The sequence below is a fragment of the Sceloporus occidentalis genome, unplaced genomic scaffold (assembly GCF_023333645.1).
Source record: "Sceloporus occidentalis isolate IW3139 unplaced genomic scaffold, rSceOcc1.0.p SCAF_6, whole genome shotgun sequence".
Lineage (NCBI taxonomy): Eukaryota > Metazoa > Chordata > Lepidosauria > Squamata > Phrynosomatidae > Sceloporus > Sceloporus occidentalis.
The window spans coordinates 124,868,047-125,156,404 of NW_028316986.1; the positions used below are offsets into that span (position 1 = coordinate 124,868,047).

A 288,358-nucleotide genomic window follows, 5' to 3' on the forward strand; every position below is an offset into this window, starting at 1 on the left:
GAAAATAAGGCAAGTCCAGAATGACTGTGAAAGTTCCTCTCTTCTCCTTCATTTCCTCTGAGCTGCTTTTATCCTATCCTTATAAACATGGCTTAAACCTAAAGACCGAAGTTGATTCACAGATTTGCATCCCATAACAGTTGATTATGTAAACAGCATGCTGAATCCAAGCCCAAGTCCAGCATGCAAGCCTGTCTAGCACACAAATCTGTTTAGCTTGCTCCAAAATAGGCAAAATTGCCCTTTCAAATGAGAAGTGCCCTGTAGATATGTTTTAAAGCCTTTAAGTAATACAAGAAATAAACATCATATTGACTAGCTGAAGCCACAATGATGCTCCCCAACCTCCTTTCAAATCACAGGATGATCTTTTTTAAAAGTGTGGTTTCTTTTCATGCACTGAGGTGGCCACAGAGTGCAGTTCTGTATCCACTGATAATTCAGCAGCTGAGGAACTCAGCAAAGGCTGCTCCAAACTTCTCAGCTGTTGACAGGCTTGACTTGCTGAGAACAGCGGTTAAATATAGCACGAGAGCGGAGCTCAGCTCCACAAAGTCATCGCTCTTAACAGGAGACCAGGAGAGGGGAAACACAATCTCAGGACTTCACTGCCAAAGCTTAGTACCAAAGAGCAACAGTTGTGGGTGGAGGCAAGACAACAAGGGAAAAGACTCTCCAAACAAAAGCCTGGGTGAAACATATGAGAAGAGTTTTAAAGCACCTCCGGCTTCTTCTGGCTGGCATTGTCTCTGTACAGGAACTACGTTCCTCTTCTGCTCTCTTCCCTTTTTTCCTGCATGACTTCAGTCACTGGTCGATCTAGAAAGAAAGAAAAGCCCCCATCTCTTTGGTTCTTCTGGGCCTGGCTTGGTCATGCAAGCTGAATTTCTGAAGTTTTTCAAGGGCACAGTCTTTTTGTAAAGGACATCTTGCTCCATTCTTACAGCTGGCAGGTAAGAGTGCTTTGATCTCTCCAATAGTCCCCCTGTATTATTATTATTTATTATTATTATTATTATTATTATTACTGTTATTATCATCTGCCTTGGGTCCCTTCCCGGGGAAAAAGGTGGCATAGAAATGAAATAAAATAAATATTATTTGGCCTTCACCTTATGAATGTGTCCTTAGTTCCTATTCTGCTTCCTTCCCTTGCTTTCTGTGCTTTCTGTTCAAAGATACCCTTAAAAAGAAATAAGCATTTATCAGTACAGAGAAATTTTCACATTCATCAGACTATCTGTTGAACTAACAAGGTTAAAGGCAACCTTCTAAATAACTTAACTGGAATGGAGAGAGAATGACAGGAGACAGTATGCAAAAGAATGGAGGCAGGACTGGTTTGTCTAAAACACATGCTCTCAGAAAACTATTTCTCCTTATGTGGGGACTGATCCCACTATAGTGGGGCTTACTTCTGAGGAGGTATGTACTGTATAGGTTTGCGTTACTTGATATAGATCTATAGATGTTTAAAGAGTATCTGTGGCTAGCCGATATAATGAAGCTGGTATGGTAAGTCAGAAGAAATAGACATGTTGTAATACTCTGAATTGTGTGAGTCCTGCCTGTTGTTTTATATTTCACCAATCTATTTTCTGCATGGCTCTAGGCCACTTGGGACATTTTGTTCTGCCCTACTGACAATTGCCCTCGGTGCTTCTGTGGGTGCTATCAAGGATGTCTATCATATTAAATCATAGACTGAATGTTTACTTCCCATGAACAGCTCCATGATCCTGCTCTCTGGGCACTCAGAAACAGGATATTTTGAGATGCAGAAATGACTGAATTCATTTCTTTGAGCATAGCTGTATCTTTAAAACAAAGTGACAGTTTATTATTTACCCCATGCTAGACCCCCATGTCTTAGTTGCTGGTTTGACAGAATTATTCCAGTCATAAAACCTTTCCATGGAAGTAATTCCCACCGATTTGTGGAACTTTTTTCCAAGCAATTGACAGTTTTATGTAGGAATATATCTTGTTCCTAATTCAGAAAGGTTGTTCAGCAGCAATCCTAGGAAAATGGAAATTTATGGCTTTGGTCAAATAAAGAAACAAAATTACAAGCTGCCGTTTCAATCATTAATGCATCCAGTGTTATGATACCATGATCAGCAGTGCAATCCTATGATAAGGAAGTCGTAGTGAGTTCAGTTGCATTACTGAAGAGTAATAAGTCTCATTGATTAAACACAGACAGGCTTACATCTGAGTATATGGATAGGATTGCACTGTTAATGTTATGTACTTCCCAGTAAGTGTGCTAACTGCCAGTGATAGCTATTCCAAAATAATGAATGAACAGAACAACAGAAGAGTTTAAAGACTAAGAATGAGAGAGTTCCAGGAAGGCAAGGAAAAGTGCATATTTAATTTTTTTAAAAATATATCCCAATTACAAACATCTCAACAGAGATTTTACCTCAGCTATAGTACCTAGATAAGGTATTAGGTTCCCTCTGTGGGAATTCATAGAGTTCTCCAGATCTTTATTATAACACACACACACACACACACACACACACACACACACACACAGAGCAGGACAATAATAAAATAATAAACTCTCTTCTTTGCTTCTTCTTCCATTATTAGAAATCAGCATACATTTTCCAATGCATAGAACAGAATTCTTATGCATTCAATGAAACGATCAGCTGTTTAAGTTAGCTTGCATTTCATCCAGTAGTACTAGCTAAGGAGATCACTGTGGCACTAATCTTGCAAATTAAAAGTCAAAGGCTTTCATGGCCGGCATCCATAGTTTTTTGTGGGTTTTTTGGGCCACATAGAACATGGCCACATAGCCTGAAAAACCCACAAAAAAAACTATGGCGCGTTATAAACGGGCCTTTAATACGCCACCGTCACGTGCTAGGGGTTGGCTGAGGACCTAGCGTCCATACCGGCCTCACCCCTAGCACATGATGGGGGCGTAAAGATGGCGGCGCCCTATATACACCGGCGCCGCCATCTTTACGTGCTGGACGCGTTGCGTCCGCACGTGTCGCCCTGGAAATGACACCGTAAATACACCCCTTGCGCTTTGCAGCACCTCTTCTGGGGCCTGAGAAGGAGCGCGATTTCCGCACTCCTTCTCGGCAGCGTCCGGGAGCCGCGCCGTTTAAAGGCTGTGGCTCCCGGACGGTGCAAGCGGCGGTGGCAGCAGACCGCCACAATCTGGCGGTCTGTAACGCACCAATCTAAACCTAATGCATCAAAATGCCAAATGCAAAACAGACAAAGGTTTAAATTTTTCTTGAATCACTTGTTGCATTAACTTTCATTGCACCCATCACTTTTAAATGATCCTTCCCACTCCCAAAAGAATTTTGTGGAAACACCAGGATGAAAAGATTGTAGGATTTGCCTTCTAATTTTGTTTTGCCTTTTTTGCATGCTTTCAAGTTGCTTCCGACTTGTGGCAACCCTATCACAGGGCTTTCTCAGCAAGATTTGTTAAGAGGGGGGTGGCCCTTGCTGTCTTCTGAGGCTGAGAGGGTGTGACTTGCCCTAGGTCCCCCAGTGGGTTTCCATGACCAAGCAGGGAGTGAAACTGTGGTCTTCAGAATCATAGTCCAAAGCTCAAACCACTACATCACATTGGCTCTCTTTTCTAATTTTGTGTGAAAGGCTATTTCCTCCTGTCACAGTTGATAGAATATTTCTTGGTATTGCTGGTGTCTTAATCCTAAGATTTTTTTCAGGTACCTGTTTCACTTTAAAAAAAAACAAAGTAGGAAGCTTAGTAGTCTGTCCAAATGGAACCAAATCAGCTGATATGTGTAAGAAATAAAATATTGTGATTAGACATCCCCAGTGTTACACTTTGTTTTCCTTTCCACTCTAGACTAAAATCACCCAGTTGAACAGGTGTCAGAAATGGGACTCTAGGATTTTCTCAAAAAAACACTGTAAAGTGGAATTTTCAACAGCTGGATTCAGAAGGACTGTTAATAGCCTCGACTCTTTCTTTTAGAAGGCAAAGCAAGTTAACAGAGCCCTTGGGATATGTTATGAAAGTGTAAAAATACAAAATCGTCTTCAGGCTGAAGGCATCATTTGCTTAAGCAGTTCTGTTATGGAGAATTTCATCCTGGGAAAGGACACTGTCTGAAATAAATTTGTATGCTGCTGTTCCTCCCCCTCCTCCTTTGCTGCATTCTTGGATGACTTCATGGAAGTCCCGAGAATAGGAATTCTTTCCAAAACAGTAGAATAACCAATGACACGATCCTGCAAGCAGTGGCTTTCATGGCAATTGATAGCATAACCTTTGCTATGTCTTTGCAGGAAAATATGTTGACACAACTTCCCCTCTTCACTTTCAATAACTCAGAAGGGAGGTGAAATATCCCGATTGTTAATATTTTACTCACTGTTACCAAGTTTATCTGTTCTACAGAACTTTTTAGGATATTTCTTGAACAGGAGTAGAACTTGCACAGCCCTCCAGATGTTTCTGGACTGCAACTCCCAGTAGCTCTAGCCAGCACAGCCAATGGTGATGAAACATGGAAGTTGCAGTCCCACATCTGGAGAGCTGAGCAATTCCCACCTGTGTTTTTTAGAGGAATTGTATCTGTGAGAGTCAGGTGTGCTGAGCATTGCTAGATGCTGGCCAGCCACAAAGCAAGAGTAGAGGATGTGTTGCCCACCAAACATGCTGGACTGAAACCTCTGCTAATCCTAGGAGACTATCAGGAGATTAAAATCAAGAGATTAAAAAGGCATTTTCCTGGGAAAGTTGCATGATCGTGATGAAGACTTTCAGACGACGTAGCAATCTAAGAGGAGTTATCCCAGGAAGAACCAGGAATGCTCCAGCAACAAACCATTCATGGCATATCCCCATGAATGGTTTGTTGCTGGAGCATTCCTGGTTCTTCCCAGGATAAATCTTCTCAGATCGCAATTTGTGTGAAAATCTTCACTGCAATCACGTGACTTTTCTGGGAAAATGCCTTTTTAATCCTCTGATTTCCTCTGTATGATAGTCTCCCTAACAATCACATCTAGTGATGAGGTATGATGGGAATTGCAGTTGAACATCTAGAGGACCATGTGCTCCCCATTCCTGCTATACAGACACTCAATTTTCTGTCTGCCCCTATGTCCAATCACTGTTTGTCTAAATGAGAGAACAGGACCAGCAGGGGTGACACAGACCAAAAACATGGGCAAACTTCATTTGCTTATGTCCAACCTTTTTTATGCTTCTATCTCCATTCCTTTTCTCCCCATTCCAAGTCTGAGCGAATATTTATGTGTGGCATGGGAGGTTTGTGATCAGGATCTGTTACAGGTATTGGGAACTTTAGGGAAAATGTTTTGAACTACAACACACATAACCAGAGTTGAAATTTCCAGCATTGTGGTGAATTAAAACATTAATCGAATATTTAGAAAAACAGTTTAAACATCCATAGAAAAAAGAGGCAGGCAAAATTACAAATGAAGTATAAACATAGGAAGGAAAATAGGCGTGAAAGATTTTAAGTTTCTCACTCTCTGTAGTGGTAGAATTCAAACATATAGCTGTGTTAGTCTATAGAATAGTATGTAGAGAGATCCTGAAGCCGTTTGAGAAATTTGTAGGAAAATTTCATGGGGGGGGGGGGTTGAATTCGTATTTGGTAGCAATGCCCCCATTCCCCCCCCCCCCCCCCGTATCTACAACCCTGGGGATCAATCACGTGCAATCTTGATCAATGCAGTTTGTTCGATTGCCCCTGGGCTTTGTTTATTTCATAATATGATTCCAAATTATTTTCAAAGCAGTTTACCAATCTGTCACCTCAGTCTCCTGCCTCTGCAGTCCAGCTTCAGCAGTGACTAGTTCCTTAAATACCTGCCAGTTATTTAGATTTGGCAGGGACAGTCCCAATTAATCCACTGTTGTCCCACTTTTTCAGTTGCTTTTAAAATATCTCCTCCTTCCACTTTCCCCATTGTCCTCAGCTTACTCCACTTGCTGCAAACTGAATTTAAAGTGCAAAAAGTAGTTTGCACTCCTTTAGCTCAGCAGAGGGGACAGGAGAGATGAGGGCAGAATCTTGCCCTTCCCAGTAGATTCAGTCAAAAGCAAACTGCTGCAACATCTCAAAGCATGTGTCTTCTTCCTCATTATTAATTTTTACCATCTTGACCACACTCTGATATTGCATGGCCATACGTGTCCTAGTTTTCAATGATGAAATCTTGGAGGGTATGGCCTTATATCCCTAATTCATTCATGGCTTGGTATTCAGTGTTACCACAAGTGAATCAAAGGAATCTAGTCATGACATGATGAGATCAAAAGGGAAGTGTTAAAAAGAAAAAGGAAGAGGAAAAAAAAAACAATGGGATGGCTGCACCTTTGGCTTCTGGCATCCTTAGCTGCTGCCACACTGCAGAATTAATACAGTTTGCCACCACTTTTAACTCTCTTGGCTCCATTTTACTAGGATTTGTAGTTTGTTGTGGCACTGTTTTTCTCTGATAGAGAAGGCTAAATATTCCACAGAATGACAATTCCCAGGCTTTCATAGTGTTGAGCCAGGGCAGTTCAAGTAGTGTCAAGCTGCATTAATTCTGCAGTGTAGATCATCACCCTTATTGTATTGTATCAGGGAGGTTGTTAACCCAGATATTATTATTATTATTATTATTAACCTTTATTTATAAAGCGCTGTAAATTTACACAGTGCTGTATATAAAATCTTTTAGTTAGACAGTTCCCTGCCCGCAGGCTTACAATCTAAAAAACTTAGATATCACTAAGTTGTCTGTGTAGCATCCTGGCTTTATGAAGACACACATTGCAGAAGCCCAGAGAAGAACGTGTATGTTTTCTTCCTGGCTGCCCAACAACTATTTGCACCTGCTTACAAATGCCTGCCTCACCATTCTGGGCACTAGAATGCATGGCATTGGGAAGGCAATGCTGCCAATAGTCTGGTAACTAAGGGACATATTTCCTTTGAAGCTGCTGCTTAAACACTTGAGGAACACCTAAGCCCTCCCCCTTATCAAAGAATAAAGATAGTGACATTTGTCATCATAGTAATTCCTACTATAGTTCACCTGTGCCATACGCGGCTTCCAGCATATGCTGGAAGCCGTGCCAGGAAAAAGCCTTGCGTGCCCTGGAAGAAGTAATGGGGCGCGCACTCATGGTGCACGCCCCACCATAATGTACTGCAGGCATGAGCCCTATTAGTTCTAATGAGGCTCAAGCTTATGTGTTTTTTTCTTATATGCGGGGGGGGGGGTCCAGAATGGATCCCCCGCGTAAGAGAAGGGCCCACCATACTTGGTACTTTTTATGTTCAGTCTTCAGGTTCTCTGCTTCCTGCAGCCTTCACCTTTAGGTGCCCTTGTTTCTCTTTCAGAGCTTCCCACAATTTTGTCTGGCATCTCAGGGCATTTTTCTCCTTTCATGAAAATAAATTTCTTCACTGTTTGAAACCCTGACACTCAGATTGTGTTGTATGATTGTACAATTCTATGATGCTATGACTCTACAGCTCCCTTCGGGCATGGCTGTGCTAGCTGGGGATAGTGGGAATTACAGTCAGAAAGCTCTGGAGGGCACAGGGTTGAAAAGCCTGACCTGAATCTATTGAATCTTTTCCTGAAACAGAGCGTTTTCTTCTTCTAACATAAAATAGCTCTAGTTTCAACTAAACTGTGATCTGATATTTTAACAATCCCAGTAAAATTGAATAATCTGAGCTAGTTCAGATTTTCTGTAACTTTGGTGTTTAAATGGCACAAACCATCCAGGTTTTCATGTACTGGAGGGTAATTCAAATCCAGGGGAATTAGCTGCACTCTCAAACTCTAGTCTACATGATATTAAGTGGAAATTAATTTAGTCATAATTAATTTGTTGCACTGATTTTTACCAGTAAGTGCAACTATGTTTCCAACTCCATTCCCACTTACCGTAGCTAAGCACTGAACACAATCAGACCTCTGATAAGAAAGAAGCTACAAAGAAAGAACTACAAACCCTAAGATTCCATAGGATGCAGCCATGGCAGTTAAAGTGGAATCAAAGCAATGTACATTAATTATGCAGTGTGGAAAGGCCTAAAGTCTCCCCAGTGTTTGCCATGTGTTGGGATTGGGTATGAATTATATGAAGAGAGATGTGGAAGAAGTGCAGAAAGAAGTGCAAACTGTTTGTGAAATAGATAGGCAAAATTACATTGCAATATTTTGGATATTTATAGCTGTGACTCAGAAGGTGTTATACATTATAGTTTTAGAGTTTTTTATTATCCTTCTGGTGGTGGTGTTCTAAAAATACAATAAACTTTCCAGAAGTACTTTAGAATCCAGATAAAGCAACAGATAAATAGGGGGTGACAGCGAGCGGAAAAACAACACAGTGTTTGCAAAATGGTAGAGAATTATTTCATTTATAAGACCTCTGGGATCTAATCTGCATTGCAAAAACAATGCAATTTGACACTACTTGGTGTTATGACTTAATGCTGTGGAATTCTGGGATTTGTAGTTTATTGTGGCACCAGAACTCTTTGACAGAAAAGGTTATATAGCCTAGGGGAAGCCTTGCCTTTCTGGCGGCAGCATAGGTCTTTCATCTGATGGGTGTGGTTTCCTGTGCTGCGGAGCACTGGATCGGGAATCCCATGGGAACTGGGGGTGCTGAGGGTATACCAATGTTGCCAATGCAGGGGTGACATCGAGTCAGTGTTCCCCGGTGACAACAGGCGAAGATGCGTATATGTGCATAACCTGCTTCCAAGGTAGCAGAGCACCTTAAGCCGGTTCCCCTTCTGTCATCCCGAAGCTTGGCCGTGACCAGGCAATTTGGTTCATCGACCAACACGGGTTGGTGGATGACAGATCCAGACCATATGCTTTCGGGCCAATTCTCCATACCTGTTTGCTGTATTCAATAAAGTTGTGGCCTTTTTCTGCCAACTGGTTGTCTGTTGTGTTTTCTTCCCCCTTCCCCTTCCCTCCGCTGATCTGCGCTGCAAAAACAATGCAATTTGAAACCATGTGGTGTTATGGCTCAATGCTATGGAATTCTGGGATTTTTAGTTTGTTGTGGCACCAGAGCTCTTTGACAGAAAATTATTATTATTATTATTATTATTATTATTATTATTATTAACCTTTATTTATAAAGCGCAGTAAATTTATACAGCACTGTACATACAATCTTTTTAATTGGACAGTTCCCTGCCCTCAGGCTTACAATCTGAAAAGGTTAAATAACTCACAAAACTACAAATCCCAGAGCGAGAGCCATTAAAGTAGTGGGTAGATCTGTGAGATTTTACCTATCACACGTACTTGAATATTCAGATACACAAATTACAGAGAGGGTTGCTAGGCTCTGTGCCCCTGCAACCCATAGACAAATATTATGATACAAAATTTAGGATTTTTAGACTTGGAATCCTTAAAATATTGATTTAAATCATTTTAATTATACTTAATGTAAACTTTGGAAATTAATCTTAAACTTACCAATCATAAATTTGATATATTGCATATATATATATATATATATATATATGTTTTATTAATTTTATATTTTATGAATTTTTAGCAGTAACTGTGTATGTGTGTGAGTGTGTACCCACTGGGTGACCTTGGGCAAGTCATACTCACCTTAAGAGGAAGGCAATGGCAAACCTCCTTTAAACAATTTGAGCCAAGAAAACCCCATGACAGGGTTACCGTAAATCAGAAATTACTTGAAGGCACACAATAACTACAACAATAACAATATAATTTGGTTATGGTTTATGACCATAAATAAATGATGAATTAAAGTGGTGTCAAACTGCATTATTTCTGCAGTGCATATTAGACCTATGAAATAAATGGAAACCCTTCCAATGAGTTTCACCAACAAAGATGAGGAGCAGAAACCAGCCACTGACCAGAGGACTAAAAACTACCTTGTGGCTCTTCTCCGGTATCCTAGTGAAAATTCTCACACAATTGGCCATTCATACTGGATGAGGGATTCTGGGAGCTGTAGATGTTTTAGCTCTTACTATAGATAGGAAAGGAGAACCCTCATGGTTTCAGGTTTGAGTGGTTTGTGTGTTGGACTACTGTACAACATGGGAGGCCAACATTCAATTCCCATCTTGACCATGAAACACACTGGGTGAACCTTAAGGTCACCATAAGTCAGAAACAACTTGAAGGCACACAACAACAACAACAACAACAACAACGGATATGAAAGACATGAGCCCTAACTTGAAGACAAGAACTGCCTGGCCTCCTGGACCTCACGTCTTACAAGGACAGTCAGGGAATAATTGCTAGCAGCAATTTGACCCAGCACCTTATTTGGAGGCATCCATAGAATGCTGAAAGGAATTGTATTTCTTCTCTATGGTTATGCAGAGAAGTAGTTACCTGGAGAATCTAAATAAGTTAAAGAATCATGTAGCTGGAAGGAAAATTTGGAAGCATATTGTTGCCATAAGACTCTGTCCCTGTGGTTATGGAGATATTGAAAGACTGGTGCTTATGTTGTTTTACATTAGATTTCATGAACAAGCTAGACAGAGGTTGATCCATCCAATATTGGTGAATCTTCCAGGCTGTTCCAATGAGTTGTTTCTCTCAATGTTTGGGAGGAAAAAATATTACAATCACCCAGAAGGTAATATAGTTTTTCTAAATAGGGTTTTGCAAACTGAACCAAAATTATCATTGGATCATTCATATCCTGCCTTTTCCTCAAAACTGAAACTCACAGAAATTATAGAAATTAAAACAAACACAGATAAGTTGTTTCTTCTGTTAATTTTATACATCTGATCTACTGCTGTTATGACTGGTATTATTATGTTATGAACAGATATTATGTATGTTCGTTGTTCCTTATATATATGGCATGTGGTCAATGGACTAGTAAACCTACTGGTATATTTCTTCTCTCTGCTTGACTCCACCTCTTGCTCTCATCCTTAGTCTCTGTTCAGACTGCTGTCATAGCCAGAGTCCTATCTAAACATGTTTAGAAGAGCACTTTGTAAAAGTCCCTGGATAACATTTCCTCCATGTACCTTGTTTCTCTTTCAGACAAGGGGAAGGGGGTTGTTTCCTTTGTTTACATTTTTTGAGACGCTTCAGAACATGCTTCTGGACATAAAACTGGCAGGGAAAAGTACACAGAGCAATGCTCTGCACTTTATTTGGAATCTATAGCACTGCACTAATACAGAATTGTTTCAAGCAAGGGCCATCATGAACTCCAGCAAAACCTTAACTATGCAAAGGGAGAAAAGCAGAGCTAGAATGTGTCTACAAGATGTTTTCTTTACTTCATAACATGGCACATCAGAGACAAGGTGGACATTAGGTGACAACTTTTATGAAAAAGTAGAACCACTTTGATTTAGGGACTCTAGCTGCTGATGGTGATGGTGGGCTAACCTCTATTCTACAGGCCTAATGTATTGTATGGAGACTGGGAATATGATCTGCTGTAGGCTCATGAAACCCCCTCTCACCAAGCTGCACTCAAAATTGCTGAGATAGTGACACCTTTGCTTTTGGATGGTTAAATGTATGCAAACTTTGTCTGTTGTACAAAGTCATGAAATATTGTGTATAAAATTACCTTCAGGGTATATGTTTAAGGTGTATGCGAAACATAAATGAATTTGGAGAAGGGTCTCATCTCCAAGATATCTCATTATATATATGCAAATATTCCAAAATTCAAAAAACTCTGAAAGACAAAACACTTCTGGTTCCAAGAATTTCAGATAAGGCAGACTTAACCTGTAAGGATGGATAGTAGCATATAAAAGACTGGATCCTATTGGTTAGTTCTAGCAATCATTTAATCAATGAGATTTACCTAAGTGTTGACTCAATACTTAACAACTGATTCAATTAATCTAGTTTGGAATAATTAATAGGATTTCACTGAAAGGAGATAGCTCTAGTTGATGTTTGTGTGCATCAGCTGAGTCTTCATCAGGGGTTGATTCCTCCTGGATATTTTCTCACTTTATTTATTTATTCATTCATTCATTTATTTATTTCTACTACTATTATTATCCCACTTTCCTCATGTTACAGGGACATGCGGCCTGGTGGAGGCACAAAAAGGAGCTCTGAAACGGAGCTCCTTTTGGGTCCCCACATTGTTGGCATGACAACCAAAAAGCCGTGCCAACGATGCAGAGGAAAAAGGGGCCGCGGCACCTGTTCCTTTCTTCTCTTTAGTGCCGGGGTGCCATTGGCACCTAAGGTGCAAGGGCACCCCTTTTCCAGGGTAATGAGAAGTGGCATTTTGCCGCTTCTCTTTGACCTGGAAAATCACGGGATTGGGGCTGCAGGGCTGCCGGTGAGGTTGCCCTGCCCTGAATCCAACAGGAAAAGGGATGGCTACAGGCCACCCCTTTGGGGTGGTCTGTACCACGCCTTAGAAACACTATGACCTTTTGGGTGACTGTAATATTTCTTCCTTCCAAACATATTGAGGGAAACGACTCATTGGACAGCCTAGAAGGTTCACCAGTATTGGATGGATCAACCTCTGCCTCGCCTCTTCATGAAATCCACTGTAAAACAACATTATTTAGGGTGCAAGTATACATTGCTGTGGCATTTTTATCATCCCAAAATCAAACCTAATGGTTCCTCTAGTTGGTATGACAGCATATGCATGGTGGATTTTAACATTTTCCTTGTGTCAGGGCTGAGCAGGAGCCAGGGGTCTAAGAGGCAAGGATGTCTGTGTTACTATCCAAGCCCTTGTTCCTTAATGACCACTGTTATGGTAAGGATCATTATCTGTACTTTTTACATTTCACATCTATCTGACCTCACCGATGACTATCCCTTGCCCAGATAAGCCTTCGTATAATAATCTTCCTGCTGTGGCAATATGCTGTGCATCTGATGAAGTAAGCTGCCTGTAGTTCATAAAAGCAGATGCCAGATAACTTTTTCTTAGTTTTTACCTTGCCACAAGACATTTTGCTCTTTTTGAAGTACAGTATTAACATACTTAGTGAAATGCAACATGAAATGAATAATTCAGAAGATAAAAACGTAACTTTGTCATAATTAGAGGAAACATCCCAGGCCACAAGTGAAGGAGGAAGTCCAAAACCAACATGTTGGTGAGCACAGGTTTCCAAGAAATAAAACTGTCAGATTGTGCCCCAGATTGAAAGAGAGGCAAAAATCAGCCTATAGAGGAAATAAATCTGTACAGAACTTGCATATGTAGAAAGAGGCTTACCTTCCTTCCTTTCTTTTAATGCTCTTTAGCATTAAAAGACCGAAAAACTATAAATTCCAATAATAATATGCAAGGCAATCCCAAACTACAGTTCCCAGAATTCCATAGCATTGAACCATGGCAGTTAAAGTGGTGTCAAACTGGATTATTTCTGCATTATAGATGCATATCGTCTCCTGTATAGGTTTGTAGTTGTGCTCTTTCAGTGCAGGCCAATCTGAAATCCCATCAATTTACTATTTTCATGTTTAATTTTTTAATTTTGTTCTTTGCTTAAATCTTTTAAACATGATACTTCTAATTGTTTTATGTTTTATTTTTAAAAAATTAAAAATGTATTGTATTAAATTTGCTGTTAGCTGCCTTGACTCCCCATATCAAGAAAAAGGCAGGAAATAAAGAAATAGTACACTCTGAAGTTGCTTGAAGTTGGAAGGTATGGAAGTAGAATCATAATGCAGTAACTGTGTGTCAAAGGTCCCAAGATTTGTTCCATTTATATAGTGATTTCATCATTTAATTCCACTGTACCTTGAATTTTCTGAATTTTACTGTTTGATATCTCTCTTTTAGAATGGTGATTTTTAAGGAGAGGCCTTTCAAATTCTCCGCTAGAGAGCTCTAGATCCCACCACCACCAAACTATAAATCCCAGGATTCCAAGGGATGCAGCCATGACATTTAAAGTGGAATCATAGTGATATACCTGCATATTGTGAAAGGGCCCTTGGAAGCAATTATTGCAGCTTGGCTTTAGCATAATTTAGCATTTTCCTTTATACTAAGTGGCAAGAGTTCCCTCTCCAAAAGAGAACGTAATTTCTCAGTGCCAGAGCAGTAGCCATCTCAGTCCAGCTAGAGGGAAACCAAGAAAAAGTCTTGGGTCTCATGAAAAGACGAATAAATTGTATTATGGCAAAAAAATGGGGGGGGGGGGTCTATAGTCCGCTTCATAGTATGTACTGAGTTAACCTGGCCCATTGCCACCAGGCACTCATTTTTCAAACTAATATGAAATCATAGCACAATATTTATAAATGATATAGATCACACTCTGTTTATATGGTTTTGCAAGTTGTCAGGAAATAGCTATCTGCAACATATCAAATCAGCTGGGGGGGAGGGATAGCAAAGTTGTCCCAAGGAAAATTACTTTTATTTGCAGATATATGACTGATAGCTAAACTTTTACTCTCTGTGTGTATTCAAAAGAGAAAAACAAACTTTCTGGCATGAAAGTACACAGTGCTGAGAGAGTGAACAGACTACGTAAAGTGAAATAATCTAGACCGTGAAAGTTTTCCCTTAAATGGTCAGCCTCACAGTGAGGTTGACATAAATGAGAGAGTGTGAGTGTCAAGGATTTTGGTATGTAGGAATTGTATGTGTTTCCTTTGTACATTTATAGATTTGTTAACTGGGCCGGTGTCATTCAGGAGTCAGCAATGGGCATGAAGCTCTGTGGTGATTTTATTTTTAAAATGTTTCGTATGAAGATAAAAAAACTGAGTCAGCAAAACAGAAAACAAGGAAAACAAATAACTATTTCCTTCATTGTTATCCATTGAAATTCTGGAATCTATTTCAAATACACTTTTGACAAGGGTATGGGTGCAGGGCACCAGTTTGTCAAACCATGACAGATTACATGGTTTTATATTTTTTACAGTCTTTGACTTTACACCCTATTGTGAACCCAGAGCTTGAAAAGTTACCTTAGTAATGCATTTCTGCCTGTTGTTATATCATTTAAAAGTAATTTGTTGTCTTTAGTCATTTGTGTAATTGAAAAGTAATTTGTTGCATTGCTCAAAAGTTTTCATTACTTTTTAGTGGACAGGGAATGTCCGAATAAGTATAAAAGCTGTATAAAACTGGAAAGGTTCCTGACAAAGCTCCCTTTGTTATTGTCATTGTGTGCCTTCAAAATCGTTTCTGAGTTATGATGACCCTAAACTAATCTATCATGGGTTATTCTGGGACTGAGTGTGTGACTCACCAAGGTCACCCAGTGGGTTTCCCTAGCTGAGCTGTGAATCAAACCCTGATCTCCAGTGTCATAGTCCAAGACCCAAACCATTACACCACTCTGGCTCTAAGGCAGTGATTTCCAAGCTTTGACCCTCCAGGTGTTTTGAACTTCAACTCTGGACTTTTTCAAGCAGGCAAAAGAGACAGGAACATAGTTGGATGCTCCCGTCAGTGTCGCGTGACTGGGCGAAGATGTTCAGACGACATCGCGTGATGTCACAATAATCCTGTCATTATCCCATGAATAAAAAGGAGTTTTCCAGCTGCTTTTCATTCACAGGAAAGTTCCGTGAATGAAAAGTGACTGGAAAACTCTTCTTTGTTTACAGGATAATGACGAGATTATGCTGACATCGTGTGATGTAATCTGAAAATCTTTGCCCAATCACGTGACACTGACGGGCGCATCTCACTATGCTCCTCTTTTGCCTACCTGAAAAAGTCCTCCCAGAAGTCCCAATGGAGAGGATTTCCTTACCTTAGAGCAGTAATTCCCAAACTTTGGTCCTCCAGATGTTTTGGACTTCAGCTCCCAGAATTCCTGACTGTTGGCCAAGGTGGAACAAAGTTTGGGAATAACTGCCTAAAATAATAATCCTCTCCAGTTTCCACTCTGAAAATCTTGGAAATCTGTCAATCAGTTCCTCTAACATTTGGATTGTTCAAGGGGCCCTTGTCCCTGACACAGGTACTGTTGACATTCCAAAAAAGAACATCTCCTAATGCTGGTATTCCCAGCTGGTATTGAGTAGGTCTCAAATGCTTTGTCCCAGGAAAGCCATAGCTGTCCTATGATTGTGCAACTGTGTTCTGTGCTTTCTCAATTCCTCCATTTATGTTGTGCTACAAAACAGTCATTGTGAAACTAAGGGGACCTGGATCCCTACCTATGCCTGGGGACTTGTAGTAGTGGGGTCAATTTTGGCCACATCACTGTGGCATAATTTTGAGTGCTGTGTGTGTGTTGTAAGGGTCAGATGGCTGTATCCCCCTCCTCCTCTTGGCAAAGAGAGGCTCCTTCCACACTGCAGAAATACTCCAGTTTAACACCACTTTAACTGCCATGGCTGCATGCTATGGAATTCTGGGAACTGTAGTTTTGTGAGACATTTTAGTCTTCTTTATCAGATATATCTGGCGCCAACACAAGCTACAGTTCCCAGAATTCCACAGCATTGAAGCATGGCAGTTAAAGTGATGTCAAACTGGATTATTTCTGCAGCACAGATGCAGCCAGATCAATGCTTAATGCACTCTTCCTGTGTGGACTTAACATAACTTATCATTGCCACCTGTCTCTAACTGGATTTGGAGGTGCTCTTTCAAGGGACAGTGAGTATGTGTCTGCCCCTTTAATGCCATTGTAATGTTTTCTAGCTGTATGTTTTCTCTTTCTTCATGTTAAACAGGATATGTTGCTGTTCAGCCACAATGGCAGTAGGGTATCTCTCCCCACCAGCAGGAATATAGGCCTGCTCTGTCCATTGTTTCTCATAAGAACTCATTGTGTAGCTATGGGCAAATCAGATTTCACAATCTGTAAAATGGGAGTATGAATTAGAATAGGAATCTTAAATGCTTTGGGGAAAAGATGTGTATAAACTCATGTTAATCATTCTAAATTACTGCAGAAATATTTCTTCATAGTTTTTTGTGGGTTTTTCGGGCTATTAGGCTGTGTTCTGAAAGAGTTTATTCCTAAAGTTTTGTCAGCAGTTGTGACTGGCATCTTCAGAGAGTGCTGGCATGGAAGAGAGTGAGAGGAGGTGACTGTGGCTGCTTTCACACGGAGGCACTTAGCACGTTTAAATCCTTGCTCCAGAAGCACGGAGGCGGGATAGCCTGTTGAGCTTCTGAAGCGTCATTGAGGCATCCTGCTCATCTCCCGCCGACATAGTGTTTGCAGAGCAGCCATTTCTTGAATAATGGGAACTTCTGTTATTGAAGAAATGGCTCATCCACAAACGCTTTGTCGGCAAGAGAGGAGCGGGATGACTCAACAATGTTTCAGAAGTGTGACCGGCTATCCCACCTCTGTGCTTCTGGAGCATTTTGCCAACAATTTAAGCGTGGTAAGCCTCCATGTGATAATCCCCACAGTGTTCAAACATGAATCAAGGAAACCAAGAAACACTGCAGACTGGGTCAGCCAGAAAAATCAGCAGTAGCAGAACATGTTATAAACCATCCTGGGCATAAACTGCTGTTTGAAAACACTGAAATTCTGGACCATGCCAACATCTATCAGGTCAGAATGCACAGGGAAGCCACTGAAATCCACAAACACCTGGACATTTTCAACAGGAAAGAAGAAACCCTTAAAGTAAACAAGGTTTAGTTACCAGTCCTGAAAAACACCAAAATCAACACCCAGCAAATGCAAATGAAAACCCCCAGGGTGAGGGTTTTCCAGCAGACAATGCATCATTAAATAAATAGACATCCTAAGGCCTTGCCATTCAACAACAGGATAGTACACAGATTAATATGTAAATTGCTTCTTCTCAACCAACAGTATATATACCCCACTCTCTTCCATGCCAGCATTTCCTGAAGATGCCAGCCACAGTTGCTGGTGAAATGTCAGGAATAAACTCTTTCAGAACACAGCCTCATAGCCTGAAAAACCTACAAAAAACTATGGATGCCGGCCGTGAAAACCTTAGACTTTCCAATATTTCTTCAGTATGTAGAAACAAGTGGTGGTGGTGATGGTTGTGTGCTTTCAAGTAATTTCCAATTTATGGTGACCCAAAGGTGAACCGATGATGGGTTTTTTTTTGTGGGGGATGCATTGGAGGTTTGTCATTGCCTTTCCCTGAGGCTGAGAGAGTGACTTGCCCAAGGCCACCCACAGGGTTTCCATGACTGAACTGGGTCTCCAGCGTCATATTCCAGCATTCAAAGCACTACGTCATGCTAGCTTTCTTAGAAATAAGTGGTAGCATCATTCAAATAATTAGAAAAAGGTTGTTGAAATAAAGAGTACATCACCAGAGTCCCAGAAGAGAAGACTGTCTAGATGAATTTCCAGTGCAGAGACTGAAAGCCCTAGCTCTTGTGTACTGAATGTTCAGAGCACATTACAGCTGGCCATGTGGCAAAGCAGTAATTTGATTTCTCCAGTGTGGAGCCAGTTGGATTGGGCAGGAATAATTTTTCACCTCTTCTCCGACACAAACTGAAAAATTGACTCAGCCCAATCATGAGATCTACCAATTAGAGGGAGGTCTGATGGGAAAACGCTGGACTGGCCATGCCAGGTTTTGTGGGTGGTAGTGTGAAGAATGCTTTTGAAGCTGGGAATCCATCACTTGTGATTGCTTTTAAATGTGAAAGTGGAACAGAAGCCTTTTTAATGAAATAATGATACTACCTAATGTGCATTTTACTTTTAAGTGACTGCAGAGCCAGGAAATGCAAAAACAAAACAAAACAACAACAAAAACTTTGGAGTTTATCAGACCCGAGTTTTTGGCGATTTTTCCTGCCTATCGCACAATGTTAGCATCACCAACATTGAGCAATAACGTGAAAGCGTGATGTTCTTCCAGATGCCATTCATTTCTATGGGAACCTGTTGCGCAACGCTCCCATAGTTTTAGCATCATTCCTCCCCTTTTTGGGCATTATGGGGGGAAAAGGGAAGTCAGGCCTTTGTCTCCCGTTATCCTTGCGAATGTGTTGCGAAATGGTTTGGTGTGGTAGGCAACAACGCAACGCAAAAGTTACTGATTGCAAAGTTCCCATGATGCTGGGCTGCTTTTTCACCCCATTCCCTTCCGGTGGCCTTCCTTTTTCAGGACAACCCCGGGGGAGGGGGGGTTGCTCTGTCCTGCATGAACACCTAGGAGGCTGCAAATGTAAGGGGCCCCTAAGGGTCATCCATTTCAGCCCCATTCTTCTGCCCCGCATGAACTCCGAGGAGGCTAGGAATTGAAGGGGCCCCTAGGGGTCATCCATTCCAGCCCCATTCCTCTGCCCTGCATGAACACCTAGGAGTCTGCAAATGTAAGGGGCCCTTAAGGGTCATCCATTCCAGACCCATTCTTCTGCCCCGCATGAACTCCGAGGAGGCTAGGAATTGAAGGGGCCCCTAGGGGTCATCCATTCCAGACCCATTCTTCTGCCCTGCATGAACTCCGAGGAGGCTAGGAATTGAAGGGGCCCCTAGGGGTCATCCATTCCAGCCCCATTCTTCTGCCCCGCATGAAACAGGAAACTGGAAGGGGCTTCTCCCCTTTCCCCTCTCCCCCGCCCCGAAGCACAAAGGTCAGGATGCCACCAAAACCTCCAAGGAGCATGCGCAAATATGTTGATGTGAAATGTTCAAGACAAAATGAAGGCGCTGGTGTAGTAAAAAGTTCCGCTATGCATGGTTTCGCATCACGCAAATCGCAACTTTTGCGCAATTGTAGCGCTAACATAACGTTACGGGTGAATGATGGAAAAGCAAGCAATGTGGTAGAAAATCGCGTTATAGGGTCATTGTGCAATGTTTGTTTCACTTCCTTAGCGGAATTGAGGGTCCACAACCTCACGTCTGATAAACTCCTTTGTTTGTGAAGATAACCTGCACAAATCTTGAACAGGATTGGAAACGTCACTAGGGCTGAGAAACCACTTGAAGGGCTAATCTGTTGCTATCCCTGTTTGGGTAAACTCTGCTCTTCTAAAGATTTGTCCTAGAGAGATAGATATTATATTCAGCCAGGTCTTTTAAAAATAAAACAAACAAACAAAAACAAAACCAAAAAACGATAAATTCTTGAAAGATCTTGGAAATAATTTTTTCAGGGGCTGCTGCCACATTGTATAATTAATGCAGTTTGATAATGCTTTAACTGTCATGGCTCCATCCTATGGAATCCTGGGATATGTAGTTTGTTGTGGCACTAGAGCTCTCTGACAGAGAAGGCTAAATATCTCACAAAACTGCAAATCCCAGGATTCCATAGCATTTAGCCATGGCAGTTAAAGCAGTGGACTTCATCAAATGGGGAAAATTGGGGTTTAAATGGACATTATCCTTTGAAAATCGTGTGATCGCATTGAAGATTTTCACACAATGTCTCAATTAATCAGAACTTATCCCAGCAATAACCAGGTAATAACCTGCAACAAATCATTCACTGGGAAATCTCGTGAATGATTTTTTGCTGGCTATTACCTGGTTATTGCCAGGATAAGTCCTGTTTAATCACGATGTATGTGAAAATCTTCAATGCTATCACATCATTTTCACAAAATAATGTCCATTTAAACATCCGCTTTTCCCCTTATTTTCTCTTGTGTGAAAAAGTCTAGTGTAAAACTGCATTAATTCTGCAGTGTAAGTTTATTAGCCCAACTGCTGCATAACTAAAGATTTATTAGCCCAACTACTGCATAGGCCATGAGAAAGAAAGTTTTGTTACACATACAGGTCGAAGAAAATAACTTTGTTAAGAGCCTAAGCCTTTAAAGCAATGGTACTCAAACTTGGGTACCCTAATTCAGACTCTTGGGACCCCCCTTTATATTTATATGCGGACATTGTGCCACCCTCCATGATGTATAGTTAGCCCTCCATATCCACAGATTCTTTATCCATGGATTCAACCATCCATGGCTTGAAATATTTTTTAAAATGTATAATTTCCAAAAAGTCAACCTTGATTTTGCCATTTAATACTAAAGACCCCATTTAGTCTTCAGTGGGACATTAGCACTGGAATCCACAGGGGATGATTGGCCCTGGAACCAAACCCCAGTGGATATCAAGGGCCCACTGTAGTATACGAATAAAAATGTATTGTTTATTTAGTGTGTGTAGTTTCATTTGCACATTCATGTATACTAATATTTTAACATTTTATAAGGCAATAACATTGTTCAAATTAGAATAGTTTTATATAAGTAAATTCAGTATTTAACTCAACGCATGTGTAAATGTTACACATAAAAAGTTTGAGAAGTGAGGGAGGAGGAAGGATCAGAGGGTCCCACCACCCCACCATTTGAGAACCACTGCTTTAAAAACATGCAAGGGTAGGAATGCTGGTAATTCCCTGTGAAGTCGTTGTCTACTGTGGCATTTTGTGTAGTCTTGTTGCCTGTGGGTGGTGTCACAGGCTTGCTCCTTCAGTAGTTGCAATTATAGCTTATCAAACATATTAGGGTGGATATTTTTCCCTCCTCAGAAAAAGAAAAGAGAAATATGTAAAACAAACAACTATGTGATTGAAACCAGTAGACAACTGACATCACTCTTATAAACAGCTGCCAACTTGCCTTGTTTACAGATGAGATCTTTGTGAAAATAAGGTCATTTCCCACACATAAATGAATCAGAGGAGAAGCAAGGCGACTAAAGTCTTTTTTTTCCCCATTCACATTTTCTCCTGCTGCTTTTTTAAAAAATGCACTTAGACTTTTTAATATCCTGAATTCCAGTAACAGAGTGAGATGTAGGCTGACTCTGGGAAATAAGTGGATAAGTGGTCAATGAGCGCGATAGTGTTTCAGTGCAGCAACCTGAGTGTTTGAGGAAACACAGCAATACTAATTTATTTGGAGATTTGCAACTACTGGGACAACAAATGTATAACCTCTTCATCTTCAAAGGTAACCAACCTTCTTCCTCTGTTCAAAGTTTTTTAGGTCCTGCAGGTAGGAGTCTCTTTTGCATACCTGGCAATATTGCTTGCATGGTGTTCTTGTTACCTCCTTCATAACTGTTGTTTATGCAAGATGTTTTCTTCAGGGAAGTAACAGCGTGCTTCACAAGGAGTGCTAGCCCTAGCAACAAAATGTTTAGATTCAATTTTCCATTTCAAGCTGGAGGTTGTAGAATCTTGTGGGTTTCAAGGCTCTGGAGGGAAAGAGGATTCTGTTTTGTTTTTTAAAGCCAAGACTCCAGATCAACGTTTTTAATCTGTATCCCCAGATATTCTCAGACTACAATTTCCATCAGCTAAATTAGCATAGCCAATGGTTAGGGAAGTCCAACAACATCCAGTGGGGAAAATGTAGCTCTAGTGATCATGGGTATGGAGAAAAAATTGATACTGGAGAAGTGTTTGTTCAAATGACAAAAACCCAAATCAGTGTGAGATATTTTGGATGTACTCCACTGTAGTCTCTCCAAATTCATCTGAACCCTTACTGTAAGCATCTTTCCCTTACCTTCTCTGTACAATTGCTGCAAAAGGTACATTCTGGCTCCAGAGCAGAAACTGCTTGATACAAAGAAAATTGAGAAGAACTCCACCAGCACAAATAGGTATATAAGCATACCTCCATTACATCGCTTACTTACACCACCCACCTCAAAGTACAGTGGGCCCTTGGTGTCTGCTTGGGTTTGGTTCCAGGACCCCCTGAGGACACCAACATCTGTGGTGCTCAAGTCCCACTAAATACAATGGCATAGTAAAAATGTGTCTCTATATATAAAATGGCAAAACAAGGTCTCCGTTTTGAAATGTATGAAATCTCCCTGGAAGCCAAGATGAGTCAACTGAGACTGTTGTACTTTGGTCACATCATGAGAAGGGATGACCCTTTGGGGGAAAAAACAATGATACTAGGAAAAGTGGAGGAAAGTAGAAAGAGGGGAAGGCCACATGCTAGATGGGTGGACTCTGTTAAGGAGATCACAGGCATGAATTTACAAAACCTAGCAGAGCAGTGGAGGATAGGGAATCTTGGAGATGTCTCATCCACAGGGTCACCATGAGTCGAGATCAACTTGACGGCAGTTAACAACAAAAATATTTTTAAAAATATTTTGAAGCTGTGGATGCTTAAATCCGTGGATAAAAGTCTGTGGATCTGGAGGGCTGATTATTTATTTGTAGGTTGAAAACAGGCACTCTGGAATGGTGTGGTTTGTGGTGGGGGGACTTTAGCAAGAAGAGGGGCAATAGAAGGAATTCAGTGGTGTTATTTAGCAGAGGTAGAACTGTTTTCTTCTCGTACAAGACATTTGTAGATCCACACCAGTTCTTTTTGAACAAGAGTATGGAACCTCTTTCAGTCTATGGGTCAAATCCACAGTCACTCAGCGAAGTTAATGGAGCCCACATTCCAGTGGTGGGAGAGCCCAAATGGAAAATATTTCAAAATAAAGGTTTTACTGATAGTAACTAGTTTTAGGAAGGAATGGAAATATATCCAGGAAACCAAATGATACTGTCATGGGGAAGAGGGTGTGACTTTCTGAGAGCCAGACTGGGGACCCAGGAGGGTTAGAATCAGTCCTAATGCCTGATTAAATTAAATCATACAAAAAGAAAATGGAAGTAAACGATTATTGTGTGAATTCAAATCATTTCAAACCTATGGAGAATCTAGGGTGAACTGATTGTGGTGTTTTCTTGGCAAGATTAGTTCAGGAATTATACTTTTATATTCCTCTAAGGCTGAGAGAGTGCAACTTGCCCAAGGTCACCCAGTGGGTTTCCATAGCTGAGAGGGGATTTGAACCATGGTCTCCAGAGCTGTAGTCCAATGCTCAAACTATTTTGGCTTTCAAGTAAACTATTAACAACACTTAGTCTAAAATATACAGTTCAAATGTTTAAAAGCAGTTTATAGAACCGTGCAATCAAAATAGTCATAAAAGTCCTATCTTTAATAACCTTCAGTTCTCAAAAGCTACTCTCTCTCTCTCGCACGCACGCACGCACGCACGCACGCACACACACACACGTCCAAACCCTCCCACATGTCACAGATGAAAACCAGGACCCATCTGGCCAAGCAACATCTGAGTATAGCAAAACAGCAAAAGTTATGAATGAGGAACAACACACAAGGTAGGAAAGGCTGCAGCTCTTTGCTATTGCCTGAGCCTACCGAGAAGGGCAAGATCCTGCCCAGTCCTGCTCTGCCCTTTCCTCCCCGTTGAGTAAACTGAATGCTTTTGTACTTTGTAAACTGTTGTAAACAAAAGTAAACTGCTTTTGTACTTTGAAATCAATTTGCAGAATTGAAGTATGCTGAAGACAAAGGGGGAAAGTGGTAGGAAGAGAGAGAAGTGGGTGTTTTAAAAGCAGGTCTAAAAGTGGGACAGTGGATGATTAATCCAAACTGCCAAAGGAGGACAGTTGGAGGATATGAAAGTCTTTGCCTGCCAAAGGACAGCTGCAGGGAGGGGGGCATCTTAGACTTCCTAGGAGGGGAGTTCCAGAGCCTTGGGGCAACCTCTGAGAAGGCTGTATTGCATGTATCCACTAACAGTGCCTGTGGAGGTGGTGGGATTGGAAGAAGGGATTCTTCTGAAGATCAATCAGCTGGGCAAGAATTACTTCCAACTAAACCTATCCAGCACTGGACTATAACTTTTCTAACTACAGTATGCAAAAGGATCTTGTAGCACCTTTGCACCTGAAGAAGTAGACTAGGCCTCCCAAAACTTATGCTACAACTCTTTTCTCAACTTTATTCTCAACAGTGCAACAAGATCCCTTTGCAAACTGATATTTTCCAGACTAACACAGCTATGGAGTTTATCACACTGGGGCTAATTTAAGCATGAAAGGGAGATTAAAGCACATTTAAAGCATCCTGCAAATAAAGCGAGAGTGGTACGTAATTGCATGAATGATTATCACACACAATTGTGCAAATAAAGTGATATCGGAAATGTATTGTCACTGAAATCCCGAAAGTAAAAAGATGTGTATTAATGCTTCTTTGTGACCACTTTAATGGTGGGTTTTGTGTGACGTCCTGTAAAATTGTTTAGTGTAATTACATAGTTTTTCCAGGATATTCATGGGATAAACTCCCGATCTCCTTCGTGTGATAAACTCCTATGTCTCTGATGTCTGACTACAATTTGTCAGTTGCCGTTAGTCAGGTTGTCACTTTATATTCCAGGTTAATCTGTATTTTAAGAATCAATATGGCTTGTGTCCCTCTGTTTGCCATTTAGGTAGTAGTGATACTATCACCCAGGGGAAGGAAGAGTGAAATGAACGGGCCTGAGTAGGATTCATGAGAAGTAAACACTGTCTGACCCCCCAATCTATTTTGGACCTCAGTTTGTTCCGTTCCCCTACCGGTGGTATGAAGCAGCTGCTAATTCCTCAACACTGCTGCTGACAGCTACAGCTGACAGATCCATCTCAACAAACCACAATTCAGACTCTGTCTTCAAGCCCTATGCTTTGCTTCTAAGTGTTTAATTCCACAACTCAAATTCCTACATACTGCATGTGATGCACTTTTGTCACTGAGTGTGGTGCTCTCTTTACATGATGTCTGGTACCTAGAGACGAGGTAGGACGCCCCAAAGATATTTTCATGGCCCTTGACACCTTCAGAACCCTGTTGTTGTTGTTGTTCATCTTCAAGTCATTTCCAATTTATGATGACCCTAGCGCAAACCTATCATGGGATTTTCTTGGCAAGATTTGTTCAAAGTGGCTTTGCCTTTGTGACTGAGAGAATGTGACTTTCCCAAGGACATCCAGTGAGTTTCCATGGCCAAGTGTGGAATCTAACCCTGGTCTCCAAAAATCAAACCAGGAAGTGACTCAACAACACACATCAGTAGAGGCACACAGCTGGAGGGAGAGAGACTGTTAGGAGTTGCGCAGATGTGTTTAAATAAAGTGCCTTGGTTTGTGTTATTGAACTCCTGATTGAGTCTTATTGATAATTAGAACTACATGGAACACCTAGAATGAGCCCTTTCTCTCCTAAAAGATGAAATGCTGCTCTTGGAAGTCTCAAAGTGCAATACTGTAATTTATTTTTAAAATAGGTTTCAATCTCCCTATACTGCTTAACACCAAATATAAATAAAGGTTAATAATAAGGATGATAATATTGCATTTGCTTTGATGTATATTGTATTGTCAACTCTGTTGTGCACCGCCCTGATTTGAAGAAGGGCGGTATAAAAATAAAACTATTATTATTATTATTATTATTATTATTATTATTATCTGTTTTTGAGAAACAAATGTGGACTTCCAATTGCTTTGAATTTTTTAATCAGTAAACTACATGGATTATTTTTGGGTAGTCCATGTGGCCCTTGGAGGATCCCACAACATCAAAGTGGCTCCTAGACCTGCTGCAGTTGCCCAAACCGGACCTAAAGAAATAGCACTTCACAGTGATCAGGGTTTTTTTTTTTTTACTATAACACCCAGAATCCCCCAGAAGTCATATTCCCTGGGGGATTCAGGGAGGTATAGTATAAAAATAATAATAGGGTACCATCAGTGTGAGAAACCAGGAAGCAGGTGTGTCTGAATCTTGGTCAGTAATCTAAACAACACTACATTTTGGTATTCACAAACAACAACTGGGTGTTCAAGACAATCAGAAAGAAGACAGGGTCTTTAACAGTTTTTAAACATGTATCTAAGAGGCAGTCCATTAACCCCAGTTTTGGACAATACAACCCTGGAGCTGGGGACCAGTGAGAAAGTAAGGTTCCAGAGCAGGGAAAAGTTATTTTTCTGTGACCTCCCAGAATCCCACAGATAACACTGATCCTGGCTGTGTCAGTAACTAGGCCACTAACCACAGTGGCTCGGGAATATGGGAGCTGTAACATAAAAATGTAACTTCATCAAACTTTAACTATTCACACCACTGTGTGAACTATGAACTTGTAAAAGCAATTTATGTGAAGTACCCCCCCCCCGTGTGCGTATTTAGTATTTTCAGTTAAAACAATATGTTCTGTGTACAAGCGTAAACGGATCTCTTCATATGTATGGCTCTGAGGGATAAAATTCCAAAAGATATTGGAGTTAACTGTAGCTAAGTGTCAAACAAGCACATATTTTAAAATGCTGTCATGAAAAAATTACAGGAAGAAAAACAAACTCTAGCTGTTTTGATACATTTTCAGTATGCTGCCAAAACAAATTCTTTTGCCGGGTAACAAAAGGACCAAATTCAATCTATGTCTACTTAGCTTTCTCCTTAAGCAGAAATGTGAGATGCTAGCATCCAGACCTTTCTTTGTACAAATTAACAATTATAAATGCATGAAGAGAAGGTGGTGCAGGGCCTCACAGCAGACAATAGACTGAATGTATCAGTAGATTATCATCACAAACACTAAAACTATGTGACTGATGGCTCAGCATGCCACCCACAGTCATCGTTCATTTTATGCACACAGAGCTTGAGGGCTTGTCCTGGGAGAGTGTTTTCACATATTAGCTGTGGCATGTGACTAATGTAAATTCCCAGTGACATCCTTTATTACATACTTGCTTGTTTGAAATAAGCAGCCTTGATATTTAATTATAGGAACTGACAAAGGAAAAAAGACCTCTACTTTGTTCACTGTTCATTTGTCACTTCTGAAGTTCTCATTATTGATGCAAATAAGTCCTTTCTCAATTTATACGCTTAGGATCTCCTTATAATGGGTACAAATGTGGGTGTATGGGTTGTGAGTGCTAGACTGTTGGATTAGGACCAAAGAGACCCATGTTAAAAATTCTCACGGATTCAGTGTCAAATGTCATGCTTTGACACCTTGCAATTTGTCCCGGAAAACTGGGAAAATCCTGGATTGTAGGATCTGAAAAATGTCCTAGCTGGATGGGCCAGCTGAAGCATCAGATCCCAGATTCCTCAAGGTAGGACTGAAACCTCATGAGAAGACACATCATCCCTTCCTTGAGGATGGTGTTGTGCAGACATGCCTGACCCAGATCCTAAGAGGCAGGAAGGGAAAAGAAAGGAGGTGAGCAGAGACTCCAAACAGAGGAGGGCTTAGGGCTTGTGTTGTGACCTGGTAAGTATGTGGTTACACTGCTGCAAGGGTAGAAGGGAGTCTCTTTTACTCTGGAGGCTGCTTGAAGCTTCTGTCCACCCCCATATGAGTGAAAATAAACAAAAAACTTTGCTAAGTTCCCTTCCAAGTGGCTAAAATTCAAGTTATAGGTTTAATTTGCACTGCAGCAATAATGCAGTTTGACACTGCTTTAACTCCCATGGCTCAGTGGAATTCTAGGATCTGTAGTTTTGTGAGCTATGTAGCCTCTCTGTCAGAAAGCTCGTGTGTCATAACAAACCATAAATCCCAGAAAGTAAATTGATGGCACTATGTAAATAAACAACAATAATAAACAATGTTAAATATCAAATTATGGTGTGGGTTTTGTTTTGTTTTGTTTTTTGAGGGGGGAGGGTGTCGATAAACCACCCAATCCAGTCCTGTATACTTTTGTCCTTTTTTTTGGGAAGAGAATTATGGCAATCCTAATCAAGACTAACAGATCTATATCATTTTATAAGTTCACTGAAGGTTTATGGCCAGTGTCACAATTTGCATCTTTTTGTATGCCATCCAACTCTCATCTCACTCCACAACTATATTGTTGTAAAGCCTCTAGCAGTCAAGCTATGATATCTTTACATAGATTTACATAGAGCTCAACAGAGAGCTGAAGAAAGAGATAGATCTTCTTTTCATTTATCAAAGTGGTAAAATGCTGCCATATTTTATTGGTGTCATGGCTTTAAGAATTTCTCATCACTTTAGTATGTTGTGTCAGTTTATCCATCAGCGCACATCTCCACAACCTGTTCTGCCATTATTCCATTCAAATTTATTTCTGGGGATTTCTTGATGCTCTGACAGACAACACTACAGAACTCCCTTCACCATGTTTGTGTTGCTTCTGTGCGTATGGAAGGAACAATGAAGATCCCCATTCTGGGCCTTGAGCACTGGCTTTTTTGTGTCTAAATTGTAAGTGGGTAGCATTGCTGGCATACAGTTGTTCCCAACTGGGTGAGAATATTCCAGGTTCTTTGGGGTATTCCAAGTTGTGTGTCTTCCCATCTTTTCCCTATTGTTGTTGTGTGTCTTCAAGTTGTTTCCAATTTATGACAACCCTAAGGTGAATCTGACACCTTTAATAATTTTGTGCACAAAACAAAGTTTGCATACATTCAACCATCTGAAAGCAAAGATGCCACTATCTCAGACACCCATGAAAAAAAGTCTTGGTTTTTAGAATAGTTCAGATTTTGGAATTTCAGATAAAAGAGACTCAAACAAATGGGTCCTTGAACAGGTCAAGCCTGAAATCTCAAGCCAAGATGATTAAATTGAGGCTGCTGTACTTTGGCTGCATCATGAAAAGGCATGAATAATTGGAAAAGACAATAATGCTAGGAAAAGTGAAAGGGAGTAGGAAGAGAGGAAGATTACATACTCGATAGATAGACTCAGTCAGGGAGGACACAGGCCTGATTCTACAAGATATAAGCAGAGCAGGACAGGGGACTTGGAGATGTCTCATCCACAGGGTTGCCATGAATTGAAGTCGACTCGAGGGCAGCTAATAACAACAGTGGTGTAGCCTTGACCATGTAGCCTTTTGGATGCTCTCTTTTACCTATGCAGGCCTGTGGCAGATGTTGTTCTGAATGTTTTCCTCTCATTCTCCTTTTCCCATATTTGGTGTCTGTGGTTGTTGTCAGAAAGATAGGCTGGTACTTCATATTGGGATGGGGAGATCATTGCAACAGAGTCCCACATAGAGAAAGAGCCACGCAGAGACAAACAGCAGCAATGGGCCTTGAATTCTCATACTCATCCACACAGAGACGTGATTCACTAAGCAAAACACAGGGAAAACTTATGGTTTTGTAATACAAATTAGTTATAGGAAGGTTGGGATCAGGTGGGGGATTCTCTGCCAAATTCGATATGCGGTCCACGAGATCTGACAAACCTATGGGACTATTTTGTGGATCTCACAGCCCACTGAAGAGTTTGTTGGCAATTTAGCTTTATCATGAGCCATAATTCATACCCATATATACAAATCAATAGAACAAGTATTCCTTTATAGGATGTAATTTTTAAAAAGCCAACAACTTCACATTGGCTGCGTGAGAGGTCTGCCTAACCACAAAGGGGAAGGAAGGGGAAAAAGGAAGGAAATTTTGCATGAAATTACTTTTGCAGCATTCACACCACCAGGTGAATTTCCGATTATGGATTATGTGCACCTCAAAATGTGTGTGGGATTCTGCTACAGAGGATATTTTGTTTGCAGCAAGTTCATTGTGTAAATTACTATTTCGTTATGCAGCTCACCCAATGAGGAGGGGAAATTGTATTTATTTATAACTGTATTTATACTCCGATCTTCAGCCAGAAAAGTTTTGGCACCCAAACCACTTTTTTAAAGTTTGGCTCTGTCTGCCTGAGATACTGTTTTGCACTTGGTTCTAGTCAGTGGACCTTAGTTATGGAAATTTTTTTTAAAAAAGTGAAGATGCTTTATATATTTATTACAGAAAAGCTTAAATCGCTTTGATATTCACAACTACAATAAATTTCTCCAGTTTAAAAAATATATTTATTTCTGTGTTTTTAAATCAAAGTTATTAATTTTATGCTTTATTATAAATAGATAAGTAATATACTAAATGTTGTGTGATTAACTGATTATCATAGAAGTACTATGTGTGTTGTGAGTGGGGATGGTGGAGACACAGACGGTGGAGGAGAAATTATTTTTAACTCAAGCTTTTTGAACTGTTGCCTAACTTGAAGACAACAAAAATATTCTGCTTTGCATGGGTAGGAAGAACCCCTAGTTAAATATACCAAACACTAAAAGTGCAATCTGTACAACTGTCAAAAATAGGAATATTGTGTCTGTACTGTTTTAGTACAGTGGTGACTTTTGGCTCCCCTTGGCATGTCCTCTAACATGCTGTACTCCAACAGCCCATTGAGGGAATGGTTTGCTCACTCCATGTTTGTGAGGAGAGGTCTGGTTCGTAGCAGGAGAACAGTGTCAAGTTTAAAATTATACAGTATTTCTTATATACATCCTCCTAGATTCAGATTAACTTCTGGTTAAGGCCTCTGCCACCTAGGGACTGAAGATGGTACTGCAGCCTTCAAATTCACAAGCACATTTAAATTACTGTAATCAATACAGTTTAAAAGCCAAATAGCCCAGACATGTATACCTCTGAAGTCATCTTAATCACTTTTTATAAGGTTTATTGTATGTTTTACTCCCATACAGTGAAGGGAGAGAAAAGGATGGAGGTATCTTTTGTGTGCAGATCCTTATTCTAGATGGAAACCCAAAACAGACTGAATAGATTGTGCATGTGGATGCATTGCTAAGCACACCAGATGGTGCACTCCTTAGCACTTTTCTGTATACAAAGAAACTAGAACAATGTCAGGATATGCATAAGGTCACTGCTGCATGAGACTGTACTTGGAGAAGGTCAACATCTCTTGTTAACGTGCCTTTATTAATAATGGAAGAAACAGTAGAAAAATTTATCCTTTCTGTAAAAGAAAAGGCATATGTCTCACAGATACATTCCAGAAGTTCTGTTGTGAACCATCATGTAAGCACTCAAGAGAATACACAGTAGATTTTTTGGTTGAACAGGAATGGCTATAATGCAAGACCTGTTCTCAGAGCAATTTCAACTTGGCATAATTCTCAACACTTTACAACATCTTTGGATTTGGGAATACAAGCTTTTGTGTTAGAACTATTTGTTATTACTTTGTCCAAGGATCAATTGTATGGAGCCATGGTTTTTAAAAAATATTTTCCATCTCACAATATTCCCATATTGGCAACAATACTTCAAATATCTCTGAGGTCATACAATGACTTTTATAATCTTGCCATATGTCTTTATTGAAATGTTAATACAACATAAATCCAAATTCTGCTGATCAAAATCAGATGGTGATGATGTCACTAATAAGAGAAATAATGACAAGTCTACTGCACAGCTGGGGAATCTGTGGTCCTCCAGATGTTGTGGGTCTCCCTTTCTGGGTTTTACTCAGAAATTTGAAACAGTGATGAGTTACCTGCACTTCATTACAGTCTTTCTTTATACTAATTAAGGTACAACTAAATTATATTTCAACTTTAAGGTAATAATGGATAGTCTAACTTCTTTTGAGGTATAACTGGAACTGTTTTATCTCCTTTTTAACTAAACTAACTGTCTTAGTTATTTTTAGGGGGGGGGGGATGGTACCAAAATAGTTACCTTTGAAACTGTAGCGGTAACAGCAACTTCTGTGTGTGTGTGTCTGTGTGTGTTGTGTGCCTTCAAGTCATTTTTGACTTATGGTGACCCTAAGGGTTTTCTTGGTAAGATTTGTTCAGAGGAGGGTTGACATTGCCTTTTCCTGAGGCTGAGACTTGCTCAACATCACTAAGTGGGTTTCATGGCTGAGCTTGGAATTGAATCCTGGTCTCCAGAGTTGCAGTCCAACTCTCAGACCACTATGCCACACTGGCTCTATTATCTTGTGTCTGTAACTGTAACTTGTTACTTTTGAAGTGAATGTTAATATTTTGAAGCTAATCAAGGCGCCCTGGTGGCACAATGGTTAAATGCCGGTTCCACAGCCACAAGGTTGTGAGTTCAGTCCCAGGTAGGGCTCCAGGGTCCACTCAGCCCTCCATCTTTTCATAGGTCGGTAAAATGAGTGCCCAGCTTGTTGAGGGCAATTGGCTCACACATTGTTATCCGCTTAGGGATGTTAATTCACTGATAAGCAGTATAGACATGTACTTGCTATTGCCATTGCTAATGCTAATGTTCCCAGCTCTGGATATAACAGCAGCAGAGTAAGAGATATAATCTTAAGCATAGAGTGTGTGCTTGAGCAAACCCGCCCAATGCATCAATAGCAAAGATATTCAGGACTCAAAACATCCATGAGCCATAATTGTTAGCCAATATGAGGTGACACCAGTTTTTTGTCTTATTGATGGTAAATGTCCTTCCTGGGACAAAAGGGACAAAATAAGTGGATTTTACTCCAAAGTTTTAAAAAGCTGTCCACAGTTCTGAATCTTACTGCCAAAGCAGGACCAGCATTTTGGATAGCTCCTTTAAACTTTAGAATAAAAGATGGAGTGGATTCACCACCCCACTAACATGGAAACTACTAGCTGCCACTCATGGGGAGCAGAGTGTAGGGATAAGCTAGTAGGTAGTGTGTTGTAGTAGTCTGAGTGTTAGATTAGGAATCTGGAAGACCAGGGTTCAAATCCCTGATCAGCCAGGGAAATACACTGGATGGCCTTGTGCAAGTCACACTTTCTCAGCCTTAGAGGAAGACAAATGTAAGTTTCCTCTGAACAAATATGGCCAACCCTGAAATAGGTTCACCTTAGGTCACCATAAGTCAGAAATGACTTGAAGGCACACAACAAGTTACAAATAGATAGTGACTTGCAGTTAATGTCTTCCCCCAGAAGAATGGTATGAAACTGCATCATACTTCAGCTGCACTTTAACAGGGAATAATATTCCTGCTTTTGTAGGGGAACTGTGCTTTTCATTAACATGTCTCCCATGCTTTTTAACATTTACATGAAACCGCTGGGAGAGATCATCTGGAGACATGGGGCGCGGGGTTATCAGTACGCTGATGACACCCAAATAATTTTCTCTATGTCTCCGACTGATGCAGTGACCGGAGATGGCATCTCTCCTCTCGTGGCCTGTCTGGAGTCGGTAATGGGCTGGATGAGGGAAAACAGACTCAGCTTGAATCCAGAGAAAACAGAAGTACTTGTGATAGGTTCTCCTGGCCCAGGGATGGCGGTGGTTCCACCTGTCCTGAACGGGATCACGCTTCCCGTGAAGGACTCTGTACGCAGTCTGGGGGTGCTCCTTGACTCGTTGCTCCACCTTACATCTCAGGTGGATGCGACGGTCAGGAGCACCTGTTATCAGCTTCGGCTGATACGCCAGCTGCGTCCCTACCTGAGCCGGGGGGACCTAGAAACAGTGGTACATGCTCTGGTAACCTCTCGGTTGGATTTCTGCAATGCGCTCTACATGGGGCAACCCTTGTACCATACCCGGAAGCTGCAACTAGTGCAAAATATGGCAGCAAGACTGGTCACTAACACACCTAGGGCCAGTCATATAACACCGGTTTTAAAAGACCTACATTGGCTGCCTATTCGCTTCCGGGCGCAATACAAGGTGTTGGTCATAACCTATAAAGCCCTAAATGGCTTGGGCCCAGAGTACTTAAAGGACCGCCTCTCTTCATACAATCCGCCCTGCACACTCAGATCCACCGGGCAGCATCTGTTAAGAGTTCCGGAGGCCAGATTGGTCAATACCACCAGAAGGGCCTTTTCCATCTCAGCCCCTACTCTCTGGAACTCGCTGCCCATCGAGCTCCGTTCAGCAACCTCCCTGGCCCAATTTAAGAAGGGGCTGAAAACGTTCTTCTTCAAGCAGGCTTACCCCTGATTTTCTGCCCTGAGACCCCCCTCTCCCCCCCTGCTACTAGTTGGTGACTTGGCACAAGCTCTTTTATTGTTTTAATTGTATTGTTTTTAATCTGTGTTGGATGTATATGATGTATAAGATTATAGCTGTAAACCGCCCTGATGTTTCGAAGAGCGGTATATAAATAAAGTTTTTATTTTTATTTATTTAATTATGGGTGTGGGGTCACTGCAGGGTAGAGGCAGAATATCACATGGCTCAAGGTCTGGCTTGTGAAGCATTCCATGTTGCTGCCTTACATTTAATTGCTCGGTTGTGGATGTTGGGATGATAGGCAGGTGGATAGGAGAAACATGGTGTTTTGCATCATGGTCAGCAGCTTGTAGCATAGAGCTTTAAGAAGTAAACAAAAGAAGCTATTTTAGTTATATTTTCGAAAAATGAAAATAATTAATTTCTTTTTAATTATTGTCTGTCTGTGTTTTATAGTTGGGTGATAGTTTTGCAGGGAGGTGGGGGGTTAGCTTTGTAAGCTGTTATATGTATTTTATTTCCCCCCTTCAAATATGTTATGTGGTTTTTATTTTTGTTTCTTTTGTTTGTTATGTCTTAATATGTTAATGAAAATACTTATTGATGAAGGAAAGAAAGCCATTTCTTTAAAATTGTAATTAGACTAGTAGCACACTCCCTTTTCTGACCTTGAAACTATAACTACAAGTAAGTACTTGTAAATTTCCAAGCTCTGAGAATAAATGAACAATTTTCAGAGTGGAGAAAAATAAGCAAATATTATTTCTCCAACGATATTTGATTAGCAATGGACAGTTTGGAGTTAGATGCAAGCAGTAAGGTAGCCAGGTTTGCAGATACTGAACTTTCTATTATGGTGAAATGCAAAGACAAGCTATGAAAAACTTGAGAAAGATCTCTTTTAATAATGGGTGCTGGATTAGTCCCATATGAGCTGAGCTGATCCTCACCTCCTGGACCTGCACTGATGAGCTGGTTGAAATTTAGTTATTCATTAACTCATACACGTTCAAAACATTCCCATTCAGCTCTTGGCTCCAAAAAAAAGTATTTAAAATTGCTGTTGTGAGCAGCAGGGTTGTCTAGATGCCAGCAAAGGCCACCTTCTAATTTTATGATTTTAAGGTTGAGCTTTGGTCAACAGACTGTTAATAGAACCAGAGACACTCCACAGTGTTATTCCAATAGCCCTAGCAGATTATCTCTTTTGTTAGAAAACAGCAAATTATATGTTGCCATGGGAATTAGGTAGTTGGCTCATTGTTCTTAAGGGCTGGCCTTTTATATCACTAAGGGTGATATAGGGAAGGAGTGCAAGCTATATTTCAGAAAAAGGAACTGGCAAAACCATCTCTGAGTTGCCTAAGAAAGCTCTATGAAAAAATGGTCTGAGGTTCATAGGGTTGCCATAAGGCAGCAGGTGAACTGAAGGCTGTGTGTGTGTGTATGTATCTGTGTACACACATGCAACATGCACACAATGTGTGTGCATGTTTGTATGTGTGTGCACACACACCCTTCAATTCACCTGTTGACATATGGCAACCTCATGAACCTCAGAGGCTTTTTCACACACACCATAGAGTCAGACACAGAGGTGTTACATCAAACAGTGGAGTTCCATGTCCTCCCTCTGCCCTAGAGGCTGTCAAGATGTAGGTTGGGCTGCCCTTGGTGCTGTTGCTGCTTACCACTCTGAAGAAGGGAGGAAAAGGACAGTGAGTGTCTTCTGAGAGAGGGGAAGAGAAATTAGGATGATCTCCCAGATGGAGTGCACCCTCCTTTCCCTTCATCTCTGAGTTTAGGCCACCAACAAAAAAAATGGTCTCCTTGGTCCATGTCTTTGCCCCTGGAGCAGCTAGAGGCTTCCTGGGCACAGGGACCACCCCCTGTGGGCAATGATTGGCACACCTGAGGAAGGAAGCTGCCACCACCCCCCCACTAACAATCCCCCACACACACACACAACTGTTAAATCATGTTATTGTTGTGTGTCTTCAAGTCATTTCTGACTTATGGCGAGCCTAAGGAGAACCTGTCCTGGGGTTTTCTTGGCAAGATTTGTTCAGAGGATATTTGCCCTTGCCTTCCCCTGAGGCTGAGAGCATGTGACTTGCCCAAGGTCACCCAGTGGGTTTCATGGCAGAATGGGGAATCTAACCCTGATCTCCAGAGTTGCAGTCCAAAACTCAAACCACACTGACTCACTAGAAAAGACAATCATGCTTGGCAAAGTAGAAGGCAGTAGGAAAAGAGGAAGGCCACATTACAGATGGATAGTCTCAAGGAAGACCTGAATCTGCAAGACCTGCTGCTGATAAGGTGACTTAGTGGTCTCTCATTCATAGAGCCATTGTTGAACTCAACTTGATGGCAGTTAACAACAACAAAGTGTTAAGTATGCCTGCAGGCTATTAGGATCTACCAGGATCTGGTGTGTGTGTGTGTGTGTGTGTGTGTGTGTGTGTGTGAGAGAGAGAGAGAGAGAGAGAGAGAGAGTTAAGCATGCCCACTGATCCGGTTGTGTCATTGCCTTCCCAAATTGGCTGAGCAAAAATGTAATTTTCCTGTTCAAACATTCCAGGTAGAAAATGTATATTTTATTAGCTGTGAAATACCATCTTTTCATCTAGAGCCCATTCTTTATTCCTGTTGCAGGGTTGCAAACCTTAAGGTTTCAATGAGCCTGAATTTGGCTCTGATTTTACTGCATTTCCCCTCTTTTTCAATTACACATTAAATCAGTCTCTTTTTTTAAATCTATGTTCTTAGATTACACTGTTGACTGTAAATGTCAAGTTGTTTTCCAGACCTTTCCCAGTAATCTACAGCTTTCCCCACCCGCTTGTGGCAAAGATGTACAAACGATACACTTAGTAAAAGTACATGGGAAAATGTGTCTTGTGCTGTTCTAATTGCTACTATGCTGGCTGGCTATCAGTTGTCCCTAGGGCTATTACTTAAATGGTGACTTCATTTGATATGACCCTGGCGCTGTGAAGCAAAATAACATTCTGTAGAGGTGAACAAACACTGCAGGTCTTGTTAAGTCAATGTAGAGACAGCTGGCACCAAATTGTGATTTGAGTCAATGGACTTGACTTGCTCTGCTTCCAGGCAGAATGTCTGGAGCCAGGCGCTTTCCTAGAAAGTTAATTTTAAGGGCTTGTGCAGACATTTGATTTTTATTATATTTTATTTTATTTTGGAATAATGGCAACAACTTCTCGTATGTTGCTACCGTTAGGCCTAGTTGTCTGCCAGTATTAGCGTGACAGTTGTTCAAACAAAATGGAGCGGGAGAGAAAGCATCCAGGCTTTGTCTTCCAACCTTTGAAGCAGCTGTCTATAATCTGGCAACCCCAAATAAATCAGACTACAGTCCCCATTGTTCCTGTCCTCTCATGATGGGAGTTGTCATCCAGCAAGTCTAGAAGGTACCAGGTTAGCAAAGGCTGCTTTAAACAAGTTAGAAGTATAGGTAGACCTAACTGGTGGAGATGGCAGTAGAGGAGCATACCTTCATCAAGAAGAAAAAGATGGCAGGAAGACTAAATGCAGCACAGCAAAAGCTGTGTTTTCATCTGATAAATACTCAGAACTTTTAGAGTTACATAACTGTTCTGTAACATTCCAATCCATCTGGTATTTTGTATTTTGCACTGCTATATACAATGGCATTTGCTCAGTTTATGTGTCTTGCTACACTGGGATTAGTTTGATTTGTTGTTTATTTCCTTCCTTCCTGCCGGTTTTGCTTATTTCTCTCAGGGTGACCTCTTCAGAAACCTGCCTTGCAATGTGCAGGTGGGGAGCAAAATTGCATAGTTTGGTTGTTCATACCAAAGTTTGCACAAAATTCAAGTGTGGATTGGGCTCTGGTGGCTAAATCTTCAGCTGTCTATAAACTGGCCCTAAAATCACTGTGAGAGGATGTGAGATGAGTCACATTCCAAAGAACAGCAAGTATACCCCAGGGAGTCTGCCTCACATCCATTTGTCCCTTCAGACTAAAAAACCACTTCCTACTACCATCCAGTGGATAAATATCTTGCTAATTTGTGATGATTAAAGAACATTCCTGTCTGAACAGATAGTTATTCCTCCCTTTCCTGCCACATTGGCCTGCTAATAATTAACAACATATAGAAAAGGGCTAGTTGCCAGCTAACTTCCTCACTGGCTGATTCCTGGTGCTTCCATGTTACAGTCCCTCAAATCTGAACATCTCATTAGCAAAACATGCAAATTATTATAATTTGGTCTCTAACTATACTCATTTAACACAATAATCATTGCAATAATTTTTTTTCATGCATCAGCTTCCATGCTATGTTTTAATAGTAACTGCAGATCTGAAGACCTGTATTGAATAATGTTTAAAGTGCTGGACTTGGAACAGGAAGACCCAAGTCCAAACCCCAGTTTTGTCTTGGAATTTACTATGTGACTTTGGTCCATTACTGTTGTTAACTGCCATCAAGTTGACTTTGACTTGCGGTGACCAATAAGTGAATGGAATGAGAGACCTCCAAATCACCCTATCTGAAACACCCTATCTGAAACTCAAGTCTCACAGACTCAGGGCCCGGCTTCCTATCCATCTGTAATGTGGTCTTACTCTTTCTCTAGTGAGTCATGTCTTCTTAGAGAGCCAGCGTGGTGTAGTGGGTTGAGTATTGGACTAGGACTCTGGAGACCAAGGTTCAAATCCCAGCTCAGCTATGTAAACCCACTGGGTGACCTTGGGCAAGTTGCATTCTCTCAGTCTCAGAGGAGGACAATGACAAACCCCATTTGAAGAAACTTGTCACGAAAACCCCACAATAGGTTTGCCTTAGGGTCATCAGAAGTCAGAAACTGATGTGGCTATATAATGGTGGTTGAAGGCACACAATAACATATCTTCTCATGATAGGTCCAAAGTATAACAGCCTAGTCATCTTGGTTTCTAGGGAGAATTCAGGTCATTTGCTCTAGGACCCATTTATTTGTCTTTTTAGCAGTCCACAGCAAATATAGAACTCTTCACCAACACCAAATTCAAATGAGTTGATTTTCATCCTATCAGCTGTCTTCACTGTCCAGCTTTCACAACTATACATAGAAACTGGAAATCATTCAATGACAGGCACAATCCTAACTGTATATGGAGAGATCTTGTAGCATTTTTGAGACTAACTAAAGAAAGAAGTTGGCAGCATGAGCTTTCGTAGAGTTCATTCTATTTCCTCAGATGCATTCCTTGGATCACCAAATGCATCTGAGGAAGTAAACCTAAGTCTATGAAAGCTCATGCTGCCAACTTCTTTCTTTAGTTAGTTTCAAAGGTGCTACAAGATCTCTCTACATACTGATTCTACAGACTAAATCAGGGGTAGGCAACCTTTTTGAGCCGGGTTGCTGTCCCTCAGACAACTGGGGAGCCGAAGCCAAAAAATTAATAATTAAATAATTTTTAAAACAAAAATTAAATAAATAAATAAGCCAGGACAAATGTAGGACAAAATTTTCAAATGGCGGACACTTTTTAAAAAATGGAGGACACACAAACAAATTTGCTGATTTTTTAAAAAATGTTAATATAAATGCATGTTTTGGAGGTTTCTATAGACAATTGCCCCCCTTGCCTGCCGCTTGCCCCCCCTTGCTCACCTCCTCCTGATAGGCCAAAGGCCCCACGCCCTCACGCGAGAGGCCAAAGGCTCTGGCGGCAATCGGCGGCAGGACCGGGCTGGGGCCGGTCCCAACGCCTTGCCAGGCCGCATCTGGCCCACGGGCCACAGGTTGCCTACCCCTGGACTAAATCAACTAGATTTTTGAATTATAATTCTAACTGTAGTATTCAATGATACATCTTTATACTTTGGGATCTTGTCTAATAATAATAATAATAATAATAATAATAGGATTTATTTATATACCGCCCAATCACTGGGAATCCGAGCAGTTTACAACAGAGGAGATAACAGACGGTTCCCTGCCCTCAGGCTTACAATCTAAAAGACACGATACAAAAGGAGAAGGGAATGGTGAGGGTGGGAGGGGATCAGGTCCAGCATTCTTCTCTCCCTCTGAGGCCTGGACCAAGGCAGATGGACCGGAGGGAGGGCACTCTATCTTCAGGCTAGCCCTGATGGAGCTGGGTCAGCCTGTTCTCTCCCTCAGAGGCCGAAAGATGACAGTTATGGAGGGAGGGCGCTTTATCTTCAAGCTGGCCTGATGGAGCTGAGCCAGCCTATTCTCTCCCTCAGAGGCCGAAAGATGACAGTTATGGAGGGAGGGCACTTTATCTTCAGGCTGGTCCTGATGGAGCTAGTTCTGCCCTAGTCTTCTTTTTGACTACAGTCTCCATTTGACTAACGACCGAGTATGGAAAACCATGAACCTTTTCAATGCTTTAATCATCTACTTTAAAGTCGGGTAAATCATCTGTGCAATGATTTAAAAATCATACAGGAGAAAAAAGGGTGAACATGTTAGAGTCACAGGCCAACATTTTGTCTCAGATGTTGTAAGTTAAGAGAGAGATCTCAGTGCAGGCAGAAACAATCCCCTTCTTGGCCATGTGGAGATGGGGACAAAGGGCAATGACAGGTAATAAAAATACAACTTCATCAGCAACAGAAAAGTAACTATTACCTGTTTTCTGTTGTGAATAAAGTTGAAATTTTATTACCTGTCTGTTATTGCCCTTTGTCCTTGGTCTTTAGGTGGCCTAGGAGGAGTGGCCTCTGCTGGCATGGAAATCCCTCACTGCTATCTTAACTGACAACAGAGTTACATCTGAATCTACATAAGGGCTGTATACCAGTGCCACTGTGTAGTATCCCTGCCCCACTTTGACCTTTTTACTGCGACACACTTGTTTTAATCCAAAGTGAAATTAGTTTGGAAAGCCACACAGAACCCCCATTATATAGCCACATCAGTGAAAGGGGGTGTTTCTACTGCGTGCACATGTTTATGTCTGGTCACACAACTGCAGCAGCTGTGTGTTGTTTTTTTTAATTACTACAATGCATGCACATATTTGCATATATGCAGAATCAAACAGCCTTTGTTTTCCTTTCGTTCTGATTCCCATCTGCATGTCTATAAAAGGAAGTCCACAGAGAAGTGAAATGCTGACCTGCAAATGTGAGCATACAAACACCAATCACCTTCAAACCACCCCCCCCCCCCCCGCAAAACAAAAAACTCAAAAGCAACTTTTCTGGCTTCCAGTACAAACAAAGGAGCTACCCTTCTGTGATGAGAACAATCAGGGGACCACCTGAGCTAGGTGACCACCCATCAACCTGGTCCCAATTCTATCCCCACTGATTCCACTGTGATCCCAATTTGAGGGTCAAACTACACATTTCAAAAACCTTATTCTTCCTCCAGACAGTGGAGTAAACTGGAGGTTTTCTTATATCACATTAAAGCATTCGGGAAAAGAAAAGAAGTAAATAAAGCCTGACAAGTGTAGTTTGTTGAATATAAGGTATTCTTATTTAAATTCTTGCCAAAGTAAGAATAAATCCAGGTCTTTTTCATGTCTGGTTTTTATAGTTCTGAAATATATTTTTTAAAAAAACATGTCTGACTCTTATACAAAATGTTTATTGGTCCCATATTTTAAGCAAAATTTATCTGCGGGAGGGAGAGACCAGTATATCACCCTAAGATCAGGAAAGGTATAATTAATTGAGCAGGCAAGATATTATGGGATTGTATATTTGACTGGAATAATAGGTGGACAATACAAGGGGGAACGGACAGCCAAATGCAGTGTTTGTCTGACTGGAACCCAGTTGCATGTACTTTGATCATTCAATGTGCTGAGATTAATTACATTTTTCTATGCTAAACAACAAGAGTGAAACAATCTGTATTTATCTGTGAAGCTTATCACTTTGGCTGATAAGCTGGCTTACCTCTTCTGGCTTCAGTTCTGGATCTGGGATGCCCCCGGATGTTATCATAGCTAAATTGCCACCAATCTATGCGGGATGCCTCCACCTAGATGCATGCCGGGTCGAAGCTTCGCTCAGCCCACACTTTTTCAAAGTTGGAGAGCATCTGACTTAAAAAATGGGCTGGCTGAGCGAGGCTTTGACCTGGGATGTGTCCGGGCAGCAGCATCCCGCATAGCTATGATAACATCCAGGGGCATTCTGGATCCAGAATTGAAGCCAGAAGAGGTAAGCTGGCTTATTGGCCAAAGCAATAAACCCGTGTCTCACACACCTATGTACATGCACACAGACACACAAACAATTATTTATAGCCTATTTATTTTTGTAAAATCAACACATTTCAGCATTATCCCTAAAAAACTCAATATTCTAGTTATAAGCAACATTCCAGTTATTATAGACAACTTTATTTTCATGTTTTTGGCCACACATTTTAAATATAGGAGCATAAAAACTGATCATTGGATGAAAGATGATCAAGTTGCTCTTTTAATAGGAAAAAAAATATGTATGTATACTGCCCAACATCTCTTTGCATTTAGCTGCATGTGCAGCACTGAGCATATACTGCATATAGGCCATGAGTTTGGAAGCCTCCAGTCCATATCTCACCCCTACTATGATCTTTCTAGAATTCATTAGGCAAGCAAGTCCCTGCCTTCATGCTGCACATCTCAAATCTACACAGTGGGGATAATATAGCTGTTTCAAATAGTACACTATACTGTTGTCAGCAGTGTGTGTTATACTCTCTGAACTCTCCAAAGTGCTATCAAAATGATAAGAAGTACATTATTGGAGATCTGGCTCTCGTTTAGACATCTCAGTAAAAGCTGTGTGCTATTAAGAACTTGGCTCCCAAAGTGCTATTCCCATTTCCTGCTTTCCATCTGTCAGTTATACCGAATGCTGATGCATTTGTGGTTTGCTTGTGAGTACTATTAAAACATTTTATCCATATGGTTTTGTAACAGCTTCATCCTCTTTGAAGCAGGCTCTACGAATGCTTTTCAACCATTATGATTATAATTAGTTTTGATAACATATAATATATATATTTTAAAATAAAGATATGCTAGGAAATTAACAAAAGAAATCGCCCTTTTTGTTCCATAAAAAGAGATCCTAACATATGTATAGGATGTGTTGCTGTTCATAACGAATATTGTTTCCTGTTGCATCTTGACAGAAACATGGCATTTATTTTTAAGAGTTACAGTCATATTAGTCCAATTTTGTTAGTTCAGTTTTCGTCTCCATCAGTTTTGTCCTGTTCCTTTCTGAAGGCTTGTTCTCTCCTTCAATGTGCTGAACTTCTGAAGCCAGAATATGTGACAAACTACCTTGTCCTCTATTGGGGTCACATGAAGGGATTAGGGGCCCTGCAGCAATTTCAGAAATGGTGTGTGTATGTGTGTGTGTAAGCACTACTGTAGGACTTGTGGGGTGGAAATAAAGAAAATAAATGACCAAAAATGAAATAGAATAAAGATATAAGGCACAGTAGACAGACCACAAATAAAGGAGTAAGTAGGAGAGGAAAACCAGCATAGTGTAGTGCTTTGAGTGTTGGATTAGGATTCCAGGAGACTAGGGTTCAAATCCCCATTTAGCCATGGAAACCCACAGGGTACTTTGAACAAGCCAAACTTCTCAGCCTCAGAGGAATGCAACTCTCTCTGAACAAATGTTACTAGGAAAACCTCTTAAGGTTGCTAGAAGTCAAAAATGACTTGAAGTCACACAACAACAACAAAGTAGGAGAGGAACATAAGCCTTATCGTATGACAAAAGAACATTGAGATAGAGTGGCAGAGAAGCAGCTTTCTCCTTACCTCTCCTCCTACCATTGAAGCATTTCCATTCTCTTCCTAAGGAAAATGGTCATAAAAGTGTGCCTTTTTTTGCACTGGAAAAATCTGTTTGGCAAAAGGGACACTTATATGACCACCTCCCTCACGAAAGAGAACGGACGTGCTATGAAGAAAGTCGCTCTGTGTTGGTTTTCTTTTGTCATTTGATAAGGTTGCATGTCTCCCACTGCAACATCCAGTTGAGTGAGAAAAGAAGCTGAGACAAGCCCACACTCTCCAACTGTCCTGATTTGGAAGGGACAGCCCCATTTAATCCTCTGTTGTCCTCCTTTCTCAGCAGCTTTTAAAACATCACTTTTCCTCTCCTTTGCACACTTTCTCCCTTTGCTCTTAGTTTGCTTCAGTTGGTGCAAACTGAGTTCAAAATGCAAAAGTAGTTTGCACTCAACTAACTCAGGGAGAGGAGAGGAGAGGTGAAGAACCTTACTGCACCCATCCCCCCCCCCCCCATTATGGGCATGGGAAGGAGCTGCTCGGGGCCACACAATTCTGAGAAAAAATGCATTTTACTGCACCTCAAAGTGTCCTCAAAATGGCGCCATTCTGTTGCCCAGCGCCAAGCTGTTCCCATTCAGGACTGAGGAGCATCCTTTGCTTTGGTCCGATTTTTTAAACTTAAAATTTAAAATCTAGTTTAAATCCTGTTTCTGAATGGGATTTCACTAGAGTGATAAGGTCCCTAGATATGTAGATGATAGATAGAAAATGGATGGTAAATCAACTGTGTTGTAGTTTTAATATTGCTTTCAATTTTGTTTTGCTGTTCCTGTTTTATTTTCTTTGGCGCATTACAGACCGCCCAAAACGGGCGGTCTTGCGCTGCTGCCGGTTGCTGCGTCCGGGAACTGCAGCAGCCAAACCGCGCGGTTCCCAGGCGCAGCAAGAAAGAAGCGCCAAAATGGCACTTCTTCTTGCGCCCCGGAAGAGGCGCCGCAAGGCACGAGGCACGCACTCGCGGCGCCACTTCCGGCACATCAAAATGGCGGCGGTGCCATTTTGACATACTCATTACACGTGAGGGGCAAAGCGCATCAGGAAGTGCCGCCCCTCGCACGTAACGATGGCGCTCATAGGGTCTGTCTGGAATGCGCCTTTGCCAGTATTTTGTTTCTGTTATGTAAGCCAGTGCTACGCAGTGCTACAACAGTGGTCCATTGTAGTGTTGTAACATGAAATAAAGAGCTTGGCTCCTGTGCCTTTAATGGTTGGGTGGAAATAATGGACACACTTGTGTAGAAGAGGGAATTTCAGCAGGTATTACTTACATGACAAACAACACCTGCTGAATTTCCCTCTTCTACACAGCCACTGAATAACTGGTTCTCAATCTTTGAACTTCCAGACAATTTGGACTTCAGCTGCCAGGAGATCCGGCCAGTATGGCCAATGCTCAAGAATTCTGGGAACTGAAGTTCAAAACATCTGGAGGACCAAAGGTTGAGAACCACTGCATTAAAGGCACGAGAGCTCTGTCACAAATTTCACCTGGTTGTTCTAGTTATGAGCCAGTCTGGTGTAGTGGTTTGAATACAGGACTAGGACTCTAGAGAATATGGCGTGCTGTCTTCCTCCCTTTCTGCTGCCTTCATGTTTTCCTAGCATGTTTATTGTCTTTTCCAAAGATTCATGTCTTCTCATGATGCAGCCAAAGTACAACAACCTCAATTTAATCATCTTGGATTCTAGGGAAATTTCAAGCTTTGTCTATTTAAGGCAGATTTGTCTGTCCACAGTATTCTCAGCACTTCTCTCCAGCACCACATCTCAAATTATTTGAATTTTTTTTCACTTTCTTCACTGTCCAGCTCTCACATCCATACATGGTGATGGTGAATTCAGTAGATTGGATGATTCTAACTTTAGTGCTCTGTTGTATATCTTTACTCTTTAGGATCTTGTCTAATTCTTTCATCACTGCCCTTCCCAATCCTAGACTTCTGATTTCTTGACTGCAGTCTCCATTCTGATCAATGTTTGATCCAAGGTTTAGGGAATCTTTAATTACTTCAGTTTCCTCATTGTTCTAGGTTGGATTTATATAGATCCTCCATTGGCCATTATTTTTGTTTTCTTTATGTTCAGCAACAAGCCTTTACACCTTCTTGTATGACCTTTGTTAGTAATTTTTCCAAGTCTTTGATTTTCCACTAGTAGAATGGTGCCATCCACATATATTAGAATGTTGATGTTTCTTCCTCCTATCTTTATTCCGCCTTCTTTTGAGTCTAAACCTGCTCTTCATATGATATTTCCAGTGTACGTGTTGAACAAGTAGGGTAATAATAATGTAGCCTTGTCTGACCCCTTTGCCAGTTCTGCTTCTCCATTCTGTTTCTCCATAAGTACCAATCAAATCAGATATCCAAAATGCTGTATCTATTGGATGGGTAAGGTTCAACATTCTGGGTAGTTCTTTTAAAGTTTATACTAAAATCTCGAAGAGATTTACCATCTCACTGACATGAAAGCCACCCACCACCACTGGGAATATAATGTTCCTCTGTGGGGCATGGTGGATCCCTACAGAAATCAGCAATTATTATTATTATTTTAATTAGGCAGATCTTTTCTGTACAAGGCATGGCAAAGATATAGTATTTTGTTGGGAAGCACAGGGCATTGAGCTAGAAACAAGTGCTAACAGCTGTGTATATTATTAACATGTTGTGTTAATAGATGACATCAGCACGTTCTTGCCATATTGAAAGAACAAAATGCATTGTTGTGAGCAGAGCAACCATTAAAAACTGTTCAAGTAAAACGAGAACAGATAACAAATGCACAATGCACTTATATCTGCACTTGAGGCATGGCAAAGCTTTCAGAACATTAAGGATTAACTATTTCAGAAACTCAGTATGTCCCTGGTGAATTTACCTGGATTATTTTATCTAATGCATCCAGAGGTCAGCTCAAACCATGGACAACCAACTTCCCTCACATGAACTGTTGTATTTGGCACCTTTTTCCATATTACTAAAAATGGGGAAGAGGAAAATCAATTATTATTCATACCACTGCACCTTAAGTCAACTTTTAGAAATCAGATACTAGCCAAAGCCAGCTACTTCGACTGACATACATCTGCCTGTCAGGTTCCTATTTATATGTAATCTTAAAAACCCTGTTTCCTTATCTGCTTTTACAAGTATTTCTGATGGCACAACATTATCTGATTTGGCCTGCTCCTGGAAGAGCTTTAGTGGATATATCTTACACTAGATGAAAGAAAAGTTTTGTCCTCCTCTGACATCTTCCTCATCAGCAAATTCCATGGAAAGATTTTTCTCTGATCTCTGGTAAAACAAATATAGAAATCATGTAATTAAAAGTGCATGTGTTGCTAATTATTGTAAATTGAAGAATATTTGCCCAGAACAACAAAAGTTTAAGTAAATAACTGGAACATGAATTAAAAAGAAAATTCACTGCCTTGAAGAGTTATGAAAAAGTTTCTTTGTGTTAATTAATAAAACATGTGTATGGGTTTCTTAAACATAAATCTGCCTTATGTGTAAATCCGGCGTGTAGCATTTCCATTCAGTTTTACACAGAAATGCAACTTTTGTGGTTTTCAGTGGTTGTCAAAACAGTATGTGGTTTTCAGTGGATGTCAAAACAGTATGTTAAAAGGTGTGTATTAGAATTCGGTGGTTGAAGGGTGGGAATATTATGCCATATTTTGCCATTTCACTTCTTGTTCTCCAAAGGGATTGACATGGTTAGCTTCAGCCATATGAATTTCTCTTGCTCTGATGCTCTCATGTATAGACTGCTTCCCTTCTTTAGTCTCCACACTAACACAGAGGTCCTACAGGAAAATGTATTAAATTTAAGCTAAAACTATTGTCTCTGACAACAGATCAAGTACTACTGGGTCTTTTTGACTAAACATGCCTTGAACTGTACTGTTGATATAGTTAGATTTGTGTCTGTACATGCTAACACCTAGCTCAGGGTGAGGCTCCTGCACCCAGCTCAGTATTGCTTGATGATAGTTCACATGATCTTCGATCATTGGTAGTTTGCCTTGATGATATCTGAGGTCCATGAATGCCTAGAGAGATAGAGGTGTCCATCATCCACTAGATAGATGTACATCCTCCGTCTATCCACACAAGTGCATCCCCAGTTTGGGACATTCAGTTTCTTTCACTCATTACTTTGTAGTATTTTTTTATTTTGAGATCTTTCTTATATCAATGTAAATATATTTGAATTATTTGTTGTTGGCTTAAGCTGTTGGCGATCAGACAGAAATGTGTTTTGTCTGGAATTAACACGTTTCTTTATTTAATGCTAATAAATAAAACCTGGATTGTCTGCATGGACTGAAGAGACTATTAAACTAAGGGTATAACAGCAAGCAATGTTTATGGTCACGCAACCTGCATTCTTGTAATATTTCCTCTTTCTGCATCAAGTCTATCCATGCTTCCATTTTAGGAGAATTCTGAACAGATTTCTTGGGGGTGTAGGGGGAATGAAAAAGAAAAAATTAAAGCAGCACTAGTTGTGTGTTTTTGTGTGCCAGATTAGCCAATTCCTTTTCAATAATAATAATAATAATAATAATAGTAATAATAATAATAATATGATTTATTTATATTTCCCTTTTCTCCCTGTGGATCAAGGTGGGATTACAGCATATAAAAATTACAAAAACACAATAAAAAGTTGCATTAACCCCTAAACCCTCCCACCATTAAAATTAATAAAAATTCAACAATTAAAATAGTTGCATCAGTAACTTGATCTACAATAATCAAAATGGAATGGACTGTTAAGGTGGATTCCTCATCCTACCTGATTTTCTTTTCTGTACAAATATCTCCAATAGCTGACTTGTTGTATTAATCTCCCTTTTATAGTTTGTTGCATGATTATTGCCATCCACCCAAATTTAGGACACCTTTTCTAGATAGTGGGAAATACTTGCACCACATAGTGAGCCAGGGGATCTGAACGAATGAGTAGCCGACTGGTGCTTAGTTGTTACTTTTTTGAAGTTGTGTGCCTTCAAGTCATTTCTGACTTACGATGATCATAAGGTAAACCTATCTTGGGGTGTTTTGGGCAGAATTTGTTCAGAGGAAATTTGCCATTGCTATCCTCTGAGGTTGAGAGAGTATGGATATTATCACATTGCCAGTTCCTGCTAGGACACAGGTTGTAACCATAACAGACAGATCAGACAGCCCTGTGGCCGCTAGTAGGCAGCCCGTATCCAAACCAGGCTTTTCTTGCAGCCTTTTAAGGATGGCATTTTCTACTGGCTTACTGCTGGCCGCAGGGTTGTCTGATAAGATCCATCTGTTACAGTTACAACCTGTGTCTATCCCGGCAGGAATTGGCAGTGTGATAATCTCCTATGACGTGCCCAAGGTCACCCAATGGATTTCCATGGCCAAGGAGGGGATTCGAACCCTGGTGTCCCAGTGTCCTAGTCCAGCATTCAAACCACTATATCACACTGGCTCTCTTAGTGGCTACTGCAAAGCTTAACAAGCTACAGTGCTGCATTTCATGATTGGTTTATTGTGCTGTCTGACAGGTCAGCTTCCTTGCTCTGGTTTGTTTCCTCTCAACAAACCAGAGAAAGGACTCTTGGTTTCTCAGTCCCCAAGCCATTTTGTGCCACAGTCATTAAGTCAGTTGGGTTCTTATGAGGTGTTTATGTTCTTTGGTTTGGGATGGCGAGAAAAATCTAAGAAAATCTGAATCACATTCATACCCAAATACAGTTTAATTATAATGATGGTAAAAGTGTTGAAACAATGAAATTGAAAAGGCCAAAAACAAAAGGTGCTATAAATAATTTTTATCTATATCTGCTTAAAAGGTAACAAAGCAATGTATATAAAAAAAGTATTCAAAACCAATATATAGGAAAGATAGAAAGATAGAAAAACTAACTCATTCTATTGGTCCCCAAGTAATCCCGTAGTCCTGTCTCCGGTCTCTAATGTGTTTTAATACTGTTTTTAATAATTGTATGGTATCTTAATTATTTTAATTATTATTATGTTGATATTGTTTGTTGAGGGGGAGAAAGGGGGGATGTATAGGTTTATTTTGTATTGTATTGTATCTCTTACCATTGTTATAAGTAACCTAGATCCTAGATCTAGATCCAGGTAGGGGACATTTTTTTTCTTATTTATTATTATAAAATGAACCATAGTAATAATGGCAAACAGAATACGTAACACAAAATAGCAAATACATCAAATAATATAAACTACATGGATGCAAGTAACAGAAGATAAAATGCAACAGAGAAAAGGCTAATTTTAGAGCAATGATGAGGGCAATACACACAGCTGAAGATCATCTCTATCTCAGTAGCTCACTATTAACCCTATAATGGTCATTAACCTTATAATGACTCAAGTTATAGATCTTGTTCCTATTCCAACAAAAAGTATTTATTACTTTTTTGTATTTTTAAATTATGTCTCATTTTTTTAGCTGTCTTGAGGCTTCTGTGTAGATGGGAAGGCTAGGAGTAAAAAAGTATTTTTTAAAATGCCATATGTTTTAAAATGTAAACAAGAAACCTAATCATCACAACATTCAAATATAAATATATTTATGTTTTCTTTTATCCAGGTCAGGATGAGGTCCCGAAATCAAGGTGGAGAAAGCTCATCCAGTGGGCATTTCTCTAAGTCAAAGCCCATTATCAATATTGCAGAAAATCAAAATATTCAGGAAGATACCAAGAAAAAGAACAAATATAGTCGCAAAGATGATGAGGTTCCAGGCTCAGGAACAGTCAAGAAGCACAGCAAGACATCAGGCCCCAGTGAGCGGAAAAGCAAGAAATCAATAGAGCTTTCCAAAGAGGATCTGATTCGGCTTCTCAGTATAATGGAAGGAGAATTACAGGTATTTCAGACATTTGTTCATTCTTCTTCTATCATTTATTCATTTGTTTAATGCTTATACAGTCGGTCCTCCTTATACGCGGATTTGCCATGTGCGGATTTGAGCATACGCGCATGGCAAATCCGGAAGTTGTCCCCTCTCCTCCCCCCAACTCTTTCCTTCCCTCCCTTCCTTCCTCCCTCCTTACTTACCTTTTCGTCGCCGGTGCCGCGTCTCTGCTGCTGCCGCCACTGCCTCAGCCGGAGCGGGGTGAAGGCCGGGTGGGGGTTTTGGAGGCCAAGAAGCCTCCAGCCTGCCACCCGGCCCTTCTGTGGTGGCGGCGGCGGCAGCAGCAGAGCACCAGCGCCAGAGGCCTCTTCGGCCCCCACTCCGCCGCCGCCGCCGCCAGCACCTCTGTGCAAGGGCCGAGTGGTGGGCTGGAGGCCTCTTGGTCTCCAGTCTGCCACTCGGCCCCTGCATCGAGATGCAGGCGCCGGCGGCGGAGAGGGGGCCGAAGAGGCCTCTGGCGCTCGGCCTCCTCCTCCTCCTCTCCACGGCGCCGCCACCGCTGCCAGGAGAAAGGCCGGGTGCTGTTCCTGGAGGACTCCAGGAGCAGCACCCGGCCTCTTCCCCGGCAGCAATGGCGGCGGAGAGGGGGCCTCTGGCGCTGGACCTCCAGCGCCAGAGGCCTCCCCTCCGCGGCTACAGCCAGGGGAAAGGCCTGGTGCTGCTCCTGGAGTCCTCCAGGAACAGCACCCGGCCTTTCTCCTGGCAGCGGTGGCGACGCCGTGGAGAGGAGGAGGAGGAGGCCGAGCGCCAGAGGCCTCTTTGGCCCCCTCTCCGCCGCCGGCGCCTGCACCTCGATGCAGGGGCCGAGTGGCGGACTGGAGACCAAGAGGCCTCCAGCCCACCACCCGGCCCTTGCACAGAGGTGCTGGCAGCAGCGGCGGCGGAGTGGGGGCTGAAGAGGCCTCTGGCGCTGGTGCTCCGCTGCTGCCGCCGCCGCCGCCGCAGAAGGGCCGGGTGGCAGGCTGGAGGCTTCTTGGCCTCCAAAACCCCCACCCGGCCTTCCCCCCCAGCTCCGGCTGAGGCGGCGGCGGCAGCAGCAGAGACGCGGCACCGGCGACGAAAAGGTAAGTAAGGAGGGAGGGAGGGAGGGAGGGAGGGAGGGAGGGAGGGAGGGAAGGAAAGAGATGGGGGGGAGAGGGGAGGGAGGGAAGTTGTCCCCAATGGCGGCACGCGTGCACGCGCATCGCCATTGGGGACAATGGGACTTGAGCATATGCGGATTTTGGTATACGCGGGGGGGGGTCCAGAACGGATCCCCGCGTATACCAAGGACGCACTGTACAGTAAACTGACTTTTGTGACTTGGCATAAGATTGGAAATAACCGAGGGATGACACAACAGAATACAAAATCCACAAAAGAGTAATAGCTTTATTTGCAAACCAAAATGCAGAAAAAACATCATGCAAATTTTCAAAACTTACATGATGGTTAGCTTCTCTTTCACTGCTGTCTCTCATGGAGCAGCCATCTGTTGGTGATTCTACAGTTCTTCCCATTAATCTTGCAAGTTATCAATGTTAGTTTTGGGAACTATGGCGGGTTACAGACTGCCCGTTTGGGGTGGCCTGCACCCGCCCTTTCCCCGCTGTATCGGGGCCTCAGCTGCCAGACCGGCAGCCTCTGAGGCTCCGATCCGCTGCTTTCCAGGCCGCGGGGAAGCGGCAAAAGGCCGCTTTCCCGCGGCCTGGAAAGGGGTGTCCTTGGGGCTTGAAGCCCCAAGGACACCTGGCGATGGCGGGGAGGAGGAGAAAGGGGCCGCTTGGCCCCTTTCTCCTCTGCGTCGCTGGGCGCAGCCATGTAAAAGCTGCGCCCAGCGACGCAAACCCCAGAAGGAGCTCTGTTTCAGAGCTCCTTCTTACACTGCGGAAAGGGCGCTCTAGGCGCCCTCATGCGGCGCAAAGACATCACGTCCGCGCGCCTCATTTGGAGGTGGCGCGGTCGTGATGTTGTAATGCCGGCGGCCGTGTGGAACGGCCGCCGCCATTTTGTGCGTGCTCCATGCATGCTAGGGTTGGGAGCTTCCGGAAAGGACGCTCCTTTCTAACCCTAGTACACGCAGAGCACGTACTTTCAGGCCCGTCTGTAACGGGCCCAAAACTCTTACAATGTCCCCATCAATCATGGCCAGTGGCTGAAGATTCTGAGAGCAAAAATTTTTCATGGCCAGCATTTTTGTTCATGTTTGCCGTGCTTCATAGCATACCCTAATTCTCTTGTTTCTTTGAATAGTTTGACTGAACTAGATCTGTTATCATCTTGAAAAGTTAAGCCAAGATACATTGTTATGTGGAAGTACTATCTGAAGAGTGAAGGAAAAGGAAATCCATAGATTGTCATGAAATATAGCTCCTTTTCCATCCATCTTCAAGAAAATATCTTTGCAAGATCTTCATTCAGCGCATGAACAGTCTCTTTTACCATAGCCCTTTGTCTATATTAAACCTGTCTGCATGCAGATCTAAGCAGAGGAAGTTCATGTTGGTGCCTGTGTACTCAGCTGCATTTAGACCTCTGTGGGTTTAGCACAAGACTTTGCAAGGGATTCTGTAAACATGCCTGCTTTAATGTGTTCCTTATCCATTTTCTGGGACTAGAAAATTTTGCCTATCATGGTTTGTCAACACAGAAGCTTGGGACCTTATCGCACACACAAATGTAAACATTCTAGGGACTGGAGGAGGACTCTCGTGTGCGTGCGCGACCACCCAAAAACGGATTTTATCGCACACGCAGACGTCCTCCAAGAGGCCCCGTTCCGTCCCCCGGCGCGCACCCGTTTGAGTCCAGTCCTGACGAGCGCCATTTTTGCAGACGGAAGGTAATCCGTCAGGCAAAAATCATGCCCGTCAGGACTGGACGCGAATGGGTGCGCGCCGGGGGACGGAACGGGGCCTCTTGGAGGACGTCTGCGTGTGCGATAAAATCCGTTTTTGGGCGGTCACACGCGCACACGAGCGTCCTCCTCTAGTCCCTAGAATGTTTACATTTGTGTGTGCGATAAGGTCCTTGGTTAGCTGATTTAACTGGATGTGTTTACAGAACCCTTTGGAGACTTTTACCTTCAGTATATGGAGATCTACAAGGCAGCTGGACATATGAAGATATGTGGGTCTCAGACCTGTGTGTATGTTTAGCTCACATCAGCTTCCACACATTATTCTGTGCATGACTAGGGGAGGTGAGCATCTGCGTAGGGCTAATGTAGTTCCAGCTGGCATGGAAGAAAGGAGAAGCTGGTTTCTTCTCTGAGGTCAAGCCCAAGGATCTGACTGTATGTCTGTGATATTCAGGAAAGAAATGAGGCCCCAGTTAGTCAGTGGCATCTGTCCCACAGCAGCATACATGAGTCAGGAAAGGGGAAAAAAGGACTACCGTTTAAGACAATATTACACAAAAAAGGCTGGGAGCCTCTAGCTAGAAAATGCACATAGCCCTGTAGTAATTTCCTACCCTAGAAAAGGGGTAGTGAAACTCCCTTTGATGCTCTTGTGTAAGATGACATTTTAAAACAATTAATCCCCTGGAGTGTGTGGATCCATTAATGCTACACAATTATAGGGCTATTATTCCAGTTTAATTGCCATGGTTCTGTCTTATGGAATTCTGGGGTTTGTAATGAGGCACTAGAGCAGGGTCAGCACTAGTGAGCTGCGGGGGGTACAGACCACACCAAGTAACACCTTAAGGAGGTGTGACACCACTGCTCCCTTTTGGTAGAAATGGGCTGTGGTGATCATCTGCATCCCTCTAAAATGCTGAAGAGATGGTGTGAATGGGGCAATGCTCAGTGGGAGCAGAAAAGAAGGGGCCCAATTTTAAAAGATTAAAAATAAAAATTCAATTTTAATATTTTAAAAATTCTTTAAAAACTTATTTGAAAACATCATACCAAATTTTCACTTTAACCACATGAAACTATGTACATATAAATACATTTAGGCTGTGCGTGTGATACTGTAATTTAAAGGTATAATATTAATTTTGCTAGTTGTTTATGTCACTGTTCCAATTATATTCAGTGGTGTATGGGAATTATGACTTACAAGTAACATTAGTACAAAAAGCATTACTAAGGATTCTATATGGTGTGGTATGGAAGGAGGTCAATGGGTTATTGCACCAGGTGACGCCAACTCTAGGGATGCCACTGCACTAGAGACGCTCTTTAGCTGAGAATTATAAATGCTTCATCCTCCAACCAGAAAAGTTTTATATATGACTTCGCCAAAGCTTCATATTCCTCAACTATAATGAGCTTTTGAATTGTCATGTGATTTTCACTCCCCTTTTTAAATACAGTGAAGATGTGTATTTTGTGTGAGTGTGTGTATAAATTAATTTGGGAGTTAATTATACTGCTAATTGCTGCTGCTGCTATTGTGTGCCTTCACGTCATTTCCAATTTATGATGACTCTTAGGAAAACCTATCATGGTGTTTTCCTGGAAAGATTTGTTCAGCGTGCGTTTGCCATTACCATTCTCTGAGACTGAGAGAATGAGACTTGCCCAAAGACATCCAGTAGTTTTCATGGCTGAGTGAGGATTTGAACTCTGGTCTCCAAAGTCCTAATCCAACACTCAGACTACAGCACCATTCTGTCTCTCTTGCTGCTATGCAACAAATATTAATTTTCAATTAGGGGCAAAACAGACTGGCAATAAGCGCCAGGTTGTGGGCAGTATCTGAGGCTCTGACACTGCCACCACGCCAATGAGAAGCTGCATGACTGACCACACATGCATCGGCTTCATGGCATGTCGGCAGCGTAGTGTTTAGATGTGATGCGACGCCGAAATGCCAAAAAGCCATGGTGGCGGTGGCAGTGGCAGCAAGGGCACCCTATTTCCACCCCAGAAAGAAGTGGCATTTTGTCACTGCTTTTTGGGCCAGAAAAATGCCAGATAGGGGCTGTGGCATGTGGTTGCCGCTGCCCCAATCTGGCACTCAAAGGGGCGGTTTGACACTGCCTCTTTAGGACCCAGAACAATGGATGCAAGCTACAAGAAAAGAGATTCCACCTCAACATTAGGAAGAACTTCCTGACAGTAAGGGCTGTCCGACAGTGGAACAAACTCCCTCGGAGTGTAGTGGAGTCTCCTTCCTTGGAGGTCTTTAAGCAGAGGCTAGATGGCCATCTGTCGGGGATGATTTGATTTGGATTTCCTGCATGGCAGGGGGTTGGACTAGATGGCCCTTGCGGTCTCTTCCAACTCTGTGACTCTATGGCCTGTTACAGACAGCCAAAATAAAGCTGCTTCGAGTCACAGTGGAGCTATGGTGTTTCAATGATGCATGCGTCCTAAGAGTCCAGAAGTTGCACCAAAGCCACACTCCAGCCCTAAGGACTGGAGCGTGGCTTTGGTGTGGCTTCTGGACTCTTAGGACGCATGCATCATTGAAACACCATAGCTCCACTGTGACTCGAAGCAGCTTTATTTTGGCTGTCTGTAACAGGCCACTGATTCTATGACCATCTGTTTTGGCCCATAATTTCCCTTGAAAAATAAGGAGGAAATGGCGAAAATATTCTCTCTCCAAACCAGTCTTTTGGAAGTATTAAGCATTCCCTGTTACCCCCAAAGCAAGGTATTTTTTTAATTTTATTATCCTGCTCACCACTAGAAAATACCTGAATTTAAAAAAAGAAAAATCTGTAAAACTTTTACTTTTAGTAACTTTTAAAAATAAATAAAAACTCAACTGATCTGGGATTGCAAAATATATATATTTGGAGATTATTTTTAATTTTAGTTTGCAGCAGTTTACAAAAGGCAGTGAGATAGGAGTGGGGATCAAGCAGTTCATTGATTAAATTGTTTGAATTCATTTATCTTCATTGGATGTGCAATCCTAAAACTGCTTGTTCATTTAGACACACAACTATTATTTAAAAGTGCCTCAGTCCTTCATGTAAAGATGACGCCAGTTGTTTCATTCAATTATAAAAGGAGCATTGTTATGTCCTCATTGTCAGTAATGTGATAGTTATATGATAATGTTGCTACTTGCAATGTTACAGGTTGAGCCCCCCCCCCCTTATCTGGAATTCTGCAATCTGAAATATTCGAAAATCCAAAACTTTTTTCATATGCGGCTGAAATAGTGACACATTTGCTTTCTGATAGTTCAGTGTACACAAACCTGGTTTCATGTATAAAATTATTAAAAATATTGTGTATAAAATTACTTTCATGCTACGTGTATAAATGAATTTCATGTTTGACTTGGGTCTCCTCTCCAACATTATGTATATGCAAATATTCCAAAATTTAGGGGTGGGGGAAACCAAATCCAAAATACTTATAGTCCCAAGCATTTTGGATAAGGGATTTCCAAACTCCAGTGGCTCCCCATGCTATGAACCAAGCTTTCTGTCACAGAATCCCCACCAAAGAATTTAAGAAGAAAATCAACTTGTGCTTTACAAATTACAGCAAAGGTTTTGACTGACAGAACATGAGATAGTGTGGTATATATTATATATAGGAGTAACACAACAACTGATTGTCCTGATACATAACCTTTACTCTAGACAAGAGCCACTGTCAGGACACCATATGTAGAAACAGAAAGGTTTCCCATTGACAAGGGAGTCAGATAAGGCTATATTTTATCACCTCATTTCTTTAATTTATATACAGAACATATCATATGGAAAGCAGAATTAAATTCAGAGGAATCAGGCATGAAAACTAGGGGAAGGAACATCAACAATTTAAGATATGCAGATTATACCATATTACATTAACAATATAGCAAATACTAGTAATAACTAATAATGAAAGGTAAGGAAGAAAATGCAAAGGCAGAGTTATTATTAAATATTAATATAAAAATAATGATCACTGATCATTTATATAATTTTAAAATTGGTGATAAAGATATTGAAATACAGTCCGGTCTCCGTATCCATGGAGGAATACGTTCCCTGACTTACTGTGGATAATGAGAAATACAGATAATAACAAATGCTATATTTCTGCTGAAAGTTGACCACAGAGTTGCGCTGGAGGACCTCCAGAAGCCTAGAGAGATTTTTTTTAAAGATGCGTGTAAATGAACCTGCAGTTACCAATTCTGTGGATACAGGATTGGACTGTAGTTAAAAATTTGCTATACTTTGGCTCAACCATTAATCAAAATGGAGACTTCAGCCAAGAAATCAAAGACATTACAGTGTTTCATCTGAGGAAGTAGAGTTAAGTCTGTGAAAGCTTATACTACTAACTACTTTCTTTCTCTGGATCTCCAATGTGCGAAAAGATTCCTTTACATTGCAATCAAGAAAGCAGATAATGGAAAACTAGACAGTGAAAAAAGTGCTTATCATGGAAGAAGATAACAAGAGTTCACACACAAAAAGATGGAAACAGTTACTTAAATACTAGATAGGATGGGGGGAAAGGAAGGAGTTTTTAAAAAGCCACCAGATACACAGAGAAAGGGGGGCATTTTGCTGTTCTGTATTTGAAAATATTGTCAATAGAGAGAAGTGTGTCACAAGACTTCTGCTAATACTATAGTGATGCCACAAGAAATATCTTCTGTGATACTAATATAGTTGTCCGGTAAACTTTTCCAGGCTCTGTATAGAAATGCTTTACTGTTAAACAGAAATTCTTGCATTGCGCCTACATGCAGCATATGATCACTGAAGTCATCATCACATAAATCTTCCTCAGAAAGAAAGAGTCACTCAAAGCCCTCTGTTTTCTTAGTCTGCTGGGTTGCCCAATGTATTGCAATGGTCTGGTTGGTCTCATGAACAAATGTCTGTCTTCGGCTTCATCTGCACTGCAGAAATAATCCAGTTTGATACTACTTTAATTGCCATGATTCAGTGCTATGGGATTTTGGGAATTGTATTTTTGTGGCACCAGAGCCTGATACAGAAGACTTCTCTGACACAGAAGGCTAAATGTCTCAAAATTCCCAGAATTCCATAGCATTGACCCATGGCAGTTATACTGGTGTCAAAAAGGGTTGTTTCTGCAGTGCGGATGCAGCCTTGGTTTTTAGATGAAAAAGGTAACCTTAGTATGTATGATCAGTTGAATAATGGCAGAGGAAAAAGACATGACAACACTGTTTTGCCATGTGCGTGAATGTGTGTATGTTTTTAGAGAGGGTAAAATGTGTTGAAGAATTTTTAACCACCACACAGATGTACTCAAAAATGAAAAAACAAAATAGAGACCATCACAATCTATTGAAAAGGCTAGAGTAAAGAAAAACAAAACAAATATACTGTGATGTGTCATTCTCAGTGTTAGTTGCAACAGGATTATTATTGGTGGTGCCAAAACCTAGAATCCTATTTCAGGCCTTTCCAGTAAATGGAGTATCTCATCCCTGGTACCCAGGCTTAGAACTGACAATATATATATTTCCACTGGCAGGAAAATATTCCATCTCTGTTTCCCAGACTGCAGCTATATAAGTCATGCCAATTGTAAATGTTTTCCAGTCAGGATAATGAAAGGAAACAGAAGCCTATACACCTGCCCATTTGTACCCTTCCCTCTGCTATAAAAAGTTACAGTTAAAAAAAATTCCAAGCACAGTGCCTTTACAAGGAATAATTATATTCTGATATATGTTGAAATTGACTTGGATTCCTCAGCTCTTGAATCCTTTGGACTGGGAAACAGGTAGCTTCTTTGGGCGTTGTCTTTTTGTGGACAGAATGGGAACTGACAACAACAATCAGTATAGCAATATTTATTTTTCAATGTATTTGGCCCTTGCATCCACAGATTCCTTATCCACAGATTCAACCATCCCTGTCTTGAAAATATTTTTAAAAATATAAATTCCAAATAGCAAACCTTGATTTTGCCATTTGATATAAGGGACACCATTTTACTGTGCCATTATATTTAATGGAAATAGAGCATCCACCGATTTTGGTATCTACTAGGGGTCCTGGAACCAAACCCCAGCGAATATCAAGAATAGTATGAAGGGATGGGAGATGTAGACCTTTGCCATAGGTGATGTTACCAGACCTACCTAACCAGGGAATCAAGGTTCTGGGTGGCAGTCAAGACTGATGGGGTAAGCCACTGGTGAAGTTGAGAGAGAGGTGAGCATTAGGCAGGATGAAGTAGTTGCCTCAAGTAGCAGGAAATGAATTGTGTGACAATAAAGTGCTGTGTAACAGAGAAGTGCACCAAGCCTGCCATCTGCCCCTAAGGTAGCTAGACCCTGAATGAACCAAGAAAAAGCTTAAACTGGATTTAATTAATATGATATTGACTATTGATATTCAAATACAGTGCATCCTTGTCTTACGCGGAGGGATCCGTTCCGGATCCCTCCGCGTAAGGCGAATTCCGCCTATGCTCGAGCCCCATTGGAAACAATGGGGCTCGTGCGCGGCGGTGCAGCGGTGCGGGTGCGCGCGGGGCGCAATGGGCGCGTGCGCCCATTCAATTGAATGGGATGCGCCGCCCCTTCTGCCCCGTGCGCGTGCCACGGCTTGAGTGCGTATGCTCAAGGCCGCGTATGGCGTGCCCGCGTATGGCACGGGCGCACTGTACAAGGATCAAATTTGACTAAGATATCACTGTGGTTCAAATCCCGACACAGCCATGGAAACCCGCACTCTCTCAGCCTCACATGATGGCAATTGCAACCACCATCCCCCTGAAGAAAATGGCCAAGAAAACCTCATGATAGGGTTGCCATAGGTCAGAAATGACTTGAAGATATTGATAATAATGATAAAGATATTGACAATTCCATTCCTTCCATTCCCCCCCCCCCCCCGCAATTCATTCTGTTTTCCATTGATGATATGTGCATTCACTGCTTTGCCTATGAATTTTGGTAGCAATGCAGACTATAATTTTTTTAAAATAAAAATCCTAGAGGACACTTGAAGGGGGGAGTTGCAAAAAGAAAAAAAGGGCTTGGTATTGTATGTAGCCTGGGGCCCACATTTTGCCTACCCCAGCTGAGGACTTGGGAGTTCCAGGATTTAATCCTAACTCACGAATGGATCCACATTGCCCAATTATAGCAGTCTGATCCCACTTTAACTGCCTCTTCTCCATCCTATTGACTCCTGGAATGTGCATTTAAGTGAATTCCTTAGAATTATCTTTGGCATTCCCCTAAACTACAGCAGTAGGACTCTCTGGCAGAGAATAGTAGGCACTGCATGAACCCCGAAAAACCCAAGATTGTGCAAGGTGGAGAATGGCAGATCAAGCGGGCTCAAACTGCTATAGTTGTGCAATGTGGATGCACTCTGAATAATTGCTATCTCAGCCACTCATTTACCTAGACAGACCTTTCTAAGAAGTTTGTTGTAGCGATAAGTTAAGGAGGAGGAGAAGATGAGATTTTCCTCACAGAACTGTTGTGAGAATAAAGTAGGAGGGAAGAAGATAGCCATATATGTTTCCATGAGTTTACAGAAGGAAAGGCAGGCAATGACAAATCTCCTCCGAACAAATTTTGCCAGGAAAACCCCATGATAGGGTCACCTTAGGGTTGCCATAAGTCAAAAGGCACACAACAACAGCAAGCTGGAAAACTGATCATCATATGGCCCTCTGTTCTTGCAATACATTGGTTATCACACTGTGGACATGCAATTAATTTGGATTGCCTCTCCTTTTGGTTAGGAACACTGGCTGAGTAAAATAAATGTGCTGTCAAAAGTGCATTTTAACAAAAAGGAAAATATTCTGTTACTTTTATGAGTATCTTTTTTTATCTAGGCTTCAGGCTCCACCTATTGGTTAAGATTGAACCAGTGCAGTTTAGCTAGTTCTCTGGTCGATAACCCTGTCTTTTTCGAGGTTTGTATTATTCAGTTAACAAGAAAATATTCAGTCATTTTTTTTATGGAAAATCATGTGAATGAATCAGAAACAGTTCAGTTAGACTGTTACTAAAACTTAAAATATGGATGTCACAAGATAAATTCCTTTCAGACAACAACACTTTGTTGATAGCACTTTGCAAGTTAAATATGCTGTTTGAGCACTGAGCTCTGTACAAGATAACAGACGTGCTCCAAAATGAGGTCCCTCTCTGGAGTTGCTTGTGACAAGTAGTAATGATTCATGTATCTTTTAACAAAACATCAGGAGATAGATGTGATAAAATGTGTGGTAGAACTATGTCACTTGTATCCATCACCTGTAATGTTCTTCCAGTTGGTGAGGATAATTTTATCTCACTTGTGTATCAGATCAGAAATGAAGGCAAATAGAGTTTTGCAATTTTTAAAGAGATAATTGAGTATAAAATGTTGATTTTCCATTTAACCTGTCACTCTGTATAATATTTTCAAGGTCCATTTTAGGGGATGGGAGTGGCAACATACTTCTGTATACAACTGGTTTGTACATTCATGGTGGCCAAAATTCTTGTGACAGAGGCGGGATACATACCGCCATTTAGTACGTATAGAATACGTACTAGGGTTAGGAAGGGGCGGTGCTTCCGCACCCCCCTAATCCTAGTACGTATCCTATACGTACAAGATGGCGGCGCCCCTTCCACATGGGCGCCGCCATCTTGACGTATTGGACGCTGAGCGTCCGTACATGTCGCGGGCGTTGTGACATAGCGAGTGCGCCCCTGGTGCCTCGCTACGTCGCAAACGCGACACAAGAAGAAGCTCCATTTTGGAGCTTCTTTTTCGCTCCGCGCGGGAGTCGCGCCGTATGGAGGCTCTGGCTCCCCCGCGGACTAACCGGCGGCGGCGGCAGACCGCCGCAAAGCGGCGGTTTGTATCCCGCCAGAGAAAAGGAAAAATAAAAAAGGGAAGGAGAGAGAGAGAGAATAAGAGGGAGAGAGAGGGAGAGAGAGAGAGAGGACAATTCCTATTTAATTTGCAGATAGGATTTTGATACTCCTACTAATATTTTAAATTAAAGCACAAAAACACTAGCATAAAAGACATGTATCCTGTGAGAAAGCTGCTTGCATATTATTAAGTTTTAAACAAATAAAAGGGCCTCATCCTTTTCCTCTCATTACTTCGATTCAATAAAATCTTCCATACTGATGCACTCTTGGTGCTATTATACTACAGTATCTATCTCTTGAATACTCCTTTTTTCTCTGGGCGTGTTCCCACTATGATTTAAAGAGAATTGCTGATTGAGCTATATGACCATTGTTCCCATTTCAAACTGGTTCCAATCCTACTTTGATCGATTTGTCGCAATAAAGTGAGGTAAATGCAAAAAAAAAAAAAAGAGTTTTTCTGGACACTAGTTTCCTAGAAGTTCTTTTGAAAAGCATCGATTCTGAAGCTAAGTGGGAACGATGAATCTGAATCACACACTTCTGGAGGGGAAGGACTAATGTCAGAGGGATGGTAAACATCCCTCCTTAGTTTTTGGTAGATCCACCATCCCCCCCCCCCCCCCCAGCGCTGCCTTTCTGCTTGTGGTGTGATCTATGGGCACATGCTTTTTTAAAAAAAATTGATAGAAGATTTGATTGATTGATTCTGCAACTATTTGCAACCAGTGAGGCAAGTGACTGCAAAACCGATGAATTGAATCTTCTATCAATTGTTTTAAGGAAAAAACTGATTACAGTTGCTGCAAAATCAATCAATTGAATCTTCTATCAATTTTAAATGCATACATATATATATATATATATAGTTCCCAAGCCGGACTGCCCGGGCTGCTGCTTATGTCACTGATGACACACAGATGATTGACATGCATTTTGAAGTGGGGCAAACTAGTGGGGTTACAACCGTGCCAAAAAAGAAGCAATTACAAGGGGATAATGAAAAGATCTGCTTTCATAGTGGGAACGATGGACCTTTTGGAATCGATTTACCAACACGGAACAAAGGCGAATCCCAAACCAGTTTAAATGTAAGTGGGAATGAGCCCTCTGTCTCCTGGGGATGTTTGTTCAGCCAGACTATTCAGTAACACTGGCTTGGCTCCAGTGGAGCAATTTTATGAGTGGAAGAGGGCTGATGTTTTTGGATTTCTACTGATTCCTTCCCTACAGCTGTAGTTCACTGTGCCACATCCAGTTCTATCCTGAAGCATCCCCCAAATTTCCAAAGCAGTTTTTGGGGAGCTGATGAATAGAGGGGCTTCAGCAGAATAGGGAGACGAGGAAAAACCCTCTCCTATTCACATAAAGCAGGTAATGATTCTTAGGGTCTGCACCTGTATGTCATAAATGTAACCCTTCCAAAAGAGCCAAATTAGATGTGACATTTGTCATGCAGTTTGGCCTTGTGTAACTGTTCACCCCCTCCAATAAATAATACCCATGATCTTAGCAACAAACTGAGAATGAATTTCCAGCTGGGATTTTGCATTATCCCTGAGACTTAGATTGCTTCCAAGTGGAGGGCTCCAATTGGTAGCAGTCAAAAGGATATGATACAGCTATTTTATACTTCAAATTGCAAATACTTTCATATTTCAAAGCTATTCATCTGCTTTAAGGGGAGGGATTGTGTGATTTAATTTTCAGAGTAGGCTCAGCACCCAGTAAAGCTGGGAAACTGAGCATGTAGTTACAAGTTTATGCTATCCATGTGTGTATTTAAAACTCCATCTAATGCCCCATGAATGCTTAACAGTCTGTTGCTGCAGAGCCCTAATACCATTGTTGTAGCTACTAGGAGCCCATACCCTTCAACTGTCCCAATTTGGCAGGGACAGTCCCAATTAATCCTTTGTAGTCCCACTTTTCACCTTCTTTTAAAATGTACCACCTTCTCTTTCCTCCTATCACTTCCCCCCTTTCCCTCAGCTTACTTCAGTTGTTGCAAACAATAATAAGGGGAGGGGGAGCAGAAGGAAGCAAAATCTTGTCCTTCTCTATAGACTCAGTCAAAGGTAAACAGCTGCAGCCTCTGCTCATATGTGCTTCTTCATTAATAACTTTTGCCATCTTGACCACACTCTGCTGTTGCTTGGCCACATGCATCCTAATTTTCATCTGTGAAATGTTGGAGGGTATGCTATTTTCTATTTTCACCATTTTTTTAATGAAAAGGAAAAAAAAGATGGAAGAACATGGGAAGGCTATAAATGAACTGCATTTACAACTGCAAGTGAACATTGAACAGCATAGTAATAATTCGTGCAGAAGAGCCATCTTTCTCCTGTCCCCTTGCCCTCAGTGTGGTAACATATTTATTATCTGAAACATTATCTTTTCAGTGGGAACATTTGTGTCATTCTCTTTGAAACAAACCAACACAGTTTAGCAAGAAGGATGGTGCCAAGTGACTTACCATTTCCAGAACAAGCCTTTAGACAGGACAACAACTGCTTCTCCCTGACTTTGGCCTGCATTTTTGTGTGCCAATGTATGGGCCAATGCCAGGGTACAATTTCTGGCTCTTTTTGTTCTGCACACAACTCCAGAACTCTTTCGCTGGAATACCTTCTGTTTTCAGCTTCTGTGTTCATCATAGAGTGTTCTTATTGGGGAGGGGGTTCTATGAAGATGAGGAAGCAACATGGTTGCAAGGGCTGCAGGTAGCCTGAGGTATTATATGTAGTCTTGTTTATTTTTGCTTTAAAAAAAAACCAATTGCTGTGCATGTATGTATGTGTGTGTGTGTGCGTGTGCACAAGGTGACCAGATATCCTCCTTTTGCAGGACATGTCCTACATTTCAACATTCTGTCTAGGAGGAACTCCAAAACGTCCTCTGTTTTGAGCTTGACTAAGAAGCATGTATAGACATTGCTTTTATTTTGTAATGCCCTACATTTTTGTTGAGCATCCTACATTTTATGGTGCCTTGTCTTCCTTTGTGGTTAGGACTTCTGTTCACCCCGGGTCCATGTGTGTGTGCGCGCACAGGAGTAGCGACGGGGAGAGAGCAACAGCAGTACTGGAACAATTGTTCTGTAGTCTTATTCCTCTTTCATTGATCTTGACCAGTGATTGCCAAACTTTGATCCTCCAGATGTTTGGGACTTCAGTTCCCAGAATTCCTGACTGTTGATCAAACTGGCTCGGGCTTCTGGGAGTTGAAGTTCAAAACACCTGGAGGACCAAAGTTTGGCAATCACTGATCTTGACTCGATGGCTGCAGTTCTGGCTTGTATCATGCATTTTCCCTTCACCTTGGCACAAGCAATGGAAGCCTATAGGCATTGAGAACAGACTCTGAACCTCACAGATTGGTAAAACAAAACAGGACTAGGCTGCTCTGGTTACCATCAGTAACTCCAGTAACTGATAATCTTATGTTCACACACTATCTGCAGATGCCTAAATTTGTCCATGAGAAGCATTATATAATAACTGGCAACTACACTCTCCCAGTCAGCTGGTTTCTCCATTGTGATGCCTTCATTTCTGAAGTATGTAAGACATATCTCAACATGCTTTTGATTTACATAATCTACAGTGACCTTTAGAGCTTGCTTCTTGTTTGCCAAGGACTGAGGAACCATAGGCTTCAGGAACCTCCCCTTCGGTGTGATAATACAGAACAAAGCTCCTTGTTCAGTGTCAACGAAACTCAAAGTGATATCTTTCCAAGCCTTTAAACATCAAGCAGGGGTTAGAGTTAATTCCTTGTCATGGGAATTTGCTGTCCCTGGGCCAGACTACAGATAATGAATTATGTCAGTGAAAGACTGTGGTGGCCAGTTCTTTTCAGAGAAACGTGACATCATCCGTGCAGCTCTTTGGAAATAAAGCAAAATCCGAAAGCTGTGTGGGCAGGGAATAACAGACAGATGTCTTCAAGTGGTTCATTTGATCAGTTTCAAAGCTTGCTGTATGAAGGAACAAAGTGTGTTTGCTCAGCATCACTGGAACCATCATCTCCTTGTTTTTGTTTTCTATATGTTTTGGGACTAAAACTCTCGCAGCCCACTGGAGACCTGTCTTATACTGTATACTGTTGCACAGAGAGAGGAGCAGAGAAGGTTCACTGGTTTAGAATAGATCAGTGGTCTGCCTAGCCCTGCGTCCTGCCTCTGACATCAGATTTCATTAGCAAATTCAAGGGAAAGTGTCCATCAGCAGTGCAGGGTTATGTAACAGAGTAGTACTTAGTTCACTGAACTGGTCCAACAGGTTCATTACTGGACCATTCATTTGCATGTCCTCAATGACCCACAAGCTTCTGAGATTTGTTTCTTTTGCTGATCTGTACAGCCAGGGAAAGAAGCACTCCATCAGAAGTACCCGAAGAAATGGAGAAAAGTTTTTAACTGAGGCAGTGATGTTTTTAAAGAGAAGTGCTAGAGAAAAATCTTGCAGTTGCATGCTCAATAACCTAGCAGGTCTCTTCTTTGAGTGGGGAACATGATGAGTGTAAATTGGACTGACTTTTCCTTTGAAATAGGTAGCTGGCTTGGTCTTGAGTAGAATGCTGAACACTGGATGTATGCCATAGTGTAGTTTGCTAGTGTCTGATTTGAATGGTGAGGAAAGCACAGCCAATACTATTGTGTATGCAATGGCAACAGAAGGTATTCCGTATGCAGTTAGAAAGGACTGCTGCCAGGCTACTGAGGATGTATCTGCACTGTAGAAATAATGCATCTTGACACCACTTTAATGGCCACGACTCCATACTACAGAATCCAGACACCACTTTAATGGCCACGACTCCATACTACAGATTTTTAGTTTTGTGAGCACTCTTTGCCAGAAAAGACTAAAAACTTTGTAAAACTACAAATCCCAGGATCCACAGGGTGGAGCTACAGCAAGTGGTGTCAAACTGCATATTTCTACAGTGTTGGTGCACCCTCCAACACTCCCTTTGCTCTTTCAAGCAGCATCAAAAGTGGAAGTGTTGACCACCTTCTCTTTATGAATAATAATTCATCCCATTCCTCAAGACTGACTCCCTCCCTGAAAAAGAAGTTGAGACAAAAATTTTTTTTGATCCAGCCCACTTTGAGTTGTGTGAATAATAGATGTATCACTGATAAAGACATTTAAGAAACTGGAGAGAATTTGTTTTTTGGCTGTGAGAGAACCTTTAGTAGCAATATAAACAATATTAGCAGTTTTTGCCATACAAGAAAGAGTGTCTTGGCAGGTCTCAACATTTGATGAGAACAGTTGGAAAATGTTCAATGACTTCTTTTTGGGACATTTTTGTAGTAACTTCATTTACTACCCAAAAAAAAGCCTCCATATTTTGCACAAAATAGAATGTTTTGATGCCAGATCCATTATATTTATATGATGTTTACACATACTGTTTTTGTACAAAAGATGTTTTCCACCTTGTGTGAACCTTTTTGTGTGTGTGCAGAACAGTATATATCAACAGTATTTTTGAGCAAACTAAACATTTTGCAAAAAAATAAAATAAAATCCTAAATCATGAAAAATAAATAAATTTTATTTTAATATTTTTTCACAATCTCACCTACCACAGAGAAAACATATTTTTATTCTCGTGTGTTGAGAACAAGATAACAGTTTACCACCTGATTGCTAGCATATTTATTGTCTAGCACGTGTAGCTTTAGCCTCCCTTCAGAGGTTGAACATGTGAGGGTTTTACTCATGTTCTTTGTTAGGGCAGTGTGAAAAGTCTTTTGGAATTTAGAAAATGTGCTATTGGCATGGCCACAACACTGCATGGGGGAACCAATGACCTTATCTTATTTCTCATCCTGGTACATAGCACCTGTTGTACTATTAATAAACTGGCCAAGGAATACGGAGTGCTCATAACCAGGGTTTGACAGCTACTGTTGTAGCATAATTAGAACAAAAATGTAGACATAGTAAACTTTGATCTTCTGTTTCATGGCATTTTTAGACATATATTCCTAGCTGTGCACGATGAAGACTAGGGAAGTTAATAAACCCAATTAATTCACAATGATTTCATGAAGGACAGTATTTAAGGGTTACATTACTATTTGTCTTTAACTTTGCTCTCTTTGATCTGAAATGCCTAATTAATTCTCTTACATGGCACATCAACTAGCTAGGAAACTAAGTGGTGGGTGGCTGAAAGCTGAAGTCAAGAATGTTTTAATAAGAAAAGAAGCAGATTGGTTTCCTGGGCTTGTTACAGTATACCTAAAATATTTAATTCTAAATTAAAATAAATTAGTCCAACACATTAGAGAAAATTTCAGGGAATATTGAGATTACCCCATAGATAAAGCCTTGGATGTACTGTATCAGACCTAGGAATCCAAAGAGCAGCTGTTGAGCATCATTCTGTACAAACTGGGTATGACCAAGCTTTGTAATCTGAACATGCTTTAAGCAATGAATGCCTGAAGAGTATCTCGTTAGACCATAAGAGGTGTCTTGCTAGAGGCTGACTAATCCAGCATTCTGTTTGTAACAGTAGTCAGCTAGTCATCTCTTCATATGTGTAAATATGTCCTGGCTGTGTCAACTAGGCTGCTGTAATTTGTTTTAGGTGGGGCAGTGTGAAAACTGTAACAAGGCTTCCTACAACATTGGGTTTTATCATCCTCTGAAGAAAGGAGGAAGACAATGTGCCACTTTATCATCTAACACAGTGATCTCCTCCTACTTCAGTGGCAGCACACTAGGCCATGATCATAGTAACCCACCAGCAGAAAGTGCTTTTCCAAAGCAACTAGTTTTCTGGACAATAGCTTCCAGAATGTGTGTCGTAGTCCAAAATAGTAACTTTTTAAGGCTCTGTTATTTCACTGAGTGAAGAATACCAGGTTAGTAAGTGTAATATGAATAATACAGAAGTGTGTCCTTGCAGGCTAGAGAAGATGTGATCCACATGCTGAAGACAGAGAAAATCAGGCCTGAGGTCCTGGAGGCACATTATGGGTCTGCAGCTCCAGAGAATGTCCTGAAAATATTGCACAGAGATGCCCTCCTTGCCAATGACAAATCAGCAGGAGAAGATGTTTATGAGAAGCCAATTTCAGAGGTATGTACCTTTTGCTTTGAGTCAGGCTGACTCAGTGAGTCAGGATATTTTTCTTGTGTTTGCTCTTTATTTTCAATGTCGACAAACAGTAGCATGTTAGAATGCAGTGCTGCCTGATTCTCTCTTCCTCTTCAGCATCATCAATGGGAAAATTGTATTTGTGCTTACAGTCAATAAGCTATTGTTATCACTCAGCACATTTTATTTGTGTAAACTACTCCTAACAGTTCCTCAAACTTTAGCAAATAGACCTTAAATCTATCACCCCATATACACATTTATTTTGGGATGAGTTTTATTGGCAGCTGAGATGCTTACTTCTGAGCAAATGTGCACTTAGGACAAATGACCTGAAAAGATCTGCTTTTGAAACTGATGTCATTAGCACATTTTGTTGGTGCTATCTACCCTTGAGTCAATCTTGATCCATGGCAACCCTGTAGATGATACATCTCTAAGACTTCCTGTCCTCCACTGCTGTGCTCAGTTCCTGTAAATTCATACCATGACCTCTTTTATAGAGTCCATCCATCTAGCATGCAACCTTCCTCTCTTTCTGCTTTCCTCCACTTTTCCTAGCATTTTTGTTTTCTTCAATGAGTTGTTCCTTCACATGGTGTGGCCAAAATACAACACCTTGCGGGTTTATCACACTGGGGCTGATTTCGACATTAAAGAGAGATTAAAGCACATTTAAAGCATCCTGCAAATGAAGAGAAGATAGCAAGTAATTGCGTGAATTATTATCCCATGCAATTGAGCAAATAAAGTGATATTGGAAATGCATTATCACTGAAATCCCAAAAGTAAAAAGATGTGCGTTAATGCTTCTTTATTTTTTTTTAAAAGATTTTATTTTCATTTTCAAAGTGACAAACAAATAATTTCCATGGTCATAGCAGAGGAAGACCATAGAAAAGAGAGAAGAGACAAAAAAAAAAAAACCTAAAAAAAAAAACAAAAAACTGAGAGTACATACAAAAGATAGAACAGATACCAAACAAAAAAAGAAACATACATCATTGAATAGAAACAGACATATTTCACAATGACAATACAGGCACTTCTTTAACATAAACTAAAAAGACATTGAACATAAACGTACTTCCTATTGCTCAGTTAACTTCATCTTCCAGTGCTGAATTCCTATGTTTTGTCTTATTTCTAATTTCTTCTTGATCGCTATTCTCCAAACAAAAATAGCATATGAGACATTCCAAGAATTAGTTAAGTTTTTCAATCTCTTTTTGGGATGTCTCATTGTATTTCTAGTTGTAGTTTTATAAAAATAGACTGTTTCTATACAAACTCCTCTCTATCTTATATAATGTATATAATCTAAATGTTTTTCCAAATAGTTTTTATACAAATAGCTTACTTCTTTATATTTGCAATAAAATTCCTAGTATTTACAAAAAATTTTTTGTTACAATGGGTTCTGTATTAAGGTAAACGGTAAAGGAAAAGAAAAGAGCATCATTTCTATTACAGTAGTCAACATCCAAAGAGACATATCTTCTGTTAGAAGAGCAGGTTAGACATAAAAAAGCTTATTTCATCCCACCCTTCAATGGTACATGGTTTTTAGTCAGACTAACAAAATATTTTTCCACCTTTCCTTAATGTAAGCATTGAATGGTGACCATTGTTCTGTTACTTGTTCTTCATTTTTCCCTTTGGTCCAGGAGGTCATTCTATCCAATTCTGCCATTTCGAAAGTTTTCATTAACCATTTCTCTATTGAGGGAGCGGAGTTCTGTTTCCAGAATCTAGCAAAGACAATTCTTGCACACGTAAATAAGTAAAATAGCAATCTTCGGTGTTTCTCAGGTGCAGTATCTTCAAACATCCCTAAAAAGCACACTTCCGGGGAGAAAGGAATTGGAATTTTTAACTCTTTCATGATTATTTCATATATACCAATCCAATACTTTTTTGCACTCTCGCAGGTCCACCACATATGGTAGTAAGTTCCTATGGATTTTTGACATTTCCAACATATAGGGCTGGCTTTCTTATAGATCAAAGAAATTTTATGGGGAGAAAGATGCCATCTGTAAACCATTTTAAATACATTTTCTTTCAGGTCCTGATTAATGGTATATTTCAACCCCCTGTTCCAAATATATTCCCAATTTTTATACAAAATGTTATGGCCCACATTTTGGGCCCATTTGATCATGCTATGTTTAATAAGCTCATCTTCAGTATTCCATGAGAGGATCAGCTCATAAAATTTCGCAATTACCTTCCTATTCACTTTGCCCAATAATTCTTCCCAGGTCGTTTTTTCTTTCGCAATTCCCACCTCTGCCATATCACACTTCCACCTCTCTTTCAGTTGCCTAAATAAGTACCAATGGCAGTTATTCCCTGAATGGTTCAATTCTTCTTGAGTATTAAACACCAAAACCCCTTGCCGAACTTTAGTTAAATCAGAGTATCTAAGCCATTTTTTTTGGGGAATAGCTTCTCTATTAAAGAAGGCTTCATGCGGAGAACAGCATTGTAAAATTTGGTTACTGAGTCTGCTTTTCCATCTTTCCCAAACTTTTAGTAGAGCTTTTATCAACACATGGTGCTTACATGCTATATGCACCTTATCTTTAGAGTAAAATAAGTAAGCATGAAACCCAAATCTGAGATTTTCTCCCTCTAAATTAAGTAGAGATGTATCTTCTAAGGTTATCCACTCAGTTAGCCACCACAAAGCCGCAGCAAAGTAGTAAGATTTTAAGTCCGGTACCCCCAAGCCTCCTCTCGACTTTTTATCGCACATTGTTTTTTTACTAATTCTGGCCTTCTTCCTGTCCCAGACAAATCCCATAATAACGCTCTGCCATTTATCGAGTGGTTTGAAAGAATGCAATATGGGAATTGTCTGGAACAGGAAGAGAATTTTTGGTAAAACACACATTTGAATAACAGATATTCTCCCAAACCATGAAAGTTGAATATTTGCCCATTTTTCTAGATCTTTCTTAATATCTCTCCACATTTTAACACAATTATTCTTATATAAATCAGTATTTTTGTTTGTTAACACAATCCCCAAATATTTAACGTTCTCTACCACTTTGAATCCCGATATGTGTTCCAAACCTTCTATATCTTTCCCCTTCAGATTTTTAGTGATCATGCTGGTCTTATCTTTGTTAATCTTTAATCCAGAGTTCTTTTCAAAATCAGCTAAAATATATAACAAAGGCTTTATGCTATCACAAGGGTTTTCCAAAATGCAGACCACATCGTCTGCGAAGCATCTCATCTTGTACTTTTCTTTTTTGATCTTTATACCTTGGATCTGTGTTTCTCCTCTTACAAGCTGGTTCAAAGTTTCTAGAACAAAAATAAACAAAAGCGGGGATAGCGGGCAACCTTGCCGTGTTCCTTTTGTTATTTCAAACTTGTCAGACTTGGTGTTATTTATTAACAGCCTTGCCCTCTGGGTATTATAAATTTCATGAATCCATTCCTGAATTCGGAGACCGGCCTCGACCTGTTCCAACATTTTAAAAATTATTTTCCACTTTACATTGTCAAAGGCTTTCTCGAAGTCTATGAAGACAAGTGCTAATGCCTTCTCATTATGTTGCTCAAAGTATTCAAGAGTGTCAGTAATGATTCTGGTGTTATCCTTAATATGCCTTGTTGGTAAGAAGCCCGCTTGTTCTTTTCCTATCCAATCTGATAGGACTTTTTAAAATCTATCAGCCAATATTGTGGTAAAGATCTTATAATCAGAATTGAGGAGCGATATAGGCCTATAATTTTTAATGTTCCTGGGATCTTTATTTTCTTTTAAGATAAGAGTAATGTTAGCATGCTGCCATGTTTCGGGGAGTTTATACCTGCCTAGTGCGTTCATAGTCGATTTCAAGGGGAGAATTATTTGATCTTCAAAGGTTTGATAGAACTCAATTGGGAAGCCATCCGGACCCGGGGATTTCCCCTTTTTGCCTTTTCTGATCGTTTCAGTAATTTCTGCCGTGGTTATGGAGGCATTGAGTATCTCTTTTTGTTTGGCATTAAAACTTTGCAAGTTGGGTTTTTTTAAGAATTTCTCTAAGTCCTCTTCTTGATCAGGATTCTCTTTATAGAGAGATGCGTAAAACTTCAGAAACTCTTTTTTAATTCCTTTTAAATCCTTTATTATTTCGTGTGAAATTGTTATGTGTAATTATGCGATTTTTCTGGGATATTCACAAGATAAATTCTTGATCTCCATGTGATAAACTCTTTAGTTTAGTTATCTTGGCTTCAGAGAGATTTCTGATCTCTTCTAGGACCCATTCGTTTGACTTCTTGGCTGTCCATGGTATTGATTTTCTTCCTATCCACTTTCTTAACTGTGCAGCTCTCCCATCCATACATGTGAATAGAGAATACAATGGCTTGTACGATTCTAACTTTCATGCTCAGTTGTATATCCTTACATTTTAGGGTCTTCTCTAGTTCTTTCATAGCTATCCTCCCCATTCTTAGTCTTCTTATGATTTCTTGACTGCAGTCCCCACTCCGATCAATATTTGATCCCAGGTATGAGAACTCTCTTGCTTTTTTTATTTCTTCATTGTATATGTTGAATTTGTGTAAATTCTCCATGGACATTACCTTTGTTTTCTTCATGTTCAGCAATAAGCCTGTCTTAGCACTTTCTTCCTTGATCTTCCTTATTGGTTGCTCTAGGTCTGTGATGTTTTCTGCTATTAGTATTGTGTTGTTTGCATATCTTAGATTGTTGATATTCCTTTCTCCCTATTTTCACCCCTCCTTCATCTGTGTCCCAGCCTGCTTTTCATATAATATGTTCTGTATACAATTTTAACAGATAGGGTGAAAGGATGCCTGACCCCTTTGCCAACTGTGAACAATTCTGGTTTCTCCGTGTTCTGTTCTGACAGTAGCCTCTTGTCCTAATTACAGATTTCTCATTGGAACTTTCAGTTGTGTTAGCATTCCCATGTCTTTAAGGGCATTCTATAGCTTTTCATTATCTATGTTTTATAGTCTATAATGCACATGTTGATTTCTTTTGCTGCACTCTATTAGCCACCATATGTTTGCCAAGTGGTCCCTAGTGCCATAGTTGCTGCAGCCTTTTGAGTCTCCTTTTTGTGGAAGAGGATGTATATTGATCATTTCCAATCTGTTGACCATCGTTTTGTTTTCCATATCTGTTGACATATGTTGGTTAGCATTGGAGTTGATTCTGTCAGTGTGGATTCCAGCAGTTTGATTTGAATATCATCTGTGATTTATTTTTCCCATTTCTCTAATTGCAGCTTCCACTTCTCTTTTAGAATTTGGGGTTCATCTTGGCTCTTCAGTCCATGTGTCTTTCATTTTGTTCACATGTTAGTGACTACTAATTTTTGATCAGTTTAACACAAAAGTGACCAAACCATGGTGAAATTTTGTAAATGTAGCAGGTGAGAAAAATGAGAATATAACTCAGCCTCCAGTAAGTTGCATAGTTGCCCTTTTGTTCATCACAATACAGCTGTTCACATAACCCATACCCCTTTGGCTGAGAGCATCCTGTATTTTGTTTATGTGTGTGTGGTGATTAATAATAATAATAATAATCTAATAAAATTTTATTTATATCCTGCCTCTCTGTCAGGATCAAGGCAATGTACAATAGGAGTAAAAAAAAAAAGTATAAAATAAACCCATTTTCCCTCCCAAACCAACAGCAATTCTCCTTTGTTTTCCCTGGATTCTAGAACAAACAAACAAACAAACAGGAAGTGATTAGCCAACAGAACTAAAAAATAAATGAATAAACTTTGGCTTCTGACTTATTCAATTGCTAAAGATGAAACTGAGTTGCAGTTTAGAACATCCTGGTTTTATCATTCTTCCTTGGATGATGATGTTGTTTTCTAGGCTGATGCCGTGTGGTATAAAGTCTTTACTTTATGAATCCAGATGTTCTCCCTATTATATAAAAAATATACAAAGGAGATAGCACCTGAATAGAAAACCGGGACAAAGAGAGGCTGTGATGTTCCGAGTTGATGTGCCTGGCTACTAGTTGGTCCAAATTCTTGGTCAGGATTACAGATGTGTGGTTTCTGAAACCTGTAGACAGGTCTGTGGTATTTTCCCCATGTGCTGCAGATGACATCCTATATTTTTGCGTTTGATCACATAAATAAGATAACAGGACTGGCAGATGATATATTATTTAACATTTTAGGTCCTGTCAGTCATGTGCTCCTAAAAGTGACAATTTGCTTAAAGTACTTACTGGTGATGCAATGCATTTAATCAAAAGAGTGTGATCTTGAATTACTGACTGTTGTTTTCAGGACAACTTTTACCAGCATTCTCTGTAGCTTGGGGGGCTGGTATAAAGCTCTGACAGCAGACTTGCTGATGACTCTAGCCAGATGTTCAGAATTTAACTATGGATGGCATTCTCGTTTTATATATTTCAGTTCTGTTAATCATTCCGTTCATTAATCTCTTGCCTTTCTATGAAAGAAGCACCCAAGTCAGTTAACAAACACATCAAAGAAAGTATGCAAAGGGATCTTCTAGTACCTTTGAGACTAACTGAAAGAAATAAATTGGTAGCATGAGCTTGAGCATATTTTCTCAGATGCATGTTTGGGAAAAGATCTCAAAGGTGCTACAAAATCCCTTTCCATACTGATTTTCCAAACTAACATGGCTATGGAGTTTATCACACGGGATGGATCCCGTGCAGAAACGGGATTTAAAAATCCAAAAAAAAAAAAGAAGAAGAAGAAAAAAAAAGCACAAAAGCGAATTGATTTTCGGACACTTTGGGGTTAATAAGCAATAAGGCAACATTAATCAGAATGGAAAGTTGACAAAGCCCACTCCTTTTTACTTTCGGGATTTTCCAAAAGTAAAAAGAAGCGGGTTTTGTCTACTTTCTGTTCAGGTTAATGTTGTGTTATTGCTTATTAATTCTTACATCGTATGAAAATCAACCTGCTTTTGCGGGTTTTGTCCACTTTCTGTTCGGGTTAACCCCCAATGTCATCTTTTCCAGTTTAAATTCAGTTTCTGCACGGAATCTGTCCCATGTGATAAACTTCTATGATTTTGAATTCTAACATCAAATAAATAAATTGAAATAGTTTTTTTTAAAAAAAATATATATATATATATATATATATATACATACAATAACCAGTAAACATAAGAACACTTAAAAAGCTAGTTTAAAGAGATGTGTTCTCTTCACACCCTTCCTTAAAAGTAAGAATGGGAAGTGATCTCAGTTCTGAGGAAGGGCTCTGCATTCCACAGTCGGGGAACAACATAGGAGAAATCCCCTTCTACATTCTTGGTGGTGGTATTTTCTGAGGGACTCTCTAAGAAGACTTTAACATCTGAACAGGTTCATAGTGAGACAGGTGGTCCTTCCGATTGATGCTGGTTTGCTGACCTGACTGTATGCATGTTGTGTTCTTCTGCTGCAGTGGCCCAGAAATCATACAATATTTGTCTGGGGGGGGGGGGGTAGACTGTGTTGCTGATCACATGTCCCCATCTTAAAAAGGGTTCAGAGTTTCATATTGTTGACTGTCACTAGTGGTTTGAGCTATGACTATGGCTTTGGAGACAAGGGTTTGAATCCTGGCATGGCCATGTAAACCCACTAGGTGACCTTAGGCAAGTCACACACTCTCAGCCTTAGAGGATGGCAGTGGCAAACCCTTTCTGAAGAAACTTGCCAAAGGAGAAAAAAACAACAACAACAAGCCAGTGATTGGATCACCTTAGAGTTGCCATAAGCTGGAAATGACATAAAGGCATGCAACAACAACAACAACAACAACAACAACAACAAATAGCATAGGCAGAGTAATCACAGAGTGTTAAAAAGTAATCAAAACCAATAAACTATTTTGAGCAATTTATTCTTGAACAAAATTAGGAGTAGCCCTATAAGCTAGGAATATTCATGAATTTCATTTTACATTCAAAATTGGTTTGGTTCACAATGCTTCACAACATACTAAAATGAATATAAAATGTGTGTGGAAGCTAAAATACATTTTAAAAATGTATCCGAAAAAATAAATTTAGAAATGCATATTTTGTGACATAGTACAGTATTTACACGTATTTACATATGTATATGAATTTGAATTTTCATGTAGATTCTGTTTTTAAAAACTCAGAATAATATAGAAATAGGATGGGGTGCACTTATGAATGAACTCATACAAATCTGAACAGAAACAGAGTGATGCATCTGTTCTTGTTTTAAACTTTGCTGATAATCTCTCCTTTTCTCACAGTAAGCTATTTCCCCTCTTGTACTGAAATCCAAAACACTACACCTTATAAGCAGTCTCTTCCTTCAATTTTTTCAAGTCTCTTATGACTGTCAAAAACTAAGTTTTTTCTTCTAGGAAGCAGTTTGATATGACTGATGCTTTAACTTGCTTCCACCTCTGTAGTTCAGGGGTAGGCAACCCTTTTGAGCCGGGGGCCGGGTAGCTGTCCCTCAGACAACTGGGGGGCCGAAGCCAAAAAAATAAATAATTAAATTTTTTAAAAAAATTAAATAAATAAATAAACCAGGACAAATGTAGGATAAAATTTTCAAATGGAGGGCACTTTTTAAATAAAAAATGGAGGACACGTGAAAAAAAATTGCTGATTTTTTAAAAAATGTTAAGATAAATGCATGTTTCTGAGGCTTCTATAGACAATCGCCCCCCAAAGGCCCCAGCGGCAATTGGCGGCAGGACTGGGCTGGGGCCGGTCCCAAGGCCTCGCCGGGCCGCATCCGGCCCGCGGGCCGCAGGTTGCCTACCCCTGCTGTAGTTGGTCTACAACAGACAAAAGTAAATACTGGAAACTAATGGAAAACAATGGGTTTTATTGCTTATGAAGACTTAAAGGGGCCATGTCACATTTATGTAACACAACATTTTTGTTTAGCAGATTTACTAAAACCATCCAACAACTTTTTTAATATAGTCCATTTTATGTTTCAATAAACCAGCTGGATAGACTTGAAGAAAAGCAGAAAGAAACATACCGGCGCATGCTCGAACAGCTTCTCTTGGCAGAGAAATGTCATCGTCGCACAGTTTATGAGCTGGAAAATGAGAAGCATAAACATACAGATTACATGAACAAGAGTGATGACTTTACCAACCTTTTGGAGCAAGAGCGTGAAAGGTGAGCACATCAGAGATGGCCTATTGAATAAATTCTACCTTTCAAACACTACTTTGCTAAGAAATGAAGGGCTTTGCAATGATTTCTCTGCAACAGAATTTCAGAATTGCAACTATTATAATAGTATCAGATTAATATTTTGAATCCCCTCCTCTCCATAGTCCCCACCACTCATCACACCTCCTGATTCAGCTCAGGTTTAATATCTGCTTTCTACCTCTGCTACAGATTCAGGACTTCATTACTGTATATACTTGTGTATACGTTGACCTCATATATAAGTCGAGGGAAGGTTTCAGGGTCAAAATCCTGGATTTTGATATGACCCTTGGATAAGTCTAGGGTAAAATTTAGGGCGCTTTAAGGGCAGATAGAAAGGGGAAAATACCACTTCTGTCCCTCCTTTTCCTTCTCCGTACCTTTCCCAACTGATTCCCAAGTGCTAAAGGAGAGGTTATAATATCGGATTGAGAAAGGAAGCAAGTGAATTTAAATGGAGAGTTGCTTCCATAGGAAGCAAGGTTTTGCAAAAGGGACCAGAGAGAGAAGCAAGTGGATTTAAATGGAGAAGTTTTTTCCATAGAAAGCAAAGGCTTGCAAAACGGACCAGAGAGGAAGCAAGTGGACTTAAATTGAGAGGATTTTCCAAAGGAAGCAAAGGCCTGTTACAGACGGGCATAAAGTACGTGCTCTGCGCATACTAGGGTTAGGAAGGGGCATCACTTCCTGATGCCCCTAACCCTAGCACGCACGGAGTGTGTACAAAATGGCGGCGCCCTATACACATTTTCAATTGCTGCTCCAAAAATATGGAATGACCTGCCAGAAGAGATCTGCCATGTTACATCACTGGATGCCTTTGAAAAGGCAATAAAAACGAATCTCTTCCGACAGGCCTTCCCAGACTGACTTCCAAACAAGAACTAGTATCACTCACCTGTCCATTGTCTCTCCTGATGTTTATCCTAGCCAGGTGTCTGATTTAAGTCTGTTGTAGACTCTCTAGTAGTGGGTGTGACGTCGTGCTGAATTATGTAGTTTTTATATCGTAATTTTAGGAGCAGGAGGGAGGGTCAGGAAATTAGGGGATATTTTATTGTTGTTTTGTAATAGTTATATTGACCTGTTGTTACCCACTTTGATCCTTCATAGGGAGAGGCAGGATATAAATAAATAAATTATTATTATTATTATTATTATTATTATTATTATGGTTGTTCAGTTGGTTGGGTTCAAATGATAGAAGCAGTGGTTAATCAAAAGGAAAGAGAGTTTCTCAACTCATCCTTGTATTTTCACCATAGAGGAAGGCGTGCCCAGTCCAAAGGCTTGATGGGGTTTGTCCTTTAGGTCAGTGAGTGCTTAACAGCATGACTTCTGGTTTGGGTTCACTAATACAAAGTATTCCTATTTTACATGACTATAACAAAACTGGTAAAACCTTTAATCTTGTTCATATATTTATCCTCATTATATTGCGATGAGCAGTGATAAGAGATTCCCACATTGCTTGTTTGGTGCATCAGTGCAGAACTAGTATTCAAAAGAAGAGCTGAGATCCCACTGAGTCGAATTGCTCACAAAACATATCTCATTGTACAAGGGAAGTCAGCATCTTCCAAAGAGACAAAGCAGGAATAATCCTTCATTACTACATCAGGGGAGCTTTGGAGTCTGCCAGTGTTCAGGAGATCCTGGTCATACAAATATTTTTAACTCTGATAATCCACCAGCCATATAATCACAGAGTTGGAATGGGCCTCAAGGGCCATTGAGTCCAACCCCCTGCTTTGTGAAAGTTCTCCAGTAAAGCATCCCCAGCAGGTAGCTGTCCTGCCTCTTTTGGAAGCCATCCAAAGAAGGAGACATTATCATCCTTCTAGGTGGTTTCATTGCCAAACTGCTCTTACTGTTAAGATATTCCTTCTTCTACTCTCCTGTAACTTTAACCTTCTACAACAGCATTTGTGGTTTGTTGGACAGTCAAAGGCAGTGGCAGCTGGTTTTTTCCATGTTAGTGGGGTGATGAATCCATTCCAGACTTTTGCCCAGACTTTAAAGGAACTACTGAGCCTATTCAAAGTATAGAGTTCATTGTCTTGAGTTTTTCTTTTAATGTTTGGACTAAAACCCAGAACAGATTCACTGCTGCACAGATGTGGGAGGCACTGCAGTGAGGGCCCTGCAGCTTGCCCTTATTGAATACATTTGTTGGAGATTGTGGAAAACATATTTTAGGGAGAGACACGCTTACTGTCCCTTCCTCACACATAAAAATTGCCAGCATTATTTCACCCTAGGAGAAACTTTATACTTTCAGCTCCGGCGTGAGACTTCTATTTCTAGGTTAAAAGCCACAGATAATGATTTCATGTTGGAGCTCTCTTAGCTCATAGTCCCAGAAGCTCTATTCTTCAGTTGAAACAGCCAGGTTCCAAGTACAGAGAAGCACTGATTAATTTCTTCCAATACAGAGTCAGGGCTGTGTGTGTGTGTTGTGGTGGGGGGAGTCATGTTATCCTGTTCAAGCATTAGCCTACTAAATTTGGCCTTTGTTAATGCTCCTGAACCTCCCCTGACAGCACAGAAAAGACATGGCTATGATTGTCAATGTACACAAGGGATTCTAGGACCCCTCCCCGATTTTTTTACTTCTACAAAAACTTTCTTTCACTCTTCCAATGACATGTTCTGCCTTCCTTGCTCCATCCCAACACCCCCAGCAAAGAAAGGATTGGCGGGTTTCTCAGTAGCCTGTGTGATAATACATTCCTCTCTGCTTCAGTCATCCTGGCACTGAGATGGTCCTTGGCTGCTCTTCTGGTGATGTAATGTTGGGACGGCATCACCTGCAAAGGAAACTGATCTGCAACTAATAAAGAGAGCACAGCCGCCCCCTCCCCATGAAACAAGATCGGGAGCCCTGATGTTAGTGGATTTCAAACAACTCTCCCTCCTGCCCCCCTCAACTCCTCCGCCACCTTGTTTGTGCTTTTGTTAGTCAGGTTTCCTTCTCTCCCCTTTCCCATGAGAAGCGAGCGCCTGAGTCTTTCTTCCCGAAAATAGTGTCATTTTGCTCCACTTTATTTCATATACATGAGATGCAGATAAAGGGTGAGGAAATGTCTGGGAAGGCCTCAGTTCTAAGGTGGACGAGGCTTTCCTCCCGCATTTGAAATCTGCAGGCATTTGTATGGGTGTTGGCGTGGCAGCTTGTGGAGTGTGAGTTTACACCGGATGAACAAAAATGAAGACAATACAGACTTTTTAAAAATAAATAAATAAATAAACTATAGTGTAGTTTTGCTGCTCATTAGCCAGTGCTTACCTAGACTGTCTATGCTAAGATTTAAACAGTTGCTCAGGCTAACTCAAATTTGGCTGAATTGATTCAGCTGATTTACATTTAATGTGAAGTCGAAGGTTTCATGGCCAGCATCCATAGTTTTTTGTGGGTTTTTCAGGCTATGTGGCTATGTGGCCGCCCTGATCATTTCTTGGAAGGGCGGGGTATAAATAAAATTTATTATTATTATTATTATGTTCTAGAAGAGTTTTTTCCTGACGTTTTGTTGTGGCTGAAGATGCCAGCCACAGATGCTGGCGAAACTTTTTTAAAATCGGATCCTTTGAGCTGTTGTCCTTCACACCACTGCCTCACAAAATGCAATTAGCTTACACTTTGTAAACTGCTTAGGGAGTGCTTAAGTGCACTGATAAGCGGTTTAGAAAGGTTCTTGCTATTGCCGTTTTAAAAAGCTGTTTCACATAGGTGATGGCCAGTGTGACTCTCTGTGTGTGTGTGTATCTGTGTGAGTAGTGGTGGCTGGTGCCTTCTATTTCAATGGCTCAATGAATCCGCTATGGGTTTTAGTGTGAATGTTTAATAGCTTCAGCTTCTTCGATAGCTTCTTTGAAGTTTGGATTAAAATGCAGAGGGGATTCACCAGTCCACTTAACATGGAAGCCAGCAGGTTCCACAATGTGTGAGGGGGCAAATTCTTTCCCCCAAAATGTAGCTTCCTCCTTCCCTGCAGCTTGACGGAAAGTCATTTTTCATATACTCAAAGCATTTTTTAATTGCCCATCTCGATACCTAGGTAGGTGGTGGGCAGATGGTAGATAGAGCGAGCAGTTCCTGGTGAGAACTGGCTGCCTCCATTGCAAGCCATTATGACCAGCTCTCATCTGAGCCTCCTTTTTGCTTCTTTTATGAGGATGAGATCTGACTCACTCCCATTTGTCTTTGGCCTTTACCTGGCTCTCAGCCCTATTAGCGTCTCCCTCCATTGCCTCCTTTTCTGGGGAGAATGGATTGGATTTACTTGAAAGAGAAATACATTTCTGGGGATGCGAGTGTTTATGTGAGATAAGCAGTTTTGTCTCTCAGAAATACAATGTAGGACTAAAGTGAACTGCCTCCTAGCCCTTTATGTGCCTATTACTACTACTACTATATTCTGGTGCCATCACTGCAGTTTTGAAAAGAGATTACTACATACATAGAGATATAGTAGAAGCTACCCTTCCAGAAAAACAGGTCTGAATTCCCTGAAACCCAAGGAACAATGTGGGCTCTCTTGTTTTAACAGTAATACCTCTCTAACAGTTCTTGAAGGACAAGCTCTGAGCTTCACCACATACAACAACCTGTACACAACTACAAAAGTTGGTCATTTTAGTTGTAAAGTCTCCTTGCTTTGATTACCTGTGGAAGCCTTAATGCCTCTGTCTATCAAGGACTTCTTTCTTATTTTGTTCACTGCTTTTTCCCCTTACAAACTATGATCCAGAAATGATGGAGGCGGGGAGAAGAGCACAGTGGGATATTGTAGGAATCCATGGCATTGCAGTTATTATTCATCTTACCATATATCAGTGATGAAAATTGGCAAGAACAAGCACATATGACAACTAGTATAAAATTCTGGCAAAAAACACAATCCTCTTTCTTCACTGCTGTATTTTATTGGCAAACATACAATACCGCCTATATTTTCTCAGGGATATCATTAATATACTGATTTTTTTTTTCTAAAATGGTACAGACAGAATGATAGAAACAGGGCTGAAGTTGAAAGAGATGCCTACTATTTTTGTTTCAAGGTTTTCTGATGGGCTTCATGGATATAGAGGAACTGGTAATTAAAACAACAATTCCAAATCCTACTTTCCTTTTCCTTTCATCCAGTTAACCCAGCAGTTCTCAAACAGTGGGGCAGGACCCCAAGGGGGATAAAAGAGTTCCTCAAGGGAGGTGCAAGACTTGGAGGCTATGATTCTTCCCCCTTCTCTTCCCAACCTATTTTAATGTGTAATATTTACACATGTGTTTAGTTAAATACTGGATTTCCTTAAATAAAACTGTTCTAATTTTAAAATATGAATATGCACCAATGTGCAAATGAAAATACGCACACTAAACAAACAAAATATTTTTATTCATATACTATGTCGAGGGGGCGTGCGAACGTAAAAGGAGTCACGAGGATGAAAACTTTGAGAACCACCAAGTTAGCCTATAAAGCTGTGAGTTACAAAAGTCAGTAAGACTGAAAGGGACTTCGAACCTCTGTATGAATTAAGCATTTGTAAAGATGAAAAGAAATATGATAATAGCAAGTACTTGCAATATATGCTAACTTGCAATATGCTAACTAGACAAGAAAAAATGAGGATGTCAGGTTACAACTTAAAAATTTTTAGGGGAAGGAGCCATTCTCCAGAGTCTAGAAATGCGACTAGTTTGGATTACAATACCCAGAATCCACTCCAGCCAGCATTTTTCAGTAACAGAGCACAAACCTTATATGCAGAAGATCCCAGGTCCAGTCCCTGGCATCTCCAGTTAAAAGAAGTGAAGCATACAAGATGTGAAAAATGTGTCCAGGCTGACACCCTGGAGAGCTGTTCCCTGGAGAGGACTGGGCTAGAAAGAGCATATTTTGACCTATGTAAGTCAGTTTTCTGTGCAGGAGAGATAGGCAAAATGGGGTCCCTGGGCTGCGTGTGGACCTCAGTGCTGTTTTTGTTGCTCTTAGAACCCCCAGGGCTTAGACACCTTCCCAAGTCCTTCAAAACACCTTTCCAGGACCTAAAATTGCCCAGGTAGTCTTAATAACTTGTCTGAAATGCCAACAAACCCTCAGAGGGTGTTTGTGGACAATATATATTGTGCTATGAGTGTGTTTTTGTGTATGGCAGGAGGTTGGATTTGATGGCCCTTAAGGTCTCTTCCAGCTCTGTGATTACACACCCACACCCACACCCACATATACAGTATTATTATTATTATTATTATTATTATTATTATTATTATTATTATTCCTCCACATTTGCAGCTTTGACATTTTTTTGGATTTGATTATTTGTGGATTTGATTAATATATTCTCTCTAGGAAACTCTAGGTCCTCTAGCTTGAGTCTGTGGTCAATGCCCACCAGATGTCGCACCGGAGCGCTTAGAGGTTCCTAGAAAAATTACAGTCCGCCCTTCCCATATGCGGGGGATCCGTTCTGGACCACCACCACCACCACCACCCGTGTATGGGGAAAAGAGTGTATGCCTAGAGTAACAACACATCCTTCTTTTCCAGGACATGTCCTACATTTCAACCTTCTGTCCAGGAAGAATTCCAAAATGCCCTTCACTTTGAGCATGACTAAGAAGCATGCATTTATATTTATATTAGCTTTTATTTTGTAATGCCCTCCATTTTTCTTGAATGTCCTTAATTTCCCAGTGCCTCGTGGATTGCCCCAGATGTTCCAAACAAATCCACTCTGGATTTTTGGGAGGAATATTAATGCAGGGAGAGATGTGAACTACTTAAATGGCAAAATCTTCCTGTATGCTTCCAAGAGAGGCAGCTCGCCCTTTATTGTAGCCACCAAAATGCAGTCAGGATAGACTGGAATGGGAATGGGGCCACAGAAACAGATTCAGGGGGACACAGGTGCCCCTAGGTAGTTTGGCAGTGGGACACATGCATCCCACGCCACGTGCTAGCAAAATATTAATATAGGGAGACATGGTGACAGGGTACATGAATAGGAATGCATGGAATGCAAACAGTACTCTGAGGCCCCATTCCCACTGGTTTATAAAGCGGATCAGACTTGGATTATGGGTGCATCATTCTCATTTGAGCGCACATTCAATCCTCATTGCGCCGATATTGTTCTCATTGGAATTCAGATCTGATCCCCATGTAATCGATTTTTCCTTGGAAAACCCGAATCAGTGTTGGATAAACCAGATTAATTTGACTGCATATTTTCAAAGGTTTTTCCTGTACCTCCCGAGTCTGATTCGAGGCAAACAAATGGGAACGACAAGGGTGTCTGATTCGGGAACTTGAGGATGGGAGGAGCAGTGCTCAAGGGGCTGGCCTGGGGGTGTCACCCACTTGTTCTCTTTCCTGCATTACTGGCGCCATTTCCCCCCGTTCGCATAGCCTTTCCCCCAGTGGAGTGGGAAGCAGGATAAGGCGATCGCATGTGTAGAAAAATTTATTTTTTAAAAATTAAGCTTTTGATTGCTTAGGCGCTCTGTCAGGTATCCAAACATAGCAAATTGCTACATTGACCTCCAAAAACGGTAAACACATTACGCCCCCCTGCAACCTCCCCCCTGCTCCACATTCATAGACCGATGTGTGAGGAGACCCACTGAACACCATTTTTAACTATAATTTTTTCTCTTTTTTTCTTTCCCCCCCTCTGCCTGAGTGCCTGAGCACCTGAGCGCTTGAACACCTGAGCAGCAGATCGGCTTTGCATTAAATGCCTGCTTGATCGCACCCCAGGGAGCAATGGGGGAGGCAAAGGGACTTGGGGGCATAGAGGCTCCCTCTTCTTTCCCCAGAGGGACTGGGAAGACATAGGGCAGCCTGGGAGGCAAAGGGACATCGGGGGAATAGAGGCTTGCTCTCCTTTCCAAGAGGTGAAAAGCGCCTAAGCAATTGATTGGCTGTGACGTCAAGCGCTTAGGCACGTGATTAACAGCTACTTTACAAAAAAAGAGGAAGGGCAGTGAGAACGGGGAGCAAAAAAGTCCGCTTCAAATTACAACCGAGAAAATTTCAATGGGAACGAGAACATGGGTTAAAAAAAACTTGGGTCCGTTTGCACCCTTTCGTAATGGGAACGAGGGACCAGATTTGAATACGACTCGGAAAAAAAATCAGAGTCAGAATCGCAGCAATATAAACCGTTTTTTTTTGCCCAGTGGGAATGGGGCCTAGGATTCATCCCTCCCCCCCGCTCTTTTGGTGCTTGGGGCCAGATATACCATAGGACCAGATGTGTCCATATGGCTCCAGGGGCTGTAGATATTATAAAGCATGTGACGCATGCATGAGCCTTCAAAAAGCCCATCAACTTATGGCGAACCTATGAATTTCATAGGATTTTCTTAGGTGAGGATCCTCAAAGGTGCTTTTCCCAGTACCTTCCTCTGAAAGTTAGCCTACAGCACCTAGTCTTCCCTGGTGGTCTCCGATCTAAGTACAAACCAGGACTTACTGACCCTACATAGCTTCCAAGATCCGAATATCATTGGACTGCAGCTTTCACTATTCCTCAGCATTGCCTACACCAGCTAGGGGCTGTTGGAACTTGCAGTCCAACAATAGTTGGACTCAATAATTCCATTGAGTTCAGTGTATTATAGTATGTGCTGAAGAGAGCAGGGTAGGGAAAGAGAGAGAATTAGAGCTTGAAGAAGTTTTGGACTATGGCTCCCATAATCCCCCTTCCAGCTATAGGACTTGGGTCAAAACTGATCCCAGCTTGTCTTGACTCTATCTTCCTCATAAACTATACCAAGCTATCTCCCCTTCATCCTCACCTTCCCTTGTGTGACATTTTCTCTTTTAGCTTTAACAAATTTGAATCCAGCCACTACAAAAACAACAACACACAATCTCAACACCTCATTGGCAAGTCAGTTTACTATGTAACTTGCTAGACTTTTCCAATGTAAAAATGCACACACTTTTGCACCCCTGGTGTTTTATTGCACTAATGCAGTAAAACAATAAAACTTAAAGCAACAAATTTCAAAAGGAATTTCCTGCTCATTTACATTGTTTGCAAATGAACTATCTGAAAATTCTCCCACCTAGGCAATCATGTGGCAGATTTCTTGGCCCCTACATAAAACAGTTAAAGGAGCTGAGAAATTAACAATTCGTATGTTTAGTGAACCATGATGAATGATTGTTACATCCCTACATAGGAACAACAAACACCAATCTCCACTGAGTTCAGTGGGACTTGCTGTCAGGCAAGTATTTGGATGAACCCCCAGCCTTGCTTTCTAACTAAAAACAAATCTCAAGTTCAGTCAAATTCAAGCAAAGCAACTTTGCTTTGATTTTTAGAAAGAGGTTGGGGGGCTCAAACCCCAAAAGGTCCCCCCCAAACCATCTTTGTTCAGAGTTTGAATTCTTTCCCTTTTCCCTCCCCCTCCATACCTCCAAAAAAAAAAAAAAAAGAAGTAGAAGAAAGAAAGAAAGAAAGAAAGAAAGAAAGAAGAAACCCACTTACAAAAAAACTGTTCAACATTACCAGCTTTACTTCACAAACCATACTCCATAAAAGGTAATGAACACATATGAGAGAAATATAGCACACATTTACATGGTGGGATTTAAAGGCTGGGGCCTGGTGGAGACTACAGCCTCAGTCCATCAATTCAAAAAGGGGGAGAAAAGTCCCTTGGAGAATGATATAATGTTTTATAACATCTGCCTGGAATGACCTATTTCAAATAAGAGCAATGATTGGTGATGAAGGCCAGTTGTTCAGCTTTAGCTTACTAAGTGCGGGGATTTTAGGGAATATGATGTAAGTAATATAAAATGTATAGCCTGGAATCAGTCCCCCTCTTGCATCCAGCATTCTTTTTCAAGGATATGTTGTATTTTTCTTTATTGAATATTTTCCCAAGAGTCAGAATATGACTAATGCAATATATTTATATTAAAAACAGCCTGCTTTCTTCTTTCTTTTGGATTAAAAAAATAACACAAGCAAACTGAAACCTGCACTGAGAATGGGTTATAGGAACTCACTTACATCTATTAAGCATGAGGCAGGTGGAGGTTTGACAGCTTTTTATTGAAAGATGAAAATTGTCTTGTGGTTTCACCTCTGAGCATTTGTGACTGTAATTAAGACTTTAATTGGTCCTTGGGTGATGATTTGCTGTTTGTGTGAATTGTATTTTCATGGCAGTAAATAAAAGGCAAATCCTAAGGAACAAATGCTTGTTCTGCCTTTTGTTTGCAGAGTTTTAAGGAATGTCACCATGCAATCGAGGGTAGTCTGTGGATTTTACCTTTGATATTTCTTAAAGGTACCAGATCTGGTCTGATCTTGGAAGCTAAGCAGGGTGTGATGTGGAATGTATTGCTAATTCCCTGTAGTTAGTATTTGGATGGAAGATCACCAATGAATACCAGGTACTGTGCACTATATTTCAGAGGATGGAACTGACAAAACCACCTCTGAGTATTCCTTGCCTAAGAAAAACCTGTGAAATTAATGGGTTCACCATAAGTTGACAGGTGACTTGAAGGCACATACATACACACATAGTTATATTGCTGCCTGATTTGACATGGAAGGCAAGGGAGAAGTCAAGACAAGGCTGAATTTAGGCCAGGGCTCAATCCTGGAATTGCATTTCAGCCAAGGCAGGAGGTGAAGGTGATGGAGTTCTGGAGGAAGCATTAAGCTACTGAATGCCTTGCAGTCATGCAACTATTAAAGGCCCAAAATGTGTGCATGTAGTGGAAAGAAAAACTAATTTCAGAAAACATGTGGAGATTGCAGAAGGATAAAGACTTGGTGCATAACTAGCATTTCCTCCAAATGCATTCTGGTCTGGGAAAATGCAACTGGGTATATACTTACTGGATGGGTGAGTCTATTGTTGTTGTGTGCCTTCAAATTATTTCTGACTTATGGTGACCTAAAGATCATGGGGTTTTCTTGGCAAGATTTGTTCAGAGGAGGCTTACCATTGCCTTTCCTTGATGCTGAGAGCATGTGACTTGCACATGGTTACCCATACCATTTCATGGCCATACCAGGTCCCAATTAACTTCACTGGCCATACCAGGTTTCATGGCCATACCAGGTCCCAATTAACTTCACTGGCAGCCTGGCCAAAATGTGGTTCTTGTAGAGTGGCTCCTGGAGCCAAATTTCTTCCAAGGCATCAATGTAAATTTGATTGATTTTATAGAAGTCAGAAATTAGCGGGAGTCTTTCTTTGAGGCCAAATGCTATGTCACAGCTGTCCCTTAAAACACACACAACTGCAAACTAGATTGCTATTGCAAAATTAGGTTTGTATATCCCAAACCTACCAAGCCATAAAGGAACACATCCAGTTTTGTCCTGACTTTAGAAGCAGTTTCTGCATCAGCAAATGCTGAAAATTTCAACAAATGTTGAAAATGCAGCCACAATTTCCATTTCAGCTTTGCATCGTTGGTAATGTTTTTGTTGTTGTTGTTGTTGTTGTTGTTGTTGTTGTTGTAGTTGTTGTTGTGTGCCTTCAAATTATTTCCAACCTATGGCAACCATAAAGTACAGGGTTTTCTTGGCAAGATTCCTTCAGAGGTTTTTGGGGTTTTTTTGCTAATGCCTCCCTCTGAGGCTGTGAGACTATAACTTGTTTAAGGTCACCCAGTTGGTTTCCCTGGTCAATCAGGGATTTGAACACAAGACACATAATTTCTAGACACAAATGTCATTTTTTAAAAAGCAACAAAGTTTTGTTTTTTAAATGTATAGAAAAGCTAATTACAATCGGCCCTTCTTATGCACGGATTTTTAATACATGGATTCAAGCATCCACAGTTTGAAAATGTTCCAAAAAAGTATAAATTTCAAATACAAAACCTTGATTTTCCATTTTTTATAAGGGATACAATTTTGCTATGTCATTATATTTAATGGGACTCGAGCATCTACGGATTTTGTTATACACGGGGGATCTTGGAACCAAACCCCAGCGTATAACAAGGGTCCACTGTACATCTATCTTACTTTTGGCTGCGTCTGGAATGAAATCCCTTTACAGATAGTTTGAGAAAGGTTTACTCTGCTTCCAAAAGGACAGCAATTGCCTCTCCAGCACATGTCAAACAGAACTGGCTGAAGCTCAATTAGTTTGGATGGATAGATGGATTGGGGGGGGGAGCAGTGTTACAAACTGCATTTCTCTTGGACCCCCCCCCCCAAGCTTCTCTCTGGTCAAGATTTTTCCTTGCTTTCTGAAGTAGTGAAGCTCTGCATACACACCCCTCCTTTCCCTGCCCAAAGTTAAATCTGCACAATAATGCACCATATAAGGGAGGGATGACATCACCAGTGAGTGGTCCCAAGCTGTTTTGCACAACATTCACCTTTCATTGTTCTGATGACATGGCTGGAATGTGATGGCTAATTCCCTGTAGAGCAGGCCCTGCAGACTAGCAAACTCTTGCAAAGCTGGGGAAGGGAGGGGGATGGCAAGGATTCCTCATTGGAAGAAGGTAAGGAAGCCACAGCACTGCTTTTTATTTTTTTTACAAGATTTGTTTGTTTGTTTGGATTCTGGGATGCTAGTTGTTGTTTCTGCACAAGCTTTTATCCCCCCCCCCCCCTTGTATGTGTGTGAGTGAGTGAGAGAATAGATTTGTCTGGCAGGAAAACTCAGTTGGGAGCTGTTGCGCATAACAGTGTGAAGTAGAGACATGTGCTTAGTTAAAGGGGCAAACAATTCTACAGCTTTTTTAAAAAATCAAAAGTTACTAGTTCAGATCTGTGTTTAGCTGCCGGCTGTTGAAGGATCACATCCTGGTTTGCAAGGTAATTTATACGGAATGGTTTCTATTTTGTTTAATGCATGGAGTGATGCTGTGAAGCTTAAACTTTCCTTGGTGTTATTCTGTGGTCCAATTTTGATTTCGCTGTGCAGGAGACTTTTCATTAAAAAGGTTTTTTTTTTCAGGAAAGGATTAACCTCAGCCAGAAAGAAACCCATCTCAAGTTTAAATCTTCTGTTTTCCACTTGTAAAAAGTTTCTTTTCTTTCTCTTTTTCTTTTCTTTATTGCTGCCCTATAGATAATTTCTTCCAGTTAAAGTGCAAAGTTAAATTGTTTGGTTTCTTTGAGAGTACCATATTGTGAATATTCTGTATGAATGAGGTGCAGGAAATCCAGTAGGGTGTTTGAAACATCCCATTGCTACAGAATAGGGCAATTTGTCAGCTCTGACTTTTTTTTTGAAGGCGATATATCAACTGAACTGATTTTTGAATGGCTTCACAAAATATCTTAACAGAGACTGAAAAAGTGTGCTCCCTTGAAAGGTTTAATTTTATATATCAGCCCTAAGCATACTGTAAGTTGCGTTGCTGCTGCTAAGTAGGTCTCAGGATGCGTCTACATTGTAGAAATAATGCAGTGTGTCACCACTTTAACTGCCATGGCTCCATTTTACATAATCCTGGGATTTGTAGTTTTGTGACACACCAGAGCACTTTGGCAGAGAAGTCTAAAGACTCTGTAAAATTACAAATCCCAGGTTTCCATAAGATTGAGCTATAACACTTAAAGTGGTGTCAAACTGCATTATTTCTACAGTATAGATACACCCTCATTATTTCTACAGTGTAGATACACTCAGTGATTGGACAGGAGACAACATGGGAATCCTCACATGTATGTTACCTTGAGTCCCATGATGGAGCTGAGGTAGAATGCAAAAGATCTTAAAGCAGGTCCCTAAAAACAAACATGGGGCACATGTAGGCTGAATACCATGTATGTGTGTTTAAAATCATAATCATAATCATAAATATGGTGAGGACACAAAGCTAATAATGATACTAAATAGATCATCTTTCTGTTTCCTAAATTCAAACTAATAAAAACAAAGGGAACGGCCAAGTGTGATTCTGAGATTCATTATTCCAAAATGTGACAAAATACTCAATATTTAAATGAATCTCTTTCAGATATTTGATTATCTCTTGCTTTCATATAAATCAGTTTTTATGATAATTTTATTCTGGATCCTATCAGATTCAGTATACTTACAATAATGAGTTATTGCAGTGGTGCATCTTGAGCCAAAGGGCTTCACATACTTTTTAAAGACATATCTTAAAATTAAACATTATGGCAGCCCCATAAGTTAGGCCAGTATGACTATTTCCAGGTTATCAATCAAGGATGCAGGGTAAGAAATGCCTTAAGTCACTGAAGACATGCATGGCTCAGGTGATACTTGATCTAGAGCTTTGCTTACCCAGTAAATGTATGTGTAGTGTATGTGCCTTTAAGTTGCTGGGCAGTTTATGACAACCCCATGGGTTTCCTAGGGTTTCCTTGGAGTTTATCAGACAAGGGAAATTGGAAGTATAATCCAGTGGCAATCCGAACGCAATCATGGGGTTTAACGTTATTGCATGATAGACTACCACACACAATTTCAGGCAATGGCAAGCTATTTTCGGGCAATGGGGAGTCAGTTCAAACGCAATTCGAATTCATGTAAATTTGCTGAACTAGCAAATTCACGTGAATGTGTTCTGGCCCCACTTTCTTTTCATCCGAAATTAAGAGAAATTCCTCCCGTGTGATAAACTCCTTAGACAAGTAATACTCAGAGGTGTCTTTGTCAGTCCCATCCTCTGAAATATAGCCCACAGCACCATGTATCCCTTGGTGCTCTCCCATCCAATTACTAACCAGGGATGACCCTGCTTGGCTTGCACGATCAGACATAGTCTGACTCCTGTAGAGGATTTAGGCTGTCAGTAAATGTGTACTGTACATAAATATGTTTCATTTTATAGAAGTATGTTAATTTTACATCTAGATATTAATCCATTTCTATAAAATGAAACATATTTATACAGTAAATGTATACAGTATGTAAATGTGTTTCATTTTATAGGCATGTATTAATTTTTGATGTAGATGTTACAAATAAACCTACATTTGTACTGCATATACAGTTTATATAGAAAGGCTAAGCGAATTTGGCAGACTTGTAAACACTGTATCAGGGTTGCATAGGACAGCAGCTTTCCTTATGTTAGAGAATCGACACAGCAGAAAAGGTTTCAGTTAAACCTCTTCCTCCTTCTTTCCCTCTTTTCTTTTCATCCTCCTCCTGAATTGAATGAGCACTGAGCCCTAGCTCCAGCATTTCTGTAGTTATATTTACTTTAAAAAGAGTCAGCAGAGTATAGTTGTTTGAGCACTGGGCTATGACTCTGAAGACCAGGGTTTGAAACCTCGCTTGGCCATGGAAACCCACTGGGTGATCTAGGGTGAGTCACACACTCTCAGCCTCAGGGAAAGGCAGTGGCAAAACCCTCTGAACAAATCTTGCCAAGCAAACCTCGTGATATGGTTGCCTAAGGGTCACCATAAGTCAGAAACAACTTGAAAGCACACAACCAGCAACAACAACATATTTTTGTAGATTGTATTTACTTAGTGTGGCTGATGACAGAAACTTTCAGTAGGCAATAAAACTAGGTGGCTTTTGAAGAAATGGGTCTGCATTTAAGAAATTATGCAAGGTTTTTGAGAGAGGGCAACACAGTAGTAAAGGCTGCTGCTACCTGAGCTTTCCATTATAAAATTACCCTGCTTTATGCACAGAATTTTACTGAGGGAGTCTAGGTGTTGTAGGTGCCATTTCACCACCTGTTCTACTACTTCCCCCCCCCCCCAACTAAGAGTATCTTTTGCATGGAAACAATTAGGAATATAATAAAGCACTTGAAAACACATTGTGCAAGACACATGCATTTAAGAACCCATGCTGGATAGCTCCCGAGGGGAGGTGACAGCAAGCTTCATGGCTGGCTGGTAAGAGAGGCGCCTTCATACTGCACAATTTTCCTGAATGGAAAGCATTCCTGTGTAGTAAAATGCCTGAAACTTACAAGCAAATCATAATCATGCAACTGTTCTCTACTGAAAGTGTTTTCTGGATATGGAAATGAATTTGATTGCAAAGCATTTTGCATAAGCTTAATAACACACAAGTCAGTTTCCTGTTTGATTATTTCTTCAATAATTTGACACAGATTTTAGCTGTGTATCTTTTTTCAGGAGGTGATTATTTAGTTTAAAAATCCAGAGTGGTTTGACATGTTAGGCCTTAAAATCAGAATTATAAAAATATCTTACAGCTTTCCAAAAAAAATTATAATATCTTGGATAAATGAAACGTAAACATATTATCTGAATTTCAGTTTTTAGAGGGTTTAATGGGGAAGTATTTCCTGCTACTCGCTGTAAAGAATAATAAAGCTGGCTATTTCAGGAGAACTAAACTGAATCTGGTGTAGTTTTTGTGGGGTTTTCAGGCTGTGTGGCCATGTTCTGGAAGAGTTCGGAAAAATACAGAAAAACATTGTGGATACTGGCTGTGAAAGCCTTCACGTTGAATCTGGTATGTTCAGTAGGGAAGTACACATGGACAGCAGTTACACAGTCCCTGTAGCACTTGGTTATTTGTATTCCATATTCCTTTAATGCACTAAGATGGTATAGATGACTCTGGTTGGGTGTCCGCTGGCTAAAATAATAATAATAATAATAATAATAATAATAATAATAATAAATTATATTTTTATCCCACCTCTCCATATGATTGAGGCAGGTTATAAAGTGAAAATACATACTTAAAATACCAGTGTGCCTGCGTTATATGCGAGCATGACCTACATGCTAGCACAGATGCTGGTGAAACGTCAGGAAGAACTCTTCTAGAACAGGCCACATAGCCCGAAAAACCCACAAAAAACTATGACTTACGTGACTTTTGTTAGGAAGGATCAAATTAGGGGAATTTAATTAGCTCAAATTTACAAGAGGTGTGTCCTAACAATGCACGCACAGGATCTTGTCCCTTAGTGTATACCAGAGGTTATCTAGTCCATCCCCAGAGAGAAAGAGACACAAAATGCCAATGAGTTGCAATTAAAATATAAACATTTATTAAAGCCACCTAACAAGAGGTATCACACACATTCAATGCTATAGCAAGGGAGGGGTGAGTAAAGGAAGGAAGGGAGAGGCACCGTTGGGAATATTACCTTAGAAGTCTTCTCCAGGAAGTCTGATGCGATGTAGGATGGATGGTGGATCGCAGCCGTGGGAAGGGGAAAGGAAGTGGCGACCATGGTGGCTATGAGCTGGGTTCCGGCAGGCAAAGCTAACTAGAGGCCCGAGAGACAGTGAGCTGTGGCTTAGCTCGAGTGATTTCAGCGGAGCCCAAGGCTTGGGAAACTCAAGCCTGGAGCGGCAGCTCTACAACCAAGGTATCAGGCTCAGAACTTCTGCTCTACAAGCCCACTGAAGGCTGGAATCGGGGTCCTTTTATACCCCTGAATGTATCCTCAGGCTATGGCTACCTGGCGAACAAAGGTCTTGATGGCTATCTTTTGTCTAAGCTGAAACTTACACAATGGATACACAAACAAGAGGTCTGGCACTTTTCAGGGGAAGACAAATATCTAGATGGCAGAGCTGTTAAGACAATCACTCGCTCATTAGGAGAGAGGCTGCCTCTATTGTCCTCTCATCTTTGAGCAGCCTGTGAAACTCATAGGGCAACTCCCAAAACTGCTTGCTTAAGGTTTAAAATGTACCTTTTTTTCCTGTGACCAAGCCTAGCAAGCTTGCTGGCTATGTGGTCAGCTCGCCTTTGGGATAATGGTGGCTTGCGATGGGGTCAGTCAGGGGTCATGACTTTTGATTGCTTGGTACCCAAAATTTATATAAAACCAAACTTGGTAACACTTTCAGCATACATTGAAAGCTGTGTCGGAAGAAGGTTCAGCGTGCCCTGGAAGGGGTAATGGTACGTGCGCCGTACCACGCTGCAGGCACAAGCCCCATTCTTTTGAATGGCGCTCGAGCATATGCGGAATTCCCCTTACATGGGGGGATCCAGAATGGATCCCCTGCGTAAGGGAAGTGCCCACTGTACATAGTTCCATACATAACTAAAATTACATAATCCCATTATCCCTCTCCTTAAAACTGACTACAGATTACAACATAACATTATAAAACACAATTAAAATACTCTGAGCTGCTTCTGGAGCATCATGGACCCAAAGCTGGCACTTGGCACTTCAGAGTGATACTGGATGTTTGTCTACACAGCATCCCACTGTGTCACCTATCGCTGACATATGGCATTTTTTTTGAGCCTGAAAATTAGGTTCCCAGTGTTGAACACATGGCTGGGTGCCTCATTCTGACCTCAGAGGAATGACTTGTGGCAGTGGCAGGTGGCACAGCCAGAATGCTCTGCATTTTCTGGGAAGATCTGGAAGAAATGACGAGTTTTTCAAATGCAGATTAAGGAAAGGATAAAGGATTTGCTGCAAGACTGCTCTTCCCCTATATGGATAGTTCACAGCCAAATTGGTCCTTTGGCCCTGTGTTATCTGGATAGGGCAACACAAGGGCAGGGAGAAACCAGTTCAGTTTTGCCCAGGAAGACATGCCCTCTTACTCCCAACTTTATGGTCACAACAAAATCTGTGAAGTAGGCACATCTAAAGGAGTGTCATGAGTCTAGTTCAACAGCTCAGTGGGGCCTTAATACAAGAACTCTTGAATTACCATCAACAGTCTAACCATTACATCATGTCTGGATTCCTGCTTTGGTCCAACAAATGCAAAGTTTTACCATAATTAAAAGATGATAGATCTCTGCTTTTAAAAAATAATAATAATTTAAAAGGGTTTTTTTTTTTGGGTGGGGGAGGGTGGACTATCTGAAATCAAGGTACAGTAAGTGAAAACCAGTTCACTTAGGTAAATGTTTAATGGTGATGTAATTTGTGAATGTTCTGTACATCCTGAAAAGTGCCTTACTAATGTAAAACCTCTGTGCACAAAGCTTCCTGCACTATCCCAAGTTGCATCACAGGTTAAAGGATGTGGCATATCTATGCATAAGGCTGGGGTAGATTTGTGTCACCCAAAAGTTTTGCACTGAAAGCCCTTTTAGGCATTAATACAAATTTTTAAAACTCACTTTTTTACTCTGCATATTTTTAGGAAAAAATTGATTTTTTTTAACGTATGTGTCATAATCTTGGTGAAATTGGAGGTGGCATGGTCTAACTGAGGAGGTAGGATCAGTCTGGCAAATTTGTTGTGTGTTGCCACCCCGCTCCCTTGTTCAGGGAATAGTAACCAAAGGCTAGCAGGGCTTCTGAAATGGAGGTTTATTTAGTATTTTAAAAACTTTTTTTACATGCAGTTGTCCCTCTGTACTTGCAAGGGTTGGGGTACCTGGCTGTGTGTGCTTTTTGTTGCTCATTCACTCATTTGCTAGCTTGCTCACTTGGGCAAGAGAAGAGATGAAGAGGGAGAGCATAGTCTGAACTATCATTAGCCCCTATTATACTGTGGAGCATAAGGCTGTCCATCTCCTTCACTGCAGTTGCCAGCAATGGAGCCTTTACGATGGTTGCGGCCACTTTCTTCCCAGCCGAGCCCAGCCATTAGATCAATGTTGAGGGGTCAGAGTGGGCTACCCCCTCACCCATGCTGCTGGGGAGCTTCCATTCTGTGTGTATGTGCAAGAGAATTGAAATGTGTGGCAGTCAGTACAGTTTGAGTCCAGTTTCTTGTGAGTAGGTGGGGCAAATGTGAGGTGACTGTAGACAACTCCTGGGATAATTGAGATGCCTGAAAATTCTCTTCTAGAGACCTTAGAGCAGCGGTTCTCAACCTGTGGATCGCGACCCCTTTGGGGGATTGAATGACCCTTTCACAGAGGTCACCTAAAATAATTGAAAAACATATATTTCTGATGGTCCTAGGAACTGAAACACCACTCCTCTATCCATTTTATAGTTGGGGGTCACCACAACATGAGGACCGTATTAAAGAGTCGCAGCATTAGGAAGCTTGAGAACCACTGCCACTGACCATTGGTAGGAGATGATCCTGTTAGCCATTCTGGTCTAGATAAGCCTAAATACCCTAAATACACCAGATCCTGTCTGATCTTGGAAGCTAAGCAGGGACAGTCCTGGTTAGTACTTAGAGGGGAGACCACTGATGAATATATAGTGCTGTGTGTGTGTTAACTGCCTTCACGTTGGCCTTGATTTATGAGGAGCCCTGGTGGCGCAGTGGTTAAATCCCTGTACTGCAGCCATTCACTCAAAACCACAAGGTTGCGAGTTCAAGACCAGCAAAAGGGCCCAAGCTCGACTCAGGCTTGCATCCTTCCGAGGTCACTAAAATGAGTACCCAGACTGTTGGGGGCAAATTAGCTTACTTGCTAATTAGCTTACTTGCTGTTCACCGCTATGATCTTTGGAATAGCGGTATATAAATAAAACAAATTATTATTATTATTATTATTATTATTATTATTATTATTATTATCCAGCAAAGCTTGTGTATTCCTCATTTATGAAAACAGCATATTTGAGAAATCTATATTTTTAAAATATGTATCTTTTGTATTTGTCTTTGAATTGCTGTATTGCAGTAGTATGAATTAATCTAGTGGTTTGTGCAAACTGTGTCTGACTTTGAACTGGTTTACTGATCCAAGTTACGGTCTCAGCTGGAACCGAGCCAAAGAGTTTTATACACACAAATGAATCTGAACTGGAATTGAACTCAAAACTTTAATGATTTAACTTTTGGCTCTTAACACACTAGACGATTTTGGTGTGCAGTCATGTAATCATTGGTGCATAACTAGTCTAAAGAGATGGGGAATTATAAAAAAATGTTTTAGTCTTACATTGCTGTATTACTGGAAAGAGTGGATTTGAACAGGACTGGGTAGCATAAGAAGAGCGTCTCTGGCTCAAACATAAGGCCTATTTAGCGTGGCCTTCTGTATTCACCATGGCCAGTCATATGCTTATGGGAAGTTCACAAGTAGGACACAAAATGAGCAGCCTCTTCCACTGGTGTACCCTTGTACCTAATTTACAGAGCCATACAATAAATTACTGTATAAACAGCAATTCATGGAATATCCTTTAGCTTACTGACTGAACATTATTAGGTCATCTTTTTCATTTCTTATTTTTACAGTTTCTTTGAATCAGGAGGATTTGCTCTCAGTCCTTTCATGTCAGAGATGTAAGGCAGCACACACAAGTCTAAAGGGAATAAGCCTGTGCATTCTTTTAAAGACGCCTTGCCCACTATTACCCTTAGAGAAGTAGCACACTGCAACCTATGGCAACTATAAATCTTTGAAAGCACTTACATCTAATAGTGCCTAAAGACAAAAATAGTTTTTAGGAAGCAGGATTTAAAGTTGTTACTGTTATTTTAAGAAAAGAAGTGTATGACCCTATGTGCATTTTTTTAATCTCCTCAGATTAAAGAAGCTTCTTGAACAAGAAAAGGTCTACCAAGCCCGCAAAGATAAAGAGCATGCAAAAAGGATCAACAAACTAAGAGAAGAATTAGTCAAACTTAAGTCCTTTGCACTCATGCTTGTGGATGAGAGACAGATGCACATTGAGCAACTTGATCAGCAAACCCAGAAGATTCAAGATTTAACTCAGAGATTAAGGGAAGAAGAGGAAAAACTTAAAATTTTAAGTTCCAAAGCCAAAGAAGATGGGCAGAAACTCATGAAAATAGAGGCAGAACTTGAACACAAGACATCATCATTTTCCCAAGAGTATGAGGAGATGACAGCTAAATTGGTCAGTCAGGAATCGCACAACAAACAACTCAGGCTGAAACTAGTTGGTTTAACCCGCAGAATTGAGGAACTTGAAGAAACCAACAAAAGCCTTCAGAAGACTGAAGAGGAGCTTCAGGAACTGCGAGACAAAATAGCTAAAGGGGAATGTGGGAACTCCAGTTTGATGGCTGAGGTGGAAAACCTCCGTAAGCGAGTGCTTGAAATGGAAGGCAAGGATGAGGAGATCACAAAAACTGAATCTCAGTGTAAAGAGCTTAAGAAGAAGCTGCAAGAGGAAGAGCACCACAGCAAGGAACTGAAGCTTGAAGTGGAGAAACTACAGAAGAGGATGTCAGAACTGGAGCGGCTGGAGGAGGCTTTCACCAAAAGCAAATCTGAATGCACTCAGTTGCGCTTGAACCTGGAAAAAGAAAAAAGCTTAACCAAAGACTTGATCAATGAGTTAGAAGTGTTGAAGACACGGGTAAAGGATCTGGAGTCTTCAGAAAATAAGTTGGAAAAAGCTGAACTGATCTTAAAAGATGACCTGACAAAGCTGAAGTCTTTTACTGTCATGCTGGTGGATGAAAGGAAAAACATGGTAGATAAGATAAAGCAGGAAGAGAGGAAAGTTGAGGGCTTGAATAAGAATTTTAAGGTAGAGCAAGGCAAAGTTATGGAAGTGACTGAGAAACTCATAGATGAAAGCAAAAAGCTTTTGAAGTTGAAATCTGAGATGGAGGAAAAAGTGTCCAGTTTGACAAAGGAAAGAGATGAGTTAATTGGCAAATTGAAGAATGAAGAGGAAAAATCTTCTGAGCTGAGCTGTACAGTGGATCAGTTAAAGAAAAGAATTGATGGCATAGAGAAGGTAGAAAGAGAAATAGCTAGAGATCGAGTTAGAAAAGGACCAGGGCTTAGTGGACAAGAGGATAACAAGATTAAAGAGCTGACGGCTGAAATTGAAAGACTGAAAAAGCGTCTCAAGCAACTGGAAGTGGTTGAAGGAGACTTGATGAAGACGGAGGATGAATATGATCAACTGGAGCAGAAATTTAGGACTGAGCAGGACAAAGCTAACTTCCTTTCTCAGCAGCTGGAAGAAATGAAGCTCCAGATTGCTAAAAACAAAGCAATAGAGAAGGGGGAGGCTGTAAGTCAGGAGGCAGAGCTGAGGCAAAGGTTCCGGCTGGAAGAAGCTAAAAGCCAAGACTTGAAAGCCGAAGTGCAGGCTCTCAAAGAGAAAATTCATGAGCTAATGAATAAAGAAGACCAGCTTTCTCAGCTCCAAGTGGATTACTCAGTCCTTCAGCAAAGGTTTCTGGAAGAAGAAAATAAAAACAAAGTCATGGGGCAGGAGGTGCTGACATTAACAAAAGAGCTCGAGCTGTCGAAGCGCTATAGCCGAGCCCTGAGACCCAGCATGAATGGTAGAAGAATGGTGGACATACCTGTGACATCCACAGGAGTGCAAACTGATGCAATGAGCATTGAGGCAGCAGAAGAGGAAACACCTGCTGTGTTCATTAGGAAATCCTTCCAGGAGGAGAACCACATCATGAGCAATCTTCGGCAGGTTGGGCTTAAAAAACCCACTGAGAGGTCATCAGTGCTTGACAGATATCCTCCTGCAGCAAATGAGCTTACCATGAGAAAATCCTGGATTCCATGGATGAAAAAACGAGAAAATGGTTCTCAAGCCAACCAGGATAAAGGGGCCAGAATACAAACAAGCCCAGAACGTCCAGGAGAGGTTGTACTTTCTCCAAAGCAGGGACAGCCTCTTCATATCCGTGTAACTCCAGATCATGAGAACAGCACTGCTACTTTGGAGATTACAAGCCCAACAGCTGAAGATTTCTTCTCTAGCACCACTGTTATTCCTACCTTGGGGAATCAGAAACCACGGATTACTATCATTCCCTCTCCTCATGTCACATCACAAAAAGGGAAAGGAGGTGAGAGCCCTGGAGGCCCAGAGAGAGCAATGTCTCCGGTGACGATAACTACGTTCTCTAGGGAGAAATCCTCAGAGAGTGCCAAGTCTCCATTCACAGAAAGGCCAGTGTCCCCCATTCAGATAATGACTGTGTCTACCTCTGCAGCACCAGCAGAAATTACTGTGTCACCTGAATCACAAGACATGACCATGGGGAGGGCTGTTTTCAGAGTGACTCCAGAAAAACAAACTGTCCCAACTCCAGTCCGGAAGTACAGTGCAAACACGAACATTATAACAACCGAGGACAACAAAATTCATATCCACTTGGGCTCCCAGTTTAAGCGCTCATCTGGTGCTGCTCAAGAGGGAACAAGCCCTGTGATTACTGTCAGACCTATGAATGTAGCAGCAGAGAAGGAGGCTATGACTGGGACTGTCCTTCGTTCCCCCAGGAATAATGTGTCCGCAAGGCCTGGAGCAAGCAAAGTTACAAGTACCATCACCATCACTCCAGTTACTACATCATCCACACGAGGAACACAATCCATGGTAAGCCATGCTGACTGTTATAAAGGATATAGTGACGTGACAGGTAAAAAACTGGGAAATGGGGAACTGAGAATCAGAGGGCAGAGAGTTGGACTTTCACCTGGGAGGTCTGAGTAAATCCTAATTCTACGTGGGGGTTTGCTGGCATGGTTCAAGAGCAGTAAGATGCCATGATCTGAAACTGCTTTTCTTCATAAATAATTTGTCTTACCTCAGAATGATAGCTTGTTTTCATTATTGTGCAGTGAGAACAAGTCAGCATCTGAAACTGTGGTACTACACATGTATCTCTTGTCAAGTCTCTTGGACAGAAAGTTTGAGACATATCCCTTAAAAGTATGCTGAAGGCTTCTTTCCTACCCATTTGCTTTTTTCCTGAATGTCAATGGGCAGGTGCCAAATTTTGTATATTGCATCCTTCACAAGACAAGAGGCACATGCTTTTTATACTCTGTTGTATGCACCCAAGTATGGAATGTAAAGTGAATATGTGCTGCCAAGTCTCGTTCAGAAGTCCCACTGTTTTCACTAGGGCTTATTCAGGTTTGCAAAATGTTAGGAAGAATCGAATTAGGGGAATTTAATTAGCTCAAATTTACGAGAGGCGTGTCCTAACAACGCACACAGCGGATTGTGTCCCTATGTGTATACCAGAGGTCATCTAGTCCAACCCCAAGAAACAGAGACTCCAATGCCAAAGGAGGTGCAATTAAAATATAAACATTTATTAAAGCCACACAACAAAAGGGATCACACACACGCACACACATTCAATGCTAAAGCAAGGGAGGGGGAGAGTTTGGGGGTAAAGGAAAGAGGCACCATTGAAATATTTACCTTAGGAGTCTTCTCCAAAGCAACGGATGTGAGTGATGGGGGATGATGAGACATGGCCACGGAGAAAGGGGAAAGCAAGCGGCAACCGCGGTGGCTAGGAGCTGAGTTCCGGCTGGCAAAGCTAACTTAGAGGCCCGAGAGAGACAGTGAGCATTGGCTTAGCTCAAGTGATTTCAGCGGAGCCCAAGGCTCGGGGAACTCAAGCCTGGAGCAGCAGCTCTACAAGCAAGGTTTTGAGGTTTGGAACTTCAGTTCGACAAGCCCAATGAGGGCAGAAATCTAGGTCCTATTTATACTGCGAAACGTATCCTCAGGCAATGGCTACCTGGTGAACAAAGGTCTTGATGGCTATCTTTTGTCTAAGCTGAAACTTACACAAAGAAGAGTTCTGACACTTTCAGGGGAGGACAAATATCTAGATGGCAGAGTTGTTTAAGACAATCACTCACTCATTAGGAGAGAGGCTACTTCTTTGTCTTCTTCTCTTTGGGCTGCCTGTGAAACTTGAAGGGCAACTCCCAGAACTGCTTGCTTAAGGTTTAAATCTACCTTTTTCCTGTGACCAAGTCCAGCAAGGCTGGCTGGCTACGTGGTCAGCTCGCTTTTAGGGTAATGGCGGCTTCTGATGGTGTCAGTCAGGGGTCATGATTTTTGATCGCTTGGCACCCAAAATTTATATAAAACCAAACTCGGTAACAATAGGGCTGCTCTTAAGTAATGCATAAGAAACAAGCCTGACTTGTTTGTGACCATGCTTTTCAAGTGGCAAGGTCATTCCTGGATTTTGATACTTTATCCTAGAGAGAAAAACAACAACAACACCCCCCCCCCAAAAAAAAAACCCCATAGCTTCTATACATAGCATGCTATGGGTAAGATTAGAATAGAGCCGCTCTCCTTATGTGCTGCTGATGATATTAATAATAATAATACAGTCACCCCTCCATTTTTGTGGGGGATCCACTCTAGACCCCTCCCCCACAAAAACAAAAAATCGCTGATATAGCAGTCCCTATTGACTCCAATGGTGCTGCGCTTCTGTGTGTGCTTCTGCACACGCACCTCAGGCGTGCCCCCTATTGTGTTGCCCTCCATTTGCCCCTTACATATTTCTGAGGGATGCGGACTCCAAGTCCATAAAAACGGAGGGGCAACTGTAATAATTTAATTGTTTATAAAGTAAGATATTTTATAAACATCTGATTACCATTTGATGACAGCCCTAAGACAATTTTACCACAGCTTGTTTGTTGTAAGAGCATTATATTTGGGTATGTTTGTATCCCTAGATAGATGGATAGAGAAAGATACATCAGTAATATTCAGTGATATTGAACAAGCATACTTCACAGACATAGATTCTCCATTCTCTCTCCTTTGCTTAGCCCATATGTCCCACCTGTTCATTTATATACTCTGTTTCACTCTGTACTGCATCTGAAGAAGTGGATTTATATCCATGAATGCTCATGCAGAAACAAAATCCAGTTAGTCTTAAAGACACTGCTACATTCCCACCCCACCTCTTCTGCCTTTCCTCTTCTTTTTGCTCTGGTTTTAAAGAGAGTCTTAAAACAGTATAATCAAATATAACAGTTCACCCAGCAATGAGAACTAAACTGACATTTTTGAAAAAGCTAGGTTTTTGGTTTTTTTTGACATTTTGGAAAAAGCTAGCATATCACCATTGCAGGACACCTTCCATGCTCAGGTCTTAAATGTATTCAATTCTTCGTAACTATCCAGCAGTGCAATGCATTTTATGACATGCTTTGGTTCCTTGCTTAGGTGTCAGTACAAGCAGTAACCTTTTTAGCTGGATCTTGCATAATCACATTTCAATCTTTTTAACATTAATTATCTTTAGTGAGACATTTCTGCTGATTGGAAAGGAAAACACAGCTAGCATCTTTAATTCACTCTAAATGCAAGTGTGCTATTGATATCACATTGATTAGATTTTTTTAAAAACTGTGTTTTGTGCGTCTGTGAAGGGAAACTGCAGTTTCTAAATCAGAAACAATTTGTGGCAGATTGGAAATAAGCCTTTTTATCCACACGTTAACAGTTGAACTAACAGAAAATATTGCCACCAATGTACCACATGTAAAGAAAGCCAGAGCTGAAAAAGTAATTAGGTAATGGTATAGTTCCAAACCCCCAAAATAATTAATTTGTTTCTGCTACTTTTTAAAAAAGTAGTTAATTTAACTAAATGGCTACTTTTGGTTACTTCTGAAAATCTGAATGGAACAAGTGCTGGACTATATAGGACAACATTCCTATTTATTTTGTAGGAGAAATCAAACATGTTGTCTCTAGCAATGAAAATTCTTGATGCAGCAAGTAGTCAGGAGCCCTTCCTGACACCCAAAAACTATGGCAACACTTTGCATATTTTTCTCCATTTATCCTGAACTCTGTGAGGTTCTTTAGTCTCTCTACTGTTCTTGAGAGAAATAGAAAAAAAAGTTCTAGCACTGTAATTCAGCACTGCTATCCAAATAGGTTTTTTGCATGTCCTGTTTGCATCCATGAGTTCTTGCCCTCTACCATTTTTCAATCTTACATAGTCACCTGTTGTAACTATTGTGTATTTATGTGATTTCAAGTTCCTGCTCACTTCTCTTGACAATGAATTTCTCTTAATAAGGGTTGTCTTAGGCAAGGAATACTCAGAGGTGGTTTTGCCAGTTCCTTCCTCTGAAATATTTGTCTACAGCACTTGATATTCATTGGTGGTCTCCCATCTAAGTATGAGCGATAAAAGCATCTTAACTATAAGGAAGTACCCAAACAGTATGGAACCACTTTCCTTTTGTCAGCTTATGAGAATCAAGCAAAAAACAATGAGAACAAAATAAACAACCAAAATTAGTAAAACAAAGAAAATTATTTTCTCTCATCTCGTTCTCCACAGTGTCCAACAGCACTTATTCCCACAAAAAGAACAGAGAAAAAGAAACCAGGACCAGGAATTACAATGATCAGATACTGTATATCACTGCTTTTCAAAGGGAATTAGTCCCCCCTCCCCCATGTTTCTCACAGAAGTACTATATTTGTGTCCATTAACTACAACTTTTTCATTCCTGGAAACTCACCATAGACTGGCAGCCAAGGGCTCCGGCACTGGTCTGCAGACCACTACTCTGCCTTACATCAAATTCCACCTGCTACATAGTTGTTATTGGTTTTTTTTTTAGAAATAACATGTGAGGTGAATGAATATATTAATGCTTAGTCTTAAACATTGTATTCCACATTCAAAAAGATAATACTCCATATGCCATTTTTTCCCCAAATTTTCTGAACAAAAAAAGTCTTCATGGAAAAAAGGGGGCAAGGTTCTGCCTGCCACCAAATTTTCCATCTCCCCACCACCTCCACAGGCTTTCACATCTTTGTCCCTGACTAGACTGGTTGGAGTGATGGCAAACTGAATTCAAAAATAAAATTGAGTACTATCCGTTCACCTCTATAGAGGCTTCATTGGAGTTTATCACATGTGAGGAATTCCTCTTAATTTTGAATGAAAAGAAAGTGGGGCCAGAACGCATTCACGTGAATTTGGTAGTTCAGCGAATTTACGTGAATTTGAATTGCATTCAAAATGACTTCCCGTTGCCCGAAAATTGCTTGCCATTGCCCGAAATTGTGTGTGGTAGTCTATCACGCAATAACGTGAAATCCCATGATTGCGTTTGGACTGCTCATTGCCTGAAATTGCGTGTGGTAGTATATCATGTAATAACGTTAAACCCCATGATTGCGTTCGGATTGCCATTGGACTATACTTCCAATTTCCCTTGTCTGATAAACCCCAAAGTGGAATAACTGCATCCCATGGAGAACAGATCTCTCTTCCTTGCAGTTCTTTTTCATATTGGGTATCCAGAGCATAAAATATCAGGTGTTTTGGGGGGGCCTGCTGATATTTCCTTGTGTTTCAGCAATATTCTACAGCTTGGACGTAACTCATACTCACATAACTAACTAACAATTGGTTTTTTGTATATTACAATTATAGTTTAAAATATATTAAACTACAACTAAAATACATTAAAAATACATTAAAATGCAGTTAAAATAAATTGTGGTTTAAAATGGGACATGGTGGCTTAGTAGTTAAGATGCTGACAATGACAACTGCAATATTGGCAGGTTGGCAGTTCGATGCCCAAGTGCCATGTGACAGAGTGAGCTCCTGTCACTAGTCCCAGCTTCTGCCAGCCTAGCAGTTTGAAAGCATGCAAACGTACAAGTAGATAAATCAGTAGCACTTTGGTGGAAAGGTAATATCGTTCTGTGCAGTTATGTTGGCCACATGATCACAGAGTTGTCTTTGATAATGCTGGCTCTTCACCTTAGTAACAGAGATTAGCACTACCCCCTACAGTCGGTTACGACTTGACAGTCATGTCAAAGGGGATACCTTTACTCTTTTTTTAATTTAAAAGGGAATGACATCACTCCTTTGGTGTAACTGTAACTTTTTTGCAGAGCACTCTGGATTATATGGAATAATTTTGAGTGAACTATTAGCCCGTCATAATTCATTGCAGAATGCCACTGGGCGGGTGGAAAGGGAAAGTCGTTCTTGCTGGCTAGTAGAAATAATTTTGGCTAATAAGACCAGTCATGATTTGTGGGCTCCTAAACCCCACTGGTTCACATTGGTGTTAGGTGTTCAATGATATTTTTCTTTAAACATCACCCCCCCTCCCCATGGTGCAATTGTTTACCCTAGCAGGGCTTGAGAAATAATTTGTATGGAGGGCAGACCATGGAGGGAAAAACCTGCTTGGCTAAGGCATTTAGGTTGGAGAAGCTTTTTTGGTGTCCATCAGCTCTGGTTTCTAAGAAGAAGTGGCAGTATAATGTGCAGGAAAACAAATGGCTTTTTCTCCCCTTGCTTCTGCAACTGCCTTCCCAATTGTCCTCTCTCAATCTCTCTGTGAGGGTCCCTTCAGATTGAATGAAATAGAGAGCAGGTTGGCCTTGAAGAGGATTCTGCCTTGGCACCAAACCCTGGTGTTCCTCAAAGGGAATAAGAGGTACCGGCATTCATTCTCCTAATAGATGGTAGTAGGGTGCTAGAGTGCAGTTCCATACTGTGCGACTATCCCCATTTGGAAGGGATAATCCCTATTACTCCTCTGTCATTCCACTTTTTCAACTGCTTTTCAAATGTCCCAGTTTCTCCCTCCTCCTCCCACCTTTGTTTGTCCCACCCTTTGTCTTCCGCTTATTTTAATGGCTGCAGACTGAATTCAGACTGCAAAAATAGTCTGACCTCAGTTAACACAGCAAGACAGAGAAGAGGAGAGGGATGGAATCTTCTCCCTCCCATCAGGTCCAGGCAAAAGCAAACTGCTGCAGCTTCTTATGTGTTCTTTCTCATTGGAAACTTTTGCCATCTTGACCACACAATGATGTTGTGTGGCCACATATGTGCCAGTTTTTAATCTGTGCAATGTTGTAGGGTATGCAGTTCACTGCCCCATGAGCTTGGTTCCCTGAGGTGGAATGCTACATCTTGTCTTGTGAGTGCTTTTCTTGCCACTGAGCAGCAAGTGCATTCTGGCCAGAATTCTATTGGTTAGCTCCAGCTCCAGCAGACCTACTGAATCAAGAGTCAAAATATAGGTAAATTCTATTTATTGAATTATTCCACTCTAGTAGGAAGTAAGAGTGGGATTGAAACCTTTGATGTAACAGGTCCACTACCTAAACAGGCTGGTTCTGTGACCTAGTGACAGTGTTGGTTTAGATTTCAGAATCCAGATGCTGGGAGACGACCCTAGTCATCACACATTTTACCATCATGACATATTACACCCTCTCTCTCTCTCTCTCTCTCTCTCTCTCTCACACACACACACACACACACACACACACACACACACACACAAATGCAGTATTTTACTATGCTGCAGGGAGGGCTGGAGAAGAGAAGGTCTGGGGCCCACCCTGTGAAAATCAGTGTTGTATGTGCTGAGGTTAAGGATGTATCAAGTTGGAACTACATTGCATGCTGTGAAAAAAGAAATCCAATTTTAGATGCATGCTGTTAGAAAAGAAGAACATAGATACAGGCAGTATTTGTGGCACCAGGAAAATGAGTGGATGTCTTAGTGGTATATACTAAAGCCTGTTTTGCCTAAAATATTATCCTAGGGTACTTTCATATGACACTATTATAGCAATACGATTCCATTTTCATTGCTGAATCCTGTGGAATCCTGGGTTTTGTAGTTTGGTCAGGGGCACCGGAAGAGCTCCCTGGCTGAGAACTCTACATTTCTCCCTAAACTTCTAATCCCAGGATTCTATTGGCTGTTGTCATGGGCATTAAAGTGGAATCATAATATTATAACCGTGTAGTATGAAAAGGCCCCTAAGGGCCCGAATGTACACCGTAGGCAGGCTTTTATCTGGTTTTTTATTGTTTTGCTTTGTGAAGTGCTGTGTAAAGCCTATGGTGCTCTATAAAATAAAAATAATAAATTGGCATGCACCCAGCGCTATTACACAGTCGAGAATTGTAGCAGGCAGGGTAGTGTGCAAGACATAGGTCTGTGACATTGCTATGCAGGGTCCAGTCGAGTCACAAAAATCATGAGTGTGTTTGTGCATTCATTGCTCTGCTAATTGAGGATAACCATTCAAGCATTTGATGAGGTGGACTTGGGTTTATGAAAGCATTTCCAGGTGCCAGAAGATACTTTGTTGCCTTTGGAATTAAATTGCCTCCTAGAACCATTGAGATGTTTTCCCCTGCTGATGTTTCAGTATTAATTCACGGTGCCTCTTCTATGGTGATGATTGAAAAATTTGTAGAGGTGGTTTCATACTTCCTAATAATTACTTTTCCAGTTCGGAATGGAGAAGATGTAACCAGATGGCTGACCTTTTAAGTGTGCTACAAAACCATGCTTGTATATTAAAACAGAGTAATAGATCTATATATGTGAGTTAGATGTGTGTTTGGTCTCTAAAGCAACTGGCCAGCCCATTTGCTAGTCTTATTTGTTGTTTTCATAATCACAGCCACATGCCTTACAGTGAACCATAGATAATGAATTTAAATGATGTAGGATGTTTTATTGTGCTTGGTGCTCTTAAAATGTGTTAACATGTTTCTAAATTGTTAAAAACCCATCAGTAATATTTCATTGGAGGGGGCTCAGTTTACAATTCTAATAAGTCAAAGTGATTTGCTCTAAGCCTTAGAGGCTAAGAGTGATATCTGTGCAACAAAAGCTTGGATTGATTTATCTGTCATTCCCTTTCCCCTGGGAATCCTGGGAACTGTAGGAATTTGGGGGTGGGAGGCAGGGATCTCTTCTAACACAGAATTATCAACATCTCACCAAGAAAAAGCATTTTTCAAACAAAGCCTTAGCAGGTAATGTAAAAAAAAAAAAAAATTGAAGGCACTAGATCCCATCTGATCTTGGAAGCCAAGCAGGATCAGCCCTGGTTAGTACTTGATAGGGGACCACCAGTGAATGTGAGGTAGTGTAGGCTATATTTTAGAGGGCGGAACTGGCAAAACTATCTCTGAGTATTCCTTGCCTAAGAAAACCCTATGAAATTCATAGGATTACCATAAATCAACAGGTAAGTTGAAGGCAAAACATGGGGAGGAGGAATCTAGTGGTAGCTGTAAAACTAACTGATTTATTGAAGCAGGAGCTTTTAAAGATTTCTTCAAATATATTACTGTAAACCAATGTTTGATGCACATCAAACACTGTTGTTTGCAGTTATAAATATGCCTAAATCAGTGATATGGTACTTGTGGCCCTCTTATGATTGGATTCCAGTTCACATCACAGTCAACATGGTACTATGGTTAGGGATGATAAAAGTTGCATTCCAGCAATACTATTAACTAAAAGGCACAGGGTTTTTTAAATGCTTTTTTTGGTCTATGGCATTTCAAATATAGGCTTTTGGGGGCTGCATTGCAAATTTCAGGTGGTATGGATTTCCAGGTTTAAATACATTCCAGATTGCATTCAGATTCAGGAAGTGTGGCTTTGACAAGCTTTTGGGGAAATGAAATGTGAACTGAATGAATTTTTTAATCCATCCCAACTGTCTAATAAATTGATATCATTTAGTGGCAAGAATTCTGTTATGACATACAAATACGTAAGTGTCAGTTACATATGCAGATGTCCCTTTTCAGGCACAGCAGAGGTGGGTATCCTCCCCCTGCAGGACCCAAACATCCCCCCTCCTCACTTACTGAAAAAGCCCCAGAAGATGACCCACATGGCTACTTGATGCTTCACAGTGAGAAGGCAAGATCTGAGAAGCATCTGGCTACATCCTCATTCCAAATGTGAAATTATGATATCAGCGCTGAGCCCCCTGAAGGAGTTTAGCAGATCTTAGAACTAATGTCATCATTTTGCATTTCGCTATAGGAATATAGCCAGGCTTTTCTGATTCTGCCTGCTTGATGTGAAGCATGGAATGGCTGTCTGGGGCAATTTCAGTGGCTTTACAGTAATTCAGGGGAAGGGAGGCTTAGTATGGCAATGGAAATTATCAAATGGGGGATGTTCTATCCTTGTCCCATCCTTTCCGCACGATTGTGGGAAGGATGTTCACATAATTAATTAATAATAATTTGTTTTATTTATATACCGCTATTCCAAAGATCATAGCGGTGAACAGCAAGTAAGCTAATTAGCAAGTAAGCTAATTTGCCCCCAACAGTCTGGGTACTCATTTTAGCGACCTCGGAAGGATGCAAGCCTGAGTTGAGCTTGGGCCCTTTTGCTGGTCTTGAACTCGCAACCTTGTGGTTTTGAGTGAATGGCTGCAGTACAGGCTTTTAACCACTGCGCCACCAGGGCTCCAATGACATGACATCATGCTTATCTGGACATTTGTCCCATCCAGAAAGCACAGTTCACTGTGATTGTGTGAAAGGCTTTCAGATGATGTTGTGCTTATCCTGTCGTTGTTCCGTCATTGAGGTGGAATTGTCCTGGCATTTTGTACTAATGGGAGTTAGTGTTAATACAATTCCACTTCAATGACAGGCTAAGTGCAATGCCTCTGAAACACTTTTGCCCAGTCAAGACAAGGGTGGGAGAAGGATTAGTTATTCTAATTATTAGTTATTCTAATTATTTGGGGAAAGTTATGGAGGGCTTTGTGAAAACTACAAGCTTCAGTTCTGATTAAAACTAGTAACTACTTTTTTTAAAAAAATGTCTTTATTGAGTTATCACACACATAAAACATAAATCAACACAAACACAATAAATAATCCACATGAAACACATCATATCTCAAGGGAAAAACCCCCACATAAAAACAATTACATATCAACAAAGAGTTCCCAAATAATGGGGGATCAGCCTATGTCATTGTAATTAAGAAAAGTTTCTTAATAAAACATAAAAAGAGAATTGATAATACAATCATATCCTTTTCCTTTTTGTACTTTAAAACTGGTAGCTACTTTCTACCATGAAAGAAAGTAGTGGGACCACTCTTTTTTAATGTAAGCATAGAAATATTCTATAAAAGAAGGCCAATTTTCTTCTGGAACATAAAGTATGTCATGGGATCAAGACATAATGAAGAAACTTGATATAAACATTTGCATCTGTCCATATAACCCTGTCAGTACTTTGTGCTTGTTTTCAGAGTTGCTGCTATATGTCTCACTTCCTCAAGGGCAAGTAGGGTGTTGAGGATGCAAAAGAGGTCCTTTTCTGCATCAGCATTTCAGTTAACTCCGTGTTTAAAGAGATTAGATTATACTTCAGACTGGCAGTAATGACCCTTAGTCCCATGGAACTTTTCAGTTTATAATGTTGATTTCAGTGTTTATTGGGTTGACTGTTTTCATGCCAATGTTTCTTCCTCTTTTTGTGATATAGGAGTTACAATTTATTTTTTATTTTGCTTTATTAGGTATATTCCCTCAAGTATTTTGTAGGCAGAGGAGCAAACTATGTCAAATCTCTGCTGTAATTTAAAAGTGTCTGCCTGTCTGTTAGATTGTGCAGATTCAGAGGCCCAGGAAGGTGTTAAAAACATGGCAATAACTTTTTAAATTATTTCATATAAGTAAAAATGAAAATTGGGACATCTGGTGGAGGCTGGGACCTCCAATGTCCCCTGAAAGGCAATGGTGTCCCCCTAGACCCGATCAATTACCCACCACTGATCTAAAAAGACCATGGCTGTATCTACACTGCAGAACTGATGCAGTTTGACACCACTTTAACTGCCATGGTGCAATGCTTTGGAATTCTGGGATCTGTAGTTTTGTAAGATATTTAGCCTTCTGTGTCGGAGAGCTCTAGTGCCATGACAAATGACAAATCTCAGTATTCCACAGGATGGAGCCATAACAGTTAAAGAGGTGTCAAACTGCTTTAGTTCTGCCGTGTGGCAGCAGCCAGTAACAAAGACAGCTTTAAAGTTCTGGACTCAGTCCACCAACAATTTTGGGTACAGTCAGCTCTCCTCATTCACTGCAGTTAGGGACACAGGGCCCTCCAGAAAATGGAAAAACTATAAATAACTCCCCACCACCAGCAGCCGTCTTTCACATGCACAAAAAGTATGATCTGCATATTCAGCCCACCATGGATGCCTTTGAACCGGCATGGTTCCTTTGCATAACAGAAGTGGACAGCTGGTGGAGCTTGTTGCCACCTTTGTTGCTATTCTACACCATTTTTAATAGGGACTTATAAGCCTTGGCACACATTCACAATCTCATGAGTCTTGCAGTCCCTATTAAAAATGGCATTAGGGAATAACAGCAGCGGCAGCAAATAATTGGTGAATAATCAAATGCACAAAAGTCAAATCCACAAATATGGAGGGATGACTATATCCTCTGAACAGACACATTGAATTTCTGTATTTCTTGCTGTAGAATGCACACTTATGAACCACCTTGGGCCCCATATAGCATATAAATGAATAAAATAAATGAATAAATAATGAATGAACAAACAAACTTTTATCAGATTTTATATTTCTAGCAAGGTTAACATCTCAAACATCATTCACACTTCTCAGATGGGCTAATGAGGGGATCTGCATGACGTTGTCTGAAAGTCATTCTGGCAATTGCGCAGGAAGGTCAGAACAGGACAAGGATGGGATAACCCCCATGTGATAATCTCCCAAGTATGATATAGAAATGTAGATGATACAGAGAAAGCATAGTGATTTGAGTGATGGACTAAGACTTTGGGAGGCCAGGATTCAAATCCCTGCTCAGCTGTGGGAACCCACTGGGTGACTGTGGACAAGTCATACTCCCTCAGCCTTAGGAGACAAATCTCCTCTGAAAAAATCTTGCAAAGAAAATGTTAGAAAAGGGTCACTTTACGGTCACCATTAGAAATTACTTAACAGCACACAACAACAGCAACAAAGGTACTATGAATGAAGCTTTTGTTTCATTCAAATCACAAATCAAGGTTAACAAGGGCAAGTCTGGGTAAATTTCACAGTACATAATAAAATCAAACTTATGTTGTTGTTTTTTCCTTTTCCCTTTTCTCCTTTCTTGCAGACAGGACAGGATGGGTCATCCCTGAGACCTACACCCACCCGAATCCCTGTGTCTAAAGGTATGAAAGCCGGGAAGCCAGTAATAGCAGCCCAAGGAACAGGAAATCAGACCAAATTCGAGTCGCGGGCCGAGACTCAGTCTATGAAAATAGAACTGAAGAAATCTTCAGCCAGTAGCTCTGCCTCCCTTGGTGGGGGGAAGGGCTGAGAGGGCAGTGGCTAAAGGGGGTATGTTGTGCAGGTTTTACTGCTACCGTGGAAATAAGCCCCCGTCTGTATTAATTGTTAGTTTGCAATACTAATCCTGTCTGCTGAAGCTGCCACTTCTACTAATACATGCATGCCTTACTGACTGAATGTACCTGCCTCCTCTTCTTCCTTCTCTGTTGGCTTAAAGTCTCACTTTTCAAAACAGCCCGTATCCAGCGTCTTCTAAAATTGAGATGACATTTAGATTAACGTTGTCAAGCAATTGCTCTACCTTCTCCATTTTTCCCAAAATCACATGCACTGTTTTCTTCCTGAACAAGAAATTATTTTAGTCAGCACTCCTGAGCCACCAAAGTTAGTGCTGTGTCAGAAATGTAATGGAAGTGACCACACTATTAATTTCATTGTGATGTTTCTGAGAAAGAAAGTGGCCATACAGAAACATCTGTTTACATACCCCAGGTGATGTGGCTTTTGGAGAAGGAAGGATTTTTGAGCTAACAGAGCTTTTATTCCTACCCAAGTAAGATTTGACTGAAAACTGAGATCGCTTGAAATAGTCCTATCACTGAGGAATGCACCAAATCTGCCTCAAACAATCAATGTTATATTATACTTTGTACTTTTTGGACTTGGCAGATTATCAGTGCAATTCAGGCTGCATGGCTGGGTGGAACTGGGATAAAATCTTGATGGCAGGTATTATATTAGAGACTCCACTGAATACAGTGTATTCTGAATATATATATATATATGTCAAGGTTCCACACATGTCTACCTCAAGTCAAAGCCAAGATCCAGGGAAATCATCAAATAGATTTTGCATCTTCTGCCATTCTTGGAGTTCTTGAATCGACTTGCTTTTATTTTTGAAAGCATGTTTTAAGAATGAGAATTTGTGTAAATATGATTGATTGCCTGACATTGTGACTGTGTTTGTCTAACAGAATTATGGCTGTTATGATCATTTTCACTGAAGGAAGCTTTGGTGGAATCTAGCAGAAGGAAGTTGACAAGAAAAATATTTGACACTGTTCCCCCCCCCCCCAGCCACTTTCCCATTTTCTTTCTCCCACCCCCACCCTATAAAGAATCATAGAGTTGGCAAAGACCCCAAGGGCCATCCAGTGCAACCCCATTCTGCCATGCAGGAATACACAATCAAAGCAATCCCAACAGATGACCATCCAGCCTCTGCTTAAAAACCTTCAAAGAAGAAAACTCCATCACTCTCTGAGGCAGCGTATGTCACTGCCAAACCGTTCTTACTGTCAGAAAGTTCCTCCTAATGTATAGGTTGAATCAGCTTTCTAGTTGAAGGTAAACCTGGTAACAAATTCTTCTTTCTGAAAGAAAAGAATGTCATACACAGAACACAAATACACCCAGTTACAATAAAAAATGAAGTAGCTGGATTTGTTCACTGAGGGACTATTCTGGGAATCTATTTCACAAAGTAGTTTGGAAAATGGTGCTATGGGTTGCCATTCCACTGAAGACCACTAGTATTAAAAAAAAGTTTAGTGAAGGAGAAACCATTTTCCTTCTTCAGCAAAGTGTTTACAGGCGGAAATATTTGAAATAGTGTTCTGTTCTGGATGGGTAGTTTAGTGTCACCTTCAGTGATAGCTATAAGAAGTCATAGGTTGGTGCCATAAGATTGTGTTTTGACTCACACAAGTTAATAAATGTATAGGTCTTTAAACTACAGCCTATGTTGATATTTCTGTTTACCTCACTAGGCCAATTGTAAGTCAAACAGAAGTAAAAAAGTAACATACTTTTGTTAATATACTTGTGTCATCACATCTGTTTTATTTCATATATTATATATAACAACATTTCCTGGGTGGATTATAAACAAAAGAAGGAATAAAATACAATGGAATAAGATAACAGTGGAATAAAATGCAATGCAATAACAAAAAACACAAAAAGTATATAGAAACATTTTAAAACAGCTGTAAAAGTTCATATTTTTGAGAGAAAACTCTGGTTCTTGCTTGGTGCCCAAAAGATAACTGTAGGTGCCAGGTAAGCCTTCTTGTGGAAGAAAGGAGAATTCAACAGATGGTGTGCCAAAACTGACAAGGTCCTTTCTTTTGAAGCCACTGGCCTAAATCCCTTTGGTGGGATTGCCATTGCCTGGATTTCATAGCAGAAACTGATAGGCAGGGTTTCCAAAAAGGCTCCAGATCAATTTTCAAATGGTATAATAACACAGGAAAGCTGCTGAAGGGATAACAGTAGCTAAAGTGTATATTCTTCTGTTGCACTGTTAGATTCTTAAATGTTTCCCTTATTTCATATGGCAAGGGTTGGCCACCAAATTCTTCCTGCTTTTTACCTATTGTCATAGCTGTCCCCACAGAACTTTCCTTGAAACATGTCCACATCAGTTTGAAAGCTAACTTCATAATTCGTGATGCTGCATGATTAGGAATTATTGTTTCTGGAGGCAAACCCATAAAAACCCAGAAATAATGTGGACTGATAGAAAAACTGGCTTGACCTAATTTTGTAGAACTCGCTAGCTAGAACAATGACATTCTTTTCAGTGACATAATAGCAAAAAGGGGGACGTTGCTTTGGCTTCTCCACAGAAATGATCTCCAGTCCACGCAGCCCTAGAAAGTGTTTGGAGGAGCTACTATAGCAGCACCATATATGCCAGAAGCACACTAATTAATAAATATTGTATTAATTGATCTGGATCTTGGTTTTCTCCAGCAGTATACAATAACTCATTTTTCCATTTGAGTTTCCCTGTTCCCTTTTTCTCTCATAGGACCACCATCAGCTACACCAATGTGTTCACCCTCTTTCTCCCCAGCACCTAGCTAGCTTTGTCCCCAATTCTACTTCTGTGGTAAGGATGTGGTATAGAACAAGGAACTGCAGTAGCTGCTCCTTTCTGCCATGCAAGTGAATGCTTCTGTATGAAAAAGCAGCCCAGAGAATATTGTCTATAACCAATAGTCTTTCTGTTGGTGCAACAAATAAGAGCCTTGATACGTGTGAACACCTACCTCATTTGTGCAGTCCTGTTCCTGGAAGGTGGAAGACAGCTCACTTCTATCTCCATTTCCCCAACCATTTCTGTTTCTAGGACATGGTAAACTGTCAGAAAGGTGGAATGCAGGAATTTGATTTAACACACATAATTAGCAAAGTGCCTATATAGACGTACCTCAGTTAACAAAGCCTCTCACAATGAAATCCATTTTAAAAACATCTTTTTACACCCATCCAGTCTCCCCCTTCTTCCTTGTCCTTTGTCTAGGGAAGGTATTTTTTAGCAGCATGGGCACTGGGAGGATAGTGAAGGAGGACTATAGAGACACAGATGCTTGATGTTGAATCACAGTAGTGTGTTTGCAGGAAACAATGCAATAAAACTTGACCTGGGAAAGAATGGAGTTCTATTCTCTCTGTGTGTTGTGTGCCTTCAAGTCATTTCCAATTTATGGCAACCCTAAAGAGAACCTATCATGGGTTTTCTTGTCAAGATTTGTTCAGTGGAGGTTTGCCATTGCCTTCCTCTGAGGCTAAGAGCATGTGACTTGCCCAAAGTCACCCAGTGAGTCCATGGCCAAACTGGAAATCAAACCCTGGTCTCCAGAGTTGTAGTCCAGTATCCAAACCACTACACCACACTGGGATTCTATTACCCCAGCGATTTAAAAAGGAGTGATTTATACGTTTGGCTACCAAAATGGAAATCACAAGAAAAGTGGAGGTTGGTGAAAGAAAAGGTTTGGAAGATTTTTTCAGTTGGTCTCTAGAGGTTCAAAATGTTTTTGTTTAGTTGTGTAAAGCTTATCTGGCTTGGTTGTTTCATATCACATGGGCATACATTTTGAATAAAAACAATTACAAAAACATATTGAACCGCTCTTTTTTGTGTAGGGACCTATCCCTGTTCTTGCCCTGCTGTTTCTGCTTCTGATACCACAGTTTCTGTTAAAGATGTCATGCCCAAGAACCCATATACTTTGTTAACTGAGGTATGCTTGTAATGGGAGGAAGATATATACTGTGCATCTTCTGTAGTGCAATAACATGCAAGAGAATGGGGTACACATCTCTCAGGAAGTCCCTTCTTTGACAGTAGGTCAGGACTTAGTGGCTGAGATCCTGTATGACAGAGCACAGTGTAAAAGTTCAATAGATTGAACTAACATGGCATACCTCCTGCATCACAATTTAGCTGCTACAGCCCGCTCCCCCATTGCCATTGTGTGACTGGTGGGGAGCAGAGGGTGGCCAGAGAACTGTCTGGCTATGTCCCCGTAGCTGGACCAGACTGATGACATTGCCCCCTGAGATCCACTCCATGTCCTCTGGAGGCCTCAACAGGTGATGTAATTCTTCTGCGTCCATCTATGGGGAAATGGCTCTAGGCTTCTACAATCCGCCTGGTTCTAGACCAGATACTGAGTGAGGTGGGGTGGTTGCAGTGGCTAAACTATTAGTTGAGGTGGGGGCTTTGGTGGTGTGGAGGGGAGAAAAGGGGGGCTTAGCTAGGCATACGTTGAACCTACACCTGTGTATGTCACTAACAGGATGCAGAGCAAGGTGAATGGTAGTCTTCTCTTAGGTGAGGAAAAAGGAGAGGCGTATGTATGCTTAGGATATAGCTGAAGTGGTGACAAACAATGCTCCTTGCATCTGATGAATCCCTCCCTTTGGGAATCAATAATGCGCCATTCTAGGCCTGTTCTGTACTGCAGAAACAAGGCAGTTTGACACCACTTCATTTGTCATGGCTCCATCCTATGGGATTCCAGAACTTGTACTTTGTTGTGGCACCAGAGCTCTCTGATAGGGAAGGCTAAATATTTCACCCTAGTTTCTATTTCTTGGTTGCACTGTGGCCATGGGAACTCATTTCTTATTGAAGTGAATTATGATTATATGCACCAGTTTGTGAAATGAGCACGTTGTGTTGTGAAGATAGAAGGCCATATCTTTACAATATGTCACTATTCACTAATGACTTCTCATTAATGGTGGGTTCTTGCATAGCCAGTGCGGGTACTGGGCAACCCTTTGCCAATGCAGAAATCCACTGTTAAACCATCCCTGATAGAGAGCCATCTAACCTCTGTTTAAAACCTTCCAATAAAAGACAGTCTGTCCCTCTCCAAAGCAGTTCATCCCACTGTCAAACAGCTCTTCCCTTCAGGAGGTTCTTCCAAATGTTTGGTCATAATCTTTTTTGTTATTTGAATCTGCTGGTGTTCAGGTGACTCCACTTGTTTGGATATAGGAGAAAGATGCTTTCCTACTTTCAGGGGAAAGGACTGCATGATTTAATTTTTAGAGCAGACTGCCTCCATTGGAGGTGGAAAACTAAGCATACAGTTACAGGGCCTTTCCAGTGGGTGCTCAAGACATAAAGATAACTTTTCCAAATGCTGCTGTCTGTGTATTTATTTAAGATTTTCAATAAATTCCTTGTGAATTCTTAACATTGTTGCTGTCGCAGCTTAGGCCACTGTTGCAGCTACTTGGAGCTTTAAAGTAAGAGAGAGTATGATGAATTAAATACCATGCTTATCTGCTTCAGTGCCCTTTCAAGCATAACTGAGGTTGTATTAATTGCAATGTAAAGACGTCACATTTGCATTGCAAAACACTGGAAACTAACACACTCCTTTGTTTTAACTGGCTTCATGGCACAGGCTGTTGCAGTTAGGGTGACCTCTTCCATGCTTTCATTGCACATCAGCTGCTGAAATTTTTGAGCTTGATTGGAGCTGTCATCTGCTAGCAGTGAGATCATCTTTTGGGGCTTATTTTCATTGAGGACCATGTTTTTCTTTCTCAAACTACTGTAATTCCCTTAATCTTGACTGAGCTTTCATAAGAATGTGAGCTAATGTGGTACAATTTTAAAGAAGCTGACTTCATTTTAAAAGTATCTTACTATATGGTCTGTGTTCAGCTTTGGGGATACTGTATATATGTATATATAATGTCTAACAATGATACACTTTGCTAGCGTTCTCATAAGACAAGATTTTATTGTTCACACATAGAGGATGCAATCCAGAATTATATGTGTTTTCTGTCTCAGGATTCCACACAGTAACTACCTTGAGCAAACACATAATAATCTAAATTTTAAAGATATCTATCAAGAGATAACCATGTTGACTATGCAACAAAGCATAGCCATATTACAAACAAACAACTCTAAACAAACATTGTAGTGATACTTTTATTTGGCCAATCAGAAGGCACATAATACATTACATAAATTTTGAAAGTTCTGTGATCTCCCTCCCCATCATCACCTTTATTCCTCTAAAGTGTTTTAACACCCATGCTTGATGAAAATGATTGTGAGCTTTGAAAACTTGTGTAATGTTATTTTGTGCCTTTTTATTGGCTTCATAAAAGTATCACTGCAATGTATTTTTTCAATTTTTCTAAATCTTAAAGAGAATTTTATTCACTCAGTGTGTCTTGATCATTCTTGGACTCATACAAACTGTTCACAACATTTATATTCAAGGTTAGAGTTTATTAGAGTTGCTATTTGGATGTCAAACAGCTTTGTGCCAAAGATATCCTGTTGTGTTGGTTGTAAAGAATAGGATATAAACCACAGGTTTCTCCTTGTGTGTATACTCAGAAATGTGCCTTCTGTGAATATTAACAGATTATACTCCTGCTCTGGTCAGGTCTGAGTCAAGTTAGAGCAGTGCCATCTCGTGGCAATTGTCTATAATAGCTAATATTTAAAAATGAAAATATACCAGAATTTATTATTATTTGCTGTGATTTATGGCACTACCTTTTCATAGTGGTCAGATTGTGTGCTCCTGTGAGGCAAGAGGCTATGCTGCTTGTAGCAGTGCTGCTGGCAGGGTTTCCCATCTCAAACAGGCTTTTGCCGAGGAGCCAGACTAAATGTGCAAACAGTTACTGAGCAGCAGTAGTAGTGAAGGATCTCAGAGATGATAGTGGCACCATAGCTAACACTTCTTAGTGATGCACAGAGGAAGACACCGGTAAACTTCTTTATGAAGATCTTTTACCATGAAAAAACTATGCTGAGACAACTGAAATGAGAGAGTACCAGAAGATGAGACTCCCAAGTCAAATGGCACTCATGGGACACAGCAGAGGATAACTACAAGTAGCACTGTAGCTGATGGCGCAACTGGACTCAAGCCAAAGGGATGTTCAGCTGCTGACATGCACAGAGGTGAAAGGAATGCCCAAAGTTACACATTACATGGAAACATGGAATGTGAGAAGCATGAATGTGAGAAGCTGGACATAGTAAAATAAGAAATGGAACACATAAACATTGCCAAACTGCTGTTGGGTAAGCAGCTAAAGTGGACAGGGGTGGGACATTTTGCGTCTACTCAGGAAATCAAACTGTAAAAAGAAAGGGAGTGGCATTTATAGTGAGGAGAGATGTAACAAAAGCAGTCAAAGGATATACTACAAAGTCTGACCAATAATATCAGTAAGACTTACAGAGAAAACCCATCAATATAACCATAAGCCAAGTTTAAGCTCCAACTACAGAAACAGAAGAAGAAGAAATGGAAAAATTATATGCTGGAGTCCAAGAGGGAGTTGATCACACACCCAAACAGGACTTCTTGTTCATCAGAGGTGACTGGAATGCCAAAGTAGGCAAAAGAGCAGAATCAAAGATTGTAGAAAAATTTAGCATAGGGTTAAGAAATGAAGCAGGGGAGACACTGCTTAAATTTTGCTATGTCCACATTTTGTTCATCACAATCACATTCTTCAAGCAGCCAAAGAGACAACTGTACACATAGTCATTCCCTGATGGCCAATATAGAAATCAAATAACTGGAAGCGGATGATGGGGATGCTCCACTCTCTCTGCAAAAGGTTACCAATTAGCAAAGGGGTCAGGCAAGATTGAATGTTATCACCCTGTTTGTTTAATTTGTATGCTGAACATATAATAATAAAGCAGGATTAGACTCAGGACCCTATCCCATGGGATTAAAAGAGTGGCTTACCTTTCCTGAATTTAGTGTTAATTCGGGAGGCAGCCATTTCCGATCACACCTAAATTGCCGCTGAATCACTACCTGAGTCTGTTGCGGATGCAACCAGGGTTGTCCAAGCCACTTCCACAGCCATTTTTAGAAGTCAGAAACTTCCCAGGTGGCAATTTAGGTGTGATAAGAACTGGCTGCCTCCTGAATTAACACTGAATTTAGGAAAGGTAAGTTTCTTGAAACCTGTTTGAAAACTGTAGTTCTTAAAGGGAAGGGCTGCTTAATTATATCTGCAAGGTAAGTATTGACTTTTGGTGGTAGCATACTGTTTCTGACACTGAAAAGTACTGTAAGTGTTGAATGCTGGATCCAGCAAGAATTGATATTTTGAATCAAAAGTAGAAGAGAATAAATGTTGTTGTTGTTACATGCCTTCAAGTCAATTTGGACTTATGGTGACCCTAAGGCAAACCTATCATGGTTTTTTCCCGGCAAGATTTGTTCAGAGGAGATTTGCCATTGACCTCCCCTGAGGCTGAGAGAGTATGACTCGCTCAAAGTCACCCAGTGGATTTCAAGGCCAAGTGGGGTAATCGAACCCTGGTCTCCAGTCACAGTCCAACATTCAAGCCACTACACCAGACTAGTTCTCAGAGAATAAATGCATTCAGATAATTAGACAATAATTTCAAGACAGTCTGGAGTAGAAAGTGTTAGATAAGTTAAATGTTCATAAATTTAAAAGATTAAAAATGAATTGTATAGCACATTTGAGACTGAAAAAAAGACTTTTCTAGTATAAGCTTTTGTGGACTGCAGTTGATTTCATCACATTCATGTAGAGAAGCCTCTGTGGACAAACATATGTGCCAACACCAAGGGAGAGAGGAGGGTGAGATGTAATAGAAAAATTTATGTATGGTGATGGTGTCAAAGTTAAAGGGGACAAAGGTGGGACAAAGACTTTCGGTTCACAACAAAATGAGACACTAAAAATATGTCTATGTAGAATACTGAGGGCCACTGCATATATCTGTTTAGAGGCTGAGTAAGTGCAAGTACCTCTAATGTTGTGGATAATGTTATTATGTGCTGTGATGTAAATGACTGAGTAGATGTGGGGACAAGAGTTGACATCTGGATCTCTGGCAAGGTATTGTTCTTGTTTTCCTATCCATATTATGTGCCCTATTGTAGGTGGGTGCTGTCTGTAAGCAAGTAAAGATCTGTTACCTAGAACTCTTGAGAAAGTAGTGTTCTCTCTCTCTCTCTCTCTCTCTCTCTCTCTCTCTCTCTCTCTCACACACACACACACACACACACACACACACACACACCTCTCTAACACACACACTATTGGTATATATGTCTGTCCACAAAAACTTCACTCCTTGCATCTAACATCTTCCTGAACTTTATCTGTCCTTGAGCAAAAGAGAAAAGAAAGAAGGGTGCTTAGAGCTTCTACCGGAGGAATTTAGTTATTTCCTGATAAAATGTTAAAACATTAATATATATGAATGTGTGAATGAAAACATTCACATTAAACAAACAAAATATTTTATTAATATACTGTGTCAAGGGAGGGAGACGTCTGCATGTGGAATATAAAGTGGGTCAAAATGGTGCAAACTTTGAGAACCACTGTGCTACAGGATTCCTTTTTATCTCCTTAATTTGTGAGTTTATATGCTGAAACACCTCAGCGCAGCTATGTCTTCAAATACTAAGTTTATAAGTGAATTTATTGCAAGGAAAAAATGATTTTTGGGATGAAATTTGTATACACCCGTAGTTAAATATATTCAGGGTGACCAGATGTCATAGCCACAAAGGAGGACAAGGCACCACAAAGTGGAGGACATTTAAGAAACATGGAAGACATGACCAAATAAAAACTCAAAACACTCCCATAAATGTAAAGTCCTACATTTTGAGCTAAGTTTTGTCCTGCAGTTGTCCTACAGTTTGGTCTTGAATTTGTCCTACATTTTGTCCCTGGTAATAGTGGACAATTATGGCAACCCTAAATTTCCTAGTCAGGCCCAAAATAGAGGACATTTTGAAATTCGGAATGTTGAAATGCAGGACATGTTCTGGAAAAGGAGGATGCCCAGTCACCCTGCACATATTGAACTTGAATGAAGCTTGTTTTAAAAACTGAAGACATTATTCAGTTTACTGTTCAGTGCTCATATGTACAAGATCCTAACAGAATTCAGTCCCTCACCACTGCTACCTACATGTATTTAGATTGTACAGCAGGCTATAGAGGGGAATGAGACGTGTCTCAGCCCTGTGCAAATTGCTTCTGAATGACTTGCATTGGCTTCAGAGGAGGGCTAATGATATGGGAAGTATGCATGAGCCTCTGATTGATCCTAGTGTTATCTGCTCAGGCAGTGGAAAAACAGGATTCTACTGTATCCTATTCTCTTCACATAAATAGACAAAGTTTGTTGCTGTGTGCCTTCTAATAGTTTCTGATTTATGATGACCCTAAGGTGAGCATATCATGGGATTTTTTTGGCCAGATTTGTTCAAAGGGAGTTTGCCTTTGTATTCCTCTGAGGCCTAGAAAGTGTAACTTGCCCAAAGTCGCCCAGTGGGTTTCAATGGATTCCAACCCAGGTCTCCAGAGTTGTAGTCCAATGCTCAAAACTACTATGCTACACTGGGTCTTTCAGATAAGTTTAAAGTTGTCCCTCCACATTTGTGGCTTTGACTTTTGCAGATTTAACTATTTGTGGATTTGATCAATATGTTCCCTCTAGGAATCTCTAGATCCCCCAGTGCACCGCTGTGGTCAACCTCCAGCAAAAGGTGACCATTGAGTTGTGCTGGAGGACTGAGAGATTCCTAGAGAAACTACTTCTCTAGACATTTTTAGGTCCATTCTATGCTCAGCTTTTAGTGGACGTTGACCATAGAATTGCACTAGAGGACCTAGAGAAGTGTTCTCTCAGAGGGAAAGGTATTTTTTATTTGTGTTTTTTTTCCCCACTTTCATGGGGGGGTGGATGTCATGCGCCCCTAACCCCAGTGAATGTGGAGGGGCCACTGTATTTCCCCTCTATTAATGTATCATGTGGTGTGATCTTAACATGGAGATACAGTGTTCTCAGCTCTCATCTTGGTTCTCAATCTCTCCTTTGACAGTTTCTTGATTTAGGTAGTTCTGCCCTGTCTTACTTGTTTGGAGTGGCAATTTGAGGTGTATATAATGTAACTGGACTAGTGGTGATATTAAAGAATTAACAGTATGGGGTCCTCATCGCTTTTCATGTTTTCCCATGGTAACAGTCATTGCTTTGCTATGTTTTTTTCTTCCTTCAGAGAGCATCATTATCCATCAGTTACGCATGAACGCAAGATGAAACACCATGGCCACTCCATTCTGGACATGCACACTTCCTCTTCACGCTGCTTGGTTGGATTATTTCTGAAGCTCCACGTCTGTCACTGTGATCTTCCATGCTACTGATCATGTATGGAAGGATTTTACTGCTTCCATTGCAATATGGGGAGGTGGGGGGGGAAGAGAGTTGTGCAGATTTTAATTGTGTGTTTTTTTAAAGAAACAATGTGTTTGATGATTTTTTTAAAAAACTAGATGAAAAAGAGAACCCCATCTCCTGTAACTTTGAATCGATTGGCACCTGCTTGACTTTTGTTTGATGTTTCCTACATAATTTATTTTTATAATACACTTTGTAATGCAGTGTTTTTGTTATGTATTTCCCCCAACTGTCTGACTTGTAGAATAACACTGTCAAAACTGCCAAGTGCCAATGTGCATATTTTCTATTGGACTTTATGGACATGTTGACTTGACCTCAATAATGGCACCTTTTCAATTTGCCACAACATTGCTTAGCCATAATGTGACTGTGAGATTATTTGCCCTGAAGACTGCTTTGTGAGACAGTATTATAGTGGGTTTTCTCCCTTGCACTGTATTGTGGGTTAATATAAAACTGAATACCAACAAACCAAAGCCTTGAAACTGTATTAGAGTTGAGAATCGTTTTAAAATCTTGTGTGCTGATCTGTTAAAACAAAGCTCATATCATGTGTGATTTTACATATACCTGTACCAAAAAAAAAAAAAAAGAAGGTTCCTTTTTATCACACTGTAACAAATAAATTTTCACAAATGTGCAACACTGCTATGGTGTCTCAGTTATACCTTTATGGTAAAAAAAAAAAAGATTTCTAAGCCCATATTGCCAGTTCACACTGACAAGATTTTTTTTATTATTTTTGGCCTGATTCCTTGTGGGTCAAACACTGACCTGGCAGAGAGATTATTAGTTCAGTCCTGTACAGAGTTTGGTGCCTTATGCAAGTGGAGGGCATACAAATGTAATATTTATCCATAGAAGGAATTTCATATCTGAAATAAGCAATGCAGCACTGAAGGCAGTGACTGTGATTCAACAAAGTTTGTGTATGATCCTAAATTGGTTCTGCACATGTTTATCAGTATTCTGCCAGTTTCTCCTTCTTGCTACATTAAATGCCATCCCTGAAGGCCGCTCGCCCCTTAGTCCTTTTTTTTTTTTAATGAGAATAGGGAGCTGAAATTAGAAAGTTTGTGAGAAAAACATGCATATTCCTCAGGACTCCAGTCTGTATTTATTTGTGCACTCTCATTAAATGCACACTGAAGTTAATATAGAAATTCTCCCATGTTACTACCAAAACATCTAATTAAAGTCTAAACTGGTTTATGCCATTGTGACTGCTTTTAAAATGTGACACTGTGCCTTACTTCTTGATATGTCAGTAATATATTTTCAATGGAATCCATAATTATCATTATGAGGGCCAGACTCAGCTTTCCTCTGCCCCCTACCACCCACCCCTTGCATGGCTTTGAGTCTACAGTACTGGTGAAGTTTTGTGACGATCCTACGGCAGTTGGAATTGCCTATTCAATTAGATGCAATTCTTATATCATTAAACAACATTCAAAAATAGTTATGTTTCTAAATTGTCCCCACCATCTACAGCCATGCTAGACTTCTGTCAGTGTGTATGCATGCACATGCACAAATTTAAAGGTATGTAACTGTAATAAGAGGAGTGTTAATGGCGGAAAACATACTGAAACAAAAGGCCATAGTACACTTTAACATTTGTTTCGTACCCATGCTGTGTGCAGCACTGAAGGCTTATTATAACTTAGGCGGGATACAGACTGCCCAAAAAGGACAGTCTCCCGCCTCCCTGGGAGGGAGCCGTGGCAGACAAACTGCACAGCTCTGTCACAGAACAAAAAGAACCCGCAAAAAGTGGATTCTTCTTGTGTCACAAAGGTGCCGGGACGTGCGGATGCTAAGTGTCCTTCGCATCAAAATGGCGGTGCCCATGTGTACAGGACGCTGCCATTTTGACACCCCCGTCACGTACTAGGGGTGAGGCCAATATGGACGGTGCGTCCTCGGCCAACCCCTAGCACTTGACGGGGGCGCCGCAAAGGCCCGTGTAAATCGGCCTTAGGAACCTGATGGTGGGCTTGATGCAGTGAATTAGGGCATGTGATGTCCACAAAAAGCAAGGAGAAAAACACCCCATCATATGCACTGCTATTCCAGATAGACTAGTATGATGATTGGAGTTGACTATCAGTTCCCTGTGCTTGCTGGCACTAGGCATGGAACAAATATTCAAAGACTCGAGAGAAAGAAGAGAAGGGATTCTTGAGTGTTCAGAAACCCTGATAAGGAGACTGCTGCTTAAAACCCTTTCTATTCTCTCCCCACTAGTCCAGGACTACATTCCTGCCCACTCCAGCCCAGATTCATTCTCCTCCTGTCCCCTGCCCTCCCCCCAGCATGGCTATGTATTACCTGCAGACAGACAAGGGAAGATGATTGAGGACAGCTGCCAGTATATCTGTTGTACCACAATGACACCATTTTCAAAGTTGTTTGTGCAGTGAGGAGAAATAAGCTTAAATTTTTTTGTTCTTCCAAGTGGGAACAAATAATTTAAACAAACACATTCCTAGCTGGTACCTGTTACTAGGTGTTAGCCACGGACTACAGTCACAGGTCAGGGCAGCCCATGGGGTGACTTGTGCTGAGCAAAACTGTTTTTATGCCTTGGTTTAACTATCCCATGTCACAGTCTGAATCCATGGTTTGTTGTTGGCTTATGAACTTTGACATTTTCAAACTACGGTTTGTTGTGACATCAAAGCCCACAACTCTGGTTTGCTGCCTCCTTTACCCACTTTAAAACAAAGGCTAAAAAAAGAGGTAGGGGGGGAAATAGAAATGGGTAAGATAAGGCATTTGTTTGATTATAAGCAATAAACCAGGGTTTACATAAACCACAACTTATCACAACATAAGGATATGTCTGTTGTTACCCAAAGAAAGGAAACAGGTGAATTCAGAAGCCAGGTTTTCATACTCCAGTAGCAAATGAAGACAGAACAAGTTTACTGCTATAAGTATAAAATAGAGCTATGAAAGTAGTACAAGAAAGGCTATGGGTAAAATGTTTCTTGTGAAAAAAATTATTGAAGAAAATAGTTAGAAGAAAAAGGATTTTCAAGTTGAACAAGAGTGAAGGATATTCCAGACATAGGGGAGAAAAAAGCATGAAGAAAGAAGTCAGGGTAAGGTGTGAAAGAACTAGTGCCTTAAATCGTCTGGGTAACAAAATTGTGGCAAAAGTTAATTGAAGTATCCAAAACAAAGTAACTATGGGCTATTTTAGGCATTATGCAGCAGCAAATTCAGATTTCCCATCAACTATATACATTCATTGTAGCCAGTCCCAGTTTGCTACTTCGGTGTACTTGTGTTACATGTGGATTTGTTAATTAACATTTTACAAGTTTAGATGTATCCCTGAGAAGTTTTTTCACCCAGTACAAAATGTGAAGGGCTCAGTTTGTTTCATGCACGGAAGTAAATTCCAATGGAACCTAAGCAATGTTTCCCAACAAATACAGCCAAGATCAGACTATAATCACAAGAACTCACTGAATTCAACTGAAATCTTTTTGCCTTTTTATTTTGACAAATAAATCAAATGTATTTGACTTTATTTATAGCGTTTGTGCAGGGCTTGTACATACAGCGGTTTGTAACATTCTCTTAGTTTGAAAATTGTGAACATTAAAAACATACACTTGTTTGCGTGTGTCCTCAGTTACTTTTTGTGTCCCTCATCATCTTTTGATCCTGTTATGATGACAACTCTACTGCCCCTGGATTCTAGACTTCTGTGTTTATTTGTTGATCCTCTTATGGTACCACAATAGCTAGAGGGAAAAAGAGGAGGAGGAGGAAGAGGAAAGTTCTGTCTGCAATCTTATCCAGATGGAGAAATGAAGTAGTCTATTTCCTGATATTCATGAAAAAATACCTTGGTAGGATATTGATCTGGCTCTAATAGATTTGTATTGGTTTGGAACTCACACCATAAGATGACAAAACACCCCTTCCCTTTTCCAGTTGAGATGAAGAACCTGGGCTAACCAGGAATGATTTTCAGTTTTAATTTTATTTTGTGGAAGGATGGTCATCTCTCTAGTTCTGGGCTAAAAATTCTTTGCTTTTAAATGTATGCCTTCTGGCCATCTGTCGGCTTTGACTGAGAGTTCCTGCATGGCAGAAGGGGGTTGGACTGGATGGCCCTTGCGGTCTCCTCTGATTCCATTTACATTCTATCTGTAGATTTATACTGTCCTTCGCCACTTCTGGACTTCTAGTTTTATTTGTGGAGTCTCCTTCAGTCCCACAGGACTACTTTATGATAAAGAGAAGGAAATATTATTATTATTATTATTATTAGGTCATTGATCTGTATGCATCTGGAAAGAGCAATTTACTTTATTTTCTGACCTGTATGGTAAAGACAGGAACCTCAGCTCTTGCAGCCCAGCTCAGCTCACAGGGGTGTAAATAGGCCCACATGTGCCCTTGTTAAAGTGGTACTTGCATGCACCGTCCTTGGGGCATACATGCGGGCCTGTTTTCACTGCCAAGAGGAGCGTTTTTGCCTTTAGGCTGTATCATCACAGTGAAGTGGGTACCTGTCTAACTACAATACAATGGCACCAGCATCTTACGGCCCATTGATGTGAAGATGCATGTAGCAATAGAACTGGTCTCCGTCCCTAATTACCACAATGTGCACAGGCAAAATGGTTGAAGATTGTAATCGAATTACAATCTCTAATGTGGTTTTCCATACTTCCAAGAAGCGGATGTCATGGTTTTACACAGTCAGAATACTGATCTGCAGTAAGGACTGCCTTAACTGTTTTAGCCTCAAAGACTGCACAGTATTTCCAGACTGGAACCAGGATTATTTGCATTCAGTAAATAAGGTGGTAGTTGACCAAACTCCCCACCTTGCCTTCTGTCAGCTGAAGAGTGCAAGCGTTCACTTGCAAGCTTTAACAGTTCAAAATATTGGGAGGGGGGTTTAATGTGTGGGAACCATGCCTGCATTTCCCTTCCTTCTACACTACAGAAATGGACATCATGGGAAACAGAGCAAAAGCAATCCATGGGGCTGTGTCTTTCCATGCCCCACTTTCTCTCTCTCCCCAGAAGTACAGAGTTATAAGACTAGCCTCGGTGAATGCAGCAGATGTGTCACAAAAAGAGAGGCAGACATAACATGGAAAGGATAGGTTCCTCCACCACAAAAAGGAACAGCAGTCCAGTCAGTTTCCATCTATGCTTTCCCCCCCAGGGGTACCGAATGGGGCAGCTCTCCCCTCCTCTGTTCTGCTGCCCACATCCAGCTCCACTAGGGTTTCGGAGGCGGCTGCTGCTGCTGCTGCTTAGCTTAGCTTGCATGCTGTAGGCAGGCACAGAGGGTAGGGTCAGCTAAGGCAGGATTCTAGGTCTGAAACACACTGCAGAAGTGATCCAGATTGAGACCGCTTTAGCTGCCCTGGCTCAGTGCTAGGGAATCCTGGGAGATGTAGTTTAATCTGTGGCACTAGAGCTCAAAACTACAATTCCCAGAAACCCTCGGCATTGAGCCACGGCGGTTAGTCTCAAAACTCGACTCCGGTCAATCCCTACTACGCATGCGCGGCTTCAGAGCGGGGAGGGGTTTCCTTCTCTGGCCGAATGTGGGAAGGAGAGAGGGCGGGGTGGAAGACCCCCTGCTACGCATGCGCGGCTTCGGAACAGGCGTTCTTCTCTGGTGGAATGTGCGAGAGGGAGGGACACATATAGAGGAAGCGCAGGGTGACGTCAGCGCGTTACGCCTGCGCATTGTGGAGCACCCCCTGCTACGCACGCGCGGCTTCGGAACCGGGGTTGTTCTCCTCTGGCCGAACGCGCGAGAAGGACGTCAGCGCGCTGCGCCTGCGCAGTGTGGAGGGGCCCTTTGTTTCCGGAAGGAGGGCAAGCGGTGTTTGGGGGGCAGAGATAGGGCCCTCTCTTTGCGCAGGCGCAGCTGTGTCTCTTATACCCCCGTCGCGCGCGGAGGGGGCGGCCAGTGTCAGCGCCGCTGTCGACTCGGGAAGGCGCCTCTATGGCGATGAACTACAACGCGAAGGAGGAGGCCGCGGCGACGGCGGCGGTAGACGGACACCCTTCGGGCCCCGGGAGCAGCGGCCTGGGAGTCGGCGGAAGCGGAGTGTCCGGGACTGTGGGGGCCGCCCTGAAGAGCCGCAAGCCGGACAACACGGCCTTCAAGCAGCAGCGCCTCCCGGCCTGGCAGCCCATCCTCACGGCCGGCACCGTCCTGCCCGCCTTCTTCGTCATCGGCCTCATCTTCATCCCCATCGGCATCGGCATCTTCGTCACCTCCAACAACATCCGCGAGTACGAGGTAACGAGCGCTGCACACTCCATCTCCCAGGAGCCTCGGCCACGCGGGCCAGTAGCCTGGGACTCAGGGAGATGGAGAGCACAGTTTGGGGCTACTGTCATAATATCCAGGGCTCAGCAGTGCTCCCACCCAAACCTTTGGACTTCAGCTCCCAGGAGCCTCGGCCATGCTGGCCAATACTCTGGGATTCTGGGAGTTGAAGTCCAAAATCTTGTTAAAGGGCCCAGGAAGGAACTGGGGAAATGGCCACACTGCGCTCCGTGTAGCATCTGTGGGCCATTGAGCATATACACTCGCCCCTCCCTATTTGCTAGGGCTGGGCGCACAGGACCCCCTGGATGTGGGAAGACCAGAAATAACAAGAGCACCTGAGAGGGCACCTCTCTAGGAAGCTCTAGGTCCTCCAGGGCAACAGACACTGGCCCTGGGACTGCCCTGGAGGAGCTACAAAGGCCTAGTAGAGTATTCTCTAGGAATCTTTGGTTAGAGTTGACCATAGAGTTGCACTGGAGGACCTAGAGATTCCTAGAGAGAACATATTGACCAAATCCATGAATAATCAAATCCACAAATATCAAAGCTGCAGATATGGAGAGATGAATGTGTACACACTCTTGGGCCTTGGACCCCACCGCTGTTGCCCAATTAACACAGACCCTTTAACAAAAATCTTGGTTCTGAAAGGTAACTGATATTGGAAACATGGATGTGTGTTCGAACGGCAGACAAGCTTTTACTGAAATGATATCCAAACTTTATTAAACAGATATGCCAAGCAAAAGTCACTTAATTGCGTGTGAATAAGGCAGTTGTTGTTTCGTGCCCTTGTCTTACTTGTTTCAGGTGGTAAGCTTACTTTCTCAGTTTTAACTTTGGGCCTGAACAGACAGGCCAAGACAAAGCTGCTTCAGGTCACTTTGGAGGTATTTATGCTGTCTAATACATGCATGTGTCTTAAAAGGCCAGAAGCCATGCCAAAGTCATGCTCCAATCCTAAGGCCTGGAGCGAGGCTTTGGCGCAGCTTCTGGCCTCTTCAGATGCGTGTGTCATTTAAACACGCATCTTAAAATCTTAAAACAGGTCTAGGTTGCTTTAAATGCAGTCTTTGCCTCTTGTTGCATTTTGGGGTTTGTAGTTTAGGAAGGTGCATACCTCCAAAGTGACCTGAAGCAGCTTTTATTTTGGCCTGTCTCTACGGTCCCCTTGTTGCAATGACAGTTTCCTTATTTCACTCTCCTCAGAGAACAAATATTATTGTTCTCAAGGACACTCATACAGTCTTCCTTCTGGCATACCTTCCCTAAGCCTAATTAATAATCCTGCCTCCCAGGCTAATTCTATCCCACAAGATATTTCCCTACAAAAACTCCCTCACTTGGATTTCTTTGTTGGTTTCAAGTCCCTCACTTCTGGACTTTAACTCACTTCTTCCCTGGAATCCTCAATAATCCGTCCCTCTCTGGGCTCAACATGACCCTATCTGCCTTTTCAACTGTCACTAACAGGATGGATGGAGGAGGAGGAGGCTGCGTCTGCACAGGAGAAACAGCGCAGGTTGACACCACTCTCCTGGGATTGGTACCTTGACAAGGTCTTTGGCCTTCTCCTCTGGCTAAGAAGGCTTAAAATGTATTGCCAAACTACAGTTCCCAGGATTGTTTAGTATTGGGCCAAGGCAGTTAAAGCAGTCTCAAACTGGATTGTTTCTGCAGTGTATTTTGGACCCTAGACCAAAAACTGCATTCATTCTGCATTGCAGATGCACCCTAAGAGAGAGGGAGGGAGCCAGTTGAGAGGTGGGTTCCCAGGAAAGGGTATCTCAAGGTGCAGAAATAATGCAGTTTGATACCAGTCCAACTGCTGTGGCTCTATCCTGCAGAGTCCTGGGATTTGCAGTTTGGTGAGATATTCAGCCTGGTCTATCAGTGAGCACTGGTGCCTCACCAAACTTCAAGACCTAGGATGCTGGGGCATGAAGCCATGACTATTAAAATGGTGTGACACTGGTTTAATTCTGCAGTGCGGATACACCCACAGCCTCCCCTTGAGCCAGAGGGAAGGAATGTGGCTCGGCCTGACTGGTTTTTCCTTGCCTCACCAGACTCATTTTGTTCAGAAGGCCATTGAATGGACTAATGGCCCCAGAGGTGATGCAGGAGAGCTTAGTGGCAGGCTAATTGCCTGGATTGCGCAAGGTCCAGATCAGAGTCTGGAAAACTACAGCACTTTCAGATTGCTGGACAGTGCCAAGGACTCTCAGCCAAAATGGTCAGTTAGCTGTGCTGTCAGGGAGAATCTGGGAATCGTTGTCCCACCCAAGTGACTTTTCCGAGTTCGAATGCAGGGAAAGCTCTCACCTGAATAAATGTATGGACCTAAACCTCTTTGTTAGTCCTGGCTAGAGTAGACCCATTGAGTCAGTTGCCTATGTGTTGATTCACCATTCAAGAATGGATTGAATGGGCCCGTTCTGCTTAGGATGCCAGCCTTATTTGCATGCCAGTGGTAGCCACTGCCCTTGTGTTACTGTTACCTGTGTCTGGTGCATACGTTTAAGTATAACATCTGCATAAGGACACTTGCATGGCTTTGTGAATAGCTCACATCCTGTATAAACCAGCCTTTTTCTTATCACTTGTTTCATACAGATTTTTCCCTGGTATGATGTGTGTCGGATAGAGAAAATGAGGAAATGGCTTTTCTATGAAAGCCAAAACTGCAGGCAGATATAATTAATAACAATGTGTGCATGTATATACGCATACACACACTGTAAGTTTTTGGTATTACAGTATATATTAACAGTAGAAATACGAAAACAGTTCAATAATTATAAGAAAGATTCCACATCGCATTCCTGACTTCTTTTTTTTCTTTTCTTTTTTTGGAGACTATTATTTCTTATCCCAGAATGGCCATTTTTGATCTAGTGCTGGCTTATGATGCTGACAGTCTTTGGCCTGAAACAGATGGGCCGAAAAGTGCAGAGTGTGGCTGCCCCGGCACTGATTGCGCCAGGGCCGCAACAACCACATAGCCCAAGCTCTGATCTGGATGTCGCCACAGTCCTTAACCAGGCCAGCAGAAGGAGCAGATCTTGTCCACTCCTTTTTGTCCCGGTTCTTCAGTGAAGACGCGGCCTTGGCGCAGCTGCTGGTGCGTTCGGGGCATGTGTCATCTACCAGTAAATGCTGTATGTTGATAGAGTGGGAATATTAAATATTAGATTTGTGGCATTGGATAACATGTTTTAAGGTTGGTAAGGAAGGAGCTGGAAGGCCACACTCTGAAGAAACAGAAGGCTTAGTTGATTAGGAAAGAAAAATATTGGAAAGAGCTGTGGTACATGAGGTAAAGCAGATTGAAGCTTGAAGGTAAGGTGCACATAAGACTTGTTGAATTGGACTACTGTTCTGTTGAAGAACATTTTGAATTTTCTTTCTTTCAGAAAGCTGGACAAATACAGAAAGAGTTGAGCTTACTTTGTGGGCTGCTTCAGAAATTACCTTTGTCTACTCAAGAAGGAAGAGGGACCCCCCCCACACACAGACATACACACATACACGTGTACACCATGTACTAATGCCCAAAGGCTCTGTACAAAAATATGTTATGTGGATTTTGCATACCTGGTGTATTGGAATTGTGTGCTAATTTTGCACTTAACCCTTTAGGTAATATGAACAAACATGCACAGTTGTGCCAGAGCAATATCCAAAGCATCTCTTTGCTATTTTTGCAGATATTCTCCAGTTGTTGGGAAGTCCTTTATTATGCAGAAAAATAGGGATATGTTAGTCTTCAAAGCTGTATGTGAGACTAATTTTTCATAGTGAGATCTATGTAATCTGAAGAGCATATATAGAGTTTCATATTCATTATTTGCTTTCCCCATCTTCTGGGTGTGTTCCTTGTATATCTTCGGGCACAGTGGTTGGGAAAGTAATTGTAACCAAAGAATACAAGAATGACATTAACAAGACTATACCTTTGGGGCTAAATCTCATAATCATAATCCTCTGATCTAAGTTATGTGAGCATTAAATGGGTAGCAGGATGTTAAATTAACTTTTGGGGAACTCCGTTTTTCTCGGTGGGCTTATTTCCGATTTTCAACGGATTTACCTCCCTGTGGAGAGCTATGGAGAAAGTGGCCTTATTCGCAAGGATTCTAATTTTTAGAATTGTGAAGATGACTTGAAGTCTAAGCAGTATTTAGTAAGGGGAAGTAGGATTCTTAAAAGCAAATTTGGTATGTCAGTAGTATAGTGGATGATGGGGAATGAGCCTTTAAACCATAAGTTATAGCAATTAGAAGGAACTTCTTGCTTCTGTTTTCCATTAGATTATGACCCACGTTCTCAAGTATGTTTTCTTGGAGAGAAATTTTTAATGATAGGATGAGAAACGACTTGATCAAATGCAGGTTGCGGGTGGTGATTAAAGATCAACTGTGATCATAACTATGTAAAGGGACTTATCAGTCTAGCTGCTGTGTGCCAGAGAAGGGGAGTGTGTGTGTCTTTCCATGTATTGCTGTTGCAGATCACAGCAGCCCTAACCAGATAACTCAGGTTGAGGGTTCATGAGACGTGCAGTCCAACTATATTGGAGGGACACATATTCCCCATCCTTGCTGTACATAGTCTGCTTAAAAGAAGTTTGGTTACATGTATTCAGCATTTGTCAACTGAATTCTATGGCCTTGATGCTTCTGTGTGCAGAGTTCAGCATCATGCACAGGGCAGTAGCCTTACGTGATGCTGCATACAGTGAGAACTTATAACAATCATTGATTTTTGTGTGTGTGACCATTATCATAGTGTTAATCAATAAGATGCACTAAAACATTAGGCAAGTATACCAGGAGATATTTTCAGTAAAGCCCTTGGGAACTGTCTGGGTTTAAATGTATACCAGGCATTTTATTACCTCGTTTCTTCCAGATTCTTAATATGTTTCTGAAACTATAATTGATATGTTAAGGTAGAAGTAGAATACAGGAGTTAAGATTTCTGCTAGGTGGCGTTTGACTGATTCCAGTATTTGAGGTCAGTGTGTGATTTATGGCTTGGGCTAAATCCTGAACACATTGTTTTTTGTGAGGTTTTCAGGTTCTGGAAGAGTTTATTCCTGATGCTTCACCAGCATCTGCAGATGGCAACTTCAGAGATGATGAATACATTGTTTTAAAAAATCTATTGTCGGTACTGTGTATATAATTAAGTACTGTTATGGCAAGCATAAATCTAAACAGGAGTGTAGTCATAGTTTATACAGATTATTGCTGCATATCAACACACAGATAATATTTTGGATTTCAGAAAAGTTATGGAACTATAACCTCAAGTATGTAGAGAAATCTTGTAGTACCTTTGAGACTAACTCAAAGAAAGAAGTTGGCAGCATGAGCTTTTGTAGACTTCAGTCTACGGTACTTCCTCAGATGCTTTTGGTGAAGTAGACTGAAGTCTACGAAAGCTCATACTGCCAACTTCTTTCTTTTAGTCTCAATGGTGCTACAAGATCTCTCTACATACTGATTCTATAGACTAGCATGGCTATACGCTTGAATTTATAATCTCAAGGCTTTTAAAGGTACTGAATGTTTCTTTTATGTATGTAATCTCCCTAGCTCAAATTTTAAACATTTTAGAAACAGACTGGATGAGCTGTTCAGTTTTAGGGAAGTGGATGAGATGTCGGTTCTGGGGGAGTTGGAAGAACTGCTTTCCACCAGATCCAGGATAACATGAGACAGTTAAAATAATAGTATTATTGAACTAATTCTTCACATTCATCTTGTATTAAAAATGAATGTTTCATATTAAAATGAATGTCTCATTTAGTCAATCTTTGAACTACTTTAAAAATCCAAAAACAAGGTTGCAGTGTTCTTTTTGTCCTCCTGATGCACTGTGTTGTGCTAATCGCTTCTAAAAATAAGCACCTTTGTTTCCATGCATAAGGACACAAAGCACTTCTCTCAATCTGTCAATACTGAATAGGTTGCTCCTCTACTGTTTCTAACAGCAGCTATTCAGCTTTTCATTAGGGCAAAATTGCAACAGCCTATACAGTGAGAGATGCAGGCTTCTTTTCATCTTGCTAGTGCCCAAAATATTATGGTTTAAGTCCATTCTGCTAAAACTATTTACAATGCAAAGTGGGGCAAATACAAAAGTTTTAAATTGTGTATTCAGTATAAATTTCAACAGTGTCTAAATGGTGTATACTTGACTTGCAACTTAAGATTGCCCTTTTACACTTGATTAAGCTTGTTTATGCAGTTCTGTATTCTCCACTAACATCTTTTAATCTTTTATCCTGGATATTATTCACATATTAAGACAAAAGTGAAGTTCTCTTTCCAAAAGAAATGGTGAAGCAGAAAGGTTACAGATACCTCTTGAGATTACTTCTGAGTGTGAACACTTGTAGTTTCTGTTGTTTTAAAGCAACAGTCCAGAAATAACCATCTTAGTGTAAGCATGTTCATGTGACTTGTTTAAGCCAGGAGCATCCAGATTGTTTGGCCTCTTGGGTGGAATCTTTGTGATCATGCTCAGAGCTTTCTAGAAAATCTGGTGAGCTGCAGTTTCAGTCTCAGAAAACAAATGATGTCAATGATTGGAACAAGAGGTATTCTTCACAAAAGAGCATCTTGTATGAAATGTCTAAACATGATTTTATCTCTTGAACACACTAAATATATCTTGATCACATTAAAACATATCCAAAATGAGTTTTTTTAGTTGTCACAAAACCAATTTAAAAGATTAGGAGAACTTCTATATGTACTAGAGCATAAATATTGCTACACATTAATTTGGATTTCTCTGTGTCAACAACAGTATTGAATGAGATGTACTCAAGGTCCCTGTCACTGTAGTGTCTTGTAGTTTTGGTTGCAACCAAAACTGGAAAGGCTTGATTCAAAAACTCTGCAGTGCCACCTTTCCTGGTGTGAGAAATAAGAAGGATTTTTATACTGCTCCCATATCTAGATGAAAGAAGTGGTATTAGGACTCATTCTAGTCTCCTGGAGATTTTATATAATGTTAGACTGTAAAGTTTAGATCAGACAGCCGTGGATATTAACAGATCTATAGTATGTTGTGAGTAGCCTGGGAGGAGTCCAAACAGATTTCCATGGGACTTCATTTCCTAGAACCTCTGCAGATGCATGCTGAAGTCAGCAAGAATATTTAGTGAGATACCCGGGCTGTCTGTTATTTTGAACTGAGATGCAATGTGCAGTGGAGGGGCTGGTTTTTGCAAGAGGATTGGGAACCTTTCATGGTACTTACAGTGTTACGATTCCACTTTAACTGCCATGGCAATGTACTGTGGCATCTGGGGATTTGAATTTTAGGGAGAGATATATAAAGTTCTTAGTCAGGGAGTTTTAGTGCCTTATCAAGTTGCAAACCCCAGCTCACTGTCTCTTTGATGCATCCCACTACACTGTCATACTCTTCTGAAGAACCTTAACACCTTCCAGAGTGACACCCAATAACACATGGAAGGACTGGTGCTTGGAAGGAAAACCAACAAGTAATGTACTGCATGCACATACAGGAGTCATTTTAAGCATGTGTCTGGGTTTTTTGGATCTTGCCTCTACAATAATGTTTGTTATTTTCTGTTTGAAAACGTTTGTTATTGTTTCATCATATACATAACAAGAAATGGTTTACAAGAATTACAGTGGCAGTTTAAGTAATAAAAATAAGGTAATGTAAAATACAATATCAAAGGACTGGGACTCACCAGAACAAAATTTCGGGATGACTTCAATAGAAATGTAAGACAGAGCTTTTGAAATGCCATAAAGTACAATATAGCCCAGACGCCACTGTGCCATAGAGTCTTTTTCTGCCTAATCTTCAAAGTATATTCCCCATTTGATGAGTTAATAACTTACTATGATAGTTGCCAGTTGGAGTATCAGTGATAAAATGCTTCTGTGTGTGTTGTGGCTTATGATCATCTCTCTCTGTCCCCCTTTTATTTTGCAGATTGATTATACAGGAGTAGAACCAAACAGTCCCTGTCATAAATGTTTAAATGTGTCCTGGAACAGCACACCTTGCCAGTGTACAATTTACTTCACATTGGATCATCCTTTTGAGGTATGTTACTGTATGTGTGCATGCATATATTACAGTATGAAGTGGCTCTGTTTCTGCACTTCTACACAACACCTTATTTGATGATGTTCTATATCTCTTTTCTTTCCTAAACAAATCCTTGTTGTATGCTCTGTTTTTAATTAGTTTATCTGGCACCACAAAGTTTACCCAGTTCCTGATTTACTCACTTGTTCTACCTATCTCTGAAATATGGTGGAATGACATTTTATGGCAAGCTTTTTCTAAAGAAGAAAACCCCTTAGGAATTAAACCTGGGTTGCACATGTTCAGTTTGTCAAGGATTAGAGAGCCTTTCTTTTTTCTTCTTCTAATATCCCATTTTTAGAAATCAGCAGTAGAAAATCCTTAGAGACTCCCTCCCACTTGTAGGAGCCCTTTTGTTGGCATATTATTGGTTTGTTGTTACCCTACCTTTTTCCTAGTGATGGGTAACAACAAATTTAAAACAGTAGAAATATAAAACAATGCAAAAGCTTTAGAAAGGTATAAAGTTAAAAAACAAGCAATTTATAAACATTACACATTAGGAAGATTAAAATGTATTGAAAAATATTTGCAAAGCTTGATATCTGAATTGCACAGCATTTAAAAGTCAAACCCTCATCAGATTGAAAAAGCCTGATGGTATAAAAAGTTTTTAACCTGCTGCCAAAAGGAGAGCAGGGATGGAGAGCAGGGAGGGAGTTCCAGAGTCTAGGAGCAGCTACCAAGAAGCCCCTTTCCCTTGTTCCCACCCAAAGAGTCTGAGACGGTGATGAGACAGAGAGAAGTGTCTTTCTGAACAACCTTAGCCCTCTAATGGGGGTTCATAAAGGGAGATATGGTTTTTCAAATAACCTGGACCCAAGCCATATAGGGCTTTATAGGTCAAAACCAGCACTTTGAATTGTGCCCGGAAACAGACTGCCAGCTAATGGAGCTGTTATAGCAAGGGAGTTTTATGCTCCCTTTAGCCAGCTCCAGTTAACAACCTGGCTGCCGCTGTTTGTGTCAACTGAAATTTCTGAGCACTTTTTCAAAGGCGGCTCCATATAGAGTGTGTTACAGAAATCCAAAGCATGATGTAACCAAGGCCAGTACCACACCAGCCAGATCTGACTTTCCTAGGAATGGGCACATGGGAAAAACTACATCAGTGTTGGTTTTAAACTCTGGATTGCAGTCCCCTAGCGCTGGTAGATGTTTAAATGCATCTTTTAAACTTGGCTTTTAAAAAGTCAGTGTAGAAGTATTTTAAATATGAATTGTCTAAGGTCACATTTGACAAAGCAAACAGATATCTTGAAGCCTGTTCTTCACTGTGCCCGGAGCCGTAACCACGCTCCCTCTGTTTGATTAATGTTGGCTTTTCCAAGGCTAATAAATGTGCATAGGTTGTGGTCTGTGCCTCTGCATAGAAAATTAAGCATCCCCATCCATGGTGTCACCTAGTGCAAGGGGGAGCTACAGGGGAGACTGTGGTGGGCAAAAGGGTGTGTTGGCTCTTCTCCTTTGCTGCAGTCTCCTCCTGAGGAGGAAGCTGCCACTTCGGTAAAGCCAGGAGGGGTCCCCAAGGCCATGGGTTTTTGTAGCATATCAGTAGGGCTGCTTTTTTATTTGAAGCAGCCTGGTATATGAAGGATTGTACATTGGAAAAAATAGCATTTTGTTTTGATTTGCAGAGCAATGTGTTCATGTATTATGGACTATCCAATTTCTATCAAAACCACCGGCGCTATGTGAAGTCTCGGGACGATAGCCAGCTAAATGGAGATAATAGTTCCTTATTTGTAAGTAAATTATTTATTTATCTCATGTCTTTAGCTTTTAGCACTCCTGATGGCTTTTAGAATGTCAGAGTAAATTATATAGATAAAATTGAACATTTTTTAAAAATGTTTCCATAGGTGGATACTTCCCAGACTTTCCTGCTTGCCCACCCTACCTGGTGCTCCTCTACTGTTTAAATAAATCTAGGTAGTTTCCTCATTTGTATAACTTGGATCCTAAGCAGTGCACAGAGAACTTGTAGAAAGGGATTCTTCCTAGTGTCTCTGACTCACTGCTGTCCCTCTAAAGGGGTGAGGGCTCCTCTTTTATAGCTTGAGGGATTTCTAGGTGAAAGGGAAATTGCTCCAGATCAGGCGGGTATTCCTGTTCATCCTGTTCAGTATTTTCTGACCTTTCAAAGAGATTTTATAAGGAGCAATCTATAGTGGATAGGATGCTCCCATTGAAGAGTTCAACCATGTGCATCCAGTTAATTTTTAAGTGTTTTAATTATTTTATTGAAGTTACTGTTTAATGCTTTTGTTTTACTTTTGTACTTCATACTGTTTGAACTGCTCTGTTTTAATTTATGCTTTGATTCTCAGTCATGAGAAAAGCAGGATGTATTGTTAAAATAATAATAATAATAATTAACAACCTAAGTGTAAAAATAACTTTTTGCCAGCCTTAACAAACAAAAAAAAAAAAAAAAAAAAAAACAGCAGCAGCCAATTGGGTTGCTATGAACAAAAGTATCTCTTTTATTATTCCATTAATATTTCTCTACTTTGGTATGAAGAAATTGTTTCAAATAGCTTCTTTGCACATTCATCAGAGCAATCTGGTCTGCCTCTGTTCTTAAAGTGTGTGCTATTAATTTTAAGTACATTCTCCATATGAGTGTTTGAATGTACTCTTTCTTGTATGCTGAGGTTGGCTGGTAATAATTGGTTGTTTCTTTTGGCATCTGATGAAAAAAAATTGGACCATTTTAAGGTTAGCTAAGTATCTAAGCCTTTTTTTCATTAAGCTGGTGAAAGATTTATAGAAGCAGTTTTAAAATGGCTTCAGCTAATAGCTTTTTGAAAGATATTGTGAGATGTGTTTTTATTAATGCTTCTTTTCATATTAAATTTTTGTTTGCATTTTTGATATTTTTTATTGCTAGTTGCCTTGAGTTAGACTTTTAAAATGGAAAAGTGGAGTATGATCGTTCAAATGAATTCCTGGTTGTGTTTAAGCAGGAAGTTGTGCTATATCTGGTGGATTGTATTTTGACACTGTTTATTTTTAGTATTGAGTTGTTAATTATTATACAGGGAAGAGATTCGTTGTAAAAGGCTATTCTACATACCTCTCTGAAAGGAAGACAAGAATTAAATAGCATGAAGCAGCCATGAAAAGATAGCAAAATAAACATGGAGGAACACAATTCTAACCTTAATCTCTTTCTCTAGTGCAAAATAAAACCAAACAAAACCATTTTGGCCTTGGATATATGTTGTGTGTGCTTGTAGTAGGGGCACTTTTTCCTAAGATGCAAGATAATTCTACGTTGTATCTATAAATTTCACATAGTAAAATAATACTGTTGCTGGTTACAAAAAATTTGTCTTTCTAAATGTATCAGAAACAACTTCAACTTTTATCAGGAGCTATAATCTCTCTGTGTTACTCTTATTTTGGTTATTGATAGTCAAACAGCAACACACAAATTTGTTGTAATCGCAAACTAAGCTCAGTCTATTAGTTGTCTGACATACTGTTAGAGAGACTAACTTGACATACTTTTCAGACTGTTAAAACCTTCCTTTCCTGTGTTTTCAGTCTTTCCCCCTAAAACTATTCTAATTCACAGATTGTGTAATTGTAGTAGAGAATATGTTAGCTTCTTCTTTGGTAGCTACAATTATGCCATAAAATGAGAACTTCTAAAATTGATTACTGTTGAATAAACATTGTAGAGCTGTTAGCCAAGTGAGTCTCTCCTGTGGTTGTTCTTATAAACATGAACAGAAGAGGAGGAGCTGTTGCAGTATTGGTTAAACAGCCTAATATGTGTAGATTCTGGCCAGTTTTGCTTTTATGTGATCAAAATGAAAATTTTCTCCCACCCTCCCTCCCTTTGTCCCCCTCTTTTTTCCATTTCAATCAATCAGAACCCCAGTAAGGAGTGTGAACCTTACCGCACCAGTGAAGGAAAACCTGTCGCTCCTTGCGGAGCTATTGCCAACAGCATGTTCAATGGTATGTTTTTGTTAAGTATGTTACGAAATAACACTGAGCTCCAGGCTTGCACTAGGCTTAAATAAGTGCAAACTTATCAAATCCAGACATATATCCTTGCTTGTTTCTGCCTTCACATTGCCTGAGGAACTCTACCAAACAGAAATATGTTTAGTTTTCCTTAGGTAGTTTTCAGTGGTGACCTTGACTCTGTACCCACAACAGGTAGAATAATTTAACACTTTAACACCTCACACTTAGTGACAGCAGATAGTTGCTGGTCAAGTGGTAGAGCACATGCAGAAGGTGGCAGGTTCATTCTTTGACATCTCCAGGTATGGATGGGGAAGACATATACCATTCACTGGACCTGTCTGAAAATTTGGAGAGCCACTCCAAGCAATATAGGCAATTTCCCGGTAGATAAGACCCCCAAATCCTGTAGTTTGTTTTATTACTGTTAGCCCATGAAGTTGGAGTCTGCACAATACTTCTTCCTCCTCATATAGTAGAGGACCTCAGATAGCAGAGGACCTCAGATAGTAAGGAGGGTTATTAATAGTTTACAATCTGTAACTGTAACTTTTGTCTTGTTTGGGTTGTTCTTTTTTAAAAAAGAAAAAAATAGGCAAATAACTGTTCTTCACAGATCTGCATATTATGTCTGTGCTTTGAAGCCTCATGTCCCTACAATCACAGTAACTATCATGAAACAGGGTTTACATCTAGAAATTAGATGGAGAAATAGCAACACTTAGCTTCTGCAAGTGATAGAATTCAGTTAAAGCATGAAAAGGAATGTTGAAAGTGATGAACTGTTACTCATTTTTCCTTCTAGATACACTGACATTGTATCGTATTGAGCCTAACGAAACAAACCCTATACTTATTCATCTGACTAAAAAGGGAATTGCTTGGTGGACAGACAAAAATGTTAAATTCAGGAATCCTATGGGAGATACAAAAAACTTGACTGCACTTTTCCATGGTAAGATATCATTGTGGACTATTATTCAGGATGTGGATAGCACAATTTAAAGGTTCAGATTTTGATTTTTCTCTCAAATAAGTCTTGGGAGGGTATCTTTTTGGAAGCTGAAGTCTGAACTGAACTTGTTTTTTGCTTTGAAGGAAAGGAGGAACACTTCATTGAATCTTAAATAGAAAGCATGCAGTCTTGAGAAATAGAGGTTGCAGAGGAGAAAATTGTCTAAGGGTGTTTATAGCTTTGCATGCATGATTTTTAGGTGCTTTGCTTGACTGACTGGTTTTTTTCACTTCTGTATTCTTAAAATTGCTGTTCTTTGGGTTATTTTTAAATTCTTTCACAGTAGCTCTTCTGATACATTCATTTCTCATTGCAGCCATATTTTTCCCTTTTTACTCTGGTACTTCGACCAATTGTTCAATATTGTTTAGTGGAAGACATTAAAAGTTAAGGTAACCAGTAAATGATACTGGACATAGTATTTTACTCCTTGCAAACACTTTTAGGGAATAAGCTACACAAACATTGGCTGACATCCTATAACAGGAAACACAACATCAGGTTTCACCTAGGTGGAACTGTGCCACAATTCCATTTCTCCCCACCGCAAGAGTTTCCTTCTGCTGGTTCCACTTTGCAGGGACATTTAGTGACTAGGGAGAGTGGAGGTAGTCAGAGAAGTATCTGACTGTTTTCTGAGAGCCAGAACCAGAACAGTACTATCCAGTGGCACCTTGGGAAGAGCCCAGGAGTTGCTTGAGGATGCTTTTGTTGTTCTGCATCCATAGCCTGATGTTTTTCCAATGTATCTCACTCTCCATAAAATGATTGTGGAGAGGGGCTGCTAGAGGAAGAGGATAGAGGTTGTGAATTGCTCCTGCCAAGCTACCGTAAAAACAAGTTTATCTAGGTTGGTGCTAGTTCTGCATATGTCACTAGTAGGATTCCCACTGTTGTGTGCATATAATCCCTCTCCCTTTTCTTCTTGGTATAGCTACAAGCTGTTGTTTTTTTAAAAAAAGTTGGAGCAGTAAGGGAGCTTGGAGTTTGAGTGGGGTCTGCGGGCTTCTTACAGCTGAAAACAGCTTTTTGCCTAGGTGTATGCTTTGCCTCCACAGATATTGATGTTTGGTTTCCTTTTCCTTTTTTAAGGCACATCAAAACCTGTCAACTGGCCCAAACCAGTGTATTTGCTAGATTCAGATCCAGACAACAATGGGTTCATCAATGAAGACTTCATTGTGTGGATGCGTACTGCAGCACTACCTACATTTCGTAAACTTTATCGCCTTATAGAAAGGAAGGATAATCTACTTCCTACTCTGCCAGCGGGAAACTATTCTTTGGTTATAAACTACGGTATCCTTTATTTGAAAGTTCCAAAAGCTTCAAGTAAACTTTGAAGTCATTAAACAGGTAGTAAATCAGGACGTACAGGTAAAGAAAAGCCGATGTATTTCCTTTTAAATGTGTAGGCAGAGCCAAAAGAGGGTTACATAACTATTTGAATGACATTTCTCCTGATCCAAACGTTGGCTTTGATGACTAAGCTGATTCAAAGATTCCAGGTAGTGCTGCTTATATGTTGCATTCCCAAAATCTTTTTTTTTTAATTTGTTGAAAGATAAAAGCTCTTGCCATTCTCTAATTCAAGGTGGACAATTGGTGTAGGGCCAGGACCACTTTTCATGTTGACCACCTACTCAAGGGTTGCACTTTCCCCTCCCTGTTTCAAACCTTTTTGTTTTTTCACCTCTTCTTTGCAGGAAGATTCCAATACTGTAAGAGATCTAACAGCAGAAATGCTCATTGTTGATGTTTCTGACGTTGCTTAAGATTCAAAGTTTAAAAGGGCCCCAAATGTCCACTAGTCGCAGTTACTTTATTTCAGTAAATATTATTAAAGTTATTATTAGTATTAAAAAGAAAATTATCCCAACACTCACATAGAAGATTCTTAATATTGTAAAAGTACATTAATCACAAATAGATGAAATTCATGAAATTTTACATTTAATTTATTTAATATGATATTTACTAGGGAATATCGCTTGCTGTGGTATTGACTGTGCTGCTGACTGCAAATACACTTTCCCATAGACTAAACCTTGGTCTATCTTTGTCCCAGGAGTTGTTTTTTTGTTTTGAAAAAGCTCCTCTCCCAGCCTCAAAGTATATGTGTAGGTGATCTAATGTATAGACCAGATGAAATTACCCTCTTTGGTCCCTAGAAGGCATGGGGGGCTTTTTAGGTGATTTAAATTGGAAAGTGGAGTCACATTGAGACTACTGTAGGGACTGCTTTTCCAGTAGATAAAACCCTCCCCCCATCCTGTAGTTTGGGTTAGGCTCCTCCCACTCACTCCAGATAGGCAGGCAGTAAAAAGAGACCTTCTGGTGACCCCACATCAGTGGAGCTAGCCCTAGAAGGCCAGTCTTGTCCTGCGTCTCAATCCAGTACGATGTGTTTGCTGTTGCTTGTCCACTACAGCCACTCCAGTCCTTTTCTTCTCCAAATGAAATTATCCTCTTTGGTCCCTAGGGGGGCTTTTTAGGTGATTTAAATTGGAAAGTGCAGGCCTTGGCAGGGGTCGCATTGAGACTACTGCAGGGACTGCATTGCTTCACAGACTGCACTTGTTCACCTTTGCTGTACAAAGTATTACACTATGACTATATCTGCGGGACTGGTACCTTTGGTTTCAGTTACCTGCATCTGAAAAATATGGTTTGCTTAGGCATCTGGAGGTCCTCCAGTGCAATTTTGTGGTCAACTTCCATTGTAAATATAAGGTTCACTATTATCCACAATTTTCACTAACAGGTAAGTTTGAGAACATATCCCCTGTGGATATGGGGGTTGTACTGTACATTGGTGTGGGATATTTACCTTTTAGGTTACCAGTGTGTAAAGAGGTCTGTGTAGGTAGGGTCTGTGCCTGTAGCCACACCTCAGATAATGCATAGCTCCTCTTAGCATAGCTACATCTAGCTACACTTTCTATGTACTCACATGTACATCTCAGGCAGATAAGCATTCCTATGTAGACTTCTGTGAGCTTTGACACTCTGTACAATTGGGTTCCCATAACTCAAAGAATTCACCATGCATGGATATGTATGCATATATATTTCCCAACTACCTATGCAAATATCCCAGTATTGGGGATGAAAATGTGAAATGGTATCCCTTCATGTGAGTAATGCATGAAGAAGACGAATGGTAGGATTGAATTTAAAAGCTAATTACGCATCTTTATGCTTAATCCCTACCATGTTGGAACCACTGACAATTTCTCATAGTAAAAGATATTGGTCTATTTCTGCTTTGCAGCCCTAGAATGGATGGGATGAATGATCAAATTCCCCAAAACCAAGCCAAACACCATATTTTCTTCTTTCTCGTAACTTCTACAGCCAGTCCATATGATTTGGAGTAATTGCCTCCACAATTCCTTTTCCAACCAATAATCTGAGTAACAAAATAGCCATAACTTATAAGATCTTGAAACCAATAATATCATTTCAAAGCACTGATGGTACATACACTCCTTTCTCTTGATGATTGGATGTTAGCATTATTGTCTCCATTGGTGAATGTTTTTCCTATACCTGAATCAGTTTATCCTGTGCACAGCTTTGATGGGAGAAAACGGATGATCTTGAGCACCATTTCATGGATGGGAGGCAAGAATCCCTTTTTAGGAATAGCTTACATAACTGTTGGCTCCATCTGCTTTTTTCTCGGTGTAGTGCTGCTATTCATACATCACAAATACGGAAATAGGAACAGTAGTGCGGACATACCCAATTAATTCCATCTCTCCAAATCACATGTACTGCATGTGCATCAAGGCCAGTCCAGAATGGACACTGCTTTTCAAAGCTATCCCTGGTAAATGTTACTCATGACACTGAATGCATAAGTATATCTGAAGCCTTGTTTCCCTTACAATGGACTAACTTGAGGATAATAGCTATAAAAGTTAACTTAAATAAAAATTGTGCAGGTTAGCAGATTTTTGACATTTTCCTCTTGCTGGACAAGTGCCATGATGCGCATATAGTCTTCCCTCACCTAATGCATCTGCTGCTTGTTTGTTCATATACTTTGTAATATGTCAGTACTGTGTACAGACTGTGTGACAAGATTGTGTTTAGGATAGAATAGCTTTGTTAGTGTTTGGGGGATATAAGAATGTGCTGGTGCTACTGGAAGAAAAAGAGAGCTGTCCACTGTGTTGTCTCACATGACATTGTGCGCATAGGCTTCATGCTCCCTACCGCACTTACTGTATTCAACTTATACAGATCATTCTGCATTGAGCTCATTCTACATGTTTAAAGGTCAGACCACTTTCCACCAAATGTGCTAGGCATGTGAAATTGTGCAAGAAGCTTACCTCTTGATGAGTGTCTCTTAAAAGCTGCTTTCCACATGGGAGTAACTGCTATATATAAAGCTCTTTTGTTAAATTGTACATGCTTTTGTCTTACACCCAGCACCTTGTGTTGTTCAAATCTCATAGCATGTCTTCTGCAGAATTGGGGAGACTTTATTTTGAAAGCTAGGCACAACCGTGTGTCAAGTACTGAAATTGTCTCCTTTGATTCAAAGCAAGGTGTGTCCACAATTCATCATTTATTCCTAATTCAGAAGAAGCATTAAACTTCTAAGAGTTTTCCAGCTCCTTAAGTTCCTTTGCTCCTCAGATGTAACTTAGCTTGCTAATAAAAAGCAAGCAATAAAATCGCTGTGGTGGCATAAGTGGGGACTTTTGCATCTTGCAGATTTTCAATCAAATCTGTCCAGATTTTAAGAAACCCACTCACTGATAATAAAATTGTACATGTTGTATTGCTATGTACATGGAGATTATATTATTTGAAACTGGTTTGTCTGAATATTTGCTATTGAATAAATCTGTTTTTGTTTATGAAAATATCATTAGCAAAAATGTGTGTGTGGCTTTTTTTAAAGTAGCTCAATTTTGGATGGCAATCCAGAGGACAGAAAAGTTAGTCAAGAGAACAGGAGCTCAAAACTTCCCAATATAGATTAGTACACAGGCACTATTGTATGTACAGCGCTGTGTAAATTTACAGCGCTTTATAAATAAAGGTTAATAATAACAGGCACTTTAGACCCTAAGAGTCATTACATCATTTTATATATAGAATAATTTGAAAATCAGGAATACAGTAAAAATGAGTATGGAAACAACTGTGTAAGGAGTCTGAAGCAGAAGTATCATGGTGGCACTACAGAATAAATAGTAGATGGTTGGCGTTATCGACTTAAACACTTTTCTTTCACAATTATAGTACCCCCCCCCCCATGGAACTGACACATTCACCATATTGTGCAAATATGAAGGCCAATATTTCTAGGGCTTCATGAATACTTATCAGGGAGCGTCTAACTTAATTGTCCAGGACATGCATATGAATTATATGTCCTCTTTGGGTGCTAGAGTGAAAAATGAGATGACGTGTTCTGCTTAAATTTTTAATGGAAAGGATAGAATAACAAAACAAACTGGTTTGACTGCTTGATAAAATGCTGCAATTTTTTGGACTTGACATATTTTTAACTAAATTGCTTCCCTTCTTACCTTCTTACTTCTAATATAAGAGATACCAAATTTGCTTTCTTGGATGTTTTCCCCTTGAAATTAGTGATACAAGGTGAGGACCCATTCTGTACCTCAGTTCTCCACTGGGTTACCCAAATGAACAATTCAAGCATCACTTTTTTAATTCTGCCAGCTTCGTATTTATGACTACAAGTAGTAACATAAAGTAAATTCTAGAAGCCTTGGGTGGTGGTAGTTGTTGTTTCTGTTGTGGTATGCTTTCAAGTCATTTCCAACTTATGGCAACCCTAAGGTGATCCTATCCTGGGGTATTCTTGGCAAGATTTATTCAGAGAGGGTTTGCCCTTACTTCCCTCTGAGAGAGTGTGAGTTGCCCAAGGTCACCCAGTGGACTTCTGTGGCTGAGTGGGGATTTGAGTCTCCAGAGTCCTAGTCTAACATTCAAACCACTGCACCACACTGGCTGTCTTTATAGCTTGAATGGCTTGGAGCACTCACAATGTTATAGGATCATGGCGTTGGAAGGGACCCTCAGTCTTCTCTTCATCAAGCTGAGCATGGTCTGCTCCTTCAACCTTCTTCATATGTTTTGTTCTCCATACATTTTATTCTCATTGCCCTACTCTGAACTGGCTCCAACTTGTCTATATCATTCTTAAAATGAGCACAGTACTCCTGACTGGTGCCGAACAGAGTGGGACTATTCCTTCCCTTGACTTGGAAATTATCCTTTTATTCTTCTGTTAAGATAGGCTAAGAGTGCATTTGCCCTCTGGGCAGCAGCATCACACTGCTGACTCATGATCAACTTATGATGTGTTAAATTTTCTAACTGATCTTTATCCAGAGATTTAAAAAACTTATATATCAAGCCTATGACTTAACCTCTTAACCATAAAGTGAATGAAGAAAAACTAGATAGAGGTTTCCCAGCAGCTGACTTCTCATAGAACTATCATTTTGCAAAAGCAGTTATGTACTGTAAACTGTTTTTATAAAACAGCTAGGACAAATGAGGTGTGGTACTACCATCAGTCCATCATTAGGGTTTGGCTAAAGAGCTGATTTACGTTTGTCATTTGGGTATCTTGCCACCCATGTCCTGTTTTACCACATGCCATTTTTAAAATAGATATAACCTCAGTATTAATGGCCAAGAATGAAAGACTGTGTTGTTTGTAAAGAGGAATGTGCATTGCATTGGTAAGTTATTGCTCTTCTTATAGTGGGAGATAATTTCTTGCCTAAATGCCTTGTTTTAATGTTAATCGTGCCAAATTATTAGAAAATGGAAGTAAGTTATTTTCAGTGCTCCCTGCTCCTTGTTCTGATAGAACCAGCTCTGTAAGAGGTCTGGAACAAGAATCCTGAGATTTGTAGTTTTCTGAGGCATGTCTGATCCATAGTTTAGCCATAGTTTTTTCCTTCTCTCTCTTTGAATTCAAAACAGGGTTGTTCTGCATGGATTCTAGGATTGTTTTTAGACTGCTTTTGAGTTTTGAAAAGAGCATTATGTGTTTAAAACTATTTTTATGTTTTTATTGTTTTAATGTTTGATTGCCTTGTGGGCCCTTGTGGCCTGGGAGGGGATACAGAAATACTTTGAATGAATGAATAAACAAATGTTACTATAGTTCAAAGTACTACTCTTTACACTTCCCAGTGATTCTCAGCTATTCATCTATGTACATATATTTTTGTGAAAATTAGTATTATAAAAATCCAGTTCAGTTCTTGTCTTAAACTCATATCAGTAAGATATATATACTGTATAGAGAGAAGGGAGAAAGCTCAGGATTGGAGTAACACTTTACAAATTATTTCCTTTTAGAGCAGTAGTACAAACCCAAGCTTTGGCCCTGAAACCATGTCTATACATCATGTCTAAATTAATTATTTGTTCCTGAATTGCCCATTATCACATACCTGAATTCTGTCTTTTTTCAACAACATAAAATAAATCTTTTGTGTAAGTACTAATTAGCTGCTCTTGAAATTTTGTGTGTTGTAATAGGAAAATATGTACCTTACCCGCAACTGCAGTCACAGTGCTTAGGGCATCTTGCAAGTGAATTAAAAATAAATACAAAATATCCCATAAAAGCTGTGCTGCATATTTAGCCCTTGCAACTATTGATTAAAAGCCTGCATGGTGTTTTTATTGTTTTTTATTTTGTAATGCACTTCCTGATTCACATCTTAAATAATTTGCCTGTAAATCCAGTTGTTTTGTAACAAGCTTATGGGGAAGTTGGTTTTATATTTCACTTTTCAGGAAATTTCAGGCAGTGAAGAAAGTACAGATTTCAGCTCAGGGTGACCAGATGCCATCCTTTTCTAGGACATGATCTACATTTCAACCTTCTGGCCAAGAGCAGTTTTAAAATGCCTTGCATTCTGAAGATGACTTAAGAAGCATGCATTTACATTTATATGAATGTTTCAAGCTTTTATTTAGTTGTGCCCTATATTTTTCTTGAATGTCCTACATTTTGAGCTCCCTTCTCCTTTGTGGTTGTGACATCTGGTCACCCTGTTTCAGCAAGACATTAGTGAAGCAATCACTTCATTTTCAAAGTATTTCTGGTGTGATTGCAAGGAGAACCTTACAAACCAAGGCTCAAATCCCTACATTTCCCTACAAATAGATTTCATGGGAGTCTATAGCATCAAATGGAAGAAGGATTGATTTCTCAGGATACTTGATTCAATTTTGTCATGAATCAGGATGGTGTTTTCCTGTCCTATTACAACTATTGATTAAATTCATCAGTGCTAGCAAGGGCATGTGAGCACCATATACTGTTGTTGCAAATGTCCTTTATTTTGTACACCATTAATTTTTCCATTTGTCACAGACTACTTTTTGCTTAGTACAGGTTCAGTATTCTTATTCAGAATTCTGAAATCTGAAATAACTCCAAAATTGTCCACATGGGTAGCTGAGATAGTGACACCTTTGCTTTCTGATGGTTTGGTGTGTACAAACTGTTTCATGTCCAAAGTTATCTTCAGGCTATGTTTATGAGGTGTATACAAAAGATAAATGAATTTCATGTTTGGATGTGGGTCCCATCTCCAAGATACTTCATTATGTATATGCAATATTTCAAATTGCTTTAAAATCCAAAACACGTCTGGTCCCAAGCATTTTGAAGAAGGGAGACTCAACCTGTGTGATGTCAGACGTTTCTCTTTCTTTTCTGCCTCCTTTACATGTGCATATATTAGGAGAGCCAGTGTGGTGTAATGGTTTGAGTGATGGACTGTGACTCCAGAGACCAGGGTTCGAATCCCCACTCAGACATGGAAACCCACTGGGTGACCTTGGGCAAGTCATACTCTCTCGGCCTCAGAGGGTGGCAATGGTAAAGCTTCAAACATGCCAAATTTTTTTAAAGCTTTGCCTTAGGGTCTCCATAAGTTAGAAATGACTTGAAGGCACACAACAACAAGCAAAATACATATTGGTCACCTGAGGATTCTACTTCTGCTTCTGATGATGGAATTTCTGACTCAGAAAAGGCCATCACTCAGGAAACTGGGTAGTTTTTAAGGTGCTAAAGGACTTTCTGCAACAGACCGGCAACAAAATTAAACACACAAGTGACTCCTGTGATCCTGTTTTTAGAAGCAGTGCACTATGTGAGGATAGGAAGGATACCTCAGTGATGCATTGCTCTCTCTGGCAACCCAACAGGTTCTGACACTACCCCTAGGGATCACAGAATTAAGACCTGGCTATTTACCAGGATTTGGGGTCTAACTAACCATAGTTTATTTCTGATTTACACTGCTGACTTAAATTTTATACTGTGGATTACTGTTATTTATGACTAAGTAAATAAATGAAAAATATGGTTTTATGTTGAACTGTTTTATTGATCGTGTCACTTCCTGAGACTTGCTGATATATCAGGGGTGAGAACCACCACCAGTATACACTTGTCCCTCCACATTTGCGGTTTTGACTATTGTGGATGTGATTATTCGTGGATGTTATTAATATGTTCTCTCTAGGAATATCTAGGCCCTCCAGTGCAACTCTGTGGTCAACTAACCAAAAGTCGCACAGAAGGACCTAGAGATTCCTAGAGAGAAGACTCCACTAGGCCTTTGTAGCTCCTCCAACGCAATTCTATGGTCAGTGACTGGTACTGAAGAATTTAGATTCCTAGAGAGGTGTTCTCTCAGGTGAAAACATGTTTTTGTTCTTCCACATGCACAGGGGCCCTGCGCCCCTAACCCTAGCAGAAGTGTATAGCCCAAAATTACCAGTTCCTAGCTAGCTGAATCAACCAAATTTAACAGGTCCATGTGGAGTTTTTAACCCACTTACTGCTGGGACATCATTTGTTGCACCACTATATGCAACAAATGTGGAGATCTCTTGCTTATATCCCACCATTGCCTACCAATTGTGGGGTATTCCACTCTGGCAATCATACCAGTGCCACCAAAACAAAACAATCTAGTTTTTGTTTATTGTTTTTATCAGTATGATGTAGTGGTTTGGGTGTTGGACTGTGACTGGAGATCAGCGTTTGAATCCCAGCTGGGCCATGAAATCCATTGGTTGGCCTTAGGCAAGTCACACTCACTCAGCCTCTTCAGAGGAAGGCAATGGCAAACCACCAAATCTTGCCAAGAAAAAACCAGGATAGGATCGCCATAAGGTCGATCCATTGGAAGAGGCGGGAAGATAGAAATAAAAATTATTATTATTGTTGTTGTTATTATTATTAGTTGGAAGTTGACTTGAAGGCACGCAAGGACAACAAACTCTGTCCTATGGAAACCTGGGATTTCTAGTTTCACATGGTCTGTAGCCTCTTCTGCCAAAAAAAGTGCTGATAGTGCCTCAGAAAACTACAAATCTCAGGATTCTGGAGCCAGGGCAGTTAAAGCAGGGTCAAATTGGATTATTTCCACAGTGTAGATGCACCCAACTGACCAACGTTTTGTTTGGTCTTAATATTAAAAAATATATATCATATTTTCTACTAATATTCATATTCTACAAATTCATATTTTCATATATTCTTCCAAGAAGCAAGGGGTTAAAGCTTATTATTTATTTGTTTGTTTGTTTGTTTATTCCAGAAGGCCTTGCTTCCCAATGGGTGTAGTGATCCTCTGAAGGTGTTTTTGAGACATCAGCTCCCAGAATTCCTGGCTCTTGGCCAAGCTGACTGGGGCTTCTGGGAGTTGTAGTCAAAAAACCAGTGGCAGTTGAAAAAGGGTTAATGCCACCGAGGCGGAGGCGGACAGAGCGTCCTAGCAAATGACCATAGAGAGGAGGAAGGCTAGAGCGTCTTCGCAAATGACCATAGAGAGGAGAAATGCTAGAGCGTCCTCGCAAATGACCATAGGAGGAAGATGAGCATCTTCGCAAATAACCATAGAAGGCTAGAGCGTCCTCGCAAATGACCATAGAGAGAGGAGGAAGGCTAGAGCGTTGCACATTTTCTTCGCGAAATGAAATGGCGGACGCAGCCGGCTCCCAACCGGAAGTTCGTTTACGTGACTAGAGCGCGACTGTGACGTCAAACCGGAGACGGTTGGAGTCCCCAACTTCCTGTTTCCGGTGCCCTTGCTCCGACGTTGTAGACGAGGAGGTGAAGGGAGAAGAAGCCGACAAGATGCTGCGGAATCTTTGGGTAAGAAGAGGCAAAGGCAGAGGAAGCCATGTTTTGGTCTGTGGCGGCTCTGAGGGGGCAGAGGGCACGAGTAAGGAAAGATAGGGAAAGTGTGATGATACGCAATGAAATGCGTAGTGGATATAACACAAGAGTACATTATATTACAAGTATAACTCTCAGTACCTATTGACTATACTGCCTTTTAGCTCCTCTGAACACTTAACTTTCAGCGCCCTGTTCCCTGTATTGTCAGCTCTGGCTTATGGCGACCCTAAGATGCTTTCTCTCTCATGGTGCTTTCTTCAGAGGAGGTTTGCCATTGCCACCCTCTGAGGCTGAGAGAGTGTGACTCTCCCAGGGTCACCCAGTGGGTCTCCATGGCTCAGTGGAGATTCAAACCCTGGTCCCTAGAGTCATAGTCCAGGACTCAATCCATTACCCCACACTGGCTCTCCCAGTATGTATACACATATGCAAAGGAGGCATGAAAGGAAAGGGAAGCGTCTGACGCCATACAAGGGGTTTACATGGCTGCTGGTGGTGGGTGCCTTCAAGTCACTTCTGACCCTAAGGCAGACCTATGACGGATGGTTGAAAATACTATGAGGATGCAAATGTAATGAATAGACACAATGATCACAGTCTTTCCAGATGCATAGAAGCTGCCAGCCATCATTGGATAGAGATCCCAGAACTCCAGCCCAGCTGGTGGATTCTGGAAGTTGTCATCCCCCCAAAGACCCAAACTCTTGCCTTGGGTTTGTTTCCCTTCCTTGATGGATCACGCCTCTACTCTACTGAAGAGTAAGTCACAATGAGTTCGGTAAGCTTACTTGCAGGCAAGGAGGTATGTTGTTATTGTTGTGTGCCTTCGAGTTGTTTCAGACATATGGCAAATCTATCATGGGGTTTTCTTGGCAAGATTAGTTCAGAAGAGGTCTGCTGTTGCCTTCCTCTGAGGCTGAGAGTATGTGGCTTTTCCAAGGCCACCCAGTGGGTTCTCAGACCCTGTTTGTCAGAGTTAAAGTCAACAGTCAAACCACTACGCCATGCTGACTCCCAATAAATAGGTAGTGAAGGTTAAACTTTTAAAAGGGCGTAGTGTAGAGGTTTGAATGTTGGACTAGGCTTCTTGGAGACTAGGGTTCAAATCCCAGCTCAGCCATGACTCGCTGGCTGATCTTGGACAAAATCAGACTCTCTCAGCCTTGGGAAGGTGATGGCAAGCCTCATCTGGACAAACCTTGCCAAGGAAACCCCATGATAGGATCGCCTTAGGGTCACCATAAGTCAGAAACAACTTTAAGGCATACAGCAATAAATAATATAACTAATATGCATTGAAAATTAAACTTTCAGAGGAGCTGATAATACAGTAAATAGGTATTGAAAGTTAAAAGGTTTTCAGAGGAGCTAATAAACATAGAAATATATACTGAAAGTTGAACTTTCAGAGGAACTAATAAGTAGTATAATCAATAAGAACTGAAAATTAAACTTTCAGAGGAGCTATGGTGACCGTGGGCAAGTCACACTCTCTCAGCCTCAGGGGAAGGCAATGGCAAATCTCCTCTAAACAAAGCTTGCCAAGAAAACCCAATGATGCCTTAGATTCTGCATTAGTTGAAAACAACTCGAAGGCACACACAAAATAAGTAGCATGATAAATAGATATTGAAAGATAAACTTTCAGAGAAGCTAATAAATAATATAATAGATATTTAAAGTTGGACCTTCAGAGGAGCTAAGCGCTCAAAACCCCTGCCCCAAATGGACAAATCTGTAGTGTTGGCAGAGTGAAAAATGGAGGTGGCTCCTGCACCTTTAACAGTTGTGCAGAAGACGGAATTTCAGCAGGTGTTCGTTATCTGGTTGCATAATAAGCAAGCCCTGCTAAAATACCTTCTTTTTAGTGTAGTAGTTTGAATGTTGGGCTAGGGTTCTTGTAGACCAGGGTTCAAATCCCAGCTCAACCATGAAAGTCACACTCACTCAGCCTCAGGGGAAGGCAAGGGCAAACCTCCTCTGGACAAATCTTGCCAAGAAAATGCCAGGATAGGGTTGCCATAAACTGGAAATGACTCGAAGCCATATAACACCATCAACAAAGAACGAGCCCCCCGCCCCCATTGACAGATGAGCTGTGTCTCTTAAACCCATCAGTTACTTTTAAAGTGGGTTTTCAAAGAGAAATTCAGTTTCAGCTTCTGAAAGATAACTCTTTCTCTCTCAGTGTGTGTGTGTGTATAATATATAGCGGGATTTTGGATACCTAGGGGGTTATATGTAAGCATGAATGTTTGTAGATTTCAATTCACTTCTTCAGACTCACTTTTGAAGGGGATTGAAGTGCTCAGAAACTCATGCTGAAATAAATCTGTCAGGCACAGTACACACTGGCGCAAAGTGCCAGTCTGGGGCCAATTTTAGGACTTGAGAGAGCGGAGTGTCCACACACTCCTGAGCCCTACTGCATCGTCCTGGCACCATCTTGGCTCACCCCCGTCCACACGGGGGCCACCATGGTGATGTACACATGGTGCCACATTCAAATGGCGTTGCACGAATGTCATTGTTGCGCGAGAGGGCAGCAATGGTATGGTACAAAAGGAACATGCCGGGAGCAGATTCTTTTTATGCCTCCCGGAGGCCGAGTCGTTTGATTGGTGCAGCCTCTGTGTGGGGCAAAAAACAGGCGGCTGCAGGCTGCCCTTTTGAGGCAGTCTGTATAGCCCATCCGTCTCCAAGGTGCAGGAAGACTCCCTCCCTCTTTTCAGCCTTTGTGATGGATGAATTAAGGACTAGACTACAAAAGTCTAGGACGTCTTGTAGTCCAATAGTGCAATGGATTAGGTAACTCGGAAATTTTGCTACCTTTATCTGTTCATTTTCTTCTTGCCCTCTCCTCATCCTTTACCAATTTCAGGTGTGTGGTTTTTTTAGACTATAAATCCGAGGTTAGGAAGCCTGAGGGGAAATTGTTATTTTGTGTATGGGTTGGCTAAGTAAACTGCCAGAGTAACTTTGCAAAAACAAAATAATGCACAACTCCCTAGAAATTACTGGTAACTGTTTTACAAATTATGTATGTAAAGAGTGATATATGCTGCTGGTTGAGCTGAGTTTAGGAATATCTGACTACAAGACTCTTCTGTGAGCCTTGCTGCTTCTGCTAGCAAGTTTTGGGCACTTTTCTTGTATCTGTTTGTGCTAGGCATGCCACCGTTTTCCTTATTTTAAGGCTTGATTCCTCATTAAAACATGTTCAGCTTCAAATACCCAATCTATAAGACTTTGCTCGCTCCATAAAGCATTAAATTATAATAAAGTCACCCCTCCTTATCCAGGGATTCAAGCATCCATGGCTTGAAAATATTTTAAAAATATATAAATTCCAGAAAGCAAACCTTGATTTTGCCATTTTATATGTCTTTATGCAATTGTATTGAATGGTATTTGAGCATTCACGGGGGGTTCTGGAACCAAACCTCGGTGGATAACAAAGGCCCTGTGATGTCCTGCCAGGACTGATTGAAACTTTCCCCTGCATTTTCTTTCACATTGGTACAGGCCATAGTATGTTTAGTGTAGAAAAGTTCTTTGTATTAGTTTGTGGGAGGAGCTGTAGGATTCCCCTGCATTATTTCCAGGTTTGGTTTGCCCTTTCCCAACATGCTCGGCTGTAGCTGGAAGCTTTTAGTGGGGGAGCAGTCTTTGCTGTGAGCAGGCAGAGAGCTGTCTTTTTGGTGGCAAACAGGCCCAGACAGCCGGAAAGGGCATTTCTTACACTTTAGCCATTTTAGTTACACCTCAGCCGAATTAGTTACCATCAGCAAGAAAATAAAGGAGTTCAGGAGCTGAAAGACCCTGCACCAGCTCCATTGAGTGAGGAGAGCAAACCATCAGACCCAGAAAGATGACAACCTGAAGATTGCTGAAACTGTAAAGTACCTTTTGTTTAGAGCTGGGGAGGAGAAAACTCTTTATTTTGTCTTTTAAATTAAATTTCCCCCCTTTTGAACTTTACATTCAGCTTCAGAGCCTTTTTTGGGTAAAGAGTTTGATCTCGCCAGGGTACCGGCGTTGCACACCCAAACCTGCCACCACCTTTAGTTGGGTGTGTCTTCACAGGCCCACTGTACTTCCAGTATTTTGGAATGTGTGATATTTTCCCTACAGTGTTGCTAAGTGTTTCTTATTTTAGAGATGCTTTAATGGCAAGAAACGTGCCAAGAAAAGCCCATGGTAGGTTCACCTTGACGTCGCCATAAGTCAGAAATGACTTGAAGGCACACAACAAACATTACATAGTCTGTGGCGGTCCCATTTATGTGGTGTGAGGCTTCCAAATGTGTGGTTCAATTGATTTATAGCTTGGACAGAGTGAAAGTGCGATAACTAGTTCTTCTTCATGGTCTCTGTGACTCACACAAGTGGGTTATCTTGTGCCTGCACAGTGCAGCTTTTGAAAAGATGCACTATGCAGGTACAGAGTAACCCATTCGTATGAATTCACAGGTAACCACCTGAAGAACTACAATTACAGATATGCAACCTCTCCTTTTCTGTGCCTCTAGCATCAGTGTAGATTCATTCACAGACTGGAAAATAACCATAGCTTCTTAATCAGTTTGTAGCCTCCCTTTCCCCATGGCTTGTGATTTGGTCAACATGAGTATTCAGTTAGAAAACATTATATTCAGATCTGAAGCAGATTAAGAAAAAAAGATATCAGCATGGGTGGAAAGGCTGAATTTCAAAAGGACAGTCACTTTAATGTTCTATAAAGTCAAAGTTTTGTAGTATCCTTTGAAAACTAACACATAAATGAGAAACTAGCTGGAACCTAATTAAAATGTAGGGAAAGTTATCCTCAGTGGTAGGGCGAACCTAATAGTGGTTCAGCGTAAGAGGCAGCAATAAGGCTGTAGAGGCATAACATACAAGACAGATGTGATAGCATAATCACAAACTACAGTTATCTTTCTAGCTGTAATAAGTAAGGGAAACCCCAGCATAAGCAGAGCTGTACATGTAGTCATCCCACAGATGCCTGTAATTTCTTTAATAACAATGAAATGTCATGTGGTTGCAGATAGTGGTATAAATCCTATTGTTGGTCTTGAATTGACTAGACCCATGGAATCAGTGAGATTTATGTATGCTTTTATTCACCATTCAGCAATTGATTTAATGGGTCTACTTTAGTTGGGACTAACCAACAGCATGCCAGCGTCTGTATGGCCTGTTTCACACTGAGGTTTGCTGAAGATCATCAAACCATTGTTAGTATTCTAAACCCTTCCTTGCCAATCAGAAAAGCTCAGAGTGGCTTACAGACAAAAAAAAATGTAAGACTGTTCCAGCCCTTTGGCTAACAGTCTACTATGTGCAACTGAGAAGGAAAAAAAAATATGATGAAGGAAGAGGAAAACAAGAAAACATTCCAGTGCTTTATGGGCTCCAGACTAGGAGAAATCAAATTAATAGCTGGTTGTAATAAAGTTTTCCAGATGTTACAGTCTTTTATAAGGGTTGTAATATATCTCGAATATAGTGGCTGCCTTATTATTACCAGTTGAAATAAAAATGTTCAAAGTAAAGAAAAGCTCAGAACAGCTGGTCTTTCAGCTGAATTGATGAGTTGATCCTCCTTTCATTGGCCCCATACAGACAGGCCAAAATAAAGCTGTTTCGGATCATTTTGCAGGTATGCTGTTTACATAATGAATGCATACCAAGAGTCTGGAAGTTGTGCAAAAGCTGCGCTCTAGTCCTTAGGACTGGATCATGCCTCCATCTCTGAAGAAATAGCTGCTGGATAGTAGCTGGAGGAGATGCAAAGCCTGATAAAACTGAGTTAACAAGCTTTCCTTTCATTTTTGTAACCAGGTAAAACTGAGTTAACCAGCTTTGCTTTCCTTTTCTGCTCTGAGCTTAGCTTTAATGTATGCACATTGTTAATACATGTAATGTAATAACTGCTAAATTATGGGTACGTTATTAATTATTAATAGTTGCCTCAGTATCTTCTGTGAATGTTATTTCCTATGGATTCCTCCCCTTTCTTTCCTCCAATATGAGAGCAAACAGAATTGTTCTTACTATTACTGTCCACTTTGGCTAAATCTTCAAGGAAGTATGAACAGAAGTGTACTTTACATTGTGTTTCTGTTGCAGGCTCTTCGACAAATTTCCCAAAAAACCATAAGCACTGCCTCTCGCAGGCAGATTACAAACAAGGTTCCAGAGTACCAGAAACTTTTCCAGGTATTGGATACATTTCTACCTTGAGAATGAATGGGAATGTAAATGTACAGTGCGTCCGCTCTTTATGCGGGCGCACCATAAGCAGCTTTCAGCATACGCTGAAAGCTGCACCTGAAGAGCCTGTTGCGCAACCCGGAAGAATTAATGGGCCACACCGCCACGCGCGTGAGCCCCATTACTTCCTATGGGGCTTCAGCATACGCTGATTTCCCCTTAACCGGAAGGATCCGGAACAGATCCCCACGTAAGGAGAGGGTTCACTATAATACTTTCTCTTCCTAAAGAGAAGTGAGCCAAATAAAAATGTTTAGCCACATTCACGAAGGTACCCTGCTTGGCTCAAGAGTTTTAAGTCTGCACAGTCTGATTGCTGTGATAATTGCTTATCTCCGTTAAATATTTTGAAATCCAACTGAGTTTGCATATGAATTGTGTGCATCCACAAATGCAGCTAAGTTGTGTGAGTGAGTTATTAATAAGTAGTAAGGACAAATTAGGTTTTCCACTGCTGGAAGCACATGAAGAATAGGTCACCTTCTGAGTTAGTTTATAACAATGCTATATATTGTCTCTAGAATTCAAGACTGAGTTCATGCAGTGGGTTCTTTAGACAATTGTACTGTTGGTTTTGAGTCTTTCCATAGTATCATATTGCTTACTAGGGAACACAGACAGTAAAATGGTCTTATCCTAGAGCTGTGGTGGCGAACTTATGGCACGTGTGCCCTCTCTGGCATACAAAGCCATTTCTGAGGGCACACAGTGCAGGAACATCTTCGAGTTTGGGCACTTGGTCCCTAAAATGTTCACCATTACTGTTCTAGAGCTTGAGTCCAAGTATTGATGGAGATATCTAGACTAGCTTGTTTAGCCATCACAGGAACTTGGGGCATGACCAAGTTAAGCCAGTTTGAATAATAAATTATGTTGGTTATAGAAATTTAGAATCTAGACTAAAGTTGAGTTTCTCTTATGTGTCTTAATGAAACACTGTTCAGGCCTTTTTTCCTCTATACCAAATAGTGGACTCGGTAATAGATTTGGGTATGTACAGTAATTCTCCCAAAATACAATTGCTAAGACAACTTGCCACTGAACTTCTGCAAATTTCCTTTCTAAGGAGGACTGAAACTTAAAAAAACCCAACTTAATGACAAGCAGCCTATCTGTAGGATATGTATAGATGAATAGGAGAATATGAGTGTACAGCATTGATGGGGAGTATGTGGTCCTCCAGATCATGATAGACTGCAATTCCCATGGGTTCTTATTATTATTTACCATGCAGGCAGTCCATTATCTAGAGCAGGGGTAGGCAACCTGTGGCTCGCGGGCTGGATGTGGCCCGGCGAGGCCTTGGGACCGGCCCCAGCCCGGTCCTGCCGCTGACTGCCGCCGGGGCCTTTGGCCTCTCGCGCGCAGGGGCAAGGGGGGCAATTGTCTATAGACACCTCAGAAACATGCATTTATATTAACATTTTTTAAAAAAATCAGCACATTTTTTTGTGTGTCCTCCACTTTTTTTAAAAAAAAGTGTCCATCCTTTGAAAATGTTGTCCTACACTTGTCCCAGTTTATTTAATTATTTATTTTTTGGCTCCGGCCCCCGGCTCAAAAAGTTTGCCTACCCCTGATCTAGAGGTTCATATGTTTCAGCTCCTGATCAACAGTATGTAGCAAGGTGCTTCACTATCTAAACTGACAATAAAGGTAACTGGCAATTGATCTAGCACAGAGAATATTTTTTGTGTCTCATTTACATAGAGCGCAGAGTTAGATTTCTAACATAGTAGCTGTCATTGTATAGGTTTAATTCTTTATCTGACCTTACTGAGTTAGTTTGGACTTGTATAATTTTTTCTTTCTTTCTCTGCTATTAGGAAGATAATGGCATTCCAGTCTATCTGAAAGGTGGAGTAATGGATACACTGCTGTATCGACTCACCATGACCCTGTCTATTTTTGGTAAGGTTTAAGAAAGTTGGAATTGGGCTGTCAGTCCTCTGATAACTTGTCCATTTTTAAAAATAAATCTATAACAGTAACTTAAAAAATTCCTTCACTTCTAGCTGTGCAAATACAACTTAACTTGCATGCCACATCAACATTTTATGTCCTCTGAGAATTTCACGTCCCTGCCTTTGACATGGCAACCTATACCACAATATATGAACTTTCAATACCACATGTAGTCTTGTAACAGAGAGAATACAAACACATCCTTCAAGTCTGTTCTTAAGATTGCTCTCACAGAAACTGATAAAAGTATCACTTTGTCTGGGACTGTGTTAATAAAGGTGCTTCACTTGTGTCTTGGTGGTTCTCTTTCTTTTACGGGCATCATTGTGGTCTATAAAATTTGCATTACAAAGGAATCTGAGGTCTTACTTTATTTAGAGGTAAAAATTTAGGTTTAACTTTAGCTTTCCATTCACATCTGCATGCTATATATATTAACCTGATTTATGTATTTGTTTGAATCTCTGAAAAATTTGAGAGAGCTCATTTCTTAATTTCCCGCCTGAAACCTAAACAGAAATCCTTGCGTGGAAACTGAAGTTGAAAACAAAACAAACAAACAAAAACCCCTGCTAGATGGATCAAGGGAGCCAGCATGGTGTAGTGGTTGGAGGATTGGACTATGACTCTGGAGACCAGGGTTTGAATTCTCATTCAGCCATGGAAACCCACTGGGTGACCTCTGGCAAATCACACACTCTCTGTCCCCAAGGAAGGCAAAGGGAACCCCTGATCAAATCTTATAAAAAAAGAAAACCCTGTGGTAGGATCACCTTACGACTGCCAGAAGTCGGAAGCAATTGGAAGGCACACAACAAATAAGGCAGAGCAAGGTTGTCACAACCTTAAGGTGAACATTTTATAGATAACAAGTGAATATGGATTTGTACTACAGATGCAATTTTTGTTGTTGTTGTTGTGTGCCTTCAAGTAGTTTCAGATTTAAGGCAACCCTATCATTTTGTTTTGTTTTGGCAAGCTTTGTTCAGAGAAGGTTTGTCATTGCCTTCCCCTGAGGCTGAGAGCCTGTGATTTGATCAAAGTCACCCAATGGGTTTAAAGGCTGAGCTGGGAATCGAACCCTGGTTTCCAGAGTCACAGACCAACACTCAAACCACAATGCCAAATTTCTTATACCATTATGAATTTTCCAAAATTAATTTTCATTTTATCTGCTGGTCTTTGAAATGGAAAAATCCTGGTATTCAGGTGACCTTTCCAACTCCTAATCTGAAGATCTGAAAGGGATTCCAATCTATTTTGTTAATAGAAGAAGTGGACTTCATGTGTACAATTCTCATAGAGTTTATGCAAATAATTTGTAGCTGGATAAAGCATGTACACTTAATCTGCCCTAATATCTTGTCTCTTATCTTCAGGAACAGGCTACGTCCTTTACGAACTCTTCATGGCTGCTATGCCCAAGAAAAACAAATGACTCCATTTTACAGGATGCATCCTGGAGTAGCATCTCTCCGTCCCATTCCATTACACTCTTCAGGGACCTACTTTGTCCTTGTCATAAATGACTATGTGTTTGGGATCAATATTTATTGAGTTGAAATGTTATGTATTGCAGCCAATAAAGTAGTCATTCCTGTCTGTCTGGTCTGAAAGTGTACTGGATATATTCAGGTCTATTAAAAGATACTTGCTGAATTTAAGTTCATAGTTTTCAGTTTCATTCCAAGGATGACAAATAGGATCAGTTGCATTCTATAGTGTTAATATGCCCTGCTAATTGTCTTAAGTTTCAAAAATCTCCAAATGGAATGAGTAAACATCCCACTAGAAGAATACACGAATTTCTCATTGTTACATAAAACGCTTTTGTAATTTTCTTGGCTCCTTGTAGTGTAGGAATTAGAACCTTATTTAAACACTCACATTCTTTATCTGACATTGAAACAAAGGGTGAATGTTTCTGTCACAAGATCTCTTGTAGCTTGTAGCCCAACATTTCTATATATGCTCTTCTCAGGTTTTTTCAAAGGATGGAGTTCTCACTGACATTATCATGTAACTGTTGTTACAAGAACTAGTAGTGTAATCAATAGCATTGAATGTTCTTGATCGCCTAAATCAGTACACTTCATACAATAAGCCAACTTTAAACTAATTACATTTTAATTGTCTTGCATTGAAAAGATATATTTATGTCATTTGCAGCTAGTTGGCTTCTTGGGTATTTCTAGGACAGAATGCCCTGTGGTGAGGAATTGCAGCAGAGAATACAAAGAAGTTCTCCAGTCAGTAACTTGGGAAGAGTATGTGTCTTCTTCCTTTAAAAGAAGACAAATTGGGACAGAACATTTAGTCAAACTAATGAAATGGGACACTTGCATGCTGCATGAATACCTTCAAAAATACCTTACTTCATTGCAGTAGTGCTTGTGGGTTCTTGCAGTTTCTAAATTCCACCCTTTGAATGGTTAACCATGATCTTTAGTCAGCAGTTAACTAAGTGAGCACATAACTGCCTTGCAGAAATATTAACCCCCTTTGACTTTTCCACGTTTTGTTACAATATAGAATCCAAATGACTAATCGTTATTGCGATCCCTTGATGTATGCAAGATACTCAACAACCCACCGCTTTTCAATCCGCTTCTCTTCCATCTTACAACACAACATGTATAAAAGTCAACGGCAATGAGAATATGCAAGATACTATTCAAAGATATAGCCAAGTTAGTCTGTAGAATCAGTATGCAGACTCACTGAAAGAAAGAAAGAAATTGGCAGCTTGAGCTTTCCTAGACTTAAGTCTACTTCCTCAGATGCACTAAATACATCTGAGGAAGTACACTTAAGGACCAAAACACACTAGAAATAATAACAGTTTGAGACAGCTTTAATCGCCCTGACTCAATACTAGGGAATTCTGGGAAATGTATTTTGCGAGCCATTTGGCCTCTGTCTGAGAGCTCTGGCGTCACAATAAGCTACAATTCCCACAATTCCCTAGCACTGAGCCAGGGCAGTTAAAGCAGTTTCAAATTGGATTATTTCTGCAGTGTGTTTTGGATCTTAAGTCTACGAAAGCTCATGCTGCCAATGTCTTTCAGTTAGCCTCAAGGGTGCTACAAGATTTCTACATACCTTCAAGCCACTGTTTGGGTAAAAATGATTACAGAGCAAGAAACACACTTCCTTCTGTTTAGAGGTGGGTGGGCACCTGTGCTTGGCAGATCATTTTATATATAGATCCCGTGGCTCTGCTCTTCTTGGTTGTACTGGCTATGTTTGGCTGGAAATTCAGAGTTTACCAACAGCTGGGGCAAAAAACTCAGCTCCTAAACTCTTAAGATGTGTTCTATGAGAGAATAGGATGCTTGCTGTCTACAGGTCTTCCATAAACATGGGGTGATGTTTGCTTTATTTCTTACATATATGGATGGCTCTGCTGAGGCTTGGGAGCCCACCATGTGGAAGTCCAGAGGTTAACCATTCTTATTAAATGTGTTAAATGCAACAACATTTCTGTCATATTTCCTTCAAGCACACTTATTTTTTTAAGTGAATCTAATAATTCTGAGCCAGTTCTGGGACAACTTGTAGCCTATTTTTGTGTGTGCACAAGTAAGCAAAAATAAGCCCTGTTGTATCCACCCTCTCCTCTTAGGGGTCTGCAGAAAATAGACTGTGTTTGTGAATTCTTTGAGTGTGTGGAAGGTACAAAGGTAGTTATCAGGATGAAGCTTTCTTTACTGTACAGCAAGAAGCTGAAATATTGCCACCTAATGGTACCCTTGAATTTTGAATGCATTACGTTCTTCAAGACACAGTGAAAGTATAACTGCATTAGTCAAAACTGAAAGCAGAGGGATGTGGTCCTGCTTAAAAACCTCTCCCCTACTTGCACCCACACTCCTGGATTATGGCAAGTTAAGTTTTTAATGACCTATAATATAATTATTATTCTCCTGTAATTTAAATGAGAAAAGATGTTTTGTAATTATTGTCCCAGCTGCTTTGACACTACTGTTATATCCCATAAAGCATGACATGTATAAGAAAAATGGATCTCCTCCTGCACAACTACCATTGAGTCAGACACCTGGAATTAAGCAGAAACACATCACTGGCAGTGGAATCAGACAGCAGAGAATGAATTGTGTCAGGGAGACTCCTTTGTGACTCAGTTACAAAGTCTGTCTCTTCTGTGTTACACATCCTTTCATGTAGATGCTTGTACAGTAAAGTGTTTTCTGGAAAGTGTCCAGATATAATCATTTTCCTTCTTTTAGCTGTTCTAATGTTTGTTTGTTTTAGTGTTATGAGTGAGCAATTCAGAATGTAGACTCTTGGAGAGAAGGAAAAAAATAATCCATCATTTGCTTGAAGAGTATGGGGACAGACCTGATGGAGCAAATCCCAGATCTGTCTATTGGGTCCTCCCTTCCCCAACAAGAACGAGCCAGATACATCCTTAAGCCCACATGGAGGCAGCTACTTACCTGTGCTGCTTACCATCTCCCAAACTGGTGTGAAGTCATACTATGTCTGAAGCTGGAGGCTCCATTTAGCAATTGAGACGGATAATCTTTGATTGACCTGTCCTCTGTAAGGCTGGCTAGCCACCTTTTAATACCATCTAAACTAGTAGTAATCATCTGCAGCAGCAGATTCCATACCCTAATCTGCTGTTGGTCAGTTTTAGTGGATATCGCTGGGTTCAAGTATAATGAAAAAGGGAGAAAATCTTCCTTTCTCCATTCATGTAGATTCCTACCTTGTCAGCTTCTGTATTTATCCTTTTTCTAAGTGTTTCACAGGAAAACTGATTTAGCGCCTTTGGCTTCTCTGTAATTCTGAGGAGGTCTAATTGGCTCTCTAAGGTAGTTTTTCCTATATCTGGTGTAATTTTAATGGCTAGTCTTAAAATATTTTGCCACTGCTACTCCACATGGATGTTATGAGATAAAACAGGACATTTTGAGTTCCATTGGAGGAGGGCAGAGGCCCACCCAAACTACACAGTTATAGTGCTATTATTCCACTTTAAACTGCCATGGTTCTGTCCTATGGAATCCTGCTATTTGCAGTTTAGAGAACGAGCATTTAAAATTCTCAGGCAGAGAGTGTGAAGCCCTCATCAAACTGCAAAGCCAAGGATTCCATGGGATATAGCCATGGCAGTTAAAGTGAAACAATAGCACTATAATTATGTAGTGTGAATGGACTTCAGGATATGAATTTTAGAAATACATGGCATACATTACTGGCTACACTTATAAGACACAGGTGCCAGCTGGTTGTGGCTTAGGTTGCACTATTCTTCATATTTGCCTGGACATAAGCCCACAATGGACACATTTAGACTTATTTTAGAATCAAAACTATAGGGCTTAAATCCAACATCATGTCGGCAGTATGTTCCCCTTCCTCTTACACCCTTCTGGAATACACAAAAAACTGGCTCTGAAGGGTTTCCCTGCATTTTTATTGGCAGATGGAGATGCATCAGTAGAACACTTCTTTGGATTCTCATCTAGGATGCTCATCTCAAACAGAGGCTGATGGCCATCTGTCAGGAGAGCTTTGGCTGTGCATTCCTGCAGGGCAGAATGAGGTTGGACTGGGTGGCCCTTGTGGTGTCTTTCAACTCTGACTGCATGTCCTAACGATAACAATGGAATCAGATGTAGCCAGGACTAACTTTTTCTGGATCCTGCCTATATCTCATAAAATATTGATTGTGATTTTTTCCATGAATTGAAACTACAATGCTATTGCTGGATGCAATGTTAACCATGTGATTTTTTTCCATGAATTGAAACTACAGTGCTATTGCTGGATGCAATGTTAACCATATTATAATGAGTTCACAGTAAACCAGAGCAGGAAATAAAAGACTAAATCTAATATGCTGGCAGTGATCAGGACAGAACAGTCCTCCTCTCCTTTAGATCTCCAGAGCTGTTTGGGGGGGAGTGGGAAGATTTGGAAGGGGAGAAATTCACCCCTTTCCTGGTTACATTCAGGGGTAGCTGTGTTGGCCATTTAGCAAATTCAAACAAAAGTCCATCAAACAGTGATACCTTTATTGGCTAACCAAAATGTACAATTGGTGGATTTTTGTTTGAATTCCCTGTCTTGCTTGTGCAAGATCCTGCTATTTTTTCCAGCAGAGCATTCCCACAACATAGTGCCCTAAGTGCAACAAAACTTTGAATTGGCCTGAAATGTACTTTTCTTTAATTTCTAAGGTTGATTTCCTTTATGTGTATCTTGCACCAAGACACTGTGCAGAGTCTTGTCTTTATCATGTATAGAATTTTCTTTTTGGTTCAAATATTTGTGTTGCAATATAGTTTAGAATATTCACAGCTTTGGAATTCTGTAATGGGTTATGGGTTTTGTTTTGTTTTTTTTGGCTGAAAGAGCAAAACTGAACATATCAACGCTCAAAATGTTTCAAGGACCCAAGAACCAGATAAAAAGAAATGATCAGGTAAGAACATGTTCTTTGTGTAAAATTACAGCAATGTTTTTCACAACTTACAGTATGCGTAAGATGATCAGAGAGAAATGTCTAAAGGGAGGCATGAGTGTTTGAAGCTGGAAATATGATTAAAGAATTATGGTTGAAATACCAAAGGTATGGCAACCACACCCAGAAAATAACCATGCTTGTCCATACTACACAGCCAAGATGTGTACTGTCTAGTTAATATGTACTTTCATTTCACTTAGAAAACAAGCTAGCCTCTTATACTTAAGAATTTTGTACTACACAGGCTATAGAAATGTAGCATTATATTGAGTTTAAATGAACGCAAATTAATTTTTAAAGTTTAAATTAGTTTTACCTTTATGGTTGGCACTAAAATAATGAAAAATACATAGTTTCAGATGTTTAGGTGAAATGGGAAATCTCCCCCCATCACCACTGCATAGTATTATAGTAACGTTTAGAAGATGCTCTAGTACAGTCTTGGCATCACCATTACAATCTTTCTGGATTTGATTTCATTTAGACATATAACCTACTCTAGTTTGAAGGCTCCAGGTGAGCAATAAATGCAAAAATCAGCAACATACAGGAAGATTTTATTTAATTCATAATTAACCCTGTCTTAATCCTCAGGTCCAAAGGGCACCTTAAACAGGCAAGTGCATTGCTTTTGAAATGTGCCATAGATCTCATGAAACTGAGCTATGTACAGAAAATACTACTACTCTCTTTCCTGCCTGCAAAAGAAAACATCTTATTTTCTTTCACATGTTTCTTTCATCCAGCCAACTTTACATTATGCACTGTTATTAGCATGTTAATAATGTGGCTGGTCAGTCTCTTGCCTCTGTAAGGGCTGTGAACTAGTCAGAGCCACAAACTAACTTGTTTATATTAAGTAAAAGTTCTTTTTGTTTTTGTTTTAAAAAATACAGTTGTAGAAAGCAGAAGCAACATCACCAAAAGCAATGTGAATATACATGACTCAGAAGACAAATTTTATGGAACCTATATATAGTTTTTGAATATTGTGGCTGGTATCCAATGAACCACTTAAGCTCTTGCACAACCTCAGCAGAACATTTTCCATTTTCTTTTTTAAGGAGTTGAATACTTCCAGCTCCTTGATGCCATATAATGAATTGTTTTTGAAATTCTCTTCATTTCCCAAAGGCATTTGTCACATTCAAGGAATAGAGGTCATTGTTTTTTTAAAAAAAGGACATCTAAAGTGTATTTGCACTCATTATTCCATATTTCTTTGAATTTTGTCCATAAGTCTAATTTTAGATGTAATCTATCATCCAAAGTAAGGTTGGCAACTTCACTAGGCCCAAGGGGCTACTCCATATCTTCAACCAAGACCACTTTAACTGCCACGGCTCCATCCTAAATAATCCTGAGATTTGTAGTTTTGTGAGGCACCAGCACTGTTTGGCAGAGGAGGCAGAAGGTCTTGCAAATTACAGTTTCCAGGATTCCAAAGGATGGAGCTAGAGCAGTTAAAGTAGTGTCATATGTTATTTCTACAGTGTAGATGCACTCTAAATCTATTTCTGATTTGAAAAAGCCCTAACTTAGAAACCATAATGAGGAAGAACAGTGGTACATATCATGTTTTAAGAGACAGTCACACTTCCTAGAGGCTTTTCATTTTTTTTATCAAGCCATTGCAGCAGACTAGGTAAGCTACATGATCTGGCCTAGCAAAGATTGATTTCATTTGATTTTAATCAAGATGCACAATATCTGTTCAAGCTTCTCTAGGAGAAACTAAGAACGCTCCAAGTATACGTTCCTGTGTTCTTTTGTTTACTTCAGCTATATTTTTACAAAGGTTCACATCTTTTTTCCCCAGTCACATGATATGAGTGGACAAATCCCACCTACTGTCATTTTTGCTGTCTCAGAGGCAGACAATTCAAAAATTCAGAAGTCTGACATGTACCTTGGACTTTGCTTTCATTGTCATGGCTGATGTTTGTAACTTTACACAGGGTTTGAACATGTACAATACCCCCAACTTACCCAAAAGGTACATTGGCTTCTATTAGTTTTGTAGGCAAGGGTCCTCTAAACCTACATCTAAAACTGTTTTATCAGTTTTATGATTCATGGGAAATATTTTATCCAGTTTTAGCTCTTTGTTGAAGAATTTATCTACTGAAGATGGTCCAGCAAATGATATCGTAAGATACCAAGAGGTGACAAGCTGAAACCAAAAGAAATCAAGAAAGCTCTGTAATAAAGAATTGTTCAAAAGCAAATTGCAATTGACTGAAAACTAGAAATGCATAGTGTTTCCATATATTTATTATTATTATTATTAACCTTTATTTATAAAGCGCTGTAAATTTACACAGCGCTGTACATACAATCTTTTAGTCAGACGGTTCCCTGTCCTCAGGCTTACAATCTAAAAATTTATAGTTGGTTTTCTCCCATACTATGTGTGTAATGTGGCCTGACAATCAGCCCCAAAGGCTAAAAATACACTTGTCAGTTGTAGCTTGATTTGGTGTTATCATACACAATCTCCCTGAGAAAACAGGTAATTATGCAACAATGCTAATTGGAAAACCATTGTAAACACATACTCTCTCATAAGTGCATCAGTAATTCATAAAGGATAGTACAAACAAAAATCCTAATAAAAAGACTAAATAGCTCCTACTGGGAAGAGAAAGAGAGGAGAAGATCCTTTCCAATATAAAAGAGCCATGAATCTTTCATGAACTTCCCAATGGAACATTATTTATATAAACTTCAAAGATCCTCTTCTCTGCTTCTCTATATTTAGATCTTAAGCTATACTGCTTAAGATCTAAATATGTGTATCTCTTACTTGTTATACCCCCTCCTTATAAAATTTCATTTATGTGTATACAGTACAGAAATAATCTGTGTTCTTTTTTCGCTCCTCTATTTTCTTCCATTTTAAACTTGCTTGCATTGCATAGAAAAAAATAACATTTGATTCAAACCTAGTCAGGAATTTCTATGGCAGGCCAATGTGTGTCTACTTAGAAGTAAACATCAATGTGTTCAATGGGACATTACTCTCAAATAATTGGGTACAAGATTGCCATTCAAATCTGTTTGAAAGAGTAATTTATTTACAGATGCCACCACAAATGTCTTCCAGTCTCACTGGAGACCTAAAGGAAGCCACTTACTATATGGGACTAAACTTGATTAGAAAAATAAAGATATCAATTAGGACTGACTCATGCTTCTAAAGGCAAATAGCAAGGTCCCACTGCCCATATCTTAACAATCATGCCCAAAAGGTAGGGCAAGCTCAAAGAAGTACAAATTAAGACAGTTCCCTGAGACTGGTTAAGGGATTATTCCTAAAGACATGAAAGAAACCTCTCACTACACAACTGAGGTCTAATCTTCACTGCAGAAATAATACAGTTTGGCACTGCTTTAACTGCCATGGCTCAATGGTATGGAATTTATAGTTTCGTGAGATATTTAGCCTTCTCTATCAGAGAGCTCTGGTGCCACAACAAACTACAAATCCCAAGATTTCATAGCATGTGTCAAACTGCATTATTTCTGCAATAAAGGGTACACCCTGGTTTCCTAAAGGCCAGTCCTCTAGCCATCAGCTGCCTTGATCAGAAATCCTTTGTCAAGTTGAGTCATGCCATGATTTTTCCTTCTGTCACTGATAAATAAAACATTAGAAACACAAACATGCACACACATATTTAACTGGAAATATTGACTCCACGTCTCATCTGCTCTATGTCATCTTATTTATAAATGGAAATATATGACTAAAATAGTTTAATAATCTTTGTTCAATGGGAAAAGGGAGTTTTACAGGAGCCATGCCAATACTTATCATTTCCTCAGTGTCCTTTTGAAAATGAAACAAATAGGGAAAATATTGTTTCAGCTTATCTCTTTGGGACCTCTGTGGTACAGATATCTTTCTAAAAGATAACAGTCTAGTTCAGTGAAATTAGGCTTTTTGATGAAGTTCATGGTGGTTCTCTATGTTCAGTTGATCCCATCAGATGATATCAAAAAATATGACATCATGAGTTTAAATTTACCTAGGCAACAGTACATGTGAAGGGCCTCAGTACCTTAAAGGCACCAGATCTCATCTGACTTGGGAAGCTAAGCAGGGTCAGGTCTGAAAAATACTTTGATGGGAGAGCACTGATGAATACCACATGCTGTAGACTATATTTCAGAGGAAGGAACTGGCAGAACTACCTCTAGTATTCCTTGCCTGAGAAAACCCTATGAAGTTCACGGGGTTGTCATATGTCGACAAGTGGCCTGATGGCACATACAGTAAATACGAGGAAGCTAGAATTGCAGAAGTGATCATTGCCCAGGAGTGGGTTGCTGCAACAGGGACCAATTCTTCTACAACAGGTTGCATCACCTGATTTGGAGTTTAAAAACAAACGAACAAATTAGCCTCAAAACCATTCCAGAAATGACCACTAGTGAGCTTTCTGGCTAATTGTGGGGCCTTTGAGAATGGAGAGGGACTGGGGAATATTGGATTAGGCATGCCATCACTTCCGTAGCATTTGGGCATGATTTTAGGTCCCCTCAATAAAAAATATTGGGCGTCTAGGAGGTATGCGATAGAGGCCAGACTTGGGATGCAAAAAGGATTTGAAGCCACATGTGGATCACAGGCTCGAGTTTCCTCTCCCCTGACCTGGACTCTCAAGTCTATTTTTAGGTGGACCCCTCTGTGTGAAGGATATATTATTTTTGATCTTGAAAGGCAGCCTTTGGGGTTGTAACATGATGATCAGGCATACGAACTGAAGCTTAAAGTGCAAATATATACATGCTGATTGAGGAGTCAATCCCACTGAGTTCAATGGGTTTTATTCCTAGATGAATGGGATTATAGCTCAAGACATCAGGGGAGGACATGTGGGCGAAAAGACCCATTTTCTTCCTGGCCTGATGTTGCAGGCCAACAACTCTGGATCAGGAATAGGTAGATGCCATTTCAGTGGATCTGGCATGATCCCAGCCCAACTGCCTCTTGGGTTGTTTTTAAATAACCATCTGTTTGCTGCAGAGTTTCCCCCGAAACAGCACTGTGACAGTTGGTAGTTTAGATGCCTATGTGCTCATCCCTTACCTATCACCACCACCACCTCCATTCTCCTTGCAGACCCCAATTATGAAAAGGGGCTCTGCCCCATTTTTGCCCTGCCATGGGCAATGGCAGAAGCGTGCAAGGAGAATGGTGGAGACAATGGCCAAGTTGTTGTCATCAGTGGTGGCAGCACAGCAGACACACATCTGAACATCAATCAGTTGTTGCACTGGACCAGGTAAGCACCAGTGGCAGGAATGAAACAGATCCACTAGGAAAATATGGTGGGGTTAGCATGTTATCTTCTGCCCATGCACTTGTGCCTATAGTATCATCAGACAACACTTCATGGATTACCACATTTCATAAAAGGAAGAGATGTATCCATTTCAGAACATGGATTTTCACATAATTGAGATGCTGGGCATCCTGAAAGGTTAACTAAATATAAATTGCATATTTTAATACATCATGTGAAGGTGTAAATTGCATACTTCATTAATATGTACTCCTGATATTAAACTTATTTTCCTGAAGTACTGAAGTCTTTTTTCTTTAGAAGAGGAAGAAAAGCAAGCAACATGTCCCTTCTCTCCAAAATGTTAATAACAGTTTTTTATTTAATCGCATGAAAGCAAGTGTACTGTCAGAGATAACTGTTTCACATGTACAGTGGTACCCCGGGATACGAATGCGCCGCCTTACGAAATTTCCGGGTTACGAAAGAAATTCACTTAATTAATTGTTTCCGGGTTACGAAGGTTATTCCGGGTTGCGAAAGAAATTTTGGTGCTTTTCGGCGCGATTTCACACGGAATCGCGGCTTTCGCTATTAAAGCCTATGGGCTTTTTCGGCTAGCGAAAGTTTCTGGGTTACGAAAGCGGCGGCGGAACGAATTACTTTCGTAACCTGGGGTACCACTGTATTTTCTATTACTAAAACTGTTGTGGTCATCTTCCCCCCCCCCCCCCCTATGTTTTATAATTTAGTAGAACATTGGTGTATTATTTCTAAACTATTATTAAAGGAACAATTAGATTTTTTTTAAAAACTGGCAAATAAATAGTCACTGAGGGAATTACTTTCCATTAAAAACAAAACAAAGTACCATCCTGTGTCTATGGCCCTTTAGAACGCCAACCTTGTGTTTAGTTAATGTTTACAGACTGAGCTAATGCTGAAAGTTTTATCTTAATTATTTGAAATGGTTATTTTATGCAAATATTTCATTTTATGCAAACACAGAAGAGGCAATTGACACCTTACATTTAGAGGATGCAATGGAAAGGTGTGAAATGGATCAAATACACATGCTGTGACATTAGGATGCCCATTGTTTTTAAAGCTCCTACACGATGTAAGGTACCAAAGAGTAAGTACTGTGTATTTTATACCTCTTCTGTATTTCACAAATTTCACTGGAAAGGGCAGATATATTGTCAAATAAAAACATAACAATATGACATCTATAAGATGATCCTCATCTCCTTTTGCCTGTTCCAGAGAGAAAGGCCAAGTTTTAGCAGATTTATACTAAAACAATTAATGGACTAAACTCAGTTTTTGTCTTACCTAGGGTAGACCCATCGACACAAATACAATAAACTTAAACCCCGTTGACTTCAATGGGTCCTTTCTAGGAAAGGCTAGCACTGGATTTAGCTCACTGTATCCATCCATATAATCACCTACGAAATGGTAATAAGGTTGTTTGTTTATTTATTTATTTAAAGTGTTTATGTATCTCTTCCCAGCCCATAAGGGCTCTTAGATTCCACCAAAAATTCAAAACAAAGTTGAAAACCACATGCCCTTTTTATACTGCACAGCTATAGCACTGTCATCCACTTCAACTGCCATGCCAACATTTTATGGAATTCTGGGATTTGCAGTTTGGGGAGGATTATTTACCATTCTAAGACCTCAGGAAACTACAGATCCCAGGATTCCAGTAGAATAATAGTGCTATAATTGTGCAGTGCAAAAGGGCCCTAAGTTAGACTGCTGGATCTGTGTTAATGTGGATGTTTTCCATATGGTAAGCGTTTATGTAATATTATGACCCATCAAGCCAGACACAGACCATCCATCAGACATGGCAGCCTGCCAGCAATATTGTTCCCAACATACCTCTGGTTCCTGGCAGGCATCACAAATGAAAATGTTACTAAGCTGCTATTGGGCTTTCCTTCATGGCCTACAAATGCATTCAGCTTTGACAGGGTGGTTATACTCCCTTGGAGAGTGGTAGAATCTTCTTCTATGGAGGTTTTTAAACAGAAGCTGGATGGCCATCTGTCAGGGGTGCTTTGATTGTGTGTTCCTGCATGGCAGAATGGGGTTGGACTGGAAGGCCAATTCCATGATTCTATGAAATGGTATAGAAATATGTACAGAAAACACCTGTGTTTCCAAGTAACGGCATAGCACACTCAGAACTTAAATACATAATCTTGAAAACAGAGTTCAAGCAACATTGGAGGGGAAAAACAGATGCCAAGAAAACAGGGATGTCTTTCAATTTTAGGGGTGCTTTTGCCTGAACAAGAACTATTATTTATGTTTGTCAAACTATAAAATGAAACATTATAGGTGGTACACCTAAATAAATTTTGTCAGATTGTTTAGGAATGAAATAAATGGAACAAAATTTTCAAACTGTAAGGAAGGTCAGGAAAGAAAGTGCAAAGACAGGCTTGTTGCTGAATATAAAGAAATTATGTACGTAATTTCAGCCCAGCCAGTGAGAAAATGGAAATAGTTAAGAATTTCTTGTACTTTGGATCAAACATTCATCAGAAAGGAGACTGCAGTCAAGAAATAAGAAGAAGGCTAGGAATAGGAAGGGGAGTGATAAAAGAACTAGACAAGATATTAAAGAGTAAAGATACACAACAGAGCACTAAAGTTAGAATCATCTGAGTCATTTGTATTCCCTATCACCATGTATGGATGTGAGAGCTGGACACTGAAGAAAGCAGATAAAGAGAAAATCAACTCATTTGAGATTTGGTGCTGGAGAAGAGCACTGAAGATACCAAAGAAATGGGTCATTGAATAGATCAGGCCTGAAATCTCCCTGGAAGACAAGATGATGAAACCAGTAAGACTGTCATACTTTGGCCACATTATGAGAAGATATGACTTATTAGAAAAAACAATAATGCTAAGAAAAGTATAGGACAGTAGAAAGAGAGGAAGACTGCATGCCAGATGAATGGACTCAATCGAGGGAGGAGGACACAGGACCGATCCTACAAGACCTAAGCAGAGCAGTGGAAGACAATGAAGCATGGAGATGTCTCATCCACAGGGTCACCATGAGTCTGAGTCGACTTGAGGACAGTTAACAACAACAAAGAAAATATTGGAACCACACTGATCTCGTCTAGAGCAGTGCTCCCCAACCTTTTCTATGCTGCACATTCCCTAGGGACTTCTTCACACAGGGGAAATGTATCATCATCCCGAAAAAAGAAGGAAGTGGTAGCATCCTGGAAATGTTTGAAGTTGTGTGATTCCTTATCACATGCAGAGAGCAACACAGTGTGCATGTGAGGGGGAAAGGAGCATGAATGTGAACTTAGTTATCACATGAGTATGTACCCATCAGGTTCGTGATTTCAAATTAGCGTGTTTGCGAGGAGTAATGCGTCACAAAGATTTTACACTTCAGGTTCAATACGATCAGAGTCTATATGAGGACCCAAGGAAACCCTCCTGAGTTAGAGGTGGACAAGAATAAGGAGGCATGCTCAAGATCCTCATCCTCCCCCCTTTGCTCTGAAAAAGAGTTGCTTTCCTCTCGGCAGCCAGGAAAGACAAAGGAGCACTGGAAGCAAACTCACAACAAAGGGTCATGGAAATTATTGGGATTTTTTTCATGTGGTGGGAAAGCCCATGGTTGAACTGGAAATGCTTTTCACACTAACTCAAATTCGATATGGAAATGGACTTGCAAATTCTGTATTTTTGCAAAAGAAGCTATTCCCTGGATCTCACATGTTTCTGTTTGGGATGCAACCCATTTGCACGCGACATCATGTGAAAGTCTTTTGCGAAATTACGTGCAATACATTGGATAACCCCGGATTCTCACTCGGTTAGCCTTCCAATTTTCCCCAGTGTGATAAAGTCCTAGGAAATGTTTGTTTAATGTTCACACCCCCTACAAAACTAATATCAGATTTGAAGATGGAGAAGTCTAATTTTTAATTTTTTAACCTCATAGTGAACCACATACAATACTGCAGGTGAAGAAATTGAACTTTAAAAAATAACCTTTTAACTCAGTGTATAGAATGCAAACCTAAATTAAACACTGAAGGACATGAGACACTCTTTGTTGCAGCCCCTGAAATTCCATCTCGCACCCCCTGTGGGTGCGGGCCTTACTGGTAAACACTGTATGGGGCCCAGGGGGAGTAAGAAGATCCTTTGAGGTTAAGCAACTTCCACATATGTCTTTTAGGACTGCAGACTGACATCCTTATCCAAGATGCAGACAGAGTAGCAAATGCTGGTAAATGTTTGTACATTGCAGGAATGCCTTTTGAATAGCACAGTGTGTACTCAAGGTTCACTTAGGGCACACGATAAACAGATCCAAATAGTTCCTAGTGAAGTCAAATAAGTTTTGTTATGCCAGAATCTAAGTGCAGAACTCTAAGTTTTGCTACAAATAAGATTAGGCTTGATTACACAATGAGATATCCTAACTACAGGTGTGTTTGCTTGGTCAAGTATCCAGATGCTAAAGTTTGTGGGAAAGGAAAAGAATGGATCTTGGGATAGTTATACATATATAAAACAAGTCCAAAACGCAGTATCATTCTGGATTTGTCCATTCCACTGACAGAAGTCCTTTCCTCACTGAAATTGTCCCATTAAAATCAAAGTGTCCATGCTGGTCCCTTGGAAAGAAATCTCCAGATCTCCAGTATATCAGTAAAAAGTTGTATTTTGGTTCAGCCCAATCAAGGCATACTATTCAAAAGATATTTAGGATAATTTTAGGCATGGAAGAGTTCAATGGTCTAATAGCAATTGTGTTAGCATTAGAGTCAGACACACAGAAATGAGTTCAGTTTGGAATTCACACCAGACATACAGTATTGAGACATATATGATAATAAAGAAAAAGATAATATAATGAGCAGTTTGAGTGTTGGACTGGACCTCTGCGCGAACAGGGTTCAAATCCCTGCTCAGCCATGGAAAACCACTGAGTGCCCTTGGACTAGTCACACCCTCTCAGAAGAAGACAACAGCAACCCCCCAACAAATCTTGCCCATAATGGGGTCACCTAAGGGTTTTCATAGTTGAAAGTCATTTGTAGCAGGGTGTCCAGATGTCCTCCTTTTCCCAGACATGTCCTACATTTCAGCCTTCTATCTAGGAAGAATTCCAAAATGTTCTCCATTTTGAGCATTGCTAAGTAGCATAAATTTATGAGGGTTTTTAGCTTTTATATGGTGATGCCCTACATTTTTTGAAAATCCTCCATTTTGCAGTGCCTTGTCCTCCTTTGCAGTGATGACATCTAGTCATCTTGTTTGAAAGCATACAAAACCAAAATGAGCTGGGATTCATTGTATGCAGAATCAGAGGCTGCTGACTGAGGATGACACCAGGTATAAATAAGGCTCTGAAATCTTTCACTGTGTATCTTCAGAGTTCTGTTCTCTTTGGTTCATGCAACAACAACATATTTGTGTGCATTTTTTCAAAGGAATATATTTATCACATACATAATTTTTTGTGTGTAAATGAGATCATAAATCCATGCAGTAAATATATGGCTTTGCAGCCACAAATTGCATGTGGATCCATGTCTATTTCTGGAGGTGCAAAGAAAATAAATTATTGGTTGAAAATGGACTGAAACATCTTTCTCTTCATCAGTTTTCAGGTTGCCTTGCACCAGATTACCAAGATTGTAACATTGTGGAAGAAATATAAAAATAAAATAGTTCCTTTTTTTCCCTAGGGCTGTGGGTTTTGAATCAGTATATGAGTTTCAAAGAGATAATTTTGTTAAGCTGGTGCCTTCAATGAATTGAATACTGAAAGGAAACCCAATAAATGTATATGATAGTCTACAGGCACACACTCCTTTGGAATTGGAACTGACTGTCTTAAAGCAAGAAAAGCGAGCTGATTAATTTTATTTGTTTTGATATAGTACTTAGATATGCAAACTTTTTGTAAGTGAGAAAAATACAACTTATTTTAATAGCATAAGCACACAGTAACTTGTAGTATTCACAGTAATAAATATAAAGAGTGGAAAATTCATGAGGGGATTCAGTAGTTCAGGGGCATTTTGTAATTTATTACTGAGGAAAACATAGGTTCTGGAAAGTACATTTTAGGATTACCAGACAGCTGAATTTGTGGTATGTTCCTATAAGCAGTTGACTCATTTCCCCAAGGTGTCTGGAAATGTTAAAGCACGTATTATCAGGACAATGCTTCATTATTCCTTTGTAAAAAGTTAGAAGCCTACCTGCAACCAGGAAAACTCTCTTTCAAGAATACCCATAAAAGTATTCCCTCATGGAAATGTCATCAGATTAACAGGCCTGTCATTCAAATGTTGCCTCATTTTAGTTCTCTTTAATTTTTTCTCAGATAAAATTCAGCTAGATGGGAAGTAATATATGCTAATGTAATAACTGGGGCGTTCTGGTCAGGTCTTCTAATAACTGTCCTCCTTTACTTCTTTAAAGTTGTCCTTCATACTAATTTCCTCCAGTGCCCCCTCCATCTTTTCTTTCTTTCTTTCTTTCTTTCTTTCTTTCTTTCTTTCCTTCCTCCCTCCCTCCCTCCCTCCCTCCCCCCCCCTACATGGTTCTGCATTGATTGGGAGTTATGTGATCTCCAGATGTTTTGGACAGCATTTCCCAGCATTCTCCTGGATGGCCATCTGTCGGGAGTGCTTTGATTGTGACTTCCTGCATGGCAGGGAATTGGGCTGGATGGCTCATGTGGTCTCTTCCAACTCTATGATTCCATGCTCTTATGATTCTTCACCATTATCAATGCTGGTTAGTGCTGCTGCTTTATGCAAATGAATTCATCTTTCTAATCCTGACCCCACACTTTCAGTCCAAATCCATGAAGCAGTACAGAAGCAGTGATTTGAAGGCCGGACAAGATGTCTCGAGAGGTGTGTTGTTTCCCAGGGGCAAAGATCTGTGATGTGACAGAGAGGCTACAAGACTGGTCAAGCCTACTGACCAATACTCCTTCCTTTTGGTCCATGTGGGAACCAATGATACTGCAAGATACAGCTTTCAGAACTTCAGAAGGGATTACGAGACTCTTGGTAGGAAGCTGAAAGGAATGGATGCACAAGTTGTCATCTCGTCTCTTCTGCCAGTCGAAGGGCACGGTCCAGGAAGGGAGAGGAAAATAGCGGATGTGAACAACTGGCTCCGCAGATGGTGCCACTGAGAACGATTTGGATTCTTCGATCATGGGCTGCGGTTCCATGAGGAGGGACTTCTTGCAATGGACGGGTTGCATCTCACGCAAGTTGGAAGAAATATTTTTGCCAACAGTCTCAAGAACTTGATCAGGAGGGCTTTAAACTGAGTTTCGTGTGAGAGGGAGACAATATTAAGAAAGGCGAAAGGGCTGGAGAAAATAGTGAAACTGACATAGAGGAAACAAGACAAATAGTGCAAGGACCCAACAGTGGGAGGCAAAAAAACTTGCACAGACAGCAAGTAAAGGGGACCCTTAGTCTGCGATGTCTCTAATGTACAGAGCATGGGAAATAAGCAAGATGAACTCGAACTCCTAGTGCAACAAAGCAAATATGATATAATAGGCATCACTGAAAGCTGGTGGGATGAGTCTTATAATTGGAATGTGGAAATAGAGGGGTATAACCTTTTAAAGAGAAATAGGCCAAACAGGAAAGGAGGAGGAATAGCACTATATGTCAGAGATATTAACACCAGTGAAGAGATCCAGGACATCAATCCTGGAAGCCAGGTGGAGAGCATCTGGATAAAATTTAAAGGGGAGGGAAACAACAAGGATGTTATGGTGGGAGTCTACTATGGACCCCCCAGTCAGATGGAGGAATTGGATGATGCCTTTCTAGAACAGATGACTACACACTCAGAAAGGAGAGATGTAGTAGTGATGGGGGACTTCAACTATCCTGATATTTGCTGGAAGTCAAACTCAGCCAAATCATCAAGGTCTAGCAAATTCCTCACTTGCCTCGAAGACAATTTCATTGTCCAAAAGGTGGAAGAGGCAACAAGGGGGTCATCTATTTTAGATCTGGATCTAACCAACAAGGATGACTTGGTTAATGGGGTGCAAGTGGTGGGATCATTAGGTGGAAGTGACCATGTTCTCCTGGAGTTTGTTATACAATGGAAAGGAGAAGCCAGGCATAGTCAGACACACATTCTAGACTTTAGGAGAGTGGATTTCAGTAAACTTAGAGAAGTACTGAAGGTGATCCTGTGGTCAGAAATACTAAAAGGGAAGGGAGTTCAGGACGGATGGGAGTTTCTCAAAAGAGAGATACTGAAGGCACAATTTCAAACAGTTCCAGTGAGAAAGAAAAATCGGAGGTGTCTCAAGAAACCAGGATGGATGACTAAGGAACTTTCAACTGAGCTAAGTTTGAAACGGAACATGTATAAGAAATGGAAAAAGGGGGAAATCACAAAAAAGGAATTCAAAGAAATAGCAGGCATGTGTAGGGGTAAAGTCAGAAAAGCTAAAGCGCAGAATGAACTCAGGCTTGCTAGAGAGGTTAAGAACAATAAAAAGGGCTTTTTTGGATATGTCCGCAGCAAAAGGAAGAAGAAGGAAACGGTAGGGCCACTGCATGGAGAAGATGGCAAAATGCTAACAGGGGACAGAGAAAAGGCAGAATTACTCAACACTTTGTTTGCCTCAGTCTTCTCAGAAAAGGAAAAGGGTGCTCAACCTGAGGATAATGGAGCAGAGGACAGAATAGGGGAATTTCAGCACAGAATAAGTAAAGAGATAGTAGAGGAATACCTTGTTAATCTAAATGAATTTAAGTCTCCAGCACCAGATGAACTACATCCAAGGGTATTAAAAGAACTGGCAAATGTAATATCGGAGCCATTGGCAATCATATTTGAAAACTCCTGGAGAACAGGAGAGATCCCAGCAGGCTGGCGAAGGGCAAACGTTGTCCCCATCTTCAAAAAGGGGAAAAAAGAGGATCCCAACAATTATTGTCCAGTTAGTCTGACATCAATAAGAGTAAAGATTCTGGAGCAGATAATTAAACAGAGAGTCTGTGAACATCTAGAAGGCAATTCCATAATCACAAAAAGTTAACATGGTTTTCAGAGAAAGAAGTCATGCCAGACAAATCTAATCTCTTTCTTTGATAAAATTACCAGCTTGGTAGATGAAGGGAATGCTGTGGATATAGTATATCTTGATTTCAGTAAGGCCTTTGACAAGGTTTCCCATGACATTCTTGCAAACAAGCTTGTAAAATGTGGGCTAGACAAAGGAACTGTTAAATGGATCTGTAATTGGTTGACCGGCCGAACCCAAAGGGTGCTCAACAATGGCTCCTTTTCATCCTGGAGAGAAGTGACCAGCGGGGTCCCACAGGGCTCTGTCCTGGGCCCAGTGTTATTCAACATCTTTATCAATGACTTGGATGACAGAATTGGAGGCATACTCATCAAATTTGCAGATGACACCAAATTAGGAGGAATAGTTAATATTCCAGAGGACAGGATCAAAATTCAAAATGACCTGAATAGACTTGAAAGCTGGGCCAAAGCTAACAAAATGAAATTAAATATGGAGAAATGTAAGGTACTACATTTAGGGCGGAAAAATGAAATGAACAGATATAGGATGGGGGACACCTGGCTGAACAAGATGACATGTGAAAAGGATCTAGGAATCCAAGTAGACCACAAGTTGAGTCAACAGTGTGATGTGGCAGCTAACAAGGCCAATGCGATTTTAGGCTGCATCAATAGAAGTATAGTATCTAGATCAAGAGAAGTAATAGTGCCACTCTATTCTGCTTTGGTCAGGCCCCACCTGGAATATTGTGTCCTGTTCTGGGCACCACAATTCAGAAAGGACATTGAGAAACTGGAGCGTGTTCAAAGGAGGGTGACTAAAATGGTGAAGTGTCTGGAAACCATGTCCTATGAGGAACGACTTAGGGAGTTGAGGATGTTTAGTCTGGAGAAGAGAAGGTTAAGAGGTGATATGATAGCCCTGTTTAAATATTTGAAGGGATGTCATATTGAGGAGGGAGCAAGCTTGTTTTCTGCTGCTCCAGAGAACAGGACCCAGAACAATGGATGCAAGCTACAGGAAAAGAGATTCCACCTCAACCTTAGGAGGAACTTCCTGATAGTAAGGGCTGTTCAACAGTGGAACACACTTCCTCTGAGTGTAGGGGAGTCTCCTTTGGAGGTCTTTAAGCAGAGGCTGGATGGCCATCTCTCGAGGATGCTTTGATTGAGATTTCCTGCATGGCAGGGGGTTGGACTGGATGGCCCTTGTCGTCTCTTCCAACTCTACGATTCTATGATTCTATGATCAGGGCATTCTGCACAATGTTTTTCTGGTAACAGAAGTTCCTGTTGTGCAACAAATCCTATCGTGTTCTGTTGCCCATTGCACAAAGGGGTCCATAGCACTCTAATGTCCATTTCGTATTGGGACCCATGATGCTGTTGGCTCTGCAAAACTGTCTCAGAGACGTTGCTAAGTTTACACTCCCTACCTGAAAATATGAGCATTGCACAACATCACAACCAACCTTTGCATGACCGTAAGTCAATTTACAATGGTGAAAATACTAGACAGGATTCAAGCCCCTATTTACAGTTCACATCAGGTTGAGGCTGAAAAAGATGGAGGGTCCCTAAACTCTCTGCGGCTGACTGTAATGTAAACTGTATGCAGAGAGATATTGTAGCACCTTTGAGGTTAACTGAAAGAAAGAAGTTGGCAACATGAGCTTTCGCAGACTTCAGTCTAGCTCCTCAGATGCATTTGTAAACCGCTGAGAGAGTGCTCAGTTTATCACATGAGTGAGATTGAGAGTTTATCCCATGAATATCCCAGAAAAATTGCATAACTACACAAAACTATTTCACTTGACGTAGTACAAAACCTGCCATTAAAGTGGTCAGAAAGAAGCATTAACTTGCATCTTTTTACTTTCGGGATTTCAGCGACAATGCATTTCTGATATTGTAAAGTCAAAGGCTTTCATGGCCGGCATCCATAGTTTTTTTGTGGGTTTTATGGGCTATGTGGCCATGTTCTAGTAGAGTTTCTTTCTGACGTTTCGCCAGCATCTGTGGCTGGCATCTGATATCTGATATCGCTTTATTTGCGCAATTGCATGTGATAATCATTTGTGCAGTTACTGGCCATTTTCGCTTTATTTCCAGGATGCTTTAAATGTGCATTAATCTCTCTTTAATGCTGGGTTTAGCCCCAGTGTGATAAACTCCATAGAAATGTAAAGTGTGATTGCTATCGCTAATGTGTAAACTTGTTGCGGAAAGGTAAAGGTTGTGCCAAAAAAAGTAATCCACAACCCAAGGCGAAATGTACCTCTTCAAGTGAAGCCCCCACAGCTGCCAAATGTGAAGCAAGACCTGCCAGTAACATATTATGTTGGGAAGGAAATCTCCTGGGCTGGAAAGCTGGGAAAGCCATTTCCTCTAGACTTTTTGGGAGTGAAATGATGTGGCGGCAATAAGGAGGAGAGCCACTAGGTCGGGCTGTTGGACAAGAAATGAGCTTTACTCAGTGGTTTCTCCTCCTCTCAGGGAGGGTTAAAAGGGAGCCCTTCTCCTCCAGGATGGGGAGAGCTCCCTCAGAGCAAGGAGAACCCAGGGCTAGTGTGTCTCAGCCTCCCAAGGACAGAGCAGAGGGGCTGGGAAAGGGCTGGATCGCCTGGATCTTCCAAAGGCCACCAGTCAAGAGTTTCTGGGAAGATCCCTCCAGGTGCCACAGACACCTCCTGCGTAAAATCCAGGATAATATCCCCACAGAGGACCTTGGAGGGGAAAGTTTTGCCTGTAAAGGCTGGAGCCTGGAGGAACTGGGCAGCTGGTGAAGAGAGGAGGCTTGATTTTCCTGCTCCATCCATCCCTTCGTGTCTGGTATTCTCCCTACTTGCTCCTCTTATTATTCTCTCGTCATCTTTCCCTTTTGCGCGGGAAGGGATGCGCGCCCTTTGGACAACCTGCTGGCTTGCTTTTCTTTGAGCCCTTTTGGGGATGGCTTTGGGTGTTAGGACACAACACACACACACACACAAAGACACAAGCTTTGAGAGGGAGCTTGAGCCCACTTTTGCCGCCCTTGCCCTGCCTCTCCATCCTCTTCCCAGGCAAGGAAGGTGGTGGGCACTGAGGAAGGGTTCCTCTGTCTGTGGATTCCTTGTGGTTGCCTCCCAGGGGACCCTCCTTTTCAATCCAGGGTGACCACCAGACCTCCTCCCCTCAAAAGAGGACGAAGATAAAAATGTAGGACAGGACCAAGCGAGAAACCCTTGGAAATAGCAATCCAGGCTTCTTCCTCAAGGCTCCATATGGAGAGCATTTTTGTAATTCCTTTTTTTTTGGGCAGAAGGTTAAAATATGGAAAAGGAGGGTCTCTGGTCAGCCTGGGGAGAGTTTCTTGTGCTTCACCCGGGGATTTGTGTCGTTTCTGTGCTTGTTGTGTGCCTTCATTTGGGACTTATGGCGACCTTCAGGTGGATTTAGGGTTTCCTGGCCGTCCTCTGAGGCTGAGAGAGTGGGACTCGCCCAAGGTTACTCAGGTTTTGATGCTGAAGCAGGGACTCGAACCTTGGTTTCCATAGTCGTAGTTCAGGGCTCTAACTACCACACCAGGCTGGCTCTCATGGTTTGTGGATGGGGGTAACCACTTCGTGCCTCCTAGTGCTACCTCTGCTGGCTGTTGTTGTGTGCCTTCAAGACGTTTCTGACTTATGGTGACCTTAAGGCATGGATTTATATTTCTGTCATAGGGTTTTCTTGGCAAGGTTTGTTCAGAGGTGGTTTGCTTTTGCCTTCATCTGAGGCTGACTTGCCCAAGAGTGGGTTTCCATGCCTAAAGGATGGATTCAAACCAAGGAGTCCAATGCTCAGACCATTACATCATGCTGTCTCTCACTGGTGGCAATTGACTGTCCTTATGGTAGACTCTGGCATTGTGAATCTGGACTCAGTGGTGGTGCACCCCAAAATGCACGTTCACTTGTTATTTAATGCTCCAGTTTGGGATGTCTTCTTCAGCCAACACTCCTGTACTCTCTCGCTTTGCTTCTTCCTTTCCTAATTGGTCCTGTTTGACTGTTAGGTTGCAGAAATAGGTTTGGCACCGCTTTAATTGCTCTGCTCTGGTGCTACAACAAGCTGCAATGCCCAGAATTCCATTGCATCAAGCCATGGCAGTTGAAGCGGTGCAAACCCGGATTATTTCTGCAGTGTGGATACAGTTGGAGCACATATTGTTTGTGTGCTTATTTTCCCCCTGGGGGAGGAGAGACCGGCCTGCGTTTAACTTTGCTAGGAATGCAAACACAGGAGTGTTGGGATTTATTTCTTTATTTTTTAACATTTGGAGGACTGCGTTTGCCTTTCCCACTCCCTTGGGGTCGCCAGCTGGTAATACCAACAAGGAGGGCTGAAAAGCTGGCCTGGTAGAGGAGAGTGAAGCAGAGCGAGCAGGTGTCCTCCCCACAAAGGAGGACACGGCCCTGAAAAACGTAGGATACTCCAGAAGAAAATGTAGGACGTTTCAGATGTAAAAACCGTGATTCTTAGCCCTACTCAAAATGGAGGGCTTTTTGGAATTCCTCCTGGACAGAAGGTTGAAATGGAGGACGTGTCCTGGAAAAGGAGGGCCAAGTCTGGGAATGAACAGAAGTGGCCTCCTCAAAGGTTTCTTGTCTTCCAGCAATGATCTTTTGCCCTCCAGAGGTTGCAGAAGGTCGACGTTCAAAGCACTCCTCTATTCTGGTGGGAAACCTCTGGGCTTTTCCCGCCTAAATAGCCCCACCTGCTGACCATGGAGGAAGGATGGCGCCACATTTTGGGGAGTGAGGGGGCACTCTGCTGTGTTGCCCCCAGCCTTGTAATGCAAGCTACTGGAAGACTTAAGTCCCTTCAAGTAACCCTGCTCTTTCCAGAGTGATGGGGATCCAAGAGCTTGAACTGGGCTGGAGAGGGGCTGTAAGCCAGAGTGACCGGGTGTCCTCACCTCAAAGGAGGATAGGGCACCGCCAAATGGGGGACATTGGAGGGAAAAATATAGGGGACTTGACCAAAGAAAAGCTCATACCTATTGGTCATGCTCAAAATGGACGTCGTTTGGGAATTCCTCCTGGGACAGAAAGTGGAAAGGGAGGACGTGTCCTGGAAAAGGAGGACGTCTGGGAGAAGAGGGACCTTGGGAACCAGGTGTCCAAATCTCCAAAGTGGACGAGGCATCCCAACATGGATGAAAAAATGAAAGGGACATGGCAAAGAAAAGCTCAAAACACTCATAATATACACTCATGCTTCTTAGTCAGGCAACGAACAGCCCTAGAATGTCCTCTGGTGGAAACCCCAAAGTGGAGTGAGGGGCCTGTGAGTTGTTACTCCCAATCAGGAGTTCTTGGGCCAAGGCAGGGACAGGCCCCACTTTCCCCTGGCAAGGCTCCAGCAGCTCCCCTGGACTTCCCCCAAGACTTCGGGGTTTCGAGACAGAGGCGCTGTCTGCCTGGGCATACTAGCCCTCCCCCCCCCGTGTGTGTGTGTGTGTGTGTATATATATATATATAGAGAGAGAGAGAACTCTTGTTGTTGTGTGGCTTCAAGTCATTTCCGACTTATGGAAAGTTTCTTCAAAGGGGTTTGCCATGGCTTTCCTCTGAGGCTGAGAGAGTGTGACTTGCCCAAGGTGGGTTTTCACGCTCGAGGTGGGCTTTGAACCCTGGTCTCCAGACTTGTAGTCCAACCTCAGAGCACTACTCAGACCAGACTGGCTCCGCAGGGGACTCTGGAGAGGGATTCTTAGGACCACAGGCACTCCCCAGCCCAAGGCAAAGGATCATGGAGTTTTCTTGGCGCATCTCTTCAGTGGGGGTTTGCCCTGGCCCTCCTCTGAGGCTGAGGGGGGGGGAGAGGGCGGGGGGGACACGGGGGATGCCCAGCCTAAAGCAGCCCCTTGCCCCCCACTTTCTCCCTCCGGAGTCTCTGTGCTCCCGGAGCCAAGCGGCAGCCTGCGAAGGGAGTCCCTTGGCGGAAGAAGTTGCCAAAAGGAAGCCGCGCTGGACTACTCCCCAATGGCCAAGGCATGGGGCTTACAGCAGGCTGACCAGGCGTCCTGCTTTCCCAGGACATGTCCTCCATGTCCTCCCAGCCTCCGTGGGGGAGAGGGAGGCCAGCCATCGGGGGGGGGGGCGTCGGAGCAAAGACGGAGGGGGAAAGTGTCCCTCTTCTCCTTCTTCTTGCCATATGCTGAAGAGGAAAGACTTCGGGGAGACTGGAGAGAGCCCATTAGACGCTCCCCTAGAAAGGTTTAGGCTGGGCAGGGATCCCTTTCAGAATGCATGTATGTCTCTTTGTGTGTCTTTGTTGTTGTACGCCTCCAACTCTTTTTTTTAAACTTAAGGCGACCCTATCATGGGAGGGGCTCTTCTTTTGGAAAGGTTTCTTCAGAGGGGGGTTTGCGACATGGCCTTCCTCTGAGGCTGAGAGAGTGTGGCTTGCCCATGGCAGAGCTGGGATTCGAACCCTGGTCTCCCAGAGTCCTAGCCCAACGCTCAAACCACCACACAATGCTGCCTGTGTGTGTGTGTGTGTGTGTGTGTGTATCATTTTCCCCTTGTAAGACAGAACTTCGTAGGTAGGCAGATAGAGAGACAGAGGGAGAGAGAGAACTTCTGTGTATCACTGTAAAGTCAAAGGCTTTCATAGCCGGCATCCATAGTTTTTTGTGGGGTTTTCAGGCTATGTGGCCATGCTCCAGAAAAGTTTCTTCCTGACGTTTCTCCAGCATCTGTAGCTATTTTATATAACGTATGTCACGTTATATAAAATAGACAGAGAGAACTTCAGAGAGAGAGAGACACACACACACAGAGAGAGATAAGATAGATAAGAGATAGATGGGTGGATGGATGATTGGGATAGAGTTCTGTCTCTGTAGAAAAGACAGACAAGGAGGCTGGGGAGTGCCTATGGCCCTAAGTTCCTCTCCTCAGTCGCCTGCGGAGCCAGTCTGCTGTAGTGGTCTGAGACTACAACTTTGGAGACCAGGGTTCGAATCCCACCCCGAGCGTGAAAACCTACCTTGGGCAAGTCACACTCTCTCAGCCTCAGAGGAAAGCCATGGCAAATCTCTTTGAAGAAACTTTCCATGAGTCGGGAATGACTTGAAGCCACACAACAAGAAATGGCTTGAGGGCACACAAAACACACACACACACACACACACACAGAGTCTATTTTATATAGAGGCAAAAGTTATCTATATATTGATATATAGATATCCAAATAGTACTCTCTCCCCCCTCTCTCCGTGTGTGTGTGTGTGTGTGTTTGTATTTATAGGTATGGATGCTTTCTCTCTGTCTAGAGAGGGTATCTCTGTGTATTTGTATTTATAGATATGGGTAATTTCTGCCTGTCTCACTGTCTAAGGAGAGAGCCAGTAGTTTGGGCGACTTAGGGCGAGTCACACCCTCTCAGCCCCAGGGGAAGGCAGTGGCAAGCCTCCTGGGGGGAGGGGGAGAAAAGAGTGTAGTGTGTGTGTGTGTGTGTGTGTGTGTCCCTGCGGGGAGTGCCGGCAGCCAAGCCCTGTGCGTGGGGGGGGGGGGAGTGGGGACTCCTCATGCCCGAGGAATGCCGCGGAGGTATGCATGCCTTTCCAGCAGGCGCAGGGCAACGCCATAGCCCCCCCGGCTCCTCCTGGCTGCTGCTGCTGCTGCTGGAGAGGGAGCTCAGAGTCGGAGCGCATCATCATCAGCATCATCATCCTCATCATCCCGTGGCAGCCGTCCACCTTTTCCCGCCGCCGCCGCCGCCGCCGCCGCCGCCGCCGTTTCGTAACCGCTTCCGAGAGAGGAGCAGTCGGGAGCAGCGAGGCTCAGCCCCCTGGCTTTCCCTCTCTCTCTTAAGGCGCAAGGTTGGGGCGAGGCTCGTCTTCTTCTTCCCACTTGGAGAAGGCGCGGCGCCCGGGAAGAACTCAGGCTCCCATCCCAGACAGAGGGGCTGCTTGGACGCCTCCGGAGCCTCCAAGAGAGCATCCCCTCCTGGCCCCCCAAAGGTCTGTGCGGAATGAGTGGCAATGCATGGGTGGCACCCCCTTTGCCAAGGGGAGACCTGCCCTCCATCCCCACCCTTGCTGCCCGGGAGGACAGCTCCAAAGGGGAAGGATGGCTAAGAAGCATGCCTTTCTCCTTCTATAGACAGTGTGTGCTTTTCTTTCTTTGCTTCAAGGTGGCCAGACCTTGAAGGTCCTGCATTTCAAACGGTCCTCCTTTTGGAACAGGGCTAAGAGGCAGGCATTTCTCTTCTTGATAGTATTTTGTTGTTGTTGTTGTTGCTTCAGGGTGACCAGACTGAGTCCTCCTTTCCCAGGACCTGCCCTCCATTCCAGCCTCCTGTGCAGGAGGGAGTTTCAAAAAAGGTCCTCCATTTGGAAGAGGACTAAGAAGCATGGATTTCTATTTCTAGGAGTGGGCTTTTGTTTTTGGAGTTTTTTTCGGGTCCTGTCTGTGCCCCATTTTTTCCTTGGAAGGTCCTCCATTTTGCCCTCCTTTGGGCCCCCCTGATGCGAAGGAGGAGAGGGCAGCATCATCCCTCCTTTCCTCCTGCTGTGGGCAAGCCTTGTGGCGAGTGAGTAAGCCCCTCGCCAGGTGTTTGCCTCCTCGGAGCCCCTCTTGCTCTGGGGTGGGCTGAGACTAAGCAAGGCGCCCACAATGGGGGTCCCTCCCAGGAGTTGCTCACTCACTGGAGGGCTCCCTCTCCACTCCTCCTGTGAGGAGCCATGGAGGCTGGCTGGAAGGGGTGGGTGGGCTTGGGGTCTAGGGCTTCTTAGAAATGCCTCCCCTTCCCTCCCATTTCTCTTCTTCTTCTTCTTCTTCTTCTTCTTCTTCTTGCCCACATTTCTTGGCGGTGGGTTGTGTGCCTTCGGTGAACCTATTGTGGGGCTTTTCTTCTCTACAATGGGAGTATGGCTTAGACTAGAGGAGTCTGGATGGATGTGGGAAGAAGATGGGTAAAAACCAAACTCATGGTTATCCCTCTAAAAAGTATTGCAGAGATAGCACTTCTTCAGTATGGAGGAATCAGTGGTGGTTGTTTGTTTCCAAGTCGTTTCTGATTTATGGCGACCCGAAGGCGGTGAACCTATCCTGGGGTTTTCTTGGCAAGATTTGTTCAGAGGAGGTTTGCCATGGCCATCTTCTGAGGCTGAGAGAGTGTGCCGTGCCCAAGGTCACCCAGTGGGTTTCATGGCTGAGCAGGGATTTCTGTCCCACTTCTACAAATTAAAAACAACAACAGCAACAACAACCCAATTCTATCCCTGCTGGGTTGGCATGATGGCAAGCTTTCCCCCTTCCTCAGCCTCCCCTGGTCCTTTCACTCCTTATATGTCCCTTTCCAGCCTTTCGCTTGCAGAGGGAAAGGCACCCTTTTGCTCAATGCAAAGCGGAGAAGTTTTGAGCTGGGAGAGGAGGTGCTAGACAGAGACTGCACCAGACGGAGCTTTTACTTCAGTTATTGAATTATTATTGTTGTTCTTGTGCTCGATGTGAATTTTCTGACAAAGCCCTTTGTCACTCTTGCCCAGACTCACCGGACGTCCTCCTTTTCCAGGACGTGTTTCCACTCCTTCCTTTCTGTCCAAGAGGAATTTTGAAACTGTCAGTTTGAGGAGCTTGACAAAGAAGCATGAATTGACCACTTACATGCATGTTTTTAGCTTTTGTTTTATAATGTCCTAATTTTTTTCTCTTCAATGTCCTACATTTTGCGGTGTCTTGTCCTCTTTTGCGGTAAGGAGCTCTGGTCACCCTGCTCCTGTCAGGGCTGCCACGTTGGTCAATTGAAAGACTTCCTGTTGACAGCAGAAAATGTCAGTGAAATCCTGGGAATTTGGGATAGATTTTATTATTATTATTATTATTATTATTTGGGGTAGGTCAAAGAGAGAGGGTTGGTGGTGGGCATTCCAGTTTTGGTGTCAGGGCGAAGAAAGCTGAAAAGTTGCTCAACTGTTTCTTGGTTGCACTGACTTTTTGCTGCGATGCCCAGAAGATGGCACTCTTGGCTCAGGGAAGCCAATGGGTCTCTCGCCCTCCCTTCCCTGCCCTGCTTGAAACTTCTGTGAAGCAAATTTATACTATGTAAGATGTGGACCCCTTTCCAGGACGTTTGGTTTCCTCCTTTGGTCCAACCATTAAATGCCTGAAGTTGGAAAATGTGAATGTCTGGATGCAGGAGGCAATTGCTAAAGTGGTCGGATTGTCCGCTTTCCAAGCAAAAAACTTTCTGGCTTTATATGCGTCTCTGAAATTCTGGATGTTGAGCTCTTGCAAAAAGCAATTCATTAGATAGTCATTAAAAAGATGGGTATGTCTATCGCCTCTTGAGTGTGTTTGGACAGGAACCAGGAAGGCACTGCCGAATCTTGTTGGTTTTCATATTGTGAATAGACCATTCTTTGGTTTTGGATAGCTGGTTGTTTTTCTTAAAAAAAGATGTTTAAATAGGACAGAAATATTTATCCCCCTGAGCTATTAATCACCTAATGATTTATAATCAACTGAGTTGCTCTTTGTGCTTTGGTCTTGGCAACACACTGATAATTGAAAGTTATTGCTTAATTACATGCACCTTCTCTCTCTCTCTCTCTCTCTGTGTTTTATCAAGTCATGGTAAAAGGCATGCTGAGACTAGGTTTTATTTTATTTATTTTTTAATCAAAGAAACTTGGATGCTTCTTTTAGGCTGGAGGCTAATAGTTCTCATAATTTGGGCAATTTAAAGGTTTGGTGGTCTAGGCTTCATTAAACATCATTTTACACTTTCTGTCTCCCACAACCTTCAGTAGAAAAAGGAGGAAACTCTGAAAGTTTGGTATCACCAGGTATGGAGATCACTTTAGACAATAGATCAGCCAAAGTATGTATACAGCAGCCTAGTTAGGTAGGTTTTCCTTTTCTTGCAGGGGGAAAGCACCCAGAAAACCAACTCTTTTTGTTAAGAGGGTGTAAAAGTTTCTTCTGTCAGATCCAGTGGAACTTAATTTAAGGAGGGGTCCATCCTGTCTAACATAAACGTTTCCTATTAATTTCACTGTATTTTGCTGGATACACTGTCTGGAGGTTTGAGGCTTATCCTGTTCCCCACCATTTAGGCCCCTTGCATCTGCCAGTTTTTGTCAAAGAAATTTGGATCAAGGCCCAGCAGTCCAGTGTGGACCTGGGCATGCCATCAGCCTGGTGCTATTGGATGTTTATCCAGCAAAATTAGGAGATATGAATAGGACCTATTTCCAGTTGAATGTACATTGGATTACAGCATTAATCACAATGGATTAAGAATACTCTCTTGGATTTTGGTCAAAGAATCTATAAAGCAACATTAGTAAGTATTTGCTAGATACTGTCCAGTCTAGATCTGTGCTTCTCCAGTTGTTGAGTGTGGGGAACCAGTAATTTCCCTCTCCTCAATATATACCATTTTTGTGCCCAACGTCTAAAGTTGTTTCTTTCTTTCCTAGAAACTTGCCAGGGACTGGCAGCCAGTGGCACTGGTGTCCATGGACCACCAGTTTGAGTAGCACTGGTGTAGATTTGATTCATACTGGCATATAAATCAGGAACTGACAGCAAAAATAGCTCTGTATAAAACAGAAATACGTATTGACTCTTGATGCACAGAGGGAGCCCTGGTGGCACAGTGGTGAAATGCTGGTACTGCAGCCACAATGTGAATTCTGTCCCAGAGGGCTCCAGGTTGACTCAGCCTTCCATCCTTTCATAGGTTGATAAAATGAGTGCCCAGCTTCTTGGGGGTAATTGGTTTACAGACTGTAAACTACTTAGAGAGTGCTTAATTCACTGTGAAGTGGTATAGAAATGTAAATGCTATTGCTATTGCTACAACACTGGAACCTAAATTCTTCTTCTACCTGGATAGGTGGTGCAAATCTAACACTTTGGCATATTCTGAATAATTGTTCTTGATAGATGTGAGGAAAGGCAAGGAACTAAGCCTTGGATTCCAGATATCTCACTAAAGCAGTGGTTCCCAACCTTCCTAATGCCATGACCCCTTAATACAGTTCCTCATGTTGTGGTGACCCAAACCCATGAAATTATTTTCGTTGCTACTTCATAACTGTAATTAAATAGGTGTTTTCCAATGGTCTTAGGCGACCCCCATGAAAGGGTCATTCGACCCCCAAAGGGGCCCCGACCCACAGGTTGGGAACCACTGCACTAAAGACTTCCTTTTCCCTTAATTTAGGTTTTAACAGACTGTGCAGGATCTGCATTTTTATGCTTATCTATGCAGCAATCAGAACAAACAAAAATCCTTTTGGGGAGAGGGTAAAAAGTGAAATCTTGAGATTTTATTCTCCTCTCCTACTGGCTGTGCCTTCCTAAGAATACCATACTATCCATCCTGTACTACATTCCATACATTTTCAAGGCATGCAGAAAACCACTGCCTTCCCAGTGAGTGGGGCCAGTTAATAAATTCTTTTCAGAGCAGTTCAAAGAATTTCAAGAGGACTGCTCCAGATTTGCAGCCAGTTATGTTTACTTCTATATGGATGTCATCTCTTGTTGCCTACTCCCCTCCCCTCATCCTACATTCTAGAGTTGTTCTCCCACTCTGAGTATATGAACAAAGGGACTGGGCTATGTCAGAGGGCTACTTGCCTGGAGTGTCAAGTTTCAGTGGTATGTGGCATCCCCTCGCGTCTAATTTGTTTCAGACTTTGTTGGGTGGGAAGATGGGGTCTAAGCAGATGCACGTTTGTGCGTAGATCAATTTTTAAATGCATTTATTACAGCAATCAAACTACTCTGAGGCTTACAAAGTCATTTGTAGCTAAGTGGTTCTACAGTTGTGAGAAAGGAGCCAAATGGAATCCCAGCTGAATGAAGAACTAGACTTGATTTGGTGCAGAGATGAAGAGGAGAGGATGAGGGGAACAACTTCTGAATTAGCCATCACTGGAGCACAGTATTTGCTTCTGCATTTCCTCTGGAGCAGCTGGGATGATGGAAAGAATGAAATTCCACACCACTTCTATGATCATACTCCCTGCTTAAAGCAGTTTTGATCCCTGCTCCTGTTGCTGTTGGCTTGCATGGGAGAAAGAGACAGGCTGCGTTAACTACTTCTGTATCAGTGGTCTTTTTTAAAAGGATATATATCCATGAAGGTAGAAGCATTAACAACAACTGCATTACAACTTTCCTGGAATAATTGTGTCAATTTGTAAAGTGAAGCAGTTTTTTAAACAGGTTTCCAGCAACATTTTAAAAAAAGTTGCATATATTTTGGCATTTTTGTTAACATTTGATGTCTGTGTTATTTCATATAGTCCCCTGGATCATTCTTTTTAGCTGGCATTGTATATTACAAATTTGGAAATGTCACCACTATATTTTTGCCACCATGTTGACAAAACTGTTGATGAGGAAGGAGGCAGTGGGTGGTGGATGACAAACAAGCACCACACCCTTGATGTCCAAAGGAAATGGAAACACAACAGCAACATCAGTAGTAGCTGTTACCCTTCTCTACCACTAGTCATGCCTTCCTAAGGACACCATACTACCCACACAGTGCTGTTTGTCTGTCTGGCACCTTGTGGGAGAATGGCAATTGTTTTTTTTTTAAATAATCTTTATTAGTTTTTTTAAAAAAAGAATTAAAAACATAAATGATCAAAAGGCACAAAATATATAACATAAGCCAATGTGTTATATATAGCTCATAAAGAATAATAAACAAAATATTTCATATTATCTTCTGCTTCCTTCTTTCCACTGAATTTTGTCTGTCAGCTTATATTATATTAATATCTCCAAATAATGTAAACTATAAGTCACTTAAACTTATATTGAACATAAATATAAACATACCTCACCTATCAAGAGGTATTCATGATCTTTGCATGATTGCAATGCTCATCCGCTTCTAATATAGTAAATGTCCTTATCCCGATTCTCATTATCCATTTGATTACTCCAGATTGATCGTAATGCCCTTTCCCCATTTTGTTTTCAGAAATTCAATCAGTGGGCTCCATTGTTTTACAAATTTACTCATAATTTCTTTTGAATTAAATGTGTTAGTTTATCAATTTCTATAATCTCGTACAATTTCATCAACCAATCATTTAGATTTGGTATTGTTTTATGTTTCCATTTTTGTGCATAAATAATTCTTCCCACAAAATTCATATAGAACATAATTTCCCCATATTTTTGTTCCAATTTTTCATCTGGGATTATGTTCAGTAAATACATTTTGGGGTCCTTATCTAATTTTATTTGTAGGATAGATTGTATCAATTTATGTATTTTATTCCAATATTTTCTTGCCATCACACATTTCCACCACATATGAAATAATGTACCTGTTTTTTTCTCACATATCTTTTTAACATTTTTAAACATCTTTGACATTTTATAAAGTGTGTGGTAACATCGAAGATATATTTTATAATAATTTTCATTGTAATTAGCACTTAATGTATACTTTAGCCTTTCCCCCCATGTTTTTTCCATTGGTCAAGATTTATATTTTATCTTATTTCTTGCGCCCATTTCACCATTTGTGTTTTTATTTGTTCATTCTCTAACTCAGTTCTTAAAAGTAATTTATAAAATGGTAATTCTTTTAAATACTTCCTTTCTCCAGAGTCCCAATACATTTTTTTTAAAATAAAAAGGCTGTGGGTGAGTATGCATCACCAGTTTCTCTGTCCCAAAGGTTACTGGGCAGATTTCTTTTGAGAAAAGGGCAACTGTAAAGCCAAATCCATCTGGAGGAATGCAACTGTCCACCCCTGCACAGTCTCATTCACACTGATGCAAAAAGGGTTCGCACACATGCATCTTTCCCCTTTTCATTGCCAAAGACGTAAACAGCAGCAGCAGCAGCTGTTGATTATAAGAGCTCCATGGCTTTCAAGTCTAGATGCTTTCACTTGGCTTTGTGTTTGTGTGTGTGTGTGTTGGAAAGAAGATGGACTTGGATAAACAAAGTGATTTGGAGCTTTCTCTCCCCCTCTGTTGCTGCTTGACTCTCTGTCCTCTCTATTCCCTTTTAACATTTTTGGCAGTCTGTGCTGATTCTGTGTCTCCTCCTTTTCTCCTCATAGAGTCCTTCATGTGGTTGTGATCCAAAACAGCAGCAATGAAGATAAGGCTCTCTGCCGCAGCAGTAGCTGCCCTATGTGCAGCTCTTCTTCTCTGCTCAATAGAGGCTGAAGGTAAACATTCCTTTCTTTATTTCTTCAAAGTGATGGTGCAGAATTATTCAAGACAACAAATTCTTTCTGAGTGGAACTTCTTCATTTTCTTTTCTCTTTCTCTCTCGTCTCCCTCTGCTTTCCTTTTCTTTTTGTGGTTTGTTTATTTCCAGCTGTATAGCTCTTCTCTCTTTTCCTCTTCTCCCTTGTCTTCCTTGTGTGTGCTGTCCACTGGATGTCCCTTACAACAGGACCTGGCCTTCCATGCTCTACTTCTTTCTATCCCTTCCTCCCAAAGGCTGAATGCTCAGGGAGAAGGAAGATACCTGTGCAAACTTGAAATTTCTCCTTAATAAGCAGGAAAAACTCTGGAGAACATGCACACACCCTCCTGATGTTTAATTGCTTTCTTTTGTACTATTGGATGCATTAAAACACACACATGCACATATTTTATTTCTTTTAAAATCCACTATAAAATAAAGCACTCCAACAGAACCTGGCTGCCTGTGTATTTTGTTTGAAATAAGATAAAAGTTGGGTGTGGTTGTGGGTGGGGTCTTTGCTGTTGGGTCACTCATGTGGGATAGCCAGGCCAGGGAAAAGCTCCTATTTAGGGAAAGAGAGCCTGCACTCTTAACAACATACAACTTCGCCACTTTTTGTTCCACACAGAATATATTGGCCATCAAGTGTTGTATTCTTAACAATTTGGAATGTTTGTGCCTTAGTTTCTGGAACTTCTTTCTCTCTTTCCCTCTCTCCAAATATCAATCTCTTTTTCTCACTCACTTATGTCCAGAGAAAATTTCCCCCTCTCACTCCACCCTATCTCTCTTTCCCACCCATGTGTTCATATCACTGCTGTTGAATAATATGGGATGTGGCAATCCCCAGGTAGTTGAATTTGCAGCTCCAAAGCTTATATAGAGAGCTCGCTATAATAAATGAGACAATTCTTCCTCTAGGGTGCTTCTAGATGAGATCTCTTTAGTGCTATTGTCCTACAATTTTCATATAATTTTATAGGGAAACCATTTTCTGACATTCACAACCCTTCTGTGTCTTCACTTCCACTTTCCGCATCTTTTTTTCTTGCTTGAACAAACGTTTAGGAGGGAGAGTCAGAAGAAAGGTAGCATAGGCACACAGCATCTTTTGACTAGCACCTCTAGTAGCAGCATTCCAGATGTGTTTTTTCTTTGAATGCAGAGAGGAACACTCTCCTGATGCTTTTAATGACGTATCAAAGCCAGCAGAATTGAGGAGAGTGTCAGGTTTATCACATGGTGGTGGTTGGTGGCTTCCATTCCAGGCAGAAGTGAATGTGCTCTTGATGCTAGTCTGAAATTTAAGGTTCTGGACTTTATTACAGTGATCCCTTCCCTTACATGGGTGATCCGTTCCGGACACCTCGCATAAGGGGAATTCCATGGATTCTCAAGCCCCATTAAAGATAATGGGGCTCGTGCCCTAGGAGGCACATGCGACATTATCTTTTCCAGCGTGTGGCGCTGCTTCTACTGGTGCAGCTTTCAGCATATGCTGGAAGCAGTGTAAGGCGTGCCCGCATATGACATGGGTGCACTGTACTTGAGAAAAGAAAGCTGGGAGAGTAGTAGCTTTTTCCATGCTGCTCTGCATGCCCTTGTAGCACTTCTGTTCTCTTCCTGAGGGGAGAAGGTCTTCAAAGTGTGCCTTTTGCTGAATGGAACAATATCTTTAGCAAAAGGCACACTTTGATTACTGTCTCTCTTTGGGAAAAAACGTAAGTGCTACGTTGGCATGTGGAGTGACACATAGAAAACTGCTACTCTCCTGATTGGTTTTGCTTTTCTTTTCTTATGCTGTAAAGTATTCTGTCAAAGATGTTGAACCATAATTTCAAAATGGGATCAGTATCTTGGGCGGGTTACAGACCGCCATTTTGGACGTCCTCAGGACGTCCCAATTTGAAAAAGGGGCGTCTCTTCTAGATGCCCCTTACCCTGTTACGGACAGAGTCCCTAACAAATGGCGGTGGCCGTTCCACACGGTCGCCGCCATTTTGACGTAACGGACGCTCTGCGTCCACACGTCGCGCGGAGGAAGTGACGCTGTAAGTGCGCGCTTTGGTACTTGTGGCGTCTCTTCCGGGTTGCCAGAAGGAGCGCGATTTTCGTGCTCCTTCTTTGCAGTGCGGAGGAGTCGTGCGGTTTGGCTGCTGCGACTCCTCTGCGCTGCAATCGGCAGACCGCCCTTTTGGGCGGTCTGTAACGGGCCTTGGATAGTTCTTTTAAAGTCTGGACTAAAATACAGAGCAGATTCCACTGCCAGATGTACATGGAAGCCACAAGTCTCCACTCCATCTATATATCTGATATGTGTTTGTGTGGAAGTTTGAGTATACTCTGGAGGTCTCATGCTGAAGATGTAACCTCCAGTTGTGTTCTGTGAAGTGTCTGAGGATCACTTCATGCAAACGGTATTTTTCATTTGACATTATTCACCAGAGTTTATTCCAAATCCGCACCATGCATTTCTTTGGGTATGTAATTTTCAGACTATTTTTTTTTTGGGGGGTATCTAGTTTCAAACCAGTTTTGGATGTTAAAACTATAGTCCTTGTTTTGGTCATTTCTCATCTTAACAATTTTATTCTCCTTTTCTCTGGCTTTCCCCTCTCTCTGGCTTTCCCTCAGGCTCCTTATCACATCCAGAACTTTGTTACCTCAGACATTCACTCCTGTTTCCTCTGCTGTGATCAGACTTTATAATGTAAGCACCTTGAAGTAGGGAACCTAACTACTTCCATGTGTGCTTATGTTATAAAGTACCATGTACTTTTATGGTGCTCTTTTCATAATTATATGAATGACATTTTCAAGTTGTAGCCAATATACATGTTTCAGAGTACCTACAAAATCAGTTCAACATAGCAATGTAAGAAGTCACATAGTGTTGTCTTCTCCACAACCAAAATGATGCCTGCATGAATCAGTCCAGACACTGAGGGACATAGAAGGTGAATGGTCTGATGCATCCCTGATCTTGATCTGTATCCTGAAATATAAAACGCTAGTGGCTGTGATGCTGGGTACATCAACATTGTAGAAATAATGCAATTTGGTACCATGTTAAGTGCTGTAGCTCCATCTTATGGAATCCTGGGATTTGTAGTTTTACAAAGTCTTTAGCTTTCTGTGCCAAAGAGTGCTGGTTCCTCACAAAACTACAAATCCCAGGATTCTTTCGGATGGAGCCATGGTGTCAAACTATGTTATTTGTACAGCGTACATGCACCCACTGTCTGATGGATAACTTTTGACAAGTTATTAAACCATGATCACGTATCATATGAACCTTACCCTCATCTACAACTTTACAGAATGTCAGTTTACAGCTGAGGTCAATTTAAATGAATAAAACTGGATTTCAAAAGCTGTTTTGATTGTGGGGGGAGAAGGAAATCAAAGGATTGTAAGGAGTTTGTTGCATTCACATGCAGTGATTTACATGTTCTAGCAAAGCTCATAAGGGCTGTTTGAAGAAAGAAATGCATTAGATACAAGGGAGGTTGAGAGGGTAAAATAGTATATATGTGTTATATTCAGAAAACTTGTTTTTTTTTGCGGGGGGGGGGGGGCATGTATGACCTGTCACTATGGATTTGTCCCAAACCTTCCCTTCATATCATGGAACAAACATCAGACCTTTCCCCACATTTCATGGGAGAGAGTGGCAACCATGTTCTGCCATCTCTCTCCCAACAAGTCTGATGAGGAAAAATCCCTGCTGGAGATTTGGGCCCCATGACATTTGTTCTGGCTACAGCTGAAGACACCAAGGAAAGTGGGGAGAAAGCCACTTACATATGGACAAAGCATGATGAAGATATTCTGACATACAAGAGTGCAAAATGAAAGTGTCAGAAGCAACCTGTTGCCATTTTTATGGATCTGGATCAAGTACATATGGGGGTAACGTTTATTTCCTTTTTACAAAACCTACAGTTAGTCAAAATCCTTTATTAGGACCAAAATAGTACTCTTCATCAAGGCTAGAATCTGATATGAAAAACTGCAGGGATTAGAAAAAGAGGAGTTAAAAACTTCTGTAAATTAGGCCAAATATTTTAGCCATAAATTGTATTTAGACTGTTCTCAAGGCAGAAGTTTCAAATTACGTTTAAAATTCTGGAGTGAAGAAGCAATGGCTGGACACCCTTTTTAAAAACAAAATGCTACTGTAATTAATAGATCGGTCGCTGGCCTTAAGTGAGATGGAGGAATTCCTGGACAGACAGAGAACTGAAATAAATAAAAGCAAGGGTTTTTTCCCTTTTTCTTTTTGTTCTGTTGGCTAGTTCTTGAAAACTTGTACATAATTTTGTAACATTTTGGTTGCTCTGTAATTGTTCAGGCTGTTGCTTCTTATATTTTTTTTTGTTCTGATGGACACACAATTTCCCTTCCTTGTTATGTATTTGTCATATACAAGTTGCTTGTGAGCTTTTTGGAACTTTTTGCTAAAGGACAAACTATATGTAAATGAATAGGTGTAAAATTTCTATCTACTCATGATTTGAAATGTCTGACCTGTGCTTATGTTTGGTTGTAATCATTCCCTCAGTTCCCAGACCACTGACCACAGAAGTCAGTGAGACTGGTACAGAGAAGAAGCTTTTGGTTTTTGGTTTTGTTTTACATGCAGATCTGCTTCATTTTTCTCCTGAAACTCCAGCTGGCTCCTGTTTTTATTATAGGTTGCAACAAATGGGAAAACTTGGAATCCCACAAACACCACAGAATTGTTACTCTGTGAGGGTATTATCCTTGCTACAGACTTAAACTGGTTAAAAAGCAATTCCTTCAACCCAAGGAATTCTAGAAGCTGTTGTTTATGTAATTCCTTGGAGAAAAGTATTGTTGTTGTTGGTTCTGACTTATGGCGACCCTAAGATGAACCTATCAAGGGGGTTCCTTAGCAAAATTTGTTCAGAGAGGTTTGACTTTGCTTCCTCTGAGGCAGAGAGAGTGTGACTTGCCCAAGATCACTCAGTGGGTTTCATGGCTGAGCAGGGATTTGAACCCTGGTCTCCAGTGTCATAGTCAAACCACTTGACTGTGCTGGCTCTTGAAAACTGTTACTAAAACTAGTGGAAGTTTGTAATGTAGAAATAATGTTTAGAAGCCCTCAAGTAATATACTTAGTTTCAAAGGCATGGAGGTAATTATGTAATTATTGCTACAGTACTAATAATAAGAAACAAGAGAAATATAAACCCGGGGGGGGGGGGGGGGAAGGGAGGAATAATAAGTATGTAGCAGCTCATTCTGAGCTGGCTTCTCATGGTGGGATGGACATGAAATCCAGTGAATTAAGGCCTTGTCTTTGAGAGGATCATGCAACCTGCCCAGCTGTTGGCAGTTGTAGGAATGGAGGCTCCAATTGCCTCATGTCCCACAGTATGCATACATAGAGAAAGACTATTACAAATTGGCATAATTATTTTCCCATACAGTCATTGCTGGGGGTGGGCTCTTTCACACTACACAGTTATCACACTTTCATAGCACTTTAACTGCTATGGCTGCATCTTGTGGAATCCTGTTTTATTTGAGTAGGCACTTAAAATCTTGTGAATGACTTCGGGTCCCTTTCTGGGAGAAAGGTGGCATAAAAACAGAACTTTCTGGTAGACAGTTGGGAGTGCTTTGACAGAGGATTCTAAATGCCACACCAAACTACAAATCCGAGGATTCTATAAGGTGGAACAATGGCAATTAAAGTGAAGCCATAGTGTTGCAGTTCTGTTAGTAGAAAAGTACCCTGTTACAGCAGCTTGCTTGATGTTATTACACTTTGTAGAAGATTCTTAACTGAATAGTTCTAGAGACAGTATCTAATGCCACTCCCTGTGCAAATTTTCTTCTTCCATGGAGGAGTGGGAGAATGTAAAGATATATAATCATGAAATAAAGCTGTCCTTGGTTACTTAAACTTTATGGACAAATTACTTATTTTGGTTAAAATTCCTGCTAGCTTTACTAGTTGGGGGATTCTTGGAGTTGTAGTCCAACAAAAATTTTTTTTCCCCAAAGTAGTGCTGTACACTAGAGAAAGCAATGTGATGTGGTTTGAGCACTGAATTATGGTGATCAGGGTTGAAATCCCTGTTCAGCCATGGAAACTCACTGGATGGTTTTGGGTGTTACACTATCTCTGCCTAAAAGAGAGGCAAGGGAAAACCCCTTGTGAACAAATCTTCCCAAGAAAACCCCATGATAGTTTTGTGTTAGGGTTAGGGCTGCTATACATTGGAAACAACCTGAAGGCACACAACAACAGTGTTATGCAATTTATCCTGTTGAATTCATTGGGGGCTGCTCACAATCAGGACTACTATGTCTGCATAACACAACACTTTGATATAGTTCTAAGTTGTGTTTAGTGTCACTAGATCATGCTGGGGAGTGGGAGTGAGGAGTGATGCTCAAGGCCTTCTGGGTGTTGTTGAACTGCAGCTTCCAGTAGTTATTACCATTAGCAATGTGTACTTGGTTTTATGGCACCTGTAGTCCAACAAAACCTGAGGGGCTACACTTGGCACAGGCCTGTGCCACAGTATTGTGTTAACACATTTAAAAGTCTAATATTAATTAAAATAGTAAACCTGTATTTCTGGTATATCTCTTCAGTAAGTAGCTTGTTTGACTGATTGGTCCTCCATACAGAATATCGTATCTGATGAAGCAGGCTGTAGTTTACAAAAGTTTGTCCCATTTTCATAATGGGTTATTAAAGTGCTAGAGAACTCTCCATCATTCTTGCAGCAATAGATTAACATAGTCAACACCTGGGAAAACGAAAACTTAATGTGTCAGGGAAAGGGGCTTTAGTCAGGGAAAGGGGTGTGTTTGATTTCTGTTTGTGGAAATTATCTGTTTTCACACAGAAATCTCTCTCTTTTTCTCTCCCTCCCCCCCCATTGGGGGGGAAGAATTGTTAGTATATCTGTCAGAAATTTGTAAAAGTCCAGCTCAGGGATTCATCAACTCAATGAGAACTAAGGCAATAACAAAGCTCATTTGGGTGGTAGCTTCCATGTAGTTGCAACCATTTAGGAGACAAAAATAGGCTGGATCTCCATGGTTTGTGTTTCTGTGTGCCTGCATGTGTTCATGCATCTAGGGTAATGTCTGAAGGGATCTAAAATTCTGCTTGCAAGGAGAATAACACCTGAAGGGGACTATGAATGATATGTCCTGCATGCATATGCAGACATGCAGCAGAACAAGTAGAACTTAAATATAGCAGTATTGACAGTGTACTGATGATACACAGTAGATTTGGTGTTGGTGATAGTTAGCCTTATGAACATTTTAGGGAATATCCAGTGTCTTAAAAGACAAACAAACACCATCTCAATTTTTCCACACTGTATCCATATTCTCTCTCTCTCTCCATGTGTTATGAACTAGATGCTTTACTTTTACTATTTTCTTTTTCTTTATTATATTATGTTGCTTTTCAGACACGAAGGCGTGTTACAGACCGCCAAAAAGCGGCAGCCTGCACCCGCTCCTTTCCCCGCCAGATCGGGGCCTCAGTAGCTAGAGCAGCAGCCGCTGAGGCCCCAATCTGCCACTTTCCAGGCTGCGGGGAAGCGGCAAAAGGCCCCTTCCCCGAGGCCTGGAAAGGGGTGTCCTTGGGGCTTCAACCCCCAAGGACACCCTGCGGCGGCGGGGAGGAGGAGAAAGGGGCCGCTTGTCCCTTTTCTTCCTTGCGTCGCTGGGCGCAGCCATCTAAAGGCTGCGCCCAGCGACGCAAGACCAGGAAGGAGCTCCGTTTCGGAGCTCCTTCCTGCTCTGATGAAAGGGCGCACTAAGCGCCCTCGCGCAGCGCGACAGCGACACGTCTGCGCCACCTCGTTTGGAGGCGGCGCGTTTGTGACGCCATCATGGCGGCCCCCATGTAGCTGGGCGCCGCCATCTTGTACGTCCTCAGGACGTATTAGGCTTGGGGGCGTCAAGAAGTGACACCCCTTTTTAAACCTAGGACGTCCTGAGGACGTCCCTTATGGTGGTTTGTAACGTGCCAATGGCTGAGATCTTGTATAAATCTAGCAAAGCATAAAATGCTACAAATCTAGCAGAGCATAAAATGCCACAAATTACTACCAGCCAAACCAACACAGTGATGTTGGTTTGGCTGGTATCTTCTCAGTGCACCCCAAAGGCAATCAGTGGTCATTCTGTTCAGGGCAGTGAGTGTGGATGCTTCACCCATTCACTGATCGGTCTTTAAGCCGGCTCATTGTGCTTCAGTTGAAGAGGGAATTTTGTTTATAAGGCAGAATTGAATGCCTTCTTACATGCAATAAATGCATCACCAAGAGTTACACTGATATAGTGTCCTAACAGGCTTATCTCCTTTAATGGCCGGGCTTCTTTTTTAATTTCTAATTCTTTACTTGTGAAGTAAAGGGCGGATGAGTGTGGTGAACTGGTCCTGATGCTTGGTCATGACCAAACAAATGGGGTTCATCGGTCAATCAGGGATTGATGGATGACGGATCCAGACCTCATGCATTGGAGCCAACCCTATGATATAGCTGTTATATAATAAAGTTGTGGCCTTTTTTCTTCCAACTATTTGTGTTTGTGGTCATTCCTACGGCGGCTCTCTTCCATGACAACTGTAGTTTTGTGAGATCTGTAGCCTTCACTATCAGAGAGCTATGGTGCCATAATAAACTACAGTTCCGAGAATTTCATAGCATTGAGCCAGGGCAGTTAAAGAGGTGCCAAACTGGATTATTTCTGTAGTGTGGATGCAGTCATAGATACAATGCCCCCTTTGCAGTTTAGGAGATCATCACACTGAGGGTAAGGATGGGAGCAAAGCAGATTACTCCCATCTGGTTCGCACAATTGGGGCAAAGATTATCACACCCCATGCGCTTCTCCTGTTCTTCCCCGTCAGTGAAGTGCAATGGACCCATCATTTGATATTAATGAAAACTCTTGTTAGTACCAAATGGCGAGTCCATTTCACTTTACAGATGGGAGAAGAACAGAAGAATCATGTGGGATGTGATAATCATTTCCCTGATCGCATGAACAGAATGGGAACAATCCACTTTGCTCCCATCCTTATCCCTCTGTGTGATCATTAGATCCTGCAACACATTGAATCCTGCAACCCATCCATCACTCAATCTTTCAGTTTGTTTAGTTTCAAAGTAGCAATACTGTATATGGCATGCATTTGCTACTTAAATATTAGGAAACAACAAAATTTAGAAACATGAAAATGCACATAATAGGCATAATCCATGACACATATTTTTGTGACATGCAGACAGTCCTTGGCAGACTGAACTCAGTGCTTTTGTAAGTATTGTTTTCCTGTTTCATTATTCACATAAATTTCTTACCAAACAGACAACAGTTGCCCCTCCGCTTTCATGGGGGATCCATTCCGGATCCCCCCCAAATGAAAAATTGCCCCATTGGCTTGAATAGCAGAGCCCCCCCCCTCGTTTTGTTGCCCTCCTTTTGCTGCCCACAAACAGGCGAGGGACACAGACTCCAAGTCCATGAAAATCGAGGGGAGACAGTACAGTATAATCTGTAACCTGTAAGCACACTCTTGTTTTTTATTTATTTTTATTGCAATTGTCAGTATTGCCAAACCAATATTTTTAACATGCAGCCTAATAAAAAGCCCATGTTCTTTATCTTATCATGTCAGAAAATGTTTTTAAAACAAAGAGTGATGCTAACTGGATATATACTAACTACTGATTGCTGATTTAGGTGAGTGATATATGGAGGACAAATGAATTCTTAGCATTTACCATAATATTCTGGATGGTATCAGATGTTTTGTTAAGAGACTGAAATTCTCCTTTACAGTCTGGTCCAGATAACTTGAATATAAAATACATGCATGATGAGTCAGCAGAGTACAAGGCTTGTAATTCACAGCAGAAAGTTTGATCCCCCTCCATCTTGGATATATCACAAATGTCCCTCTCAGATAAGATGATGGCTCACATAAATGCATGGAGGAACCCTGTGACATCTCATGGCTATAAGAAAAACATTGTCTCTTTGCATTATTTTATTTGTGTAACTTTTAGTTTTTCACTGTTCTGAAATCTTTTTTATTTAGCTATCCATGTTTTTCTGTTGGCAAAGACAGGACAGGATCCAAAGAATGACTTTTTAACATGACCCAAAGTTTATGCATGCAGAGTGAGATTTCAAACTTTTAAGAGTTTTGAAACTTTTTCTTAACACAGCAGCCTACAGTGCCGCATCATAAACTGCATTAGCTTGCTACTATATGATGTGTAAGAAGATGCTGTTTGAGAAAAATATGCAGAACTAGTTTCATGATTCTTTGGATCTTGCTCTTCTGGAATTGTATAGGAACATTATTCATTAGCAGTACAAATCAAATGAAGTTTTGTTGTTGGTCTAAATTGCACAAGTTAAAGAAATAGGTTGTAACGCTACACACATGCTTTGGGAAGGGAGACGTTTTGTTATTGAAACTGGAATTACTTCTGAACAAGCAGACAAGAGTCATGTTGTCTGTTGTCACCATGGATCAAGTCACATTTAAAGAAGGTGCACTGCTGATACTGTTATGAATAAACAGGTCGCCTAATGATGTGTGATAAGAATGATGTTTGTACAGTTTTTTAAAAAAGTGAAGTGCCACATCTGAATTGCATTAAAACAGATGACAGTCCTTTAAAATGTTAAAGACTTTTCCCCACAGTTAGTTTTTTCAGTTTATCTGGAATCCGGTCATTTGGGGATCATCAAGGTGGGCTGCTGCTGTCCTTCAGCAGTTTCAGCCTAAGGCCTCTGCTGCTTCAGGTCAATTTGCCTTCAAGGTTGGTGGTGCTATTTTTCCCATGTACTTGATTTGTTTATTTATTTTTAAAAAGCATGCTCAGGTCATTTGTCTCTGCCTTTGCATTAAATTTGTCCTGAGCCATTGCTTTGGAAACAATATTTTATAATGGTATTCTCTGACATGTTAATGTCTTCTATTATTAACATCTATTGCATGAATGTGATACTACATACTTGCTTAAATTTTGACCGTAGAAGTGTGATTGCCTTAAACAGAATGAAGAGTCAACCGTGCATGCCAATTAATATTCTAATCTCACTGCCTGTGTATGGACAATAGGAAAAAAAATAACATTTATTCTAGCACTACTATATTTATTGTAGCAACAGCACAAAGCCATATTACCCTATTTTCATTGGAAATGACCATACGTTAAAAGTTATACAATATCACATTTCCCACTTTCAATATATAAGGAATACATTGCTTGCAATGAACACTGAAACCTTTGAAACCAATAGATACTACCGAGTAGATCTTACCAGTGTAGATGATGAGCAGATTATATCCCTGGAAGTTGTTAAACTCTATTACTGATTTTTCTGAAGTCCATTCTTAAACATTTTTTTTAAAAGACTAGATTAAACAAAGATGGACATCTTCCAAGGAAACCACGATATATGGCTCACCCACAATGCCTGCCAAACAGTCTGAAGCATTATGGCTGAATCTCATTTACCTTTTTAAAGAAACAACGTTTAAATGGTTATAGTATCCCTACCATGCACTGACAGTGAATAAGCAAAATACTGCATGACTCAGCATGAACGGTTTAACACAAGAATATCATTATAAAATATTTTAATGAAACGTCTTTGTGCAATGATCCCTGTACATGGAAGCTTTTATTCATTGTGGGAAGTTAAACAACAGCAAAAAAACAACAACTGACTTTTCATATATAGATATGCATGATGCTGCAAAATGGCCTATGTAAACTATTCCTTTCTGTTGAGTTCCGTCTTCTCACTAGTTCCCACAAATTTATTTGCAGTCTTTTGTCCAGATCACTGATTCCCTCTTTTCTTGTCACCCTCCCCCATGCATTCTGTAAATAAATGTCTATAAATATATCTTGATGTTGTCTTTCCATAATTAACCATAATTGTTGTGTAAGCACCATACTGGCATTTTGTGTTAAAATGCCATTCTTTAGTATGGGTACACCTGCTGCAAAGGGGAAAAGATAATGTTAAATGATAGTTTACACCTCAGGAATAGCACAGTGAAGGGGTGTAAACAGCCAGAAAAGTTGTGGATTTTTTTTAAAAAAAGTTTTGCAACTGGTTCAAATGTGATGGGAAATTATTTATAATTTGTTAACCCCTTCATTCCCAATTTGATGTATAAAAACATACAAGATGAGCCACTTGGGTGGCTACTAGGCACTAAGGGGTTAAGAACAAAATATATACATATATATATTTATCTTTCTCTATATCTGTATGATATAAACTGAGTGATGAACCATTCAAAACCTTTATTGCATTCTTAAATATATATTTCTTTTTTCTCTGCCAAGCTTCTTTTTTGTAGAAAAAAATTGAAATAGCAGTTGTGCAGAGACCATATTTTTTTAAAAAAAATCAATTATTTGATGTCTTATTGAGAGGAGTATTGTGTTTTTATCAAATGATCTTATGGTGTTGTAAGCAGGTTGTGATTTGGCATGCTTTTATGAATTGCACCCAGCATGTTAAAAACATTCTTTTAATTGTTATGTGAAATGTTTGCATATGTGGTTATTATCTGTGAACTCATTGTACATGTATCCAAATGTGTTTTCTATTGTGCTTGATTTTGCTGGCCATTCTTGAATGACTTGGCAATTCAAGAAACAAATGTTCTGTGCTGTCTTCTGTAATGCGTATTCTCTTTGATGTGTTTTGTCATACTCCATCAGCTTGTATCTTTCCTTTGCCAACAACATATCTTTATATTTGTTGGAAACAAATTTATGCAAAGACATATCTTAGCCAGCTTTGCTTAAAACACATTTTAAAAATTAATATGAAATTAATTTGTTCAGCTTTTAAACATACTATTGTTCGGTGTAAATTTTTTTGCAGTTAACCCACCATCAGACTTGAAATTTAAAATTATAGATGAACATACTGTTCAGATGTCATGGATGAGGCCATCTGATGCAATAGAAGGTTACAGGATAACAGTAACCCCTGCAACTGGTAAGATTTAGTGTTAATCTTTTAAAAAGTCAAACAATTCAGTCTGGTTCTACTGCATCATTTTCTTAATTTGGAGGTGTAAATGTTGAGAATGCCCAAATACAATATCAAAATAAAAGGCAGGAGCATTTTTAATTTGTCCAGAATTGTACCTGGTACTTTACAGTGCAGTCCTATACATGACTACACAGAGTTTCACTGGGTTCAATTGGTCTCACAGTACAGTATTTCCTGCACTGCAGGGGCAGCCTCTTGTCTGAGCAACTAGGGATGGAGAAGACCTCACCCTGAAATGTAGGCTGAAGTATCCCACTACTTGGGCTACAATCTGCCAGTGATGCAGAGAGTTGTGTTTTCTAACATAATGGGAAGCCTTTAAGAATTTACTTCCCCTCTCTTTAATCTTTTATGTTTCTCATTATCATATAATGCCCTCATGTAGAGGATATGGTATTGCTTTCCCTGCAAAGAAGTAATTCCCAAATCCCAGTAGCTTGTCTTCATGTCCATGTAGCTTGCTAGTGACAATGAAACAGTCAGTAGGTGGAATGCGTTATGCTGGCAAGGCTGGCCTGAGGCAAAGCAGCAGATTCCCCCATGTCAAAATGCGTAATACCCACAGTTGGCCAACTTAATTTGGCACATGTGGCAAAACATCCTACAAGCATATTTCCCCACCCATGCCAGTAAAAACACAGTCATAACAAAGTAAATTACACAGAATGTGCTCCTCATTAATGACACCCGAAATTAGCTGCCTGAAGCTCTACCTCACTCTGCCTATTGGCTCTGAGTGCAGTTATGAGAGAATATTTCCTATTTAAGAGGCTATCTGATGTTATTTAATCTCATACAATGTATATTTTCTGTCCCACATTCAGAAATAAATTATGTATGTTCACACACGTCAAGATTTACCTCACTCCCACGATGGCCAAAGATAGTTCAGTCAAAGCCCTTGGAAATGTATGATCAAGTTGTCATTCAGTAGGACATAGTCTGTGGACTACAATTTTGCTACTTAGTTTCAGATAAGTTATTCATGGACAACAGTTTTGTTCATGTGACAACATCTTTTTGGATGTGGCTCAGGGTTCGTGTACTGTGAACAAGCTAGTTCAAGAATGACTATGAAGTTTCTGCATTTCATAGATAAAGGTTATTTTAACTATTCAGAATTATAGGATTGCTAACCTTCAGATTTTTTAATTCTTCTGTATGAAATTGTTGTATGTATGTTGGATTTCAGATGGACCTACTAGAGAATTTACCTTAGCACCCAGTGCTACTGAAACGTTATTAAGAGATCTCACATCTGATACTGAATATCTTGTAACAATAAGTTCATATGATGATACAGAAGAGAGCATATCTGTTTCTGGACAACTTACAAGTAAGTTCATATAATTCTAGATTTAACTTCAATGGCGAGAGTCACAGGGCCATCATCAAATATATTGTAGGGCTTTGGTTTTTACCCTCTTACAAAACAGCCAATAGTGATTAAGCAAATGCTGAATGTGGGTTTAATTTCTATTGGTTTTCTGTTAATCCTTCGTTTTGTTCTTATTTCAGTCCAAACAGGTGGTTTAGTAACAACAGGAGAAAAGAAGATTGAAGAGGTTCAGTTGCAAAGTGAGTAATTATTCTAGTAAAGAGGATTAATATTCTAAAACAAAAAATAATGAGTTCATTATTATTTATGTTCAGTTATGTTTATATATCACCCTATAATAAAACAAAGTTATAACAAGAATATATTAAAATAGCGAACCATTCAAAGAAGAGTCAAAAGATTTTATATTTTAAGTGAACAATATTGCTATTCTAAAAATTAAAGTACTTTGAAGCCTCACCATCCTACCTCTTTCCCTACTTGCTGACTACTTAGCCCTAAGATATAATACATCAGAGTGTTCTGCTGCATTCCATTCACACTCTATAATACTGAACCTTGTGTTATTCTTGAGACTTCTGAGAAAGTGGGCATGCTTCAGGACTAGAAGGACTATTTTAATTACTTTCAGAATCGGGGCTGCATTGTGCTGCTACAGTCAACATTTTTTGTGATGTTGCCTTGCTCCCAGATTTTGGCATTTAATTTCTTTGAGTGATCCTGGGGGAAACCGAAGAGCCACTTATGTCCCATAAGCCATGTCAGTCATCCTCCACCATTTCAGAGGATACCTTGTGTTACCTGTGAATGAACAAAAGCTTGATTCCAACTTTGAATCACCAACAAATAAATTGTCTTTTTTAAAAACATATCATGCTAGCTTATTGTATCGCATGAGATGAATCCAAAGATTCTGTGAAAGTATTGCACTCACTGAATCCAGCTTGCAGATGAAGAAGAGGCAAATTTCACATATTTATTCAGGTCATATACATTGCACATATACTGTGCAAAATCACGGAAGCATAAAGTTCGAAAGAGCCCCATAGGCTGACTCCAACCCCCTGCCATATGCCAGAACTCAACTAAGGCATGCCCAGCAGGTAGCTGTCCAGCCTCTTTTTGAAAATATCCAGAGAAGGAGTCACTAATCCTACTTGTCTATATCCTTCTTAAAATCAGATGCCCAGAACTGAATGCAGTAGTCCAGATAAGATCCGGCCAGTGCAGAATGTAGTGGGACTATTACTTCCTTTAACTTGACAACTACGGCATGTTTTTTTTTAATGCAAGCTAAAATTGCATTCACCTTTTTCACTGCAGTATCACACTGATGCGTGAAGTTCAATTTATGATTAAGAGTAATCCCAAGATCCCTTTCACATGTACTGATGCTAAGTCAAATATTCCCCTTATGCAGTTTGCTTGTGTGTGTGTGTGTGTGTGTGTGTGTGTGTATGCAAATAATAATTGTTGTGGTAAATATCTCCAATTTTCTACAAATTTTATTCCAGGATGTTCCCTTAGTGCTGTTACAGATCTCGTTTTTCTTGTGGATGGCTCTTGGAGTGTGGGCAGAAATAACTTCAAATATATATTGGACTTCATTGTTACACTGGTATCAGCTTTTGATATTGGAGAAGATAAGACAAGAGTTGGAATAGTACAGTACAGCTCTGATACAAGGACTGAGTTCAATTTGAATCAGTATTACAGGCAGAGGGATCTCATTGAAGCAATAAAAAGAATACCCTACAAAGGAGGCAATACAATGACAGGTATGGACTTTCAGGTATATGATAATAATGTTTTCCTGACTTACTGGGGAGATAGCTTCCGGGGTTGTAGTCGTAGGCTTCTCAGGTCAATGCCATTTTCTGCAGACTGGCTGTCTCTTTCCCAGGAAGCTTTGTAGATTCCCTCATTCTGAGGGTGGGGGACTGGGAAGAGTTGGACAGTTGTGAGACATCAGGTTGAGAGGAGGAGGGACTAAAGGTAGCCTGGATGAACACTTTACTCCAGCCTGCTCTGGAGGCATACATTTAGCTGTCCTGAGCTCCCATCACCATTTCATCTTTGGACTTCATCCCCACTCACCGACCCTCAGCTTATTATGTTAAAAGTTGTCATGTGACATGTAATTTTGTCACATCTTTAGAGTGTTAGCATTGTGCCCAGATCCAGTTGGAGGGAGGAGGGGCCAACAGAACCCGTCGTAAGTGGTTGGGGTTCCTTTTAATAGACCTTTGGCACAAGGGCAAACAGTGCTATGCCCAACTCAGGGGCCTTGCCCAATTCCCAGGTTTCAGTGGCTTTCACGAGTGTGGCATCCTCAGTCTGTCATCCCAGGTGGACCAAGGTGGGCTGGGTGGTTTTCATCCACCATCAGTCAAACTCATGATGATGTCAAGCCTCTACAGCTGTAATCAATAAAGTTGTGCTCTTTTTTGTTCCAAGAAATTGTGTCTTGTTATGGGAATTGTCTTTGGACTTCATTGTTACACTGGTTTCAGCTTTTGTCATTGTTGCCGTTGATCCTACAGTATAGGAAGTGTGAATGATAATTCAAGGCCTGCCATTTAACTGACTGGTTTTTACAATATTGAATTTGATATAAAAAATTAAAACATGTGTAGTTAACATAAGAACAATCTCTTTCATAAATTTTAGGAGATGCAATTGATTATCTGATTCGGAATACATTCACTGAGTCTGCTGGATCAAGAAAAGGCTTTCCCAAAGTGGCAATTATAATTACAGATGGAAAGTCACAAGATGAAGTAGAAATTCCTGCAAGAGAACTTCGTGGCATAGGAGTTGAAGTATTTTCTTTGGGTATGTTCTTTTTGTAACCAGGGGCAAGAATAAAAAGCTATTTTTTTTTATTTTGCCACAGAAAGCCAAGTCCCCCTTCCACTATTCAAGTTGCTTGTGATTAGATCTACTTTTATAGTTAATAGGCAGTATGTGTACAGTGTGTCTGGTTCACCATGCTTTGTTATACAGTTGCAATATAAAGTTAAAGGTAAAATAACCAAAAGCTTTTTTGGAGTGGTGTTTCTCTTAGTATCCCAAAGAAACCATCCAGAGAAATATGGCCATTTACAGTAATTATTACTTGAATTAGCACTTGTCATCAAGTAGTTAATAGTATTAAAATGTTCTCTGGATGCAAAAAGATTTACTTCTCCACAATTCTACATAAATATATACATTTTGATCCATTATGCTCATCTATCATAATGTGTACACCAGATACTGTTTCATGTTTCTATGTGTGTTTATGGACTGGAGAAGGCACACCCAACCTATCTGTACAATAACATAGCAAGGAATTCATCTTCTCATACTGGATTTAATTCTTATTAAACTTTTGTATGAATTATGTTTTAAATGTATCTCATTTTTTAACCCTCTTGGGTCCTGCAGAAGGAGAAAAGCAGGAAATCAATCACCAGTCAGTCAGTCAAACAAACAAACAAATAAAAATTAATGCAGTGTTCAAACCACTCACAGTGAGAATTAGTAGTTTGTCAACATTGGTGGATGATGGGAAATAAAACAAACACCTCACATATTCTTACTATTTTCTGGTTTTTTTTCATTTAGGGATCAAAGCTGCAGATGCCAAAGAACTGAAGTTAATTGCATCTCAACCCTCACTGAAGCATGTTTTTAATGTGGCCAATTTTGATGGCATTGTGGATATACAGAATGAAATAGTCTCGCAGGTGTGCTCAGGTGTTGATGAACAATTAGGTGAACTGGTTAGTGGAGAGGAAGGTGAGAAAAAGTTTCACAGCAGCTAATTTCGTCCTTGCTTAGATAGCCAACTAAAGTGATGCTACCAGTTTTTAAAGAAGAAAGATTTTAAACAGGACTGTAACTCAGGAGTACTTATTGTGCATGTAAAATGGTCCAATTGCAATCTGAAACTAGCAGATGGTGTGGAAAATCTCTGGTAGGGATCCTAGAGAACCACTGCTAGTCCAAATAGGTACTACTGAACTACCCAGGCAAGTAGTCTAATTTAGCCTTGGATAGTTTCATAGGCCCGTTACAGACCGCCCAAAAGGGGTGGTCTTGGGCCGCTACTGGTTGCAGTGCGGGGAAGCCGCTGCAGCCAAACCGCGCGACTCCCCCGCGCTGTAAAAAAGGAGCGCGGAAATCGCGCTCCTTCTGGCAACCTGGAAGAGACGTCGCAAGTGCCAAAGCGCGCACTCACGACGTCTCTTCCGGGTTTAGATGTCCGGACGCTGTGTGTCCGTTACGTCAAGATGGCCGCACCCATCTGTATAGGGCACCGCCATCTTGCCGTACGGAATACGCGCGAGGGGCAAGGTGCGTCCAGAAGCGCCGCCCCTTGCGCGTATTCCTGGCGCAACGACGGTGCCGCTTAGGCCCGTCTGTAAGGCGCCTTAGCTTCCTAAATTATTTCTTGACAGGATTCAAAAACTACTTTAATTGTGTCCCAAGGGCTTGTGCACACCCCAAAATTTCTGTATGTCACTTCTTTGTTCGTTGGACTAGCACAGTCTCATGCCTTTTTCTAAAACTTAACTTTAGGAAACTGGTGATGTCAGGAGTGTTGTTGTTATTAGTTAGTTCGGTATAGGGAGTTGTGTGATTTTTCAAAAAACAAAACTTGGGCTCTTCTCTATATTCTCAGTATTTACTTATAAGTATCTAATAATAGAAAACCTTAATGAGTATTGTTGAGTATCCAAAAATGCTACAGCTCGGATTTTTAAATTCTCTTCAAGATTTACACACTTCCAATTCTACAGGCTGCAGAGTTTGGATTGTGTAAATGTTCAAGGTGGTGCATTTCTCTGTTTAGGAACAGCAACAGCGAGAAGAATATCCTTTTAATTATGCAGAGGGTAATAACTAGTATAAACATCTACAGCATATTTGCAGAGCAATCTTGTTCCTGGAAATAAATATCATTGAATCCAGCAGATCCTATTTCCACCATATTTAGTATTAATTACCTGGAAAAAATCATTACATTGGGTGGGGCTTTGTCTGAGTAGATAGAGTTCCCCTCTTAATATCTCTTTTTCACTTGTTGTGACATTATTGGTTGCCAGCATGATGTAGTGGTGTGAGCACTAGATTATGACTCTGGAGATCTGTGTTTGAATCCTCCTTCAGCCTTTCAAACCCATTGGGTGATTCTGGGCAAGTTACACTTTTTCCGCTTCAGAGGAAGGCAAAGACAAAACCCTCTCTGAACAAATATTGTTAAGAAAACCCCATGATAGGGATTCACCATATATTGGAAACAACTTGAAGGCACAACAACAACAGCATTATTATACATCATACAGGAATTGCCATTTGAAAAGTGCTCGAAAACATCATGTGGTCCAAAGAAAGTTGGGATATAAATAAATAAAATAGTAATAATAATGATAGGGTTATAAACATATGGATATTTTTATCCATATTAGTTATCCATATGTTTATACCCCTGTCCTTATTCAGCTACATGATGAAGTGGCATTATAGGGTGGTTAGTGTCAGGCTGCCTGGAAACAGAAGCATCTCTGTTCAAGTTCTGTGGCATTTATTTGTTCCAGCTTATAAATATGGACTGCTTTTCTATAGCTGTGGTAGGATAGTGCTATTTCCCCCCCCCCCCCCCCAAAGATGAGATATTGATGTTTTTACTCTGGAAAAAATATGTTTATGATTGAATTTCTGTTTTTAATTTTTCAGCTATTGATCCTCCTTCAAACCTTGTAGCTACACAAATTTCATCAAGATCAATTAGAATCACTTGGTCTCCATCTCCCAGTGAAATAACTGGCTACAAGATAGACATGATTCCCATGATAGCTGGTGCCAAACAATACTCGCTGAGTGTAGGACCTCAGACCACTGCCTTTAATGTAAAAGATCTTTCTGCGGACACAGAATACCAAATTAATGTGTATGCAATGAAAGGACTGACTCCCAGTGATCCAGTAACTATAATGGAAAAAACGCAGCCTGTAAAAGTTCAAGTGGGTAAGTCATTGGTTGGTGAAACTATTGCATGTCAATAGCTGAACAGTATAAAAACAAAAATGCTATTGGGAAGAGACAGCTAAAGTGAAAAACACAAAAGACAAGTTGCTAATTCATTTTCTTTTTTTAGTTATCTGATAATTCAGTCAAAAAGATCTGGACTTTGGCATTAAGAGACACACTTGTATTTGATTAATTTGTTTAAATAGATTTGGTTAAAGATAAAGAAAATGTGGATCTAGAATGAAATCTTGTACATTCAAACAGAAAAAAGTTTCACACTAAACCTCTAAGCAAACAAAAATATCTCATCTTTTAAAAACACAGCAACTAGTAAGACATGTATTTGTCCATTTGTATCTTTCTCATGAATCAGGATAAGGTTTTAATCTCAGTTTTTAGACTGATCCACACTAGGATTTCCCAGTTCTTTCTGCTTGCATTCCCAGAAGGGAATGTGAGTGGATTGGGGAGGATATGCCCTTGCTATTTCCTGTTTGAGATTAGAGATAGTGGTGACATGCTCCATGCAGAAAGAGAGAGTTAAAGTGAACTCTTTGTCCCTTGTTACAGGGGCAAAGCCACAATCCCATGCGATCATCCAGTTTGCCAGCTTAAACCCAGGGCTATCAAGTCAAAACAGCTACGCACCAGAGCAATATACCTGCTGATTATACCACACTTCAAGAAAACTGGGTGGTTTTTTTTTTTGCTAATCTATCTATTTTGTAACCAGGTGACTGCCCATTTAATAGGAGACACCAGTGCTTCTATAGCATAGTACTAGGATGATGGTGACGATGGAGGTGCTTTGCATACTTTAAGTGATGTATAATTGCTAAGAATTATTATTCTTTTTTTTACAGAATGTTCAAAAGGTGTGGATGTCAAAGCTGATATTGTGCTTCTGGTTGATGGCTCCTACAGTATTGGCATTGCTAATTTTGTTAAAGTAAGAGCATTTTTGGAAGTGTTAGTAAAAAGCTTTGAGATTTCTCCTGAGAAAGTCCAAATAAGTCTTGTCCAGTACAGCAGGGATCCTCATACGGAATTTACTTTGAACAGATACAACAGAATTGAAGACATAATTCAGGCTATTAACACCTTCCCTTACAGAGGTGGATCTACAAACACAGGCAAAGCAATGACCTATGTACGGGAAAAAGTATATGTTACAAGCAGAGGTGCAAGACCAAATGTCCCCAGGGTCACGATTCTAATTACTGATGGGAAATCATCAGATGCTTTTAAAGATCCTGCCATAAAACTCAGGAACTCTGATGTAGAAATATTTGCAGTTGGTGTTAAGGATGCAGTAAGGACAGAACTGGAAGCAATTGCTACACCACCTGCAGAAACCCATGTGTACACAGTGGAAGACTTTGATGCTTTCCAAAGAATATCATTTGAGCTCACACAGTCTGTCTGCTTACGAATTGAACAAGAACTTCGAGAAATTAGGAGGAAATGTAAGTTGTTTTTGCCATGAATACGAAAAGTGTTTACAATAGATTCTGGGCCAAATGGTATTAGCAATAATATACAAGCCCTCCCTCCCATTAGTGGTGAATAATTTATAGTTGGAACCCTGTCAGTGACATATGCCAACCCAATGCACATGCATGCCTGCTTTTGGTCATTGTGGAGAGAGGAATTCACCACCTCACTCTGGCAATGATCTTCCTCAAGGCTCACCTCCCTTCTGCAGGGGTTGGTGACTGGTAGAGAACAGTAAGCATTGGAGAAGCATCTGGCTATGCCCCTGTAGCAAGGCACACAGCGGAGAAGGTCCTCTGAAGGTCTCCTTGGCCACCTGCTATTCATGAACCCCTACTTGGCTGTATCCAGGGGAGGAAGCAAGGGTCAGTTGGGAGGGAGTGGGAAGATCGTAAATATAGTTCTGCCAGGGTAGAGCTTTATGTCCCATTTCCCAAAGTAAGATTGCGGCTTTTGTGTGTGTGTTTTGGAGAATTTATTTTGCCATAGCAGTAACAATGGCATGGGACAGACCACCTGAAAAGGGCAGCCTGCTGGTGGCCTAATTTCCTCTGGAGGGAAGCCGCCAGCCTCCAGAGGAAAAAGAGCCCAGAAAAACCGGGTCCTTTTTGCGCTGCAGGGACGACATAATGAGGGCGCCAGTGTAATCTTGTTTAAATAAAAGAGCAAGCTTTTAATTATTGTTACTGTTATCTTTGGTGCTTTGCTTCCTGTCTGCATTTTGTGGATGAATGAAATAACAAAAACCTCATTAACTTTAGTGTGGCATAGTTTACCCATTAATGGCAGGACAGTACATTTATAAGTGGCAGTGTATCCTTATTGGCCAGTTATTGCTTGGTTAATCATGTTCGCAAGGATTTGTTCCCAACTTGATTCCACAACTTGAGCTTTCAAAGCTCCCCCCCCTTTTTTTTTTGGTCATGGAAAGATAGAAATAATTAAAATTGCTTACCGTTAATAGAGTAGGATTATGTAGATATATGCTTTTATCTGGACTACACATGGGAACTGTGTGGCTTCAAGATGTGGAACTTTATCCTCTCCACTGGCTATGGTAGCTAGAATTGGAAGGGCATGCAACATATGCACCCTTAATCTCAGCTTTGGGTATCTGGTCTGCAAGACAATACAGCAGCCAGGTGTTTAGTCCACATGTTTCTGAAATGTAAACAAGTTTTATCAAATGAATTTACTAGATTCTTTAAAATTTTGAACAGCTTACTTACCTGCAAGAAATCTGCAATTTTCCGAAGTGGGTTCTAACAGCTTCAGAGTTAATTGGTCTCCAGCAGGAGCGGAAGTTTTGTCTTATCTTGTCAAGTATAAAGTGGCTGTTGATGGAGAGGACTTCATGGTTTCTGTACCAGCTCCTGTTACTAACACAGTTCTTACTAATTTACTACCAAAAACCACATATGCTGTCAGTGTGATTGCTGAATATGAAGATGGTGATGGCCCTTCCTTGGACGGGGAAGAAACAACTTTAGAAGGTATAATTTGTATTGTCCTGTGTCTCTTCCTTTCTCCCATAAATAAACCAAGACAGAGGTGTATTACATGTGTCATTATGGTGCTATAGTTGCTGAAATTGTTCAGTAGTTCTAAGTGTCTGTAGTAACCAAATTTCCAGTTATATAATGTATTCAAGTAACATGTATAGTGTGCTGGCCTGCCTTTAGTACCCCACTTCCTATCAACTTCTAGCTTTTTTTTTTTTAAATTATTTATGTTGATAATATTTGTAGTGCTTGGTAATGTCCTCTCACAAGAAACCCACTTTCTACTGGTTTTTCTCTGGAATAAATGCCATCAAACTGGAAACTGAAAATCAAAACCTATTTTAAAACTAATAGATGCAGGTCCATTTTAGTAGTACTAAAGAATCCATAGAAAACAGACGACTTCAGCACATCTTTATCCATTATAAACTATATGTTTATAATCTGAGCTGTGCTATGAAGCCTTCTATTTGCACACCTTCCCTATTTTCTTTTTTAACCGCTTTTGTTTAAAACACTGAAAAACAATATATAACATTATATTCTAAATTAAAAACAGGACAATAACAAACAACAAACAACATACATACTAACATTTAAACCAAACATTACTTCCTGTCCCCTGGCCTCAATTTATTCTATTAAGATATACCACTTTTTTAGTTCCAAAAATAAATATAATATCTACTTCTCTCTATCCTATCTAATATCATATATGAAGATAAACACTATAGGAACAAGCCTATAACTGCACATAATTTGCTATAGATGTTACTTTTTCCATTTTCCTCATCTGCAATCACTTCATGGAAAAAATAGGGGCTTATTGAAATATTTTCAATCAGATGAAATTATTAATTTATTACGTATACTAATATACTATGATTTGTTTACAAATACAACCATGGTATACAGAAATGGCATCAATATAAAAGAAAATAGAATAACAACAAAACTCAGCATATTAAAATATGATCATCAAGGGCAGAAAATGTTTAAGAATTCATATCAATACAATAGAAGAGGTTCTTTCATTTGTCAAATAATAGTTGAGTAGTCTCCCCTGACAATCTTAAACCATGAGCAGGCTGATAGAGGGAGAGATACTCCTGTAGATATTAATACAGGCAGCTGGTAGTTCCCAAGTCAGAGGAATGGTAAATCCATAGTTTATTTTAGATTATATAGCAGGTAACCAAGGTTATGCATTTATTTTGAGGATCAAGTTCATCACCTTCAGTAGCTTCTTTAATTCACCAACTCCCACTGGCTGTTTGGACTACAAGCCAGATAGAGATTTCTCCTATCTGAGATGAACAAATCAAAATACTATGACTTGTATTTATGATTTTTTAAAAATTCTTTTGTAGTCAGGGGATCACCTCGAAATTTAAGAATAACAGATGAAACAACAGACAGCTTTAAAGTTGGATGGTCACCAGCTCCAGGGAATGTTCTGAGATACAGACTTGCATATAGACCAGTAACTGGTGGGGAGAGAAAACAACTAACAGTCTCAGCAAATGAAAGAGCAACTACACTACAGAATCTGAAGCAAGATACAAGATATGAAGTCTCTGTTACTGCTGAGTATCAGTCTGGGGCAGGAAATCCACTGGCTGGCCATGGAAAAACTGAAGAAGGTAAGGTTCTCTTCTCAAAGTAGAATCACTTTTAAAAGTAACAGGAAGTTGCAGCAGACCCAACTAGCACCCTGAGGGTGGGTGGGTTGAATTTGCATGATAAATGTGGAATTGCAAAGACATTTTTTCAATAAGTATACTTCATCTTTAATTGTCTGGGACATCTTTATATTGAAAAAATTAGTTAGTGTGAACTGGACTGAAGCTGGCTACTTCAAGCTGAAGCCATGCCTTCTTCAGCTTCTTTGTCTACAGCAAGGGCAAGAATTATGTGTCCATCAGGATGGGATTGGACTGCTGTTCCCAACATTCTTTGCCATTGGTCATGTTGGCTAAGGCAGGGACGTAGCCAGGATTTTAGGAAGCTGTGGGGGGGGGGGCGGGTTCCAGACTAAGTGCCACCATTATAATGGGGCTTGGGTGCGGTGGCGCAGCAGCACGCACCATTCATTTTTCTAATGGAAGGGGGGAGTCCAGACCCCAAGAACCCCCCCCCCCCTTGGCTACGTACCTGGCTAAGGCTGATGAGACATGTATTCCAGTAACATCAGGTTGTCTATATGAACATTTCTCTGTAGCCAGCATTCATTGGAATGATGCTGCCGATGGGATGGTTTCTGTCAGCACTACCAAAAGAAAGGCAACCCCTTTCACTCTGCAGCCTTCTGTCCCCAAGTTCAGCACAGGAGAGGTGGGGAATTCACATCTACTGTTTTGGTAGTATCTGTAAGAGCTGTATAAAGACAACAAGGTCTATCAAGCTAGTGTTACTGCAGTGTTGCATATAGGTCTCTACAGGTCTAGGATATAGAGTTAAATCTCATTTCGAGGTCATCTCCTGCCCCAAAGCACCTGTCATTGTTTGTTGTTGCTCTGTGCCTTCAAGTCATTTGCAACTTATGGTGACCTAAGGCAAACCTATCACAGGCTTTTCCTGGCAAGATTTGTTCAGAGGGGCATTGTCATTGCTATCCTCTGAGGCTGAGAGAATGCAACTTGCCCAAGATGACTCAGTAAGTTTACATGGCCGAGTGAGGAGTTGAGCGCTGGTCTTCAGAGCTTTAGTCCAACATGTGAAGTTGAAGACTTTCATGGCCAAAATCCATTGTTTTTTTGTGGAGTTTTCGGGCTATGTGGCTGTGTTCTGGAAGAGTTTATTCCTGATGTTTTGCCAGCATCTGTGGTGGGCATTCTCTGAAGATGCCAGCCACAGATGCTGGTGAAACATCAGGAATAAACTCTTCCAGAATACAGCCACATAGGTTTTTTTGGTGGGCTTTCAGGCTATATAGTCCAACACTCAACCACTACCCCACATTGCTGCCAGCCAATTAAAATGGCAGCTTTCAGTTAATATTGCCCTTCTAGTTTCTTTTCTGTGTCAGTTTATTTCATTTTTAAATGCTAATTCTGCCCTGAGTTATCATTTACCTCACAGATATTTCACGTACACCTTAAAGATATCAACCTTTTCTCCCAAGAAATTTATATCTATGCTCCTTTTATTTTTATCACATGCAGTTCTGGGAAGACCAAGAGACTTGAAAGTTTCTGATGCTACAACATCTTCATTGAAGCTGTCTTGGAATTCAGCACCTGGCAAAGTACAGCAGTATCTTGTAACATATACTCCAGTGACAGGAGGGGAAACTAAAGAAGTGACTTTAAGGGGAGATAGTACTACTACTGTTCTCAGAGATTTGGAGCCAGGAACAAGATATGATTTATCTGTGACTGCCCTTTATGCATCGGGAGCAGGGGATGCTCTTTCTGGACAAGGAGACACACTTGAAGGTAAGAGCAGCTGGATTTTGCAGATTATTATTGCTATGCCTGTAGAGTTATTTTTCAGTATATATTCGCATTTGGTCACTGCAGCATTAATACTAATGTAGTACACAGAATGCTGGAGAGTAATTATGAGCAAAAGGAAAGAAAATAGCTATTGTTACTCAACTGAGAATTTCCCTAGGTTTCATTTTGTTTAAACCCTGAGGCATGATGACCTTTTGGACTGTGCCAGTGGGAGGCCTTAGGCATATATATATATATATATATATATATATATATATATATTTGCCTTAAACTTCTATGTAGCTTTTCTTCATATTAGTATCAATGTCTGAAAGACATTAAATGGAACACATCAACATAGCAATATTCAGATGGACAGGAATGGGTCACTTTGATTCATAACTACATGGTGTTCTACTCAGGAAATGAAAACGGGGTAGCATTCATATTAAGGAAAGATATATCAAAAGCAGTCAAAGGATACAATGCAAAAACAATTTGAATCATGTCAATAAAGCTTCATGGAAAATCTATAAATATTAGTCTATGAAGCAACCACAGAGGCAGTGGAAGAAGAATTGAGAGATTCTGGGAAGGAGTCCAGGACAAAATTAACAACACACCAACACAGGACTTCAAACTATCTTCCTGGTGACTGGAAGGCTAAAGTAGGCAACAAAAGAAGAATGAAAAACAGTAGGCAGATTTAGATTAGGCATAAGAAATAAAGCAGGAGAGCGACTGTTAGAATTTTGTGAAGCTAACCATCTATTCATTGTAAATACTTGCTTCATCCAACCAGAAAGGAGGCTATACAGATGGACATCACTTGTGAGCACAAACCCCATTCTATTGAATGGGACTTGAGCTTATGCAATACTTGCCTTATGCCGGGGGGGAGGGAGGGAGGTCCAGAACGGATCCCTGCATAAGGCAAGGCTCCACTGTACTTATATCCAAAATTAAAGTAAAGCTGAAGAAGAAACAAAAACAGTTGCCATAACAAAATATAACCTGAAGAACATCTCAACAGAATTGGCAGACAATGTAAGAAACAGATTTTCATTATTAAGCATAATTGACAGAGAAGCAGAAGAACTATGGTCAGAAGAGGAACACACTGCCCTATGGTAAGAAAAGGAACATATTGCAAGACCAAAAAGAAATAAAAAGACATTGGTGCGGTACACAGAAGAACTATATAAAAGAGATGAAAAAAATAAATGACACATGAAATGAAAAAGCATACTAAGATGAACCTCAAATTCTAGAAAGTGAGATGAAAACTGCGATTAGAATAATTGGAGAGAATAAATTGGGGAGAATAAACCAGGAACAGATGATATTCCAATTGAACTGATACAATCCACACAGGCAGAATCTACTCTAGTGTTAAGTAAAACATGCCAACAAATATGGATAACAAAATGGTGGCCAGCACACTAGAAACATGCAATGTTCATCCCCATCCACTAAAAAGGAGACACAAAAAGACTGTAGCAACTATAGGACCATAGCATTAATTTCCCACGCAAGCAAAATTATGCTTAAAATTCTGCAACATAGACTCCCAATATGTATGGAAAGAGATATCTCAGAGGTGCAAATGGGATTCAGGAAAGGCAGAAGCACTAGGGACCACATAGCAAACCTACAATGGCTAAGGGAGTGCACCAAGGAATTCCAAAAGAAAATCAGAATTTGCTTTGCAGACGATAGCAAAGCTTTTGATTGCATAGATCATGAAAAGCTAAAGAACACTCTTAAAGACATGTCACTACACTTGATAATCCTGATGAGAAATCTGTACATAGGATAAAAAGCAACTGTTAGAACAGAATATGGAGAAACAGAATAGTTCCCAATTGGCAAGGAGGTCAAGGAAGGCTGCATATTTTCACCTTACTTGTTCACTTGTATGCCCTTTCCTAACCCTAGTACGTACCTAATAATCACTTTTTGCCTATCTGGAATGCGCCATGGACTTGGAAAAATTACTAAGGAAAGTCAAAAATGAAAGTGCAAAGGTGGGCTTGTTATTGAACATAAAGAAAACAAGAGTAATGATCACAGAGGATCTACATCAGTTCAACCTAGATAATGAGGAAATTGAAATAGTTAAAGATTTCCTGTACCTCGCAGTCAAGAAATAATAAGAAGGCTAGGAATGGGAAGAGCAGCAATGAAAGAACAACTAGACAAGATTCCAAATAATAAAGATATTCAACAGAGCACTAAAGTTAGATTCATCCAGGCCATTGTATTTCCCATCACTATGTATGGAAGTGAAAGATGAACAGTGAAGAAAATGGGTAGGAAGAAAATCAATTCATTTGAGATGTGGTGTTAGAGAAGAGTTCTGAGGATACTGTGGACAGCCAAAAATAACAGATCAAGTCTGAACTTTCCCTGGAAACCAAGATGATTATATTGAGGCTGTTGTACTTTGGCCACATCATGAGAAGGCATGAATCATTAGAAAAGACAATAATGCTGGAAGGTTGAAGGCAGTAGAGAGTAAGACTGAATGTCAGATCATAGAATCATAGAATCGTAGAGTTGGAAGAGACCACTAGGGCCATCCAGTCCGACCCCCTGCCATGCAGGAAATCCAAATCAAAGCATCCCTGACAGATGGCCATCCAGCCTCTGTTTAAAGACCTCCAAGGAAGGAGACTCTATCACCTTCCGAGGAAGTGCATTCCACTGCCGAACAGATGGATAGATTCAGTTAGGGAGATCATGGGCCCGAATCTACAAGACCTAAGCAGAGCAGTGGAGAACAAGGGGGCTTGGAGTTGTCTCATCTACAGGGTCGGCATGAGTTGAGGTCAAATCAAGAGCAGCTAACAACAAGAAACAAATAAGTAAAATTTCATTGCATCCAATACAGTCACATACTGAGATTGAAGAAGGACTCCACACTTGCATAAAGCACTGCCCTGGTGGTGCAGTGGTTAAATGCCTGTACTGCAGCCACTCATTCACAAACCACAAGGTTGTGAGTTCAATACCAGCCAGGGGCTCAGGGGCGACTCAGCCTTGCGTCCTTCCATAGGTCACTAAAATGAGTACCCAGCTTGTTGGGGGCAATTAGCTTACACCTTGTAAAATGCTTAGGGCATGCTTAAGCTCACTGATGAGTGGTAGAGAAATGTACTTGCTATTGCTATTGTTAGTGGGAGTGGATTATCGTTTATTTCCCCACCCTACCCTACCCTACCCCATCCTACTCCACATGACATCAGCTCTTCAGATCTCATGGACTGCTGTACTGGAGAGCCTCTGTCCTGAGACTTCCTTTCAGTATTGAGGGGGTTAATATTAGAAGGGGGGATGGAAGAATGTGATAGAACAAGAGTGGGTAACTTTCTGAGATTCAGAGTGTTCACCCCCCATCAGATATCAGAGAGCCACACCTTGACATGCCCCATTTCTAAATTAATAATCCCTCTAGGCATTATGGGGAACAATTTTGCTATGTCCTGTCCTCTTTGTTCCAAGATTAATTAAATCTAAGAGGATCCCAGTTTCAAAACTGGAAGTGACTGCAAGTCACTTGGGAAAAAAGATTTATTAGGGGGAAATAGCAAAATTGCCTTCCAAACCTCTAAAAGGGTACTGTTTTTCAGTTTTAAAAGTTTAGTGTGCAGGCACAACTGCACTTTGGTTACCGATATTCTAGAGGTTAAGATTGTTTAAATAATTTTATGATTTAAACTTTATAAAATAATTTTAACTGTTTATGCAGCAATAGCAATCTACAATCCTGTTCCTTACTTCCCACTATATTTTTTTTATCTTGTTCCATACCCACACCCAACATAAATATTCATTTTAAAGATAAGCTATACATAAATTATAGCTCCTTCCATATAGCCTATAATGTTTGTTTGGTCAGTCTCCAAATCTGTGATCAAGGGCCAAGAGTTTGTCATAAAGATATCATTTTTCCTGTCTTATGATTCTGATTCATTGTGTTAACTAAAATATTCCATAACTTGAAAATCCAGTCTGTCTCTCTCAGTGACAGAATTGATGAGTTCGTAATTTCTATGCATGCTTTTAAAAAAATGTCAACGTTCTGGAATGTGTTTATTCTTTAACTTGATAAGGCACCTTTGCATATATGTTATAGATGAATTTTTTAGAGCTCTTCAGAAGTCCCTTGCCTTTCTGAACTGCATTTTGGGGGTTGGGAAGAGAACATTACTCAAGAACAAACACACACAAAATTAATAATAAGGAAACTGCCAGCAATGACAAATCAGCATTTTGAACTAATCCCAATTATAATTAGCATCATTGAAATGGGGCAGGTTTGCTCCCTACTCTGAAAACTCTTAGAACAAGTTGGCTTTTGCGGGTGGGAAGCAAGAACTGGAGGCTTATTGTGCATAACACAACAAAAGTATAAAATGAAAAAAACAAGGGGTGGAAAGCAAAGAATAGTTAGAGGATATAAAAAAGCATGAGAAGCATTGTCATTAAGGGCCAAGTTTTAAAATTCCCATTCATGAGAAGTAACTTAAATGGGTAATATCGGTAAAGTTAAATGGAACAAATTTTCATTTCACTCCTCAGTTAGGAGTAAAAGATACATAAGGGTATTATTTATAGGCAAAGGGCAGGAAAAGTTACCCCTTCCTAAATATCAGCTCATATATGCCCTTTCCTGGCTATTATGAAACATGAAAAAGTAGCTTCATCAAAAGTAGCCTTTTGTCACTTGAATTCTGAAAATATGTATGAGAATCCTGGAACCAAAACCCGGTGGATACCAAGGGCCCGAAGTATAACTTGGTTCTCCCACCCTAGAAATACATGGAGGAAAAATTTAACCCAAGGGGTGGGCAGATTTCAGTTTTGTCTTGTGTGGTTCTCTTTTAAAATGGAACCCCTATGAGCTACTAACATTCTTAATAGTGTGTTCTTGCTTATAAATATGAGAGCTGGAAATCAAACAAAGGTCCATTAAAACCAACATATTTGCAAGAATCCCAGTAACTACAGACAGTAGGCCAGGGATTCTTAATCTGTGGTCCATAGAACCACAGATTGTCTATGGGTTTGCTTCAGAAGTGTGAATTGGGTAGATTTTTTTAAACCTTTTTCTTTCTGTTACGGTACTTTGAAAATTGTTTTTGTGGATGACAGTTTTCTTTTCTTTTCTTTTTTGTCTTTTTAAAAATGCCAAGTTATGTTCTTAAGATATTGTTTGACTTTATGTCCAAACAGTGCTATGATTTTCTTAGGAAAATATTGCATTTTCTTTGAGTATACAATTGAAACCCTATAATAAATAATGTCTTGGTTTTCTTCTGGGTGGCTACTATTTTTTTAATTACTTTTAGTGGTGCTTGATCAATTGTAGTTCATAGCATGGCCACCTTGAAAGAAAAAGGAATATTTCACCTCATTGTTCTGCTTCCTTTGCTGCAACTCCCCTGGGAGTTTCCATTTGGTATATTTCTGTATGATTTTCAACAGTCTGAGCCAAATGCATGGGTCATACTCTAGAAATAAGATATAATGGTAAACACAGCAATTGTAATAAGTGGAAACACAGCAGATGGCTAACAATCAAATGTTTCTGTGAGCTACTGTTTTTCTAATTTATTTTTCCCATAGAGAGGAGGTGGTAAGAGCAGAACTGGCAAAAAGTTGTTTGTTTGCCTCATGGCAAAATGTCAGATTACAGGAACATACTCTGGGGCTGTCTGTTAAAAAAGATTAATTTGAAATGAATATAGGATTTTAGTGGGGTGTGTGTGGCAATTTTGAAAGAAAGATACATTTATTTCGGAGTTCAGCAGGTAATGCAGCCATTAACTACATAATTTCTCCTTGAAACATGACAATTGATGAAATATGAACCTTCTAGCACTGCTTTCAAGACATTACATGTGTTGTGTATAATAGCTTCAGATCAGCTTATCAAGGAAGAGGAACTCATTTAATAGTTAGAGCAGGGGTAGGCAACCTGCGGCCCGCGGGCCGGATGCGGCCCGGCGAGGCCTTGGGACCGGCCCCAGCCCGGTCCTGCCGACGATTGCCGCTGGGGCCTTTGGCGTCTCGCGTGCAGGGGCAAGGGGGGCAATTGTCTATAGAAGCCTCAGAAACATGCATTTATCTTAACATTTTTTAAAAAATCAGCAAATTTTTTCACGTGTCCTCCCTTTTTTATGTAAAAAGTGCCCTCCATTTGAAAATTTTGTCCTACTTTTGTCCCAGTTTATTTATTTATTTAATTTTTAAAAATTATTTAATTATTGATTTTTTGGCTTCGGCCCCCCAGTTGTCTGAGGGACAGCCACCCGGCCCCCGGCTCAAAAGGGTTGCCTACCCCTGAGTTAGAGTATGCAGTTTAGAGAAGGAAAAATTAACATTTAATAGTTTGTTTTGCAAATACACTAGATTCTGAATTCAGAAAATACTACAGTAATTCTCTGTGAAAGTGCAGCTAATGGTCTTTGATCAAATTGGAAAAGCGGGATATAAATAAACTATTTATTATTATTATTATTATTATTATTATTATTATTAAAATGCAACCTGATAGGAATCAGTATTCTAGCAGATGATTTGTTCTAAATGTTACCTTTATTAGTGTGAGAGACAGGATTAGAGCTAGGTATATGCTTAAGGAAGAAGAATCATCCTAATATATAAATAGTGTAGGCATCCTGATTAGCTATACATAACATGTATAATGTCAAGTGTGAAATCAGTCTACATCTGAGAAAGATCTCTAGATTCTTTGCCTTATTACTGAGGAATATAGAAATGATCACACTCTCTTTTTACCTTGGTGAACACTCACAGAAAAGGGTTAATTTCTTTTTTCTGATATTCAGTGCTTGCTCTGCTTTTCTCTTGGCCTGATGGATGATCAGCTTCAGTTAGCACTTGTTTCTCAAGGGAAGCTTTCATTTGGGTGAGGACCCACCACCCTAAAGAATGGCTTTAAAGTCTCAGGTGCTTGTTTGCAGAAGTTTCTCTGCTTCCTTAAGCACAATTATTAAGAGACTACTGTTTTGTTGGGGTTCCATTCCATCCCCTTCCAGACTTTGTTCTTAAGCTCCTTCCATATCTCTTCAGCTTCACATCTTCTCTTTCCTGCCCCTCTTACATCATTCACCCTTCTGCTTTAGATCATTGTACTTCCCTTTTCCATCTTTTCCTCCCAACTTAGGTGTGGGCTGAAACCTTTTAAGTGTGGATTTTATCACACACCTCTGTGACCAGGTCGGAAAATCCTGTTTTTAAAAAAAGTGCCGGAGAAGTCTGGATCAGGTACGGGATGCCTCTGACCTGGCCATGGAGGCATGTGATAAAAAGTTTCAGCCTGTGCTTAGGTCGGGAGGGATGGATGGAAAAGGGCAGTGTGCTAATCTACTTTGGATGACCCTTTTGGCTGCAGCTCCAACTGACTGGTCTCTGACAGTGCAGTGACTGACCTATATATTTTCTGCTGGCCATGACTTCTGGCCAAGAACATATGGCTACCTCATGGGACCCCCTCCTGTTGGCCTTTACCCAATATATGATCTTCTACATTCCCTGCCCTAAATATGAATCATCTTATTAATTCCTTCCACCACTACTTTCAGTATGCAACTACCAAAAGTGCTGTTGCTGTGCTTAGTAATTGTAGCCAAGACCTCTCTAAATTGTCAGGTTCCCATACATTACAACTTTTGCAGAACTATGAACTATAACTCTGGATTATAACTCACAGATGACCCCAGCCAGCATGGCATTTCTAGTTAATCATAGAATCATAGAATCATAGAATCATAGAATCGTAGAGTTGGAAGAGACCACTAGGGCCATCCAGTCCAACCCCCTGCCATGCAGGAAATCCAAATCAAAGCATCCCTGACAGATGGCCATCCAGCCTCTGTTTAAAGACCTCCAAGGAAGGAGACTCTATCACCTTCCGAGGAAGTGCATTCCACTGCCGAACAGCCCTTACTGTCAGGAAGTTCCTCCTAATGTTCAGGTGGAATCTCTTTTCCTGTAGCTTGCATCCATTGTTCCGGGTCCTGTTCTCTGGAGCAGCAGAAAACAAGCTTGCTCCCTCCTCAATATGACATCCTTTCAAATATTTAAACAGGGCTATCATATCACCTCTTAACCTTCTTTTCTCCAGGCTAAACATCCCCAGCTCCCTAAGTCGTTCCTCATAGGGCATGGTCTCCAGACCCTTCACCATTTTTGTCGCCCTCCTTTGGACACGCTCCAGTTTCTCAATGTCCTTTTTGAATTGTGGCGCCCAGAACTGGACACAATATTCCAGGTGGGGCCTGACCAAAGCAGAATACAGTGGCACTATTACTTCTCTTGATCTAGACACTATACTTCTATTGATGCAGCCTAAAATAGCATTGGCCTTTTTAGCTGCCGCATCACACTGTTCACTCATGTTCAACTTGTGGTCTACTTGGACTCCTAGATCCCTTTCACACGTAGTTTCATTCAGCCAGGTGTCACCCATCCTATATCTGTGCATTTTATTTTTTCGCCCTAAGTGCAATACCTTACATTTCTCTGTGTTGAATTTCTTTTTGTTAGCTTTGGCCCAGCATTCTAGTCTATTCAGGTCATTTTGAATCTTGATCCTGTCCTCTGGGGTATTAGCTATTCCCCCTAATTTGGTGTCATCTGCAAATTTGATAAGTATGCTCCCAATTCTGTCATCCAGGTCATTGATAAAGATGTTGAATAGCACTGGGCCCAGGACAGAGCCCTGTGGGACCCCACTGGTTGGGGATGTTGGGCTTTGTAGTCTAAAATAGCATTGTGAAGCTCTGGGTTTGACACTTAATATTGTTTATTCCCCCACCATCTTTCTTTCTCAGCTGAGATATTTATCTCTAGTACAAAATAAGTAACTAAATAAAACTAAAGATAGCCAGCATGGTGTAGTGGTTATAGTGTTGGGCCAGGGTTTGAATCCTTGCTCGGCTACAAAAACTCACTGGGGGTGACCTTGTGCAAATCATGCTGTGTCAGCCTCAGAGGAAGGTAACAGCAACCCCACTCTGAACAAATCTTGCCCAAAAAGCCTTGTGATAGATTAACCTTAGGGTTGTCATAAATCAGAAATGACTTGAAAGCACTCAGCAACAATGAAAAATATAACTAAGATGTACTTTTACTTTTAATAATATGCTTTTCTCACTATTGTCAGAAATGTATCATATAGTTCATCCCCCCCTCTCTCTCCACTTCCTCTTCTGTTCCCATAGTTAAATGAAAAATGTTTTAGAGATACAGAACCTCCTACAGATTTAGTCAGTATCAGTGCAAGTGACATTTCTTTACAATGGAGTTTTTACCATAACATAGGAACTTAAGGGGCATGTTTCAAGTTGCAAAGTGCTTGTGCCATACAAAGAGACTTTGTGTCCTCTTGGCAGATTTAATGCTGTCTCATGCATTATTTAAAATGATAGATTCTAAGTTTTTTCATACTGGCATTTTCAAAAAACGCTTGCCAATTATCAAACAATCATGTCACTTGTCCATTCTGTGAGAATGCCATATTTCTAGAAAAAAACATATCAACATAGAGGAAATGATCTACTCCACAAGAAAACTGTAACTGGCTTCTGATTAATGCTTTTAGAACAGAATGGCATATTACATAACTTTTGGATGATTGTAAAGTAAGGGAGCAGTTTTCACCTCATAGCAGCACTTCATTTGCTCAAATTAGTTAAAGATTTGGTTACTATTGTTGTATGTCTCTTTATGGATCTCCAAGTAATACTGCAATCCTATATATACCTGCCTAGGACTAAATCTCATCAAATGTTGGGTGGCGCAGTGGTTAAATGCCTGTACTGCAGCCACTCACTCACAAACCATAAAGTTGTTAGTTCAGTACCAGCGAAGGGCTCAAGCTCGACTCAGGCTTGCATCCTTCCTTTGGTTGCTAAAACGAGTACCCAGATTATTGGGGGCAATTAGCTTTGTAAACCGCTTAGGGAGTGCTTAAGTGCACTGAAAAGCAGTATAGAAATGTACTTGCTGTTGCTATTCCTATGTTTAGGATTGTGCTATAAACCTGGTAATTTTGTAATTTTCTTGGCATGGAAAATCGGTGTTGTGGTTGCACATGTGTCCCTATCATTAGAACATTATTATTTTGCTGCTTCTAATTCATTGCGTCAGGAAGCTGAAGAAAGCAGAAATGTAAGCAGCAAATGTAACAAAGGCAAGAATTATAGATCATGGGACAAGTTGCTATCATTGCAGGCTTTGTCCACTTCTATAGTCCCATTGTTACCCTCAGCTGTTTTTTATATAAATATATATAAATATATAACAATACTACACTACAAGATTATTCTACAATACGTGAATGATGAGGAGATATAGTAGGAAGGATGGATAGAATTGGTTCAGGGTGGTTATCACTCAGGGAAGGCCTGCTGGAAGAGAAAGGTTTTTGTCGCTTTTTAAAAAGCTTCCAATGAGGATAATGGGCAAATCTCTTCCGGCTGGTCATTCCAAGCTTTAGGAGAAAAAGACCTCCAGGAGGTCCCCACCAATCTAGTCTTTTTTGGATGTAAAATTTTCCCCCCGGAGGAATGCAGTATATGGGAAGGATTATATGGGAGGAGGCGTTCCTTCAAGTAGACTGGATCCAGACCATGTAGGGCTTTGTAGGTAATAACCAACACCTTGTACTGTGACCAGAAGCTAATAGGCAGCCAGTATAATGACTTAAGAATAGGTGTAATGCAGTCAAACCTAGATTTTCCAGTGACCAGTCTGGCTGCCAAGTTTTGTATCAATTGAAGCTTCTGGACATGGCACAAGGGTAGCTCCACGTAAAGCGCATTACAGAAACCAAGACGAGAGGTTACCAGGGCATATACAACCATTTCTTGGTCCCGCTGCTCCAGATAGGGCCGCAACTGGCTTATCAGCCGAAGCTGATAACAGGTGCTCTCGCTGTCGCGTCAATCTGAGAGGGCAGATGAAGCAACAAATCCAGGAGCACTGCTAAGCTGCGGACACAGTCCTTCAGGGGAAGTGTGACCCCATCTAGGACTGGCGAACGTATCTCCATACCCGGGTTGGGGTTACCTATCACGAGTACCTCTGTTTTGTTTGGATTCAACTTAAGTCTATTTTCCCTCATCCAATCCATTATCGACCTCAGGCAGTCATTCAGAGGAGAGATGCTCTCCTTGGTCACTGAAACAGTCCGAGACATAGAGAAATAGATTTGGGTGTTATCAGCATACTGATAATACCCCGCCCCATGTCTCCGGATGATCTCATGTAGCTGCTTCATTTAAATGTTGAATAGCATTGGTGACGGTATCGCGCTTTGAGGGACGCCTGAATTGAGCTCCCTCTTGGCTGAACAACTTGTCAGCAACTCATCTGAGCCCTGTAGCCAATGCTGGCATACGGCAGAATAAACTGGCAAATTCAGAAACGTGGTTCTCAGTCCTCAGTTGAGATAACAGCAGCTGGATGTCTTCCAGGAACTGAAGAAATGCAGGAACCTCCATGGACTCTCAGCAACCAATGCCAGGCTTCAGCTGATAAACGACCAGACAAGCCAAGTCTCCCGAAGTGCTTTATTTACAGTGCTATAATACAGATCACAAATGAATACCAACTCCTACTAACAACCCACAAAGCAATCACTGGAAGCTCTTGAGTTTATATAGCCTTCAGACCATGCGGTCTCCAAAAACCCAGTGACTTCTTGTGTTACATTCTAAAGTGTCCCCCTGTGCAATCCAGCTAGATGTTTCATCATCCAGGCTTAGTGCATGCAGGCACCAGAGTGTCCTTGAGGCTATGAGCATCAGCTGTGCTTGATCAGCCTTGTCCTCAGTGCTAGATGCTCATGGTCACACACACACACATCTAAGCATTTCCCAGTGTGCTGACTTTAACCCCTGACACAACTGTCAGCAAGCGACACCATCTGGAACCTGCCCAAGAGACAGGACCGGAACCACTGCAAAGCAGTGCCTCCAATTCCTAGTTTCCTCAGGCATTCCAGAAGGATTCCATGGTCTATGGTATCGAAAGCCGCTGAGAGGTCCAAGAGCACCAACAGGGCCACACTTCCCCTGTCGATGCACAGATGGAGATCATCGACCAAGGCGACCAGGGCAGTCTCAACTCCGTATCCTGACCTGAAGCCAGTTTGAAATGTATTTTTTATTGTTGTTACCTGCCCGGATTCATTGTGATTGGGCGGGATACAAATAGATCTATTATTATTATTATTATTATTATTATTATTATTTCCAAACTGCATTGGCTGGGTAGGTGAGGTCAAAGGCACAGCTGAGATGGATGCATATCAGAATAATACCCAGTACATTCCAGTCTCAGAGGGAAGAACAGATCTTGTGATTGTATTCTTAACATGGTTAAGGAATTGTGTCCAATTTCGATGGAACTTAAGGGAACATTTACAAGTAATTTTCACCAGCAAAATGGTGCTGAGGAATCCAACAGAATTCAGCAAAATAGCATGCCAAGAGTCTTGTAGCCACTTAAAGACCTACTCATTTTATTTTACATAATATTCTGTGGATGGCAGCTTCTTGAGATACTGCCCATGAAATTGTATGCCAGATAAAGCCTATCCGTTTTTAAGATCCCACAAGACTTTGGGTTTTTTTTTTTTGCAACAAGAAACATAATTCCCCTTCCTTCCCCACTCCTGCAAAGTAGTTAAGTTACAGGAGTAGTCTCTGCCCTTTATACCCATATACCATATATACTCATCTATAAGTCTAAAAAATTGTGCCCAAAAATTAACCCATAATCTCAGGTCAACTTATTTATGGGTCAGTATGGTAATGTGATAGCAGGTCTTTCAGATTTCCCCATGCGTGGGAAGATAGTTTCTTTTTCTCTTGAGCCAAGCAGAAAGAGTCCTGAGTGATTAATTGCTTTTAAACAAAGTCCCTCTCCCACTTGTTGTCTGAGGAGTGATCTAAATGAAAACTGAACAATGAAGCAAAACGCCTCAATTAGATTCTCTTTTGCCATGTTCGCACACACACACACACACACACACACTGAAGGAGCCTGCAGGTTTTACCCTCGGCTTACCCACAGGTCATGGTAAAATCCATTAGTTTGGCCCCCAAACCTGCCCTCAACTTATACATGAGGTTGACTTATAGTTGAGTATATAGGGTATATGTATTACAGAGGAGAGAACAACATCCTCCTCAACATCTTACAACCCACTAGATCTTCGGAAGATATAATGAGATTGATGCACGGAAATTGCCAAGACCTGTCAATGTATTTCTATTCAAAACTTTAGTTTATTGTGAATGTTATTTAATTCAAAATACTTAGCATTTTATTTAATTAGTCAGTAGCTATTATGGCACTTACAATGGCAAAAGGTTTGATTTAGCTGTTTTCCTATAGAAAATTGTGGGTTGGCACAACATGCATCATTTATTCCAGATCATAGGCTAATTATTTTAAGAGTGGAGTTTGTTTTGGTTTGCTTGGAGTTACAGATTGGGTAACCCTTATCTGGAATTCCAAAATCCAAAATTGTCCACATGGGTGGCTAAGACACCTTTGCTTTCAGATGGTTTAGTATACACAAACTTTGCTTCATTCACAAAATTATTAAAAATACTGACTATAAAATTATTTTCAAGTTATGTGTATAAGGGGTATGTGAATAATAAATGAATTTCATGGTTTGGATTTGGGTCCCATCTCCAAGATATTTCATTATGTATATGCAAATATTTCAGAATTTGAAAACAAAATACAAAATCCAAAACATTTTTGGTCCCAAGCATTATGGATAAGGGGTACTCAACCTATACTTCATAGTACTTCAAAAATCATCCATTAAACCATCTTTGTTCATTAGCTGATTAAGATGTTGAGTTTATAGAGCTTTTCCTGGTAAGCATGAGGAAAATCACAGAAGTCATTTAGCTGTATTGAACATTAGGAGCTAAATTTGGACACGTCTTTGTGTTTTAGTAACAACGATGATTCTTTAAGTAATGAGAAGTTAAGAGCCAAAGACGTAAAGGAAAACTATTTAAATGAAGTTATTATCTGTGGCTCAGTATGATGGAAACAGTAGACATGGATATAGAATTTTGGAAACATTCACCTCTGCAAAAAGTTTGGCATTTTAATAAAGTACCTCAAATGGTTTCCATATCTTAGAGCACATTATATTCTGGCAGGGATAGAACAGGAATGGTTTCCAGTACATGACTGATGGAGCCTCAGTTACTCCTGGAGTAGTTTGACATCTTCTCTCAACAGTAATAGAGTGTTCTGCCATTTTGGCTACATTGCTGAAAGAGGAATTACATGCAGTGTAGCTGACACCAGTCAGGTATATTATTTATTTATCTATCAAATGTATTTGCTGATGGTCCAGCCAAAATAGGCTCTTGAGGCAATATGTAATCAAAAAAGAACATAAACAACAAAATTAATAACAATAATATCTGTAAAAACATTATAAAAGTCAGACCATCTCATGGATCCATCAAAGTACTGTATATACTCATGTAATTGTTCAGAAATTTTAGTCAAAAAAATTGACTCAAAATTCTTAGTTGACTTATCCATGGGTCAGTTTGACTCTGTAATTTAACTCTTCTTTAAAAATAACTCATCCCCTGGTGAAAGGCAAGAGTGCTTCCTGAAAGCACTGACAGGACAGATTACCACTCCGCCATCCAGTCAGCCTTGAGTGTGAGCACAGTTATGCTTATTGGTATTTTGTAAGTAAGATGAAGAGCCCTCCCTCTAGCCCATTTGCCATGGCCCCAGAGGGAGAGAAGAACCAATGAACTTGATCCCTTCCCCACCACCATTCCTATCTCCTTTTGTGTCATGTCTTTTTAGATTGTAACTTGAAGGCAGGGAACTGTCTAATTTTTTTTAAAAAATTAAGCTACTATGAGAGCCTTTGTGGCTGAAGAGCAGGGTATAAATACTCCACAAACAAACAAACAAACAAACAAACAAATAAATTCTTTAGATCCTTTGTTGCATGCTCCTAGGTCTTAGCCTCAACTTATCCATGGGTCATATCAAAATTCATAATTTTTGCACCCAAACCTGCCTTTGACTAATACATGAGCTTGCCTAATACATGAGGTCGATTTATCGTCGAGTATACAGTATGTACAGTAGATAAATGCAGTGTGTTGTGCATGGGAAACAAGCCATCTGAAATGAGAAAGATCTTTGCCATCTTGCCAAAAATCCATGAATGAGAGATCTTGGGACTTTATTACACCACCCCCATTCTTGCCACAATCATGTTAATAAAGGGAAGTGCAAACATTCCAGTTTGGGAGTATTCCCTACCATGTATGTCTTCATTAGCATGACTGGGCTGTTGCTGGCCCCTTGTGGTCTCTTCCGTCCTCATCCTTAACCCCACATTTCACTTGTGTGTGTTTTGTTTTTCTTAATACAATTCTGGATTTATTCTAGCTCTTTGTATTTTTTTAAAGAAATAAAAAAGTATAAAAAACCTTCCCAGCTGTTTTGAAATAGTGAAGGGAAGGGGGAACAGAGGAGAGGAGAAGACACTGACACCACATGACCACACAATCCTGGAACTGCCACAGGATGATTTACCCCACCTATGAACTAATCTGATTGGGAGGTTATTGATGGATTTTCTCCATCAGTGCTGAGTTGTGGGCTAATCATGCTTCCAGACAAGGCAGCAGTGACAGGGAGATGGTGTCATGCAATAGATATTGTCAAAGGTGATATGATCGAACTTTTATGGCAGTTTAAAAGTCTGTGTGATAAAATCCTTGGCAAACTGTCATAAGTGGAACATTCTCAGTTGTATTACTAAAAAAGACCCTGTTCATCACCCTTGCCAACTTTCCCTCTGAAGGCAGGAGTATTTAAAGCAGGCATACAGTACATTTGAATATCTGCACTTACGGCAAACTAACAGAGAAGCTGGATCTGCTTTAAAATCAGTATAATATGCCCTTGAGGGGTTGTCATCCTTTTGTAAGCTGAAACACCTTATTCTGGTAAAACCTATAGTGTACTGTTGACTCAGTCCCATGGTGTATCTCACATTTCCTTGATTTATGAATGGCAAGTTTGGAAACATTTTGCCTTCTTTCTAAGGAATATGCTATTTTTGGCCTATTTCTAAAAAGGCTGATAAAGAAAAATAATGCTAATGAATACAAATTTTATGCAAATAATGTATACATAATTCTTGCACACTATAGCCAATGCCTTTGTCTCTCACCATATTTACACAGTAGTCAGGGAAACAGGGAAAACATAAAATCTGTTTGCTAGTCAGCATATTATGCACAAAATGGATTATCTGCCTTGTGGAGCAGTATATATGGAAGTTCATTCTCCTTAGTAGGAAAGATGTCTTGTCAGCAGTTCTCAGCTGTGTGAGGCCAGAACATTCCACTTAGACTTTGTGTGTTACTTGGAAATCCAAAGTACTATTTTATGCAACAGAAATATAGTACATTTAATACCTCACAACCTCAATGGTTCCACCAATTCAGTTTTTGAAATATAATTGACATGAATTATACTTTATTGCATATAAATTACTTTCATCTGCTATCTTGCAATATATAGCCTAGATTAGGTGATTGTTGTTTTTAACATATAATTATTTTTGCAATGTTTCCAGCACATATTGTTAGCTATAGTCTTCCAGAAATAATTGTTGAAAATGTACTATATCTGCAGATAGTTTAATAGTGAGGTCATAATGTGGCAGAGGTTTGAGGTAAAGTAGCCAATGTAAAGTGGTCTCTGTGTTTATATTATATTAAAATATGGAAAGAGAAGCCTTTTATTGTGAGACATCTGCACTTTCTATCAAGAAAAATTTTCCATATTTTTTCCCCATTTGGATTGTATTCATATTTTTTTAGTTGAATGAAGATGCCATATTTTAAAAGGAGCAGTTTTACCAAATAATTGTGTGTGTGTGCATATATAGGTTCAGTTTCAGGTCTAAACTTTCATTTAACTCAAACTGGGCTGCCTCATTCAGTGACATTTTCATGGTGTAAATCAGGCAAACTCTTGCACTTTCAGCTACATTAAGACAATGAGAACAATACTGGCAATAATTAATCTTTATTATAAACCTATTAAGCTTATTATAATTTTTCATCACTGTTTGTACAATCATATGCTTTTATAATGTTTCATGTGAATAGGCCAGAGAGAGAGAGAGAGAGAGAGAGAGAGAGACTGTATATGAAAAAATACAGTTGGCCTTTTGTATCCACAGATTCTCTATCCCCAGATTCAGTCATCCGTGGCTTGAAAATACGCAAACTAAATATAAATTCCTAAAAGAAAACTTGAGTTTGGTGTTTTATATAAGAAGCACCAATTTGCTTTGTCATTGTATTTAATGGGATTTTAGCATCCATGGATTTTAGCATCCACAAGGATGGGTGGGTCCTGGAGTAGATATGAAGGGCCCAATGTATATTCTAATGTCAAATGCAATGATGATATATTTTGGTTCAGAAATACTTGTGCAAAACATCTTACTAGTTTAAATAGGAGTATCTGCAGGCTTTGGATTGTTTATACTAGAGAAACCATATTCTTTCCTTTTTAAGGGAACTCCAGGATTACTGGATTACACAAGCAATTTCAGGATCACATTCTGAAGACTGGTGCATCTTGATGTAATTCTAATTTTGTTTTAGCTATATATTTTTAAATATTTCTAATTCTCAATTTCACAATCACAATTCTCAGTGGTTTAAAAGACATGATGACCTGCAACATTACCACTAGTTTTTGAACATGTCAAAGCTTTCATAGAAATAGCCATCACAACAAATCCCCTTCAGATGTTTGTCCCTATTGAGAACCAGATTTTGAGTGGCTATGGCTATAATGAATGAATTTGATCAGTTCCAACCTTAATAAACCCACATACAGGCTATAGAATTTTTAAAAATGGTTTAAGGTCTAGGCCATAACACCTATCAAAGTGATTTCCATGTAAACTGATTGGAGAACCTACAATACTGTCCAGAGACAATACTGTCATGATATTTCAGAGCTGTCGCGTACTGCTGGTATTAGTGTCTGTGACAGTCACCAGATTTTACAGTTCTGTGTTTCAAGCAAAACCTTTTCAAGATGAGGAAATGTCCTAAACTAAACTTTGGTATAATATAGGGTTGAGCTATATTCTCTATGTACATTTAATGCATGAAAAAGTACTTGTTTGATATGAGGCATGTAGCTCTAAGCATCTCAAAGGAGGAATACATTTCATAAACATGGGACTTTTTTTTAAAAAAGGTAACAATTTATTTTTATTCTTGTTTTATTTTGGTGTTTATTGGCTGCCTCTTAAGCTACAATAACTTTTTTCTTCCTTGTTTTGCAGAACGTGGTTCTCCTCGTGACTTGGTTACTAGAGATATAACTGATACCACAATTGGAGTGTCATGGACAGCAGCTCCAGGATCGGTTGATCATTACAGAATTGTATGGAAATCACTTTATGATGATGAGTCTGGAGAGAAAACAGTTCCTGGAAATATAATAGATACTGTACTGGAAAACCTTCGGCCTGAGACCAAGTATAAGATTTCAGTCTTGGCTTCTTACAGAAGTGGAGAAGGAGCTCCTTTAGAGGGAGAAGCTACAACTGAAGGTAGAGAAAATATAGAATTATTGCTAACAGATAAGCTGAAATGTGACTTTTTATTGCTGTTTAAAATCATTTGTACTCTTTCCTTCAGGCAATTCAAGGCAGTTAACAAAATAAAACAATAAGCAAATAATTTAAATTGTGGTTCATCCTGGAAAATTTGGAGATGTGATGCCATCACAGTTAAGCATTTTCGTGCTGATAGATATGTGAGAAATAATTATTCATAACAAACTTACTATTACTATCTGAATGACTGCCTTGATTATGTCATTGTTGATTCTTTTTAAAAATATAATAATGGGTGCCATCTATCGGGTTCAGCTGTCTGTAAGTGAAATGATCAGCATAATACAGATGTTTGTACCAACAATTTCTATTGGTGCCCACTGAATTCTTCTAAACTATTGGAGGGAATGAACTCTTTTGTAACAACACCTAGCTCATTCTTACTCTGTAAAAGTTAAGTTGCTCATTGTTGAGTGCTTTCAAATTATTTTCAGCTTTATGGCGATCCTAAGGGGAACCTTTAATAGGGTTTTCTTGGCAAATTTGTTCAGAATGGGTTTGCTCTAATCTTCCTCTGAGGCTGAGAGAGTGTGACTTGCCCAGTGGGTTTCCATGAACCCTGGTCTCCCGGAGGCCTAGTTCAGCACTCAAATCACTAAACGACACTGGCTTTAAAGCTGCCCATACTTGGGCAAGTAGCCGTTTGTATTCAAGTGTGAGAGAAGGCTGAATAGGTATATGAGAAGTAGACAGAGTGTGCATTCCCTTCCTACTTATATTTCAGTACAGAAATATTATTTTTTTCTGTAGAAAATTCTGTTTAACACATGGAACATACAATACCCTGTACAGAAAATGCTGTTTTCTGTGCAAAAAATGCATATGTGAATTTTGTACTGAATAAGTTCCAAATTGTAAAGGTTCTCGTTAGTCCAGGATTCTTCTCATCAGAGCTTTCCAAAATTGAGAAACACATTTTCCAACCATTTTCTGAATATTTCTGAATATCCTTTCCCTCACTATTCTCATTTCAGGTCAATGAAAAAACTTTTTCATTGCAAACAATATGAAAATTGCAAACAATATTTTAAGAAGTAGGTCAAAGGAAGATAATGTCTTGCCAGTTTTGCTGCATGGCTTTGCTGTTGGATGGTCCAGCAGCAGAATCTGACTGGTCAAAGTAGTACAGTACTAGGGTAGCCTGTTAGGACATCTTTCATTGTTTTGAATGAACCTCAGGAATCAGAAAGGAACATTCTTTGTGGGACAAAAGCAGAGTTTTCAAAGATCTGGAGAAAGAATATTCTCTGTGTGAGCTTAAAATGTTTAATGCGTTCAGGGAAAGCTGTTGTATCATTAATATGAGTCATGACTCTGTGATCATGAGAAGTTGTGAAAGCCTTTCCTTACTAGAACAAAGTAAAACATTGAAGGAATTAAAAAAATACTGGGGGACATGCCTCAAATATTGGACAATGTTGCTTTAAAAGGGATATTTACCATCGTTCACTCAGTGAGGAGGATTTGACCTCAGTAAACTCAAACTTTGGAAGAAATGTGAGAGTTCCCAGTAACTGATGCTTAGTTTCTCATCAAAATTCCAATGATTGTTTTAAAACCACTCTCTCAGAGGGAAGAAAGTTGTGTATACAGATGCATGCAAAATGACTGAGGAAAAATTGCAACATTGTAGCTGTCAGATCATTTTCTTTACAGTCTTATTTTGAGGAATATTTTATACGATCAATTCCATTTCAAAAATACGTTTGTTTCCTCCTTTATTTTGTGCTGAAAAGTCTCACCAAGCTCAAGGGCTGTGAGGGTGGATGATGAGAAAGAGACCACAATGAGAGTTTCTTGGCAACCTGCACCTGGAAGAGTTATCAGCTATCGTGTAGTTTACCGACCTCGCAGAGGAGGAAGACAAATGGTCACCAAAGTGCCACCGACATCTACCACAACAGTATTGAAACGCCTCCAACCTCTGACCACATACGACATCTCTGTCATCCCAATGTACAAAACTGGTGAAGGAAAACACAGACAAGGCGAAGGAACAACAGGTACCAATTGTTTCCCCCAAATGGTTGACGGCAGATTTTTAAAATAAAAAAAATAGGTCTTCAACATGTCTGAGAGTTAGCGAAGCTTCCAGAGTCAGTAGCTATTATGTTATCAATACATGTTTTATTTTAAAAGGATTTAAATATATTATTTAGCTTAAATATTTAGCTTAAAATTTCTCCCACCTTGATTATGAGAGAGTGGGCTTTGTTAGCTATTGTACAAGCCATCATGTCACCTGCAAACCACACAAGAACTGTGATAATTCTTGTAGTCTTCAATTAGCACAGTTAGCACGAGAAAAAGATGGAAATGATGTGGGATCCTCTAATTGCAAATTCCGAGGCAGCTTTGAAAAGATAACATCCTGTGCATTTAATTTAATATTAACTCACATAGCTAGAAGTATGGGAATGTGCCGCTTATGTGGCAATTAGAAATTAGGGTAATGAATTTACTGTACAGGATTTAATGTGGGTTTTAGTGGTGCTGAATCTTGAACCCAGCAACAAATGTTTTCAGTTCTAGGGATCAACCACTAGAGCAGTGGTTCCCAAACTTTAGTCCCCCATTTTTTTGGACTTCAGCTCCCAGAATTTCTGGCTATGGCCAAGTTGTCTGGGGCTTCTGGGAACTGAAGTCTAAAATACCTGAAACCACTATGCTAGAGTCTTTTACCTTCTTTTTTTTGAGCTACAGACTAATATGGTTATTCCACTAAAGGTCTCAGTCAGATATAAAATGTAAATAATAAATAAAGAACAGAGTTATTTTGAACAGATCCCCCTGATAATATAGAGTACATCTGTAGTTAAGGAGAAAGTGTTTAATTTTGCTTCAAAAGTGCAGCTTCCACAGTGACTGACTTCAACAATCATACTTAGATTTTAAAAATATTTCAACAAAACAACCTAAATATTTTCAAATGATTCACTTATTTTATTTAAAAGGCAGTGGGCCAATTTATTTGATTAGAGGTTGACTATGATATCCAGGATATCAAAGGTGACATATTTTATCTTTCCCATGAAGGTCCATTGTGTGTTGTTCAGGAAAAGCTCCTACTTAAATAGTGGCTGATGTTATGAATAGGCACAAAATACAGATACACTGATATAAGGGATCCTGTTACGGGAACAGTAGTTTCATAGGGTGTTACAACAATGCACTGTTATCAGAAATCTGTGAAATGAGTTCCCATTCTTGTTCAGCCTTGGCACCCTGAAAACACTTTCTGCTTTTGGAATTTAAAAGGAAATAAAATGTTTTTGTTTCAATCCCAACTCAAATCCTTGGCTTTTGTTCTTTGAGATTAGACTGCTGTCTTTTTAGCTAAATGCAACAAACTGCACATGGGATAGCATTTAAACCAGAAACAAGAGTTGGCTTAGAAGAGAAAATGCAGCATGCCAGACCAGTAGCATTGTTATCCTAGTGCTCTTTCATCTGCATTGGCTGCACTGCTTGCTGATAATTGTGCAGAATTGGTGTTGACGTGGTCTAAGGGGCTTGAGTCTTGGTGCTTAAAAGCAAGGGCTGGGAATATTTCGCAGTCCAGACAACTCCCATCAGCACCATTTGGGAGGGCAGATTGTAAGATTGTAGGAGTTCTAGTCTAAGACATCTGGAGAACCAAATGTTCTTAGTCCTGCTTTAGAGATTGCTTCTCTGCTTCTTATTGTCTTACTATAGCTGTGATCAATGAATGTGTTTTGGAAAAGTGAGGACAAAACAATAGATTTTCAAAAGTGGGAACAACAAATTTTGTGACATTTAAGAGTTGAGCAGGCTTTTTAAAAATTATCTCCACTTTTGTCAAATGTACAAAGTGTTACTCTCAAGTTCCACTGGGGGGAGGGGAAGAAAGAGAAAGAGAGAGAGAGAGAGAGAGAGAGAGAGAGAGAGAGAGAGATGAATTATAAGAACAGTGACCATTCAGAGTAATAGTAGTTGGTGGTATTGTATATGTCCTTGTTTTCCATGCTAATTAAATGTATAATATGTGTATGGTGAGGAAAGTGGTCCCCTGTGACTGTATTTCATAAATACAAAACAATGTTAGATGAGTTCTATTTCCACAGTTTTGCACTGAACAAGGATGGTTTTCTTACCTTTGTAAAAAGATTTATTTACAGTACTTTGAGATGCATCCACACTGGTAATAATTATCTGTCTCAACTACCGAGCAGAAGCTAGTAGATGGGATATTTGTGAATGGTCTCCAGTAGTTTCTTTAAGATGCCAAATGCAGCTGCAGGGGCTACCAAGTCTGAATGATGTTGGGGAACAGGAAATGAGTATTTTTTTTAAAAAAAAAATCCATTGAATCTGGTATTTGTCTTATAAGACAATAAAAAAACAACAACTCCAAACCAGGGCTTGCTATTCAATAAAGCAAACATTTAATTGTGTGTTGCTTGACTGTTGCAGCTTCCCCATTTAAACCTCCCAGAAATCTGAAGACATCTGATTCTACGATGTCAAGCTTTCGTGTAACCTGGGAACCAGCCCCTGGGCAAGTGAAGGGTTACAAAGTAACTTTCCATCCAACTGGAGAAGACAGACGCTTTGGAGAATTAGTTGTTGGACCATATGACAATACAGTTGTGTTAGAGGAGCTCAGGTATTGCTGATCCTAGCTTTCTTCCATTTCATTATTTCTTTCTTTGGATGTTATCCAGCCAAATGTAAGCACTTGTCTGATTGAAATCTCTATATAAATCTATTTTTTAAAAATTGTTTTGAATGTATTATGTTACTTAGCCACCATAGGTACTAAAGGCTGGATAGAAATAATTAAAATAAGTTAAATAAAGAATTGTATATGGGAGCAAGAAAGACTACTTAATAAACCTTCTGCTTGGCCCTTCATTAATGATGTGGCTGTCTGGGTCATGTGTATATTAGGTAAGACAGTTGAAATATAATGTTGATGCTGCTGTCATGTGCCTTCAAGTCATTTTCAACTTATGGTGGCCCTAAGGTGACCCTATCATAGGAGTTTCTTGTCAGGTTTCTTCAGAGGGGGTTTGCTATTGCTATCCTCTGAGGCTGAGAGAGTGTGACTTGCCCAAAGCCACCCAGAGGTTTTACTTGGTTGAGTTGGGATTCCAACCCTGGTCACCCAGTGTCCTAGTCTAACTCTCAAACTATTGCACCATGCTAGTAATTAATAAAAACCTGATTCAGTAATACTCTTCTGGGATGACATTAGGGATGTTGAGCATATGAAATATAATTGCAGACTTACTCCATCTTAAAATTTCATGTAATAAAGAACCAATGTACTGTAGCTGCTAGTTTTTGGACTAGCAACAAGGAATCTCAGGTTCTGTGCTTAGTACATAGTTCAGTTGGTGAGCTTGGGCCAATCGTTCTCTCTCAGCACAACCGTCCTACCCCATGGCAGCCTGTGGTTGAGTATGATTGTGGAGTGTCTCATCTTGCAGTGGTGGGATGATACAGCCACCCACACGCTCAGATTCTGTACTGCCCTTATTGTTGTGTGGATAAAATGTTGTGTGGTCAGAGAACTGTGAGCAGCTGGGCAGAATTGAGAGATAAAAATTTAAGTGAAGGAATCTGCATAGGTGACTAGTCCAGTTCGATTTATATATGCTCTTTATTCATGCAGGGCAGGTACTTCCTATAAAGTCAATGTTTTTGGAATGTTTGAAGGAGGTGAGAGTGCACCATTGATTGGAGAAGAAATGACCACACTTTCGGATTCTACTGTGGTGCCAATTTTATCTAGAGGTAAATATGGCTTTAATGAGAGAAAAAACACTTAAAGTTTATTTCTTAACTACCCATTTTAGAAATACATAATTGTTGTCCCAAACCTGAAGAATGAACTGCTTCAATATCCTTAATGTATACTGTTATTTACTTTCAGGAGTTGTTATAAAGTTAAGAAGCTTCTCCTATCCACAAAGACCTGTTACTATTTGATAGTTATTTTAAACATTGCTTCTTCTTTCTCTTGCCCACTTTATGTGAAAGATTTCTCTTTCACATTTTTAACAATGTTACTGAAATAAATTTGCTTTAACAGTACATCCTTGTGCATTTGTATTCAGAAAAGCTGCACTGAGAGTTTCTCATATAGGATTTTGGTGTAAAAGTGGTTAATTTTGGCTGTATCATGTTTCATGTTTGTATTATATTGGAAGATTATAGTGCATGCCAGGAGGTGGATTATAATCCACAAAAGATTATGCTAAAATTAGTCTGTCAAAGTTTCCACATGGTTCTTTTCTTTTTTGGCTATGCTACTGCAAATACCATTTATTCTACAGACTTATGTCTCATAACCTAACTAACTTTTATTTTTTTAAAAAATGGAAAAGCTATGGTAGTAAAACTATGTACACTCCAGTGTACTAAATTTAAAAACATAAAGTTAATCTGCCAAGATTCTCAAGTGGGAGACTATTACAGCTAGTGACACTGATTGTTGCATATGCAAAATGGTCTATATCAAGTGTAGGGTCCAAAGAACTACATGCATTTTCTACATATGTTTCAGGGCTTTTCTGGCCTTGCATCCTATGGTTGGTTCTCTCCCATCTCCTACAAGCCAGTGCTTAGATCTGAAGCCTGCAGCCTGTGGAGAGAAGTGCAGGTGGGGAAGGGGACTTGGTGAATTCCTCTCCTGGTGCATATAGGGAAATACTTCCCTCTTATGCATGAGGGTCTTAGCTTCCAACCAGTGCATGAATTTTAATAGAAACCATATTTCATGACTGATAACTGTGTTTATTAAAGACCAGCATTGTATTTTCTATGCAGAAGAGCATCATGCTTTTAAATTCTCAGGTACCTGGACTAGTTCTATTCATGAATCTACAGTATTGGCTCAGTTCTGTGGAACATAGATGAACTCTTTATTTCAACTCAGATGAGTGTGCCTGATTTTATTCAATGGGATTTCTTCCATGTAAAGACCAGAAGCTATGATGGCATGAAGCCAGAAAGTTTTGCAGCCGGTAATGTGATCTCCAGAAAAAGGAGGAAGAAGACTCCCCCCACTCAATTCAACTGGTTGTTGAAAGGATCATTTTAACAGTCTTTCTGCTTTATCTAAATGCACTATGATTTCCAGCCTGTGGAAAATGAAATGATCCTTTATTTCTGTGCCATAAGTGGAGGGACCCTGAGATTTTTCACTTTCTTTCTGAAGCATTTAAAACTCAGTATAAATGTTTGTTTTTGTCACTTCCAATTCTTTTGTGTGTTTATGTGTGTTTCTGTATCTTATTTATGTCATGCTCTTTCTCTTAAACATTTAAATGTGCAAACTTCTGCACCATCTGCATTAATTGACTATATTCCAATATAAATTTAATGATGTCATTTATCTCCATGTATTAAGCATTTGTATTGATTTTGAACAATCAGCATCAGATTTTTTTTTTTAAAAATGCTTTAGTATCCTAGCTATCTAACAGTTTTAACTATGGAAGATATACAGTAACGGAAGAGTCATTAGCTACCTAATTGAAGTTATTTGTTTATGATATTCCTTGTGTAGATGATTCTTACTATATTTAGGCCCAAGCTAAGTAAAGCCATTAAACCCGGGCTGGGCAACCCCTGTGGACCCAGGGCATAATTTTCACTCACTACGACTCTCTGGGGGCTACAGGAACTGCCCCCCCCAAGGCAAAACAATGGCAATGTTAACAAAAGACAGAAATGGCCAGATATCCACTTGAAAAGTTGGCTTTTTAAAAATGTTAATCAGTGCTTCCAGAAGAGCAAGCTCATCCCTTTCTTTACCTGAAAAAGGGATGTGTAGGCAGATATGGCGGTATGTGACCCACACATAGCCTTTGAGGGCAGAGTGCAGTTGTAGGGTGACACTTGGCCCAGGCCACAATAAAAAAAATGCTGACTGATCTTGTCAGTCAACAAAACATGCACATGCACAAACACACACACACACACACACACACACACACTTTTTCTAAGTTAGTAATATGTATAAACTTGGAAAATCTTTCATATTATTGAATGGAGTATGAGACACTCATAATGACATTTAAATTTCAGTGTACTGTATATAGAAGAACATCAGTTAGTTAATGCCAGCATAGTAAATATATTGTAGTAAAGGACAGGAGAGGGAAAAAGCTGTTCATTTACTGTAACCAAACCATTTTTATTCTGATTGCTGTGACAGGCCTGGAATGTAAGACTAGAGCTGAAGCAGATATTGTGTTGCTTGTGGATGGCTCATGGAGTATTGGTCGTCCAAATTTTAAAACAATCCGAAGTTTCATCGCACGCATTGTTGAAGTATTTGATATTGGTCCTGACAAAGTCCAGATTGGTAAGCCTTGGAGATACAGGGGTAATTTGAGCATTGTTGTTTCAAAACATTTTGTAACTAAGTCATATTCTAAATCTACCTACCCCAGGTCTTGCACAGTATAGTGGAGATCCTAGAACAGAATGGCAGCTCAATTCACACAGAACCAAGCAAAGCTTATTGGATGCTGTGGCCAATTTGCCATACAAAGGAGGCAACACCCTAACAGGTAAGCAGGATGTCCAAATAAACAACACTGGAAAAAATACATTAGATGATATTCCATTCTCTTCTCCATCCTGAGGCTGGCTGCTGTGGTGGTCTGGAACAGGCCACCAGCAAGGAGTGGTTTTTCCCACTTGTTAGTCGGCCTCTCTGATGCTTTCAGCCAGTCCAGGGGTGTGTGTCATCTGCATGCCACACCCCCGAATTGGCCTTAAAGCAGTGCTTTTTGCCTGTCTGTTTTGGGCCATACAAAAAGAAGCATGTAATGGTTCCAGGACCAGCTTACAGGAAAATGCTGTCAAACAATGTGAGCTTCTCTGAGTTAAAAAGAAATTATCTGACCGCCTTCAAGTATAACTCACTCTTTCCATATCAGCAGCATCAGCACCTGTCTTCCACATAATGGGGATGATGAATTTTTAAAAGCTAGATATAGGATGATGAAAGGAGCTATCCAAGGTATGAAACATATTTCAGGGTATGTCTCAGTATCTTAGTGCGTGTGGCTGCATCCACATTGCAGAAATGATCCAGTTTGATACCACATTAACTGCCATAGCTCAACACTATGGAATTCTGGGAATTATAGTGATCCATGTCATAACAAACTACAATTCCCAGGATTCCATAATGTTGAGCCAAGGCAGTTAATGTGGTGTCAAACTGGATTACGTCTGCAGTGCAGATACTGCCTATGTCTTTTAAGTTCAGACTAAAATCAAGAAGGGATTTGCTATGTCATTGACATGGAGCCACAGCTATCATTATCTATGAACTTTGCCCCCCAGTTATACAGAGAGCTATGGGTTAACAGACAGAAGTGGGAAGGGAGAGGGGAAGGACAGCAGGTTCTTGAAGTATTATGCAGTGTCTCCAGTCCACAAGTCCAGATATTTTCTGAAAAGAGGTAAAAGAAAAACCAGCCAGCAACTAAACCAAAGAAAAGAGCAGAAACATGGAAATACAGAACAGAACAGAATAGAATAGAAGAAAATGGAAATACAGGGAAGAAGCATGAAGAAGAACTCAGATGGATACACAGTTTAAAGCAAATCTCTATGTCCCAAAATAAGCAGGGACAGACTCCAGTAAAATTAAATGATCCACAGGGCAATGATTAGTTTCTTACATCTGTTTCTGGTCATACAGTCTGGATACACAGCTGGGATGCAGCTGTAGGCCTAGTCTCTATGACTTGCATGCTCTGGAATTGTCGTTGGATAGAAGAAGTGTAGAAGGTTCTTCTGCAAACCACAGAAGGCTGCTGTGATTCTTTCCCTCATTGTCTTCTCTGAATTGATGCCTTTATTCCTCCCCTCTTTCCAGTTTTCAGTTCAAACCCTTCAGTTCTGCTACATTTAAGGATCCATTTCTCCCACAAAGGGCTCTGAAACACAGGGTTGAGCAAATGTTACTATCCACAAACTAGAAAGTAGTCTGTAATTGGTGTGTAAGAAGTTTGATTGATTTTTCCTCTCTTCAGAGATCAGACTTTAGATATAGTGGGCCCTTAGTATCCACTGGGGTTTGGTTCCACGATCTCCTGTGGATATCAAAATCCATGAATGTTCAAGTCTCATTATATATAATGGTGTAGTAAAATGCTGTGCCTTATATAAAATGGCAAAATCAAGATTTGCTTTGTGGATTTTTTAAAAAATATTTTCAGCTGTAGATTATTGAATTCATGGATACAGAATCCATAGATACAGAGGGCTGACTGTACTCTTTTTAAAAAAAAAAATGTTGCGAAAGTGTGGCTTATGGGTGTCATTTTGCTTTGGAAAACTATACAGTGAAACTGCTGCTAACAATAAAATGCCAGACCTCCTGCTACATCTTATTGTTAAAAAAAAAAGATCAGGAAATCATCACAACCTCACATGTAATGTGTAGTTTTGCTTGCAGTCTCAGGGGATTTGCAAATCCTTTCACTTCTTGTGAAGGGAAATAGTAGAAGGTTTCCCACTCATAGCTGGTAAAACAAGATATGAGGTAGGACAATGCTTATGTATTCCCCAATAAAGGTGGCTGTTTCTTTTGGAGAGGCCAGAAACAACTTCTAATAATAATGCTTACCTTAATATGTTTGCACTGTGTGTGATTTCAGGAATGGCTTTGAACTTTATCTTGAGAAACAACTTTAAACCAGAAGCTGGGATGAGGCCTGGAGCTCGCAAAATTGGTGTCCTGATTACTGATGGCAAATCACAGGATGACATTATTGTTCCATCACAGAGACTGAGAGATCAGGGAGTAGAACTTTACGCAGTTGGTGAGTATCATCTGGAGAGGCAGTAAATATAAAAATGGGCTAAAAGAGCAAACAACTCATTTCCCTTTGTATGTATGTAATTTATAAAATTATCTGAAAAATTCTAGGTTGATTTAAAAAAAAACCTTTTCATGATCTTTTTAAGGTATCAAGAATGCTGATGAAAATGAGCTGAAACAGATTGCATCAGATCCAGATGAAACCCATGCTTACAATGTTGGAGATTTCACTCTCCTTGTTAATATTGTTGATGACCTTACTATTAATTTGTGCAATAGTGTCAAAGGCCCAGGTATGTTTCCCCTTTCAGTTTTATATCTAGCTTTTAAAAAGCATATTAAAAAAAAACAATTTAGCCTTGTTTAATCTGGTTATTTTTCCAAATTATTCACTTGGAACTTTGTCAAGCACAGCTTCTGGAAAGGAATGCAGCTGTGCAAGACATCTGGGTTGTTCCCTCTTTCTGACACACACACACACACACACACACACCACATAGTTTTTGTTTTATAAATTGAGGTTTTTTTGTATGCATACATTGCATCGTGCATCTGGTTATGCATATACAGCAAATCTGGAGAAAAACTACATATTGGTCCTTTTGGTATATCAGAACATATGTGTTACAACCTCTAAAAGCTTTTGCTGCCCAGATCCTTTCTCCCCCTTTCCCCCCTTAACATCTGAAGTCCTGGGCCATATGAAATCTAACAATGCTGCAATCCCATGTACCTCTCCACATACACATATACTATTCTACTCTCTTTTGGGCAGGATGAAGGCATGAGAATGAGAACAAACGGTCCTTTATGACCCAAGCATGGTGCAGGAAGGAGATATCTTGCACTGGCCCTTACACCATAAGTGAATATAAGTAAGAGCCTTCATAAGAAAGAAAAATCCTTTATTTGCAGATTTAGGATAAGCTATCCTTGAGCACCTGCTGGTGTACTTACTAGATAAAGACAAAATAACAGTTTAAAGCAATTTCTGCTCATAGGAACACATGAAATAACATGCTTTTGCTTGTGATAATTCTTCGTCCCTGTATATTCCTGGGAAGCTGGTACTGGCTGTAGCTTCTTAGTGAGTGCCATTTAGATTGATGAAGTTACTTATGTATGTAGTTACAATTTTATTACCAATTAACAGCATACACACAACTTACATACTCTTCGTTACATGGAAGGAACTTCTTTGTAAGGACCTCTATGTTTTTTAAAGTTAATTTGTAGGAAACTATAAGGTAACAAGACATTGGACCCTGCATTTTATAGGAATTGTTTCACATTGGAAGTGCCCAAATAAGGTTGATCAGCTATTTGTATCCATTTGAAATCGTGTTTGTCTTTTTGTATACAGAACAGGACTTTATATTTGTCTATATTGTTAATATTATTTTGATATAAATTGTTTTTAAATTTGTGAGTCATGTATATTTCAGCACAAGAGGCGCTTATACTCAGTACTTGAGTATAAGCAAAAAAGTTTTTGTAGGAAAGCAGTGGTTCATTCATCAGTAAAATAAATTAAGTAGATTACACACATCATTAACTAACTAACTAAATAAAACAATTGGTATATTGCCAACAAATAAATTCACAAATACATTTGGTTTTCTATTTCTGTCTTTGGCAAACCTTATTAAGACTCTCTAACATTCCTCCTTTTGAATTTTCTTATGACAGTTGATTTGGCCCTACCACCCACCAATCTAGTTACCTCAGAGGTGACACCTCGTTCCTTCAGAGTGTCTTGGACTGCACCTGCAGAGAGTGTTGATAGATACAGGGTCGAATATTATCCTGTTGCTGGAGGCACACCGCAAGAGGTCAGAACTGGAAGCCCTGTTTTATTTTTTTCCCTGTGTTGATGTTCCTCTTGTATACTTTAGCTTCACACATTTTGGGATCAGTTTATAAAAATATGTTCTTTACTCATTGACTATAAAAATGACAAAAAGTCTCGTGGCAACTGAAAGACTCTTAACCAGTTTTATTATGGTGTAACCTATTGTGGACACTGTCCATTTCATATGAATCCCAATTTCAAGAGAAAGATGGGATATAAGTTCAATGAATGAATAAATAAATAAATGTTGCTTCAGTCTTCAGATTTATATACATAAGACAGGCAAGATGTGTGTGTGAACAGTTGAGTCAGAGAGAACTGAACTGCAAAAACTACAGACAGTTGCAACTGCAGTGACTCATGGTCAGTATTGAGAGGCCTAGATTGTGCCACTGCAGGCTGAGCACTTCTACCAGTCAGTGATAATTGCCTAGCAGCGACCATTAATAAAACAGTAGTAAGGTGGTAACACACACATTCTTGTAGCGATGAACAGATTAACACATATGGACTGGTGTTCTGTTAGTGACATAGGTATACATAAGTTGTGCTATACATGTGGGGCAAATTGTCATGGCAAAATAGACATATGCTTCTGACAGCAGTGAAAGTAGAGTTGCCCATACAATATTAATGCACACTGCGCTGATTAATGCACTTTGTGCAATAGCACCCACAGTGTTGCTACCCTGAATGGAGGTTGCATACTGCTGGTGAAATATATTATTGTATGCTGATATTTATGCTACACTGAAGGGATGTTGGATTGCAGCCTTAGTGTGATAAAAAGGCTTTCATCTCCTGTGGTTCCAGTAGGGACAGAGCTGAACTTCTGTTCCAAAAATTCTTGCCCAGTTACTTCATGTTGGATCTGTCTTTGAAGCTCCCTTGGCATCATTTTTGTTGGCTTATGTTGTTTGGTTTATTTTTTATTCGCATTATTCGGCTCAATCCTGGTAGGCCCCTCATATGAAAATGTTGTATGCATGTGCGATTATATATTCTGAAAAACTATAATGTTTTGAATAATGGTAGGACCAATTAGACCACACATACAGTTTGTATAGATTTTACACATTTACATTTTGGGGTACTGTTGACTCCAAATACTTTTGTGCATATTCCTTTATTTTTAACCTCATTGTCTTTTCATGCAGGTCTTTGTAAGTCGATCAGAGACGTCTACTGTTTTAACTGGCCTAAAGCCTGAAACAGAGTACGTTGTGAATGTATTTTCTGTTGTAGAAGGTACCAACAGTGAACCTCTAAAGGGCACTGAAACAACTTGTAAGTGAGAGTTCCATTTTTATTACGAAATGTAACAGTTCATAAAATTACAAAATAATATCCAAAGCAAATATATAACAAAGTTTTACCTAGAGTGGATGGAGGGAAAGATGGAGGAGGAAGGAGGAAATGGAAAACATAGAAAAGCCTCCATGGATTTTTTTAAAAAAGGAATACAGTGGATCCTTGTTATACGCTGGGGTTTGGTTCCAAGATCTCCCGTGTATAACAAAATCCGTGTATGCTCAAGTCCCATTAAGTATAATGACGTAGCAAAATGGTGTCCCTAATAAAAAATGGAACATCAAGCTAAATTTATACTTTTTTGGAACATTTTCAAACCGTGTATGCTTGAATCCGTGTATAAAAAATCCGTGTATAAGAAGGGCTGACTGTAATTCTAATCATAATTGGTGTGCACTGTCAAGGGTGATAAAGAGTATAGATGTGAACAACTGAACTGAATAATATTTATTATTTTACAGTGGCAATCCCTACAGTTAGAAACCTGAATGCTTATGACATTACCTCAACCACAATGCGGGTGCGATGGGAACCCGTCAATGGAGCTACTGGCTATGTTTTGTTATACGAACCTGTCAATGCCACAGTGCCAGCAACAGAAAAAGAGGTAACAACTAATTTAAGAGGGAGGGAGGGAAACAGCACTAGATTTACTTCCATATGTTAAAACATTAAAGCAGTTTTTTTGGCATGCTTTCATCAAATAAATCACTTTGACTGGAGAATTACAGTATATGAACAATTACATCAGTCAGGAAGTTGTAAATACTTTGAAAAACACAAACTTTTTTTTTAAAAAAAAATATAATTACCCAAGCATTTTGTTTTCCTTTATACTTCTTTAATCTTTCTTGTTTTTCCCTTCTACAGATGCGTCTTGGATCATCAGTAAATGATGTACAGCTGGTTGACTTGATTCCCAACACTGAATATACTTTGACAATTCATGCAAATTTTGGAGACCTCATTAGTGATCCGCTCACCACTCAGGAAGTCACATGTAGGAATAATGTCATTCTTGCTTTTCATTTTCTCCTTCTTGCTTCAATAATGTTTCAAATATTACATGTGGAGTTTATTTGCTTACATAGTTACACCATTATTCAGAGCGCAGATAATGTTCTTGTTTAGTTTAGGCCACTAAAGAGCAAGAAGAAATTTCCTTACAAATATACAACATTTTGAAAGTGTCTGTACATTGCTTGAGCCACAACCATCAAAAGTCAGTGAATCTCCAAAAATGTTCTGAATTCTCCAGGTGGCGCCTCTGCTTTTGCAGTCATGGCTCATGAAAAGGAAAGGCAAAAATCTTAATAGACATAGTGTTTTCTTCCAGAGAATTGAAGTTAGTTTGAAAAAGGAATTATTGCTTCTGATAGGTATACTTGCCTACTTTTGATTGTGAGAAACAGGTCTTGCAGGTTTTTTATTGTTTCAAAAATTTGTAATACTGTTTGAGAAGATTGGGAGGTAATAAATAAATGCTGTATTCAGTTCTCTCAAAACTTATTGTTTCCCAAGTTAGTTCATTTTCCATTTCAGTTCTTTTCCCATTTTTTATACATACACACATTTTTTGTACATGCTGTCACAATTCATTGTAATACATAAATGCAAATGCTGCATGGACCACAGTATTCAATGATATGTAAAGCTCTTTTGATAAGTGGGCTTTTAATAGCTTTGCTGATTTTGTGATTATTTGACAGTGCCTCTAAGTGGAGCAAAAAGCTTAAGGATCAGAGATATTACACACAGCAACATGAGAGTCAGTTGGGAACGTGCTCCAGGGAAAGTTCGTAAATACAAGCTAAGATACAAAGCAGCTGAAGAAGTTGACATGAAGGAGGTAAGTGAATTTTAGTAAATTGGAAATGATTTGAAGGCACACAACAACAGCAAACATAACAATGCGAAGAAAGCTTAGGTATTAAATGTTAACATTTTATCACCTATAGGAGTGCTATTAAAGAATAATCAAGAGCCCAAGACCATGTGCTGTACATTTATAGTCCAATTAAACATTAAATTTGCCACTAAACAAATGTAGCTCTGTTGGCTTATGAACAGAATTGTTCATTGAATTGATAAATGATGGATTTTATCCCTATAGTTTCAGAGAGTACTGAAAATATCTTAAAGATGAAATATTTTGATAAGCAGTTCATTTTGATGCAAATAAGCTGGTTCTTATAGTGTTTTCCAGAGTGTTTTGTTTTATACAGGACATAGCCTTGTGAAGCTTTTCCTGACCTTTATTGGGAAAGAAAGATATCCTCCAGTAGAACGCCCTGACAAGGCAGATGGCATTTTAATAAAGCTGGCTTCTTTATTTTCATCTAGATGGAGGTGGATCAGTCTCAGACAAGCACAGTTCTCCCTGACCTGTTTTCAAACACGCTGTATAACGTTGAACTTGTGGCAGTGTATGATGAAGGAGACTCTGTGCCAGTAGCTGCAGAAGCCACCACTTGTAAGTGTCCTCCATTGTTTAACAGGATTTTTAAAAAGATTCTTAGAGAAACATATGATGGCAAATGTGAAATTTTGTAAATAGTAACAAGGTGATGTGTGTGTGTGCTAGTCTCTCTCTGTGTGTTTTAATAGTGGTCCACTATTTTGGTGATTTTGTGTGTCAGATGACACTACAAGAGACTGTTTGCCCCACTCAAACTGTTTAAGTAGGTGTTAGACTTGTCAGGCCCCTCAGGCCCCCTTGCAATTCCCAGTATACCTTCCTACTGGGTTTCCCCAAAAGAACCATGACTCCTTCTCAGTTTTCCCAACTTTTGTATGGTTTCCCCTGCACACACACAGTTGGGAAAGTTGGAATGTATCTCCTAAGGCTTAATTTCTGGCAGTTTTAAACTAAAATATACTGGTATTTATGGTAGCACTGTTTTGCCTTTGACACTGCTCACCAGAGGAGGGATGCCTCCTCCCCCACCCAATTGAATGCAGCTGTCAGGCCTATCATTGGTATAAAGTATCCATCCATGCATGGACAACAGCCATCAGGAATAGCACTATAGCATTGCTTTGCATAGCATCTGTGGCCTCTCAGGCAAAGTTTTAGAAATGGCATAATGTCCATTAGGTACCAAACTGTATTTATGACACTGTTTCCTTTGGGGTATTCACAGACATAGCTGTGTTAGTGTGATGTATGCAAAAAGATATTGTAGAATATTTGAGAATAACTGAGAAAAAGAAATTTGTAGTATAAGCTTTTGTTGACTAGGGCCCAAAACACACTGCAGAAATAATTCAGTTCGAGACCACTTTAACTGCCCTGGCTCAGTGCTAGGGAATCCCAGAAACTGTAGTTTATTGTGGCACCAGAGCTCTCTGACAGAGAAGGCTAAATGTCTCAAAAACCCACAGAATTCCTTAGCATTGAGCCAGGGCTGTTAAAGCGGTCTCAAACTGGATTATTTCTGCAATGTGTTTTGAACTTGAGTCTACTTCATTAGATGCATATTATCTTGGATACATTACTGGGAATAGTATCTTCGTATCTCAGAAGGGGGAGCAGGGAGAATCCTGGATTCATTTCCTTGTAGCATTCTCTATAAATGGTATCTTCACAGAGCAGTGGCAATAAAACAGAACTTTTTGGAAGATACACATGAACTTTAGGCCACACGACACTTGGATTTCACATGTAAGACTTAGGAGAAACAGGGGAAAAAGAAAACAAGATTTTTTTCTGAACAGATTGAGGACTAGGACTAGTTACTCACAAAGTTACATAAAAAGTGGGAAGTGGAGCAAAGAGGTCAGTATAATTGCTGTAATTGACTGTGGGAACCACTCAAGTACTTTGACACCTACTTTTCTTCCTTGCTTCTCCTCTCCACTTTTACTAGTGGAGTTGGAATCCAACTTTCATACCACAGTAGGAATTTCTTATTTTCCAGTTTTTCTATTTATTTGGTTACTATCCCACTGCATTTCATTGGCATAAAACAATGGATAATACAGTGCGCCTGCGCCATACGCGGGCACGCCATACGTGGACTTGAGCATATGCGCTCAAGCCACAGCGCGTGGAAGGGGCAGCGCGTCCCATTCAATTGAATGGGCGCGCGCGCCCGTTGCGCCCCGCGCGCCCGCACTGCTGCGCCGCCGCGCACGAGCCCCATTGTTTCCAATGGGGCTCGAGCATAGGCGGAATTCGCCTTACACGGAGGGATCCAGAACGGATCCCCCGCGTAAGGCGAGGACGGACTGTAGAATGTGTCACTATTTCTTTTACCTGTTTTTTTTTCATCCTTCCACTCTCTCCTTCCATTATATCAGTTCTGCATACTAGACACACACACTGGGCTTGTCTCAAGCTATTCTCCCAACAAGAATAGACCTTTCCTTTCAGCTCCACAATGCTTAAATAAGTTCTAAAATCCTTAATCTACCTTCTCTTCATGAAGCACTGGAAAATTAGCAGTGAGAATGACTTGAGTAGGATCTTTAGATTTGGTATAGTGAATCCTTTAGTCATCAGTGGACACCAGGGAGCTGTTTGATATTGTAAATGCAGGTCATAGCAATTGCAGTGTAGAAGAGGTAGAGCTAATTGTTCAACTGCAATGATAGAATCCATGCTATTTGAGGCAAATTAAGGTCTTTGCCTTATGACATTATAACATATAAACAGTTGAGTACATTTCTTATGCGGTTTTACTTAAAACCATAATATATTGTACAGTGTAATCTCTGTGTATATAACCTTGCATTTCTAGTGATATAAAACAATTTCTCTCTCCCCCCCCCCCCCCCAGTACCAGTACCAGCACCACTCAATTTGAGAACTGATCAGGTCACCAAGACTTCTTTCAGGGCTACCTGGGACCATGGGGCACCAGATGTAGCTCTATATAGAGTTATGTGGGGGCCTTATGGTGGAAATGAAAAACAGGAGGTAAGAATTTTGGGATTCTCCAAAATTAATATTCAAAAGCTTTTGTTGGCTTGAAATGTTAGACCTGTATATTTTCCAGCTTTCTAACTCCTAGGGAAACAGTTCTAATTTTCATTAAAACTGGAAGCATATGGTACATATGGTATTCCTGTATCAAAAACTCCACATATTCTATTCCTGGGGGGGGGGGGGGGGGAAGGGCCATAATTGCAGCTATGCAAAATCCCAGTTGATACTGCTTCCATCTTTCACCTTTGCCCACCTTTATGGTTCAGGGAGAGAATTGTGCTTTCTGTGAAATGTTGAAGTTTTTGGTATAACTTTATATCTCTGACCATACTGCAGAGAATTCCAGTTTATCCTTAACTCTGTAGTGTAGTGGTAAATTTTGGAATGGGGACACTCATTCTGACAGTGGGTCCAACAAATCCATGCAGCTTTGGTGATCCATAGCTGTGTGTGTACACATGGACACGTGGCTTCATATACACCATATTACTACTCATAATAGCTTACAGCAATATGTAGCTGCTGTGGAAAATCCATTTCTCCCAACTGCTGTGAAGATTGCAACTAAATTCAGTGGAAATAGGCAAGACTAAGGGGTGATGGCATATGACATTGCCATTGCTAATGAAAAAGTGCTGGCTCTTTGGCCATATGTGCTCTGGCTTCACTGCCTTAACTACCTCTTTCAGGACAATATCATATTGGCAGAAACAAGTACTTCATAGTATGGTGGTATGGTGGCTGGAAAGGCAGAGGGTGGTAGAGGCATCTAGCATGATTGCTTAATTTTTCAAGCACATTGCAGCTTCTGACAACACACAGTTGTGTCTTGCCATAACATCTGGAAATTCCTATGACATTATTAACTACAAATGGCTTTCTGCATGTAAAATGTTTATAAGATCTGTTGTTTAGGATCTAAAAAGATCTAAAATTTTTGATAATTGTTATAAAGATTGAGTCAGTGGATAATCTCATCTGTGTATCCTTTTTCCCCTTACCATTCCCAAAGACTATTCTAAATGGAGATGAAAATACAATCATTTTTGAAAATCTGACACCAGACACATTGTATGACATCTCAGTTACCGCAATTTATCCTGATGAATCAGAGAGTGATGAACTGATTGGCAGTGAGCGCACATGTAAGCAATTTCAAAATACGTTAATATATGAATTGTAATTTTTTAACAAGTAAAGGACATGATTTTAATGAATGTTTAATGTCTGTGTTTTTTCTTTATAGTGCCTATTGTGCCAATAACAACACCAGGTAAGAGTCTGAATTCATGAAACACATTTTATATACCATGTTGCAGTACAAGAAATAGAAGTTGTTTTAGATCAGTCCAAGCCAGGATTCAGAGAAGCCTATGTATATTCATAAAATACATGCAAGTTTTGCCATGTCCACCTTTTGTTGCTAGATGTTTTCAAGTATTTTCAAGATATGGAGAACCTAAGTCAAACATATAATTTAATTTTCTTGGCAAGATTTGTTCAGATGGAGTTTGTCATTGCTTCCCTCTGAGCATGAGAGAGTGTAACTTGCTGAAGGATTTCCATGGCTGTGAGGGATTTGAACCTTGGGCTCCCAGAGCCCTAGTCTAATACTAAAACCACTATGCCATGCTGCCTGTGATTCCTCTGCTGCCTGTGTTTAAACCTGATTCCTACTCCTAACCAGAGTAGACCCACTGAATCATTCGCTGAATGGTAAGTCAACTCTTATATAAATCCTGTTGATTCAACAGGTCTGCTCTGGATGGGGCTAGCAGTTGGATTTGAGATAATGCCTCATGGGATACTGCTTCCTCTGAACTCCAGCAGCCATTTCAGAGGGAATAAAACAAAGTTCAAAAGCCCGAGTTCATTCAAGGAATACCACTCAAAGTACAATGGATCCAGCTTTCAGGATGTGAACTTGATCCGTAGCACTTTGTTGCTAGAGCATCTACCGTATATACTCGTGTACAAGTTGACCTCATGTACAAGTTGGGGGAAGGTTTTAGGGCCAAAATCATGGATTTTGATATGACTCATGGATAAATCAAGGGTAGAATGTAGGGGCGGGGAAGGTTTTAATGTTGGATTGAGAAGGAAGGAAATGGAGAAAAATGGGGTGTTCTGTGGTCAGAGAGATCTGGAGTAGGAGAAGGAGGATGGAGAGAGAAAGTTTTAAGGTCAGATTGGGAAGTAGAGGGAAATGGTTGTTTAGTAGTCAGGGGAAATCCAGAGGAGGATGATGATGAGAAAACAGGTTTCAAGATTAGATCGGGAAGTGAATTGACCCATATATAAGTTGACCCCAGATTTTAGGGTAAATTTCTGGGCATATATTTTTCAACTTAAAGTTGAGTATATATGGTAAAGTTTGGCTCTAAGGCTTGTATCCAAATATTTTCCGTCCTCAGTACAGTGCAATATGATAGTACATCAAGAAGTAGTAGCCCTCTTGTACATTTTAAGTACTCAGAGATGGATGTACAGTCCCCCCTCCTAAATCACGGATTTGAGATCTGCAACCTTGAATATCCATGGAGGGCGACCTCTGCTATTTTCAATTATTATTATTATTAACCTTTATTTATAAAGCGCTGTAAATTTACACAGCGCTGTACATACAATCTTTTAATTAGGCGGTTCCCTGCCCTCAGGCTTACAATCTAAAAAGCCTATGGGGCTTGAATATGTGCGAACCTCTGTTTTTATGTGTGGGGGTCTGGAATGGATCCATCTCAAAAAAGGAGGGCCAACTGTACTCCTAAAGCTTTTTGTGATGTCTCTGAGTATATTGCAGTTGCAGAAATATGCACAAATCTCATGTTGTATTACTTTTGTATGGGAAAGCATTGAGCATTTTATTGGACATGCTGAGGTTTGTACTGCATATGCAGTGGTCAGAATTTGCTTAACCTTGCATGACCTTTTAATACAGTTCCTGATGTTGTGGTGACCCCCAACTATAAAATGGCGGTGTCTTGGTTGCTAAAACCATTGGAAATATAAGGGTCATGACCCACAGGTTGAGAACCGCAGGTATAGCATATCCATTTAATAATCCTTTGGATCTTGTTTATATATCTTTCTGGTTATCACCCTGCCATAGTTCTGCAGATGAGTACTGTTTCATGGTTTCAGGTAAACTTCCAGATGCATTGTTCTTACAAGTTTTAAGTTAACAAAAAACATATTCTAACATTAATTTTCTTAGTGATGGGTACAACTGCATCCATGGATTCAGATTCTGCATCCACAGATTCAGCCATCCACAACTTGAAAATATTTTTAAAAAATCATTGACTATAAAATCACTGATTTTATATAAGGGATACCATTTGACTATATCACTGTATTTAATGGGACTTGAACATGCATGGATTTTGGGGTTCCTGGAACCAAACCTCAGCAGATACCAAGGGTCCACTGTACCAGTAACAGATGTGGTAATGATTTTATATCACAAGGTGTTGGTTATAACCTTTAAAGCCCTACATGGCTTGGGCCCAACCTATTGGAGGGATCGCCTGCTCCCACATAATCCACCCCGCACCCTCAGGTCCTCTGGGAGGAATCTATTGCAGCCTTTAAAAACCAGATTAACTGCTACCTCCCAGAGGGCCTTCTCTGCAATTGCTCCAAGACTATGGAACGGCCTGCCGGACGAGATCCGTCAACTTGCCAGCTTAGACAGCTTTAAAAAAGCTGTCAAGATGGATCTCTTCTGGCAGGCCTTTCCTGAATAAAAGTGCCCAGCCACAGAATGACTGCCCCTTACATCATGTATTAGCCCACCGCTCTGTCCTCGTTTTTTATATATATATATATATATATATATATATATATATATATATATATATTTCTGTGCTGGCCAAATGGCCGTAATAAAGTTGTTGTTGTTGTTGTTGTTGTTATTATTATTATTATTATTATTATTATTATATATTTCTGTTTTAATAGATATTTTAATTGTAACATGTTTAATCCTGTTTTAATGGGGGGGGGAAATTTGGGACACAATGTTGTAAATGTGGATTTTAATGTGTTGTGAGCTGCTTTGATTGTTTTGTTACAGAAAAGCGGGATACAAATAAAAGGTTTTTTTATTATTTATTATTATAGATAAGCTCTATTACACATGAATGTTAACAATTCTTAATGTAGCAACTTTTTAAATAATCCTGTATTAGTACCAAAGAGTGGCCCACGAAACCTTCAGGTATACAATGCAACATCCAATAGCCTGACTGTGAAATGGGATCCTGCCATTGGACGAGTGCAGCGGTATAGGATCACTTATCGACCTACAAGTGTTGATGGTCCTGAACAATCGGTAACTAACTTTGAAAGACTGTAACTGTTATCTAGAGGAAAGTTTATTGTTCTAAACAAGTGCCTATTTGAAAAAAAAATAAACCTATCAGATCAATATTACATTATGAATGGAAATGGATTTGCTTCTAAGACCACAAGATGGTTCATAGTGTTCTTTCAGATGTAGGAATGTAAATAGTTTCCTATTTTGTTTTTGCAAACAAAACCAAAAAAACCCCCAAAACCCAAGTTTTGTTGTACTGGGCAAGACTACAAGAACTTTTAATTGTTATTATTATTATTATTATTATTATTATTATTATTATTATTGTATTTCAGGTCTTTTTTGAAAATTTTACAAGTTTGTGTGTGCAGATGTAAAAGATTATGCAGAAACCATTGCATTTGCATGAAATTAAAGAGGGTTTTTTTAGCAGAAAATAAAATGTTTACTGTGTAAATACTGCAAACACTTCAGAGAATTTTCACAGAAACTTCCAAAATAAACAAAAAGTTAGAAAAGAAAAAAATGCAACAATTGTGTAGTTGTTAACAAATTTTTTTGATAGGGATTTCCATTCTTTTTCATTGGGGATAATAAAATTTGCAAGTATACTTTTACTTGCCTCTTCATTTGTCATCTGTCACTCTTTAGTTTATCAAAGTAGAATCAAAGTACAAGCCCACAGAACTTTATTTTGGGGAGGAAAGGGCACAAAAGGTTGCCAGGGAACTCATTTTGCAGGGTATACTACCTATGTGCCCTTTAAATAGTGCAAATTTCTTATATATCAAGCATACAAATGGCATAGCCTGGTGTGCCACAATTTTATAAAGTTTCTTTTGCTATGTATTGAGACAATGGAATTTGCCATACCATTTTAGTGTTTGTATCTATGATGCATTCACACAGCTCAAAGATGAAAGGACACTCATCATAAATGATGTTGTACCAACAGTTTACATGTTTTCCCCTATATGGAAGTACTTGTCATGCAGGAACTTTGCAATGCCTTGCCCTTAAATGCTCTCTGCCATCTGTCCCACAGACTGCAGTTATATTCAAGCACAGGTCTTAGGGGACAACAGCTATCAGGGATCACTGTGGTCATAGTTGTACTTTTCTGTAACAGTAAACTTCTAGATAAATTTGCTTTTCCAAGGGAAAATAGGCCTAGTAAATCTTTTGTTTCAAGGTTGAGGAGTTGGACTTCTGTACTTATCAACTGATAAGTAGAAATAAGAAAAAACATTCCATACAGAGTTTGTTGTTTTAAAAATAAGTTTGAATTTAATATTCCATTTTCGTATCCCTGACAAATGAGTAAAGTGGATCTATTTTTTTTAAAAAAAATCACTGGAAAAATAATTATAGCCTTTGGCAGACTGTATTGTCTGGCGTAGAGCTAGAAAACAGAAGCCGGCATACCTGATTCCCCCCTTCCCCGGTTCTCTTGTAGTTAGCCCATGCTCTTTCAGTTACATTTGCCTTCCATTATATTCCAGACTACAGTAGGAGGGAGGCAAAACAGTGTGGTACTCCAGAAGCTGCAGCCTGATACACCTTATAGTGTTACTGTTTCATCCATATATGTAGACGGTGAAGGAGGACAGATGACAGGCAGGGGCAAAACCAGTAAGTAATATAACTGAGTGGTTTTCTCATTTGTAAAAAAAAGTTATGAAAAGCGATGTTAAATTGCTTATGAAGTCAGCAGTTTTGGGGTTTCCTTTGTTTAAGTTCCCACATTTCTTTCTGTTTCCCCAGTCCCAAATTTTGAAATTTGGAAACTAGCCTTTTAAAAATGAAAAAAGTCTTTTTAGACAGGTAATTATTAACTGATATAAGTTTGTTAATAAGTGTGTGAAAGTCTGGCACTGGAGGATACTTGCCCTGACTTTTCCAGATGTTTGTTTTGTTCTCTGATAAATTTGTACTGAGCTGTTGTGAGGTTTCATCCAGATTTATTTCTCCAGTTCAGGACTTCTTTTATGTGGGCCCATAACAACACAAAAACTTTGTTGTTTTGTTGCTGGGAAAAATATGTTTTTCCCCAGCAAGTATTTCTATTTCAGTTTGAACTGCTGGAAAATACCAGCAAGGTTAGTTTCTTCCATGTTATCCTTGCTGACCTCCATTTACATTATTCCCCCCACAAATTCTCTCATGTGAGAATGTACCACTCCCATTTTTGCAAAAGATAAAAGTAACCAGCAACCTTTTGCCCGAGCATCAATGTTATTACTTCTAAAGTGATAAAATAAAATCCATCTTATTTCACTTCCCCAAAAGCCTTTTTGTGTTAAACACTTGCGGTTTGGCATTTCTGGATCCTTATAATTATTACCTGGATTTCTTCCACAGACATTAAAACCAGAATGTTATTTATTGCATTTGAGTTGTTTATCTAGTCAAAAACTATGCACTTGATTAATTTAGTCGCAGCTGTCTTTTGAAACTCTCGATCATTTGTTTCATATAAGAGAGGAAAGTTCTGAATTAAGTCCAACATGCTTAACATTGTTGGCTAGAGAGTAAGAGCTGAGTTTTATTAGGGCAAATTACTCTTCATAGTTATCTAGAGAACTGTAATAACCTTTTCTTAACTGTGGTAGAGAAATGAGCAGGTACAGAGATTAATGCTTTCGTATAATGAAGACCATGACATTGTTGAAAATTTAGACAACTGTTTATTAGTTTTATGTTACTCACCTTTCCATGCTAGATTCAGAGCAGTTCTTTAGCCTAAGAACTGTTGATGTAACAATCACTTCCTGTATAGATGAATAGTTGGAAGAGATGTTACAATGATTTTAAGCACATGCCAGATTCACAGTGACATTGGTTGGGCCAGTTTCCCATTCCTAAATTGCCTGCTCTTTCAGTTCCCTTCATTGTGAAACTGGACTCACCAGTTTCATCTTGCATATGTCTGAAAATCAAGCCATCATTGTAGGGAACTTGGGGAGAAGTGAGCAAAATCAGGTAGAGCCACCTTGTACAACAGGATAACATGGATCATAACAATGAGATTCTCAGAGTCTGCCTGTGTAATTTCTTTCAGAACCTCTCAACACTGTGAGGAACCTCAGGGTTTACGATCCGACCACCAGCACGTTGAATGTACGGTGGGATCATGCTGAAGGGAATCCTCGTCAGTACAAGTTGTTTTATGCACCAGTGTCAGGAGGTGCAGATGAACTGGTAATCATTTTTTGCTATTTATATTTCATTGTTTCTGCTGTGGCTAATTACATAATTGGATAGGGGCACCACTTAGAGCTATTGTATCCCTTCAGAAAAGCATGTAGTGCCTTTCCTCTGAGAGTACAAGTGAGAAATTCACACACATAATGTCACTCTCCAGACAAAATAGAGGTGGTGTAGGTAGGGAAGCTGGCTGACCTGGATGGAAGAATACGGCTGGGCTTGAATTCAGTTGTACTGCCTTTGAAGGATCAGGTTCATAGAATAGGGATTCTCTTGTAGTTGATACTATTTGTGGAGATGACGTCATTGTCTTTTTTCTGGATGAATCTGGTGCATGAGATATGATCCTGTGCAAATAAATCGGCCTGTTTTCTACTTATCCATGCATTGGTCATATTCAGTCTAGACTATGATAATGCATTCTACATGATCCAACCTTTGAAGACAGTCTGGAACTTTATTCTGGTGCAGAACATGATGACCAGCCCTTAATATATGCAAAATACTATAGTAATACATTATATTGCCAAATAATATTTTTATTTTACTCATTTTTTAAAAACAACAACAGGCAACTGTCCCAGGGAACACAAATTATGCTATTCTAAGGAATCTACAGCCAGACACACAATACAAAGTAACAGTGGTTCCTTCTTACCCAGAAGGGGATGGAGGCCGGATGTCTGATACTGGGAAGACCTGTAAGTGAAAATCTAGAATGATTCCTTCCTTCCTTCCTTCCTTCCTTCCTTCCTTCCTTCCTTCCTTCCTTCAAACCATTGGGATCTGTATCACAACTCAGGGTACAGCAAGGTGTGCTTAAATCTATTGAATTCAAAGGATGTAATAGTACCTTATTCTTTATTAGACTTTTGTTCCTGGAAGCACATTATCATATATTGCCTCCATTAGCAGTACAATTGGCAAGGACCCATGAAAGTATGTTCTCTGGTTTGCTGCAGTGTGGCAGCAGTCATAGTGTATTAGCATTTAAGTTTATCCACTCTTTCATAAGAAGCTATATGATGAATCTTAAATTCCTAGTGAAAAACCAAAGAAGACCCTGCATGACAGAAGTTTGCCCATACCTGTGCTACAACACACTTACCACAGTCAAGTCATACTTTTTAAGTTTTGTTCTCATCAAACATTTGTTTCCAAGCTTCATTACATAGACACTTTTTGCTGATAGCTCACGCTGCAACTAAGGAGTATTTTTTAATGCAAAATGGCCTTACATTATTTTTGATCATTTTTGATTCAGTGATGAGAGGAACAGCAAGAAGCATCCAAGTTTATAACCCAACAACAAACAGCCTTAATGTCCAGTGGGAACCTGCACCAGGGCCTGTACAGCAATACAGAGTTGTATATGCTCCATTGGTTGGCCCAAGGCCATCAGAATCTGTAAGTAATTTAAGCTCATGAGCTTTTACTTATATGAATGCTGTGGGATAGAGCTTTCCATAATGACTTTTGCCTGGTGAAAATAAAATAAAGTGTCCTATTTCATTTTACACTTCTGAATGTCATTATATATTTGCTCCGCATGTTTAATCTAATAGTAAATAACAGTAAAAGAAAATTATAGTAGTTTGCTGTGAAATATTAGTTAGAAAGTACGAAATTACTAAACAATCCATTGGTTTTCTGCATATTTGAATTTTGGGGAAACTTTTGTCAGCTTATTATAGGATGAAAACCAATCTGGCCACTTGACAGGGCATCCAGACAGCTACTTGGCTTTACTGCATGTTGTAATATATATATTGAACTTACCTCATGGCCAGAAGTAATTTCCTCTCATATGAATTGGACATTAAGGAGTTCAGTTTCTCAAATAAAAACACTTGTGAATTTTAAAATGTCACTTATCATCTCACTCTTAAAATGCTATGTACAGATTTTCAATATTCATCAGTTAATGGTGAACTTTTGGCCCGCCAGATATTTTGGCTGACAGTTCCCCTAAGCCCCACGTAAATGGCCAGTAGTAAGGGATTATGACAGCTATTGGCTAAAACTCCCATAAGTGGCTAAAGTTTCTTGTTGCTAGAGTAGAAAGTGCCTAAAACTGTGTCTCTGACTTGAAGAAATTCTAGCACTTATATGCAAATTCTTCACATGACTGAGGCAGATGATTACTCTTGAATGGGACCTGTCATAAAGCAAACATTTTAGCAGATTCCACCTGAATGATATAATGTGACTAGCTACCTGCATACTGCATTGTGTAACCAGCTCTCAACATGTAGTATATGAACATGGTTAGTATATTTAGAAAATTGTTTGGTATGTATCTTAAACAAGTACCGTATTTTCCGGCATATAAGACGACCCCCAACTTTTCCAGTTAAAATATAGAGTTTGGGATATACTCACCGTATAAGACTACCCCTCTTCCAACGCACACCAAATAAAAATGAAAAAAAAACCCATCAGATTTGATTTCAATATGGTAATTTTAATTCAAATGACATGCAGGTACTTAGCAGGAAACCTTGTTGTATACAAAGCCTGCTTGGATTGGTCAGCTCTCCCTGCCTGCCCAGCCTTTCCTGTCTCCAAGACTATCAGAGTGGTACCTGCTTTCATACGATTGTCACATACGGTGGGGATGTGGCCGCGGCTGTTTTTGAGCTCCCCCCACCATATGCGGCGACCGCAGATTCTCCAGTCTAGCTCAGAAGTTTCAACACCTGCCCTATAAGATGACACCCAGCGTATAAGAAGACCCCCGACTTTTGAGAAAATTTTCCTGGGTTAAAAAGTAGTCTTATACGCCAGAAAATACAGTATTTCCTGAATGGGTGAAGCTTACTGTACATTGATTAGAATATCAGATATACTATAGTGTTTTATTTGTAGTATAAAAAGAATTAATTCAATTAATGTATTTAAGCTGTTTATTTAGATAAGCTAAGGCACTAATTTAGGACGGAAACCACTACAGAGCATATTGCTGAGGTTGTAGTGGTTTGGGTTCCTCAAGCATGGTCCAAGTTAGTTTAGAAAAAAATGTAAAAGTAAGGAAATAAGCCTCATCTCCTGTTTTCTTTGTAGAAAATATAGCAACAAGTAGAAGGGAATTTGACTGAAAGACCTATTTATTTACTTAGAGTATTTGTACCCTATTCTTCAGCCACAAAAGCTCTTATATCTGCTTTCACCTTCCTAGTTTCCTGCCTTCAGGATTACAATCTTTAAAAAATGACACAAAAGAAGAAGGGAAGGGCAGTAGGGAAGGGGATCAAGTCCAGCATATACTGCTGGTTCCTCTGGCCTTTGAAGGCCAGGGAGGTAGCAGTTGGAATTGAAGGAGGGCCTTTCATCTGCCTCTGGACCAGGCCTGGTGGAGCTGTGCCTACCTCTCCCTCCAAGGCCAGGGTGGTAGCAGTTGAGATGGAGGGAGGACCTTTCATCTGCCTCTGGGGCTAGGCATGGTGGGTGACCTAGGGTGTTTGTGCAGAAGCTTTCTTTATTTCATTCTCAAGATTTTTATTTAACTGCTAGGTTAAGCTTTAGTGTTTTCTTCCTAGGTTGTAGTACCAGCCAACACTCGCAATGTTCTACTAGAGCGCTTAGTTCCTGATACTCCTTATTCTGTAAATGTTGTTGCATTATATGCTGATGGAGAAGGAGATCCAAGTCCTGGACAAGGAAGGACATGTAAGCAGAAAAATATGTTTGTTCTCTTGCTGAAGTATACTTGTGTGTTTTGCATTGCTCCATCCTACCTCTGGCATTGTACAGCCTAAATACCAAAAAGGCACCAGATCCCATCTGATCTTGGAAGCTAAGTAGGATCAGCCCTGGCTAGTTCTTGGATGAGGCTGTCAATGAATACCAGATTTTCAGCTGAAGGAACTTGTAAAACCACCTCTTAGGATTCCTTATGTAAGAAAACCCTATGAAGTCACCATACATTGACAGGCAACTTGAAGGCACATACACACACAAATGCCTCTGGCAGTACTCTTTGGTTCCCACTTTGTCGGCATTAGAACTCATTTGAGGATCATTGGCTGCTGTTGGCCTTCCCAGGCATTAAAGGATAGGCCAACTTTCAGTAGATGGTGCCATGTTGGTCCTCTGGGGAGCTTTGCAAAACCCCGCTACACCCCCAAATTTTAAAACATTATTTTGCCCTCAGATGTCCTTGGGCAGTTTGACCATTTTTGGGCCTCTCTGGGCCCCCTTTCGAACAGGTTGCAGTTGGGAGCTGACTAACAGGTAGAATTTAGTGCTTAAAATGTCCTGGGGGCAAAAATGTGGCACAATTGGCCATCACAGTGCCTAGGAATATTTAGGGACATTGTGGGGCACAATTTGGTAAACCTGGGAGCCACAGAATGGTCCTAGAGAACTGCATATTGTCCATGAGCCACACTTTCCTTACCCCCAAATAGAATGAATGTAGGTAAGGAAATGTTTCCAACTTTGCTCCCCATGTCCATGGAGAGAGCCTGCCATCACGAATCTTCCTTGCCATACATATTCATTGTGCATTATTCAAACACCTGTAATTGGTGCATGCATCAAGAATACTCAGGGTTACAGCGGAAACAAGCTCATACTGAGAGTTGAACTGGTTCAGCCAAATTTGTAATGGCTTCAGTCTGTACTTAAATTAATGTTGTAGCTCTTAAAGGATATAACAATCTAAAAGTCTCTGGGATTTTTTTTTTTTTTTTTTTTTGGTTTGTAATTATTTCTGTCACTATTTCTCATGGAATAATTTAGAATTTGCTCCTGAGAGGAGAGCATAAAATTACATTTTGAAAATTATTTTGCATATTGTATACTTTTTGAAATATTTCAGCCCTTGTCTATTAAAGTGAGCATTGGGAGTCATTTGTAGAAGTACAGAAACTCAGACACATGTTGGTTAATGTTATTCACCCAAAGATGACTATAAGCATTCAGTTGTGTGTGTCTGAAAACTGGACAGTTGTGATTTTTTGTGATTACTGGTATGTATGTATGTATGTATGTATGTGTGTATGTATGTATGTATGTATATTATTTATGCTCTGTTCTTCAGCCACAAAGTCTCTCAGAACATTTTACAGGTTGTTAATCTGACAGTTTCCTGCCCTCAGTCTTACAATCTAAAATGTCATGACACAAAATGAAAAAGGCAGTGGGGATCAATTTCAGCAGATACTGCTGGTTCTTCTCTCCCTCTGAAGATACAACCTAGGTATGGTGGAACTGTGCCTGCCTCTCCTCTCCCTCCAAGGCCAGGATGGTAGCAGCCAAGATGGAGAGCTTTGCAACTTCCTCAGTGGCTAGGCATGGTGAAGCTGTGCTTGCCTCTCCTTCTTTCCCCCTAAGGACAGGATGGTAGCAGTTAAGATGGAGGGAGGGCTAGGCATGGTGCAGCTGGGCCTGCCTTTTATCGCCTTCCAAGGCCAGGATGGTATTAGTACATGCAAAATGAGCTTTTGGCATTTCTTTGATATAAAGTTATCACAAGTGAGCTTCAGTTAAAACATTCCCAGAATAAAGACGTATGAAAGCTTTGTTGAGTAGCTCTGTGGATTGGATATAGACTTTGCCATACTTAGAATAGACTCTTTGTTTGTTACCATGAGCTTAAGTGCCATTGATTTCAACTTTGGGTGTGATTAAGTGTTCTAATCCTATGTATATTTTTCTTGATAGCAGTTTATAGTAACAGCTGTTTATGGTTAATTGCAAGGAATCATATAATTGGAAGGTTACTTTTCTGGACTTCATTTTGTCAACTAAATTCTGCTTCATTTTGTGCCCTTAATTTATTCCCTATTATAGTGCCTCGTAGTGGGCCCAGGAACATAAGAGTTTTTGATCCTACTACAAACAGCCTTTCTGTTCAATGGGACCATGCTGATGGACCAGTGCAGCAGTACAGAATCATATATTCTCCCACTGTTGGAGACCCCATAGATGAATATGTAAGTGCTCAAATGATGAGTTAGAAATAAGTCACAGTTCAATTATTTATTTTATATCTTTTTCTTCTTCTTCAATCTCCAGTCTTTACTGAGCTTGCTGCATTGTCATCTGATATAATTGTTCTGTGTCGGAAGTATGCTTGTTTAGATATTCTTGGTCTCCAACTTCCTTCAGACCTAGTCAGCATGACCTGAAATTGGGGATAATGGGAGTCCATCAGTATTTGAAAGACCACAGATTATTCTGTCCTATTGTATGAATTAGTGTAATGAGAGATACCTCTTTATCTGTTTTTCATTTACATATTTAAAATATGAATATTTACCACCATCCAAATAGAAGTAAAGACAATAGCTTTTTGGAGGCAATGTTGTCTTTCTACTTTGATCCAAAACGTTTTCCCACTTCCATTCTACCACACAGGTTTTACAATCCTTAATAGTGCTTCAAATGATTTATAGGAAAAAGTAAAACTAGTTCCCAAGTAATATGGCTACCACTATTAATATCCTGGCTCGGCCATGAAATCCACTGGTTGATCTTCGGCAAAATACACTCTCTCAGCCTCCTAGGATAGCAATGGTAACCCATCTCCTCAAAGAAACTTGCCAAGAAAACGCTATGTTGGGTTCACCTTAGGGTCACCATAAGTTGGAAATGACTTGAAGGCACACAACAATGACAACAAATTAATATCAATATTTTATCAATATCAATATTATCAATATAATATAATATAATATAATAATATAATATCAATATTAATATCAATGGTTTGGATCTAGACTTCATCATGTTCATAACAGACTCACTGAAATAAATGGTGATTAAGGTAGTCTTCATTGCCTTATGCTGTTGATTTCAGTAGGTCTGCTGTGAAGCTAATTCAATAGATAAATTAATAAAATAAAACTAATTGTAAAATTGAGAGATTGGCAAAACAGCTACTTGCAAAGGCGAGTAGCTGCTAGGCAGTTCTACCTATTTTGCTATTAGTGTTATTTTCTTTAAAAAAGAATTCCACCCTCCTCCTCCTCCTCCTGGTTCCCTTCTTTCCTACCTTCCAGCGTTCCTTCCCTCTTCCTGCTGGGCCTCTGCTGCTTCTCCTGGGGATGGCAGGGCCTGCGGCACTCCTGCTGTGCCACCACCGCTTCTCCTGGGGCTGACAGGGCTTGTGGCGCTCAAGGCAAGCGGTGGCAGTGCCAGAAGTCCCATCAGCCCTGGCAGAAGCGGCAGTGGTATGGCAGCAACGATGGGAAGTAAGCAGGAAGGAAGGTAGGAAGGAAGGACAAGAAGGGGGAGAGAGAGAAGGAAGGAAAATAAGGAAAGGAAAGAAGGAAGGGAGGGAGGGAGGGGAGGGGACTCGGGGAGGAAGAGAGAAAGGGGGAAAGAAAGAGAGAGAGAGAGGGTTTGGTGGGAAGTGGTTTGGGGGTGGGGGTGGGAGGCAACCAGCTAAAAAAGTTCCAAAAAAGGTCCCCTTTCATAGTACTGTATGAACGACGGACCTTTTAGAATTGCTTTACTTAGCAGAGCGGAACCGGGTTCGAATGTGGATTATATCCCAAGTGGGAATGAGCCCTATATGTCTCCCTGTGTATCTCTATCTCTGATCCAAAATACATTGCAGAAATATTGCAGTTTGAGACCGCTTTAGCTGCCTTGGCTCAGTGCTAGGGAATGCTGAGAACTGTAGCGTATTGTGGCACCAGAGATTTCTGCAAGAGAAGGCTAAATATCTTACAAAACTACAGTTCCCAGCATCCTCTAGCACTGAGCAAGGGCACTTAAAGCAGTCTCAAACTGGATTATTTCTGCAATGTGTTTTGGATCTCTATATATAATCTATAGGTATATTTTCCTGTGGACCTATTTTATCCAATTGAAGAGCTGGATAGTACAGATAGCAACCCCAAATGATCGCTGTTATTGTCTCACGATCTTCATGCAAACTGTCTGACTAATAAACCCGTGAATGGTGTTAGAGGACTTTGGCTCTTTTTTTAAAAGCTCTGTCAGAACTTTTTATAATTTGGAACTTAGTTTTCATCTCCTGATTTGGCAGCACAACTTGCAGGCAAAATTCTGTCAGAGTACAGAGTGCAGCCAAATTATTTTCCCTTAGGGAGGTTGATGACATGACTTCTACTGACTTCTGTGGAAATGTTATTCAGTCTTTATAGCACTACATAATTGTCTATGATTGTTATTTATTTATGAATGATCTGGCTACTTCTTGGCATCGTAAAAGAAAAATATTGCACTCAGAATGGTACTTACGTGGCATGACATGGTTATTTCCAGTTTTTAAATTTGAGTTTTACTCATGTTAGCAAAAATACATTTATGAGAAATCTGTCCAAAACTTTGAAGACGTCAAAATAAATATGAACTATTCAAATGATATTTTAATCATCATATTTAAATATTATTTCTTGCAAAGGCCTTGTAAAGCTCAACATTTCTGCACATACATCTAATCTCTTTCATTGTTGGCTGTGCCTTAAACTTTTATGTGGCATACTCTGGATGAAATGCATGTCTCTAATGCAATTTAATGGTGTAGTAGTAATTTTTCACATATAGATGTTTATCATGACAGTATCCACAGCCCCACCCACAAAGATAGTCTAGAAATGCAGCCAGCCACATGCATCCATTCTAATAAATCATGTCTCCATTGGGATTAGAGTCTGTAAAACCACTAAGTCTTAATTATCTATTCAAGAGCAATCCATCCTAAAATACTTTACATTACAACAGGGATATCTCATAATAATGTAATGTTTCCAGGAAAATCCTTCCCTCTCTCCCAGCTACTGTGAAGACTGCAGTTGAGTTTAGAGGGAACAGGGAAACTTGCAGGAGTTGGTATATGATGACATCACCTTTGCTAATGAAAAAGTCCTGGACCTTCAACACTTTTCACCCTTGGTCCACTAGACGATCAGTGTGATTCCACTGATTTTGAAAGAAATAGGAAGAATATTTGAAAATATTCAAAAAATGTCCAAAAAGACCTTTCAGACCTTGGAACTCCACTGGAATTGACTATTTATTAAAAGGAAAGAAATAAAGAAACGAAGAGAAACCCTTGAAGCTCTGCATAAGAGAAATAATCAAATCTGTGCTTCAGTCTATGTGAATATTTACATTATACTTTGAGCAATTTTCAGAACAGCAATATTTATCTGATTTTGTTTATGTTCTAGACAATGGTACCTGGCAGAAGAAATAATGTACTGCTACAGCCTTTGCAGTCAGACACACCCTATAAAATTACAGTTGTGGCAGTTTATGAAGATGGAGATGGTGGACAAATTGTAGGAAATGGAAAAACAGGTACATTTGATACAATATTAAACAGAGCACTTTTCTTCTTCTTTGGTGATATGGAATAAATGTATTAAAAAGCTGCTGAAGGACACATATCTTGAGAACTTGATATATTCTTATTAAAGCAGTGACATGTAGCCTACCGGCTTGGCTCCCTATAGGTCCTCAGAGTTCTGCATCCCCATGAATTTTAGAATTTTTGAACCATTAAATTTTTAAAAAATCCCCTTTCCCTCCTACAAAACTCACCCATTTGGCCATTGTTTAGGCTTTGTTGGGGAGTTGTGAGCCCAGGCTATGTCTTTATTTAACCAGAATATGTGGTGCTGAAATTGTATCTCACATCCCATGGATGGTTGGGGAGTCATTGCCCATGATCACTATCATCACCATAATCAGATTTTTTTTAAAAAAAGTGAGGAGGAGTGAGTAGCCTGTCTATTCCTGTCTTAGAGTAAAAATCTTTTGGGTAAGAAGAGATTATGCAAAGTTTCAAGTGTTTAATAATATCTTTACTAAAAGGGTATGAATTTACTCTGTGCTGTGGGTTGTAGTTGTGACTGAAAAAATCCAGAAACTGCGAGGCATGTTTCAAGTCCTACTGAAATTGCCCAATAAAGAGACATGGCAAAATTGATCTCTCCTGCCCCCCCCCCCCCATCAAAGGCAAGTGCAGGTCAGAGAGCCATGCAGGGCCGTACCAGGTATTCTACTTTGGGCCAAGTGGGAAGTGCACAGTATTTGTTTTCTTTCATTTTCTTCATGGCACAGAGTTTGGGAAGTACTGCTGTGTCTTGGTGGGCTTGGTTCAGGTTCCCCAGTTGTCCTCAAAGAAGCCATTGTAGATAGAAAAAACGTTTCTACATTCTACCATTTTGTATTCTAAGTTTATATTTTTGTTAATATTTTTATTTTATTATTTTATTTTTAGTTGGGCTGCTTTCTCCTCAGAACATACACATTTCAGATGAATGGTATACCCGATTCAGAGTTTCATGGGATCCTGTACTATCTCCTGTTCTTGGATACAAAATTGTGTATAAACCTGTAGGTAAGGTTGGATATGATGATCTTAAGACATGCAAGTATATGTTTGCATGACAAAGTAATTTTTGAGAGAATCCTCTACTAAGTTGCTGTTATACTAAGAACAGGAAGTTCTGAGCTAGATGAGCCTCACTTAGTGTAAAGCACTTCCTTGTACCCCTTTACAAACTTACATTTTAAAACTCCTTCTATTCCTTTTAAGGTTCTGATGAGCCCATGGAGGTGTTTGTTGGAGAAGTGACTGCTTATACATTGCACAACTTGTCTCCTAGTACTTCCTATGATGTAAATGTTTATGCTCAGTATGATGCTGGACTCAGTGCACCACTGGTTGATCGAGGCACTACATGTAAGTCAAAGCATCCTCCCTCCCACATTGACATGGGAACCCTGCTTGCACTAGAAAATGTGTGGGAAAATTACCTCTTCCAAGAAAGAGACCCAGTCTGCCAAAACATTTTTGCCATCCGGGACAGGCAGTGTTGGAAAAATTTCCTAGTACTTTTGGCTTTCAGAGAAATATGTCCTCAAGTTGTTTGAACATAATAAAACAGAATTTAGAAGTACAGTTGGCCTTCAATATCCCCTGTGGTTTTGTTCCAAGGTCCTCTGTGGATACTAAGATCTGTAGATACTCATATCTCATTATATATATTGGTATAGTAAAATGGTGTCCCTTATATAAAATCACAAAAATCAAGGTTTGCTTTTTGCAAAAAACAAACAAAATTTATGTAAATATTTTTGAATCATGGTTGGTTGAATCCATGGATGCAGAATCTATAGATACAGAAGGCTAACTACACAACCAACCAACTAACCAGCTGTGTGGAGGTGGGTTTTTAAAATGAAGTTTGGGATGATTTGGCGTGATTTAGGGTCACCAGAAAATCACATCAGAAAATTAAAATTTAATTGGACCAGGGTTTTGGGAGCCTGAGGGGCTCCCAGGGTCACAAAAGTGGAGTCTGCTGGATATATTTTCCCCACCCCATCCAAAGCTGTGTTAAATAATCCATTGGAAGAGATGCAATTTTCCTTGTTGGAATTTGAAGAAAATGTTCCTCATTGGCTGGGGGACACACAGGATAATTGAATCATATTTCAGTCTGGGTGTGACTCTATAAGCAGTCCCCAAGGAGTCATTGCATCTACATTTCATTTCATTGTATTTTTGTAATTTTTGTGTACCTTCAAGTCATTATGGCAACCCTAAGGCAAACCTATTATGGGGTTTTCCTGGCAAGATTGGTTCAGAGGCCTTTTGCTTTTGCATTTCTCTGAGGCACAGAGTGACTTGCATAAGGTCATCCAGTGGCTTCCCATGGCTGAACAGCGATTTGTACCCTGGTATCCTAGAGTCTTAGTCCAGTACTCAGAGCATTACACCACACTGACTCTTGATGCATGAATGTAACTTAAGTTGAAAGTTAAGAGTGAGAAGAAATGTACAGCAGTGTTTTCAAATGGTGCTTTCTTTCTCCTGCTTTTTGAAGTTATTTTTTTTAAAAAAAACAACAACATCATAACCAGTATTTCCTGAACAGTGCTGACTCATAATTTTATACTTGTCTCCATGTGTGAGGAAATGAATTGTTAGTAAATCATTTTCCTTTCATCTTTGCAGTGTACTTGAATGTCACTGATCTGACAAGTTACAATGTGGGATGGGACACATTTTGCATCAGATGGGCAGCTCATCGTTCTGCCTCTTCTTACAGACTGAAGTTAAATCCAGCTGATGGTAAGTACTGAATATTGAATCATGTACAAAATTTTTGTAATATATCACCAAGAATATGAAGATCGTAACATAAATAATAATAATAATAGTAATAACAACAACATTTATTTATATCCTGCCTCTCTATAAAATGCAATTGGGGCGGCTTACAAAGATTAAAAAATATGCAATCCAAAACCCTCAATCCCCCCTTAAAATACAATTAAACAATGTAAGAATTAAAAATACTTAAAAACAATACTATAAACAATAGGTCGTGACTGTGGTGACGTCAGAGTTTAGCAGTTAGATTTTCCTTCTGGTGGTCAGGGAACTATTCAAGAAAGGCCTGCCGGAAGAGATCCGTCTTTATAGCTTTTCTAAAGCATTTTAGGGTGGTAATATGATGGATCTCATCCGGCAGGCCATTCCATAATCTGGGCTCAATAGCTAGAAAGTTTTCTGGGCGGTCAAGGATAGCTTTGTTTTATAAGGCTGTAACAAATTCCTCCCCGAGTATCTAAGTATGTGGGGAGGATTATATGGAAGGAGGACGTCCCGAAGATGAAGGGCTTACTGCATGTTTCTATCTAAATCTGGCAGCACTTGACAAGCAAAGTCCATTTGCATACTTCATCCTCCTTTCTTCAAGGCACTTCTGCCATTGCTGGAACTTTTCATGATTATTGATGACTTAGGGCATATCCACACTGGAAAAGTAAAGCACTTTGACACCACTTTAACTGTCATGGCTCTATCCTGTGGAATCCTGGCATTTGTAGTTTGGTGAGGTATCCATCCTGGTCTGTCAAAGAGCTCTGATACCTGACTGAACTACAAATCCAAGGATTCTGTAGGATAAGTCATGACAGTTAAAGTGGTGCCAAATTGCTTTAATTATGTAGTGTAGGTATACTCTTGTGGAATCTAAGAGCGAGAATGGCACTTGCTGTTGGTGATCAGGGTACAGACTCAAGGACCAGGATCCATTGAGGTTTTTCTACTACTGGAAATGCTTCTATCAGGACATCCAGGAGGGGACAATCCTTTCCCCAAGTAGTCCTTAGCGTACCTTCAAAAGGTGATCCAAAGAGCTAGGAAATCATCTGGAGTAGATTTTCAGGTCACACTGTGGGATACAGGGAGAGGAGAGGAAAATAAAAAGCTCACATCACAGAACCAACTTTCAAGGTTTTTATAGTGGTGGCCTGGCACACTATCATAATAATTGGTCAGGAATCTACAGAATAAAAGTAAACAGTTGGTTCTGTTAATGCTCCTCGAGATTTTTAAATGGAAAACATGAGGAAAAGGACTGCAGGCGCCATCATATCCTCAAGTATTTCTGGTTGGCAGAAATTCCCCTGATTTATAAAAACTATTACTG

General features: G+C 40.3%; 4 protein-coding genes across 6 annotated transcripts in view; all 4 read left to right on the forward strand.

Annotated features, from left to right (window-relative positions):
• Positions 1-567: 567 nt before the first annotated feature.
• FILIP1 (filamin A interacting protein 1) lies at positions 568-131,388 on the forward strand. 3 transcript variants are annotated; one of them, XM_089530900.1, is made up of 7 exons: positions 568-953; positions 51,018-51,296; positions 70,055-70,228; positions 79,230-79,408; positions 100,818-103,623; positions 116,033-116,259; positions 127,581-131,388. In XM_089530900.1, the coding sequence occupies exons 2-6, from the start codon at positions 51,024-51,026 to the stop codon at positions 116,237-116,239; spliced, it is 3,639 nt and encodes a 1,212-aa protein (XP_089387026.1). In that variant the 5' UTR covers positions 568-953; positions 51,018-51,023; the 3' UTR covers positions 116,240-116,259; positions 127,581-131,388. The 3 variants fall into 3 exon arrangements, with proteins under 3 accessions (XP_089387026.1, XP_089387025.1, XP_089387027.1); XM_089530899.1 differs by lacking the exon at positions 568-953 and adding an exon at positions 1,486-1,515; XM_089530901.1 differs by lacking the exon at positions 568-953 and adding an exon at positions 1,488-1,515 and having other exon boundaries at positions 116,033-116,090.
• A 2,161-nt stretch (positions 131,389-133,549) lies between these two features.
• On the forward strand, positions 133,550-152,128 carry CDC50A (cell division cycle 50 P4-ATPase accessory subunit A). Its single transcript, XM_089530903.1, has 7 exons — positions 133,550-134,063; positions 142,086-142,199; positions 143,882-143,989; positions 146,129-146,216; positions 147,034-147,183; positions 148,336-148,542; positions 150,805-152,128. The coding sequence occupies exons 1-7, from the start codon at positions 133,764-133,766 to the stop codon at positions 150,996-150,998; spliced, it is 1,161 nt and encodes a 386-aa protein (XP_089387029.1). The 5' UTR covers positions 133,550-133,763; the 3' UTR covers positions 150,999-152,128.
• A 6,202-nt stretch (positions 152,129-158,330) lies between these two features.
• COX7A2 (cytochrome c oxidase subunit 7A2) lies at positions 158,331-168,313 on the forward strand. The gene is made up of 4 exons (XM_089530904.1): positions 158,331-158,440; positions 164,603-164,692; positions 166,573-166,657; positions 168,091-168,313. The coding sequence occupies exons 1-4, from the start codon at positions 158,423-158,425 to the stop codon at positions 168,147-168,149; spliced, it is 252 nt and encodes an 83-aa protein (XP_089387030.1). The 5' UTR covers positions 158,331-158,422; the 3' UTR covers positions 168,150-168,313.
• A 27,099-nt stretch (positions 168,314-195,412) lies between these two features.
• Positions 195,413-288,358, forward strand: part of COL12A1 (collagen type XII alpha 1 chain) — a 146,132-nt gene continuing 53,186 nt past the window's right edge. The window contains exons 1-41 of the mRNA XM_089530905.1: positions 195,413-195,593; positions 202,686-202,796; positions 215,762-215,878; positions 217,128-217,271; positions 217,454-217,513; positions 218,789-219,052; positions 219,945-220,109; positions 220,884-221,057; positions 222,999-223,289; positions 224,156-224,758; positions 226,007-226,279; positions 227,659-227,931; positions 229,453-229,725; positions 248,159-248,428; positions 250,231-250,497; positions 252,929-253,121; positions 254,133-254,254; positions 256,683-256,832; positions 256,921-257,040; positions 259,147-259,311; positions 259,457-259,603; positions 261,000-261,142; positions 262,320-262,449; positions 262,935-263,080; positions 263,344-263,473; positions 264,183-264,322; positions 264,817-264,946; positions 267,255-267,394; positions 268,416-268,548; positions 268,650-268,676; positions 271,594-271,736; positions 273,224-273,353; positions 274,783-274,922; positions 275,500-275,629; positions 276,193-276,335; positions 278,468-278,597; positions 280,725-280,867; positions 284,078-284,207; positions 285,133-285,252; positions 285,451-285,597; positions 286,876-286,992. Of these exons, the coding sequence (XP_089387031.1) occupies positions 202,721-202,796; positions 215,762-215,878; positions 217,128-217,271; positions 217,454-217,513; positions 218,789-219,052; positions 219,945-220,109; positions 220,884-221,057; positions 222,999-223,289; positions 224,156-224,758; positions 226,007-226,279; positions 227,659-227,931; positions 229,453-229,725; positions 248,159-248,428; positions 250,231-250,497; positions 252,929-253,121; positions 254,133-254,254; positions 256,683-256,832; positions 256,921-257,040; positions 259,147-259,311; positions 259,457-259,603; positions 261,000-261,142; positions 262,320-262,449; positions 262,935-263,080; positions 263,344-263,473; positions 264,183-264,322; positions 264,817-264,946; positions 267,255-267,394; positions 268,416-268,548; positions 268,650-268,676; positions 271,594-271,736; positions 273,224-273,353; positions 274,783-274,922; positions 275,500-275,629; positions 276,193-276,335; positions 278,468-278,597; positions 280,725-280,867; positions 284,078-284,207; positions 285,133-285,252; positions 285,451-285,597; positions 286,876-286,992 (6,739 nt within the window). The 5' untranslated portion in view covers positions 195,413-195,593; positions 202,686-202,720. The remainder of the gene's footprint in view (positions 195,594-202,685; positions 202,797-215,761; positions 215,879-217,127; positions 217,272-217,453; positions 217,514-218,788; positions 219,053-219,944; positions 220,110-220,883; positions 221,058-222,998; positions 223,290-224,155; positions 224,759-226,006; positions 226,280-227,658; positions 227,932-229,452; positions 229,726-248,158; positions 248,429-250,230; positions 250,498-252,928; positions 253,122-254,132; positions 254,255-256,682; positions 256,833-256,920; positions 257,041-259,146; positions 259,312-259,456; positions 259,604-260,999; positions 261,143-262,319; positions 262,450-262,934; positions 263,081-263,343; positions 263,474-264,182; positions 264,323-264,816; positions 264,947-267,254; positions 267,395-268,415; positions 268,549-268,649; positions 268,677-271,593; positions 271,737-273,223; positions 273,354-274,782; positions 274,923-275,499; positions 275,630-276,192; positions 276,336-278,467; positions 278,598-280,724; positions 280,868-284,077; positions 284,208-285,132; positions 285,253-285,450; positions 285,598-286,875; positions 286,993-288,358) is intronic.

What these genes read in the sequence shown, in the direction of transcription:
- FILIP1 (XM_089530899.1), top strand. An exon ending in ATGAGAAGCCAATTTCAGAG is followed by an intron (nt 70,229 to 79,229) that starts GTATGTACCTTT and finishes TCAATAAACCAG; the next exon opens with CTGGATAGACTTGAAGAAAA. An exon ending in TTGGAGCAAGAGCGTGAAAG is followed by an intron (nt 79,409 to 100,817) that starts GTGAGCACATCA and finishes TAATCTCCTCAG; the next exon opens with ATTAAAGAAGCTTCTTGAAC.
- CDC50A (XM_089530903.1), top strand. Translation starts at nt 133,764, where the DNA reads ATGGCGATGAACTACAACGCGAAGGAGGAGGCCGCGGCGACGGCGGCG. An exon ending in ACAACATCCGCGAGTACGAG is followed by an intron (nt 134,064 to 142,085) that starts GTAACGAGCGCT and finishes TTTATTTTGCAG; the next exon opens with ATTGATTATACAGGAGTAGA. An exon ending in CTTGACTGCACTTTTCCATG is followed by an intron (nt 147,184 to 148,335) that starts GTAAGATATCAT and finishes TCCTTTTTTAAG; the next exon opens with GCACATCAAAACCTGTCAAC.
- COX7A2 (XM_089530904.1), top strand. An exon ending in AGTACCAGAAACTTTTCCAG is followed by an intron (nt 164,693 to 166,572) that starts GTATTGGATACA and finishes CTCTGCTATTAG; the next exon opens with GAAGATAATGGCATTCCAGT. An exon ending in CATGACCCTGTCTATTTTTG is followed by an intron (nt 166,658 to 168,090) that starts GTAAGGTTTAAG and finishes TCTTATCTTCAG; the next exon opens with GAACAGGCTACGTCCTTTAC.